Genomic DNA, 271,744 nt, shown 5'->3' on the forward strand with positions numbered 1-271,744 from the left:
CTCTTGGGAAGACCGGGAATGCGCTGTGGAATAACAAATAATTAGCATTAACCACGCAATTGAGTGCAAGAGGCAGCAGCAACTGCAACATGTGCAGCAACTGCGGCAGCAACGCGATAAAACATTTCTGGAAATGTCAACAAAGCAGCCGAGGAACGACAACAAAGTAAGCAAAGAGGCGAAAGAAAAATAAAATGCCAATGAGTGGGGGATGGGGGAGAAGACCAAGAAGACTGAGAAGACCGAGAAGAAGAGAAGAACACGAAAAAGAACGAGAATGGTGGGGGATCCGTGGATCGCTGGAGAAACAGCGATAGCAGCGTCGCCATCTTGGCGTTTGGGCAGAAGGGGAAATTGGTAAAAACACAACCCGAACCGAACTTGCTGGAAGTCAGAGACTCACACACACACACTCACTCATTTGTTGCATGCCCCTGCGAGTGGCGGGGGGCCTACGCCAACAATGGTGGAGCCCACATCACGATTTTGGCTTCGATCGTGGCGGCTTCGATCGCTCGAAACTCAAAATGCTGGCCACGCCGCCATCGGTTGCATAATTGCGTGCCACGACAGCACGGCGATCATCGAACTCCACTCAGACTCTCTGGGATATCTGGGTGTTATGTAATGGCCATTCTAATTAGTTATTAATTTCCCATAAACCATCAATCCCCTCCCTGTTGTTGCAATAAAATTGCACAGCAAGGACCCTGCTCCTTGCCACATCATATTATGCAACGTATCTCATTATTGAGTGTGCCTAATTTGCCCGCAGAGGTCAACAAGTCAGCACAATGCCTTGACCGTCAGCAGGAGCTGAAGGACCCGCAGCATTCGATACAATGCCAGCGAAAGTGAAACCAGGATCGATAGCCTCGAGACTGACACACGCTGTTGTCCTTTTTCGGGAAACAAAGGAGGCCTCGAAATGCGACAAATTCAAACAGTTTTTGTTTGGTTTTTCGTTTTTTTCCTGGTTTTTGTCTTTTATTTCGCTGTTTTGTTGAATGCATCATGTTGCTCTGTGCGAGTCAAAGTTCCCAGACGTCTATTGTAATTGGATCCTTTTTTTGGAGATAGGATAGGACCGAGATCCCTGCGCGTGTGAAGCGCGACGAGTGCGTCTCTGTGTACACTCGACGAGGACTTCTTTTTCTGGTATTCCTGGTTGTTTATGACGGTGTCGCGTAAAAAACTGAAAACGAATCCTGCCAGGACACCACCATCACCATCACCATCCCCACCCGCACTTCTAAGGGTCGCTGGAATGGCGTACGGCGTGTAATTTATGCCAAATATGATATCAGCTATAGCCGACTGTTTGTCGCGGGTGTTTACAGACATCACGTTTTCCCTGTTTTCGTCCTTTCTCCGCCGTTTTCGGTTTTTTCTCCATTTCTCCGCGTGTTTCCATATGAAAAGTGACAGTTGCAGATCATCCGAGTGCGATAAGAGAAGTCTCCCCAAGCCACATAGTTTCTGTTTTCCGGGCAACAGATCTTGGAAACTCTTCAAATGTACACGCAGAGAAATCACTCTGTTTCTTACAGAAATATCAGTGATTATGTCCTATTAAGAATGTTTCAAAAACTCTAATCTAATCTTGAAAGAATCTTCTCACCATGTGGTGTTTCTCAGATGCAAAAACCCATAAAGACATTCCACATTTTTTTAATCTCTGAGCCCTGAAAAATGTCCTTAATTCAATTCAGTTTTTTTTTGAGGAAAATGTCCTTTTTCCCGGGCAGTTAACTATTTGAAAAAAATGGCCACCCCCTGGAAACCGCAACGCGAAAAGCCAAAAATTCACTCGCCCCTTAAGTAGAGCAGGAAAATGTTGCAGGAAACAGGAGCACCGAGCTACGAAGCTCCTGTCGCATTTTGAACGCTTTTTAGCATAAACAACAGGGAGCAGAAGGGACATCTGGGGGGTTGCTAAAGGACATAAATACAAATACATAGAACATATTTATAGTAGGGCTTCCATGTCTGGCACAAGTCTGCTGCAGCTTTGGCTTTATTTTCCGGTTTTTTTTTTGGTTCGTTTTTCGTTTTTCGATTTTGGTTCCAACCCCTGGATGACGGCTACAAAAAATTTGCATGTTGGCAGTCGCCTTGTTGTTGCTGCGAAATTGCCAGATACAAGGACACTCGCACTCGCACTAGCACACGCACACGCACAAAATCCACTTTTAATAATGCACAATGCGTGTGTGTGCGTCCGCTGTGCAGAGGGAGGGTGTTTTGGGGTGTTTTCGATAAGTACTTTACGAGAGACAACCCTCGTTTTGCGGATTTTTTATGTCCTGGCCGTGGCAGTGCCAGTGGAAGTGGCAGAGGCAACATCAAAGTTCATATCCTGCTTCCGGTGGTGGCTGTTCCTGGAAGGGGGTTGCCACGTAGCATTGGCTGCTCCTCGCAAATTGCGAAATGCAGTGACTCCTGGATGGGTTTTTGGCGAATCGCATTGGCGATTTCGCAAGTTTGTGGCAGATATTTTGTGGCACGGGCTAGGGGTGGTTCCAGCCGAGGGTGCCGGGGAGGAGCTCAGGATTGGCGAAAACTATTGCCGCAAATGGAATGTAACCTTCTGACCCAAGGACTCTGAGAGCCAATAAAATTGGCAGGAAACTCGAGGGGAAGAGTATAACAGAATAGAGTCTCTAAAAACTGGACAAGGATCGGAGATTGGGGAGAATCCCTCTGGTGGAAACCCTTTCCAGACTTTGCTCTTAGTCCTTTCAAAGGATCCTGCATTACTGTCTTAAGTCCCAAATCAAGGAAGTCTTCGTTTTAATAATTTGCATAATAAACAAGAAGAAATCAAGGGGTCCTGGATGCAAATATGCAAATGACCAAATCAATCCGAGAATAAACGAAAATCGATCAAAATTGATTTGTTGCCCGGTGTGCGGAAACCCAAACACCGCACCCCGGAGTCCCCGGAAAAGTGAGCAAGGACCTCTCTATCTATGCCGAAGGAGTTGTGTGGCGAGCGTGAGAAAGTCTCCTTTTTGCAAGGAATAATTTACATAATTTCCCAACAAAGTAAATCGCATGCACATCTCATGTGGACCTTATGCAAATGAGCTGTTGCCGTCCCGCTTCAACCCCCTGCCGGCAGGCCCGAAACTCAGGTGAGCGAGCGTGTCGGCATGCTGAGAGCGAGGCGCCGTCCACTGGGCCGGTAATTAACCCCTGTCTGCCCCTACCCCTACCCCTACTCCTGCCCTGTCCTTGTCCGTGTATTTTCCCATTTTCACTTTCGCTTGCATTTCGCAAGGAGTTCCTTATGCAAATGAGAGTGCATCCTCACCCTTTCGTCCTGTTTCCTTGCGTCTTTTCGCCAAGTGCTAGGACCTATGCAAATTATCCTTTTTGTGGAAAACTGCGTGATCTGCCGCTCCAGTTCGACTGCTGGGTGTCACAGGTACACAGGATCGGATCTTCTACGCGCCAGCATCCTTTGCCATCGTGAGAAAGTTGGAAAATTTGCATAATTTTCCGTGAAAATTTTGCCGGCTACGTGATCGCTGCAAAGACAGCCCAGATCGAGGATCCTGCATCTAAAGGATCATAGATTGCAAAAAGGAAATTTTCCATTATCTTGGCTCTTCTTTGTCGATCTGGGCCGTGTCAATGACTTTTTGTGAATTTATCATTAAATTAGAATTCAGTGATTAAGGGGAACTAATATTAATTCTATGGGATTTGAATAAAATATTTTAATTCTCAAGGCCACTTCGTCTCTAGGATATCTTCTTGAACTAAGCGGGAAAGGACCAAGTTATGATAACTTTGATCCCTTGTCACACCCATAACTCAACCAATTCTGATCCGATTTCTATGCCCCTTACCTTAAATTACTCTTAGCTTCAATATATTGTTAAGTATATTAAATATTTATTAAAAATATGATGACAAATTTTCTTCTTACAAAATTTTCAAAAAATGGCTCAAATTTTTGACTGCTAGATTTGGATAGAACTTTAAAGAACTGGAAAAACTAAGAACGAGAAGGTAAGACTTTTTAAAATCCGACTTGAAATAACCGAAATATGGCAAGAGGAATCTCCCAAAAGTTCACTTTTCGCAACAGGACCTTCTTCAAGGATTTGAGTTACATTTTAGGCTTTTATCAAGTTCATATCTTCTATAGTTTTTATCCGATTCAAACATGGCATACCTTAAAAGACTTGTGAATTAAATCTCCATCGATCTGCATTCAAATCTGAGACATCGATTTTTTTCCCATTTTTGTTAATTTTTATGATGGAACCCCTTAAAAAATTTGAAAAAATGGGTCAGATTTTTGGTTGGCCTCTTTAAGGAAAAATTGAAAGTCCTCGAAGCCCTGATAACAGGAAGGTATAAAGTTCTTTGATCGGAAGGATAATGATAAAGTTATGGTGACTTGAAGGTCAGAAAAATCTCACTTCAGGGATCTCCCTCCATTCCACTAATCTCCCTCCAATAAAACCCTTCGATTCGAGTCTTTTTCAGATTTATTTGAATTTAAATGAGAAGCTTCGGGAACTCACTTTCCCTTGCCCTTTCCCATTTGGTGCTTCTTATGGTGTCCCCGAACCGCAGAGGACGCCTCCCCGTCGGAGGAGTCGCTACTGGAGCTGGAGCTGCTGTTCGAGCTGGAGCTGGAGCCGGAGCCCGAGCCGGAGCTGGAGGAGGAGCTGGAACTGGAGCTGGAGGAGCTGCTTGATCCGGACTTGCCCTTCTTGGAGTCTGAGCTGCTGCTGCTGCTCATCTGGAGATCCTCGTTCACAATAGTGTGGGGTGGAACGCCGTCCGGTCGCCGGGGGAGACGCGGCAGGGGCGCAAGCGAAGGACACGGCTTTTGCGGGCTGGGGGGACCCGAGGAGTCCTCGCTAGTGTCGCTCAGGTTGCGTCCCTCCCCGGCCCCATGGAATACCATCACTTGCGGCGGCTTTGGTTTGGGCGGAGGAGGTGCCCGTTCCCGCTTTCTGACCACATTGGGATGCTTCTTGATGTTCCGACTGGTCATGGGAGCAGCGTTCCGGCGGCGACTCCTGTTCAGGAGCTTGGAGATGTCCACCAACTGGGTCTGCAGGGTGCGCTGGAGCTCGCCCTTCTCCGAGGAAGCCATGTCCCGCAAGTTGAGCTTGCTGTGCGCCCTCATCGCCTTCGCCACGGCCCGCTTCATCAGGGCGAGGGTGTCCGGCGCAAACTCCTTCACGTCGAAGCTGAGTTCCCCGTCCTCGGAGGTCAGGCCCTCGATTTGGTGGATGAGGTGGACGATCTCGCGCATGGCCGGCGAGGGCAGCTTGGCGAAGAGCTTCTGGATGGTGCGACGCTCCACGTCGCTGACCGACTCAGGAGGGTTCTCGACCATCTCGTCGTCGGAGGAGTCATCGCCCTCCACGGCCAGCAGGCTCTCCAGCTCAGCGGCCGAGAGCAGGTCCACGGCAGGCACCACCTGCCTCTCGGCAAGGTCCTCGCCTTGGCTGCTACTGTCGTTGAGAGTGTCCAGCATGGACTTAGCCGGCCTGGCCGCCTCCACCTTTTGCTTCATCTTGGCCAGGGACTCGCAGAGGGCCTCCACCAGGCTGCGGGCCTTGGCGGGCTCCCACAGGCACTGTGGCTGGAGGCACTGCTTCAGACCGCCCTCTGCCAGCTTGGCCGCTTTTAAGATTTCGTCCAGGTCTGTCTCCGTCAGGCCGGGAATGCCCCGCTCCGCTGTGGGGTTCCAGCCTCCCAGCTGGTCGAAGGCCTTCTCGTAGATCATCTTGGCCGGATCGTGGTACTTCTTGAAGATGCCGTCCACGTGCGAGCGGAACTCCTCGACGGTCTTGAAGTAGTGCTTGTCCAGCTTCTTCTGCAGCGAGTCCCACTTGGAGTTGAAGAAGTTTCGGGCTGTGGTGTCCGCCTGGTTGGTGACCGCTTGCAGCTTTTTGAGCTGCTCCCGGCAGATGTGCTCCGTCTGGGCGGAGGTGGCCACCGCCTTGGCGTTCAGCCGCGGCTTGCCCACCGCCCGGGGGTCCTTGTTGCAGGGCAGCTCCGGGCCCTTCGGCATGGCCTTGATCTTCTTCAGGAAGAACTTCTCCAGCATCTGGCCCTTGCGGTAGACGACGTCCCCAGGTCGGTTGAAGGTGAAGCAGTTCCGGATGATCTGGCGGAAGTCGGCGACGGCCTCGTCCACCAGCCGGTAGTAGTTGTTCTGGACCCGCTTCGTTATGGTGCCCACGTCCATGGGCCGGTCTATGACCGTGTAGTAGGTGGGCACCTGGAGGGCCTCCGTGTCCACCGGCTCCAGGAAGTCCAGGGCGAACTTTTTCTTGCAGACCTCGTCGAGCAGATGCTTCTTGAAGTAGTGCATCTTGTTCGTGTACTGACCGCACTTGCCCGGCGGGGGCATGAACTCCGGCTGGACGCGATTCGGGAGCTTCAGCTTGATGGACAAGGACTTGGGTCCATCCTGGCGAGGAGCGAGAGACTTCTGAGGGACTTACACGCTAGGTTCGGCAGTACTTACCATGGTCTAGTCTTAGGAAGGCTTTTTCAGGCAGGAGTCTTGAGAGGATCTTGAACGTTTTCTTTTTCGAGCAGTTGAGATTTTCCCAGTGTCTTTCAGCTTGGATTTCTCAACACAATTTTCTCGCCGGAAAGTGCATTTTCCTCGTTGACATAAGCCTTTCATTCTAGGCCTACTGCCTGACGGCCAGCAGTGTTGTCCAGGTGCCCGGAAGTGTTGCACAGCTTTTACGGCCAATTGCCAATTTTCCCGCCAATCGGAAAATGGAAAATCCGGCGCAGGGAAATCGGGAAACTAACAACAATGGCACTTCAAAGCAAACAATAGCCCCGCCCACCTGGCAGCCAGCCGCCCTTGTCTAATATTTTGCACCACTTCACAGGCTTTCCGGCTGCCAGCACCACCCCCGCCACACTGGCCTCCATTGCCACTCCATCCATCTTCCACAGTACGGCAATGGGACATAAAAACTGCTTTTTGCAATTTACATCAACATTTTTAACAACCGCCACCCCTGGAACGGAGGCGGCAACAACAACATGCTTTTCCTATTTGCATACATATGTACGTGTGTCCCATAAATACGGAGAGGCAGGGGCGTGCCTCCTGCCCCATGCCGCCTGCCTCCCATCTACCACCTCTCCGCCCAACTACCACTACCACCTGACAGCCTCCTGCGTCTTTTTGCGCACTTAATTACACACGCATACGCTTCATTCCACTTTGCGGTGTGGCTGCTCGGGTGGTGCCACTCCACTCCTGTCCTCTCCACCCACCCCTCCCACTGGGGCACCGCTGTGGGACAGGCCCGGAACGGAAATAGAAAGATGCCGCCGCCCACTCCGGAGCAATCCAGCCCAATGGAGGTCACTATAATGGGCTAAATCAATACAGGAAATTGGTGCAGAGCAGCGATGGAATTAAGCTTTCAACTTTAAAGTCCTCCTTCTTGAATTCCTCTCAATTATGAGATAAAAGTACAGTCCTTCAGGACCCTGCTTGCTCTGCAAATTCGTTGCTCCTTAGTCCACTGTAAGGACACTCACAAAAGGTCGCCACGCAATCGCAGGATGCAGGTCCTTGGCTCTACCTGCCCGAAGGTGTCAATGTTGCCTTATCATCCCGGACCCGAGAGTTCCCCGGACCGATCCCTAGCCCCGCTCCCAGCTCCTCGTCCATTGTCCTCCCAACTTTATCTCTGACGGCGATTAATGCGAATAAATTTTATAGTCGAAAATGTGCACTCGCATGTCCCGTCCTCGAGATCCTTTTTGTGTTTTTCTTTCTGACCTTTTCCCCGGCTCCTGGTCCTGCTCCTACTGCTGCCTTGAGCCCCGACCCCTCGCCTCACTCACTTTTCCTTTTGGCCAATGTTTTCCTACTGACTCTTGTTGGCCATTGTTGAGGAGTATGTGACTTTTGGTGTTTGTCTTCGGCACCTGCAGTCGCCGTCCTGCCGTCCTGCCGATCGTTAATTGTTATCCCGATTCCCCCGATTCCCGCTTACGCGATCTTGCAGCTCTCAGAGGCAGGGGCAGGGGCAGGATCCCCTGTTTATTTTTTAGCAATTGCTGACTCACAATCGGCCAGAACTCCTCAATCCATAAGACTCTCAATTAGGATGGGCTTGGAGTGGAAACAGGTCCCCGAAACAGGTACAGGCTGCCCACGGGAAAAGTATCTACAAGATGCTGGAAACTGGTTTTCCCATTTTCCCATTCTCGCTGCGACATTGTTTGCTGTTGCGATGTGTTGCAACCTTGGGCGATTTCTGACTTTTCCTTTGATTTCGGTTTGATATCACAATGGCTCTGTTCCCGGACAAAGGGTGAGACCTTTCGCTGTGGGAACGCCGCGAGTCCTGGCCCAAGGACAAAGGCCGGATCGATAGCGATCGCGGCGAGAAAAAGATGCAGGTTGCAAGTATTCTTTCCCAGTTTTCGAGTCATCAGGGGCGGGAGGAGGAGAGGCGGCGCGGCGCACCCACACTCACGCACTATTTATGGACTTCCGCTGGGAATGGCGGAAAAGCTATCTACTCGCTCACTTTATTCGCGCCGGCCGCTCCCTCCCCCTCGACAGCAACGACCCGACAGGCGAGTCAATGACCCTGGAAAATGGGAAACCCGGAGAGCTGAAGACGCCGGAGAGCCCGGAACGGAGAAATGTTGCAATTGCAATTCACGAGAAGCACAAATTTATCAGCCCGCATCTCGGCCAATAAAGGGAATTGATTGAGAAATTGTGAAAATAAATTGGAAGCGTGAGTGGTGAAAGTCGGACAATTAAATAGCAAACAAATTTCCGCCAATTATTTGACATTAATTATGATCCATCAGGCTGGGCATGGGGGTCCCTGGTCGCTGGTCCCTAGTCTCGGACAGGCCTAAAGGGTTGTTACCTTCTGGGTTTTGGCCGAGAACGCCATGCTGGTGCTATCAGATCACCCATGAATCTCAATCAGCGAGGCGTTCGGTTATGGTGGTTTGCTTTTCGCCACTTTCCCAGGCTTTTCCAGGTTTTCCTTTAAAGAATATGTATTTCAAGTCTCGGCAAATCACAATTTTATGTAAATATCACCATAACCTGGTGATTAATGGTCCCTCACTAGAAATTACAGTATCATGGATCGACTTGGCTCCCCACCCACTACTCTTTATTGAAAATATTTACCAAGAATCGGGCATAATATCCATTCGTGCGTAAATCTGTCAAGCGCTTCTGGGGCCCACGGAGCTTCTTGAGGCCTGGAAGAGTCAATGACTCTGGGGCACCACCGAGAGCCGAAAAACGCATCTGCATGGCGGTGCAATGGCCGGCCCAAAACGCCAATCGACCAAGACGCTGTTGCCGTTGCTGCCCCACCCCTTTCGGCTATACCCCGCCCCTCTTTTCTAACCAATTAAGCCATGAGAAGCTGCTGCCCCAAAATGCAATCAGAGAAGGCTGGAGGAAAGCAAAAACCTCAAAATGAAACATTTTTCTTGAGCCCCAGCCCCTGTCCGAGCCGAAAAACGCATTACGCGATGAAGAAAATCGGGTTTAGGCCTACCTGTGCAGGTTTCTGGCCCCCCTCTACTACCAAAAAAATGAAGCGGCCGCAAAAAACCAACACAAGAGCCATAACACAAAAAAAACGATCATCGCAGTCGGGCGAGAGTCGTGAAAATGATTTTCTTGGTTGGCAGTCAGCATCTCGCACGGAATCGGCCGAAAAGTCAGCAAGAGTTGGACTCAGACCCGCCGGACCAGATTCTATATCGCCGGTGGCCGGAGGCCGGGGGCCGGGGTGAGGGGATTACACACTTTGTGCATTTGCCGAGCCCGGGTCTCTAAGTAGAAGGCCTGACCTCGCCGCGAACCCTTGCCCGGGCCCCCGACTCCTTGGAAGATAGGATACACTCGAGCAATCACTCTCAAACTCTAGGAGAATCACTATTTCAATGGCTTGGATGAGGGTCTTATTTTTCCCAGTGTAGATGTGACTTTTATGGGTTGACAACTTGTAGGCGTGTTGAATCACGGAGGGCGGGGGATCATCAATTGGAAATGGTAATGGGACCGGGATTGGGTCTCAGATCGGGATTGGGATGCACATTTTAAATGTGCAGCGATCTGCAGCGGCTGATAAAGAAAGAGTCCGGAGTCGGGAGTCTGGAGTCGGGAGTCTCGAGTCGGGAGGAACCTGTTTTATGGCCAAAAACCAAAAATAACAAAAACGAATAAAGAAACGACAAAATGAAATGCATAAACGTAAATCTCGCAGCAGGTAGTCCCAGAGATGGAGTTGGACGGAGATCAAGTGGTGATATTTTAGCTGGCCAGTGCGACCTGCAACATTGCGTGGCAGCGATGATGACTTCTCCTCTCCGTCGCACTGGCGACAATCAATTTCTCAATTTCCCAACCGCTCCAGATTGCACCTCATGATTGTCCTGTCTGCACATTTTATGCACTCCCCCGAGTCCTTTGAGGCACACACAACTGCGCACTTGATGTCGCCAGGTGCACGATGCACGAAGTGCATTATTGAAAGGTTAATCAGGGGCAAGGTATTGCCAGGAGAAGGGGCAGGGGTTTGCTCATCTGTGTGGGGGAGGTTTCCATTTTCCCAGGGAAGAGTTAAAGGGTTTTCCCTCACATTGCATATCATCTCATCTCCGGCTGATCTTGAGCGATGGAGGCACTTGCCTGGAAAGCAAATATTTGCATCACTCCGGGAATCTCAGAATTCTTCGATTTAATCTGCGGTCGGGAAAGTGTGTGAAAATAGATTTTCGCCAGCCACAGCAACAGCACCAGCAGATTTTCCTTCTTTTTTGTGATTTTACATCGCCAATTGGCAGGGCTGCGGGTCAAAGGTTGCCCGCCCTTGCCAAAAGCGGGCTGCGATAAGGAATTTAAAAAAAGTATGCGAGTCACTCGGCGGACAAGAGGCGGATGGGCGGAAAAAAGTCCCACTCTGAAAAGTGCACCCAAATTGTTATCGCAAACAGCCGGATCCGAAATATTCGTTGGCACAGCACCGAAAAAGTTCATTGACTTTCGCATGCAACACACACTCGTAGCTGCCCCGCCGACTCTCCGGAGTCCGGAGTGCGGACAGAAATAAATACCCAAAAGAGCAAAAAGAGAAAAAAAAACGAAAAATAAAAATTACATTAAAGTGAAAATGAGCGATAACAACGCGATCCGCACACAAATGCAAAGGCAGATACACTTACAGATACAGATACAGCAATGGGCGCTGGCGCAGATACAGATATTCAGTTATGGCGGAGCGCAGCGCCACCAGCAACAACAACAACAACAACAGCAAACGGCAATACCACCCCACCCCCTTTTAGGGCTCCCCTGCCCCCAACAAAACTGCACGGCCAACGCAGCCATATTTTTTCATTTTCTTGTTCGTTTTTGCTTTGCCAAGATCGCTCTCTCGCTCTTTCATTATGTCCCCCCTCCAAGTGCAGCGTATAACAGTTTTCGGGGAGCTCTCTTGTGGCGGTTTTTGGGGAGTGGAGTGGAGGGGGCTGTGTTGGGGACAGAGCTGTCCCCTTTGCTTTACGATTCGCTTGCAAGTCTGAATTTCATCGGAAAAGTATGCTAATGTATTCTGGTTTCCGGTTTCTTGGCTGCACTTTCTCCTACTTTTTTGTAGCATACTTTTGTGCATACTCTTTGGATAGAAAGTGTTGGATAAGGTTGAATACAAACGCGATTTAAAATGTTAGATATTTAATGAGTTTGTGGCAGGAAATCCTACATCCCATTCTACCATAATGAGTTTCATAATGAAAATCCTTTTATTTTACAGTCATATCGGTGTACCCATCCATTTATTAAGTCTTCTTCACAGATCATCAACAACTTCTTATAATTTTTAAAAATTCAACAGATTTTCCCCTAGCTCCGCTCACAGCTCCTCCTTGTCTGTCGGGGCTTTGGTGACTTTGTGCACCCGGAATGTCTCCAGGATGTTCAGCTTCCGTAGGAGCTCCAGCTTCTTGGTCTCCGTGACCTTTCCGGCCTTCAGGCGCAGCAGGCGCTTGGTCTCCTCCTCCACGAAGCCGTAGCCCTGGTCCTGGATCTTCCTCATGAACACCAGATAGGCCTTGGCATTCTGCTGCTCCTCAGGGTTGGTGAACTGCTCCTGCTTGGCCTCAAACTGCTTGATCAGCTTCAGCTGTGCCTCATCCTTCAGGTTGGCGTAGTTCTTGAGGGCGTCGTTGAACTCCTTGATGCAGCCGTCTCGGCCAATGTAGAGCGGGGTGTTGCTGCTGACGAAGGCCTTCAGGTTGTCCAGGGTCACGTCCAGGTGGCTGGGAAAGCGCACGAACTCGTCCGCCTTGCCCTTGAACAGCAGGATGGCTGGGAAGTTCTTGTCGTCCACCTCGTAGCGCTCACCAAGGGCCTGAAATCGGAGCCATCGTTAGACTGGAGTTTGATGAACACAAAGGACACTACCATTCACCCACCTTGTTCTCCAGTTCGCCGTAGTCCTTGATGCCCACGGTGGCCACTAGCAGGTCCTTGGTGACCTTGTGGGCGGCCTTGGAAAAGGCCCCGAAGGCCTCGTGCTTCTCTCCGTAGGGGAATGCAATGTCGAACTTGACCATGGCGTAGGGAAAACGCTCCACGGTTTTCTGGAAGTTGATCTCGTCCAGGTCCACGCAGCCCCCACAGGATATGGCCACGGAGGACTGGATCAGATGGAGGGCCGTCAGCAGCAGAGTCACCAAAATCCGCATCATCTTCGTGGCAAAAACGAGGAGAAAAACAGAGACTTCTGAACTTGACCTTTCTCTCGCCGGTTCTCGACTCAAACTGGCCCGAAGAATGAAAATCTATGGAGAGTGAAGAGTGAAGAGTGGCAGTGGCTCAGTGTTTTCTTCTTGGCAACTTTTTGCTGCGCTCCACAGAAATGTTGTTTGGTTGCCATAATAGCCGTGGAACTCACTCACCTGGGCTCTCACCTGAGCTCCCGATCTCGAGTTGAATGACACGTCAGTGAAGCCGGCGCAGTCTCTTATTTTCTCGCTCTCTCTCGGGCACTCGGAAACCGGCTACTTGGCTTGTTGGCCAACTTGGAGTTCTTGGTCGGGTGGATGGTTCGTTTGTTCAGCTGTTTTTAGCCTTACCGCTCGCGGGGAGATTTATTATGTAATGTGAGCTGTTCTGGCCGCGTTGGTCGCTTTTGAAGGGTTCGGGAACCCAAAATGAGGTATTAGATATAATTGCAGTACTATTCTAATGGCTGGGATTGATGCTCCAAGCTGATAGAGAACTCATTTCGGCCAAAACTGTTCGTTTGGCCAATAGAGCATGGCGGTAGGAACTCCACTTAGCCCAGCAAGTGTGACTGTCTAACCGGAAACTTTTATTTTGCAGGAGAAGAGAGGAATCCGCTGTTGCAATGCTCTAAAAAACATATATTTTTACTACTATAGATCCCTTCAGGAAAATCCAAGGAAAATTGTTTGCTTTTCTCTAATGGCTAAAATTGGAAGTTTTGAGGCAGTTTTCAACGAAAATTTTAACTATTTCCCAACCGATTAAAAAACGCAATACCATTTATGAATCAGGGTTCTAATCCCCTCCAAACTGCATCAAAATATCGTAAAAGTCGCCAAATAAAATTTTTGACCCATTTTTGGCCAAAATCATGATGAAAAATTTGAAAAATATCGAAAAATCGGTCCAAATTTTTGTGGTCAGGTTTTGATGGAAAATGGTTCTACTCGAAGATCTAACATCGGGAATGTATAACATTTGTGGATCTGACAAGTATTAACAAAGTTATGACTATTTTTCCTTAACAAAAAGTGAAAAATTGGAACAGCGTTTTGAATATTTTTTATTTTAAAAAAATTTAAGATTTTGAGACAGTTTTTAGGATATATCTCAACTATTTCCCAACCGTTTTCAGAACGGAATACCATTTATAAATCAGGGAAATAATCTGCTTCGATCTGCATCAAAATATGGTAGAAGTCGATGAATAAAATTTTTCATCAATTTTTGGCCAAAATCATGATGTTACCCCTTTGAAAAAATGCAAAAATGGGTTCAATTTTTTTGAAGCCAGGTTTTGATAGAAAATGATTCTACTCTGAGATTTAAGTTCGGGAATGCATAACATTTGTGGATCTGACAAGTATTAAAGAAGTTATGCATATTTTTCCACCACGAAAAGTGAAAAATTTCAATGTTCTTTATTGGGAAAAAAGCCTTTTTTGTGGGGGATCTGATCTAAGTTAGTAGAGATACAGCTTTCGTTCAGGGCATAAAAAAGAGGACCCAACGAAAATCCCTTTAAGGAAACCCAGTTCTTGATTAGACATAGAAAAGGAAATTGTTGACATGCATCCCCGAGCAGTTATTAAGTTTGCAGTGGCAATCTTCTACGTCTTTCTAAGGGTGTATACAAATGAGAACACCTGCATATTTTAGGGAAAAAGTAACCCCGTTTGCCATAGTTTTCATTAGCCAGAAATTGACATTTTTCCAACTGACCCACACCATCCAGGGTTTGGGCCAGCGTTTGTGCTGGTTAATGGACATTTTCGGCAATTGTCAATTAATAATTCATGTGTGCGGCACACATGTTGGTCACCTCGGCACCGCCTACCCCGGCCTGGCCCTGGCCCCTGCCCCCGGCCCCCGGGCCAGTGGAAATAGTTGGTTTAGTTTTTCCATTTGCGGTTTCCGTTTGTCCACTTGCGGCCAGGAAAATTGAACATCGCGGCACGCAACTCGGGAAAGCGCTGCTTTGAGCTTCACACGATCGATACTACCTCTATGGGTTTTCTGGTAAATTATCTTTTTGTGTTTTTTACCGATGGGTGGGCGTGTTTGCCGGGGGCGGAGGCGGAGCGGTCCGGGTGGTTAGTGGCATGGAGTATTGGAGTATCAGGTGCAAGCGGGAAAACGCGGCTCGAAGTGCGCAATTTCGGCCAGAGTCCAGGGGTGGGGGTAATACGCCTGATGGAGATCCGGTAATGGGGCCTGACATGCGTGTGTCAATCGCACAATGGCCGAAAATTACCCAGAACCTTTGTGGCCAGCTGGGGAAGGGGCGAAGAGGCGAAGAGGCTCTATTGACCAATTCCCGGCCATCGGAGTGACCTCTTTGGCAGCGCAAAAATGGAGTCCAAGTTCGGTATGTGTATTCATGGTTCATGGCGCACTTGTGTTTGCACTTCATCTATTATGCAGCTCCTTGGGCAGCTAGCAATTTGCTAAGTACACCGCCCCGCCGAGGTCCTTCGAAGCGGGCCGGACCGGGCCGGGCCGGGGTGGGGCGGTGCAGATGCCCCAAAAGTCCTCAATTAGCTGCCGTGACGAGCCTTTTATTTATAAGCCCCCAACGCGTCAGTGTCCCCAAAAATCGGAGAGAGTACAATTTTTAAAATAGGAATAATGGGATATATGTATATTTAGCAAAAGAGCTGAACCGAAAGGACCTTCGGCGGACCTCTATTCATCCACATACGGGGCATTAATAATATAAATTGTTACTGCTGCCACTAGCACTAATAACACAATGACCTTTACGCGAAACGACCCTTTTCCCCAAGGGGCGGATAGTGAGGGCCGAGGGCTCCGGACAATCGACATTAAAGTGATAAGCGCGCAAATTTCAGGACCTCAACCGAACGCAATCTTGGCGGGGAAATCAAAAGCGATTGCGGTATTGTTTTTTATAGACCAGCATATATTGGGGCCGGGGCAGCCAATATACAAAGCTAATAGCCTCCTGCCAAGGTGAGTTGTCCGCCGGACAGGTGCTCCATTTGAATACCTGTGGGGGAAATGGGCAACGAGGTATATGCGATTAATCGGGAGTCCAGTGGGAAGAGGTGCCACCAATGATTATTACTCCCAACTTTATGCTTTCTCTCTTATAACTTTTGAGGCTTTTAAGAAAAAGTCCTTGGAGAACTCCTTCTATGCTAACATACCCCTCCTGCATATCCTGTTTACTTTTCTACACGGTATCGGAAACCATTCATGGCGAACCACATTATTTTTTGGCAGGCACTGCCCGGGTCTAATTATGTGGCATGGCACAATGCGGGGGCAGCCCCATGAATTTTTCATAGTCCACGTATGCCACAAGACATGCAACTGGCCAACTGACAATTTGGATAGAAAATAGAAGGAGTCCTGATTGTGGGGGGGTGGGGGTGCGGCTTGCGGCTTGCGTAAGAACCCACGCAATTTCGGAGCTGAAAAGCGTGGAAATTTCCCACAGTTTTTATTGTAAAGTTTATTTTGGCTCGGGGGTCGCTGTGGCAGTCATCAAATTTTTATGCCGTGGCATAATTCCGTAAATGGGCCATCGAGTGACCCACCTGAACGAACCACCATATGGCCCATGTGGCCGAGCCACCCCCCGGGGCACAAGGATAATTCGCATGCCCGAATCGAAGCTGCCAAAGTCAAAGCCAAAGGGGAAAGCCCTGCCAAGGGCTCATCATAATTGGTATTTATTGAAAATGCGTTTTCGGTTAACCCTTTGCAGGTTCATAACAGGGATGAGGCTATAGGCCTGGAGATTGTGTTTATAGCTTTTCATTTGCATTTATTGCCATTTCGATACGTGTGGCCATCATCCTGTGGCCGTCCTGTGGCCACTTCCATTCGAGCCGTTTAGCGCAAATTTCTTTTCAATATTTGTGCACCCAATAAACCCAAATGGTCAGTTAGGCTCGGTCCTCCAATTTGATTGCAAATTCGTTTTTGTGGCTTTATGCCAACTGCGTGCTGGGAATTCGAGAGTCCATGCCAGGTCCTTCAAGGCGAGTGGCAAGTGGGCGGCGGAGAGCGGACAATGGACAGTCGGTTTGCTCCGACTAATTAATCACCGGAGTGCATTATTATGTGTCCTGCGCTAATTACGCTTTTTCAATATTTACGTACGGGCCAAATCAAATACGTTCGTTTGCCGTCATTCAACATACTCTCTGTCAATCGGGCCTAATGATAATTTCTTGAGCGATTGCCGGAGGAAAATTCCATTAGGCCTCCGACAATTCCTATTAATTAGCCAAAAAAGAGTGTGTCCTGGGGGAGGGGGCTTTTTAGAGCCTCCACTCATGTGGTCAGCCCACTTAAGTGGTTTTAATGGCGGCTATTTTTGAAAATCATTAAGCTATATGGTTTGTTTGTGACTTTATGCCACAAGGCTATTAAGGATCTGGCAGAGATCTTCCTGGAGAACACTCTCTTGGCTCCTTTCCCCAACGGAAGCCCCACCTGGGGAAGTGCTGGTATAACAGTTGAGGAAACCCAAGGACAGAAGGCGCATGCGCTGTTCCTTCTCCGAGCGGAAGGACTTCCAATGCGTTAGGCTTTCGCCTCCAAGCGGACTCCGCATCCGGGGGTTCGGGCATTTGTTTACAAACAAAAATGCAGGGGCCTGCAGTTCTCGCTCATGCAGATGGGCGGATAGGTGTCCCCGGGACGGCTGCCCCCACTTGTTGCTTCCACCTGCCGCGGTGGTGCAATTACTTAGCCACTTTGGGTGGCAGGTTGAGACACGACCAGCCATCGACAGACATGTAAATTGCAGTTTCATGAGCCCGAATTGGACGCGCATTTCGCATGACATTCTGCTCGACATTCTTTTTCGCTTTTGCCGGATAACGCCCCCCAGGACCTTTGCTTTTTAACATTTGAGCATTCGGGCACTCGGACGGTCATCAAATCTAATTGGCGACGTCGCGTCGCGTCGCCCGCCTCGCCAAATGCCCCCAAATTGCCGGTTGGCATTTGATTTTTTGCACTGATTCCGATCCTATCCCCCAGGATTACCCCATCCTGGGGAGGCCAGCAGGCCAGGAGGCCTCCAGCTCCCTCCCCCCTGTCCAGGCGCTTTGGATCGATGATTCGTACTTAGATATTCCATTAGTTTGTGAAGAACAACAAACCGGGCCGAAGTTGATGCAATAATTTGCCACAACCTCCAGCCCCCACCACTGGCCAGTGGTATCCTTCGCCGACCACAACAACATGCAATATGCAGGAGCTTCGTCAAAAACAATGTGCCACGAAATTTTCGCAAGAGGATGGATTTCCAGAGCCGCGCTCGCTAAAAAATTCATGAGCCCACGCGGTTATCGTGTCCTCGGGGTGGATATGCTCGGGGCAGGACATGCAGGTGCAAATTCCAGGCCACCCCTCTCCTGGCCACCTGCCTAGTAGCCACTGACTGACTGACGGATCGACCGCACGCTTTTCCGCATGTGAACGCCTTTCGACGGGCTGGCATTTTATCGGCAAAGAGCGCGCTTTATATCTAAGCCACGAATCAATGCATTAGTCAGTCACCTTGTACGCTCTACTTTAATTACGGCTTTTTGCGCCTTCCAGGCCCCGCTGCCGTTTTTTGGTTTCTATTTTAACCATGAGCTGACATTTTTTTGCATGTTCCGCTGGCGAATTAAAAATTGCATACAAAAAACGGAAATAAACTCTGAGGTAGTATCTGGACTTTCAGATACCCATTCCTTGCTGGCTAAATAGTACAGGTTTAAAGGATATTAAGGCGGAAAGGATCCCCTAAACGTTTTAAATACATAAAATTTGTAAAAATCCCATAAATATGAAAAGTCCCAAACCTATTGGTAGATTGCTGAACCCAAGTACAGTTTGAGAGCAACTGGAGGAACGATCTACTCTAGTTTTATTAATGAAAATATTATTTTAATAAATACATTACAATGAAAATTATTTTATGGACTTAAGTAATCTTTTTCAATGGTAAAAGTAACTCTGAAAACAATATTAAAACATTGTTTAGAAGCCTGCCTGTGTGGCTGTTTAGCGCCGCCACCTATCGGACGGTGGCGAAAGTTCACGGATAACGTTGGGAAGAGATTCTCAATTTCTGTTTAAATTTAATTTCAAAAACGAAATGTTTAAAAACAAAAACAAGCAAGAGAGATAGATGTCCATCAAACCACAGTTTTCCTATTTTAAAGGGTAAGAATAGCGAAGTGAAATTCCTGACAGAGAACGTAATATTATTAGCAAGGACCTGCTCCACTCGACAATGCATAAATATTGCATTACAATCGTTTTAGTCCGGGGGCATGGAGCTCGCGAGTTGTCGCCTTCGGGGAGGGGCTGTGGCAGGGGGAGGGCGCTGCAATTGCGAATTGGATTTCATGTTAATGCAGAGTCCTTAGTCCTTATCGCCGGTCATGTGGTCGGACGGGTCGCAATGGGTTCATTTTTGTCCTATTCGGCCGGTAATTTCACTTAATTGCGATGACGTTGTGTGCAAAAAAAAACCCAACGCTGGCCCGGCCCGGCCCGACCCTTAGTGGATTACTGATTTGTATCAGCAGGAACCGTGGGCCACGGCTGACATGGTTCATCAAATATTTACGGGACCGTGGTGGCTTATTGGAAACGAATGCCGCCATGGAACGGCAGCAATTTCAGCAAAGTGCGAACGCCCAGGGAGAACACATCCGTAATCGTTTCGTGTGTACATTTAGGTTTATTCTTGTAATTCTTGAATGCAATCGTGGTTTACAATATATAGAGTTTCAATTCAACATCGCTTTGCACATTCAATATATAATAGACGTAATAAAGTAATTATAAACAACAGTTGTAATAAAAATACAAATAATAAACATGTGGATGCGTATTCATTTTCATTTGATTCGTAGACGGGTAGCTCGGTATCCTGGATATCTGGGAATAATCTGATCTCTTACGGGGTATGTCATGAGGGCCTCAGCTCGTAGCTATTACATATTCGGTATAGTTAGGTATAGCTTGTATAAAAGGTGTACTCCAAGTGCTGCGTATGATGTCGTATGTGGGTGTGGAGTGTGGTGTTTAGGGTGTAGGGTGTAGGGTGTGTGTGTGCTGGTTTACTTAGAAAATCCTCAAAAGTAATACAAATAATTGCGTTAAATCTACTGTGTTTGCTGCTGAATTTCAATCTTTTCGACCGTCATGTCCGGGTTCATGGCTGTCGCTTCCTGGAAGTGAAAGAAAAGGATCAGAAAGGACTCAGAATGTAGCTTGTAGTGCCAACTCACTTGTATTGCCTCGGCCAGAGCCTTGTCATGATCGATCGGGTCTCCGTCGGACTGGATGGTTATCTTCTGCTCCACACGGGTTTCCACAATGCCATCGCGTTCGGTTTTGTACTGTGGATACGGGATAAGGACAAGGATTAGTTACTCTTCCTCATAGCTCCTCAAAGAACACCAGAACCCAGTTCAAAAACAAAGGACTATGCATGGAATTTACAGTGGGGGGCGCAGAACGGTCACAGGAAGAGAGTGGGCCTACCTCCGGCTACTTACGCTCCCAGGTCTAGCTCATCCCCGACCTAGCCTGTACTTACGGTAATGGTTTCCACAGTGCGGGTTTTGCTGCTCACGGTTTGGGTGGAGATGATTTCGCCGTGTCCGGAGTAACCAGGGGTGTCCTCACCCAGCACCACGCGGGTGCTCTCCACGTGGGGTCCAGTGGTGGTGGTGCCGGCGGAGGTCGTGTAGAGCGGAGATTTCTGGGGAGCACGAGAGGTCGAGGTTTTAGAAATCAGACACCACAAGGTGACATTAAACAACTCTAGGATGCATCTATATGCTCTGATGAACTGAACAAAGTGGCATGCTCTTGACCCACCTGATTGTCCGTGCGCACCACACTGGCGGCACCGTCGTAGGGTCCGTCGATGGGCGTGCCCGAGTCCCCGGAACTGGTCGAGGACACGCTGTCCCTTCTCTGATACTACGCAACACACAATACACACAAAATCAAAAATCATGCAAGAAAAATAATAATGAGTGCGTAGCCATGCAGCCTCCGGATGGCCGGACTCTTACCTGGTCCCCACTGGTCACGGTCGCTGTCGTCTTCACCTCCTGGGTGACGACGCGCTGCTGCTGCTTGGTGGGGTCGTGGGTGCGGGTGGTGGCCACTGTCTTCTCCTCCAGCTGCTCGGTCTTGGCATTCTTGCCCAGATCCTCGTGCGTGGTGGCGGTGCGGGTGGTGACTGCGGTGGCCGTGACGTAGGCGCCACTGAGGTCGGTGGGTGTAGCATCAGCCTAGGTGGTGGAGTGGTTTACGGTAAGTGGGTTAGTGCGTGTTGCGGCAAGAAACGTACAACAAAAAATACAAAAGGACAACAACAACAGCTAGAAGGCGCAGGATTAGGCAAGAGGCAGGATTGAAGTAGAAGTGGTTTGGTTTGGAAAGATAAGCGTTTAAGGATACGGGTGTTACTTTAGTGTCTTCGACTTGAATTCGATCTAGGGGCTACTGGGAGATATTCCTCTAGCTTGGGTAGAGGCGGGAACAGTAGTTTGTGGCTTGTATAGGTTAGAGTTAGACCCACAAAGGATTACAATTCCCCTCCAAGGACTAGGTTGTAGTCCCAAAACACTCCCGAAAACAAATCGAATTCAGTCAAGTCAACCAAAGAGTTAGCCGCTCTTCACAGAAGATTCTAGTCCAATGCTAACCTTGTGTTCCTGCGTGGAGTAGGTGACCTCGCCGGTGCCCAGGTTGCGCACCTCCTCCTCCACGTTGTGGGTCACGCCGTCGTTGTTCTTGGTCAGCACCTGTTTGGTGGTGGTCTTCACCACAGTGGGCGTGCTCACGTTCTTGCCCAGCTTCGAGCCCGCCGGACTGCCCAGGACGATGTCCTTGACCTGGTCGCTGCTGTACTGTCCAGTCATTTCGTCCTCAGAGTCGCCCTCCTCCGAATCGCGTCGCAGGGCACCCTTGCCGATGTGCTTGACGCCGTCGAAGAACTGCTGCTGGGTGATGGGCACCGTTTCCGTGGTGGTCTGCACCTGGGACTGCTTGCCGAAGTGCGAGGGGTCGATCTGGGCGTAGTTGAGGATCAGCTTGCCGGTCACCGGATCCGTCACAGCCGTCGCGGGGTCAATGTCGCCGGTGGTTGGGTCGATGTCGCCGTACTCGCTCTTTATCCTGCCGGTCACGGGGTCGATCTCGCCAGTGAGGGTCATCGTGTGGGTGACCGTGGTGCGGGCTCCGGCAAATCTCGGGTCGTTGGGGTCCACCTGCACAATTTCACCGGTCACGGGGTCAATCATGTTGTATACGTAAACGGTCTTATTGAAGAACTTAAGCACCCGGCCGGAGACGGGATCGATCTCGCACGTGGAGGGATCGATCTCCTCCGGACGGCCACGCTCGTCCGTCTTCGAGATGAGCAGGATGCGCACGATCACGATCTTGCCCGTCTTGGGGTCGACGCGGGCCAGTTTGGTGTACACCTCTCCGGACTCCGGGTCCACCTGGGTGGCCGCGAACAGGGGCTCCCCGGTGGCCGGATCCGACTCGCCGGTGGCAGTGTAGATCTTGCCGGAAGTGGGCTCGATCTTGGTCGTGTTGGGGTCCAGCTTGGTCTGTTTCTTGATCTCGTTGGTCTTGGGGTCCAGGTAGCCGTAGATGGTGATCACGTAGCCCGTCTTCGGGTCCACGCTGCTCGAGATGTACTGCTGCTCTTTGGTGGCCGGGTCGGTGGCGCCGGTGGGCACCCAAATCTGGTTCGACTTCGGGTCGACCACGATGTCCTTGTCCTTGGCGGCGCTCACCTGGGCGATCGGCGCCTTGGTGGCAGGGTCCACGCGCTGCTGCACGATCCTCAGCGAAATGATCCTGGCGTAGTCCTTGTCCGGCTTGTTGTTCTTCGGGTTCACCTGGTTCTTCAGCACGATCTGTCCCGTGGCGGGCTCGATCTTGATGTCCCGGGTCACGGTCTTGCCCGACTTGGGGTCGTTGAAGGTGATCGTGTGCTTGACCAGATCGATCTGTCCGTACTTGGTGTCGATCTTGCCGGCCTTCGGGTCGAACTGGCCGCCCGAGGTCTCCACTTGGGCCGTCTTGGGGTCCACGATGTTCTTCTTAGAGTCGAACTTGCCGGCCAAGGACGTGACCTCCACAATGGGGTCGATTTGCTGGCCCACCTCGATGAGGCGACCCTGGTTCGGGTCCAGCTTGTGGGTCTTGGGGTCCACCACACCGAGAATGGTGATCTGGCCGGTGCCCGGGTCCACCTTCACGTTCTTGCTGACCACAATCTTGCCGGACTTGGGGTCAATGGCCTTCAGCTCGCCGGTGCGGGTGTTGATCTCTCCGTACTTGGTGTCCAGCAGGCCGGTGTCCAGGTTCAGGACGCCCAGCGACCGCTCCACATCGCCGTTCACGGTATCGATCTTGCCCGTGGCGGGATCGATGCGGCTGGTAATGACTGTCAGCTCCACCACAGGGTTATCCTGCGGGGTGATGCAGATAATCTGGCCGAGAGTGTCGTCCAGGCGTCCTGTTTTCGGATCTGCCACGCCGGAGACCAAGTGCAGGTTGCCCGTTTTGCCGTCCACGTCGCCCTGGTAGAGCTCCTTCTTGCCGGTCTTGGTGTTCAGCGCCTCGAGGGTTCCCTTCTTGGGGTCGATCACTCCGTACTTGGTGTCGATGCGTCCGGTGGCAGGATCCAGGATTCCGGTGGAGTGCTCAATGCTTCCGTTTTCGGCGTCAATGCGCTTGTTAGCGGGATCGAACTTGGAGGTGATGACCATGATCTTGACGCGCTTCTTCTTGGGCTTGCCAGCGGCTGCAGCAGCAGCGGCAGCACCTGCGGCGGCACCAGCGGCGGCTCCTGCGGCAGCAGCTGCTGCTCCCGGACCAGTCTTGCCAGCTCCTGCAGCACCCGCAGCTCCATGTGCTCCAGCACCGGCCGGACCCTGATAACCAGGCTCCTTGTTGTACCGCTGGGACTCCAGGAAGTCGGCCGTGGGGTCTGAGATCGGCTTGTAGCTTCCCGGAGCACCCGAGGAGTAGCCTTGCGGGCCCTTCGTGGGCGAGTAGGATCTCTTCTGGGAGTCGCTCAGCGGCACCGCAGCGGCGTCCACAGCACTGCCCTGGAGCTTGGCCCGGGTGGTGGGCGATAGGAGAGGGTCCTGCAGGAGCTTGGCCCGCGACTTGGGCGACAGCTGGCCGCGGTTGAGCTTGTCCTGGGTGCGAGGCGACAACTGGCCGGCCTTGAGCTTCTCGGCGGTCTCCTTCAGGGCGTTCTCGTTGCCAGGGGCGTAGTTGAAGGCCAGACCGATCTTCTTCTGCTGGGAAGTGGGGGACAGCTGCTCCTTGCCATCTTCGCCAGACTTGCGCCCGTTTGGATCCTGGTCGTAGCGGAAGCCGCCCGGGGTATAGGACTTTCTCGTGGGACTGGCATTGCCATCCGCATCCACGGCATACTCGTAGGGCCGGGTTACCCCTGGGGTGGTGGAGCCCCGGTTCTTGGCGGCCTGATCCTTGTCCTTGTCCTGCTGATCCTGCTGACCGTCGCCAAGACCCGAAGTAACAACGAGACCAAGTCGACCCACTTCCTTGTCCTTGTCCTTGCCGGACTTGTCCTTGGCGCCATCCTTGGATGGGGAGCCGCTCTTGCTCTTGCGGCCCGACGAGAATATGCCAACGCCCTTTCCGGTATCAAATCAAAAGGTCAAGGGTCATAAAACGAAAAGAAAAGAAACGGGAGGGAAAAATTAACCAAAGAAACTGATAAGTGAGATAAAACCGATAAGTGAACTTAGGCAGTTAGGGTTAGATCTACAAACTATACATAATTGGTAACTTACGGGTGAAACTCAAGTGAGGTAAGGGGCTGGGGTCAAGGTTCGGGGGGTTAATATATACACGAGGGCGGGCGCATTCAGTGCGGGGCTCAGTACATCTTAGCTTAGGTTTACTGTACAGTGCTACGGAGGCAGGGCCAATCCCAGGCACTCCGGATAAACCCTATCCTTAAGGCTAGCTTAGGAGTAGAGTTCTAAAGGGAGTACTTACGCGTCTGCCGGAGGACTTGTCGGACTTGTTGGAATCATTCAGTTCATCATTGCCTAAAATGGTCAGAGGGATTAGTATCCTGATATATGGTATATAGATTCAATCTCACCATTAACCCCTGATCCTGCAGCGGCTGCTGCGGCGGCGGCAGCTGCCTTGGCCGCCTTTTCGGCCTTCTTCTTCTCCTCCAGGTCGCGCTTCTCCCGCTCCTTGCGCTCCTTCTCCTCCTTCTCCTTCTGCTTCTTCTCGCGCAGCTTGGCCTCCTTCTCCTCGTCCTGCGAGGATGCAAAAGTCGGTTAATCAGAGCCCCTTAGACCCTCACAAAAGACAGATTTTCGGGTGGAAGGCAAACATGCTACAAAGGCTGATGTTAATATGTTACAAAAATCTACAATGCAAGCAATAAAGGAAGCAAATGGCAGTCTCGAGACTCCCCAAAGAAACACTACCTTGTTTGGAGTGTCCTTGAGGGGTCTGTGGTTCAATTTAAAGCGGAATACTCGGTGCCAATGGATGTCTTGTGTGGATTGTTCTGATGTGACCCGCAATGATATTTACAGCCGGGGAAAGGATCGATAGAGACGACACAATAATAACTGAGATAACTGAGAAACTAAAACTAAATCAAGACACTCAAAGGAACTAAAAACTAGTCAGGAAAGATAGAATGAATGCACACAGAACAGACAGTGGACGGCACAGTTGTTAGCCTTCTTGTTTTTACATAAATTACCAGATCAAGGTACAGCGCATTCGGGGGCTACCGGAGTGGTTAGGGTGGTTGGAGTTGGTTGTTATGAAATCAAACAAAAGAGTAACAAATTAATAATCCGCTGGGTGGGCTGGGTAGGAGGCACATCCACAAAGAATCGGGCGCCACTGGGTGGACTTCAAATCAAATCGATTCAAACTCAAAGCTCTCACAACATTCGATAAGCAGAGTCAAAGCCGAAAAAAAGAATAAATTGAAGAGAAAGGCAGGAGGAGCGGTCGGAAACCGAGTTTTAGGTAGAAAAGTGTTAACCTGAACGGGGAGCCCAGCCTCGACAGCCTCTACGGCCGATACGGCCTCTAGGGGCTCTAGGGCCTCGATCTCAATGTTCGTCTCGTAGTCCCCTTCGAGGGAGCTCTGCGAGGAGGAGGCCGAAGCCGTGCCGGTGCTCGATTGTCGCATCAACTGATCAGTGTAGTGGTTACGGTTACGGTTACGGTTACGGTTAGGGTTAGGGGTTAATTTTGCGGGTTAACATTCGAGCACGTCGGAGTCGGAATCACGGAGTGGATGTGTGTGGTTTGTTTGGTTTGTGAGTTTGGTTGTGAGTTAGTAACAAACCGAGAAGAAAGTACAAAAACTCTGGTTAACTCCGAAAATCATTGTTAAATCGTGTCATGTCCTCAGGCAAGTGCTAGCCATTAGGAGGATACGTTACCTTGTCCTTCTTGTTCTTGATGGGACTGCGGCTGAGGTCTCCGTCGGCACTGCGGTCTCCCCGGTGGTCCAGGGTGCTGCTCTTGCGAGCCACCTTCTCCTTCTCGGCCATGGCCAAAGCTGAAACGGTTCGGAGCGTTAGTTTCACAAGAAGGTACTAGCAACTCCCTCCTAGAATTACCGTCCATGCTCCTAGAGGTCAGGCGTGCCCCCGAGAGTGTTCTGTCGAACTTGGGGGCTGTGCGGTCCACCGGCGTGGCCCGGCTCTCGTACTGGGTGCGTCCCTTGTACCGGTACTTGGACCCGAAGCGCGGGAACATAGTGGACTTGGTGTCCGGCTCCGGAGTCATCAGCCGGAAGAAGGTGTGGTGCTCCACGCACGACTTCCACAGCTTCTTGGCGGCCCGGTGATTGGCCAGCTTGAACCCAATGGTGGATTCGTACTGCTCGAACTCTCCGGGACGGATCTTGATGTAGAAGTGGTGGCGCTTGTACGAGATCTTCAGGATCTTGGGCCAGGCAAAACGGTTGATGCGTAGTCTGCAAGAAAGGGTGTTAGTGTCTGGGGTTTTGGGCTTCCTCGGGACATCATACTTATCGCGGTAGACCAGCAGTCCGGAGGCACACACTCCGAGCATGATGTCCACGCCCTCGGAGTCCTTGGCCGGATGCAAGTCCACGCCGTACATTGCCAGCTTCTTGGCATTCTCCAGATAGTGCAGCTCAGCCTCGGCGGGGGACTGGCCCCTAAAATAAAGGATAATCTCATTAGAAACCCATCCCATTGGAAAGTTTAAAGCGAAACCTACTTGTGGGTCTTGTGCAGATCCACGACCTTGTCCTCCAGCTCCGCCGTCTGGTTGGGGGCTATCTTGAAGTCCTTGAGGTAAGCCCGGGTGGGCATCTCCTTGGGGTCGTAGTCGCCCATCTCGGACTGCACCAGATAAGAGCCCAACAGGGCATGGGTGACAAAGGTGCAGGGCAGGCGGCCCTCGAGGATGTCGTTGCGCACCTGCAGGCACAGGTGGTAGCGGGTGATGTCCTCCTGGAGCTGCGACGGTTCCGGGGGATAGAACTTGACCGCAAAGTTTAGCGGCCAGGGATCGGAGCGGAAGAACTTGGCCACCGGCTTCTCCAGATCCAGCCAGGTGCGCGGATCTGTGGGGGTCTCATAGGTCAGGCCGAAGTAGTCCTTCTCGATGATGTTCAGGCCGGCGCAGATGGAGTTGACCAGGTCACGTCCCTTGGCCTTACGCTGTGGGAGAATCAAATGGTGTGATTAGTCAGCTATTAGTCAGAAGCTCGATAAGAAGGCATAGTACATGGCTCGAAGAAATCCCATTGAGCGCGAAAGTAATATGGCTTGAATGAATCGGATTACTCACATCAATGGTCACATCCAGAATGGAGCCATCCAGCAGGGTGACTCGCGCCGTGGCAGCCTTGGAGGAGGACGGGGCGCTCGGCTTGGATGATTTGCTCTTGGTCGGCGTTTCCGGCTCAGCAGGCGCGGAGGGTTTAATTTCCGCCGGCATCTTCGGGCTTCTTCCGGGTCCGGGTTCTCAGCTACGCCAGCAGCAGCTTGTACGAGGCTGGAGGAAGAAGGGGAAGCAGTTTAGTAAGTTCTTTTAGCAAATTGCAGCTGCTTAAATGGCCGGAAGTGCCCATTCCTTGGCGGCCATCCGGGTAGGGTCGTGTGTGGGCGCCTTTCGCTCATCAGATGTCTGCAGTTTGGCGCATAAAACACGCCATAAAGCAGCTCCAGTCGCCTGGCGCCAGTGGGCAAATAAGCGAAACACCCAGACACTGTGAGGAGGAGGAGGTGGCCACCACCTCGACTCCGCCATGATGTCATGGCTGTCGCACAACACTGTACTGTTTTACTCACTTTGTCTGGGGCCAAGAATTTCTCCGGCGATGGGTTCCAGCGAGCTGCAAGCACAGAAACAATAAAGCAGAGAAATTGTCCATTAAAAGTCGAAACTGCAAATTGAATTAAAAGTTTACTAGCGAAAGCCGCAAATGCAGATAAGCTCTAAAAAGTAACTTTCGAAGCCCCACCGCAGCCCCGCAGCGGCTTGAGCTCATTGAGATGTGTGACTAGTAGAGCTCGTAGCAGGGCTGATTACAGAGTATGGGATAGTAATTAAGTCATTAAGTGCTAAGTACTCGGGAAGTGAAACAGAAGCTGGGAGGACTTGTCTGAATAATGGCCGAAAATGCGAGCGATCGCCGCCAGCTCACGTCCGAGACCCGCCTTTCAAGTTCAGCAGTGACATAAGTCGAGCGAATATATAGGCGTCTCCATACATATCCCCCGATACGAGCGAGGGTTATATAAGCCGGCGAGTCGAGGCTGTCTCATGTTCTCGCTCGCTTATCCCAGGCCCCTTCCTTCCGTTACTTTTGCCACTTTGTTGGGCTTGCGGTCTGGTCCGGAGTCCGGAGATATCGCTAATGATTTTAATAACATTTTTCGCCTGCCTGCCTGCCGCGGATGTGCAGCCACACCCAGTTGCTGTTCAGTGGGGAACAGTGGTCGGAATAGAGCACAGAGATGCCCAATCAAGAGTGATTGGTTAACGGGAACGGGAGTCAATTGGACGGAGATGCAGTGACCGATTGCGAAGATCAATTTGGTGTTTAATTGAAGAGCCATCGATCTGGGGCCCCCGGGCAGAAAATCGACAGCAAACAAACCAGACCCGAGCAGAACCAGTTTCAGAGTCTTCTTCGGAAACTAGACTAGATGTTACAGCTCCAAAACAAAGAGGTACTGGCGGGGGGGCATTATAATACGGACAAGAATCAGCTCTGGTGGCGTCATCGTGCCTCCGAAACACAAAAACGATTCAAAAACAGACGATAGAAAATATGTATGTTGAGAAAAGCAGAGCCGCGACCCGAAAAGCAGACAAACATCTAATTTATATTATTTTTATTTATTCTCGGGCCAGGCCATAGACCGCGCCATGAACCATGTGTGTGTGGAATTACTTTGGCAGTGTTCTCGTCGGCCGTTCCCATAGTCGAAGGTTGCGCATACGCAATGTTGACATCACCACTGCAACTACGCTATTGCTTGCCACCGCACCGCACGGATTGCGGATTGCGGATCACACTGAGCAGGTGGTGAATCATCCCGGGGGATAGACGGGGCCCACATCCAATTAGATTGTCCGGCAAACCAAAACAAACCTGGGAGCAGAGCAATCAACAAGTCGTGCAATCGATGCTGATAGCGCCTGTAACGCCCGCCCTTCGCCGGCCCGCCGATGATTTATTTTCGTATCGCATTAACGATGATGTCATCGGCTCAATCGCGAGCTATTTCTAGAGTTTATAGAGAAATATTTGCAAGAGACGCCGCCGACACCTCGACACCCCGACACCCCGACACCCCGTCAGTCCGACACCCCGACGCCCAAAAAACACAGAACATTCGCCGCAATTGAAGGAGGTCGAGGTGAAATTCATCAAGTGCCACTACAAGGCGCGCGTCTAACGTCACGTTACAGAATTATATAGTCCAAAGAACCGAGAACCAGATGACCCCAGCTACGTATACATATCCCAGTGCTGTGTGTGCTGTGCGTCCAAAAGAATTGTGAAAGTAAGAACGAAGATTCCATCTGGCCGCCCATTTCGCGTCGTTCCAATTTAAAAACGGAACGAGCTCCGGGTGCTCCAAGTGCAGCCTGCTCCCCTTTAATTAAGTTTCATTTAATCCAACTTAAATCAAATTCAATTTGCAGTGGGGCAGGGCCGCGCTCGGAATGTACACACATCGCAAAAAGTATCTGATGGATACATCATCGAGTTATTATTCTGTCACCAACTTATGTCACCTGCGGGCGGTGGCGTCACTCCACCTGGGCAGGCATATGGGCTTCCCTGGGCCCTGGGGCCAACTTTCACAGGGAAATTACACTTTCCTACTGCCTCCCCCGGGACAATGGGCAGCGAAGTGCACAAAACTTTTCATACTTGCCACTTTCTGGAAGCAACGAACCGTTGCCAATAAATCGCATTCAGCGAGAGTTATTCAAAAGCGCTATTTTGACGGGCTATTTGGTCCGAAGCCCGCCCGGCATCCGCTTATGAACATGGTGGTGCTTCCGCCCGGGAAGTTGTCACTCCATGGGAGAAATGGTTCAACTCTTGCCATTAATGTACTCGAGTCCCATTGATTTCCCCAAACTCTTGACCTCCGGAGACGGTCTGTAACCCCCAGTCTGCTAATGTGCTGTTCGATTTTCATGCCGCATATGATTATGGAGCTCGTGGGGGTCTCTCGACCTGGGCGGCGTAGTTTCGGGGCTGGAAAGCCTCAAATGGGGAATGCGTAAACATTCGCAGCGGCGAACTGGGTCAATCAATACCCGCCAGATTGTGGGGTGCGCCTTGCGAATACCCGGAGTTATCGGGGGATTTTATGGTTCTGCCTGGCAGTCGCCTCTCGATAAGCCAGATCCGCTCCCAATTCGCACTGGGGAACCCTGAGAAAGCTAGAAGTGGATCGGGCACTTGAGGGGATCGAGCTCCACTGGCCACTGTGCCAGCCGTCACTCTCGGCCAGCTCAAGTGACGGCTCGGAAGAGTCTAATGTGTCGCTTGACTAATTACCGACTCGATCGGCGCTCAGCTGTCAGTGCGACATGACCGCGAGTGGATCACGCCCACACCCATATCCACACCGCCCCGCCCTGGGCTCTAGTGGCTATTTAAAGCGTTCGGTTTCGCCTGGCCAACGAACTCTGACTGCATCTATTTGTGCACCAGGGAGGAGGAATTATGGACCCATTTTGCCCATTAACTCATTTCTACACAGTGAGCCCCTCGAGGAGCAGGAAACTGCGATTTTGTCGTGTTAGCTGAAATGAAGACTTGGTGGGACTCCCTTCTGTTTGTTTTTCTTTCTGTGTACCCAGTACTGGGTACTGCCGCACCCACTGTCGCATCGCGATTTGATTTCTGCCCAGACAGAGGGGGAAACTGGGGGAGCCTGGTGTGGGGAAGGAAGTAAACAAACAAGCCGCCACCGCCACTGCCACCGTCGCCGCCAAGGAGAATTTTGTCCACTTCAGCGCTCTCCACATAAATCATAGACCCATAGACGCCCCAGCAGCAGCAGGGGGAGCCGGAGGAGCAGGAGGAATAAAAATCGATGCGACAAGAAATAAAAATAGAAAACGGAAAAGCCTGTGATGGGGGGAAGTGGGGAGAGGGCCTAGCTGGAAAAGCTGCCTTCCGTCTGATTGAGTTTGTGGACAGATTAGATTGGTTTTCCCCCTGGAAATGGGGGAGTCTATTCTTAGGCAAGGCGTCTCTGATGAGGACTCACAACTGGGGAGACTCTTCCGAAGATCCCCAAGCATTCCAGGCGATCTGGCCACGCTGGAAAAGCGCTTCCAACGGCAATTACCAAAGCCAGGCTTGGAGTTTCCTCTCCCAGAGAGAGCTTCTAATGCCTCCCGCAGACACACCTTGTTGGCCGCGCTCCGCTCTAGCTTCCAGCACCGAGCACTGAGCACCGAGCGTCGAGCGTCGAGTTGGAATTCAGGTTTTGGCTCGAACTCTTCTCGGCCAGGTTAGCGTGCTGACGAGCCGTTAGCTCGCCGCTCTCTGATTTCGTTGCGTTCTCCGCCATGGCTCGTTCGCTCCATGCTCCATGCCCCATGCCTCCACGCTGTACAGTTATTAGCATGGCTGGTGGCTCTCTCTCCACTGGCACTCCTCTGGCTTTGCTTTGCTCGGCTGCTTTATCTGTTTGTCCGCCTCGCCAGCCAGTTCGTCTTGGCCCGTCCGTCGTCTTCTTGGCCAGAAACCGGTTTCTAATGCAACCTCGCAGCGCTTTCCTGCCACTTTGCATTGCCCGGAGAGCAGTCTCCATGTTAATGTTTTCCACTATTTGGGTCACAGCCCGCCCACCCCGCTCCCACGGAGCCACGAACCACGAAAAGCGAAGCTAACCACGTAAACAAGCAACTGGCTAACTGCTTCTTAGCCAGCTCGAGTCGGTTGCCAAGTCAACGGCCCAGCCCCAGGTTTTCCGGGGATGGTGAAAAGCGTCACTGAGTCACGGCGGAGTCAGAGGCGGGGGTGGAGGCGACAGTCACCTGCCATTCATAAATGGCCTTTGTTTTGGTGGCTTATCTTATCGCGGGGACGCATTCTAGCAGAGTTCCTAGTAGAACCAGATACCCGATACTGAGAGCTCGAAATGCCAATGCGAAAACCCGCCATGATAAGAGGGGGTTATGGGAACCTGCTCGGCTACCAGCCGATCCGTTCTATTTTCGGAGGAGTGACGTGCAACGCCGGGGAGTCAGTGTCATGGAGCGGGCAGTGGATCTGGCCGACCCAGGAAATGAAGTGTGCGACAGAAACGTGTGTGTAGATACATTTGTATCTGATCGGTGTTGTGGAACGTTTCCCTGGCTACCGAACGGGAGGGCCAATAAGAATCTCCCCCTCCGCCGAGCTCTCCTGGCCGCCTCCGTCCAACAGAATGCGAAGCAGGAGAGGAAAACAGAACCGAGAACAGAGCCAGGAAGCAGAAAGCAGAAAACCTAAAACAGAAGGGTGGAAAAGTGGAGTAGCCCAGCCAAGCCAATAACAACAATGTGGGCCGAGCGCTCGAAGAGCTGACAAAACAGAAACGGATAGAATGTCGTTCCATGAGATACTCCGGGAGTGAGGTGGTTTCTGGCTCTCACCGCCGCTCACCAGCTCTCCGCGGCGAGCACGCCCGGAGAGAGGCTCTCCACGGGCCAGTCCGACTCGGGTTCGGGGCTGTGTGCGTGAGCTGCGGCTATGAAGCTATGAAGTCATACCGTCCAATTGTATCTCGCTTGTATTTGTATCTAAAGCCACCGAAAACTCCCGACCACAGCCCAAAAAACAAAAAGATACAAAGCCAAGGAGGGCCTAAGCGCTAATGGCGCAATTCCCGCAGTCAACTCACCCGAACTACGGGGCTCCGGTCAGAATCCTTTGGCTAATCCACTTGGTTGGGTCGCAGGAGTACTCTGAGGCGCCAGGTGCTTGCTTTGGCTTTTCACTGATTTCCCGATGCGATGCACTCTCACTCGCTTTCACTGATAAACAAATTCTTGCCACTTTTTTCTATTCGAACGCGAAAAAAGACAATTTGTTGTCGTCGTCGGATCGTCGTTGAATACCTGTTGAGAATCGACGTTTGAGTTTTGACTTTGAGTGAGTAATGGAGAGCGGGGCGGAGGGGCTGGAAGGGGGCGAATACAAGAGAGAGAGACAGGGTGGGGTGGTGGTGGGCGTGGGTGAAAACTGCGCGAATAGTGGTTGCTGATAAATTAATTTCCAATTTATTTATAAACACTGCCGCGAATTGCGCGCTTTTCTTCCACTTTTCCGCTTTTCCGCTCGCCTGCTCAGTTCTGCTGGCTGGCTGGCTGGCTGCTTGATTCCGCGTCAACGTACCGTCCTCACAAATATTCGAAGTGCTCTGCACGAAGATACTTAGATACTTTCAGTCGCGAACCTTACTCGTTGAAATTCGGAGAGATACAAGATACAATTCACACTTGAGGTACAAATCCACTGGGGAGAGAGCCAAAGCTCGGTGGTTCTTCGTGCTCTACCCGGTTCGAGAGCTCTCTGAGAGCGAGAAACCGGTCGGAGAAGCGCCACCACCGGATAGCAGTATTGGAAAGTTTGGATGCTTGGATTTGAAAATGTGGCGCCAAATGAATAAATGCGGGATATAAATAATAATTAAGTATTTAGCTCTAAAAATATGATTCTCAATTGGAGGTTTTATTAAACCATTTTAATTAATTAATACCCCTAACAGGTATTACATTGTACAATTGTTTTCAATTATATTTAGATTTACGATGACTACGAGTACTTTGATAATCGCTCCTTCCCATAAGATATGGAAATACAGTTTTTATCCATTCATCTACACTCTGGCTACCTTATCGCTTCCGGTAGAGGCAGGGCTTCAGGGAGAACGACTTCAGCTTGGTGGTCTTGGGCACATGCCGCATCTTCTTGAACTGGAAGAAGTAAAAGTAGTTCACAGCCACGTCCTTCTTGATGAGGTCGAAGCCGCAGGCTGCCAGGCAGCGAACAAACTCCCGAACATCCTCGAATCTGGACTGGATCTCTGCTATGTAGACGCTGCCGTGCAGCTTGAGCACTCTGTTGGCCTCCAGGAAGAACTCGTTCAGGTCGGTGCCCATCAGTGACAGGCAGTAGACGGCCACGTCCAGAGACTGGGCCTGAAGGGGCGTCTCGGTGATGTTGCAGGCGATGATGTCGCTCCTGGCTGCCACCAAGTCCATGGAGTAAACTTTGTTGGGCAGCGACTGGGCCAGCTTGCCCTCGCCGCAGCCGAAGTCCCCGATGATGGCTGTTTTGGGCAGGCGTTTGAGGGTTTTGATGATGCGGTTCAGCGGGTTGGTGGGCCACTTTTCCACCTGCTGGCGGTAGCCTGCGTGGTAGGCCTCGAAGGCGGAGGCGTCCTGGCGGAAGAGGGCGGCCGCCTTGCGACTGGTCACCGAATAGAGCTGCTCGTTGATGTACCGGAACCGTCCACCCAACAGCTCCGACTGCAGTTTGCTGGCCAGCGAGCTGGAGGAAGGAGTGGAGGCAGCCGGCGACGGAGCCGTCTCCATCGCCTCCACAGCCGCCTGGGCCAGCTCGGGCTTCAGGTTCAGCTGCTTCTTGCCACCCTTGGTGGCTTGTGTGGGGGCGCGCTGCTTCTCGATCCTTCCAGTTCTCACCTTGTGCATGGCCCGGATGCCGTCCTCCACGTCGTCATCGTCCGAGGAGGCTGAGTCTTGGGGTGGGGCCAGAGGACCACCCCCCTGCCGGTAGTTGAACTTTCCATTCGTAGGTTTCTTCGCTGTGACCTCCGCTGGTTTGGCCTTATTCTTCTTTGGTTTCTTTTTCTTCGGCTTCTTGGCGGCAGCCACTCCATTCCCCGTTGGCGCAATAGACTTGAATTCAATGATCTCGGCTCCTTTTTCCCAGGGGGGCACTTCGAACGGCTTCATTTTTGAAGTACAAGTTGTTGACTGAAAATTGTAAACAAATTCTGGAACACGTGAAGATACTGCAAAAGGGGATAACGCGTCTGGAAAAAATACCAAAAACCCAGTGTTGGTAAGGCCATAACCGGTTCCTCGCTAAAGGGCGGGATATTTAAAATAATTAAACCTTTGATTCATTATTTCTCCGCATTTAAAACTCGACCACTTCAACGAATGTTCTTTCACATAGTTTTTATTCTTGCACTAAACTAGAGTTCAACAATTTTGTGGGCTTTCTTTTGTTTTTCTCTCCGTATTAGTTCGTAATTTTCGGTTTTACGCTTTGTCGTATAAACTAAATAACTTAAGGGCTAGATTGAATATTTTTACAACTGAATCGACGAAAGTGCTGCTCGGAAAGATGTCTCTGCTCATCGCTTAGCTTATGTAGTCTAGAACCGTAACTATGACAATCAGTTGACTCGTTTAACATACAGATACAGACCGTTAATTGCAGTTAATTCTGTTAATTCGTGTTTACTAGGTTAGAAAAGGCTTACTAACTAATTTTTGTTTCCCAACAAACCGTGTATACTCCCCCTCCCACTTCCTCTCCATAGAGTCCTTCTTCGTATATCCTTTGAGCCAATCGAAAGCAGTTTAACACGCTAAAAACATTTGCGATTTACAATTGCTATCCACTAAGAAGTATTCTTGTATTATTAGTTCTAATTGCCTTATAGAGTGGGTCTCGAACCGCGAATCGTGCCTATAATTGCAGTGTATAAATTGGATTGCAGTACATGCAGTACAGTACAGTGTGTCATTGGATTCTTCTGCTCCGCTTACGCTGACTATTTTTGGAAACGATCTACCGACTTTTGTGACAATCTCACGCAAATCTCTAAGATAACTCCGTAACTACATATCCGTAGCATTAATCGTAGGTCTTTAAGGTTAGTTGTATAAATTAAAGCATTTCTTTGTAATACAAAAATATAACTACAACGGAATCGGGCAGACGCAAACGCGGACGCAGGCGCCCCGTACATACAATATAATATATAAATATATATATTTATCGAAAAGATGCTGGCTGGGTAGTGTTCGGTTCCGGTCTCTCCTGTTCGAAGGCTGCCTCTTTAGGTGCATAAAATTGCGCTACTCTAAGCTATCGAACCCTCGCCGACGTGACTTCCTCTAAGATCAGTAATCGACTTCTTAGCCTACGAGTAATTAAATTACAGTTAATAGTTGACGACGTGGCGGTCCTTAAAACTTCTGGATGTGTGTGTGTGTGGTGTACCGGATTATATTTAGAATATAACAGTGGTTCGAGCGGGCTCTCCAGTTAGTGGCTGGCCTAGTAGCTAGCCTCGTGCCCGGCCAGAATGTACAGATCGTGCCCCTCCTCGCTGCCCAGGGAGCCGGTCCTCAGAAGCTGGCTCTCCAGGGCCACAACCCTGTGGAGTGAGAAAGCAGTGTTTTAGATCGGAATGCTATGAGCGAACTATACCAATCCTTACTTGTCGCTGCCCAGCAGCCGGTAGGTCCGACTCATGTCCTTGATCTCCTGCGTCACCTCGCCATTGCGCAAGGACTTACCCTGCATGCCGTGCTTGTGGAATGCCAAAACGCTGTCCGGTAAACAAACTGAAAAAGAGACGAAGAGATTGCGTGAGAAGATCAGTTTTAAGGGATCACTTCCGGGCATACCAATGCTGTCCACGTTAAAGTCAAAGTTGAGCTGCGATACCATCTTCTTGTGCTGCTTCGGGTTGCCCTGCAGCGTTACCACCTGCATCACATTGCCATAGCAGACCAGGATGGCGTCCTTCTCCACCTGGTGCACGCGCACCACCTTCAGCAGGTCGCGTCGCGGCACCATCGTGGCCATGGCGTCATACTCCAGGTCCTCCGAATGGAACCAGCTGGCACCTGTGGGGAAAGAGCTCTTGTAACACTCCCATTCGAAATAGTGGTCGCCAGTCTTACTGTTCATGTTGATCAGCTCCAGCTTGAGGCAGCCGTTCATGGCCTTCCTCACTCCTGTGCACACAATGGGGTACTCCAGCTCCGGCGTGATGATCATCTCGAAGACTGGCGTGTGCCCGTTCTGGACGCAGCCGTGGCCTCCGCCCTGGATGCTGATGGCCGGCCACTCGCACTGCTTCAGCAACATGAACTTGTTGAGCGGATCGTACCACTGCATCAGAAAGATGCCGCTGGGCGTGGCCCCGCACAGGTATTTATAGCCGTTGTACGGATTCCGCGTCACACAGCACTGGGTGCAGCCCTTGGTGTCCGGGACCTTGGTGGTCAGCGCGAACTTCCTCGGCACCAGTCGCTCCGGAATCTTGTTCATGTGCAGAGAGAAGCGAACCGTTTGCTTGGAATGCAAGGCCACTAGGTCGTGCCGGTAGAGCTGACAGGATTTTCCTGCGAAAGGGAAGAGGTGGTTAGAAGAAGGTTGGGGTTTACACGAGGAGGTTTACCCACCCGACAGACTCATCAGCACATCCTTGATCACATACAGCCAGGTGGTACGGCGCGGAAAGAGCTGATCGATCGCCGCGTCGTGCAGTTCGTTCATGTTCAGGTTGTAGATGCCCTCCTCGGCACCGATCAGGAGGTGCTGGTCCCGCGTCTCCGGGTGGATCCACGAGGCGGTGCAGTGCACCCGCAGTGGGCAGCCGTTGAATATCTTTGAGAAGCAGGCGCCCATGTGGACCTTCGGGGTGGGCGGCAGGCCGTTGGATATGGGCCGGGGAGGAGTGTGCCGGCGCTTATGAGAGCGCTTCGGCGGCACCGGCGGAGTGTTGTTCAGTAGATCCGGTTGCGCCTCCTTCTCCACTGTAAGTAGTTTTTTTTTTGGAGCTTATACTTGGACACACTACTCTTGATTGGCCTACCTTCGTCATCGTCCTGAGTACCACCATCGCTGAGGCTGCGTGTCCTCGAGGACTTTCCCATATCGTTTATCAGTCCAATCAGCTGATCCATGGAGCTATGGCGCCGAGGCGAGTCCTCCAGACCGTTCTGGGGATGACAAGAAAGAGGATAATGAATGGATTTTGGTTGTCAAGGCAATGTCTCACCTGGTTGCTCTCGTGCCGGTAATCACAGTTGTTTCCTGGCGAAGGCGCCTCCCCGGAACTGCTCCTCAGCAGGTTCTGGTAAAGGTGCGAGGAGCTGCTCGTCGAGGGTCCTCCATCCGCTGCTCCGGAGCTCGCCGCCCCGGCCGCTCCCCTGTCTCCCCTGTTGGAATGCAAGTAGCCGTCGCCGGCGGACTGGATGGCCGTTGTGGGACTGGCCTCCAGCTCGTGCTTGTCCAGGAGGCCGTTGGAGCCGACTCCGCCGCTGGTGGTGTTGCCGCCGCCGTTAACAGCGCCACTGGTGCTGCTGCCGCTTACTCCTCCTCCTCCTCCTCCTCCTACGCCGACACTGCCGCTGCCGCCGATCGCATCGCCGCTAGAATTATCGAGTAGTAGGAGGCGATTATAAAACGAGGCTGATGAGAGGCTGGATGAGATTGGTGGCCCGTGGCCGTGACCGTGGCCATGCCCATTGGGCGAGGGATGGGCGGCCATGGAGGCCTGCGACGCCTGGGCCGCGGCGGCCGAGCGGTAGTTGCTGCTGTACCGCAGATAGTGCGCCGCGGAGGCAGAGCAACCCGAACCGGAACCGGACCCCAACCCGTTGCCGGAACCTGGAACGGCGGCGGCAGCAGCATTGTTCATGGCCACGTCGGCAGCCACCAGATCGGCCTCGTCCCGGTCGCCATCGATGCTAGTGGTGCGCAGATTGGACAGACCGAGACCCATGGCCGGGCCATAACCCAGGCCCTGGCCGCATCCCAGGTGGGATCCTCCTCCTCCGACGCCGGCGCCGCCGACTCCCTGGTGGCCTCCCAGGTAGGAGGTCAGCGAGTTGCAGTTGGCATTGGAGGTCACCGAACCACTGGACATGGACGAGGTCAGAGCGGTGCTGCTCGATGGGTGGTGGTTATGGTGTTGGTGGTGCGACAGATGCTGCAGCGGTTTGGACGTGGGTTGGTGGTGGTGCTGCTGCTGCAACTGGTGGTGCTGATGCAGATGCTGATTCTGATTCTGATTCAGGTTTTGGTTCTGATGGTGATGATGGTGCTGATTCTGATGCTGATGGGTTGAGATGGTGGTGCCTCCGCCTGCCCCGGCCCCATTGCCACTGCTGCTGCTGCTGCCGTTCGCCCCGCTGCCTGCTCCTGCTCCAGATCCTGCTCCTCCTCCTACTCCTCCTCCCGAGCCGCCGCCATTGTGGGAGCAGCTGCACTCGGCGCCGAGTGAGTCTTTGGTGTCGTTCAGTGGCAAGGTCGCTCTGTAGAGCGTTTACAGACAAGCGGAGCGGTACGCGAGGTCGCAAGGTCGCAAGGTCGCGTTAGAGAGAGTGGGAAGAGAGGCGAAAGAGAGAGAGAAAAGAAAGCCGGGTGAGGCTATATTTCTGGTTTGATTCTGGGGGTGAGCGTGGTGGGGTGGGTGCACAGAAAAAAATGGATCAAACTTAAAACCGATATGTTTCCAGTGTCCTGGCGCATCCTCTTCTCCAAAGACTACTAATAAATGAAATAATTGAAATAAACATATCGATTCTATGGCTGATTGATCTTGATGCTCTTTCTGTAGGGGTCTCGGGTGGGTTGGCTCTGTGGTGGGTGGTGGTGTTGTGTGGCGCGGTAGGAGGGCGGAGCAGGGTCCTGGCGCCCAGCTCCTGTATGCGGGAAGGGGCTCTGGTGCATGCACTTCTGGACTTCGCAGTGAGTGTCTATGGCTGTGGCTGTGGCTGTGGGTGTCTCTGTGTCTGTGGGTGTTAAGTTGTGGCCAAACACATGCAATCGAAATGATAAACTCTCCGGGACAACCGCAAGCCCTTCCCAGAGGACCGAGGGGCAACCCAGGCAGGGGTGTTAAGCGGATTACGCTTTTAATGAAATTATTTGCGGCCCTGGGCCGGCAGTAGTTTCTGGTCGCTTTTTACGGGGCGCAGATAAATAAATAAATAAACTAATATGAAGCCATAAATTATGCATGAGATGCAAAGCACAACTGCCTCAAAGACACACAGATACAGATACACTCCCGAAAGCACACATGGGGATGCGACGGGAAATGGAAAATGGGAAATGGAAAATGCCTGAATAGAAGATTGCCTCGCACATGAATGCACAGAAATACACAACATAGAGTGATGAAGAGAACACAGAAGCGATGCCAAAGAAAGCAAAAAATTAAACAAAAACAGTACTCGGAGCACCAATAAAAAAGCGTAGGCAAAAAAGCCTGGAAAATTAATTCCTAAAACAAAATGCAAACAATTTTCCTCAAAATAAGCAAACAGCTGCCGGGCAGCGCCACAGAGAGGGGGGGATAGAGGGCGCCACAGACAGAGAGATAGAGAGCTGGACGGCCGAAGAAAAAGCATTTCCCATTTGGCGAATTAGTTTTGCGAATTTTCAGTTGATGTTAGCATAATTGCAATTTGTTTTCCATTGCCCCATGGCGGGGCCAGGGACGGCACCGGAAAACAAGGTCCTTCCAAGATTAGCCCAGCAATTCCTCTCCCAATCACTGAGCTGCCAATTGGCGCCGAGGTGGACAGGACAGGATCCGGCAGTGGCCGGCAGGACTACGTGCGGCATTACTTGTTTGCACTGGCCAGGGTCCTGGTCCAGGTCCTGGCCAATAATAATAATAACAATAAAAGCAATGTGACGCCCATTTGCACACACATCAAATAAATAAACAATAAACATTGGAAAAAGGTTAGCCAGGACCAGGGACCAGGGAGCAAGGACCCGGGACAGGACGACAAATCGAGCGCATTTCATGGACCCATCGGGGCATAAATTCTGCCCAAAATACAACCCAATTGTTCTGTATAAATTAGTTAAGAACTGTTTTCTGGTTTCAGCCTTAAAACCGAAAATAAAATAATAATTGAGCCATCGACGGGTCGATTCGGGCGTCCCACAGTGCGTATGCGTACTGCTAGTCCTGCACATCCTTCTCCCTAGGCTCCCCGATAGACAAAGGAGGAAAGTTAGGCAGCAGAGCGAACAAAGCCCAAACAATGGCCGCAAAACAAAGAATTCCGGCAAACAAAGAGCCAGGACGGGAGGATAACTAACTTATAAGAAGGAACCGAGAACTGAGAACCGTAACTTAATATGGTTTAAATGGGAGGACTGGGCCGAGCCTGGCCTGGCCTGGCCAGAAAGTAATGAAAATGTTGCTATTTTTTGGCCTGGACACGGCCACATGGGCCGTAATAAAGCAAGGTGGCCACAAGACGAGCTGCTCCTCCTGGTTCATAATGATAATGATGCTGGTGGTTTGCATCTCCGTGAGTGAGTGCCTTGTATCTCAAGGATGCCGGTGCGTGGGTGGAAAAAAATAAGCGAGAAACTTGCTTAATCGCCGAGATGAACTCAACTAAATCAGAGTCAGGCAACGAGTAAGAGGGGACCTTAAACTTAACCAGCTAATACTTAATCTAAGAGTGTCGGTTGGTATCGGTGCGTGGGTGGCTAATGATGTGGTGGGGTGGGGTTAGTGGGTCAGTCTGAGCTATGAGCAGAGCCAGTTGGTGGTTCATGGGGGAGCTTGAGATCGAGAGTCTGGGGATTCGTATACGTGGGTTGGTGTAGTTACCTTAGCTTCAGCTCCTCATCAATATACTGTAAGAGGCTCCTACAAAAATCAAATACAAAAAACAAAGATACGGAAAGGAAAATAAAATCAAAATTTCATTGTGTTAGGTTTCTCGCACAAACAGAATCCAAGAAACAAAATTACAAAAGTTCGAAAGTAGGAAACGTAATCAAGGTTAGTTAAGAAAAGTATCTGAAAACGGGCATCCGAAAATAGGGATCTACGGCTACTGGTCAGATTGTCAGAGAAAGCATTAATAAAATATCAAAAATACATATTTGCTGAATAAATCAGTGTGTGGTAGTATTCTTAGGTCTACTTTCCCATCAATAGGCAGCCACTGCGGATGGGAAATCAAAGCTTCCAGGGGGGGGCGGCCTTCCGGGGGAAGTCCTGCCGCCTTCACGCCCAATTAATCGCATCAGCTAATTTTCCATGTTCATAACTCTGGCCTAATGTCATCTGGCGCAGCCCATTTCCCCACTTTGCCAGCCCATAAACGGGATATTAAAAAATGTGGCATTCCCCTCTCCCTACCCTCTAGCTAGCTCCTTTTCCCCCAATCTGGAGCTCCCTCCTAGGCAATTAATAAGGAGCCCCTTTGTTTTTTGTTATTCGGGTTGCTTCGGAGAAACAAAAAAGCGAAAATAACTCTTGTTGTACTTTCTGCTTATGACGGTTTAAATGAAATTAACCATGACGGTCGAACAGCCCCAAGGAGAAAGGCGTAAGACCAGCCAGCTGCCAGCCTTTCTGCAAACTTTTCGGGCGCCACAAAGCGGCGGAAGTGGGTGGTGGTGTCACGTAGGGTGGAGGCGGTGTGGTGGCGGCGTGGCACTTAGCCAGCAAGTCGCTTGTAAGTAACGCTCAGTACATAGAAATTGGCGCAGCCGTTTTTATGGCTTCAATAAAATTGGGCAAGCAGAATCAAAGGAACAGATGACAAAGTGGCAAGGGGCAAGTGGCAAGTGGCAAGAGGCAGGCAGCAAGAGGCATGGGTGGTGGCAGATTTGTAGGAGCACTCGCACTCGCACTCGCATGCACATAGGCGGAGAATAGGGCGGAGCGACTTGGCTTTGTTGTCTGTGACGCCACTCGAGTGGCGGCTGCCGCAAAGTGTTTGCACATAACTTAAGCTGAGCACTCCGCCAAGCCAACTCCGCCTCCCCACCCGCCTTCGATCTGTGGAGGGCTTATTAAACGAGCCATGTTCCCCTCCATCATCAGCGGGGCAACAATGTGTAATCATTTAAAATGACAAATGGCGCCCCATCAACAGAAATTCATTGCTTGTCTCGCTAGTCTCTTCTAGATTACTACCAGATCGCTCTACATTTCACAAATATCTCACTCCCAGCCCCTCTGATGGCGCTGCACTTTCCTGACACGCTGCGTATACTTGATGTGCCTCCTCCTGCCACTCGCTCCAGTGCTCCGACTGCGTTAATTGATTTCCTGGAAAGTTTGCGCCCCGCCTGGCCCTCTTTGAAGTCCTGCCATCTATCTGCTACTCAAGCTGCTCCTGTAGCCCCAATCCTTCATCCTGCGCCGGTGCTGATCCGGAGCTGAGACTGCTTATTACTATTATGTTCTGCAGAACACTCGGCCGAGCAGCTCTCGCTCCGCCGTAATTACTTCTGGCTGGCAATTAAACAGCCCGCAAGTTTGAAGCCCGCCCCGGGAAATGCCAGGCAACCAGGCAGGCAGGCAGCCAGGTTGCAATTATACATGGGGATTGGGACTGGGAACTGGGAGCTGGTAACTGGGATTCGCACTCCGTCCGGCTGGAGTGGATGAAAAATTCACAAGTCGGAATTTTCGGAGCGGACACGTAGCGGCAACTAAGCGCAAGCGTGTGTGGTAGCCATGCAGTAGTCATGGAAGTGCATAGCAAAAATATACGAAAGTAAATACAACAGCTCCCGGTCCCGGACTCAGACTCGGACCCGGACGCGGACTCCGGGAACCGGGGAACGTGCAGCTGAAAAGCGACTAAGTTCGCAGCAGCAAATTGCACAGCAGCGCGCGTGCCGCGGCCTCAAGTTGGGCTCCTCGCCTTACGTGTTTGTTTCTTGTTTCTGGCCAGCTCGGGCCGTAAAAAGCGCAACATGCAATGCAGCTAACCTTAAAGACATGTTCATAATCAGCGTGCCGCTCAATTTCGGTCTAGTCCTAGAAAGAGGAGAGAGGAAACGGAGAACTATGAAATTGTTGCACCAATTCGCGAAGGCTGATGGCCGGCCCCCTGCGGAAAGCATCCCGAGACGCTGCTCAGATGCGGCTAAGAAGTGGCAGTGTGTACAGAGTGTGTGAGAAGATAGTGTCGAACTGAAACCCAAGCACCGAAACTGAAGCGGAAATCGCAATCGGGAGAAACCATAGACCAAACCATAGCATAGATGCAGGCAAAAGGTGGAGCAGAAGAGGTTGTGGCTTCACTTACATGTCACTGGGTAACGTTTCGGGACTAGAAGATCGCTCGTTCCACGTGGAGTTCGTCGTCATGCCTACGGCGGAATAATTACAGAATAAGTTTTGGAATAACTTTGGGGCTAGCACCTCCACCTACCTGTTTTCAGTGTGTGGTTCTGGGCTGGAACCCCGTTTGCGCGCGACGTCATCTTGCTGGCAATGCGCTGCGGCACGCTGGCTACCGCCTGGAAGAAAAACAGAACAGAAAGGGGGACTTAGGATACACCATCCCTTACGAAGCGACAAAGTTTCCGGCCGCGATAGCATCTCATAAATCAAAATCATATTGGGATCTGCGAGCGTGATGCCGCGGCTAAGTAATGTTTAAAAATCTACAGGCTGGAGAACTTATTTGCCAGCGTCTAGCAGCTTTCGCAAAAAGTTTGCAAAACATTCTCACAAATTGAAGATTTATGACTCGGCTGGCTCGTGCCAGCCCAAGTCTCCCGAAATTCCTTTAAAATGGCCTCGCCAAGTGCTGCGCCGTCGTTAAACTTAAATTTGAGGAGGCAGTTGTCCTCAAACAGCTTCGGACTAGGCCTCGGCCGAGCCTGTCTAGACGACGACTTTGGCGGCAAATTAATTAGGCCGGAGACCGGGACTGGCCCTGAGTCGCCTCTGAGGTGGAACTCCTAATGGCGCACTAAATCTTTGACCAGAGCAGAGCTCAAGAAAACTTGCCCCAGGCGGTCTCCGCTTTTCTCGCTACTTTGCCACTAAAAGCGTAAATAAATTACACCGATGGAAGGTGCGGCATGCTACCTGGTGCATGCTACACAGTTGGTACATAGTCGTCCTCACCTCCTCATCGCCGTCGAGATAATAGCAGAACTGCTGGTTGGGACTCTGGTACTTCTGCAGGAGCTCCTTGGCCACCCGCAAGGACATCTCGCACTGGACGAACGGATGCTGGAGCAGGCGCTCGGCGGTGGGTCGTTTCTTTGGGTTCTTCGTCAGGGCCGTCTTGATGAAGTTGTGGAAGGTGGGGCTCCACTTGTCCTTGTTGTTCAATGTGGGTGGCTTGAAGCCGCTCTTCGACATCAGGAAGAGGGCGCGCATCGGATGCAGGTCGAACATGGGCGGTTGCAGTTCAGCGAGTTCTGTTTACGGAAAACACATACTTAGTTTTTCTTACTTAGGTTTAAAAAAATAGTTATTATTGCCATGACTATCAATTAAGCTGACGCCGTTTTTTAGCCGACAATTCAATTAAAACAACACACTTTCACACTCACCGATTGCAGTTATGCCACAGGCCCAAATATCACATAATTGATTGTAGCCACCCTTGCGCTCCACGGCGGCCACTTCGGGAGCCATCCAGTAGGGTGTGCCTGTCGGGGTTGAATAGGAGGTTGAATTAAAAAAATAGATAATACATAATACAGTTACATAATTGTTGCATTCATCTCTGGCCCGCTAATTATGCCGCGTGCGCATTTAATTTCATTGCCGCCGATTATGTCCGTGTCATTTATTCATTCGTCCTGGCGCCGTTTTTTAATTTAATTAGGCTTTTTATGCTCCAAAGCGAGTGCCAAAGCGAACAATTGTGCGAATAAACAAATCGCTGAATTATGCAGCAATCAAATCCGAAACCGAGAGGCATTCGCGACACATTTTGCGCTTCATTCGGGCGCACGTTTTATGATCCAGCCCCTGTCTCTGCCCCTGCCACGGAGGAGGGCTCTAATGCGTCCATTACTCATACGCCATGCTGGCCGTGCAACAATATTGCCCCGCCAGCAGCAGCAGCATCTGCTGGAGTAGTTTGCCATCCCGAGAAAATTAATTTTCCGCCTTCTCCCCCGCTCGGGGAGCGAGTTCTGTGGCAGTTAATTCTATTTTCAATTTAATTAAACCACAACGAAGGTGGAAAATCAAGTTTCGAGCCAGGCCTTTGATGCGAGTTTAAGTTTGAGTCGCAGGACGACCTCCTGCCGCCCGAGCCTCCCACCCTCATAGCTCGACAAAGTCGGGGATTCCTCTGCAGCTCGCATGCATTTTAATTAAAGGGCAACACAAAGAGATCCATTGCGGCGCCTGATACCGATACTGATCCACAAACAGGACGCAGGGAAGCAATTTCGCCCACAAAGTGACGGCGGCAACAGCCAGTCAAGTATCATTTCGTTAATTGCCGCAAAAAAAACAGCAGAGGCGCAGGATTTAAGGCTCCTGCCTGCCGGATTAAATGGCAAGTGCTGGAACAAGAGACACGCTGCCGGGCTTTTAGGCTGCATCTGTTTAATGCCAAGACGCATTTCCGTCAACTCGCAGCCTGGGAGACATTAAGGACACACACAGCCCCCCCGCCACACACGCATATTCATCTTAATGGCATAACTGCGGCCAAATAGAGGATGCCAGGATAGCGGCAGGACTCGAAGCCAGCGAGGTGGAAGCCCCCGCCGCTCGTCGTGTGTTGCCATTGACTTGTTAATGACACTAAACACAAACGTAAGCACCTTTTTATTGAATAATAAAAGCGCCAGGCTGTCGCCGCCCCAGCTTTGTCCTTGGCGGCTCTCCGTGTTTTACTCCGGTCCATTTGTCGTCCTGGCGCTTTGTTTGTCTCGGCTTCAGGAGCAGCTCTACACCGGGAGAAACCCTCCGCCTGACATGCAACCGCAATGAGGCGGCATATCTGGGATCAGAGCAGGAGTTCTGTCAATCCAACCATCGATGGTGGCATGAACCTCGTCCTCTGACCTCCTCCTGCTTAGATGGAGTGGAGGAGTGGGTGGTGGGCTTGTATGTACTTATCACCGCATTTGTCACAGCAGTCGCAACAACTACAAGAAGTGCAACAACACCAGGAGGAGGAGCACCAGGAGCAGGAGACTTTGAAGTGGAAGCTCTCGAAATGATAACAGTAAGCGGATGTCACATTGTTTGACAGCTCCAGTGGCGGAGAGGGGGTGTGCTAGACAATCGGGGTGCTGGCACTCGGCAAACACACTGTCAGTGGCACGGCACACTACACACCACACACCACACGCCACACGCCACATGCCACACACGATACATGCCACAAAAGATGCTCGCTCAGCTCGAAAACGTCATGAAATGCAGCCGAAAGTGGCAACAAAGAACGGGCGAGGAACAAAGCCCGGAGTGACCTCAAGGTCGTTAAACCCGCCACTCCCCACGGCTGGATGGCTGGCTGGCTGGTGTTTTGGTCTCCTCCCGCCTCTGCAGTTTCCCTGCAACCTACGCTGCACCAGTTGCAGTGCATTAATCACTCGCAGATACACTGCAACTAGCTCCTCCGGGATGAATCCGGAATTAAATTAGCGAAGCTCTCTCTTTACGGCGGCTCTTGGCTTTTACGACGCACTGCCGGCTCAAAGGACAAAAGAGTGGCATTAAAAATTAAACTGCTTAGTCGCCTTAGTCCGGGAGGCCAGGGGATGAATCCAATTTGGCGTAAATGAAATCAAATCAGAGATGCCGCCTTTTATGTGCCACTAGCCCGCTGGAAATGTCATGAACTCTGGTGCGGGGGCTCTTGAGCTTTATTGGTGGCAGGCAGGACCACCAAAGATCCCACCAAAGATTCTCGACTGGCACCTCCTCCTTCGTCCTCCTGGCCCACCCTGCCAGCTGTCATAACTTAATTAGCTGGCGAGTGTCAAAGGACCGATGAAGGGTTGCCGAAGGAGATTTTTAATTAAGTGCGGAGCCAGAAGCAGGCATTTCAAATAATTAATTGTGAGCTTGGGCGCCAGTGGGCGGGGCGGGGCGGGGGCTCCTAACTGATGGCCGCAAAATCTCATTTGCAAAGTCCTCAAAGTGCTGCGAAAAAAGGACGAGCTCATGCAAATCATCTGGAGATTGCAAGTTGTCATGACAAACTACAGAGTCTCCTTTGCGCCCTTCCTGCCCAGACGGCACATGGCCCGTCCTGATAACTGCCATTTACATTTAAATTGCGTATACCACACGTTGTCTCGTCCTTGCTGGAGGCTCCTGGCAACAATCTTAAAGTAGCTGGTCGGGGGTTGAGTTTTCTCTTCGTCCTCTGAGCTTAAGCCATTCTTTGAGGGCCCTCGAAGTCCTCGACAAGAAACTAAAATCTATTAGTGGAAAAATAAGACGCTCAAGTGGAAGCAGCCGAAAAAAAGCAGCCCTGGATGGGGATAACTCCGAGGAGCCCACAAAGGACACAGCACAGTCTAACCGAGACGTCGTCTCTCCAATGAGGACATTTTTCACAAATTATTTGCTTTTGTGCCGCAGTTCCGTGGAAGGTGCACAACAAAGGAGGAGTGGTCCTGGGGCTTGAGTCGCCTCCTTTTCCCAGCCGGACGCCGAACAAAGAGCCAGACTGGCCACCTGCTGGTCGGTTACTTTTGTCCAGTTTTTCCCCATCCTGCTCGTCCTGCCCGCCTGCATTTGAAATATTCTGCAAATTGAATTGTTCCCCGGGAGCCGCCGTGGCATTTTGATTTTATTCGAGAGTCGCCGCCAGAAGAAGCCATTACAATGCTACTCCTAATTGAATTGCATTCAATTGGCGAGCCCATTCAGGATTTTCACCGTTCCAAAGTGGTTCGAATCGGGGCGTATACTTGATGTTCCGCCATGTCCTGATGTCCTGTTGTCCTGATGCCCTGTTTATTTTCACATTTCCTGCCTCTTATTTTCCCCACGTTGTGTGTTATTCCTGCCCTGTCACGGCTGACAGCTGCTCCCCAGGCAGCCCCGGCTGTCAGGACATTTCTGCTTTAATGCCTTCAACAGGACCTCACACAAAACCGAATCTCATAATGATAAACACTTTGTGGCACACTCCCTTGTTTTCACCTTTCCACCCCAACCCCACAGGCTGCAGGAGCTGAAGCCCCAACTCCGTGGCCAAGTGTCCTTCATGCAAACGATTTGGCAGTTTTTCTGCCAACTAAACGCGTCCTGAGCCAGCACTTTTCGCTTATTCCTCTCCTGGCATGAAAATTCATCTCCCAAATCTGCATAAACCGAATGGCAAGCGGGCATGAATGGCGATGGTGATTTTCGATTTTTATTCCCTTACAGAAGGTACTATGATTGTGTGAAAAATGTGCAAGGCATAATGGGAGACTTGCTTACAGATGTGGGCATTATTCCTACAAAATATTGAAGATATTCAGCCTAGGGGTAGGCTAAGATATAGACACAGTTTGAACGCATATAGGGATATACTGGATTTTCCAAAAAATATTTGAAAAATTCGATCCAAAAATTCTTTTGTAGATTTTGGTGGATATTGAAAGGGAATCCTACAAATCTTTTAAGGTATTCCCCAGGAGGATCGGATGCAAATTGGATAAGATATGGACATGGGTTGGAGCCATAAACGAAGAGACTGAGTTTTGGAACGAGCTCACCCCAAAAATTGAAAAAATATCGATCCAAAAATTTGTGTCTGGGTTTTGATACAAATCGACGGGGAATCGATCTAGAAATCTTTTAAGATATTCCGCTCAAGGGTCGGATGTCATTCGGCCGACATATAGACTTGGGAAGGGGACATATATGAGAATCCTGGATTTTGCAAGGAGGAAAATTTGAAAAATATAGATCGAAAAATTCAATCCAGGGTTTTGACGCAGAATGGTGGGGAATCATTCCACAAATCTTTTAAGGTATTCTGCTTGAGGATCGGATGCAAATCGGCCAAGATATGGACATGACTAGGAGTCATATACGAGAATCCAGGATTTTCAAAGGGGTGCCCCTTAAAAATTTTGGAAAAAATCGATCCAAAAATTCTTTCTTAGCTTTTAATGGAAATTTAAAGGGAATCGTTCCACAAATCTTTTAAGGTATTCCGCTCAAGGATCGGACGCTATTTGGCCGAGATATGGACATCGCAGGGTCCCATATATGAGAATCCTGGATTTTGCAAGGGGCTCCATCAGGAAAATTTGAAAAATATGCATCGAAAATTTGAATTCAGGGTTTTTATGTAGAATGATGGGGAATCGTCCTACAAATCTTTTAAGGTGATCCGCTTAAGGATCGGAAGGGAATTGGCCAAGATATGGACATGGGTAGGAGCCATATACGAGAATCCAGGATTTTCAAAGGGGTACCCCTTAAAAATTTTGTAAAAATCGATCGAAAAATTCGTTCGTAGATTTTGGTAGAAATGGAAAGGGAATCGTCTTAAAAATCGTTTAAGGTATTCCGCTGAAGGATCGGATGCAAATTGGCCAAGATATGGACATAGTCGGCCTGTTTTGGACACCTAGATGGGATAAGGAATACACCTCGTATGGAAACTCACCTATAAAGCTTTTCCGCTTGTTGATCGTGGCCGTGATCTGGGCAGAGACGCCAAAGTCGGCCAGCTTGACGTCGCCGTACTCGGTCAGCAGGATGTTGGCGCCCTTGATGTCCCTGTGCATCTTGCCCATGGAGTGGAGGTACTCGAGGCCCTTGAGCGTCTCCCGGCACATGTAGGCGATCTGGACCTCGGAGAGCGGGCCGGTGACCTGGTAGATGTCCTGGAGACTGCCGCCGCCGCAGAACTCCATGCAGATCCAGAGCTTGTCCCGGCGCAGGTACGACCCGTAGTAGGCGATGATGTTCGGGTGGCGGCAGTCCCGCATCATGATGATCTCCTGCTGGATGATCTGTATGTCGTCGGAGGGCTCCAGCTTGATGACCTTGATGGCGGCGAGCTCATTGCTCTGTATCCGTTTCGCCTGCAAGGACAATGAAGGGAGAAGGCATTAAAATCAATATGACGAGGAGGAGGAGCAGGACCTGAACACCTGCACCTGCACCTGCAGAGGCATCTGGAGCACGGTGGCCTCTGTTCAGCTCCATTCATGCAGATATTCCTGCTCGTTTTCAATAAATTTTTGGCGAGCACTCTTGCACATAAAAATGCATTGTAACCACTTCACAATTTCCCTGGCAGGCCACCACCTCCTCCGGCAGCTCCCATTTGCATGGAACAATGGCGTGGGTGCTGACACACCAATCTCGCCCACCCACTCCCACGTCATGCTCCCACGAGCAACCGTATCATCGTCGACGTCATCAAGCGGAAACCTGCGAACGCCTGAGAGGAATATTAAAAGGCTTCCAGGCAGGAGCAGGAGCCTGCCTCCTGAAATCGAACTCTGGCCCTGGCTCTGTCTCTGGCTCTGGCTCCCCACGGAACAATATTGAATAATGAATAATTATGCCAGGATATTGGGCAATCAGGACCTTTGGAAGGCAAAACATCTAAGTTGTGTTTACACCTTCACACACAGTGTCATGTTCAGGACGAAATTGGATTGGATTCAAAGTCCTTGTCGACATAGCCACTCACTGGGGCAGAAAGCCAGCCCACATCCTTTTGATTTATGTAATTTCAGCTAATTAGTTGCGATGACGAGGAGACAGTCCGATTAATTGCCGCCAATTACCGCCCTTTGACCTTTCGGGAAGAGCATTAGGCCCGAAAAGTAATTTGGCCCTCAAGGATCTCCGCTCCGCTGTGACCAATGGAAACGGATTCCATTTAAAGCCGGAATGTCTGTCCGTTTGTCCGCCCATCCACTGTCCACTGTCCGTTGTCCGCTGTCCTCTGTCCGGCTGGCTTTTCGCTTCAAAGCCCGCTGCAATAATTTCGCATCGCTACGCTTCGGTTCGCCTGTATCTCGGAAGTATCCTTGAAGGACCTGGAGCGCACACAGAAGCACGTGTTTGTGCTTCGGCAGGACGGCAGGACAACAATGCATGTGGTATCCACTTTCGGGCTCTCGCTCCACCTGCCATCCGGCTGGCTTTATCCTTGACGTGTGTGTGCCTGAGGCCGAGCCGGAGCCGGAGCCTGAGCCGGAGCAGGAGCCTGTGTGTCCTTTGTGTGTACGTGTACATGATTCCACCATTTATCCCTGCGTCGTGTACCTTATACGCCCACGCCGCCGTCTTGCTCCGTCCCAGAGAGCTCTTATTTTTATTTTCGTTGCATTTATTATTCAATGCGGTAGCCGGGCAGGATTCGGCATCCGCCTCTCCCCCATGGCTGCAGGTACACGGCGTGGGCATGTTATTTTTTTGCAATAATATCTTGCTCGACTTAATGAAGATAAAGCGATTTTTATTGCACTGCAGCCTCCGTCGAGGCGGGCTTGTTTGTTTTTTCAGCACTTTTGCTGGTTTTTTAGCTGATTGCTGACTGTCCTTGCAGTCCTAGTCCCCCACCCGTCATTCCCCCAGCATTGTTGCATTTTTGATCTGGGCTGGCTTCCAAAATTGCATTGCACACTTTTCAGCAGGCGGTCTCAGTGTCCTGGTTCCCCTCTCAGATCCTTGCTCAGCCCATCTGACAGGCGGGCAGCGTCGGCTCTTCTTGTTCCTCATCGTGTTTATGGTAAATAAATTATGCGTGATTTCTAGACAAGTTCCCTGCGGCTGCGGAGATGAAATGAAATGTGTTGAGGCAGCAGCGGCAGCAGGTCCTGGCTGTCTTCCTAGGTCCTCAGCCCAGAAGTCTTGCCTGCGAACTCGGAATACTCTCTCAGGATTAAGGACACAAGCATTCTGGAGAGAGTAATCAGAGAACGACTTAAAACTGGCCTGCCTAGCTGGAGGAGGAAAGCTGCTTCCAGCTTCTGCTTCGCTGGCTGAAAGGAAGCGAGCACAGCACATCCTGCCACTGCTGCTGCTGCTGCTGCTGCTGCCATCCTGCAGCCCAAGATATGCAGCATCAACAAATTTATAATGAGCTGCGCCAACGTCAACGGCGCAAGTCCTGGCGCACAAACTTTTAATGACTCCTTTTTCGGGATCAATTACAGAGTCAACTGGCGATTGATTTCATTCGCACTCCACTCCACTCCACTCCCTCCTATTTGCTTTAATTAAAAATGCATTAAATCATTGTCTGGAGGCCATTAAGCAGCCGCGCTGACGTTCGGCAATTATTATGAAAAATGTATCCAAAGGACGAACGGGACGGACCTGCCCTGGAATGCATGCTACACTTTCCGAGACGCAACCAATCGATGACGGACAGGGGGCGGCGGTCGGCGGACTGCTTCCTGTGTATGTCCGGCGTGTAATCGTTACAATTTCCGACATATGCTCGTATGCATGAGCGGGCAGGGGCATCAGGAGCCAGGATGCTCTCCTTTCTGCTGTGGTTTCTCCACCGGGAAAAAGGGTTCTCCGCTCCGATGCCCTACTTTCCTCGTTATGGCCGTAATGCACATTACGCGTTAAGCTTGAATTTTCGTTCTTGCATTGTTTGCTAATTGCCAGCAGCGAGAAAAAGGGTGTAGAGTATGTGGAGAAGTTTTCAAATTATACACAATAATAATAATAAGAATAATAATACTTCTACATGCCCTTAAAGGCTGTAATTGTTGGGCTTTGTTGTGAAGAGACTACCCCTTTTTCGCACTGTGTGGGTCGTGGGTCATTGGACACTGGACACTGGACACGCTGGCTTAATTTCGTTTCAGGGCTTCCGCGGAAAATTCATTTAGCGCGCAGCAATGTAAAGAGCTTAAAACAGTGGCCGCTTCCGACCTGTCCGCCCTCCGACCTCGTTCGCTTGCCGGCGTTTGACGGAAATAATTTATGATTTCATTCGCGAAGAGGTCGCGCCAGGAAGGAGAACTTGATTCGATTGGCGGGGTCTCTAGATGCGTTTTGTTTCCAATCGAAATTGAAATTGAAATCGAATTATGAGCAATAGGTATTGATCGGGCTGCTCCTAGTCGACCCCCTCCCACAGTCGAGCACTCGACGGCGGACTGCCTACTTGAGATACTTTTCGAGATACTTTCCGAAAACAGCTCATATCTGGCACTTGAGGCTGCAATTACCCAGCAATTTTCACGCAATGCCAAAAAGATTGAAGCTCTCAAGTGGCCTGGGTCCGGGTCCGGGTCCGGGGTCTGGGTCATTGCCAAGAGAGACAATGGTGGCAGCCTGACGAGCACTTTCCGGAGGGCCGTCCGAGACAATAGATGGGCGGGAAATCGATCGAATTTGTTACTGGACGGAGTCTAATGGGCCAACGGCTGGCCAAAAAATATGCGGCAATCAATCAATCAAATCGCCAATCGATATGCGGATGAGTTCCAGCTCCTGAATACCGGCAGGATAATGGATCAAAATGAATGCCACTCGCTCTTTAAAACATAAATCTCATCGCTTCCAAGCACGCCTCTTTGTGCGGCGGGGGACTATCCCAACTGATTCAACATTGCGGGCCATAAAGATAAAATTCTGCAATATTTCCATTCGGCGCACAAACACAGTGTTTGTGGCAGCCACGCCCACAGCTGGCTCCACCCTCCTACCCACCACCCACCGCCCACGCAGAATATAGAACATTTTTTCATCTTCGGCTTAGTTGGGGAAGCTTCTTGTGATGTTGTTTCCAGTTTTCGGTTTTCTGTTTTCAGTTTTCCGGTTGCCGGCATCCAAATGCCACACTCCTCCTCATGCCACATGCCCCATGCCCCATGCCACATGTACTCTCCGCCGCAAATATTTGCCATTTTTCGCTGTCGGTTTTGTCGGTTAATGCGGGCATTATGTCAGCTTCCCAAATTGTTTATTCGCGCAGCGCGGAATGCGCGGGTCACCGGGGGTCACCCGAGCCAGAGCCAGAGCCAGAGCCGCGGCTAATTCGGGGGCATATTCTTTGTTCCAATGCACTTCTGTTTAATTACGAGTGCTCTGCTGTCTACTGACTGTGTGAAATATGCGAATGTTATCGCCGCCACTCAATAAACACATTAAGCCCCGAAAAGCGCCACGCTGGAAATTAAAAGAAAATAATCCCGCGAAGGGGGATGGCTGGATGGTCGGCAGTGCCTGCTGCCTGGCGATAATATTCATAATGAGCCTACTCCTGAACGCCATGCCGGATAAACGGGTTAAATGTGACGCAAAAAGCCACCAGACAGGGAGGGAAGGTGGCCAGACAACAAAGATAAAATGGCGCTGGGCTTAGCTGGGCGAAACAGGAAAAGGACAGTCGTCCAGCCAACCCCTAGGGACCTGCCCTTTGAACCCCTGCCAGGGGTCATTAACAGGCCTGGGCGAAGTCCACGTGACCCGCGTTACTAGATCCATTATTGCTTATGATTTGCATGCGAGCGGGAAGCCACTTGGCAGGACATGGAAAGCGTTTTCATCAGGATTGGCGAGGGAAACCCCTGAGGGAGTCCCCCCTATCCATTCTAAATTTTCAAATTATTTCTCTCTCTGCAACAGCGAGTCACGTACAGCCCGCTGTTCAGATTCTAATGGCCAAATGGCTTTTCAGCGCAACAGAATGTAACTCGGACTCTGCATCCGACAAGGGTTTTCCATTCACAGCGAGTGCCAGTGCGAGTGGGACTCTGAGTCCTTCGAACCGTGTTGTCCTGGTCAGTGGGTCACCCCCGCCGCTGGCTGTGCTCCACTTAGAGCGCCTTTTGATTAACCGTTTCACAGTTATTAATGGCTTCTGCCCCCGCTTACTGCCCCCCACTAACCCCCTCTACAGAGTGCTGATGTGTCGCATGCCACCCCCGCCTGTCTTCTTTTCACGTCTCTCTCTCTGTCTGTTTGCCAAACAAGCTGTGGTGCCTCAAAGAGCTTCCTTCAGTCCCCGACCTACACTGGCAGAAACTGGAGTCATAACTGAGGGTAGTGGCTATCTGCCTCCTCCTCCGATTTCTCTCAGTGCAGCTATCTCTCAGCCGTCTAGCTTCTGCTATTTGCTTTTAATTTCCAGCGTTTTCTGCACATCATTCTCATTCCGACGACCTCTCCGCCCACTCCCTCGGCTCGTGCCCCATTAGAAGGGGCATTAGGTGCGGCAGCCCCGCGTCTCTTCCCGCGTGGGCGTCCACTCTCCACTCTCGGCTATCAGGGCCGGAATACTTGTTTGGCTTGGGCCGGTCAACAGGTTCAGAATTAGCGCTTTAATTTCGTTTCGAGAGCTCCGCTCATAAATTTCAATAAGTGCCAGGCCTGGCCGGGCTGGAGCTCAGGCTTTCCATTCTGGCGTCTGGCAAGCGAAGAAGGGCCTCCTCGGATGCACTCGCCCCAGAAAATGCTAATTGAAAATACAATATCATTTAAATTCAAATTAGTTCTCGAACAAGCCCGAAAATGGCTTTCAAGTGAGAGGGCCCGGGGAGGAGAACTTTTATTTCCTTTTCGGGTGAAGGTCTGCCAGTGCTGACTAGGGGATAAGGGGAGGATCTCATCATCATCATCCTCGTCCTCATCATCTTTGTAGGGATTCTGTGTATCTATTGCACTTGTCGTAACACAGGCAAATCACGTATACGCCTCGTATCCGTCTACGCCCGGCAACCTTTTTGCCTTTTTCCGCCCACTTGCACCTGCCGTTAGTTATCAGAGTACAAGTTTATCACTCCCGCCCCTGCCACTCCCCCTCCCGGGGGGGCAACAAATTTTTAACGAACTGGTTTATGCATGAGCTACTTTGGTCCTCCGCCATTATGCATTGACATCAGGAGGCGTGGCACGGCAGGAGCTGGCAACCTTCACCCACATGTGTGCCATGGAGTAGCTTTATGGGCCGATTGCCGAGTCCTTTATGGCCAGCCCAAATAAGGGATTAATTCTGCATTAAGCCTGCTGTTAAATGGCGGCCAGAATTAAAAGTTTTAAGCCTTCTGCTCGAGGAAGGGTTAACCACTCGAGTGTTTGTGTTTTCGTCGCAAGATGTTTGCGTTTGTTGTTCTCCAAGAGGACTTGTTCACTCACCTTTCACCTTTCACTTGCTTGCCTCTCACCTCTCGGCGGCCCTGCATAAATGCATGACCCTTCACCTGCACCTCATTAAGTCACTCACCCAGTGACGCCCCTCCTGCTAACTAATTTGCTCTGGCCGAGTGGGGGGCGGGTTCCTCCCGAGACAAGAAACTTTCCAGGTGACAGCCAGGTGGCAGGGTGACTGGTAGGGGGAAGCTGGAGCACCAGGACGATAGTTAAAACACCTCCAAGTGTCTTAGTTCTGTTGCATGAATTAAAGTTCGCCCGCCTGCCTCCCGCTCAGGGCTTTTGGGCGTCGCCCCGCCGGATGTCCGTCGCCAGTACGAGTGCGGGTGAGAGGCGGAGTGTGCTGGGGGCCTCGCCAGGATAAATGCGAAATGCGTCGCATAAAAACTCTTTTTTATTGTAGTTTCCAGTTGGGAGAAGGCTCAGAGCCCCCCTCCGAAAAGTCCGCACTTTACGAGCAGCTGCTCGGCTGGTACAACGTGGCGTATGATTCATTTTTGCATGTGCTCTGATTTGGCAACAGAGGGAGGAGGAGGGAGGCGACTACAAATTTGCCTTTTAGCGCCAACATTTTGTTGCCTCTGTTATGGGGCACGCCATAAAAAATCGAGCACGCCAGCGTATTTAAAAGCGGCAGCCAAACGAGAAATGGATGATTAGCCGCGAGGAAATTCATTTGGCCATAAAAAGCGTTCGCTGAACTCCGCAGAGCTTGGCGGAAAAGTGCATCCAGAGGGTGGAAACCAATATCCGATCTGATATGGTGAGCTCATGAATTTTTCATCCAACCTTAAGACGGAGGGGGCTTGCAATAATGGGAGAGACATTCCATCGGCAGACCCCTAGTCGGGGCCTAGGAAGGCCAGTAGGCCAGTGCCCAGTGGCCAGCTTCAATTAGACGGCAAATTAGACTAATCCTGGCCAGGGACAATGAAACTGCTGACCCCAAATCCTGGCCACGCACGCAACAATCCCGCAACAAGGCCCCGGGATATGGGCGGGGATTAGGCCAAAGCCCAGGCCAAGAAATGTGCGTGCGAATCGGAAAGAGAAGCAACTTTCCTTCCAGCTTCTCCTTCGGCTCTGGGCCGTCTGGCTTAGGCGACGACAGCCATATGGCCGAGGAGCCTTGGTCACGATCCCGCAGGATAATCATGTAAATGAAATTATGCTTTTCCCATGCATATTAAACCGGCCAGAGCACCCGGAAGGCGGTCGGCCGGCCGAGTGGCGCAAGAAACGAATGTGATTTCTTGTTCTCGAGCAGGTCGACGACTCACGACCCGCTCTCGGGGATTCCGGGCGCTGTGACCTCTTAACCCCTGCCTCCTCCCAGGGCTTTGTCATCCTGCTGATGGAATTAAGACATTTCTCTTGGCACAGCCCCTTGAGAGGCTCTTCTCGCAGAAGAAGTGCCTGCCAGCACACCTGAGAGCACAGCGCTTTAAAACTGATTTAGGCCGCACTTCTAACGGCAAGCAGGGAGTAGACTGTGCCGGGCCAGCTTCTCTGTTTATTTTGGTCGCCAGTGCACTCTGCATCGGACGGCTGAAAATAGCCAGCGGGATGGCAACAATAACGCGAAAAGGCTGGCTGGCCGCAAAAACAGGGAACGGTCTAAAAATGGCCAGCGATGCGTCCGCGCTTGCGGTCAGCTACAGAAATAGAATCGCCAGAGTGTCCCGGTCCTGGGCGGGCCTGGGAGAACTGGGTCAGTGCAGCCGACAGTTGGCAGCAGCTGCGGTTGCATAAGCCGCCCATCGCCCTGCCCTGCCCTGCCCTGGCAGACATAAACAAGCACGAGGGCGCTTATTTATCACCTTTATTGCATAAATTGATAAGCAATTTCCAGCAGCTGGCGTGTCGTGGAGAGGAGGAAGCTCCTCCAATGCAATTGCCGCTCGGGAAATACAAAACACGCCATAAATTTCCAGCTAATAAAGCAAAGTGCAAACAGCAGAGGATGGGGAGCTGGAGCTCGACCCCGGCCCGATGAAATATTCATGGAGAGGGATCTGGACTGCTCCACCTGATGACAGTGTGGCGGAAATTTAATTTATTTATCGACAGGGCGAGTATCTTGCGGATACAGAGCCGGCCCTGGACGGGTGACTGGCCTATTACTTACTTGTTATTGCCCATCGCCATTCGACAGTCGGCCGTCGCCAGTTGGTGTTGTAATCGCCAATTGGTGGACGGGTGGACGAGTCACCAATCAATTGCTGTAATCATAAATGGCTTATCAGCCATCGAGCCGAATGCCATTTGCTTCAGTGAGTGACTGGCAGAGGACCCTGAACCTTGGCCGCCCCACCCCGGGGGCCGCATCCTTTTAGCTGCCCGTCCTCGCAGCCTCGCAAATGTGCTCGAGTCTCAAGGATTTCGTGTACTTCTCGGCCCGAGATGGCGAAAAGAGCAACAGAAATCTCAGCCAAAGTGGCAGCCAGGACAGGACGTCCTGCACAGCGTGTGTGAGTGGTTCGGCACTCGCAGAAAACTCTTTGCGAAGCAGACAAGGTCCTGCCGATCAGGATAACCATCTGGATGATTCCAAATCACTTTCCGCATCTTATTCTTCGAGTGTGTGTCCTCTCGCCCGTGTGTTTGTCAGTCGCCTCGGGCGCAATCAGTTTCAAATTTTGCGTAGTTTACTTTTTACATTTCAAGCTGAAAATTGAGCAGCGGGCCAAACCCCGCCCGCCATTCGCCTTCCAGGGGGGCAGGGGTGGGCGAACTATCCGGGCCAGTAATCGATGCAGAGACCAGAGACCAGGAGCCTCCCAGAGGAAGGCATTGGCATGGCTCTGCGGGAGCTGTTTGCCCTGCACTTGCAAATCGAATTTATGGCCAGGGGACTGGAATTGATGTCCTTGCCTCGAGGATCTCCTCGAGGTGCTATTGGGGGGGAGGGGAGGTGCCGTGGGATAATGCACCACCTCCCGGGCCATCAGCCCAGCATCCCGCCAGCATCCGCAGCAGTGCCAATTCTGCTGCTATCGTTTTTAAAACTTTCGCTAAATTGAATTTCTTATTACGTAAATATTGGAGTAGCTGCGAGACGTTGTGAGTGCTCCCCCACTTTCTCTTCCACTGTCCAACTTCTGCTCTTTGCCCTCTGACATTGCCAAGGCTTTGCGCACGAACGCCCAGGCGCCGAAAAGTATGCTATAATATTTAAAGCTCACGCAAACGAATTCTCCTTGTCGCTGCCTTCTCCGACGCTTGCTGGACAAAAAAAAGGAGCACTGAGAGAAATTACTAGACTCAGAGGATGGAATATGCATATATTTCCATAGCTCTGTTCTTAGAACTCCTGATTTTCCTCTCCATGTCCTGTTTTGTCAGACTTTTATAGGCATTCAGAGGCCAAAGGGTGCCCAGCCGTTTTATGAATTATAGAAAGGATGGCCCGGATAATGTCGCAGCCGATAAGTCGACCTTGCCCCGAATCAGATGGCTATTCAATTAGCCGCAAGGTTGGCTCCGCCCCGCTCCACCCCGCTCCGGGCGAGATGCATTTATTTATTTATAAATGCGCTTATCTCCGCTGCCTGCTGGCCGTGATTTATGGGCCACGATTTGTTCAGCTCCTCTATGCTCCTCCCTGCCATGGCCCGAAAGACACCAAGAAGCTCACACTCTCCTACCGAAAGAGCTCCCCCTTAATGGGCCATAGTACTCATCATCGTCCATCGATTTTTATGCTGATTATCGCCCCGTTCCGCCTGGATTTTCCGAACAATTGAGCCAATATTCTAATTATTCTGCCGGCAACTCGCAGATCTGGCTCACGGAATGAAGCGATAGAGCGCGTACGGACTGGAGACTGGAGACTGGGCACCCGGCCAGAGGGCTCTGCTCTGCTCTGCTCCCCTGAAGTGAACAAACGAACGGCTGGAAAATTAGTTTGTCTTGAAGAGTATCGACTTGGGGAGGAGCCGTGATAAGCCTGCTGGGCTGCCGTACTTACGGAATACTTGGAATAACTCCCCTCCCGAGCTCAGCAGCTTGCTCCAGTTTAGTTCCCCCTCCCGATCGTTATGGAAATAGATTTTTCCGCACTTGAGCCATCGGGTTGAAGAGCTCCCCCCCTCCTGCCATTGCATCTTCCCCCCTCCATGTTGCCTGTGTTGCACTTGTTGTTGTTTTTAGTTCGAGTGCCCCGGGAAAATAATGAATTTTCACGTTTCCTGCCCGTTCTTGCTGTTTGGCAACTTTTAGAGCCCCTGCCTTGTTGTTTTTGCAATTTTCACGCTATTCTGTTGCTCGGTGTCGGGCCCCCAGCGCTTGTCCACCACTGTCCACCACCCACTTGCCACCACCCCTAGTCCAGTTTCCTGATGACTTTGCCATCGACGGCGCCCGCCAGCGGGGAAATGGCAATTTAATTAAGCTGCTCGGCTGCACAGTCTCCTGTTCCAGGGCCACCCCTTCCCTCCGGCAGTTGCCGTGCACTTTTCGGGTCGCAGTTCAAATAATTTGGCGCTGCGAGTCCTGCCGCCTTTGAAGTGCATAATGAAGGCAGTCGCAGGACCAGTCCGGGGACGCGAGTAGTTTCCTTTGATCTCCTCCGCTTCCACTTCCGCTTACCTGGAACGAGGGCAGAAAGTGTACAAAGTATGATATTAGTAATTTTTCCCTTTCAGGGTGGAGCTTATCTACTAAGGGTGGTCCTGGGGTGGCCCAGACATTTGGGGAATGGCCTACAAGCTGGCTGGGAGCCAAAGGGAAAGCCAATATAAATCCAATTCGCTCGGATTACCTGGAATTTTTGCGCTGGAGCGTGTGTACTCTTCGGCCTGTTCATCAAGTGTCTGTCAATTCCCGGCCCCGCCCTTTGACCCATCCATCACACACACACACACTCACACACTCACACACTCACACACACACACATGCAGAGTGTAGTATAGCACAGACATAGACATATCGCCCATCGACCTTTCGCATATTTCTCTCGCCTTGGCGGGAATATAAACAAATTTCATTCCGTAGGCTCCCCACTTCGACCAGAAATACTTGTTTACACTGCGCGCATTTTATTTTCGGCAGATAGAGTCAGTCGGAGGGGGGCGAGGAGGTGTAATACACTCGGAGAAATACTTAGCAACAATAATCTATAAGATTGTGCTGTATTTTTTAACTTTTCAGTTCTCATAACTGGCTAGAAGAGCAGGGAAGGTCTGAAATTATTCTATAAAAAATATATAATTTACAAAACAACTCCTATTTTCTCTCTCTGCACTGAAACGAATCACAATCAGAGGCATTCCTTGGATTGTTTCGCTCGCTATTTGTTGACCTGCACTGCCGCCATATGCTGAGCCTCAAAAGAGTGCGAGTTCCATAAATTCCATTCCCAGCCAGGCCCCACTCCCAGACCTCCAACTCCCAGAGCTTCAGCTCCCAGCCCTCCAGCTTTGCCGAAAACTTTCCCAATAGCACATTACCCTAATCGATCCTCTGGGGAGCGCCACTTGAACCACTTAAAACTTTAAATTGTCTTATCGGAGGACCCACTCTCAGATCCTGGCTAGCAAAAACTAACCACAATTGAGGACTCGTGTGGCAAGAGGGCGTGCGTGAGTCCGGTTTATAAACAATTGGGAAATTAGTAGAAATGGCCGGGCAGCCGGACGAAAACAATCCACAGACCAGGGGCAGAAAAAACACAAGGAACAAAGCCAGGAAGGCGGGAGGGAGATCCGAGAGCCAGAAAGCACCCGAAAATGTCATTTAAAACTGGCCGCAAACGGCAATTGCCAGCCATTGTGCGAAAGCCAACAGATGCGGGAGGAAAACTGGAACAAAGGCTGCTGTCATCGTCGCAGCAACAGACACAAGCTGACTCTCCTCCCAAATGATGACAAATCACACACTCTGCCACACACTCTCTGCGCCACACACCCTGCCACACACAAACACTTGCAGATAAAGTTGTTTTGTGGCTGGAACTGGAAGAGGAACTGCAACTATGGCTGCACTCTCCCCTCGATCAGGACTCCCTTATTCGATCAGCCAACTCAGAAGTTGCAGCCACCTCCTCTCTCGTTCTTTGTTGTCCCTGGAGTTCATCGTCCTTCCATCAATTAGAGGCGGAAAGAGTTCCAGCTACAGTTTCCACTGAAAACAGAAAACTAAACTCCTAAACGTCTCTCCCCAGGAGGTCCTTATGAATTATTAGCTCCCCTTTTCTGGTCGTGTATCCTTTTTCCCACTGCCGTTCACCTATTGCAGAGCAGTGGCCTGTAGCCTCCATTGTTATTGGCATTCGGAGCCTTGGAGCTGGGCTTGCGTGCAAATTACTTTCCTGGCCGGCAGGACGCGCATTTCCTGTCCCACTTTCCAGGCAGGCACGCGGGCGGTTGTCTGACGGCGGGAGGACCTCCTGCCTCCTACCTCCTGCCTGGTTAATAGTGTTCCGCTCTGGCCCATTTCGTGGCAGCCGGCGAGCTCCTCCCTCTATCGATTTTAGAGCCGGCCCGGCTTGTTTTTATTTTGTGGCTCATAAATTATGCAATCTAGTGCTAAGTAGCCCGTCCAGGCCGGCAATTAAAAGTTGCGCTTCCGCCTGGGGCGTTTGCTTTGATGGACGGATCAGGATCAGAATCAGAATCAGGATTTGGATCTGGATCAGGAGTGGCATCAATCAAATCCCACCTTTTCGGCCAGACGGCAAAGTTTCCGGGCCTATTCGCCAATTAGACAGGCCGCCGGGGGGAGGCTGTTAGAGGCGCCCCGAAAAGTTGCAGATTTAATTAAGGAGGAATTTAAAATTCAATGAGCGAACTTTTTCGGCTCCTGCCACATCAGAAGCATGCATGCAGCGCCGGGCGGAGCGAGAATTTCTTCCTTTGGAGAACCAGAAGCAGGTCCTGCCCCAGAACCAACAGGGAAATTGCGGAAAAGCGACTCGGAGAAAAGAAAACGGAGCGGAAGCCCGGCCAGCAAGGAGAGTAAATTAATTTCGGGGGAGGACATGCCCTGAAAGGACTTCGGGGGCATGCCACTGGCCTCAGGGCCCCTAATTGCCCCCCGAATGGCTCGGAAATGGAAAGCGGAGCTGACCGGAGGAGAGCCAAAGGAGCCAGTTGTAATGAGTTCGATGAAAGGATCTCGCGGCGACTTTTTAATTGAACTCTGCTCTCTGCCCCCTCTCTCCCTGCCCCTAGCTCCCTTTCGTCCTTTCTCGTCCTGCAATTTGTCAACGTTTTTCGCTGTAATTTCTGGCCATCGCTCCATCGCTCCGAACTCTTTGCTGACTTATGTCCTTCGATCAGGGTGAGCCTTTTAAACTAATTGAGTTCATGTTTTATTAATTGCCAGGCTCAAAGGACCCCAGACACGCTCCTTCCGGCTCCGGCTACATGCCTCGTAAATAAACGATTAGCCGGAGAGAGACCCACACGCACGAGGCGGCACATCGGAATTGAAGGACAACCTTCTGCCATTCCTGATGCCTGCTCAAGATGTCCTGGCATCCAATGAACTCTATTTCCGCTTCTGCTCCCACAGTCTAGTGCCACCTGCCACATGCCACCTGCAACGCACAATTCAATTAGCCAAACTAATCCCAGGGACCACCCTCCAGGCCCCCGCCCTCTTCCGGAAAAATGAAATTCCGGCTGCCATCATCCATCATCCCTAAGCCGGCTCCGAAAAGTATCAACCCGCCCGCACACTTACCCAAATTGCATCCAACTGGAGGGGCTACACGGCGAGAAATGGGGGTGTCCTTCGAGGACACTGTAGCTCCTAGTAAGGGCTGGTGTCTGGGCATTACTGCCGGCAGAGATGATTAGTTTTTATTATCAAGGACCTTCAGGAGAACCCTTCCTCCCCCTCTTGATTGGGAGGGGCATCAACATCAAGTGCCGGACAAAGTTTTCTGCTCGGAGTGGCCAGAAAAAGTTCGGCAGATACCCTGGGAGCTGGAATAGAGCCATCCGACCCATGTATTCCTCCCCCTCTGTTCCAGCCATGGCTCCATGGCACCTCCTCCCCTCCTGACCTCCTGACCCTGCTGCTCCACCTGTTTTTCTGCTGGCCTTGTTTCAGTTGCCGCCTCGTTGTTTTGATTCCATCCGCCTAGAAAACATTCTCTACAAATTGAATATCATTTGCAGCAGCTGCGAGTTGGCAGCAGCCACGCCCTCGCCCATGCCCACGCCCCCCTCCTGGCCAGCCGCCTTTGTGGAGCGAGCTGGGAAAATACTTTAATTACTTTTAGTCATCGGGGCTCGCCCACCTGTCCCTGGACCCGTTTAGCGCCTAATGCCCATCGCCCACCGCTCGGCAATCAAATTGAAAAGTTCAACTGCAAAAGGACCAACACAGTTTTCAATGTCCTGCCACCAGTGTCCTGCCACCCGCCCCCGAAATATTAACAAGTTTGGCTCAAATATTCCGGCCTGACAGGAGACACGTGTAAAAAGGGTTACCCCGAGGAGGGGGGGAGTCTCATTTAGGTGCCACTTGGCCCCAGGACGAGGGCGAAAGGTCCTTGTTCTCCAGAATATTTCCGAAATTCGCTCTTAACACCGTAACACGGCAGGCGTGCTGTCATGCCGAATAAACCCCGGCCCTTGGAGGGGTGGGGAGGACATGGTCCTGGATGTCCTGGAAAGTGCATTTCCAGAATTGCTTTTAATGCCCCGGGCCACAACATATTCCCATGCGTGAGTGTTTGGGAGAAAATTGAATTCCTGGCCTGGGAACTTTTACGGAATTATCCTTAATGTCTCGGAGGAAAAAGGACCTCTCTCCCAGGCACTGGAAGATGGAATAGAAGTGGCTCTTAGCACCAGAGATTAAGGCTTAGTTCCGACTCTTACCTCTGATTCTTTCTGTTGCTGTTTGTGGCTCGGCAGGGCGGGGTGAAGTGCATCCGAGGATGCACATAATAGATCCAGGCCGGAAGTCGGCCGGCAGAGATCTGGAGTCATCAATAGGCCGTAATCGGCTTAGCAGCGAGACTGCATCGAGTTGTGGCATCAGTCGTGCGAACAAAGAGTCTTGTTTATTTGTGGCGCTTAGTGGCAGGAGCGGGGTAATGGGCCAACAGGGCAACGGGGCGTATTAAAGTTGCCGCAACATTGCGTATACGCCCCGTGAGCCATTGCCATCGCCATCAGTGGAGGGGCAATTAAACAGGCAAGTTTCTACAAACGGCAAACGTTGTTTTGTCAACATCATCATCATGGCAGTCATGACGCGCCTCCCACCCCCACCACACTCGTAAGCTTATGCTAATTTCCGTGTTTGAGGCAAACTCTCCGTCCATAAGCGGGTGACTCAGGGACTGAAGCAGTGAATGGATTCCGAGCCGGGTTCTTGGGGTCTGGCAGGGTCTGACTGAGAGGGTGGGGGGAGAGCACATACTGGGAATGCCAATGGCACACTTTCAGGCCCCCGATGTGTGTACTTGTGAGTGCCCCTCCTCCCACAGTCTGATAACATCGAGGCGGCAATGCTAATTGTTGTTGCTTCGGCTGCTAGGGATGGTAGCGTGAATCACGGGCGTGCCAGTGATATTTTTGAAAAAATAATTTCCCCAAAAATATGAGAGAAACAAGAGCTGTTATCGGAAAGTGCGACTAGACTGTCAGCTCCTGTGGCTCACCTCGTTTTTAATGCGTTTTGTCATTCCCTTTGACTGCCACACACCTGTCGAATGTCACCTCTTATCACTCCCTCCTCAGCCCGCCAGCTTTCATCAATCACATTCGAGTGCCGCAGCCCAACCACCCATTCCACCTGCTCCCCACCTGCCGCACCAGGAACGTGACCATTCTGACCAACGTGCCGAGCATGGCGAGCTGGAGGAGTGGGGACTGGGCCATGACCGGGCAGACAAAACCGACTGTTCTTAACGGTTATTGCGTTTTAAGACAGAAAACAGTTCTCCGGCTGGCATAAATTCATTGCGAGTGCCTCCGCCTCATAATTCCGGATTAGGCCCAAGGAGAGTTTCCAAAGTTTTCAGTTCGGCAGAGCCCCCCTCGCTCACAACTATTTCTTGGAATATTTATCGGCCTCGGGAGACCGGATTTCAGATTGGAAGGCCCAGTGGCAAGTACTTAACTTAAACCCCCGTTATGCCCACCACCACCACTAGGAGATTCGCCATTTTGTTTTGCGAAAGTGGCGCCCAACGTGGAAGTGGCGTGGGGCACTTGGAGGAAGCAAGTCTCTCCGTTTTAAAATTGATGTTTTGACAAAGAAAACCTTGTAGTTTGTAGAATTTATGATTTCTATCTCTGATTTTATTAAAATATGCAATATCAGACTCTTATCTACAGACTCTATTACTTCGCAACGATAAGAAACACGATAGGAGGGGTTTTCTGGCCTGATAAGCAGTGTTTTTTGTGGAAACTTCTGCCGCTTCTGCTTCGGCAAACAAGAGAAATCGATTTGCAATCTGAATGGAAATGGAAATGGAAAAGAGGCCCACCGGAAGCCTCCCACCTGCCGCAAAAAAGGAAAACATTTGTATTTCGGATCAAAAATAGAGAGAGAGGCTCAAGATTGGGGCCGGCAACATGCACATTTTAGAAAAGGATTCCCGGATAGCCCCAGCAGGGCGGGCTTCGGCTTCGGCTTCCATTTTACTGAAAAATAGAAAATTGCATAATTGAAGGCTTCTCCGCTGCGGGAAATGGCCTGCGCCTGCCGTTCTCTGATGGCTTCTCCGCCAACTGCAACTGCAACTGCCCCCCGGAGTGCGGCCAGCACTTTCGCCCTTTACTCGCTTTTGTTTCGGAATTGTTTGTGAAATATTGGTCGGCGGTTTTCCATTCTCGGGCGTGTTTCACTTCCCGATCCGCAGCTCCAGCTCCAGAGGCCCTTCGCCGTGAAATATTTGACAACAGTTTGCGTTTTGCATTAAATTACGTAATGTTGTGGAAGAGGAACTTTATCAAGCTGCTCGCCGCAGTCGGGGGCATAAATCACGGCTAGGGCGGCCGGGTGGCCGCTTTACTAGCAGAGCCGCGCCCGGGGCCTCTTCATCATCATTTAACGCTCAGTGGTCGTCATCTGTCATCAGTCTAGAGTGCCAGTCTTGGGGCTCAAGGTCACAGCTGCCCCCTGTGCCCTGGGAAAGGTGGGGCGCCGTGGAGAGGAGAGAAGAGCGAAGCAGGTCAGCGAAAGTAGAATGTCTTAAAAATAGGAAAACTTTAAATTAAGCATCCGCCCCGTTGTCCACACTCTCTGCCTAATGAAGCGCATTTCCCGAGCAAACTTTGAACTCTGAACTGAGTCGAATGGAGGCAAACAATGTTCATTATGGAGGGGGCTATGGGGACTCCCCCTCGACTCCCCCAGACAAAGACCCATGAATTATTAGACGAGCCAGAAGCGTCGCTAAAGACTTGAAGACTTTTTATTTGACTTGAAGTTTCCTTTGGCTCTTTCTCTATTCTTTTTTCTTATTATTTATTCTGTATTCTGCCTTCTGTTCTTTGTGCCTGTGCTCTTTATTATTTTCATATTTTTTCCGCACACAGTTGGCCGTCTAGGCATGAGTGTAGTTTCCAGATACAAAGATACAAAGATACTCTGGCCTTCCTCCTCAGTTCTTAAGCTCGAAGATGGATGTTTTCTTTCTCAGTGTAGTGGCTTCTCCCCACCGACATTTATTTCGTAACTTTCCGGCTCTTTCCGCTCCCCACTCCCCACTCTCTGCGGAATGGCTTTTTATGGCTCGTATTTCCCGGCTTCGACTCCAGTGCCCCCCGACTTGTTTGTCACTTTTGTTGCCCATCCAGATATGATGTCTCGCAGCCCTCCAGCCCATTCCCAGTTCTTTTCCACTTCTGACGCCATGACGCACCACAAAAAGGCTAAAAAGCAAGAACTAAGCCTCGCAAGCCTCGAATCTGGATTTGTGGAGGTTTCATTAACTAATTGCTACTACAGACCCACTACAGGCCTGAAACTTAGACCTGAAAACTTAAGCGCATTTTGGGTTCTTTTCGAGGCCCTGCCCCTCCGAAGAAACTTCACTTCCAGCGCAATTATTTCGCTTAATTGTGTTTCTGTGTCTGCCGGGGAGACCTATCCGATTCCCATGCCCCTTACCCTTCCCCTTCCCCGAGTTTCTGCCTCTCTCCCAAGTTTGTCAACATTTTCGTCACGCTTCTGGCTCCGCTCCACCTTTCTCCCGGGCCCAGTCTCACGCCTCAGCACTTTCATCGGTGCTCTCCGGCACCGTCGTTTTAATAATTTCGTCATGTCTCCCCCAATTAAAGTCAGTTTAGTGTTCTGTGGTCGCCAGCAGCCGCCTCCCTTTCGTCACTCATTAATTATGCTCGGAGCTGGGCCAGCGGCAGAGTCCTCCCAGTTTATGCAAATTACTCTCGAGGTTAATCATTTATTTTTGTGTATTTGGATTATTTTGTCAACTGCTCGGCTTGGGCGACCCTCCAGCCTCATAATCGTAATTATTATTGCGCTGTTCAGCCAGCCTGCTCAAAATTTCGAGTGTTTGCGGTTCGTCCTCCAGCCAGGATCGCTCCTAATTAGGCCCGAAGCTGCTAGGCAACCCCTGGGGGCCACCGATAGCTTGGCTCTGCCGATGCCTCAGGCACCTGAAGCCTCCATGCACTCTCCGGAAACCACAAGAACTGCACTTGCCTTTATTCCGGGCCGCCGTAAATCGGAATTACACGTTTTAATGGGAATTAGTTTGCGGCGCAAACTTTCCGCCAGCTAATGGAATTATGCAAACGGGCACCGGGGCACCGGCAGCCAACAACAGGTCAACTTTCGGCCGGCGATTACCGAGGGGGGGAGCTCATTTAACTTGCATAATTCTACAAGTTTTTAATCAACCCTCGCTACGAGGGGGTAGATGCAGGAGGCCAGCCGCAATTGGCAGCCACAAGCTGGTGCTTAAATTTATTTCCTGCACAGTGTTGGGATAATACTTGGAGATAATAATACTTCAAGATACTTTTTGGACCAAGTACTGCAAGAAAACAAGGCATTTCTTTATTCTTATCCACTATAGAAGACACTTTTAAGCTAGAAACCAAATTTCAGCCAAATCGGATGATTATTAGAGGAGTTATAGCCTTTTTATTCTGCTCCCCTACAACTGGCTTGCTCCCAAGCACCCAAAAGTATGCAACAATATTTGTTTTCATGAAGAAAAGGCCTTGCAGGCCTCTGTCCCAACGGGTTGAGTAGCCAGTCCCCAGTTTAGATTCAAGTAGCAAGTGGCAAGTTGCAACTCTTTGGCGCCTGCGCAGCTCTGAGGCATGTGGGCTTCGACCACGCCCACTCGGCTCAAGTTATGACGGCCTGGCTGAGATATGTGCTTCGTCCCAGCTTCAAGCCCCTGCCTCCCACTCCTCTGTCTCTGATAATGATTTTAATGCCGCAACTCCGACGTTGCAAGTTCATGCTAAGAAGTTGTAATGAAGGACAAAGTTTCTGGCACTGCCACACACAGAGGCACACACACACACACATACACGTGAGGACAGAAAGTTGGGCAAAAAATAAATAAAAATGCAGCAGAGCAGAGTCCTTGGCGAAATTACCCAAATAACGTGCTAGAAATGCTGTAAGCGCTTCCCTTCGATGCGATTCCTTCTTCTTCGGTTCTCCCATGTCCTGGCATATATCCAATGGAAGGACTCACCCGGAGATGGGGAGCGAGTAAAGGGCTGCTCAATATTCAAGGAAAATGTCAACCGGAAATGAGCAGGGAAATGAAGAGAAAAACTAAGGAGACCGCAGGCCAGGCGACAGTCGGAGGAAGATGGATGGTGACACTTGGACGCTGCACTGGCCGGAGGGTCACAGCCAGGAAGGAGAAGGAGGTGTTGTCTACACTATTTCTCTCAGTACCGGAAGGGGCAGAGAAGAAGAAAGAGGCCTAGAAATTAGCCAGCAGCTGCCACTCCTGGGCTCCTCCTTCCCAGCCAAGTGACAAGCGCCACAACATCGGAAGGACCAAGGAAGGAGCGGGTTCTGGCCCCTCGGCCACGCCCCTCCCAGACAAGTGTCTGCCCACGCCCGACCCTCGCCCAGCCCCTCCAGAGACCCAACTTTAAACACAACAAAAATATTCCGATTCGGAGCCAGATTCTCCTTTATTTTCGGATTTTTTATTTGACTTTGGGGACGTCTGCTGATGGCGGCGGCGAGGGGCGGGGTCTGCGGGATCTGCGGGATCTGCGGGACCTGCGGGGCGTGTGCCATATTCCTGATATGTTTTAAAGCGAAAGGATAATGGAAGGCCGGGAAGGGTGCGGCGCGCAGGACTGCTAACAGCCGACTGCCGACCAATATTTCCACAACTGGGATTTTTGGGTTTTGCGGAGAAAAAAGGACGAGCCAGGGATCTGGATCTGGCTGGAGTATGGAAGGGGGAGGGGGGAGGTCCCTGGGGTAGGGTTTTTATTTAAATTTCGTGCATTTGAGTTGATTTGGCGAGTGGATTAGTTTAGGCTCACTGGCCAGGCATGAAAGGATGCTGGGGACTGGAAAGGACGAGGGAGTAGCCAGGGGGGCAGCCAGGGGTGGCGTCTGGCCCGACTTTGGGGAGCCAGTGGGGGAGAGCGCGAGTGGGTGGCAGGACACGTGTCCCTGTTGGCACTACTCCTGCTAATTGCCCCAAATTGTAGTTGTTCCTGTTCCTCCTTTAAAAGGATGTTAGTTTCCAACTCAATTAGGACTTCCATCGCATCCTCCTACCAGTTAGAGTTAGGGGCTTTAGTTGTTCTTATTATCTTCTCATAACCCTAATCCCTTTATAATTATTACTCGCCAATTATTCGCTCAGTGTGGCAAGTCAATAAACAGCCTAATGAGCCATCGAGGCCATTCGATATGAGCAGTCAACTGAATTCCATTGTTGGCCACGTCCGGGGGGCAGCTGGAGGAGGAGAGGTGGCATGTAGCCTCCCCTGGAGCTCCCCTTTCCGGGCCACCAAAGACGTGCAAATTATTACCGCAACGGAATTGGGTCAACAGGGCGACCCCTTCCTCTCTCCCCTCTACGCTTTGTTGTTGCCAAATTAAGGGTGGCCACCGTCCTTCTCCTCCACAGAGGACCAAAACAGAAGCCCCAGTCTGGTCATCAGTTTCTCTCAGTGTAGGCCTCCTCCCCCTCTAAGCCCTTTAAACACTCGATTGTTTACTCAGCGCCTATTTGGCGGTGGGCGTGTCAGGATCCATTTGCATATTCCCCCAAAGCCGCCAAAAATCCCGAGGATCTCTATATTTTGGAAAAGGTCCTGCCGGGGCACAGCCTCCTAGATCCTAGTTCAAGGCAAACATTTTTCCAGGACACACAAGGATGCGCCATCCGTCTGGGGCGAGAGAGTCTGGGCCTTTTAGAGCAAATGATTTGTCTGTGATTGGGATTCGGAATCGGAATTCGGCAACAATGGAAAGTGCCAGCGGGCGGCAGGACAACCAGGACGAACAGGACGAGGCTCTATGACATCCTGGCAATTGCAGTTCGGGGCAAAAACAAAACCAAACAAACAGCAAATCAGCAACACACTCCCTGCCACGACGGACGGACAGCAGCCGGAGATAAATGCGTTGCATTTTCCACATGGCCACGCCCACACATTCGTCGGCTACGTGACCTCCTTAGCCTCCTTATCCCCCTCCCGCCCCCTTCTGGAAGCACTTCACTGGCGCTGCTTCGAATTCACTTCAGTTTCGTGTTCTTTTCTCTAGTAATTTCCCCAACAGCCTCCCCCACTCGAGGGGGTGGGTCGAGAGCGTTGCGCCAATTTTTTCATGTTTTCATGCGTGTTGCGTGCAACAAAAACAACAACAACAACAACAACATGCCATAACAAACACAACAAACAACACACAAACAAAATGAAAACCAGCAACAACAATGACGAGGATGATTGTTAAAGTGTGGCAGAAGCAACATCAATGGAGGACATTGTGAGGCGAAGTCAAGTGCCTGGCAAAGGCAATCACACACACACACACAGAGGCACACACACTGTGCCACACACACTCCTCCCCCCATAGACGCATAGAAGCATAGACCATACACACGCATAAAATATGTATGCCTGCTAGAGTGTGTGTGAGGGTGTGTGTGTGCCAGTTTTCATTGCATAACTGTAACCTGGCACTCTTTGAGTTCACTTATTCCCTTTTCCTCTTCCTCTTTTCACTCTCCACTCTCCACTTTCCCCACTTCGCTCTCGAATTTCCGGTAATGAAGGCCCTCCCCCTGTCCCTCCACCCACTATCCACTGCCACTTGTCAGGTGCAATTCGTTTGAAAGGAATTCCTTGCATACTTCTTGGCGCTGAGATTATTGTTTTGAAATCCCACGTTTTGAAATCCCACGCTTTGAAATCTCCCGTTTTGAAATCTCCCGTTTTGAAATCTCCCCTTTTGAAATCTCCCTATTTGAAATCCCACTTTTTGAAATCTCACTGTTTCTGGCACCGTAGCCTAATAAGAACCAATAGAAGCGACTAATAGGAGCCGTGGAAACCCAATTCCATTCATGACAGGCATTGTTGTCCACTTCGCTGTTATTACTTCTATTGTAAGCTGATATCGCGAAACGCGAGTGGCGAGTGACGGAAAGTGGAACGGGCGATGATTGCTTCGATTGCATCTGCACTTCAATTGCGACGCGTCATGTGCGCATTTTCAATTCCAGATTGGGGCTAGACCTTGCTCCAAGTCTTCACTTTTTGTCACTCCGAAGAACAATACAGAAGGAGAAGCCGCTGTCTGGGTGGCCCCATGACTTCCCTCCGATGTCGGCCACGGAATGAGCCCTCGGATGACGCATCTTATGGATGGAATCGGAATCAGAACGAGTTGCGAAAAGGAGAGCCACCAGCAAACATAAATAAACAACGATTTGAAATTAATCCCCAGAATCAATGCAAGTACGTGTCTCTGGAAGAGCTATGAATAAACTATTTGAATCACTATTCTGTCGAAAGTGGAGGCATTTCCAACCAATATCCCAGCTACTAAGACCCAAAAGAACAAAACAAAGTGGATTACTTCTCTTTTCAAGCGAGTTGAGAGCTCTCTGGTACCAGAAAACACAAGAACAGACTGATTTCAAAGTTTCCAAGGCTACTGTTGCCCTCCCGGAGAACCCTAAACTATAATCCATCGAAATCTAATCACAGGAAGACCTGAAAAGCACACTTTTCATCAAAAACCAACTTGCCATAAATCGAAAAGCGGAAACCCCTCGAAATCAAAGGCTTCCTGGCCCCCCTTCGTATGGTGTTTCTTGTGAAAAATACCATTCTACTGGCTGCCCTCCGGACTTGCATTATGCCACGCCCCCTGCGCTGCGCCCAAGGGCAACTCCAGCGCATTTTTCATATTCCCCTTTCCATTCTGAGGGGAACTGGGGCAGCTGGAGACTCCGCGGAGCGTGCGGCGGCAAGCAGATGTACAAATGAGTGTGCCGCAGGGGGAGCTCCAGTTCGGCAGGGGGTTAAAGGGCGAGGCAGCCAGCTGTCTTCCAGTTGAAGAAGCGAGTGTGTGTCTTCCGAGATACTCCGAGAACTCACCTTGTAGACATCTCCGTAGGTGCCGGAGCCAATCTTCTGGATGAGCTCGTACTCGTCCTGGGGGTTGCGGCGCGAGATGTCCGAGCTGAGCAGATTGGCGTTGTGGTGGCTGTGGGCGCCGGCCATCTTGTCCGCTTGTCGGCTGTGTCCTTGTCCGCTTCCTTGCGAGGATCTCCTCCTCCGAATAAGTGAAGCCCTCTGGCACTCGACTGGCCCGCTTTATGGTTTTCTTTCCCGATTCGATTAGCACTCGCAGCGGGCGGAACTCAGAGGCTTTCGGGGATCGAGATGCATTTTGGAACGGCACTCACGCGGACACTGGCACTCTATCACACTCGGGCACGCACAGCGGCAGTTGCGCAACGTTAGCTGGACTTTGGATAGCTCGAGCTGGGCTGGACTGATCGGATCTCTGCAAGAAACAGCCAGCGGAGACGCGGGGATTAGAAGCGCAGCCGGGCAGAAGAACGGAGAACCGCGACTCGCGAATTATGACGCACAGCAGCACATTGATGGGTGCTGCTCTGGGTCTGGGACTGGGACTGGGACTGGGGGGGAGGGATGGCTGCGACTGGAGTGGGGGGAGGACGAGGAAGAGAAAGCGCCGTGGGGTGGCACGGCGGAAGGGAGACGAGCGAAGGTGGTAGGCGAGAGAACGTCTCGCTTTCGAAGTCGCAGCCGCAGTCGCTGTCGCCGTTCTCCTGCTTCTTTGTTTCTGGACGCGCTGCTTCACTCCACCAATTATTTAATTATTTAGGCACATGTAAGCTCTTCCAGCAATTCTAGTAATAATAATTAGTAGACGACTCCGAACACACACACGCGACAACAACGACAACAACAACAACAACAACAGAGCGAGGCGTGTCGCTTTGTCGCCCGACGCAGTACCAGTGTGGTTGTTATTGTTGCTTGGATTTTTTTTTTCACAAAAACGCAAACGAAAAGCACCTGGAATTAAATTGCACACGTGACGTTCGCGACTGCAGCGCTCGCGGTTCGAATTTTTGCCAATTTTTTAGTCCCCAACGTCCGTGCTCCGTGCTCCACTTTGTTTTTATCTACTCGAATCGTACTTGAATCGATAGAGCGATAGTTACTTTAGTTTTTATCGATATTTCTCCATTTTCGTTTACCAGCACTGACCCTTTCAACTTTGCAACACGGTCAGAAATGGAGATGCCACATTTTTTAATTGCTGCAGGATGAGTTTTTTGTGGCTGCTACATTTTTCAAAGCCTGTATTATTGTAAAATCATTTTTTAGCCGCAAATTTACAAAAAAAAACGAAATACCACAAATAGCTTTTGTTCCATCTCTAAAAACCGAGTCAGGATTGTTATCGTTAATCGATAAGTTCAGCTGTTTAGACAAGGATGCCACCTCACGCAAAGGACATGGCGGCAAAGTAACTGAGTTTTAAAACTTGATATTTGATATTTCAATAAGTAAAATCCACAAATAAACAAGCCTTCAAAAAGAAAAATGCATTTCGATTTCATTTTGTACAATTATTATTCGTGTTTTGTAGAAAATACAAAATATCAAGGGCCTCGAGCGCGTTGACACAGAGAAATGGGTTAAAAACGAAACCAAAGAACTTATTGCACGTGGTTGTGGTGTTGTGTTCGCTGGTGTATAAATAAATAACGAAATAAGGTATATCAAGTATTCCCATAGTAGCGTAGAAAGCTCGCACAGCTTCTCCTCCTCCGTCTAAACTAACTAGGATTAGTATTTCGATTAAGGTTTTCGGTTGGGAGCCTCCGGGGGGGCCGATCCGGGGTTCCCCTTCACAGCTTCCTGATGCTGCGGTCCGCCGCAGCTGAGTTAAGTTTGGTCCTGCGGAAACAGTGTCGGAAGGATGTTAGAAAATCATTGTATTCGGCTCAGATATTAAGGACAAACGAATAAAGAACAAAAACAAACGAGCCAATTAGCAGATTCTTCGGTATTAGCTGATTTAGTTCCGATCGGATAGCGATCAAAGACGAACAGAGAGTGTTAATTTTCACAACACAGTGGAGCAGAACAAGAACACGTCCTGGCGCAGCCACTTCCCAGGACCAGTCTCTTTCTCCCTGCCTGCGCAAAGGACAAACAGAAGGAGAGGGCCTTGGGACGCAGTTCCTCCAGGACTTCATGCGAATGCTATGGCGGTTGGGATGGCAGCTTACCCCGATTTCCAGTTGCCAAAGGCCAACTGGAAAACGCTCGGACCTCTAATAACCTCTGCTGGACGAATCTAAGGGGCCCTGTTGTGGTTTTCGAATCGAGGTTGGAGAGTGTGTGAGACGGATCTTTGAAATATGTTGGCGTCAGAAGTGGCCTCGCCCCGCGAACCCTGGTCATGTGCTGTACTTATGCTGGATGGTGCTGTTTCTAGAGGGGCTGATCACTTGTCATCCTGCTCCAGGGGGACGGATGGTGGTCGGTCGATGGTGGAGTGGGTGCGATGAGAGAAGAGCTCGGATTAGTGCCCGGAAAGAATATACAAAAATGAGAAGCGTGGCCAAAAGCGAGGTGGCAAGAAATGGTGGGGTGGTGCTGGGGGGAAGCCGGAAATCAAAGCCCAATTCTGAAATTTCCACTCCTGACGCCAATTCAAAGGAAATCAAAATCGCTCTTGTTAAATATCAAACTGCATTTGGCGGACTCGAGACTTTACAAAATTAAGATGGGACACAAAATAAATAGCTCTAGTTAACTAGGTTAATATCTCTCTCAGTGAGTACCGGAAATGATGTTCTGTTCGGGTGTGTGTGTGCATTTTCGAGTGTGTGTGTGTGTGTGTTGGAGGGGTGTGTGTGTGTGGGTGGGTGGAAAGAGAAAAACAAAATGAAATCAATAAATTAGTATACGGTAGTGGCAGGGTTACGACGTGAGAGAGTCCTCGACGGGCGGGGCCCGGGGACTCCACTTACAGTTCCATGGAGAGCACCGTGGGATTGGGACAGGACTGGGGCGCCCGTATGTGACACTGCTTGTGACAGATCAGCTGGCAGTCGCGGCATTCGTAGCCCTGCTTTCCGGGCCTCCGCGGGATCGACTTCATGCAGATGGAGCACTGTAGGCCGCTTCTGGAAGATCAAAAGGGGATTTTTATCAAAATTCAGACACAAATGAACGTTGAGAGGATATCTTTGGACGGAAGTTGCAGCTGTACAACTGTATCTACCCTTTCATCGAGGATTTCCGCATAGTTCTCCTTGTTATGCCTATATCTTCGGACATTTTCATCCGATCCCCGAAAGGAATACATTGATCTATTCTCGGAATGATCCCCTTCCAACTTTTATCAAAATCTAGAAAAGATTTTTTTCATCGATTTTTTCCAAAATTTTTATGGGGGTACTCCATCTATAATCCAGAATCCCCATATATGGCTGCAGGTCATTTCCATATATTGGCCAATTTTCATCTGATCCTTAAACGGAATACCTTAAAAGATTTCTATGACGATTCCCCACCATTCTGCATCAAAACCCTGGATTGAATTTTTCCATCAATATTTTTCAAATTTTCCTGATGGAGCCCCTTGCGAAATCCTGGATCCTCATATATGGCCCCTTCCCATGTCTATATCTCAACCAAATGACATCCGATCCTTGAACGGAATACCTTAATGGATTTCTAGATCGATTCCCCGTCGATTTGCGTTAAAACCCCGACACAAATTTTTGGATCGATATTTTTTCAATTTTTGTGGGGGAACCCCTTCCAAAACCCAGGATCACCATATATGGCTCCAATCCATGTCCATATCTTGGCCAATATGCATCCATTGTGCAAATTTTTCTTGTGGAAGAAAAATTGTATATTATTGTTATTTCGAACAATTATCTCAAGTAATCCTGCTGAGGCCTTATTACCGCTCGTGTGTACACCTTGCGCACGAAGTCTACTTTTGGTCGCTGCAGGGCAGTGGCTACTTTTGGTCGCTGCAGGGCAGTGGCTACTTCGACAGCGAGTAAGTCAACAGCGATAAGTAAGACAATAAGAGTGTTGGTCTTACCCCTCGCTCTACGCATTGCGTAAGCGGGAGGTCGTTTACATATTATTCTGAAGACTTTTGGTTCTAAACTGAAAACTATTGATATAATGGAAGAGTCATCTGCTCGCCCTCAGTCTAGCAGCAGGAGCGATAAATTTGATAAGATGAGACAAATAGCTGGTGCAGACCCTGGAGAAATAAGATCCCAAATCCGCGACCGGCGCTCAGAGCTATCTGCCTACCTTACAGGTATGCCGGAACAAACACGGACCTCCAGCTCAATGGTGACAATTAGCAGTAACACTACTACCAGTGTAACCTGCACTATTTCAAACGCCAATACAAGTTTGGGCAATTCTTCTACGTACACCGTGGCTGCAACTACATCCGGCAGCATTTGTTCAACTACGTCTCCGCTTGCAAATGTATTACCTTCGTTGGTAAATAAACCAAGCAATTCAAAATGTCTGTTTCAAGCTCCTGGACGAACTGGCAGCCGAAAACGCAAAGACGTGACTCAGTCCTCTTTACCTGCTCTCGCTCCACCCCCGATCCGCAAAGCTAAGCTGCAGACTTCAACCCCGCTCAACAAGACGGCTGATTCTTTCTTTGCAAAGGCATTGGGTAACAATCGTTTCGCGATTCTGGCTGCTGAAGCAGATCAAATGGAACAGGATCTGGAGGATGTTGATTCCATCAATGGGGATACTGGTGCCCTTGGAGGAGATGACCATTCAGCAAAATCTAGCAAAATCCCTGCTATCTGCGTCCCGAATGTAAGCGATCCGGTCTTATTGGAAAATGCTCTTGATCATAGCATTGGCTCCTCAAACTACTACATTCGTACTTCCAAATTTGGTGTTTCCAGAATATATGCAGCCAACTCTAACGCTTTTCGAGCAGCTGTTAATGAACTGACGTCGCTTAACTGTCAATTTTGGCACCATCAGCTAAAAGAAGACAAGCCATACAGAGTTGTGCTCAAAGGAATCCATTCTAACGTTCCAAAATCACAAATTGAACAGGGATTTACTGACAAGGGCTTTGAGGTCCTTAATATATACTGCCCCAAAAAGTCTGATTGGAAGAACATTCCGGTTAACGAAGATGATAACGAAGCTACAATAAATTTTAAAACTAGGCAAAATTTATTTTTTGTCAATTTAAAGCAGTGTGCTAATGTAGCGGAGTCCCTAAAAATAACTCAACTTGGTAGATACAGAGTCACTGTTGAGCGTGCTTCTCGTAGAAAGGATCTACTTCAATGCCAAAGATGCCAAATTTTTGGGCACTCTAAAAACTATTGTGTCCTGGACCCTATTTGTGGTAAATGTAGTGGCCCTCATGCTACTGGATCTTTACTCTGTGTAAGCGATATATACTTGTGTATAAACTGTGGCGGTAACCATGTCTCAACAGATAATAGTTGCCCAGTCAGAATAGATAAAATTAAAAACTAAAACCGAGGCCTAGACTCCCGATAACCAATCCACGACATGTCTCTCGTGGATTCATCCCTGGTGAAGCCCTAAGAACAAATATATCGTATGCTGATATAGCTCGGCCCAAGGATATGCAACCAAGGACTAGCTCAACCTTCCAGAGTGACGCAAGCTCTTCTTCTGACCCTAGGCTCAACCATAAATTCTCAATAATAGATAATGCCATCCGCGACATCAATTCCAAACTGGACACTCTATTTAAGCTGATGCAGGAAAATGCAGAGTCCAACAAATCGTTCAGAGAGCTGGTCCAGGTTCTCATTGCGCGTTTGCCGAAATGACTCAATTAACTATAAATATCGGATTGTGGAACGCTCGTGGATTAGTCAGAGTTTCTGAAGAGCTTCGATTATTCCTCAGCACTCATAACATAGACATATTGCTTGCCACAGAAACTCACATGCGTGCTGGTCAGCGCATCTACTTGCCAGGCTATCTCATCTACCATGCTTATCACCCCAGTGGCAACAATAGGGGTGGATCTGCAGTCATTATAAAGGATTCCCTAAGTCACTATCCCCTGCCCCCTACCTCTAGCAATGACAGACAGATAGCGAGAGTACAATTACAGACTTCGGATGGGAATGTCACAGTGGCGGCGATATACCTACCTCCAACGGAAACATGGATACAATCAGAATTTGAATCCTTGCTGACCGATTTTGGTGGCAAGTTCATTGCTGGCGGTGATTATAACGCCAAGCATGCTTGGTGGGGAAACTCACGAGCCTGTAGAAGGGGTAAGCAGTTGCAAGAAGCCATTGCAAATGGACGTTACCAAGTACTTGCCACGGGTGAACCCACTTTTTACTCATATAACCCTCTTTTAACACCGTCAGCGCTTGATTTCTTCATAATTAATGGATACTCTATGGGCAGGCTACAAGTGAGAACACTCCATGAGCTCTCCTCGGACCACACTCCTATTCTAGCCACACTCCATTCTACGCCTGTGAAAAATCCGCAGCGCCCACGACTCCTTGCCAGAGGTGCTAACATAAACTCTTTCAAAAACCACCTAGAACAGCTGGGCGAGATTAACATTCAAATCCAGGATCCTTCTGACATTGACAATGCTATCAGTACTTTCATGCGCTTTATAAACCAGGCTGCTGAGATAGCTGCACCCAGCAATCATCGAAGTACAGATACCTCTAGACATCCCCACCTACCACCAAGAATTGCTGCGCTCCTTAACCTAAAGAGAAGAGTCAGAAGAGAATTTACAAGAACGGGAGACATCCGAATCCATCAGATATATCATCGGCTGGCTAACTGTCTTAGCAAGGTGCTCGCCCAGAGAAAACAAGATTCTATAGACCGACTTTTGGAAAGCCTGGACACAGACGCTAGTTCTAACTATTCACTGTGGCGTATCACAAAACGGTACAAAACTCAGCCAACTCTAAAATCAGCCATTAGAAACCCCTCAGGTGAATGGTGCCGTACGAGCCTAGAAAAAGCTGAAGTGTTTGCTAACAACCTAGAACAACGATTCAAGCCATTTGATTATTCGCCTGAAAGTATACGTCAACAAGTTGAGTAGTTTCTGGAATCTCCGTTTCAAATGAGCCTGCCTGCTAACCCTGTCTCACTGACAGAGGTGAAAGATCTTGTTCGTAAACTTTCGCCAAAGAAAACCCCCGGTGAAGACCTTTTGGACAACAGGACGATTCGACTTTTACCGGATCAAGCCTTGCAATTTCTGGTGATGTTGTTCAACAGTGTACTTACTATTGGATACTTCCCGAAAGTTTGGAAATCGGCGAATATACACATGATCCCAAAACCTGGAAAGTCGCTAACTGACGTTGACTCATACAGGCCCATTAGCCTGCTACCATCTCTGGGAAAAATCATGGAAAGACTGATACTGAATAGACTACTTTCTGACGAGAACGTCACCAGTGTGATTCCGGATTTCCAGTTCGGCTTTCGCCTTCAGCACGGAACTCCTGAGCAACTACACAGAGTTGTCAACTTTGGCTTAGAAGCATTAGAGAGGAAGGAGTATGCAGTTGCTGCCTTTCTGGATATTCAACAGGCTTTTGACAGAGTGTGGCACCCTGGGCTTCTGTATAAAGCTAAAAGTATATTTACACCGCAAATGTTCCAGCTTGTAAAAAGCTTTCTGGAAGATCGAACTTTCCATGTATCTGTAGATGGATATATGTCGTCCATTAAACCGATTTCTGCTGGAGTTCCCCAAGGTAGCGTCCTTGGCCCTACTTTATACTCCATTTATACTTCGGATATGCCTACCCAAACTCCAATTACGGAAGTGAACGAAAATGATGTTTTAATTGCGACATATGCTGATGACACTGCTGTCCTAACTAAAAGTACCAGTATCTTGGCGGCTACTTTTGCTTTGCAAGAATATCTAGATGCGTTTCACCAATGGGCTATGAACTGGAACATCCGAATAAATGCGGACAAATGTGCTAATGTTACATTTACTAATCGAAGAAGTACCTGTCCTGGAGTCAATCTTAATGGAAGTCCAATAAGAGCTTTCCCTGCATATAAATACCTTGGTGTCACCCTGGATAAAAAACTTACTTTTGGCAGACATATAACATGTGTTCAAAATTCTTTTAAAAACAAAGTTGCTCGGATGGCCTGGTTACTTGCTCCACGCAATAAGCTTACGCTAGGATGCAAGGTTCAAATTTACAAATCTATTTTAGCGCCAAGCCTTTTCTACGGGCTACAGGTTTACGGTATCGCTGCCAAAACCCATCTAAATAAAATCCGGGTTTTGCAAGCAAAAACCCTTAGAAGGATCTCTGGAGCTCCGTGGTTCATCCGAACAAGAGACATTGAACGCGATCTCACGTGCCCAAAATCGGAGACAAGCTGCAAAAGCTTTCTCAAAAATATATGCAACGATTGAATGATCACCCCAACAGCCTTGCCAATAGACTTGGCACCGCAGCTATTAACAATGCTGATCCACGAACAAGAGTCAGGAGAAGATTAAAAAGATTTCACCCTCAAGACCTACCAGACCGGATCTTGACTTAAAATTTTCACCAAACACATTTTATTTCTTTCCTGTAATCATATCTTGCCCTAAGCACCGCTTAGACATAGTTTTGTTATTAATTTTGATAAGACGATTAGATTAAGCTGCCATTTGGGTAGCAGTGCGCTAATCATGAGAATAAAATTTCTACATATATAAAAGTAAAAAAAAAAAAAAAAAAAAAAAAAAATATGCATCCGATTTCCAAGAGGAATACCTTAAAAGATTTGTGGAACGATTCCCTTTAAATTTCCATCAAAATCTGAGAAAGAATTTTTTGATCGATTTTTTCACAAATTGTCGTGGGTCAGTCCTTTGAAAATCCAGGATCCTCATATATAGCTCCAAGCCATGTCCATAGCTTGGCCAATTTTAATTGGATCCATAGGTGGAATGCCTTAAAAGATTTGTGTTTCGATTCCCTGCCAATATGCATCAAAACCTTTTCTTCATTTTTCTTATTGATTTTCGCCCTGTACCCAAGATATTGTTTTTTGCCCAGTTCCACCCGATCTAGGAGAAATCCTTACCCGCTCAAATGCTTGGCGATGAAGGTGTGGTCGTTGTAGATGTGCAGCTTGGTGCCCTTGCGCCTCCAGCGGGGTCTCTGGGCGATGGCCAAAGGCACAATGAAGTGGCTGTGGGGAGGGACAAGAGTTAGTAGGAGAAAGATGAGAAGGGCATCGTCCACTGACCGCTTCACGCCGTTCTCGATGGTCTCCAGGACCAGGGTGGAGGCCTCGTGGACGTAGGTCTTGTTGCTCGCCGAGGAGAAGCCTGAGATGGCCGAGGATTCTGAAATTGAGGAGCGACGTGAGTGGTCGGTGATGGAGTGCCCGATGCCCATGCGGGGTCCTGCGATAGTTTAGTTTTGTGTTTTGAATGTGGCAAGTTGAGAGAGGTGGCACACGAACCAAGCACCCGGTTAAGACCCATCAAATCATATTGCACATGTGGAAATAAACGAAAGAAAAGAAAGAATACGGGAGAGTGTCAGAAATAATCAGAATCCAAATCAAGTTGAATCGCAGATCGAACCAAAGGCCGTTCCAAAATAAAGGCAACAATTTCGTATTTACAAAATTTGTGTGTTTTTAAACAAATGTGTGTTTCAAGGAGTGTGTTTGAGTGTTTGGAGTTTGTGTTTTCGGGAACCATGGAATACATACAGATTCGAGTGGAGGGTCACAGTTCGGTTAGCATGTGATGGGAGAAAGTGTTAGGGAGAGAAGAGACAATTCGAGACGTAGAGTACCAGTACGGGTATTGGAGGTAGACACAATTAGTAGTATATAGTAACTATAAAGCGTGGTTAGTATCCAGTTAATATCTATGATCTATGATCTATGATATGAGACAAAAAAATTGGATTAAATCCAATCTTAAAATGAATGGAAAATGCAAATGAAAACGAATGAAGCTTCAAAGTGCCGCGTCCCAAGTGGGACTTGCCATCAAACCAAATCAAGAAAAGCTAAATTAGGTTTTAAAAGTGCCAAATGCCGTGATATCCAATGCAATATTATATATGTTCCAGAGCTGTTAGCGGAATGCGGGGTGATCCGGTGAGAGTGCGTTCAAGCCAGGCTTAAATGGACACAGGCGAAGGCGAGGGCTCCGGCGTAGTCAGAGCATCGTGATCGAGGGTGGTAATTACCAAGTGAATTGCTTTTGGACAGAGTGGCACGATCGACAGATAATGAACGGGAAGATTCACCATTGAGGGTTCCGGTGGCTGTTCGAGGGAGTCCAGTGGCTGACGAGTTGGTGGCTGATAGTGACTTATGACTGTTATTGTTGGGCGGTTGGTCGGCCGAGAGGGTGCGTGTCTTGGAGCGGCTGAGCCGCTTCTTCAGGGTACCAAAGAAATTACGTTTTTTGCTGCGTCCGCGGTCGTCGACCACGTCGCTGCCGTCCATGTAGCCGGACGAGTGCTGTTGGGCCAGCTGGGAGGCGGAGAGTCCTCCGCCCCCGTTCCGGGGCAGGCTGTTGTAGCCGGATCCGTTCGTGTTGCCGTTGCCGTTCCCGTTGCCATTGAGGCTGTAGTTGTTGTGGTAGCTGCTCCCGTTGGGCGAGGAGGCGGCGTTGGGCTGGCCGAACTGCAAGGGATTCCCAAGGACGTTAGTTAATCAACGGAGATCGCAACTCCACCCAAAACGAAACGCAAACAACATGCCATGCTCTGAACTCTGCCCACTTACCTCGGCGGTGCTCTCCTCGTTGACGGTGTTGTTACCTGAGTCGTTGGTGTCGGCCGCCTCCAGGTCGGCCTGCTTCTCCTGGAGCTGGAGCTCGGCCTGGGCCTCGCTGGCGGCCCGCTCGAAGGCCTGGGCCACCGCCTCGTCCAGCTCGGTGGGGGCCTGGGTCACCTCCAGCTTGCCCTCCTCGTTCAGTGCGACCTGATCGATGCAGATCGGGTCGGTTCGAAGACGTGATTAGAGAAGCGCATTTGGGGTTAGGCGGAGCGTAACGGAACAAGAAACAGTTTGGAAATTAGCTTGGCTTAGACACTAGAGAGCCTGCATGACGTTCGAGGCCAGCAGGAGGCCTCATGAGGGATTAGAGACGCAGTAACGCAAGTAACTCAAAAAGGAACAAATCAGGAGATGAGGGCTATGGCGGGCTATGGGGGAGATTACCTTAAATGCATTCGGGCCGGTCGAGTTCTGGGCGGGATCAGCGAGTCGGGGGAGGGACGAAATGAAACGAAACGGAAAAGAGAAACGAACGCAAATTAAAACGAATAAACCGCAGGAGGACATAGCCCGGGAGATGAGATGAGGCTACTTCTTGGCCAAGAGTTCAGCACGACGCCTTACCCGCTGCACGCTGTGGATGATCAGGGTGCTCTTGCTGGGCTGTCCGCCGGTTCCGGTGCCGGAGAGCGCCCCGTCTTGCAGGGCCCGCACGGCTGCGTCCGCCAGGTCGGCTCCGTTCCGGATGTGCTCGTTGATGGCAGGAGTGCTGATCCGCAGGGCCTCCTTCAGGTGCTGAGGACGCGTGCCCGCCGGGATCTCGGCTCCCTCGATGAACACAAAGTCCACGGTGATGGCTCCCGAAACGGGCTGGGTCTCGTAGGGACGCGGCTGCAGCTGCAGGAGCTGCGTGGAGGCGGGACCTACGGCCAGCTCGTCGATGCCCACCAGACCCAGACCCAGGAACTTGGGCGGATCCGAGGCAATCACCGGATGGTCATAGACCTCGAACAGAATCTCGGCAGACTGCGGGGAGAGTTGACTGAAAATGGAGAACTGGTGAGTTGGGATCTCAAGAAGGATCTAAGGAAGAATCACTTACAAGAGAAAGTGCTCGTCCCAGAAGGGCTTGCTGCCTCGCTGGGTGCCGGTCTGGTTCTTCTGGGCCGGCTCGTCCATTTCGATGACCACGTAGGGGTCGTGGGCGTCCCGGAGTCCCTCGCCCTTGACGATCTTCACCAGCAGCCGGCGGCCGGAAACCATGCGCTGCGAGTCCCTCAAGCCGCCGCTCAGGTGCTCCATGTTGTGCTGTATGGAATGGATTTCGACAAGGTGACATGAGATGAGTGCAACGCGAGACATAGAGAGACAAAGAGGGGCAGAGTCTAGGGGCAGGGTCAAAAGATCAAAAGTCTTGGGTTGGAGGCTCATGAAATTCGCCTTTAATCAGGAACTAATGCGTGACATTCACTAGAAATTGTAATAATATTGAAAGTATTGGTTGCCCTGAAAAGAGAAAGAAAGTCTTTTACTTCTTGGGGATCTTCTTCGGAGTTCAGGAGCAGGCACAACAAACTCAACGGATTCTCAACGGAGACGGAGACACGGGAAATGTGGATAGAATCAGAGATAAAAGGCGAATTTCAGAGAACAGGAGAACGGAGGAATAGGGAATGGGGGTCAGTGGACAGTGGACAGGGGAGAGTCGAGAGCAATGAGAAGTGTCTGTTTGTCTTGAGGTGGTTAACACTGTACAGTGAGGTTCTTTGAAGAGTGACGAGAGTGTAGAAGAGAACACGGGGACTGAGAGAACCAGAAACCAGAAACAGAAACAGGTGGGAGCTTCCTCCGCCTTCTCACGGCTCCCGACTGCTCACCGCCAGCGAGTCATAGTGGACGGGATAGATTACGGGCAGCTCCAGAGGCTCCACGTCCGCCCGGGGGCAGGTGGAGTAGATGGAGAAGTCCACCGGGTAGACGGTGTCGCGCAGCGCCGTCGTCAGGATGTCGCTGATCACCGTCTGCAGCTGCTGCTCGTCCTGGTCCATCGGCTTGATGGCGCCCACGCTGTTCATCGCGATGCGGACCTTCGAATTGGAAATTGGAAGTGATTAGTCCTGGGAGACCTGTACCGTGTGGGTTCACTCACATCTGGATAGCCCTCGACGCGCATCTCACCCTTGAGGGTGTTGTAGTTCATGGGAATGGCCATGCGGGCCCGGAACCTCGACACAGTGACCTTGTAGTGGGAGGTCTCCACCTTGCCCGCCTTCTGCCGGAAAGTCTTCACCTGCAGCACCGGCATGGCGTCGCAGTCGAAGGTGATGAGCTGGAAAGTGGCTTCGCTTAATAAATATGTTCATTCCGGACCATAACTCGTAATAAGTTACCATGTCGGCGGGATTGTTCTCATCGCAGTTGCAGAAGATGTTGTTCAGTCCGGGAGCAGGGCTGTCGGGTAGGACGCGGACCACTTCCACGGCCACCCCATGCTGCAAAGAGTGGCAGGTTTCGGTGCTGATTAGTCAAGTATTACGTAACCCGGCCGCTGATGATTTTTGGTCACAGCCTGGACTGGATAATGACGGATGACTAACTGCCGACCTTGGCCTACGACTGGCTCCGATCACGTAAAAGGCGATAAAAAACGAACCAAATCAGGGGGAACAAGCGGAGCTTGAAACAAGCGGAGTATGTCAAGCAGGGGATACCCTGTACTTGGGATTGGTTGTATGAAGGGGTCTTCAGGTGCTCACATTATAGCATTATCTTAGGGTGGAGCTATCACCTAATAGGAATATAAATTTGCTAAATAATACACTCCCTCCAGCTATTTATTAAACAAATTATAAGCCCAACATTCACTCTCCTCGCCAGCTAGACGGCGTGGAGAAAAAGTTGAAAACAAAACGCGTTTTGCCATCAGTTACGGCTGAGCGAGTTCCCAGCTTGGAGCTGCGAGGGGCTCGGAGCAGCGGAGGCAGCTCTAACATCGATTTCAAGTTGAATGTCGTGGCGGGCCAAGAACAAAGGTCAACGGCCCGTCATCATCAGCCCAAGTCGGGCTCAGCCATGACATCAGAGGGCTGCGGAGGAGCTCCCAAATGATGCCGTGATGACAGAGCCGCCTCTGATGTCACCTGGTGACCTGAACACCCTCCTCTCCCCACACTCACCTTCTCCACGGATTTGCGCAGCGAGTCGTTGATGGCAATCACCCAGGACATGAGCAGTTCGTTGACGATGACCAGGTCGCTGTACAGCCAGCGGAACACCTGGCTGGTCCAGGTGACGGAGCTCTGAGGGAGATGGGGTTACAGTTATGCGACAGAGTGGCTAATGGTTCGACTTACCGTTTCGGGGCCCACAACATTGGAGGGCGGTGGGACGTACCGCTTCTTGCGGTTCTCCGGGCCCGTGGAGCTCTGACGCACCACCCGGCGACGGGGACCGCCGGCGGCGGAGTTCAGCGGCGAGGCCGAGGAGCGACCTCTGGCTCCACCGGCCGATCCGGCCGCCAGGGGCTTGGCCAGATCCTCGACCACCTTGCTCTTGGTGGCCAGAAACTCGCGCGGCTCGGAGAGACGCTTCTCGGTCTTGCCGGAGCCGGAGGCGGGGGAGCCCGAGCCGGGGGCTACGCTGCTCTGGCGGCTGTTGGCGGCGCTGGGGGCCTTGCCCTTGTTGAAATACTTGTGGTAGAGCAGCTTGATCAGCCAGACGGAGAAGAGGGCCAGCACGGCCCACAGGAAGATGAAGATGGCCAGGGAGTCCATTGTTAAGTCGCCAAGTCCTTCGAACGAACAGATATAGTCATCGATTTGATCTGCCAGATCCATCGTTCAGTTCCGGCGCGCGATAATCCCCCGGATCAGCGTCGTCATCGTCGGCGGAGTCGGTCTGCGGGAAAGTATCTTTTAGATTCGTGTATCTGAGAGAGCGAGACAATTTTCTGTATCGGGGCAGCCATGAACGGCTCCCTCCCCCGGCCGCCTGCCCCAGTCCCCGCCCTATTTATAGAATCCGTTCGGATTTTCGTTGGGGAACCTATGAGACGTTCGTTGGAAAGTCTGTCCACTCACAGAAGGCACAAAGTCAGATCTTGGTCTCTAATTAAATCCGAAAGTTGTGGTGCTACTACTATGGTGGAAAATAAAACAAACTGCAAGATAGTTTCAACAAAAAGGAAAAGAAAAGCGGAAATCTTGGAAAACGCAAGAAGACCGAACCGAACCGAACGGAAACAGAACTGAACTGAAAAGAACTGGCTGCATTCGAAGACGGAACGTATCTTTGGGATCTCTCTGGGGCGAGAGGCGTTCTCAGATCCGAAAGTACCTGTATCTCCTGCGCCGGCGCCTGCAGCTCGTGCCAGCGATGGGAACATTTGTTTCCTTTCAACGAGCAGACTAGTATCTAGTAAGTTGAATATCTAAACAAGATGGTTCTTCTGTATATTACTTGAGAACGTATTCTAGAGATGTGTCTTTCGAGGGGACATCTCTGGGGTTCTTGTGGGTCTGGGCCACTCCCCATGCCACCGCCATCTGCTAATGCATTGACGTCATGGATGTGTCTTTTGGGGTCACACCAGTGGGAGGGAGACGGCCGAGAGATGACGTAAGACTACTGACTGCCGAGGAGCCGCCACCGACTCGCACTTCGCCGGATTGTTTATAATGTGTTTCGGTTCGGTTCTGGCTTTTATTTTTAGACCTTTCGTGTGCCTTCTCTCGTTGCTGTTGTTTTGCTTTCACGGATTTGTTAGAAACTGGTGGCGAGAACTGGCATTCGGGCTGGGCCGGGGCAAGCGGAATGCCATTGGCCTGAGTCCCTTCCCCCGGCACTTGTTGCAGTTAATATTCGGGCACTCGAACACTGTTCCCCTTCATGGCCGACTTTCCGCCGAAATCGGGCCACATCTCACCACCATAATGCTGGCCATTATCTGGTTTATATCACTTGCAGCTCTCCAGAGTCTTCCAGCTCGTATCCCAACGCACGCCACATTGTGGCTGCCACATTCTTGGGCTTTCTGCGCCGCTGCCTCCACTTTCCAAGCAAGTGCCAACGCTTTCCGAGTGTTCTCAGCCACTGGCCCGTCTATTGACCCCTTCGGGGTGCCACCAGGCGGCTGAGAGGGCGATTACGAGAGCAACAAGTACTCGCGGGTATTTTTAACCCATTGGCAGCGAGGAGGAAGCTGCCGCCAGCACTTGCCAAGCTGGTAGGGGCTGGTAGGGGCACCCAGCTACACATGTTCCCATCGCCGCTGATTGACACTCTAGCGGGATCTGGCGTCTAGCGGGCGTGTGGGAAAGTGTCCCCGTAGTTCCTTTCAATAAAAATCCACACCAAGGGCCAACCACTTCTGATTACCGAACTATGCCCTGCATTTCCGCAGTGTAGTTCAACCGAAAGTTCTGCAAGCATTCAGGCTCCGTGCGGTAATGGCCAGAGTTCCCAGAAGAGCCGCCGGAGCTGGGCTCGCCGGCTAATTAATGCCATGCAAGCGGTGGGCCGGCCCGCTTCCCAAGCTTGAATTTAATGAGCCTGGCACTTGGGCAACACAGCAACAGGTTGCCAGTACTTCCGTTTTAATTGCCAACTCCGGCGCGGGTCAGAGGTGGCGGGTTGAATGCCCCACTGCCTTCCGAGGCATTGCGTCACCCGCTCGGAACAAATAGCTTCAGGTACTCGAGGTACAAACACTCGGAATGCACACAAAGTGCGCATTGCTAATCACATTCAGGCGCGAATAAATATTGGAATGATTTCCGCCGCCACGCCGGAGGTGGCTCTCTAAAAATAGAGATTCGGTAATCCAATCCAATCCAATCCAATCCAAGCCGATCCCCTCCGGAGCTGGCAAACCACAGGCCTGAAGGTCGCCCCGGCAGATGACTCTCATTCCCGATTGATTTTCTTTGTTTTTTTTTCGCTTTTTGAGTCACGGTCAAGGGTGCCGCCCTGGGGCCTTATCTTATCAGCCAAATATCGGGCTTAATTGCTCTCAACGAGTATAGTCACTTTACTATGGTGGCTGATACGGATCTCGATACCTGGTCGCACTGCAACCCACTGTCTAATGGGCCAATAAAATATGTCAAGTGACGACACCGACCGCCCATGATGTCACTCCGCCGGCAAGCGTTCGAATAAAACATTTTATTCAAATGATAAGGGGCTAACTGAGCATACTCGGAATTTAAATATTAAAAAAAATATAAACGTTTAAATGTTTAGCTAATAAGCATATAAGAATAAAATTCGTTGGAGCGGCTGATAAACATTGAGTTTTAACCCTGAAACCACAAACGAATAATCTGAGAGTTTCAAAAATAGAAGCACACATTGTTAGGAAGGTGATTCATTAAATAGCTTCCCCCTTTCTTCAAGTGGAGCTTCGAGTTACTCTGCAGACAGGGCGTATGCTGGATCTTAGCTAATGACATTAAGCATACGCACGGGTGACCCAGCGCGGGCAAAGTTTTCTGGGACACGCAACCACGTCAGAGGTCACAGCTCGGGGGGCAGGCAGGCGGTTGCGAGCTGCAGCTTACACAACCGGGCTGGCTTTGTTTTCCGTTTTCGCCGAGTCAAGTCGGAAGACAAAGTTCAGCCCAACTGAAAACTGAAAGCAATTCCACGCGAGAGAGTTGGGAACCTTTAGACTTTGTCCGGCCGCTGTGGCTGGAACTCGTTTATCGATCGGAGCTATCTCCGCCCGAGAATCCATCGATTGGCGGGCTGTCTAGTGGCTGCAATGGGAGGCAGCCAGACGCCCCAACGGCCCACCCCCAAGGCCCCTAATTGGCCCGCGAATCAACCCGTTCTGGCCTCTGCCAGCGAGGTATTTGAACCCCGGGCCAATTGTTTTGACCACACGTGAGGTGTCCACTCCTGTAAGGGTTACCCAGGGCAACCCTTAATAATTCAGAGTCCTGCCATTGATTTGTCGTCCTTTCCGGACAAACCCAATCTCGGGGAAATCACGAAACATGTTTACTTCTCCGTGTTATTGTTTACTCCAGTGCCGCATATTTCGCGCGGAGGAGAGCTTGGCGGAAAGCTCCAACGGTACCGGATGCGGTATAAGAGAGCCGGAGAGTAAACAAGAGAGCGGAAGGAAAAGGGAGAGGCCGGAAAGTGCACTTTACACTTCAAGAAAAGGGGTGAGCTACTATTTCCACAGCTAGTTCCTAAAAGATGGAAGCAGGACACTCTTCTCCCAGTGGACTCTGCCCATTTCTGCCAACGCGGCAGTGGTAACAGCCTGTGACACAGTTTCCAGCCACTAAGCCACTAAGGGTGGTTGGCGCCGGGGTGGGCAGGCAACTGAGAACTGAGGAGGCGCTGCGAGGGTTGGAGATGCAAAGCACGCACTTTCCCCCTTATCGCCAAGAGGATCGCGGAACGTCTTCATAGACCCATTAGAACACACCCAGAACAAGGACCAAGCCCACTTCTACCTGGGTCCAGTGGCAGGAGGCATGTGGCATGCGGCATGAGTTACTTACCGAATCGTACAACGCAATTTGTTGTTGTGGTTGATGAGTCCGCAGGATGTGCGTTGCAGCAGTCGTGGAGAGGTTCGTGGAAATAGAAATAGATTGCATTATTCGAAGGAACTGGTTAGTGGGGTTGGGTGGCTCTCTTCTCTGGGCCACTTGGGTCTATTTTGGCCAAGAAGTTCGAAGGTGGCCCTGTGATGGATTAGTGACAACAAGCATAACATGGATGTGTGGGAGGGAGCCCATTAACGAGGGCACGTGAGGGCCAGAAATGAAAAGTTCCGATAATTTCCAGCTCCACCAATGTGGGGGGGTGGGAGTGTGTGGGTGAGTGCAAATCAATAGGGGAGCGGGGGAGGGGCGAAAGCTTCGTGTGGTGGGTGGCATAACATAACGGTGGGTGGGTGGTAAACAAACGGTATTTGCTCCGCTATTCGCTACTCACACGGCTGACCGAATTGTTACTGGCGGCTAGAAGGCCACGTCCTCAGTCGGAGCTCCTTCGGGCCAACCTCGCCTTTCGAACCAAAACGCTGCCAATTATTCTCGTTTCAAAAATAATGCCGTTCTGTTTTCTGCTTATCTCTTTTATTTAAAATTATTATGTTTTCTGATATCCGCTGCTATGTTGTTCGTTTGTTGCTATTTCTTCTTGTGTTTCTTCTCTGTGTTTTTGTCGCTTTGTTCGTTGCGAAGAAGGCGGAGAGAGAACGGGCGAGGGGCGGGAGGCGAGGCAATGCGAGTAGACGTGTGAAGAATTTTACAAACTTCCGTAAAATTAACTAAAAGTTGAAAGACAACAAAGGGGTTTGCTCATAAGATTTGATTATTTCATAGTCTATAGGTCAGATCCGACCAACCAGGTCGTCTAAACCGTCTAGAGATGACCATGAAAGTTGGACTTGAAACGACAGACTGTTTCCGTCTGTTTCTGATTCTACAAAGACTGTTCGATAAGCCACTCAACATTAAATATTCCAATTATGTAGATTTTTGGTCGGTTTACACTGTCTAGTTTTCACTGCCACGTTACTAGGCCACACACTATTCAGTTCCCATTCAAACTTGGCCAACATTCGAATCTTCCCCCCAACAGAGGCCACCAGAGGAAGAGCGAGGCGCCCAGGCGCCCGCGAGAGAGCTCGTCAGCTGTTTGCAGCATCAATGAAGAGTCTTCTCTGTCTTCAATTTTGATTGCAGTTCGGCATTTCAATAAATTGTTTTCGTTAGATCGGAAAAAAAGAAAGACACACACACAGCACACACACACACTCGCACACGGGAATTCTTCAATCTTCTTCGATGCCTGTTCAAAATTGTGTTTTCTAAAACAGATATTTCTGCGGTTTGTTGCCAAATTTCCTCCACACATGCACCCGGGCCACACACTCGCTCACACACCACCACTGTCCACCGCTGGCTTTCTTTATTTTCTTTTGTTTTTGGCTTCTGCCTTTAATGGCCACTAGAACAATCAGAAACGATGCCACTGCCGCTATTTTACTTTCGGTCGCGAACGCCACCAGACCAACCTTACTCGTTGAAATTAAGAGAGAGAATAGCAGCAGCGGACACTATTCCTACTGGGGCGGGCGGCCGAAGAGGCCCAAGCTTTTCAAAAGGCCTCCCCAAAGTTTCAAGAAGCTCACGAAGAGAAAGATATCGATAGGTGAGACAGCTTAACAGAAAGCTTTTCAAAATATACAAGCGAGTTTACCATTTTTCGTTTATTTTAAGGAAATATATACATTTTGTAAATAGTTTCTGCAATAAAACTAAACTGATGGGTATCTGGTTTATAGAAATAGCATTACAGTCAGTCTTAAGTTAAATCATTCATACGCCCTGTTGCCGCCAGAATAGATTTATCATTAGATTTAAATTAGTAAGATATGTATTCGAAAATACATTAAAAATTAATATTTTATTGACAATAGAGGATGACAAAGGAAATCTAGCTTAATCAACTGATTTTTCAAATATAAATCCACTGTAAAGAATGGCCGCCATAGACCGTGACCGGAAATGAAATTTCACGATGTTTACATAGTCACGAAGTTATCGATAGACCGATTACTTAACAGAACGTTAACTTTATCTGTTAATTTTGAAAATAATATTTGTATTTCGAAATAGTTTTACTTAATAGAACACTAAACAGGGGTTTTCTTGATTTAAAGAAGTAAAAATAATAAACCACGTCCATAGGGGTTCGATGATAAGCTTTCAGATCAGTTCCAAGTAAAATCAATCATACGCCCCATACACTGCGTATGAGTGATCTGCCTGAAATCCCAATTAAATAAAAGCCATTTATTTGGTTTTCACATACAAACGTTGCTTGTTTATTTCACTGTACGTTCTTTTGTTGAATATGCATATAATGTTTTGCGCTTCTATTCCTTCCGATTCGGATTCCGATCGCCGGACCGCATCGCCGTATATAACTTATGCCCTTATCGATCTAAGTGAATCCGTTGCTGATTTTAATATATATTTTGATCTCGAGTTAATGTCGGCTGCTCTTCCTTCCACTTTTCGCTTTCACGTATGTATATTGAATATTCTGGTTGTATATAAGTGTATAATATATTTAATTTAATACATAAAAAGTTGCGCGCCTGATGCATCCGCGCGCATCCGTTTTTTACTTGCTTTAAAATAGTTTACGTGTGTTTAATATTAAATTGTTTCCATTGTGGTCGCAATGCAAAGATCATATATAAAAATACAAAAATCATAACATTTACATACACACCTAACCGTGTGTGTGGCCGCCATATAACTAGGTATTCCATATACTCTATATATATACTCGCATATATCGCCGCAACCGTCGCACAGTCAATATAAAAATTATTGTTAAATTACAAAAATTAAAATGTATATATGCATTCGAATTATACACAACTACTGGCTGAGACGGCAACTCCACTGCCGCCTCCCCACTCAGTATAAATAAATCTTCATCTTCGTCCACTTAATAAACAATTTCACTTCGTTTATGCCTTAAGAACTAAACTCGTCCTCTCGCCTAAGCATCTCTATCGGATATCCTTCCTACTTCCTGACCCACTTCCGGTCTTCTTGGCCTGTCCCGTCATTCAATAATTTCGCTATTAAGTCTTAGTCGTATATGGAAGTTGAATTGGTACGCATATGTTCAGGATCGTCTGGGGAGGAGGAGGAGAATGAGGAGTTACAATAATCAGTGGCGTTCCTCTATATAAATATACTTTATATGTATTATTTGTATGCATAATACGCAGCAGTCGATTGTTAATTTAGCTTTCTAATTTCGCTGTATAGATCGGGGATTATTCATGTGTGATTCTAACGCTAAGTGGCTCGACCTAAGAGTCCGAGTCCTGAACACCACGCTCAATTCCGGTTTGAACTGTTTCTGTTACGATATCTGATTCTTTCCGTTTTCGTTTCCGTTTCCGGTTCTCTAACTGATTGGCTGAAGATTCGCTGAAGACTTGCTGGTCTGGTTGGTTTCTTAAAATTGAGTCGTATGAGATCGTGTGCTTAGGAAGTTGTCGTGGCTTTCGTGATTCATGGAGGAAATGCTTGAAGGAGCCTTGATGGATGACGCGTTTGTTTGTGGAATTGTTTTCGTTTCGATTTGAGTTCGTAATACTAGTTCCCTTTAGGTGTAGGTTAATGAGTACGATCGTAGATATACCGTCTATATATGTATGCTTTGTGGCATGTTGTGTAAGAAGTACGTTCTATGTTTAATTACAAACGCTGATCATTTTGATTTTGGTACAAAAACAGGGGGCTGGGGACTGGGGGCTGAGGGCGGAGTCCCCGGCGGAGCATAACAAACTAAGGAGTTGAAGGAACAAACGAAAGAGGGCTTTGGGGCTACCGATACATTGCAGGCGTGCTTCTCACACTAAAATTGGCTTATAGACTTATGCAAAATAATGTACAACAGTAGGTAGGTGTAGTTACATAACTAAGAAGTCGGTTAGCTTCCTCCCAATCTAAATTATAAAATAATTACTTTGACTAAACTCCCCGCCTTCAGTATTTGTGTGTTTTTGTGTTTTTCGCGTTAGCCTAGATGTGTTTTTTGTGTTAACCTAGAGCAAGTGCCTCCCGAATATGCGCTTCCCCCGAGCACTTGCCACGCCCACATCGAACGTCAACATTCTAGAAATGTTGCGAGCTTCGATACCTCCGAATACTATGCGAATGTCTTAAATTACACGCCCGGCTGTGGCCGATCATCCGGCTCCTGCTCCCCTCCTGGCGCCTGGCTCCTGGTTCTGGAAAAGCAGTCGTGAGGGCTTCCTGGAGAGGATGGATGCCTCCCGGCCATTATCCCGACAGTGCGCTAATCTATCTTCGATTGAACTCCGATTTTATAGCTGGAAAGGGAATGGAAATTAGATATCTCAGACTCCATTCTGTGCTCTGGCGGACCCACCATCTATGATCTCGTTCTTGACCTTTTGGATCTCCAGCCGCATCTCGCGCACTATCTCAGCCTTGAGTGTGTCCAAGTCTCCGTTGGAAAGGGCCAGGGACAGGCCATCGCCATTGACCTGGATGAGGGAGAAAAGAGTTATAGTCTGGCGTTCTCCGGGGAATCTGACCAGGATTTCTCACCTTGAGAATGGTCTCTTCGCTGGCACTGCCGAAGCGCTTGCGCATGGGTCGGGGCGACTCTCCGCCACTGTTCGTTGTGTTGCTTCCAGCTCCACCCGAACTGCCGTTGGCTCCGCCATGGCCACTTCCTCCGGAGCCGCTGCCGGCGCCCAGCTTGTGTGGCAGTGTGTTGGACTTCTCCCAGGGCCGTTGCTTCACCTCAGGTTCGGGGTCAGGCTGAAAGTAGAGGGAATCGTTAGTCGGCGATGCCAGAGGTCACCCAGACACACTTACATCCTTCTTCTCGGCTTGAGCCCGACGTCTGGCCAGCGTCTTGGCCATCTCGTCCATCATGGAGGCCATGCCATTGGAGCTGCGGCCAATGGTTCCATAGTTGCCGCTGCCGCCACTGGAGGTGCTGCTGCCGCTGTTCTCGGGAGCAGATGTTGTGGACTGCGGAGAAGACCCAAGCCAGTGAGTTAGCCATTCAAAGGGACACGATATAACCCATTCATACCTTGTTCTTTTTGAGCTTGAACTGCTGGAGCTGCGAAGCAAGCGAGCCCATGAGATCGGCCTGGGGATCATCCTTTTTGGGCGCTCCACCCAACCCCGGCGGCGGCGGTGGTGGAGGCGGTGCCCCCGGCCCACCTGGCCCAGCTCCTGGCGGCCCCCCGCCCATGGCAGGCGGCGCCGGAGGAGCCGGTGGCTGCGGCGGCGGCGGAGCCCCATTGAACATCTGCGGCGGGGCAGGTGGAGCTCCGCCGAAGCTTGGCGGCGGTGGCGGTGGGGCCGGAGCCGCCGCGCCTCCCTGGCTGCTCATGCGATTCAGCTGCGGCGGCTGCTGTTGCTGCTGCTGCGACGGATTCATGGGCGGCGGCATGGGCACCTGGCCGTAGGGATTCTCCGCCTGCTGCTGCTGCTGCTGGGGCGGAACTGCCCCGGGGGGCAGGCCGTAGCCAGGGCCCGGCATCGCCGGCGCCTGGGGCGGAAGCATCTGCTGCTGGCTGGCGTACACCACGCTGTTGGCGCTCGCGGAGCTGGGCAGGTGGCCGTGGCCCACCATGTACATGCCGCCGTTCTGGAGCGGGGCCTGGGGAGCCTGCGGCGGCTGCTGGGCCTGCTGCTGTGTTGGGTATTGATGCACAGTGAGATTGGGATTAGAATTGGAGAGCACGTAGTGGGGCTGCTGGTACTGCTAGTGGTGGGTTGTGGTGGTGGTAGCGGGTGGTAGTCAGGTGGTAGTCAGGTGGTCGGGAGTCAGGATCAAGCCAATTGCCAATGAAATGAAACAGAAATACCGCATGAGGACTCTGGGATGGGGGCAAGGACAAGCTCGAAGAGGACTCACCTGCGAGGGCGCATATCCCCCCTGGACTGGTACCATCTGGGGCTGCTGGTACTGTGGCTGCTGCTGCTGCTGGAACTGCTGCTGCTGTTGCTGTTGCTGCTGGGGCTGCTGGGGAGCCGGTGGAATCTGCTGGGGGTTGCCCTGCGGCGGCAGGCCGTTGGCGGCTGGTCCGTTCCCGGTGGGTCCGTAGTGGGATCCCGGCTGGCCCATCTGTGCCTGCTGCTGCTGCTGCTGTTGGGGCTGTGGAGCCGGTGGGGCGCTGAGGGAATTCCTTTTCGGGTAAGCAAAGGGTAGTAGGCGAGGGTGGGGATGGAGATGAGTGATGGAACGATAAGTGGGACATGGGAGCCCAGAAGTGGACAACTTATAAGCCCTAACTGTGTTTCGAGGAGGAGCATACTCTCTCCTCGCTCTGCTCTGCATCCCAACTATTGACATTTCCCGCCCAAATGAAGAAGCAATGGAGATGCCGGACACCTACCTGCTGGTGCGATGGTGGCCCTGGGGCGTCGGCGGGCTCTGGGGGATGTTGTTCTGGTTCGTCTGGGACGTGGGCGTCTGGGCGGAGGGCGTGATGTGGCCACCGATGCCGTTGTTCTGGCGCAGAATGGCCGCGTCCTCGCTGGTCATGGTGCGGTAGCCCATGTCCTCCTCATATCCATTGCCGTTGGTGGGCTGGCCCCCCGGGTTGTTGGCCACCCGGCCGCTCAAGACCTGCAATCAGAGATGGTTACTCCAAGAACTGGATGTAAGATTCAAGTGGACTCACGTCGAGGGCGTGCATCATGGCCCTGGCAAAGTTCTCCGCGTCATTCTGGCTCGAGAAGTTGAGGCCGTAGACGAACTTGGAGTCGCGCCACTGGTGGAAGGTGGCGGTGGCCTGGTTGTACTTGAGGCCCTTCAGGATGGAGCAGTTGATGACCACCTCGTGGTCCTGCAGCTTGCGGCCCACCACCCGGAAGGTGTTGTTCTGCTGATGGTGGTAGATCTGCACCTTGCTCAGGCCCGAGGAGCTGCCCGAGGGCACCCACTTCTTCTGGTTGTCGTCGTAGACCATCACGGAGGCCCGCGCCCCGATTATGCTCTGCTCACTGAAAGAAATCGGGAGAGTTTGAGTAAAAACAGGGCACTACTTAAACGGCCATATGATGGAGGAATGAAAGGAGTAGAATGGGGATTAATGAATGAAAATGGCAGACAAACTATTCCTAGCCAGGAATGTGCGAGTTCAGAGAAGCGTCTCTCGATTAAGACTTCTCGGAAAAAGCCCTAATGAGAAATGGTTTTCCAATCATTAGATTTGCTCCGCAGCTCCCCCATCCAGGTGGCCAGGCAGGGCAGTGCAGTGATCTCCGCTGTTTTCACACGACTCGCCAGGCCAAGGGCCTCCAGCCGCGGAAAGGCAGGAAGTGCTGGGCATTTCTTTGCGATCTCACACACCTGTCATGCAGTTGCAGTTGCAGAGGCAGTGGCAGTGGCAGTGGCAGTGGCAGTGTTGTGAGGCTGCCTCCTCGCCCGGACCGATTAAATGATTCTAATGAATGTTCTAATATGCCCATGCCCGCATGAGCTCTCGCAACCTTTACCATTTTTTGCCTCGCTTCCCGGTTGACAATTAAAGCCACAAAGCCAACAAAGCCAACCTGGCCAGCTACGCTTGGCAAGCGAACGCCTTCGTTGGAAAAATGCAAAGGCGATGACGAGTTGCCTTTAATCAACTTCCCAGAGGCTGTCTACACTGAGCGAACTGGTACTGGAGGTACTGGCAAGTAGACCCTGTCATGAAGGCCTGATCTCTCGGGCACTTCGCTCTCTGTAGCCCGTTTCTTCTATTTCTTGCTGCGAGTGGTGGGCTACTGGGGAACGGAGCGAGGCAGTGGCCGAGAGCAGCCGCCAAACGAGTCGAGTCTGCACAATTCTGGCCGCGCAGTTGGCCGGGCCAAAAGCCGCGAGTAGTTTTGCACTTAAATGGAGTGCGCGGACAGCGGACAACCGGACAGACCGATCTGAATCCGAATCCGAATCCGAATCCGAGAGCTCAGGCCACAGCTGTGCCACAGTCCCAGGGCCTTATATAACCACTGCCATTCAGGCCAGGCCGGATCAGATCGGAGCTTGGTATTATGAGCCGCAAGCCTGCCGGGGCTGCCTCTGATTTGCATCGAGTTCGTGGCAACGAAAGTGAATTTTCTGCGCTCAGCAGAAAACCCAGACAATGGCCGTCAATCAAATTGCGAACTAAAATATGTATGTGTATCGGAGCAGTCCGATACCAAGGCCTGACGCTTTGTTTTTATCATCCGCGACTTGTGATTCATAGACCCACTAGTGAGTGGTCGAGAGATCTATTCCCTGGAATCACGTACTCGGAGACGTGAGGAATGTCTAAGACTGCGATCTACCTTTAGGAGATAGCCATCTCCCACCAGAATCTATCAAGCCAAGTCTGCCAAGATGCTGAGCCCCTCGAAACCCCCCTCGAAAGCCAGCCAGAGGTGTGGCAGGTGAAATTTTGCATGCCAGGGGGATTTATTCGTGCGTTAAGCCGCGCTGCAGTTGCACGAAAGCGCTTTCCAGCTTAATTGGCGTTAAATTATAATTATAATTGTGATTAAGCACCAGCACCAGAGTGCTTTGATTTCTTCGCGTTTCAGCCCAAGAACGCACCCGATCCCAGGGCCAAGTGCCAAGTGCCAAGTACCCATTGCCGAGTGCTACGTGGGGACAGATCGGAAGTAGTGGGTGGAGAGTGGGGTTCTGGGCAGAGACGAGCGGGAAGTGGCTCTTACACATACGCAGAAATCGCCGCAGTGGTGCCCCCAATGAATTTATCTTTGACCGAATTGTGCCGCCGCTGTAGTGTGTGGTGTTTGTGGTTCAGAACCAGACCCTGCCGCGGCAGCCTCTGTTGCTGGAGCAGAAAGTGATGTATGTTGCTATAGAGATGTTGCTTGTGTTGTTGTGGTGATGGTGTTGTAGCTGGTGGTGGTGGTGATGGTACTGGTACTGTTGCAGAGGCTACTGCCGTGGTTCTAATTGAGAACGACATGGAGGAGCCGAGCTTGGAGGGCGGAACTTTGGGGCTCTCGATCGGATTCGAGGGGGAGACGCACTTGCGCAGTGTGGAGAAAATCACAGAGGAAGATGAGGATGAGCTAGTACTGGATGAGGAGACGTTGGCGGCCCTCTCTGCCGCCGGGCTTCCCTTCAGGGCTACATACAACAACTGATCCTGGGCCGGCTGCGCCCTCTGGCTGGGGGCCTCGTAGATGGCTCCTCCTCCTCCCGCCTTCGGCAGCTGCAGCACCAGCTGCTCGTGCTCGTGGTACCGCTGGCGCTGCAGCTCCTGCTGCTGCTGCTGCTGGTGCTGGTAGTGGTGGTACATGGGGTGGCGGTAGTCGAGCAGGTCCAGCTCCTGGAGCTCCTCGATGCTGTAGTAGTCGGAGGCCTTGCCGACCACGGGCGGCGACAACTTGTGGTGCATGCTCTGGCTGCGCCGGATGAGCTCCCCGGAGTGGGGCAGGGCCACCGCCTGGACGTCGTAGCCGCCCGCCGGCTGGTGGTAGGCAAGGATGGGCGAGGAGGCGGCCGCACCCGAGGGCTTCTTGCTGGTGAACGAGGTCTTCGCGTACAGCTTCTTCATGGCCATTAACCACCGGAGCTGTTGGCCAATATTTGCAGAGGCGTCCCCTGAACACTCCACGCAGATCGATCCCACGATCGATCCCACACTCACTCACACACACTTAGCCGACTGAACCAAGTCGAATCACTCACTAGCCGAATGTTTGCCGACCCGGCCGAGAAGCACGTCCGCGCGAAGTCAAGACCCGTTGGAGACTGAAGCCCAGATCCGAGACTGGTCTGAGAGCGCAGAGAGTCTTCTGGCCTCGAAGACAAACAAAGCCGCGCGAGAGCCAGCTCCGGCCCAGAGAAGACTGGAGCGGCTCCTGCGCTTTGAGTTCGTCCAAAGGCAAATAATTGCGCTCCAGAGTCAATAGAGTAATGGGAACTGGTGAGCTGGAGGCTGACCCCGGGCTGGGAAGACCCGAGCACAGGTAGATGCAGCCATTCTTTCTAATTACAAGCAGGGGAGGGTCGGGAGAGTCTGCTCTTCAGGCTTCAGGCTGCAGGCTGCTTCCAGAGATTACAAAACCCCAGACCTTGGAGGAGAATCTCTGTACTGTGAAATATGGCACAAGGTTCTCCTAGAGTAGAGTATACCCCTCGAAAGGTTATGCGATAAACGCTCGAGAACCGACTCGGGGCCTGGGGCACTCTCGGAGCGTCAATCCGTCAGTCCATCAGTCCATCCGTCAGCCAGTCATGCGGCCATTCCGCGACTCTGTGAGTCGGTTCCGTCCGTCAGTGCGATAATTACTTAAGAAACGAGCTCAATAATTTATATTTCCCCCCCGAGTGACTGCTACAAGTATGTTCTTTCCTTTGGCGGCGACCGGACTGGCGGCTGGAGGAGGAGGAGGGGCTGCACAGCTTGTGGCATGTTATGAAAAATTCATACAACATTGTAGCTCGGAGCTCGGAGCTGGCAGCTCTCGGAGATCTCGGTCTCGGTCTCAGTTTCGGTTTCTTGCCCTCAACTATTCCTAAACGTAATTTCCAATTAACATTATTGCGGCCCATTGTAAGTGGTTCGGTTCTCCGATCTCGTTCTCCGATTATCGTCTAGCTCTAATGGCTTTGTCGAGATCTGGTTTTTCGGTTTTTCGGCTGGGAGCGTGTGCCGCGGCTCCAGTGATTTGGCAACTAAATGAGTTCCCGGCCTCTTTCGGGCCATAATCCACAGCCAGCGGCCGAAAAGCAAAACAAACAAAGCCCACACATGCGTTGCCAGGCGGACAGGAGGCCCAGACTCGGTGGAGTTTGCTCCGGGCAAACACTGCTTCCCGGGGAGGTCTGGGAGGGACGGGGGTCTCCATCAATATCAAATATCACTGGCGATGGTCGGAGAGAAGCGCTTCCTGCTGTAGGGACACACTGACCAAAAAACACATTCTCTTACACATTTTTAAAGAGTTTAGATTGCTGACTTCGAACAGGTTTAGTTTCCAGTGGAACAGTAGCTCAAAAAGCCCCGATTTGGGTCACTCTTCAGCTGCACCTGTTCTGCTGGCTCCTGGATCCTGTTTAAATCCTTTCAGCTTACTGCCACCAGCTTCTATCAGGCTCGACTCTCGGAGGATTAGAGCCAGAGTGCCGGAATCTTAAACCCAAATAGCGTCCGTTAAACCGAAACTCATTGCTTGAAGATGACTTCGGAGTGAAAGAGAGATCTCCCCCCAAAATCCCACTCGATTGATGCACTCGATAAGCCGGCAATTACGGCAACTATTAGAAGACCACTTGACCGGGAGATGCTGCCATTAGACTGGCGCCAGATGGGAAGGCAGGCAGGCCTACCTCGGCGGAAGAATGTTCCCGTTCAGCAGGTCCGCGGGACAAAGGTTACCCATCGAGCGGCGCAGTTCGACTGCCATCCGGACGGAGAGCGCTCCAAGGAGAAGCAGAGTTTAAAGCCCTCCGGTGGGTAGCTGGTGGCTAGCTGGCTGGCCGGATTTCCTCGGAGACACCGTTTTAATGATGACACACCCAAAAACGGCAGAAAGCCACAGCAGAAATAATAAAACGCAAACGCGCTGCGTTTTCTGCTTATTCACAATTTGGTTATCGGGTGACCAGCGACTCCCTCCAGCTCCAGCTCCAGTACCTGGAACTGGAACTGGAACTGGAAGGCCGCACCCCTCCTAGACCAAACAAATTACGGGGATTAATGGCCCAGTGGCCCAGGTTTGACCAAGAGAGCCCCCTGACCCCTGAGAGGTGCTAGTCTGGGGAATCTGTGAATTGAACCAATTTGGACGAGAGTCTGAATAGCAATTGTCTGGGTAGTAATTGAAATGTCCTTCACGAGCGATTGACAGCGAACTTGTTGTATCTTTGCATCTGCCAGATAGCTAGCGAGTATCTATTGATTGTCGAAGTCCGCCTGCAACTTACGTCATTGCGATTTGGTTTCTGTTGGCGTCGTGGCTGCCTCAGCCCTGTGGTGGTTCTTCGGTGTTTGGGGGGGTAAGTGTGCTTCCAGTTGGTTCCTCTAGTCCAGGTCTAGGCCTTGAGATCTGCAAGAGCGGAAGAGCAGAAACAGATACAGTTAGAGATACAGCTCATAAATCAAGTGCACCGGTACTCCAGTTACTTCTTCCCAAGGGGGAAACTCAATGGGAATTTTCCTGCCAATTTCCGCTAGAAGGAAGGCTGCCTATCACCTCCCCTGGTTAACCTCATCCCTCTGCTGTCTGACCCGAAGGGGCATTGATTCAAAGCCAATAGCAAGAGGTCAAATGGGGTCAACCGCGGCTAAGCCGTGTTTTGTTTTTCCCACAAAGAGTCGAGGGGGATTGGAACCTTGAAATGAAAGAACTATCCAGGGAAGTGAAAGCCTAATGATGAATTAATAGCCCGGGGGCACAATCACCTGCAACTGGAACTGGAACTGAAACTTTTTCTTTCGTTCTGGGGCGGAGTGACAAAAGACCTGGCCCAAACGGGCCAAAAGCCAGCTAACCGGCAATAAACAAAAGTAAAATGGAATGACAAGAGACGGGCTAGAGATGAGCAGGTTGCGGCATTTGCATTGCGAATCAGGTCACCACTCTGGCGGAGATCTGGGCCGCCCCTCGCGGCCACGCCCCGCGGCATCTTCTCCGCCCAAGAATTTTGACCCAGTTAGTCCCCTGCCCTTCCCCCCACCTAGCCACCACCCTCTTACGTCATTGAGTTCCGCCTTCCGCCTGGAAAAACCTTCATTCAGAAGCACGCACTTGTGCTGCTTTAGTGGCCGGAAATGTTGGTGCAACATTGCAGCAGGAACGAGAATGGGGTGGAGCGGTTTAGGGGATGGAGTGGCCCGTTAATGGGCCAACATTTTGCGAGTTAATTCCCAGCCAGGAGGAGGGGGAGGAGGCGCACATCTACCGCTTCAGGACCCACCCTGACAGTGTCCCTGGGCAATTATCCTGCCAGAAATTAGAAACAAGTGAAATATTTGGCACTTCGGAGCAGGGAGAGGAAGAGGACTGAGAGAGGACTGGCTTCCAGTGGTGGTTTTCGGAAGAGCCACCCCTGAACGGAGGCCTGCTCTTCGGATCAGGGTTCTGGAGTTTAAACTCCGACGCTTAACCCGACTGAGGGTGACTGGCAACTAGATTAGTCAACCAATTCCGATTCCCAGTGACTTCTGAGCTTCCTGGGAATTCCGGGACCATCCCGATGATGTCAGTGGGTCGGGAGTTGACTCACGTGCCCCTTGCGTGCCACCAACGATTTGTCAGCCAAACAAGCCACCTCTCCCGGGGCCTACTCACGGGAGTTCCCGATGAGTCGAGGCTCCTAAGAGGAGTCTTCAGTGCCCTGCCCAGACCCAGACCCAAAAATAACAAGTTTTTCAGAGTTTTCTATAAAGATTATTTCCTATAAAGATGGTACTATTTATTCTCTGAACCATAATATTATACTTCTTACTCCATAAGCCACTAGTTACTCCCCTTTTTGGCCAGTGCCCTCCACCCATCCTCCACTTGCAGCTCATAAAAGTCCTCATTAAGTCTGCTGCCTCCTCCGTCCATCTTCTTGCCACTCGCTTTATGCGGTAATTTCTGTTGTCTCCTCTGCCCCAAGGGGAGGAGCTACTAGCTGGTGACTGGCAACTGGCAACTGGTTTTGGGGCCAGGCTCTGTCTGCTTTTTCGCTCTCTTTGGGGAGCTCCGGGCTGGGAGGGACCTGGGAGTGCACGTGTTGGCCAGGCCAAGTGGAATTACTCCGCAATTTGGGTCGAACGCCGCGGGGCCTGTGATCTTCGCTGAAAGAGCCAAAATGATCGATTTGCTGGCGATAATCGACGGATGGATTGGACGAAGAATGGCTTCGGAGGCTGGGATGGGATGACCCGGATTCCCAGGCATATCGGAGAACAGAGCCAGCCAAGCGGCAAGTCATCGTCGCGCCTCTTGTGTTACTCGGCAGATGATTAAAAATGTATCTGCAAGATAGTTGCCGCTCTGTGGGTCACTGACTTTCGATTGTGGGTGGGGCTAGGCCTCCCCAATCCCCTAATCCCTCCGGAGACCAGTCTCCGCTCTGATTCGCGTCCCAATATTTCATATTTCGAGGAACACTTTGTTCCGCTCGAGTGTCTTGCTCGGCGGAGCGGCACTCTTTTCGGCGATAATTATTGAATAATGTTTCAATTGTCTCCGCCGTCTTCTGGAATGCGAGCTCCCTCGCTGATAAATCGGAAAAAGAGGAGAAGACCGGCGGAGTCAACCGCTTCCCACTACAAAGGCGAACTCTATTAAATTATTACACTGCCGGAGGAGGCACAAAGGCACTGGGGGAGTCTGTCGCCGGCGGGGCACAGAGTTCAAGTGAGGAGCGTCATAAAAACACCATAATCATAATACGATCTGCAGGGACAAAAAGCCGGCATACACTGAGAGAAAGTGGGCAGTCGCCCTGCTGTCTGAGGGAGGAGAGTGGCCCCCAGTTCCTCCCAGTGCACTGCCACTGCAATCGAGCGAGAAACAACAATAGCTCCACCGCGGAGCCAAGGGAGCCAAGCCAAGGCAACAAAAAGAGTTCAAGTTACAAATTGTCCGGGAAGACTGGGAGTTGGAATGTGGGGAGGGAACGGAGGAGGGGCCAACGCCACCTGTGGCCCTCTCCCCGCCACTCCACTCCACTCCAGCCGGGTCTCAGGTTCCATCCTCGAAAAACGCCAGAAAGCAATCCGAAAAACCGACAAAAAATCGAACTCCACAGCTGGAGAGGAGGAAGCTTTTGGAGGAAAATAAAGAGCAGCTCCCAGGCCAGGTCCGCCCCTGCCACTCCCCCCGCACTTGGCTCGACGGTGCGATTGTTTTTGTTCGCTGGAGACCCCAGACCCGAGGACTGGGAGACCGGAAGCACTTCAAGTGCTTGCCATTCCAGCGAGGCGAGTGGGGGAAGGGGAGGGGAGGGCAGGGAGAGCGGGATGCAATCAGCTCCAGCTCCTCAGCCGGGAAAACGAGGGGGATTTCGTGTGGATATCACTATCCCAGCAGAATGAGTGTTTTTCCAAAAGGGTTTCTACATTAAGAGTTCTATAATAGAGGTTTCTAAAAGGGGTTTCTTCAACAGAAGTTCTATAGTACGGGATTTATAATGACAGATTATATATATATCTAGATATATATAATCATTAGATGGGTTCTATAACATGAGTCCCACAATAAAGGTTCTATTATATGAGTTCCATCATAGAAGTTTTTAGAAGAGGTTCTGAGATCTATAAGGATATTAAATAGAAGTTTTTATAGAGAGAGGAACCTATACTGGTTCTATTATAAGGGTTCTATAATATGACTTCTATAAAGTCCAATAAAAGAGGTTCTTAAAAGAAGAATAAATAACAAAATAAAGATTCTATAGCATAGTTTCTCTAATAAATGTATTTTGCCTCCATAATATCAGCAAAATGTTACAATTTCCATAATAAAATAATAAAATATATCACAAATCCCGAACCAGACACTCGCAACCATTCCGTGCTCATTGCACAGCCTCGAGGAGCCTCTGTGGAGCTCGTAATTCAGTTTATCAGCCAAGTACTTCCCGCTTCCAGAGCCGAGGCTGCCCTGGAGATAGTGTTTTATCTCCGGAGCCCTGGGGCGGGGCAGGCCACCACATCCCGCGACACTCGCCAGAGTTCATTTGTGTGTTTTCGGGTGTGGGTTCCGGGAACCCCGATCCATGTCCCTCTTATTGAGTGATTTCCGCGCGTTTCCTCGCTTTCTGGCTGGCTTACCTTGAAAGAGTTCTCTTCTGGCTGGCTCTTCTGCTGCTCGCCATTTCTGGGAAGCGCGGGGCTAAAAATACGTTTGTTTATGGGCCAAGTGGAATGGTTTTGGACAAGTACTAGCCCCTCCTCCTCGGCCGGCTCTCTAACAACTGCAAATTGGCCGCAGACATCGTAATTTTGTTTTAATTAATCCCCCCTTGCAGGGTAGCAGCTATCGGAGGCACTGCATCTCCACCACAGCAAGCCAAGCGTTAGAGCGTGACGGGGAGGAGCCGCTCTCGGGAGATCTTGTCCGCTCGGGGTATCTAGGCCGGAAAAAATGGTTAAACGCCAGCCGGCTGGAGGTACAGTGACCACTCTTGGCTCCGATTCCTCCACGGAGGCACAAAAGCTGCCCACTTAAGCGAAAATTCTGATTGTCTGGCAGTTTCTGGCCATGCACTTGAGGCTGGCCCGAGCTCGTGTTCCAAAGAGACACATGTGCTCAGGTTCTAGAGCTCCCGAGGCTGGTCCTCCCCCTGCCCACCATAGCTCCGGATCAGAAACAGACCGCCATCCGCAATCCGCAATCCAGAGAGATAAACAAAAACAATTGTTGAATCAACAGCGAAAGATATTAATTAGTCGGCGAGGCCTCCCCTCGAGAAGGGGGTGCTCTGCTCTGCTCTAATGAGAAAACCCAAACACGTTCCACACATCCGATTCCGCTTCTACGGATTATAAATTATGCATTTCGCGTCCGATAGCTATAGAGTTATTAAATGCATGGAGAGAAATGGTCATCCCAGGTGGCATGGCCTTCCAACACCATCCACTCTTTTCTCTCAGTGCCTCAGTGCCTCAGCGACAGAGCCATTAGGCCGGTGGAACTGTGTCACGAGCCATTTCCTAGTGGCCAAGTGGAAGGAAGCTAGCGGTAGAGCCATAGGGGGTAGGGGGCTCTCCATCTCCCGCATCTCCACCACTGAGATTCCGAATCAGAATCGGAATTGAGGCGGCGTGGGAGGAAGTGGACAGGCCGGCCTGTCCGGAATGCGGAAATGTTAATTGGATCTGAGCGGCATCTCCATGTGGGTGGCTTGGCTCTCTCGATGGCTCGGATTTCAGAGTTCAGAGTTCAATGCTTCCTCCACCAGCCTCTCTATCGCTGTCTCCCTCTCTGGCTCTGTTGCGCCTCCAGAAGCTGCCGGCTATGACACGCACCTTAGTCACAAAAACAAAAAGTTGACTCTGCCAGTTTATGATTCAGATTCGGAAGAAGTGTAGTGTCTTTTTAGTGCATCAGCATGCCGACCAGCCAGCCAGCCAGCCAGCAGTACCTGGAATTTCCCCCCAAAAACCCATACAGGCCAGGCCGTTTAGTCATCGTAAAAATAAAAAGCATAAAAAGTAAACAAAACAGCCCAAGCTCTGATTTGGCAACAGAATTTCGAATTTCATTCAAAACACGCCAGATAGCCAGAGAATTTCAAAGTTGATAAAATGGAAATGGAAATGGAAATGGAACAAGGGGGGAATTGCTTCAATTCCTGTGAAAAAAATCAACTTTTTGTGAATACTTCTTGGAGAAACTTTTAAGGTCTATCCAGTATTATATCCACTATGAAATTCAAACATTACATTTTAAGGAATATTATGTAGAGTTTATAAGGAGATACCCGATAAAAAAAACCCTATAATTTCAGATTTCTTCATAAAAAACAACATTTTAGGATAGTTTACAAGGAGAACCCTAAATAAAAACTCTTCAAATTTCAGATTTATTGATGAAACTATTGCCATCAATGTATTATATCATAATTCTAAATTAAAAAAGTAAACAATTCAAATATTTTTAAGAGTATTATGCTATGTATGTGAGGAGAAACCTAAAAACCATCTTATTCCATCTTAATTACATTCTGGATCATCTAAAATCCAAAAATCAAAATGATATTTCATTTATTTTAACTTTTCAAAACACTTTCAAGCAGTTTTTTTTTACAAAATTCCTACAAATTTGAAAGAAAATCTCCAGCTACATCTAGTATTATTTATTTTGAAACTGTATCCCAAATTTCCAAGCAATCTTTGCAATAGTTTCGGAGTTATGATGGACCGGTGGGGACTGATTCCCCTCTGAAAACATGGCTGGTGGAGAAACCCCTTAAAAGATTAAAAAACTTACTAAAAAGCCTCAAAAACAACAACAGTAGTTCCTGAAATTTCATCCATTAATAGAAAATATTTGGGAAATACAAATTAAATTAAAATAAGTAAGTGAACACCATCCCCCCCTTGGAAGCGAGTCGTAGGACATGTGTGCGTTATTTTCTTTCTTTCTTTTTTTTTGTTGTTATCTTATCTGGCAGTAGCCCCCGCCCCATTCGCAATTGCAGTGGGGCAGCCGGTGGTGCCGTGGAGGTGGCCTGAAAACTGGGCTAACGGTGTTCAGATAACTGTGTCGTCACACCCTCTTTCTCTACCGCCTCGCCACCCCCCTCTCTTCGCCCTGTTCTAATGCAACAATTACAAAATTCGAAATCCGCGCTGCACGAGGCCATGTGGTGGTGGTGGTGGGACTGGCCCGCGGGGAAGGCCCGGAGCGGAGGAGGATAAAATAGGAGTAGTAGGTAGCCGCCAGGTAGGTAGTGAGTGAGTGAGCGAGAGAGAGAGAGAGGCATGCAAATCGCGAGGTACAGTGGAACCTCAAAGAGACATCTGGAACGGGTTTTGTGTTTTTTGGCCCTATGGGTGGTGGAGCTGTGTGTGTGTGTGTGTGTGTGTGTGTGGCGTGTGGCAGGTCTTTGGCCCGCTTCATTTGGCAGCGAAGTGAGTCATGGCAGTTGGCTGCCATTTCAGGGCTAAAGTAGATGTTGCCGCTGCTGGTGGTGCATTGACATTTAAATGTTGCAACAAGAGAGGGGGCAGGGGGCTCTGTGGCATAAATTAAAGTTCAAACAAACACTGGAGCCAGAAGAGGAAGCAGCTGAGGCTGCCCCACCCGCACAATCTGCGCATCTCTCTCCCAGGCTCTGGCTCTCTCTTTTTCTCTCTCCCTTGCCGTCTGCCCCCCTTCCCACTCTCTTCAAATGGCAGGTTTTTGTTTGTTTTGTGGAAAGAGAAGAAGAAGAAGAAGCACTGCAGCCAAAACAAGGAGAACAACAAAAACAACAATGGCAGAAACGGGGTACAAAGAAGAGCCAATTAAGCAGAAGAAGAAGACCAGCTAGCTGCTGCCCCCCACTACCCCCCACTAGCAGAGACAGCAGAGAGGAACTGGTTTTGCGGCCAAGACGAAGATGTGGCGGCGACAGCTGTTCCGAGTTGTGGCTCTTAAGGGCCGACCGACCGACCGATTTGCGCGAATTTGGAGGCCGGAAAATGCAAGGAAACTGCCCAGAAACTGCACTAACACACACACACACATATATAGGCAGTACACGCATGCGAGGCGAGGTGCGCAAAAAAGGGCGTGTTTGTGGTGGAAGAAGAAGAAGAAGAAAAGGAGGAGGAGGAAGAAGCAGCCCAAAAAAGCGGAAGTCTACGAATTGTGAAACAAAACATGCGCAGAAACAGGAGCAGATGGAAATGTAAATCAAAAACAACTCCCCGAATTAAAAATACATTTTGCAAAAAACAAAAAAAGAAAGGAAAGAAAACTTACCACAACATTTCCACAGAGGAAAATGCGTCTGTAGTGGTGCGAGTGGCGGCGGCGTCTGCTGCTTCCTCTTGATTCTCCTTTGGCCTCCTTCGCCGTGCCCCCAAGAGAGACAGGGGGGAGAGAGAGATTGAGCGATTCCTTCTCTCTGGCGATTTAGAAATTATTAATTAAACTTTTGTTTAAATTTTATTCGCAAGGCGCTGGAAGGCCGACACCAGACCCGTGCGAACGAGGCGGCAAGACAGAGAGAGAGAGAGAGAGAGGGGCGACAGGGAGAGCGCGGGAGAGCAGCAAACTCCTTTTCAAGGAGTAGAGACACGATTTTTTTTCTTCTCTCTCGCTCCTTGGACGCGAAATGGAGTTTTATTTTTGTTTTTATGGCCAAGGATTCTGGCTGAGGAGCACTTCCAACGTCACAGGATCAAGCACACGGAGCGATCTGCGACATGCGTCACCACAACTCCCTTTATTTTGCGCTGTACTCGGTTTTGTTTGCTCAAACACACTCACAGCTACTCGACGGCAGTAACATTTTCCGCGACAGCGCCAAACAAATTGCAGATTTCCAGGCCGTTGTTCTTCCTGGAATCACTGTTCTCGCTCCGACTCGATGATTTTTTCGCGGTGCCAAGTACTTGCTTCACGGCCTTTCCCGGCGATTCATTGAGGCGACGCGATTATAAGGTATTCTCAGTTTTCACCGTCCGGGCCGAACCGCTCCAGTTGAAATTGAAAAAAAATTACAACAACAATTACAAGGGAGATAACAGAGGTGGAAAAGAAGTTTCTAGGGGTGGGCACACTATTGCAGGGCATTTTAGCAGAAAATGCTAATGGTCCCACTGTCAGCTGTCTCATCTCTAACAAATTAACCGTTTCGAAAAATTACTGACATTTAGCATCAGAATTAAACTTTACGCGCCAAATTCCATCTACGTGAAGAATACCAAAAACGAAATATGCCTTGAATATTGAAACTCACTACAAAGCAAACGGTTAAGCTTGTTATCGAATATTAAATCGATATTCGATATAAAATACAGCATTTACGCGCGTTCACTCATTTTTGAATTGGAGAAGCAGCTGAATAAGTTAAATTGCATAGAATTACATAAATATTAATTATCATAGTAATTGAAAAGCACGGATTGAGGGATATGTCCACTATATGTTTTATTGCCTTGTAGGACTTGTAGGCTTTACAATATGAGTATGATACAATTATATTGTTATATAACTTCTTGTTTTATTAATTCACTTTATGGTTTATAAAGTCCAATATAAAAGTTATTGGCAAACTTCTTTTTCTCATATTTATAAACAAACTCTTGTACAAGGTCCTTCAGCTCCGGAGCCTTGTATATATCCATATGACCAAGTTCGCGACTTTCGTCAAATGAGTGCATCTCCACAGGACCAGTTCCCGAAAGTCTTTTAGTGCTTCCGATCGTATACAAACGATGACCCAACTCATATGGTACCACGACGTCGTCTCTGGCATGAAGAATCATAACTGGAGCCGAGAATTCCAGGATGTGCTTGTCCGACTCAAAACGAATTTTATTTTCATACATGGCATCCGTGACGCCGAATTTATATAAGGGATGGTAGCTCATAATGTTTCCGAACCCATTTTCTTTTAACTCCTCCTGCATATTGTTTAAGGGTGCCTCGAGGATCACTCCTTTCGGACTAGGCTTTGCCATCCGTTGAAGATCGGAGCACATGTGCGTGGCGATGGCGCTGCCAAGGGAATGACCCCAAATGAAGACGGGTCTGTCCGTTTTATCAGTTATATACTCGTAGATCTTCAAGGCATCCGCTACGACAGTATCTTCCGAGACGGCTATCTTGTCCGAGTCCCCATAGTTTCGGTAATCAATGGCAATCACATGGTAGTTAAGACTCCTCAGGAGCTTGTAAAGCGCCAATCGGCCAGCACCGGCCCTGTCGCCACCATTCCCATGGAGATATAAAATAATAATTGCGTCTGGATACTTCAGTGCATCATTGAAATATGATCTCTCGCCGTTGGGGAAAGAATTTGGGATCCCCGCACTGCTTGGCAACATGTGCCACACGCCAAATAATTTGTCGTCGACTTCGAGATAGAAGTTCCTCGTGGCGGACGGTATGTGGTCATTAGGATTAGAATCTGCCGCAATATTCAGAATTTAGAATACAAAGCAATTTAGGAAATATTAGAGTGTGGAAATTACCACTTGATGATTATTATGGCCTTCTGGACACTTGAGCTTCGGCCAGCCAATGGAGCTGCTCCCAAAGTGGCGGCAACAACTAAAATAATGGAAAGAATCAGACTCATTTCCTTACGCTTGAAGATAACAACTTATTAAAACAAAAAAATAGCGTTTGATTAAATATTTAAGACTTTCTCCTTGGCTGTTTAAAAACACACTGAATTATAATTTAAAACGCTCGTCCTATTGTTATCGCGGTTAGTTTGTCTTGCTTCGGATGAAGCCGAAACTCATGAAATTCTCTTATCGCTCTATAGGTTCGGGAACTTGAAACCCATGGAGGGATTTAATGCAAAATAATGGGGTAAATTCCCCAGAAATCATTCAAGGTATTCCGCTATAGGATTGGGCCTTCCTTCAGGGCCATATATGGGTTTTCAAGGATTTTGAAGGGGGCCCATGAGAAAAATTTTGAAAAAATTTCGAAAAAAACTCATGATACTACTTTTGATGCAGAATGATGAGGAATTAAAGCAGAAATCGTTCAAGGTATTCCGCTCCAGGATTGGATAATAATTGGCTGAGATAGAGACATCCTTCTGGGCCATATATGGGTTTTCAAGGATTTTGAAGAGAAAATTTTGAAAAATTATCGAAAAAAATTCAAGATACAAATTTTGATGCAGAATGATAGGGAATTGAAGCAGAAATCGTTTAAGGTATTCCGATCAAGGATCGGATACCAATTGGCAAAGATATAGACATCCTACTGGGCCATATATGCGTATCCTGGATTTTGCAAGGAAGGGATTTGATGCAGAAATCGATCAAGGTATTCCTCTCCACGATTGGATAAGAATTGACAGAGATCGAGACATCCTTCTGGGCCATATATGATTTTCTGGGATTTTCAAGGGGCCCTTGAGAAAAATTTTGAAAAATTATCGAAAAAAATGCATGATACAAATTTTGATGCAGAATGATGGGGAATTGAAGCAGAAATCGTTCAAGGTATTTCGCTCCAGGATTGGATAAGATTTGGCTGAGATAGAGACATCCTTCTGGGCCATATATGGGTTTTCAAGGATTTTGAAGGGGGCCCATCAGAAAATTTTTAAAAATTATCGAAAAAAATTCATGATACAAATTTTGATGCAGAATGATGGAGAATTGAACCAGAAATCGTTTAAGGTATTCCGATCAAGGATCGGATACCAATTGGCAAAGATATAGACATCCTACTGGGCCATATATGCGTATCCTGGATTTTGCAAGGGGTTCCATCAGGAAAATTGAAAAAATATCGATGAAAAATTTTGATCCCAGGTTTTGATGCAGAATTGTGGGGAATTGAATCAGAAATCGATTAAGGTATTTCTCTCTAGGATTGGATAAGAATTGGCTGAGATAGAGACATCCTTCTGGGCCATATATGGGTTTTCAAGGATTTTGAAGGGACCCATTAGAAAATTTTGAAAAATTATCGAAAAAAATTCATGATACAAATTTTGATGCAGAATGATGGAGAATTGAACCAGAAATCGTTAGAATAGAAGGTATTCCGCTCAAGGATCGGATGAGAATTGGCAAATATATAGACATCCTTCTGCGCCATATATGGGGTTTCAAGGATTTTCTAAGGGTCCATGAGAAAAACTTTGAAAAATTATGGAAAAAAATGCATGATACTACTTTTGGTGAAAAATGATGGGGAATTGAAGCAGAAATTATTTGGTGTATTCCGCTCCAGGATTGGATAAGAATTGGCTGAGATAGAGACATCGTACTGAGCCATGACTGGTCCTTCTGGACCGTAGTTCTCGAATACGATCTTTCCAACCCCCTGCTCCCCTATATAGACTCAGGCGCTACTAATATTGCATAAACACGTACTCGGAGACCGTACGACTTAACCTGTTCCAAAACCCAATAATTAATTGAATAAAAATAGTAAGTAGTAGTGGGAGAGCGGTTTGGAATGAGCAACTAGCGCGCTCCCGCCTCCAAAGTGGCGCTCTCTCCGATGGGGTCTCTCGCCGGGCGTCAATCGCCACTTTGGGGGCTCTGGTAGCTTCATTTCAGTCCCCGAGTTCTCTGCGAGCGGTCATAGAAAAAGCTGTGAGTGCAATCCGACGGCGCCGATTCAGGCCCCACCACACCACACCATACCACCAAACACTCCCATAAAGCACACACGACCACAGACGCACAAAGTGTATCATCATCATTAAGGCAATTCGCTGCTTTTGTTTTTGCCAAGGGAATTTATTTAATCTTGTTTTTGCGAGGGGGAGATGATCCGGGGCGCGTGGAGTACAAGCCGATAACCGCAGACTTGGAACAGTGCCTCCGTCTTTGTGGTTATCAGTTGAAACGGCCCCTGATAAGTCACTGTAATCGCGCACACAGATCTGCTCGGTTACCAGATACATATATGTATTTCAAAGGGCCAGGTATTGGGGTCGGTGCGGTTGGCAGTGCCGGGGCTTGGGATCTACTTAATAGTATTATTCTAATCACAAACGAATTTCAGTGAACATGTCGAAGCCAGCCCTGTACTACGCCACCCTGAGCCCACCATCCCGCGCCGTCCTGCTCACGGCCAAGGCGATCGGTCTCGACCTTGAACTGAGGTAGGTGTCTCCAAGCCATACCAGTTTCAATTAACTTAACGACAGTCACCCACTCACCTCCCCACTTCCGTGTGCAGGCCAATTAACCTATTGAAGGGGGAGCACTTGACGCCGGAATTCCTGAAGCTGAACCCCCAGCACACGATCCCCACGCTCATCGATGGCGAGGCCACGATCATCGACTCCCACGCCATCTGCGCTTACCTGGTGGAGAAGTACGGCCAGGAGCAGCAGCAGCTCTACCCAAAGGATCTGGTGAAGCGCGCCAACGTCGATGCCCGGCTCCACTTGGACTCTGGCCACCTGTTCGCCCGCCTCCGCTTCTTGTACGAACCGATCCTGTACTACGGCTCCACGGACTGCTCCATCGACAAGATCGCCTACATCCAGAAGTGCTGGGAGATTCTCGAGGGCTTCCTGAAGGACGATCCCTATCTCTGTGGCAGCGATCTGACTATCGCCGATTTCTGTGCGGTGGCCACTGTGACCTCTGTGAACGACGCGGCACCCATCGACGAGTTCAAGTTCCCAAAGTTGCAGGCTTGGCTCAAGAGGCTAGCCGAGCTTCCCTACTACCAGGAGGTGAATGGCGATGGGGCCGAGGAACTCAAGGCCATCTTTAAGACCAAGCTGGCCGAGAATCGCGGAAAGTAACCAAGCAACTCGCACATCTTCCATTTAAATTTTTATTTTAATCTATATGTTATCCCGGCTTCAATAAACTCTCAGTTCGAAGTTCTACTTTTCGATGCCAAGACTTGATCCACTTTTTATAACATTTATCAACAATATACTTAGAGGTAATGGAACAAGTTCCCTCCTAGAGGTTATGCTCTTCAACATAGTCTCGTCCGCAGGAGGATGGTGTCTAGTAAACCGGTAACTGAACTAAAAATATAAAATATATCTACAAAACGTACAAATAAATTCGTAGGGTCATCGTACGACGTAGTTCGAGCGGGGTCAGTGATAATCTCTGGGCACTTCAATGGCGCTATGCTGGAGACTTACAAAATATATATAGACGTACCATGACCCCGCTCATGCACATTCCCACCCTTTACTCTTGCCTCCGCTAACTCTCTTTCCCTGAAACGGAACACTAGTCGCGGCGCAGCAGGAATCTTTTGATGCTCCCAGGAAGCGGCAGTTGAGCAATCGCGTCCGTCGAAAAGTGCTCCAGGATGACATTGCGGCAAGCGCTCTGGAGCGATAGGACTGTGAGGAAACAAAGGCACCATTAGACCATTAGGTAGAGAGATACAAGAAGAAGGTACTTACTGCCCTCCAGCTGGATTATCCTAATTTGCTTGGTGGTGCCGTACACGTCTATGACGACGAACAGAGGGGCTCTATTCAGGGGAATGTCTGTCGAAACGGGGCCCCGATCCACCCCGTTAATGATAAAGTGCAGCTCGCCCTTTGTGGTACTTTGCACCGTGGGCACGTATATTATTCCAATGCGTGAGCCGGTATCTGTGAGTAGGATATCCGAGTCGTGGCCGTTTCCCATGGCGGGCCGCAGTAGTCTTTTCGGTAGGAGACCGCGAGGGGTTCTAACATGCGTTGCATCGCCCAGAAGGTTTCCTGAGCAATAAGATTAGAAATCGTTCATCTTCTGACTTTATTTACTCACTCTGTGGCGCCCCTTCCGCCTCCGTCCCAACATCGTCGCTCGAAGGAGCACGACGCTGGTTCATCTCGAATTTGGAGATAGGATAGATCCAACTATTACCCAGGTTGGCCAGGTCAGGCAGGGCGAAGTGCGGTAAGCCCTCACTGCTGGTCCGGATCACATTGGGTGTGAGTTCTGTGAGTCCCAGGCGCATGTGTCCCGACCACCCGCGCTCTATCTTTTCAATCTCCACCAGAAAGATGTCGCCGGGCGCCAGCGGGCGCTCCGAGAAAGTGAGGGCATCGGCAAAGCTAGCCCTGCGGTACGCCACGGTGGCGTCGTCGCCAAGCTGTATATTAGAACCATGGTACGGATGGAAGCGGCTCAGCTGTCGTTTGCGGCTGGAATGCGATGTAGTCCCGGGCTCCCACGCAATCTCTGGCGGATCTTGTTCGGCGGCGACGGGAGGAGACTGCGCGCGCGGCGCACGGCTGAAAGGCGGCGGCGGCTGCGAAGGCGGATCCTTAGTGGCTTCCATGATCCGATGCCTTCGTTTTTGTTTGGATCCAGGTCTGGCTAGACAGCCAGGGATGGGCAGCAACAGCGGTAACAGAAGGCGTGCGCACTGTTTAGTGTTGGTAAACGTTTCGTGACGTAACACTAAACAGCTGTTTTTTTAGTTACTGGAATATTACGAGGTATATTTGATTTTGATTTTTGTGACTTAAATCGAGAATTACTTCACCCCATCCGTCACAGATGAGAGTTCCCGGAGCCCTGTTTGCCGCCCGAGGCCGGGCACCGCAGAGCGAATCGGATGTACCATTCCAAGAGATCCTGCCACTCCGCCTCAAAAACACGGTCAGCGGCAAGGCCGACTCCGGCTCGGACGTGGCCTGCCTGCAGGAGATGGGCCAGCTTTTCGCCTGCCTAAAGGACAACGAATTCACGGAGAAGTACTGCAGCAAGGAGATCAACCAATTCCAGCGGTGCTTCAAGTGCTACATGGACCGCAAGCTCGAGGCGAAGAAAACCGTGAACCAGGGCATCGTGCAGCCGGGGAGCAACCTGAACTACAAGCAACTGAACAAGTACATGCGACGCTACCCCAATCCGGTTTAATTTTGACACTAGCAAATTAAAAGTTTTATAATACAACATTACAGCCGGACAGCTTATAATTATTTGTCTAACAGACCGTTGAAGTTTCATTGTTTATGTTTGGGGTTACGCGCTGGGAAGTCACCAAGTTCGATTTAGAAATCCTTTCTGGTTCATCTAAGGATTAAGCATAGTAAACTTAGAAGGCACAGTCGCGCAACAAACCTGTGAAGTTGCAGAAGGAACCCCCAAAATCGCCATTTTGCGCAGTTTTATTTTTACTTTTATTTATTGATGCAGTATTATAGCAGTCCAATACCAAATTTTCGCTTACATTCAGGTTCTGAAATAAGTTTGCTAACTACCGATAAACACTGCGACTCTCATTCGACTTATAAATTAGATTTACTTTGAGACTTGTGAAGCCTACCTCTCTAGCGCGTGTAATAATTAATTAGAAAACAGAAATTTAAAATCGAGAAGCGATCATAATACAGGCTGTGATTTGCAGAATGTTTGGGGCGGTTCGCAAACAAAAATTGTAATTTTACAACAGTTTATTGTTAGTTTATTTCATAACATATCTATAATAAATAACATTGCACGCGAAATCGCCTGCAGGGAGTTCTACTACAGCCTACAGCCAACAGCCGGAAGGCCAGGCATCCTGATGTTGCTCGCCCTGCACTCCTCTCCTCGACGTCATCAAACGAAAGGTTGTGACAGATTTAATTTTATTTTAAGTGCAACAAATCAACAAATAAATAAAACATGCACTTCTAAATTACCTAAGTCGAATGACAATAGAAAAGTTGTTGCTTGCCAGTCTCGCTAGCCTTTACCTACATTCCTGAATCTGTTTAGTCACCAGGGTTCTTTTTGGGTTATATTTATGGTGGATACAATAGTGGTTGTGGTTGTGGGATTCCTTATTCATATACTATTTAACCTGAGCCCTAATGTGTTGCAAAAATTCATAGTACGATAAACTAGATTCACTGCGATCGTCGGTTAATCTCTCTATAAATTGTCCCTTGGCTGTACTCGTGTCCCTGTTGATTTGGAAAGAAATAAGGATTAATTGCTCATTGAATTAAGAAGGTTACACCCACCTGATTATCTGAACCAGAGCCGAGTAAGGCTTATCGTAATTGAGTCGCGAAATGAAGCGTTTCAGCACATCGTTCTCCTGGCTCACAACATTTGGCAATCCGTACACATAGTCACTCAACTCTGCCGTGGAGCTAATACCTGCGGAATGCGGAAAGAAAAGTGAGACTTGCAATACCATTCCATCTGGCTAGTGCCGGATCCGGCAGCTTACCCAGCAGCGCCTCCAGCACGTTGGCGGGCACGTTCAAGCCGACGTACAGCATTATCAAGGTGCCGCAGTCCATCAGGAATATGGATCGAGAGTCCAAGCTGCCAAATAAAGCCACAATTATTAAAAGTCAAAAATGGAGGGGAATCAAACGTACTGCTCCGCTGACAGCTGCAGGCGCGGTAGCTCGGGGAGCTGGTCGTCCTCTTCGTCGTCCTCCGGCGTCGAGCTGACGTTCGTGTTTCGAGCATGGTATATGAGAGGATCTATCTTGTACAGCTCCGGATACACGTACTTCATCAGTTGGTCCAGCGGCAGCGTCTTCATGCAGTCCATGGCAAAGACGCGGTCATCCAGTCGCGTGCTGGTGCCCACACGGAAGGCGGGCTGCAAAAAAATTACTTAGCTTCGCTCTACTGGCGGTGTGCATCGGCAACTTACGTGCTTCAGCAGTCCAAGAATGTAGAGTGGCAGCAGCGCCAGGCTGCGAGGAGCTATCAGCTGGCCCGACTGCCCGGAGGGAAGGTTCTGGGCGATCTTGAACGAGTTGAACACGTCGATGGTGGCGTTGATGAACGCGTCGCGTGCATCCGACAGGTTGGCGGACACCGACCGATCCACGGCCATCTTCGACAGGAGCCCCACAATCGCTTCCGTGTCCGCGGAGTGCATCACCTCGGGCAATGAGGCCGTGACCGGAAGGCACACCGTGTGAACACGAATGCGCCGTTCGCCCTCACTGTTCGTGTACAGGAGCGCCGCCTGAAAGCATATTGTCTTCACGTCCGTCAGGTTCTCGTCGTAGGAGATCTGCATCCCGTAGCCTGCGTCCGGGTTCACGTTCGGCAGCGAGAGTAGGTCTGTCGAGCGCACGAAGAAGTTCCCGTGGAATGTGTGGACCTGGAGTCCGCGAGTGCATCTTATGCGCATCACCGCCTCGAAGCCTATCTTCCGGGTGAGGTACCGCTTGAAGCACGTGCGGAAGGAGTCGACCATGTGGGGCTTAGTCTTTTGATAGAGGGGGAAGTGGTGGACGCACCCGCCACTGTGCTTGCTAATCCCAGCTGCGAATAGAGATTGGGTGAGCAGGGGTCAGTGGTATGGGTCTTTGTAGTTACATATGGTGGCCATGTCGCTGTACTGCTGGTTCATGAGGAACAGGTCGCAGGCTATCTGGTAGCCGGAGCACTCGAGGGCGAAGCGCTTGTAGAAGTCTGTGGCGGGATTGAGGTGCGCCACGTCCTTGGCCGAGCGGTTGTTGGGATCCTCGCGTGGCTCCAGAGCCCCCGGTCCCTTGTTGGGAAGGCACGACTGAAAGACCGTGATGCGGCCGCCCGAAGCTTGCTGGAACATGAAACGCAAGGGTTAACAGATACTCAGGCTGGCAAGTGACTAACTCACCATCAACTTGAAGGCCACCTGCAAGGCGGCTCCCAGGGCGGAGCCTGGGTCGTGCGTGTTGGCGAATCGCTTTGGCAGCTGCTTCAGCAGGTCGCGCACCAGCTCCTTGCACTCCTTTAGGTTCACCAGCAGGCTGTCGGGCCGCGGCAGGAAGGGGTCCTCAATGTCCAGAAGGGTCATCTCATGCGGCTGGTTGAAGCCCTCGGCCATGCTGTAGAAGTGCACGTAGCTGTCGTAGCAGATGAAGCCCACCTGGGTGCGCGCGTCGCCCGGCATCTCGTCCAAGTGGCGGTTCAGAACAGCGCAGGCTGCCTCCAGGTACCCGCTCTGCTGGGCAATAATCGAGACGTCGAAGAGGAACAGATACATGGCCGGCTGGGGCGGGCGCAGCATGTACTCCGACGGAGCTATAAACTCGATGGTGCTCGAGCGCACCTCGGGCCGGCGGGTGACGTCGCCGTAGGTCTTGGTGGCCGGGTCAAACTGGAAGTCGTCGGGCACTGGAAGCGGAGAGGAGAAGGTAGTAGTGGTAGTCGCAGTCGCCTCCGTTATGTCAGCATTCACTTACGCTCATTGACCCGATAGCACAGGTTGCACTTCCACATCTTGCTATCCACGAAGTAGACGAACGGGTTGATGTAGGTGCGGCACAGCCGGCAGCGCACGATGTTGATGCACTGAATCACGGGCAGGCTCTGGGGGAGAACTTCGTCTATCAATTGCACAAACAAGGGCGATGGGCGATCCACGCTCCACTACTTACATTCACATCCCGGAAGGGATGAATCACAATGCCGAGCGGCAAACGAGACTTCTGGAGCAGCGAATTGCTTTCAGGTATCTTGGTCAGGGTGCAGCGCATTATGCTCGGATTGCAGTTGATCGACTCGTGAAACTGGTTGTGCAGCACTATCTTCGGAGGCGGGATGGTGGCTGGCGACAGGATGTGCCGGTTCTGCATCAAGTCAATGGTGTCCTGGCCCCACAGCCGGCTGAAGCCCTGCTGGGTCACGTTCAGCGGCGCGGGCGAGTTGTAGCCAGCTTGCACGGGCTGCTGCTGGGCGTAGGCTTGAGGCGGCGCTTGGGCCTGGTACTGCAGCGGAGCACCAGACGGCTGGGTCCCGAACATTCCCGGAGGTGGTGGTTGCACGCTGGCCGGGGGCTTGGGCATTATGGGTTGCTGGAGCGGCGCCGGGGGATACGCTTGGGTCATTGGGTACGGCTGCTGCTTGGAAGGAGCTGGAGGATGCATTGGAGGCGGGGCCAGGGGCTTCGGCGGCACCTGGGCCGGGGGCCCGGGCCAACCAGGTCCAGTGGCGCCGGGCGGCAGAGCTGCCCTGTGCAAGTTATTGTTCTGCTGATTCTGCTGCTGCTGGTAGGTTGGGTCGCCCGTCGCCTGGGGTGGCATTCCGTACGGTATCCGCTCGGAGGCACCGGGCGGCTGCAGGGGTCTGGTGGGGGGCACCGCCCCCGGCACCCCGAACATCTTTGCCGGATTGGGGTGTAAGTTGGGCGGCTTCTGCCCGTTGAACGGGTCTGGTATGAGGTTCGGCACTGCGTTGGTGGCTGCCATGAGGCTGCCGGCCGCCGCCTGGGTCAGAGGCACTGCCTGAGCCTGTGCCACGCCCTTGAAGTCTGTGGGCGCCGGAGGCGGTACTGCCGCACTGCCTCCGTTGGCGCGGTGCGGGTTCAAGTCTAAGCTTTGCATCTTCGACGCCAGGTTGGCCACGGGCTGGGCGAGGGGTGGTGGTGCCGAGCGCAGTCCCGACGCAGGCGGGGGATTGCCAAGAGTAGCTTGGTCATACAGCTGCCCGGAAGAGCTGGTCCGCGAGGAATTCGCACTGGGCGTGCCCTTGGCATCCCCGTTGGCGTAGAACGGCCCGTTGTTGGCGGCGGACGTCTGTGGAGGAGGTGGCTGAGCGACAGACGTGGGCGGCAGAAACTTTTGTGAAATGTTGGTGTTGAACGGCGACGTGGGCGGCAGATTGGTTGCTCCTCCTGGATATGGCGGTGCTTGGGATACCGGCGGCAGCTGCTGGCCCTGAGCCTGCTGCTGGTAGAGCTGCTGGCTGGCAGCTGTGGGGGGCAGTTGGTGTGGCTGTTGCTGATGTTGCTGCTGGCCCGCTCCTGGCAGTCCGTTCATCAGGTTGTTCCCGTTCAGGGGCACCGGGGCGCAGGAGGGTGGCAAGTAATTCGAATTGTAAGCAGACATGCTTCTAATTCATAGGTTCCGTCTGAAAGAGTACGACAGTTCATTAGTTAGTCGGGATAGATAAGATTACCGGCCGAGGTTACGGGCCGTATGGGCCAACCACTAACTCTTATCTTATCGCCTAATGCCGATATGCGAATACGCTACAAGTAGCCCCCGGAACGTGCACTCAGCTGGTTCCCAATCGACCTGCAGCCGCTGCACCTGCTGCAGCTATTTACAAATCGCGAATTTCGGGCCTGCTATCACAGCGCTTCTTGCCGTCTTCGGCCGTGAGACGACGACATGTTTACAGGGGTATTGGGCTTAGTGTCTACGTCAACATTATGTCGGAAACACGCTGGTGTTTGAACAGCTTGGGCCAATGCTTGACACCAATGCCGAAGCTGACGCTGAGTCTGCGAGTGCGACCTCGGCGGGGGAGATCGCAGGTGGAAGGCGGCCACCGGAAGCGACGACAACAAGGAAGTTCCGGCGGAGGGCCGCTGGCAGGTTGGAGACTGCTGTCCACTTGCACAATTATTGATGACGTGCCCCACCTTGAACCCCAGTGGGCTTGAGGTCAGCCCCACCCCGCCCATACTCCCCCACTGGCGGCGAGTGTAGGGCCCATCTATTCATTTATCAAATCACCTTAGTCACAGCAACGGCTTCCACACTGGCATCCAAAACACAGAGCAGCTCCCTCGATCAGCACTTGCACTTTGTAGCTGCGCTTCTTCTTCCACCCCTGATTGGCTTCGGCGACGTTGGCTTCGACGGCGCTTTCAGGGTAGTCCTCCTTCCGGGTCAAGCTATCGGCAACGGGAGGAGGTGTGTGTGTCCCACTTTCAACGAGCAGCCAATCCTCCAAAGGACTCGCCGCCGCGTGCGCGAATCAAAGAAAATATTTTCACGGGGACGGCACTGCCCTGAACTCTCCTTTCTTCTCTTTTCTGCTGCGTCCTTTGCGCGGTGCGCCTTGGATTCACGATAATCTGGAGGCTGACTGGACTCCTTGGTGCATTTAGCTTTCGGCGTACAGTTCAAAGCTGGCCTGACACAATTAACTATTAAACAATGCAAACTTTTTGCATTTTTTCACCCGAAATTTTGAGGCCACGTCAATTAGAGGGACCGTGCGTCTTAAAACAGCTTTGCCAGATGAAACGCCTAAATCAGTATGCCGAGAGCATGGCCACACCAAAAACCGACTGAAAGTTCAAATTCAAAACTTTCAATTAAATTTCGAATCAGCAGCTTTATTTATCAAAATATATTAAACAAATACAGCAAGTTCTTTGAATAAAATTTATTTTTCTATCATTTTATTTTGTCTCCGGTACAATTTGTGATTTATCACTGTTTCGATTAAAATAAAGTTTAAAACAATATATAAACGTTTTGGGAAAAATATTCCATATTACTCGTACATTTGTTTTTTAAGCGTAGCATTCGGTGTGTGTTTTTAGGGAGGACTTATCCGGTTTAGTGAACTGTTAGTAAAGCTTTTTATTTTATCATCGTGACGTTTTTGGAATTTAATTTAAAGTATAATACTAGAGGTATTCGTATAGTTAGAACTATGAATTGGAAAAATTATTGTGCAGTGTCTGTCCGGGTCTTGGGTAACTAGAGAAGCAAGCTAATTTGCGTTTGCCGTATGCGTTTTCGTCTATAGAAGAGTCTTTTATTTCAAAAATAGTTTCTATCCTTAAGTATTTACCAATTCTGTAGTCTACAACTGTTTGATATTCCCATATTGTGTATTGGTTGCGGTTACTCTTTCTTGCAGCTAGTTCACTAATTATTAATGTAAAAGGTGTTCGTGATTTGCAGTATTGCGATTGCTTTTGAAACACACTAGTTCTTAACAATAGAAAACAAAACTTGTTCAATCCGTGTGTACAAACTATCCGTGTGTAGAAGTAACTGCCACTGCCTGCCTGTCTGCCAGCCGTACTGACTTCGTCTGTGCCCAGGGCTTCCGCCTGACTATTCTCACTATTTACACTAATTCATAACCAGACACCGAAGGACACCGAAGGAGTCATCACAAATCCCGACTTTTTACGTTGTATTGTTAGAGTAATCCGAAGTTTGCGCACTTGTGGAATCTAAATATATAGCAGAGGCTCGTTCTTGATATGATCCAAACAAAGAGGCGTTGGTGATTGGCGCCAACATTATCTCTTAGCCTCCTTCTCCTGCAGATACATGCGCTGGCTCAGCGGCTTGGCGTAGATCCAGTTGTCACCCACGGGTTTGAAGTGCTAATGGAGAAGAGGACACTCTGGATTAGCCATAAACAATGAATGCGAAAGAGAGTACCTTGTGCTCCCAGGCCAGGTCGTACTCCTTGCGGACTTTGGCCTGGTCGCGCTGCTGCTGCTCCACCACGAATTTGGCATTGGTGGCGCGTTCGATGTCATTGAATCTGGGGAAGAGCAATGGAGAGAGATTAAAACCATTTGATGTTACCTCGAGGATAGCGATTAGAATTCTATAATTGAGGTGTGTTTACTTGAGTCCCGCCGTCACTTCCTTCCACACTCGACGCGATTCGTACTCATCCTGCTCAACGATTGGTCGCACTTGTTTCTTAAATATGGGTATGCGATTTACGTCGACGAATACTTCGGTTTTCTAGAAAATGCAAGAGAGTTCGTTCAGATTGATGGATGGGCACCATGCGATGGATAGTATCAGTATCTAAATTGTAACAGCAGGCAGGGGATGTAGAGAGGTTGGGGTTGGACTTTCTAGACAAACAAAGTAAACACACAGAGGAAATGATCCCGAACTATTTAAGAGAGAAGCAGAGTAATCGTGGAAGTATGTTGTAGGTTGTAGGATGGTACAGTGGATGTTGCTGTCAACTCGAGGGGTTGGCTTGAGGCAGCAGTTAATGCGGAGGTAAAAAGGATCAACATTTACGGTAAAGAATTACAGATTGTTCAATATCTACAAAGAATGGAAACTTCAAACGGAAAGTGCCCGGAGCTCGGCCCAACTCACATTTTTGTCGTGCCACTTGGCCTCCATTAGGCCGCTCCACTCGCCGGCAATCGATACAAAGGGCTTCTTTTCGCTGGGAGCATAGACCTGTGGAGTATACAGCAGATAGAGATGAGTCATTCACGGCAAGGGGAGCTCCTACCTCGGTCGTGACCTTGTTGCGCTTGCCGCCGTAGAAGGGCTTCGTGAGGAACTCCACATTGGCGTAATAGCCCGTCTGGGGGCACTTGATCTCCACCGAACCACCCAGTTCGATCCAGGGCACCGTCAAAATGGACCTGAAAGGATGAGCCAGTTTAAGGATGCTGGGTAAGGGTACTGAGTACTAAGTCTGTCCCACCTGCCGTAGCCGTTGGGAAAGGTCACTATGTACTCCTCACTGCGATCCACCAGGGTGACGACGCCTTCGCCAATGTTGTGCACCCCAATCGAGAGACCCAAGAACTTGGACTTGGTCCAGACATGGGCCGCAAAGGAGATCTTTTTGTTGTAGTGCTCCGCGTAGAAGGCCGAAACTGAAAGGCAGCACTCGGGATAAGTCGGATTAAAACTTATACTGGCGGTTTAACTCACTTGGCGGATGGTGCGAGACTTGCTCCGCTAAGAAGGTGAGCTGGTCCCTGCGGCACCAGGGAACCGGGCCATCGTGCACCTCGTGGGCGTCATGGGTCTCTCCTAGAAAGGTATAATAGCTGAACTCTTAGCAGATACTTCAGAATTAAAGACGCACCCGGAATATCCCAATGGCATTGAAAGACCTCGCCCAGGATGGGGTTGTAGGGCTTCTTGGCGACAGCGCTCTTGCGTCCAGCATGGTAGGCACTCAAGTACCAGCGGCATACCTGCACTATCCTGTCGCGCGGATCATCCAGCTCAGAGATTCTGCCAAGAGTCTTCGTTAAAAGAGTTCAGAGTGGGATAGTGGAGCCGGGCTCACCTCAAAAACAAATCCGGATGGGCGAAGTAGTCGGCGTACATTTCGAGAAGCGAACGGCGCTCCAAGATGAACGTGGGAAGCACCACCTTGGTGAGGTCCATGCCAATCTTCACCTGGGAGAGCAAGTGGGTAATCATCGAGCCGTGGGCCTCCATGCTGAGGTCCGTCTCCTCCTCCTCCTCGTACAAGGCGTCGTAGTCTATTCCGTTGTCATAGCTGTCACTTCGACAGGTGGCTGGCGCCCGGCCCGCGGAGTCCGGCAAGCTCGTGGCTTCTGGCAGTGTCGGCTCAGGGGGGGTCTTGGCTTCAAAAGCGGGCGGTTGTGCTGCCTCGGCATTGGCATCCGCCAGCCCGATGGTGTCGGGCCCCTTGCCGTGGGTAGGCGACGTGGATTCCGCAAATCCTCGAGTGGCACTGCGGAATGGAAAGTTGAGATTTGAACTTGGCCGTCGGAATATTCGATTGTGTCTTCTGAAAGGGTCCTCCGCTCCCTTCCCACCTACTCTCCCATAACGATTCCAACAAGAAAGGCTCTAGGACCTTACCTCATGCTAACGCGGCGCACCCACTTTTTCAACATGGTTATCCGGAGCCTCCACTCGGATGCTTACAGGAGGTGCATATCTTGCGAATCTGACAAATCGAAGCCTAGTGCCTGCCCGCGGGGCACGAGGAAACTAAAACTGTGCGCACACCGAGGCGACCGACTGCAACAAGACTTTCCGACTTTCACCATGGCCACCGCGGCGGTTGTGATGACGAAGCCGTGTCAGCGCTGCCAGTGGTGGCTCCCGCTGAAAACGAGGCAGAGCAGCGAGGTCCTCCCGTATCTATTATTTAAGCGCCGCTTGACCGAAACTACAGGCTCTCCCCAAAAAACTGCAAATGTGACGGCGGCGGCTATAGGCACTGCATTTTGCAGGGACTGCCCTTGCGCATGCGCCTCCCTGCGCGGAGCAGGAGGGGGACCAGAAAGACCGGACGTCGGGGAGTGGGGGCACTAGAGGCCCATAAATGCGTAATTTCAGCCTGCTCGCTGAGGCAGCTGCCCAGCTGCCGCATAGCCACGTCTGGTGATTGATGGCCCAGTGGACGCCTGGCGCCTTCCGAGATGAAATTCATAAGCATGTATCATGGGCCACTCACCAGCCAATCGGGGAGCTGCCAAGGCTAGTGAAGGGATCATCGTAGGCATCGTAGAAGTCCTCCTCGCCCTCGCTGCTCGAGTAGGAGGTTTCGGGCACAACCAGACCGAGGGGCGCTGTGGTAACTGCGTCCGGGACATAAATGGAAGATGGGATTTTCGATTAGGACCACTTGACCATGTTCTGAGCTGACAGCCATGCTTACCGTTCTCCGTTACCGAGTCGTCCTCGTCGTCGCAGGGCTCACCTTTCCCCCCGCCAACGGCGCCCGGGGGCACTTGGCCCGAAACGGACTTGGGCTCACCTGACGGTATGTTATTGATGCTGGTGGCCACGCTGACGGAGGAGCTCGTCGAGGCGGTCACCGGGGGAGGGCCGTTGTATATTCCGTTGATTGGGTGGGCCATGTTCTTGGCAATCTGTAGGCTGACGATTGAGTGCTTGATGTGATCCAGCATGGCCTAAAACGAAAACGAAAACGAGACGGAGCTGCTAGAATGCGGGAGCCATTTGAAAGGTCCTGGGCCGCAGCAAGGCAGGCCGGAAACTAGCCACTCCTTTCTTGCGAAAGCGAACAGCTGCTCCTGGCGCTGTCCTGCAGCTGCTGCGCAATCGGCATTCTCTCATGCCTTGCATCCTAAACCTGAACTTGGGGATTGGAAATCAATACTAGTTGGCCCTGGCATTGCTGGCTCGGCTCGGCAGGAAATGCTTTCAATCCAAAGTAGAAACTCAATCCAAACTGTCCCAAATTCGAAGCTTAACTTTACCAACCCCAGTCATTTTTCATCTTCATAGATTTCATAGCAACAGGAGTAATGGAGAGCTCCCAAGAATCAAAGCCGAGCCGGAGGGTGACACCCTCGCGCCTCCTCGACCCCGAGCAGTACAGCATTGATGACGTGTACGCTCAGTTCGAGACCTACAGGAGGCAGCGGCAGGAGGAGCAGCAGGAGCAGAGTCTCAGGCTGAAGAAGAAGTTCACCTTGTCGGCGGATCTCCGAGAGCTGACCTCCAATATGGAGAACCTACGGCTGGGCATGCAGTGGCTCCACGACCAGCAGCAGCTCCAGCAGCAGAAAAGGGACCTCCTGACGCAAATGGATGTCAATGCCATTGACGTGGCTCCCGCAGAGGAAAGTCTACAAAGTGCTTCCAGCCAGGACCGGGGGGACGCCGCCGAGCCGACGGATCTGGTGATTAGCTGCGGGACCAGCAAGTGCCTGTTCGACGGCTGCGGCCGGAAGATAGACAGCCAGGTGTTGCTGCTGCACTACCTCTGCGACCACAAGCACCAGATGTCCTCCTCCTCGCTGAGCTGCCTGACACTGGTGGAGGGGGAACGGGTGGTGTTCTCCTTCCAGCCGCAGTTCTGCACGTTTCGGGTCAACCAGATCTTGGGACTGCTAGCTTACGGCGGCCCTCTGGAGGAGCAGTTTGCCCCGAGGGGCCGCAAGCGACACGTCTACAACAGCTTCCTCCCAGACAAGCACTCGCACCTGAAGGCGCACGTTCCCGTGGTGGTTCTCATTTGCCGGACAGCCGTCCACGCAGCCCTAATGGACAAGAAGCTGGCCAGGAAGGCGCAGCTGCAGGAGCGGGACAACAAGCGGGACCAGATCTACGTGATTTGGGTGGTCACGCCCTGCGATCGGATTCAGCTGAACGCCACGCTCTTCCTGTGCGGCCGGGACGCGGCAGTCCGGGCCTGCACCGTGGTGGGAGTGCGCAAGGTGAACCACAGCCAGGACACGGCCCGGTTCATGGCGGTGGACGCCAATTACTGGAGGCTCACGTTCGGCGAAATGGAAAAGCTTTCCAACGGCTTCAGGGACGAGCTTAACCTAGAGGTCGGCCTGACCGAGCCAAATGCCTAGCTTTAATGGAACGCTTCTACGTACATTTGCGTTGTCCTGCAGCACCTTGCACTTGGCCTGCTCCGCAGGGTCGGCCAGCTCCTCGATGCGCCTCTCCAGCAGCTGAAACGTAGAAGCACAAGCGACTTGTACAAATAAATGTGACGGTGTTGCATAACAGAACACTTACGTTGGTCTGGTCTATCATCAGCTGGAGGTAGGCGTCCGCCTCGGAAACACGGCGGGCCAGCAGATCGAGGTGGTTGGGTCTCCTGCTTCCGTCGGCACCGACAGCGCCACCACCGCTGCCTTCCTTCGTGTAGCCTCCGGCGATGTAATAGGAGCTCTGATTGTCCCAAAGCCGCGAGCGGTTTGCGTGGCGCCGAATTGTGTCCTCCAAACGGCGCACCCACTGCTCCCGCTCCTCGGTGTGCCGCGCCTGCTTGAGATACGGTTGCAAGTTGCCAAGGTTCAGTGGATGGTGTGGGGAAAAGTTTTATCGTTATATCGTGGCGGCAGCCAAGTCACACAAACCGAAAGAAACGTGATGCAAGTCGGTATTTTTTAGGTCGATGCCCGGGCCCTCACGGGTGCCGTTCTGTGGACAGTCGTGATTGGCCCAAGAGCCGAGCACAGACCATAGAAGCATTAGCGGACTAGCCGTTCGTTACGCAATCGCTACAGAAGGCGGGCCGTTTTTCATGAATATTAATTAATTTATTTTAAAATGCTGGGAAGCATTATATTTTTCGGTAGACTGTGCCATCTTCGCCCCTTGGCTGCCACCCTAGATATATTTTAGAGATTCCTCTACTTGCTGCCAAGTACTTGCCTGAAAATGGAAGGTCTTGTGGTCCACCGTGATCGTGAACGTGTTGTCCTCCTGGTCGTCGATCCCGATGAGGGCGTCTTTCAGTCGCACGCACCCCCGACGCACGCCCTTAATCATCTTTTCCTTGGACTGCAAGAGACATTAAAATGGAAAGTAACAATCATTCCGCACGTCAGAGGAAAATTCAAAGTTATTCGGATTCGGTTAAAGAGCATATTGTTTGGAGGGGTCAATATTGCGAACTTTTGGATCGCTTCAGTTCCGATTCGAATTAGGAATTCTAGAATAGCCACCTTTAATGAAATTCAAGCGGCACTACGTAGTCTGGAATTAAAAGCAGTGGACTAGGAACTGCTCGCGCTTAGACTTACGCCAGGGGTTGGCGCAAACAGAGCCACTTGTCGCTGGTGCTCAGGTTCATTGGAATTTCTACGCTACGAAAGATTACAAATATGGATGCGGCCACAAGTAAGTCAGCGGCGAGGTCCTGTTCCTTTTTATCCTCTTCTCCAAATCTGCATCGAAGGTAAAATGGTCAGTGGGGCGGTGAAGCATCCCGTTTTGTTGGCGGATCCCTGGTTTATGCTCTTCGTGCTGGGCCTCTACCTGTACCTCGTGAACAGCGTTCTTCCGCAGTGAGTATGGGTCCAAAAACCAACACTTGGCAGAGGCGCAGTTCGTAGGAGCGACCTGAATCCGTTGATATCCATTAAAGGTTCATGCTGTTCCGCAAGCCGTTCGAACTCAAGAAAGTGATGCTGCTGCACAATCTCATCCAGGTGGTGTCCTGCGTTTACGTCATCCGGGAGGTAAGAACAGCACGGGATGCTCTGATCTCGCTCATTAACTATCAAGTGCTCCGGCAGATTCTCTTCGTCACGGACAATGGGATTATGTACTTCTGGAAGTGCCGTGAACTGGGCCAAAGTGCCGAGCATGTCCGGCGACATTTCAGCCTGGCATACTTCCTCTTTTGGCTGAAGCTGTCCGAGCTGGTGGAGACGATGATTTTCGTACTGCGCCAGAACAGAACCAAGCTGCACCTCTTCCACCACGTGGCCACTCTGACGCTCGTCTACGTGCTGATTCACTTCAACCAAAACGGTACTCTCTGAGAAATTTAGACAAGCCTCCTTCTTAAGGCCTGGTTCTTTTCAGGTTCAGCCGCCTACTTCTGCGCCTTCCTCAACTCCATTGTGCACATCATCATGTACTCCTACTACTTCGTAGCCGCGGTGGCGGACAAGTCCATAGTCCGCTCCCTGCGGCCCATCAAAAAGTCCATCACGGTGATCCAAATGGTGCAATTCGTGCTCATGCTGGTCCAGCTGCCAACCCAGATAATCCTGTGCGGCGTGCCCCGGGGAGTAATCGTCTACTTTGGCACCGTGATTTCTGCCATGTTCTACGGGTTCTACGACTTCTACACTAATGCCTACACGTCTGGGCAGAGCGTCAAAGCCCGGAAGTGAACCAAAATAGACACGAAATAAATAGCCACAGCAGAAAGCGAATGCGTTTGGGCGAGTATCCGAATGTATCTAGGCCTGATAAGATAAGCCTCGGGTCTGGGTACGATATGGGCGGTTAGTAATGCGACTCCAATTGGCACACTCACCGTGTAGTAGGAGAGCAGTCCCGCATTCTCGTCGAGAACAAAGAAGCGGTACTGCCAGCCCTTCATCACATTGGTCCACTTGCTGAGGGTGCCCTCCAGTGTTCCGCTGCCCGCTCCATGAACCGAAGCTCCATTGTTTCCTGCGTTGCTGGTCATTTCCTCCGCTCCGCCAACTTTTTCGTCCTCCGGCGCTCCGTCGTCTTCCACTTCCACTTCGAGTTTGTTCGGCCTTGCCAGTTGGTTACCGGGGTGCAGAAAGGGAGAGCGCCTGGCAATGGCTTGATGGGTAGTGCCTTATCTTTCCTTACTTATATCAAAATAAGGAATAATTAAAAATTAAATACAAAAAACAGCCGTGCTGGGCTTTCGGTGATTGATATCAACATATCAATATATCGATATTCTTTGTGAATATCGAAAATAAGAATTGCTTTCGATTTGTCCGATTTTTTCACGATTTTTCATACCGAAGACTTGTCTGAGATTTAATTTTATTTACGACTTGTTTGTTAAATTTTTGATTAGTGTTGCTAGTTTTATTTTGATTGTCTATTATTTAAATTTAATTTGATTTCAGTTTTTTGTGGTTCGTGTCTTCGCTACCAAAACGGTAACACTAATATGGCGAGGTGAATTTCCATCGTTACGATTTTCTGGAGCTTCATTTTTGCAGCGTTACGATTTTCTGGAGCTTCATTTCCATCGTTACGATTTTCTGGAGCTTCATTTCAATCGTTACGAGCATCGTTTTGTGAATATATAATGTTTTTAAAAACTAAATTACAAAGTTATTTTTGGGTCGTATTTAGGATGACCTCTCACTTTCGCGGCTCAGTTAGGTGTTTGGCCAAGTCATAGGTCACCACCTTGGGAGCAAAGAACCCCCCGTACCCAGATCGTCCTTTATGGAAAATTCCCAGTCCAGACAACGGTACAGCGGGGTGGGGCACCACCTCCTGGATGTCAATAAAGGGCAGCGTATTCTGGGCCACGTCCTTCTGCCGACTGGAGCTGACGAAATCCATGTACTGGTTGGTCTGGGAGAGCGGCAGCGATGGCATCTCCGAGGCGGTTGGCAGATCTGCCTCCTTGAGAACTAGCTTCTGGCGTTTTCCGTCGACATGGGAGTTGTTGTTCCCCAGCCAGAAACTCATCGTCTGCGGCTCCACAAGCAGGCCAGTGGAGAAATTGAAGGGAGTAAAGCGCACCTCCAGGTTGAGATGCTTGTTGATGATTCGGAACCGGACGCCTGTGACTACTTGGTCCGTGGCGTTGGCCACAATCTCGTCCAGATCCAGGGATCTGCTGTCCGGGCCCAAGGTGTGGTAATCGTAGTCGTTCCGTATGTCGGCGTCACTCACGTTGTAGTCGTCCAGAGGTAGCCACTCCAGAGTGCTTGTGTTTATGGCTCCCCAGGGCACGAGCTGTGCCTGCTGCAGTTGCAGATGGAACACCCTTCGGCTCTTCACGAAGCGCACTCCGGTCACGATCCGGTTGCGCATGAAATCCGACATGCTGGCACGCAGATTGAAGTAGCGATCGGACTTTGGTCCGGGCTCGTCGCACAGGCAGAAGCAGTAGTGGCAGCGCATGACGACCCAGCGTGACCAGGAGGCAGCCTCCTTTTCCTTTGATTTGCAGCCGGCACTTTTCCCGCCGAGAGAGGTGCCGTCCCCGTAGTGGATGTATTCATAGCGCCGGGTTCCGTTCTCTGAGGCTGGGCAAATGGTCAGAGCCGAGTCGATGAAGGCACAGTTGTAGAGTCTCCCATTGCAGGGGGGTTGCTGGCCACACAAATCCTCCTCCGGCTGGTAGCAGCCGTTCGAAAGAGTGTCATGGTAGTCGTCGCACGAGTTCCAGCAGGACTGATCGCTGTTCAGGTTGATCTCGTTCTCCACGTAGCCCTGCAGCAGCCGAGTGACACGGGCAAACGTCTCTCCCTCCACATGCCTATCCTTGGCGGGATCACAACGCCAGTAGCGGCGGCCAGTTTTGCCCATCAGTTGCCGAAGGATCTCCAGAGCAGCGTCCTGCCGCTTCCGGTGGTTCTGGCGCATGAGCAGTAGTTCCTGGGTGAAGTTTCCGCGCCCCATTTGCCGCTGCACCATCCAGGAGAACTCCATCATGAAGTAGGCCTTCAGCTCCGTCAGAGCCGTCTTGGCGAAGACTTTGAAGGCAAACTGCTGGGCGGACTGCTTGGCCACGCACATATGTTCCGGAGAGGCCTGGAAGCTCTCGGTGAGCCGCGCGATCAGCGTCTGCGAGTAGTCCTGCTCGGCGGCAAAGGGCCCGCTGCCGTAGAGGCTGGCGTGCAGCTGCTCCAGCTGCGTGGAGAGCGAGTTGGGACTGGGATCGACGTTCCATTGGGTGAACTTGAGCAGGGTGATCGGCTCCAGGGTGTCGCGGTGCTGCTCGAAGTCGCTCAGCTGGTTGTACCGAAGGTTTATTAGCGTGGTCAGGTCGTTCAAGCGGCTGATCCGGTAGAGTAGCTCTGTTTTTTCCCACACATCCCGCAGCGCCTTTATGGTCAGGTCCATGTTACGAACCTGCTGCTCCTCCAGCTCGAGGATGTTCGCATTGACCTCAGACATCTTATCCAACAACTGGTTCTGCCGCGAGTAGATTAAGCTTCCGGCCGTGATCTCCGCCAGCGGAACGTCTTCAATCATGTCCCAGGCCTTGAGGATCGTCTTGGTCACGTGGTTGATCGTCTGCATGATGTCCATCGTCTCCTGCACCACTCCCCCGAGAAGGGGAGGCGTCAATCCGCAAATCGCGAATAAGTATATCCACACTGTGAACCGCATGGCCTGAGAAGAGAAACCGAACTAAATGAATTCCGCCGTCAGCACTGGGAATATTTACATGTATATGAATTTTTGTCGCGTCTCAGTTTCTTCCTATGCTGATGCAGATGTTTACGCTAAGGGGTAACAAGGGTTTCACAGTTTTGAAAAATAGTGAATTTTTAAATTCTTTTTATTCTAACACTACAGCGTTTCTGGAATGTTTTCTTAAAGTTTTAAGTCGAACCGAGTTATATTTCAGAGTTAAAATCAAAAACTGGCTAGCTGGAGGCTAGCTTGCTTTAAATCAAAACTCTTTTGAGTGGTTTTTTGGACCGTGAAACCGATGTAACCCCTTAAATCTCCGATTAGGTATACATATTTTATTTTTTATACCCTTGCGGAGGGTATTATAATTTTGGTCAAAAGTGTGCAACGCAGTGAAGGAGACATCTCCGACCCTATAAAGTATATATATTCTTGATCAGGATCACCTCCTGAGTCGATATGAGCATGTCCGTCTGTCCGTCTGTCCGTCTGTCCGTCTGTCTGTTTCTACGCAAACTAGTCTCTCAGTTTTAAAGCTATCGAGTTGAAACTTTGCACACACCCTTCTTTCCTTTGCAGGCAGTATATAAGTCGGAACGGCCGGGATCGGTCGACTATATCCTATAGCTGCCATATAACTGATTGATCGGAAATGCCATAACTTTGGTGTTTTTTAAGTTAGAGGGTTGGGACTTTCCACACATGTTATTTTTGACCAAAATATCTTGTGTACAAAATTTCATAAGGATCGGCCGACTATATCCTATAGCTGTCATAGAACGATCGAAATTGGCATAACTTTGGTGTTTTTTAAGTTAGAAAGATGGGATTTGGTACAGATTATATTTTGGGAAAAATAATTCAATATGCCAAATTTCATAAGGATCGGCCGACTATATACGATCCGCTACATATCTAATAATTTAAGATGCGTGGCGCCACCTAGCGGACTGCGACTGAACTGCAAGGGTATATCAACTTCGGCTCCGTCCGAAGTTAGCTTTCCTTTCTTGTTTATATTTTTAATATATTTTATTATTTTGAAGCTGAAACTAAAGCCACGTGGGTACTTTTGGAGCACACTCTCAACCACAGTGGGGAACTGAGAACGACTGGGAACAGAGCCGAAAAAGGGGATTCCCCTTGCCATTCATACACACACACATAGCCAGCACAGAGTGAGGAATATTTGAAGAAATTTAATACTTTTAGTGCACAAAGCGAGAACTGTTGAATGCCAGAGCGATAAGCTGAAAGGCAGGGCACAATCACAAAGGTGATTGCAATTTTTCTCCGGCCAAGCTGCGGCAGCAGCAGAAGCAGCCAAAGCCGGAAGAGCCGGAAAAGCTGGGAAACCGGAACACTGGAATACTGGATCCACGTGAATGGTCAGAGAAGGACTTGGGGATAATAAAGAGATCAGAAGGAGAGGAGCTGTGTGGAAATAGTGGGCCAAAGAATTTGTGTTAATGGATTTCACTTTTTAAGAAATAAATTACGGGCAGCCGCAAGCAGCAGCTCCTTCTGGCTGGCAGTTTGGATGATTGGATGGGATTTCGAGTCATTAGGAAACGGGATGGATTTGGATTTGGATTACAGGAGAGGTCTCAAAGGGTGTAGCATGTCCAGGCTGTCGGCTCGATGGCCGGCTGTCCTAGTTGAATTACCGTAAGTGGAGCTCCATCTGTATTATTGCAAGTGGGCAGAAAAAACAATGACGAGCCAAAGTAAACAGCAATTAAGTGCAACAAGCCCGGCTCGGCTCGGCTGGCGGGGAAGGCTTAAACCAAACAAGGACGGGGCTGCGGAAAAAATTGGGGGAAAAACAGAAACTGGAAATGGTTAATTAAAGAAACGGGCATTGTTTAATGCGGCCCATGTGCCCGGTTTCGGGCCACCACCTGAGCAAAAAACATTAAATAATTGTACCTCGAATAGGTGGAGGACCTGGAGAAGAAATAAGTTTGAAGAGAGCCCCACGAATTGAAATATTTCCAGAACTCGCAAAAAGAAAACAGGCTAAATGGCCAACTGGGCAAATGGAAGTGCAACCCCCTTTGACATCCATTATGGCCCCACAGCACCTTGCAGGACACAAAAAAATATGAATGGGGACACTGAAGCCGGCACTGCACTGGGGGGAGGGCTCGTCCTCTCCCATCCTTTGGGAAAGTTATGATTGCCCGGGCTGATGATGACAATGTCGGTGGAGGTCCTGCATCGAACGACTTTCCAATGGGCAGGACCTATAATTTGATTAGTGCATCGCTGACTGAGCACGGAAAAGAAATCGCGCTCAGAAGTCAGGCGGGAAGTGCAGCCGAGTGCACTGAGCACGGAGCAGGAAGCAGGGGAGGTGTGGTTGGGAGCAGGATACTGCAGGATACTGAGCCCTGTTCTTATCTCATCTAGTGCAAAATGGAGCGGGCCATCACACTCCGTTAGCTGACAATGACAAATGATGATGGAGAAGAGGGAGAAGCGTTAAAAAAAGGGAAGCCTGGCCAGAAACCCGGCCAGAAACCAGGCCACTTTGGCTTTCAATTAATCCGAGCAAGTGGCGCCGGTATTGAGCTAGGCCTCTTCTGCCATAATCAGTTGTGTTTTGTGTTTTGTTCCGCCACAAAAAACAGGACAAATCTCCAGCCCTCCCTGCTCCTCCCGCCAAAATAAAGCCACTCTCCGCCCCCAAAAAGGGTTTTATCTCTAAAACAAAGGCGCCGAAATTTGCCTGCCATTCATTAAACAATGAACAACAAATCCAGCTGGGGGCGTGGCGGGCTGCCCGGGAAATAGATTAATGGCCGCAGACAAGGCCCACTGAATCAATTTATTACACCGCCGACAGTCCACACGACCACCAGCCGAGGAGCAAAAAAGGTGAGCCAAAGGACTAAACACAAGCCTACAAAAGAATAAATAAATCCTAGCATTTAAGACTCAGTTTCAAAGGAATACTTTACGAACTCCATCAGGTAATATGCATTTTAACATTAAGGATTTACATACAAGGACTATGCCACAGTTCAATTACATCTTGACCTTGCCGCACTCGTAGGGCGTGCAGCAGGGATAGCAGTCAGGGGCCTTGATGCAGCTCAGCCCGAAGCGGGAGAGCTCGGCCGCCTCCCAGGCCCGATCCTCCTCGAACAGCTCCATCATCCGCTGCCGACGGGCGCCCGTGATGAGCTTGTCCGCCGTGGTCATCTCGACGCTCATAGGCTTCACCAGGAAGTTGATGATTGAACTGCCCGAGGGAGTCTTGATCAGGTCGCGATTGTTCAGGAGGGAGAGGCTGTTGGCAGGAGGAGGAGGATTAATGCGGTCGGGGTTAACTGACCCCTAGGGGATGGGCTTACAAATCCGAGGACTTCTTCATCTTGAGGCCTGGGACTGAGTGACAAGTCTACACAAAGCAGGGGAGTGTGATTGAAGCACAAGTGTAGCCCACTCGACACACTCTGCCCTGCCTCCTTGTGCAAAGTCTCAATTAGGTTACCCGAAATGGGGCATGGAGTGGTGTGGAGTGGAGTGGCATGGAGTGACGTGGCAGCACTGACACTCGACACCATTTTCCACTCGCCAAAGGTCAATCACATGAGGAAGGAGTATGGGGACTGTCAGGGGCTCCCATATCCCTTTTAGGGCCTCATTGTTGACTGATTTATCCTTGAAGGAGTCATCTAAAGAGGCAGGATAACTTATTTCATTTCAATTAACCAACCTGGCCTTCTAGTTCTCAAAAAGTGGATGTAGAAGGATGGATATCAGACTGAAAAACAAGAGGGAGCCAACACAAATCACTGTTCGTCTATTTCATCTGCCCCGCCCTTCCTGGGCCGGTGTCCTGGCCACCCACGGATATAAAGTCATGTCCGGGAGCTGGTGTGCCGGGAAACAGTCAGGTGTGTAATTGCAATCCGAATTGGTCAAGTGTAACAATGCAAAGACGCAGCCAGACTCAGACTCACACCTGCTGCCGGCCCTGCTGGGAATCAATTTGATCCTTGAACTTAGGCAACAAACTGAAAACTTCTCGTCCTAGTCCCCGTCCTAGTCCTCCTCCTCCTCCTCGCCCTCGTCGTCGGCTCCCCTTGGAGAGGGCAAAATCAAATTGCAAATTGCATCCGAAAATGTCACGTGCATCGACACATTTTTGGTAGCCAACTGAGGGTATCCTTTTGGTTCCTTTTGGCCCCCGAAAACCAAGGACAGGGAACCGGAGATGTCGTGACATGGTCGACATGGGCAAAGGTTATTGCAACCGTCCGCCAGAGCAATCAGTGGACACCAGACATGAATGGATACCACTCTGTGCGAGTGAGAGTGCGGGGACCCGCCAGTGCTGACTCTTTTCGGAGTTGGCTGAAAAGAATCCCGATATATGCTATAAGAAATGGTTCTATTTCCGTTCAAAGTATTACTAAACTTACTTTGAAGTATAAAGTCTCCTAAAATATATTTTTAGCTTGCGGGACAAAGTCAAAGTGGCCTGCACTGAGGAGTCCTGGCAAAGGTTCGTCGTCTACACCTGCAACATGCTGCACTCTTTGTGCCTGGAAGGCGGCGGGCGGCAGGTGGTGGGCTGGAGCCACCAGGCCCATTCATTATGTTGACCACGCTGTCGCATTTGCTACGTGACATTCTGCTAACTGCCCGGAAAATGGAGCCCGGCCATGTCGCACTTGGGCCATTGTCGGATCAGCTTATGAATCAGTCGATAGTGGGGAGAACCGACGAGCAGAGAATACCCATTGAAGGGGATGTTATAAGTTCATTCCTTTGAATCCTAGAAGAGATCCTTTACAAATCCTAATCCCAAAGAACCAAGCTCCAAGCTTGAAATAATAAAGACCACTGGAGAAATCAGAACTCCCCTCCATACCCTCTTACTTTTTATAAGCCATACTGATCCGATAACTCCCCTGGCAGCTCGGAATTAGATTGCAGTTAGTTCACCCTCCCGGTTAGCTTCGACAACTAATATGCCCATTGGGAACGTGATTGGAGCGATTTGATCCAGTTAGTTGACTGCATCCTCCGTATATTTCCAGCCCCGACTTTGGCCGAAAGAGATTTGGCCAAATCGACTTGGTCGGGCCGGGATGGGCCGGGCCGGGCTTTGTCTTGGCCTGGAACATCCCCCACCAACGGATGCGGATGGGTGCAGTTCATCGCTCTGGCCCAAAATTTATCCAATTGCAGTGCCATTACACTACACAAAAGTTATGGCAATCTCTCCTTGGAGAATCCCGGATTTGTGCGAGTATTGAGATTGCAGTGGAGGCGGCTTCGAATTGCAAGTAAATAAACCGTATACCGTACGGTAAGCAGGGCACCCGTACTCGTGCCCGTATCCGGAGTTGAGTTATGAACGTGCTGGGAGCAACAAAGCGTAGCCAACACCCGCAATCCAAGAGCCGGAGCAGAAGAAAGCAGCAGCACACCCGACCGAAGGATGCCTTGTAAAGTAAATGTGCAAACATTTATTTATGTGGCCTGCCGAGGAGCACTTTAAAGCTCAGCAATTGGCCCGATTCTGGAGGAGAGCACTGCCGCAACTATAAAGTCCTGGAGCAAATCCTTTTGCCAAATGGACAGCGTATACAAATGGCTTGGTTTCGCACAGAAAGTGGTTTTTAAGAAACTCGCCTCTCAGCTCCACAGACCCGAATTTAAAATGGTCTGGAGTTCTGGCATTTGTCGGAGGGACTTCCACTCCATGTTTTGGTTTTAATTCATTAACTTTTTGCAGATTGATGTTCACCTCTGGATTACGACTCCTGTCCCTGGCGGAGTGTCCTTTCGTCAGTAGTATAGCGTTTCAATTTTAATGAGCACTGAGAGCCTCTTGTTTTTAGTCGCAACTTTAATTAACAACAAAAGTCATGGTCTCGGCTGGCCGAAAAAAGCTTAATTTGTAAGCAAAGAAAGGCCGAGGAGTGGTGCTCCTCCACGGGGAGGAAAGCTGAGATGGAATAAAAAGACACATGAGGCCGGGATATCCTGCTCCTGCTCCTGCTCCTTCCTCCGCTTCCAAGGAACATGGGGCACATAAAAAGTCGCCAGCAAGTAGTTTTTGCACTTGTACCACTACTGCTCCGTCCTTCTGGTCCTGGGAAATGTGTGTGCTTTTTCACAACGTACTACGCAGGATATAAATACGGGCATGGGTCCTGGGAACCGGCTGCCGAACTTGCTGCTGGTGGCGTTAAAAAAGCGGAAAATCGCAGCACATTTTTGCTTTTTAATTAAGCCCTCAATTTTTTATGTTCCATTCGAAAGCGACACGCCGTGATTCTCATTCGTCCTGCTCCGCCACCCTTGCCGCATCCTTGGACCCTCATCCACATCCTTGGAAAAAAAATAGTGTTCTTTTCACGAGCCAGCATCTGGAGCTATAATGTGCCCGCGAATCCAGCCCGCCATCATTCGGCTCAAAGGGAGTAGAGCCCTTCTTCTCCAAAATGTAAAAAACAATTTATTCGAAAACTGCGGAACATTTAAAATTTTTCGAGCACACATTCCATAACACCAAAGGCCAAAACAAATTAACGCGATAGCCCGACATACCTCCACGAAGACTGGGGTCTGGAGACCCATATATAGGTCTGGAGAGCCAGCCCGCCGATCAGTTCGTCCGACAATCGCGGAGAGACTTGGTCGCGGGTGAAGCTCATTCTGGCGGGACAGCAGCGGATCGTTGAACTGTCGACTTGGCACGTGACTGCAGCCGCTCCGAGTGATCCAAGTACATCAAGCTCCCCAATCTGCGACACATTTTAAGGCTTTATATTCGAGCTAAACCGGTTTTAGGAATTCGATAACCCGAATATTGAAGGTGGCCGGGCTGAAGCTGACGAGCTTGAAGCGGTGCATTTTGTAGGCGTCCACCAGCCAGCCGGCGTCCGGATTGTCCTGGTTGTTAATCGAGTCCGGCTCCATGGGATACTCGCGGACGCCTTTGCAGTCCAGCTCCTTGCAGAACGTGAGTACTAGCTCGGCAACGACCAGCCGACAGCCGACGGGTTCGACCAGCTCGTGGGCGTCCGACTCGGAGAGCACGGACTGTATCTGCTGGCGCATCTCCTCCTGCTCCTCGACGCTGGGGAAGTCGAGGAGGTTGCGAAGGCCCACGAAGAGCATGTCCACCAGAACATAGCTCCGTCCGTCGATCCCCCGGCGCACCACCCGCATGGGCAGGGCGTGTCGCAGGTGCTCGCTCTGGAAGCGGACCAGGGTGCCGTAGGGGTTCGGGTCCCGCGACAGCCCGTAGATGTCCGTCGACCCGCGCTCCGTGCAGCAGCTCCGGATGCAGGGCCAGTCCGCCCGGCGCACGGCCTCGATCATGGTGGCCGCCGCCTGTCGGGTGCCCACCTGAAAGCCGCCCTCGTCGAAGGCCACGCCCAGTAGCCGGCGGAGGCGCCACAGGCAGTACCGCTGCCTCAGGCTGCTCAGGGCTTTCAGGAAGTTCACCTTCCACCTCAGCCTGCGGCTCGCCATGTGGCACGCATGCCGCCGTTGGGGCGTCTGGTTGAGGGCGGACGGGGGCACTCCTCCCACTCCCCGGACAACACTCAAAATTTTGTTGGGACTGCGCAAAAGCCGTAAAAACATTTTTAAAAACAATCCGAAAATACAAAAAACAGAGAAAGAAATCTAATAAAGGCCAACTGAATGTGAAAAATCCCTAGCAATAACAGCTTTCACAAAAATTTTCGAAACATTACAGGACATGCCTACCCTTCGAATCCTGGGGCTCATCCTCCTAGTGCCTGGACTGGCTTGGGCGTCGTACGATCACTACCGCTTGCCCTCCGCCCTGGAGCCCCAGCACTATGACCTGCGCGTCCTGACCCACCTGGATGGCGGGCAGCCACGGTTCGAGGGATCCGTCAACATTCGCCTACTGGCCCGCGAGGCCACATCGAACATCACACTGCACGCCAGGAACCTGAACCTGATTGAGAACCGCACATCGGTGACCTCCAGGGAGGAAACTAACTGCGTGGTCTCAACCGAGAAGGTCGACCTATACGACTTCTATACCCTGAAACTGTGTAGGGAGCTGCGGGCTGGGGAGGTCTACCAGTTGGAGATGCACTTCGGGGCGGAGCTGAACGACTCGAACGCGGGCTACTACCGAAGCAACTACACTGATACCGACACCAAGGAACTGCAGTAAGTACCACCCAGTCATTCCAAGCCCAAAACTATAGTTACCCTTTCAGCCACATAGCGGCCACCCAGTTCTCGCCGACCTTCGCCCGCCAGGCGTTTCCCTGCTTTGATGAGCCCTCCTGGAAGGCTACCTTTGCCATAACCCTGGGCTTCCACAAGAACTACACTGGCTTCAGCAACACGCCAGTTCAAAAGAAACTGCCTCAGTAAGTGGACTGCAGCACTGCCTGAAACCTGGTTAATAAAATCCTTCCTTCATCCTTTCCAGCGACAGCCTGGAGGACTATGTTTGGTGGGAGTACGAGCCCCTACTGAGAACCTCCACCTTCTTGGTGGCCTACTCCGTCCACGATCTAACAAATGCATCCACTGTGGAGAGCAAAACATCAAACAGGGTGACATTTAGGAACTGGATGCAGCCCAGGCTCGTGGATCAGAAGCAGTTCTTCATCCAAATGGCGCCCAGAACGCTGGAGTACCTGGAGGAGCTCTTCAACCTGAGCTACCCCTTGAGGAAAATCGACCAACTCATACTGCCCCACCACCGCTTCTCTGCTATGGAGAACTGGGGCCTGGTGACCTTCTCCGAACCAATCCACATCCCAGTTGCTGCTTCGGTTGTGACTCAGAATGAGAATGAAGCGACATTGGCGCACGAGTACGTCCATCAGTGGTTTGGCAACATGGTCACCATGAGGTGGTGGGATGATCTCTGGCTGAAAGAAGGTCCCTCCACGTACTTCGGCTACTTGGTTCTGGATGCCTTGCAGCCCCAGTTGAGGCGGGCAGAAGGGTTTATACAAAAGGACTTGGCCAAGTTCTTCAAAATGGACTCGGGCTCCTCCGTGCCAGCCATATCCAAAGAAGTTACAGATCCCAACACAATACTTGGCCAGTTCTCGACCTATGTCTACGAAAAAGGATCGCTCATCGTTCGGATGCTCCACAGGACACTTGGATCTGACGTCTTCTTCAGTGGCATTCGGTCGTTTTTGAAAAAGTATAATTTGCAGAACGCGGATCAGAAGGAATTCTTTGAAGCTTTTCAGGAGCTGGCTGTGAGCAAGAAGGTTATTCCAGAGGACTTTGACCTGAACAAAGCAATGGAGTCCTGGACCTTGCAAGGTGGCTATCCACTGGTAACGCTTACTCGGAACTACGAGTCCGGCACGATAAGCCTCATCCAGTCCAGATTCCTTCTTGGCCCCGGAAAGGAGAATATCTCATCGTGTTGGTGGGTGCCCCTGAGTTTCGTTAGGCAGGAGGCTTCGAACTTTAGCCAGACCATTCCCGAATCGTGGCTGGAGTGTCCCAGTTCTGAATCAGTCTTACAGTTGTCCGACCCTCCAGGCCCCGATGAGTGGCTGATTCTAAATCCCCAGGTTAGCTCTATATTCCGGGTCAACTACGACGATCGCAACTGGCTTTTGATAGCCAACAGCCTTAAAAATGATCCAAGCTTTGGGGGAATCTACGAGTTTAACAGAGCCCAACTGCTGGACGACGTCAGCGCCCTGGCAGAAGCTAGAATACGTGGATATGATCAGGTGTTCGACCTATTCGAGTACCTAAAGAACGAAACCGGCTACCATCCCTGGAACAGAGCCGTTCAAGTCCTAAATCGGCGGGGAGCCTTGTTGACTGGTCAGGAGGAGGTGGATTTTAAGGTGAGTAGCTTAGTTTCACGCTCATCCTAAATAATAATCCCTTTCATCCCTCCCACTCAATAGACCTACATGAAGAAGCTCATCCTTATGGTTTACGGACGCTTCCCAAAGCTGGCGTTGGCTTCAACGCAACCCCCATCTCCAAAGGATGTTCCCTTCCAGCGTTTGGTGTACTCCCAGGCCTGTCGCTTTGGAGTGAAGGACTGCCTCTTCCAGGCCAGGTGGCTGACAATGTCCCATCGCAACGGAACTCAGCTGGAAGTGTCCTCCAATTTCCGGGATGTGGCCTACTGCTCCGTGCTGGAAAACGGTGGCCAGGAGGAGTTCTCCGAAGTGTTCCAGCTCTTCCAAAGCTCAACCAATGCAGCTGACCAGAGGATCTGGGCATCTGCCCTGGGATGCTGCCCCAACTTTGAGCTCTTGGAGCAGTTCCTCAATCTTACCCTGCAATCGAACGAGAAACCCATCAGCAAATGCTACATGTTGGCCGTGAAGCAGGCCCTGGGACGGAGGACATTGACTTCCCAGACGGCGGAACATATCATCAGCCATGCCAAGTTGCTTGGGTAAGGTTACTTCCAATTCTAGTTAAACAATTTATCAGATACTCTTCTCGGTAGCCGAAAATTCCAGACGAAGGATCTCACCGGTCTCCTGGTCAGTTTGGCGGAGAACCTTCAGAGGCCCGAGGCGTTGGAGGAGCTAAGTGCGAGCTTGAAAAACTTCAAGGAGTTTGAGGTGCCTCTGGAGAAGGCCCTCAGCCTGGCCAAGACAAACCAGCAGTGGCAAAAGGAGTGCTCCGGGGACTTCAGTCAGGCCCTAAGAAAACGTATCTAAGAGGTCTACACTCTATAAGCTAGTTTATAATTTTAAATGATTTTTATTAAAAAGAGTGTTTCTAGTAACAATTGAAGGAATGGCGATGAAGTCTCCCAATGGAAATGGGGGCCTGGCTGCTGCTGTCAGAAACGGGTCCTGTCAGGCCTTTGACTGGTGGATTTCCTGACAAGGGACCCAAACACCGACACCCTCCGACCGACAAAGCCTTCATCTGAGGCTCTTTTGTTTCGCTTCTCGGCCTTCTTGCTCTGTTATGGTATTTGACACTTACACGGGTCCGTCAAAATATGTCTTCGTCCTGCGAGAGGTCCTTTGGCAAACTCCGCACCACGGCCCCCTGCCAATGACGATGACATGTGGAAAGAACATGGAAATGGTGGCGCAGCATTTAGTTATCTCCTTTGTTTGTCGCTCCCAGCCACTGTCATCTCTGGTGCAGGGCTCAAGGACTCCACTGCCAATTAGGCAAATTAATCGACTCTAATTGATGTGCCAAGGGGTTAATGGATTGCCGGGCGAAGGCAGGACTTAGGACGTCAATCAGGCGCAACTATCCGTCAGGAGCAACGATTATGACGGCATGCAAGTTATTTTGTCAGGACTTGTCTTGCTTCGGCAGCCAATTAGGAGGATTTTCGTGGAATTTTAGACGTCATCTGGGAGCAGTAGAAAGCTTATTGAAGGGGTTGTCCTTAGTCTCCTGGATATAGAATGTAATGGACAGAACAATATACAGAAATAATAGAAAAGTTTAGGACTTAAACTATGGGTATTTGATGAGAATAGAACTACGACTCTTTGTAGTGTCTCCCTCCGGAATGGAGTCTTCGGGGATAAAAGCAAACAGGGAACTTTAAGGACTTTCAGGATTAAATTGGAAGCTACAGCACTGGCTCGTGGGGAAATGTGGGTCTGAATCAATCAATTGATGACCCATTATTGATACCACAAAGCAATGGCGTTTCGCTGCGAAATGCATACATGAATGCAAATGCAAATGAAAAGTGGCCCTGTCAGAAAAATTAACGATATTAATGCTTGTTAAAAGCGGTTATTAAATTAATTAAATGTGATGCCAGGCTTGATGGGCGCGTAGAGGAGCCGGGCATAATAATTTGGAGCGATTCCCGGACCTGCATATGCACTTGTGTATGGAAATGTTTTTGTGCACGAGTCCTCGCATTCCGGATTATATCATGTTAAATATTTACGCTGGACATTGGCATTTTTAGTGGCACTTTTTGCTTATTTATTAATCACAAAAATTAATTGAATCCGCGAGTCCTGCCACTTTAAAATATGCAGCTTGAATGTCAAAGAAATCAGCGCAGTTGAGTCTCTTCTGCGTTCCAGCTGGCCAAGGACTGCTTCCAGTCGTCCTCGATTTCAGTCGAAGGATCAGCCTGGCAGACAATCATATTTTGAATGTTAATTAATACGCATTCAGTGTCTTGCCGGGCAGGGCAGGACAGGACTGGAAAGGGATCAAATTATGTAATAACCATATTAAAATTGAATTTCTCGATGCGTGCCTCGCAGACTGTTACTGTTTATGTGGGCGGGAGTGGGAGGATGGGAGGCCGGAGGGCACTCCTCCACTGCTCCACTGGCTGACTGGCCAAATGGTCTAATTAGCCCTAATTGAATACGACAAGCTTAGCCTCCCTGAACCCCTTTAAGTGAGACAAATTATTTGTGTGCAGAGCTGCAACTGCAATTGCAATTCAATTGGAGTGTTTTGATTATCAATTCCCAGAAACGATTCTCGATTATGTCCTGGGCCGGGCAATCAGGTCAATTGCTGATTCCAAGCTGAGTTGAAACGTGATTACAATTCCGTATTCTTTCCGTATAACTTTTGGCATGCATCATTTTAAATGGTATTTTAAAGCCCCTACCTAGCCGTAGACCCAGGGAAGTATATTTCAATTAGTGGGCATTACTTTGGTGGAGAAATCATGGTCTTTGTTCCAGGATCTCCTGCCTCCTTCCTTCTTCCTCCTTTTTCCTGTTCCGGCTGTTTGCCTTTCGATTGGACGTCGATGGCTTTGTTGTCTAACTTGTGTATTACGTTCTGCTGATGCCGTAAATTAAGGCAGAGCAGAGCCCTTCATTGTTCGGTGTTTTTAATGCCGTTGAGGGAAAATAAATTCATTAAAAACTTTTGGCCAGCAATGCCTTTTATTGACTTTGCTCGGTCGGTTCGCCGGTTGCGTGTGCAAATATTTATGTAAAAATTTTCTGGCCTGGCTTGCATGTTTTGATTGTGCCACTCGGACGTGCATATACGTCCGTATATACATATACCTCCATATATATATTTTCACAATCCGAATCGAATCGATTTGCTGACCAAAGGCAGGACGGCCCCCCTCATCATAATCATGGTAGAAACTTTTGTGCACTCTGCATTACATTTATTGCTTCCTGCTCCCTGTCCCTGCTCCCCGGCCATGTCCCTGCTCCTTTTGTTTGAGTCCTGCGAGAAGGAAATAGAACGTGAAAACTATTCCTTGCTGGCGCCTCCAGGCTGCGAGACATTCGAGAAACTTGCCACACAAAAGTGCGGCAACAGAAACCTAAAAACTTGCACTTGTCCGGCCTGGATCCGGGTCCGGGACTAGGTCAGGGGGCAGGGTCTGCAGATGCAGATGGAGATGGAGATGGCAACTTACAAATTTAGATTACGAGGCAAGCAGCGCAATTGCCACACATGTTTGCACAAATGCTGGCTGCTCGACTGCCTGGCCTGGCCTGGGCTGGCCTGGCTGCCTCAATTGTTTAATTTCGTTTAATTAAATTGCAAATATTTTATTGCAGAAACTTGCAGCAGAACTTGCAGCAGCCTTGTGGAGCTTAAATTTGTGTGGCGTGGCACCATCTGCCGGCACATTCAACACTACACTTGCCACTAGGCTGCAACGAAGGCTCATCCTGGCAAGTTAATTAAATATTTTGTTGGCTGCAACTTTTATCCGCTCCAGCGGATAATTACTATTGCTGCTTATTTCGATTAAATCGATAAGCAATCATCGGAATGGAACTGCTCGCCACCTCGATAAACAGAGAGAGTTTCAGCCACTTGATGCTAATGCAAATTCGATTCTCCATTTGGCCGAGTCGTGTATAGTAGCCCCTGCCTCAATAATACATCCACTTGACCACCTCAACGAGGACTCGAGTGGCCCCGACACCCGAGCGGGGTGGCTCGACCTTGGCAGGAGCCGCCTCCTCGGCACTCCTCCACTTTCTCCGCCTCCTGCGGCCACTTTCTCCGCCTCTTCTAGTTGTTTCTTTTAAGTGCCCCTTATAGTTGATTTCTGTTGCCTTTGTTCTTCTTGTTGCGAGTTTCTGTTTACACTGGAGCAGAGTCCGAGAAAGGGAAGGAAAGAAAAACACTTTTAGCACGCATCGGTGGGGTAAACCAATAGAGCGGCAGACTTGAAGAGCCTTGAAGAGCCAACCTGACCACCTGGACAGGATATCCTACTCCCAAGCATCTTACTTATGTAACTCTGAATCAGAGATAAGTTCTTCGTGCTACTTCGAAAATATTGCAACTCAGAGTGATGGTTGTCACTTTTAGTTGGATAATTTCAGCATATATCTTTCGTAAAAACCCATATATCCCATCCCCAATCCCCCCATCCAGGCCGTGGAAGCCATTAAGGCCCCATGACAACTCGTAAAATTTTAAAGCATATTTACGGGCGGCTGCTCATTATTTTGATGCGCTTTGGCAAATACACACACAAAAGGGTCTCCCGGGGGGGTGGGCTACCCCACATACGGGAGGGTATGGAATAACATGAAAACTGGAACTGTGATGCATATATGCATATTAAACAGACCGCTTTTATTCGCCGGCACATTCTGACATCAAATTTGATTGTCTGCACTGTGCCCCAAACCCACGTCCTTGCCCCACTCTCCATCTCCCATCTCCCACCGACCCACCGCCCGCCACCATATCCCTCCATGCATATGCATGAAACGGCATTATTTCGATGCTGCAAACAATAGACCAAAAGATCCAAATCTCTGTTTCTGTTCCTGTTCATGCTCCTGCTCCTGCTCCTGCTCCTGGGTCCTCCTACTGCTCCTGTTTCTGCTGTTGCTGTTGCTTGCGACTCCCCAGCTTCTGCCCCCGCCACCAACGGCACAAAACAGCGAGTCATGGTGACATTGTGCAGGCACTGAGAGAAAATGTGTGTGATTAACAGGAAATAATTACTTCCTTCTGAAAAGTATGGTATAAGAAACTCACTAATATCCACAATTAATTTCTTGCTAATTTAGCAAATGGGTTTTTCTCAGTGTAGTATAGTACACCCCTTAACACCACCCCTTGAAAACAGGATACCTCTAGTCGAGAAGGACTTGGCCACAATTCATGCGGCTGCATTTGCCTAAGCGCTAAATATTAATGACGCTGCGACGATGACGAGGAGCTCTGAAATATCAGGACTCATCAGGACTGCTGGGTGTTGATTTTAATGAGGAGGAGACTTCCAAAGGATTTCATTTCGGGGGGAGGAAGGACACTTTGCTTATCAACGCCATCAATTTGGCTTCCTGCAAGTCCTCGAAATTAGGGGTGTTTATTATTTTTGATTGCCGGCACGCGTCCACAGGACACTGCTGAGAAATAATAAAAAAGGATTCGAATGAAAGCGGCAAACGGAGGACAAATAGCCCGTAGAAGGGCTAAAATGCCCTATTGTTTGAGCCTCAAATTGATAGCGCGTGTGCAAATTTCAGGCTCTTGATTTCCCTGCTCTGCCCTTCGTTTTGTTTATTGCCTAATGACTCATTTCTTGTCTCGCCAGTGTCCTTTGGCCCTGTGCCCAAGATCCTGCCTGGCAAGCCCTTTGTTCGTCGCAGGGAACTCCCTTTTTTTCGAAAGCCGGAAAGTTGTTGGGTGTGAAAAGCCAAAACAGACACGATGCAATCCTTGTTCCCTGTTATCCTTTATTTTTTTTTTGATTTTGGCACCCTTTAGAAAAAGCGCAGGAAGCACTTGAAGAAATATACCCATAAAGATTTTTAAATGTGTATTATAATTGTAGATGACAACCCTAAAGTGGGAACTCCAGAAAAGGATTGGAAAGGATATCAGAAAAGGAAACTAGGATGAGTTCGCGGGGAATTTGAATTATCGAAAAACGAAAACTGATAACTGTCTGTGTAGTTAGTTCTGAAATCTCCTATAAATATTCTTGAATATCTACAAAAACATGAAAAATATAATTACTCTCCAGTATCCAACCATATTCCCCAGTGCATCGAGGATCTGTCCAAATGGCACGTTCTGTTTCCCGTTTCGAGTGGCGTGGAGTGGGGTGGAAGTGCAAGTGGTCTGCTTTTGAGTTCCACCCACTCGAGGACGCATTCACAGCCGCTTGCACTCGCAATTAGCGCAAATCAGGCGACTCCAGATGCTGCCTGGGGGCCCTCAATTTGACGCTTAACTTGCCATTGAATGACACATGCTCGCATCGCCGTAAGGACACAGGACTCTCCTGCCGGGGAGTCGCGATTGGAGCAACTAATTTGGCCCGAACACGAAGAGCCTCTCGTAAATGATTTGTGAAAATAAAAGAGCTCCCTCTTTGGAGTATCCAGGTGGATGATTAATTCTTTATGATTTCATCTAGGATCTCTCTCCTCCGTCCACTGCTAAAATTTAATTTTCCCTGGCGCTTTTCAACCATTATTTTGTATTTTATTTACTTTTACTTTCCCTCCTAGAGCTGCCGCTATCAAGCATTCTTATGGCTGTGGTAGCATTTCCGTTTCTTCTTACTCGTGCATTTTTCATTTCCGCCTCGGCGTCGCGGCATTTCCCTTCATTTTTCACACATTCCCTGCTCCCCCCGCGGCCGTTGCTGTAGCCGAGTCCATTTACCTCGCCCCGCTCTACTTGCCGTATATATTTCGCATTTATATTATTTTGTAATGTTTATTTCACTTTGAGAACCCTCTCAGGAAGCCCCCACTCCTGCTACCACTTTCCATGGCTTTGACACTTTCGGTTAAGCCTTTAAGGAATTGAATCTCCGGTTGGGGGCCGGCTTTTTCTTTTCAGAGTTCCTCAGAAGAAACTTTAAGGCAGTCTGACGTTTGGGGCCTTACGTCTGGGACATAACCATTACGGTAATATGCATCGAATAAAAAAAGGATAACGAAAAATGCTCTCAAGATTCGGGCCTATAACTAGGATAACATGGGGCTTATAAGTGAGGTTAAAAAAAGGACTCTACTCGAAGAATTCAAGATTAAAGAGTGAGCTGTCCAATCCCAGGCGCAGGACTCGCCTCCGCGTGTCCATTATGATTGTCATGTGGAAAATATTGTCTGGTCGACAATTTCGGGGGACATTGCTATTTTGGGCGACCGTTCCGGAGACCGCAGACAACGGCGGAGCAGATCTGGAACGGGAATGAAAATGATGCCCATTGTCATTAGAGAGGCCTTCGTTGCCAGAAGTCGACTGTGGCGGCCAAAAAGGCAATTCCAGAAATTACTATTTGCATTATTTTCACGACAATGCCGTGGCCAATTCATGGCAAATAGAACGGAAGCGAATCCGGGCGGAGAAAGGAGGCGTGGCAGGGTGGAGAGGAGCTGGGAGCTGGAAGCTGAAAGCTGGGAGCAGCTGCTACAATTGTCGGCGTCTGGGGAAAGATGAAAATTGATTTTAATGCCAGAAATTATGTTATTTGCGCATGTTATGGACATGCAGGAAATGCCAGGACCCACCCACCCCCACACACACAACAATATCCGTAAAAAGCAGAGAAAAAACAGAAACCGAAGCGGATACGGATCCGGAAACGCAAAGAACTCCCAAGTATGCAGACCATAAGCTGTATGATTTCCTCACACCCACGGACCCATAATTATTATGATTATGAAGTGGAGTGAATTACAAACGACTTACGTGTGAATGCGTTGAGCCATCATCTCATCATCGGCCACCTCAGAGTCCTGGCAGTCCGGGCAGTCGGAAGGAGACACACAACGGAAATTGGCGCCTTGAATTTATCGATTGTTAATGGGAATTTGATAAATCCACTTGATTAGCCGTACTCTGGAAGAGGATAATGAATAGTTGATGATGGGGAGAGATGTGGGATAATTAATATAGCCTACCTTTAAGGGCAGACGGAGGACTGATTCCGGGAATGAATTTGAGTGGCTGATCCATAGACCGTGAGAGCGGATAGACCCGCTGTATCCACAATTTATTTAGCCAATTTCCTGGTCAAACAATTCCCAACTTGATGCAATTAAGGAAAATGCATAAAAAAAGGACCAAAGAAAGATAAAAAATCAGGGAACCGAGGAATCCGGGCCAGACCAGGCCAGGCGCAAATAAGCCGGACTAAGAACCAACTTTTGCTGGCCGCATCATAAAAGCGGCTGCCGCAATATGCTGCGTCTTCAATTCTGCAGCAATTCTGCCCCCTTCCGCCCACCCACGCAAATATCGCCCATACGCCCCGTGGGCCTGGTGGATTCGTGCGGAAGAACTTTTGCAAGTTGCGACGTCAAATTGCATCGGACTCTGTGTTTAATTTATGTGATTTATTTGTTCAGCCTGCTGGCCAAGTTTTTGGTTTCAGTTTCTCTCGGCCTCCTTCTTTTTTTGGCTTTTACTTATCTGGCCGAGTAACGATGACTTTTGATTTCTTGGCGGGGCTGGCAAGGGCGGCGAGAAGGAGGAAGAGGATCTACGTAGTACGTACTTCCCTGATTCCGGGCCATAAATCAAAATAAAACTTTGTCACTTGAGCTTTTGACTTGAGCAACTTCCCTCCCTGTCTGTCCCTCCCGTCTGTCTCCCTATCTATGTATTTCTGTCCCTGACTCTGTTGAATTTTGGCGTCCTCCTCTAATCGATTTCAAGTTTATGTTGCCGAAACAATAACAATAAAAATTGACAATGCCGAGGCGACGGCGGCTCATAAAATTTTATTACGAAAGGAAACGAACGCCATTGACATACGTAAACTGATTCGCACCACTCCCCGGGGCCCGGGGGAATCCCCCAGACCCCAAGACCCCCAGTCCCCTACGCTCCCAGCCGACTATGTGAATGCCAAATGCGAAATCAATGTCGTGGTTCCTTCTGCCTTCCCCCAGAACAGTCACAGCTCCCCTCTCCACCCCTTGCTCTTGCTCCATTTATTCTATTTGCATGTTGCATTGCGATTCCCTACAGTTCCTTGAGAGCATATTGGTTTTCTGATGGGCTTCAGAAGGTATTTTGGGTTTTCATATAAATATCATAAGGATGGTTTTTTCGGTTATTAAAATACAAGTAATGAAATACCATAAAAATACTTGTATTTATACAAAAAATCAGGATCAGATCACTGACTCAAGACATGGTCTTGAGAAAAAAAGGATAATTGTTTTGAGTTGAGATCTATTTAGTTTTAGACTACTCCACTCCAAATTCTGTCTCCAACATTAATAGTCCAATACGGCTCACTAAAGAGGATTGTAGAATATGGAATAAAGAAAATAAATAAGAAGGGTATGGAGTATTCGACTTGACTCGCTTTCCTTTGTTTTGTTACATTTGTTGTTGTTGCTGTTTCGCCGCACATGATTTGCCTTTCACTCAGCTGAGTGAACGAAAGAGATAGTGAGTGTTTGCCCCCCGGAATAGGCCCCAGCCCCAGCTCCAGCCCCTCCCACCGCCCACTCCCCACTCCTCGTCCCATGTCCTTCGCGGGACACACCGTGGGGCAGATTGCTCCAAAAATGTCAAAGCGCCGCCGCTGACACCGCTGGGCCTTTGTGGCGGGAGACGGGAGCTGAAGACTATGACAAGGGCGCGAGTATGTTTAGCGTGAAGGAGCAGCAAGGACGAGGATGGGCGGGGAGGATGTGTGTGTGACACCCGCGAGAAATGCCTCGCATTTTTTGCTCCTTTTGACCCACTTTGCTTTGTCGTCAGCAATGTGGCTCCTGTCCCAGCTTCGTCTCCTGTCCTGTCTCCCATGTCCTTTCTCGAGTCCTCCCGTCTTCCGTCGCCAGTATCCAGTCTCCACGCCCTTTCGCCCCCTTGTTCCCTTGTCCCCCAGGCATGTGACACTCGGCGAGCGTTTAAATTGCGGCTCTCCTGGCCCATATTCCGGGCCAGTCCGCCTTGTTTTGTGGGTCGGGTCGCCTTTGTGCCATATTTTCACAAATTGAATTGGCCGTGTCAGGAATGAAAGGATGCAGCTATGAAAATTTCTGCATTCAAATTTTTTGACCAGAAATTATTTTAGCAAAAAGTTTGCCGCATATGCTTCTACAGGAGGTATTCCCTAAAGTGAATTCTTCCGCCAGTTAGGGGAAGAGCGTTCTAAAATCCTGTTGAAAGACTTCAGGACCAATAGGACTATCTGAAATAATAAAAATACTTCCACAAAAATCTATTTATTGAATCACAACTGTTTTTCCTTTTATTTTTGCGAACACTCACCGCATCTCCACCATAATAATGTTATTATGCATTCGGAGCAAGGCGAGCCCGACTAGACTGAACCACTTTCGCCCAGGACCCGCATCTGGGGATGTGTGTGTGTGGCTCTGCATGAGTATGTGGGTGTGTGTGTGGAACAGACCACTTCTCCTCTGGAGTGGGCTAAAAATCTGACGACGTCCGAACGACCCGACACATGGCACTTGAGCAAATTTGCATAATAGAAATTAAAATGGATTTTAACATTTCTGTGTGAGATTATGTTTGGTGGGAGCTTCGGGGAGGATGTGGCACCGGAAACCTTGAAAAAGGAGGTTGCCTCTTTCTCAGAAGAGTTCAAAAATATATCTTCTTCGAAGCAGAACCCAAACAGCTTTAAAGGAAAGTCTTTAAGGATGTGGAGGTCGCTTTAAGCGACTTTAGTGCCTCACCTTTTCTTGTTTAAATTCTTGCCTCGTGACCTACTCCTCGGCTCCGTTGCTCCTTGGCTCCGCTCGGAAGGAATTGGGTCTCATTTGCGTAGGCCAGAAAAACTTTCCCCGCCACTCCTCGCCCCGCCAGAGCCGGGTCCTGTCCCAGATGGCCTGCTCCAGTTCGGTCTGGCATGCCGAAACATAAAACGGCATTAAGGCAACTTTTAAATAATGCAAGAGGACACACACAGAAATTCCTGCTTAAATACTTTGATTTGGATTCGCATCCGAGAGTTTTGGAAGCCAGAAAATGCAACATTGGGGGCAGGAGCAGGAGTGGTTTCTGCCAACATATTTTCTTAAACTTTAACATGTTGTCCTCTGGCATTTTTAGCCATATTTGCTGCTGCCATTCTTGGCCTTGTAGCATTTTGTGGCAGGATATTTTCGGCGCTTGGACACAAGCCAGGAAAAAGGGCAAAATGAAATATGTGAAATAAATAAGCCAAAATTGTTTTGTCATATGTGTGGTCAGGAAGGGGGGCTCGAAGGGGTTGTGGGTCGAAAAATTAAAAAATCCCTATCCTTATTCGGCAAGTAAGACTTTAAAAGCAAGTAAGACATTGTAAATTTTATCCGCATCGCGCAAAAGGTCAATCCGAATCTTTAAGCCCCATTGTCATGGCTTTGGATGTCCTGTGGATGAGAGTGTGTCGTCCTGCTTATTTTCGTTGTGAGAGCTCTTTGAGCTGCTTATTGGGTCACTGATGTTGATGTCCTTAATGTTGCTGATGTGCAATTGCCGGCGAGGACGAAGAAGGAGCTTATGCATTCGCCGGCCAATGGCTTATCCTTTATTGGATCCAGAGAGGACTCTCTGCTTCCTGCCTCACAAGTCTATTATTACGGCTGGTCGGACAACAACGGCAGCTGGAAAAACTGGCAAAATGGCAAGTGTGCTTAACCTTGAACTTCAAAGGACCTCAGCCCCGTTCGTAAAATATATATATTATATTTTTCTGTGTTTTCACTCGCTTTTCACAGGCAATTTCAGGCCGTAAATTAGTTTTATGTTGCTCGATTTTGCTTTTATTAAATTACCTTTTTCATGATTACTTGGAAACTTCATTTGGAAAAATGCGCCTGCCGACGGAAATAGCCAACGAGGTCGCTCCAGCTCCCTGCCTGTCCTGCAATAATTTGCGCCATTTTGTAATTTCGGTTCACTCCTTGCTCCTGGCTCCTTGCGCCTGCCTCTTGGCCCGTGGCTGGTGAGTCCTGGCTCCTTGACGGTGCTGCTGCTTCCGTCGTTTGGGGTCGAAGACCTAATAAAGTGCCCGCCAAACCATCGAAAGGCTCCAGTGCTCCCGCCCCCCACTCGGGATCTGGATCGGGAGCCTACAGGTTAATTATCTTTGGTGTAATTTAGTGGTCCTGCCGCCGCCGAGAAGGGCTTACATTTTAATTTATTTGACCAGTGAAAGGATTAGATTAGACGTCCTGATAAATGGCCGTCAACTGGCTAGTTAAATAGCGAAACTGTTGCCTAATTTGGGGCTCTTTTTTGAGGAACTTTTGGGGCAAAAACCAAGCTGATTATCATATTTTCCTTCGCGGCTCTAGGCTCTTTAATGGACAAAGTTAAATGGCCAGGACTTGCTTAAAATGTACTCTGGATCCCGGGTCCTGGATCGGGGGGAATTAAGCAACCTCGTTGAGGAGTCAGCCACAGGTTGGCGGCTGTCAAAGGTAAAAATAAAATGCCGAGGATTCTTTCAGGACTCCTGTCTGTCAGAACTCCGTTCGTGCATTAGCAAAATTGAATTCAAAGCGATTCATAAGTAAAATTCTATTAAGATACCAGGCTCGCAGGCGAGGGCTTGCTGTATCTGAGATATGGAACAGTATAAATCAACTGGGGCACTTCCACTTCCACTCCTGCGAACGGCGAATGGCGAAATTCGAATGCGAAATCCGACTGCTGACAAGTGTCACCGGGAGATGCTATGACAAAGTGTCAAAAGAATGCTTGACATCTGGCTGTCTGTCTCTTTCGCCGCTTAGCCCCGTCTCTCTCTCTGGTTCCAGCATGTGTAGCCTGTCCAATCGTACATTTCTCATATCTTTTTTGCAGTCGCCGAGCTATTCTGCAGGGCTTTCATATTGCCGCTTCTTGTGTTGCTTATATTTATCCATCGTACGTCCGTACATATACCGATTTGGGCTGCGGGCCAGGCCAGGCCAGGCCAGGCGTGAGGTGCAGGTAGGAGCCTCACCTCTGACAGTCTCACACGTTTTTTTTTCCGTCCCTGTCCCTTCGGCGATCCTTTTAGCACCTGCCCCCCAGTACCCACTCCCCAGTACCCCTGGGTGTATAATTTCAGCTGTCAATGGAGTGCCGCTGGAGAAAAACAAGATTTTTATCTGGAAACCGTCAATAGAAAGGGAAATGTGCACCGCGGCATGGCGAATCAGATTCTGCGAAGACTGGGGCCCTTGAGGAGCATCGACAGGTCTTCCCCCAGCTCTCCCCAAGTCTGATTATTCTCCCCACTCACACCACTCTCCCAGTGTCTGCTCCGGCACTTAACCTCCGTGTTCTGCTCCGTTTTTGCTCCTCTAATTGTCTGTTATGCTGCGAATTGCCTCTGCATGCATAATTTTCAATCGGGGAGTCAGCCGCCGAACGGAAATGGTTACTGGCTTTTAATTGGAGCCTGGGACTTGTAACTGTGTGGAGTGCGTGTGTGGGAAAGGTCAATTGGCAGGCACCGGAGGTGGCCGCAAGGTGGGCTGCCCGGCCGCAAGTGGGTCAGTGGAGTTCCATCAGCGAAGGGGCCAGTCAATACCCCGAAGCCACAAGATCCCAAGACAGGTTGCCAGTCTCCACTCTGTTTGTGGGCTCCAACTTAGCAGAGGGCCTCCCTCTGATGTGGACTGCAAGCTAACAGCCAGAGAGCGGCCCAGTTCCCCTCCTGTGGAATCCAACTAACAGAGGGGCTACAGTGGGCTCCCCCCACGGCCCCAGAGAGCCAAACTTGTTGACTGTTTCTATTGGAGGCCAGTCCAAATATTTGCCCAAAAATGATGCATATTACAAAAATCGAAACACTCGAAAGCTTGTATGCAAATGGGATATTTTTACGCCAACGTCAGCGCTTGACCATAAATAGTTTCGGGTCTAATATCTCAGAGGGACTGGACTCCGTTCGCCGGAAAAAGGGATTGTTTGCTTGGGTCCCGGAATTAGATTAACTGCCTGGGGGCCAGAGGATGCCAAGGATACTCCCACGCATGTTTACATTAGTAAATTTGCGGCCTGGCCAGGACTACTCCACTCCGGCATAATTAACTCAAATAGAGAATCTCTTTTTAGGTTATCCACAGAACTGGCTGTGGAGCGGTGGGGTGACAACCCTAACTGGGTAGCCCTGTGACATCTGTCAGAAGGGCAGCACTTTTCTCGCCTCTCCATTCCCCCAAGGATGTCTGTGAAACAAAGCTCCGCCGAAATAAACGCCTGCAAGGCCATCATAAAGCGCTTGTTCGCCAACTCGTACAAGCACCTGGCGTGGATCTTCTACGAGCCGCTGGACGCCCAGCTGCTGGCCCTCTACGACTACCACGAGGTGGTGAAGGAGCCCATGGACCTCTCCACCGTGCGGCACCGGGTCAATTCCGGCTGCTACCAGAGCGCCGCGGACTTCGCCAAGGACGTGCGCCTGATATTCTACAACACGTACCTGTACACCAAGCCGGGCCACCTGTGCTACGAAATGGCCAAGAAGCTGCAGATTGTCTTTGAGGAGATGTTCGCCCAGGTGGCCACCTACCCGGCCGCCCCTGGAACAGACAGCTCCTCTAGTTCCTCTGATGTTGACTCTGAAGGAGCATCTGATGCCGAGGAGAGTGAGCGGAGCAGGGAGAGCAGCTCCGAGGCCTCCCGCGCCACCTCATCTTCCTATATGGGTGCCAGCGCACCCGAGTGGGAGCAGACCGGGCTGAGTACCTTCACCACCGAGGAGGACCTAGACCTGCACGCTAAGATTCAGCAGCTGGACGGTGAGGTTCTGCTCCACGTGATCCACATGGTGCAGCGCTTGGAGGGCGCCGAGTACTGCAACAAGGAGCTGGAGTTCGACGTCTGCAAGCTGAAGGTTCACACCAAGCGGTCCATCCTGGAGTACCTGGAGAGCAGGGGCATCACCGGCAAGAGACTGGCCCGCAGTCGCCCCAAATACAACTGATGGAGTGAACACTTAATCGCATTTATTTCTGATTCTGTTTCTGTGTCTATCACTTGCCCTTGCGAGCCGCCTCTGTCCTATTGTAGCGGAGCTGGCGGTAGTCCCGGTACTGCCCGGACCAGACCTTGGCCCGCATAATCTCCTGCGGATTCGAGGCCATGTAGGAGAAAAAGGTCTGGCGCGGCGGTCCACCCGGCACGAGGTAGTTGCCCATCGCGTACCAAGCAGGGTTCAGGCTGGCCATATAGTTGGAGTTCAGGACGTCGAAGTAGGTCAGCTTGATCTTGTTGGCCTGCCATATAGAGGGGGATTAGACTATAGTAGTTCATGAGTCATACGGACTTACCAGTTTCTTGAGTCCCTTGTAGTAGTTAAAGTTCTCCTGATCCCGCTTCAGCTTGTCCATGCCCATCAGGTCGGGATCAGGAGTTTTGTCCTGCACGAGGGTTACCATCTCGAAAATCTTTTTGGCCTCGTCCAGGCTGGCATCCAGCTCCTTTTGGGTATAGACCTTGCCGAAGCGCCGCTTTATCCACTCGCGCATCTGCGGGATCTTGTGGGAGTCCGGCAGGCTGGCCAGGACGTAGCGCTGGTCCTTGCTCAGCTGGTGCAGGCCGTCCTTAAGGAGCTTGTCCATCTGTTCGGCGTTGTCGGGATCGAACTTTTCGCCGGGCTTGTAGATGAGGGCCTTGCGCGGGGTCAGGCGCTCCTGCCGCTCCATCTCGGCCCGCTTGATCATCTCCTGCTTCTTGAATATGGCCTTGGCACATCGCACCACCGCCTCCACGATCTCCGCCTTGTGGTCGACGTGACTCCGCTGGCTGTGCTCGCTGGAGCGGTCCAGGGTGCTCCGGCTGTCCGAGGTCATTTCCGGCGCGAACGGGTCGAAGAGGTCGGGCAGCCGTTGGTTTTCCGCGTCTGCCTGGTCGTTCGCTTCTTCCTCCGCCTCGTCCGCATCGTATTCGGGTGGTATCTCGTGCTCGATGTTTATCTCCGATACCAGGCAATCGTAGCCGCATTCTCCCGATCCGTCGGAGTCCGACTTATCCAACGCCTTGACGAACGACGTGCACAGAATCCGGTCCAGGTCGAAGGGCTTCGGCTGGCCGGATTGAAAGACGCGCTGATACTTGAATATGTACGGCTTGTTACTACGGGTTCCGCGGAAGAACTTCTTCTTGGTCCGCTTGCTGGAGAACCGCATCTCGCACTCACGGCCCTTCGCATCGATTTTCCCCGGAGCCAGGAAGAACGAGATGGCCGTCTTCTTGGGCGCCGGCGGCAGCGAACACTCCGACACTTGCCGCGGTGCCTGGCACCGCTCGGACTTCTTTGTGAAATCAATGTCCGCCATCCGGAATGTTCCGCTGACCAACTTGCGTGGGGGTGGCTTCCATTGCGGCTCCTTCTTCACGGGTCTCTTCTTCTTTTCCGGCTCCGGTGGTGGGGGCTCTTCCTTCTTCTTCTTCTTTTTCTTGTCCTTGTCCTTACCCTTCCCCTTCTTGGGATCCTTTTTCTGAAAAAGAACAGTCAGATTTGATTTATAATCTCAGACATGTGCTTACCTTGCCGCCGCCGCAACCGCCACCCGCGAGTCTTATGCCCCGATACGTGTCCATGGCCGCCGTGTGGACCTTCTCCACATCACCACATCCGCCACCCTCGAGTCTGCTACCCCGATATGTGTCCGTGGCCTCTGTGTGTACCTTGTCCACATCTCCGCATCCACCGCCTTCGAGCCTTCTGCCTCGATACGTGTCCGTAGCCGCCGTGTGGGCCATGTCTAGATCGTCTCCCACCAAGGCCCGCCCCACTTTCACGCCGGGCTCTGGCCAGGGCTGCGATACAAGTATCTGCTGGCACAGGATGCAGTTCAAGTTGTCGATGGTCATCACCTTGGTCTGGTCACAGCGCATGGCCCTGCGATGGCGCTCCATGATGATGTCGATGTCGTGCTCCAGCTGGTCCAGGATCCGCTTACGGCGGAGCTTGGCGTACGGCTCTCTGACGTCGATGAGCTCCAGGCAGCGGTCGCGGGCCTTAACTGCCAGCTCGTCCCGCAGGATCTGCGACTCCACCACCAGGCCTCTATGGACAAGGCACAAGTTCCCCTCGGAGCTCTTCTCCCCCTCCGTCGCCTCGTCGTGGCTCTTTTTCTCCACCTGACCCAGCTTGAAGTATCGCTCGAGGGTCTCGTCAATGGTCTGCTTGATCAGACGCTGGCCGGGATTGAGGTGGTACTCGGCGAACCAGGGCGAGTCCTCCTCCTTGCCGTAGTTGGGCGGCCCGTTGATGGGCCAGAACTTGAAGCCCACCACGAAGTCCGGGAGAGTGGTGGACAGCTTGGAGATTCTCTGCACGGGCTTTGGTTGGGACATAAAGTATGGCGACTTCTGCTTTCGCATCTGGAATTTCGGCGGCTGCGATTCAGCCGAGGAGATTGACTTCAGTTTCGGTGCTTCAGACTTGCGCTTCTCTGCTTCCAGGCGCTTCATGTCCAAGTGACTGGGCCTCGCCTCCGGCAGGATGGCGTTCAGCGCCCGCACCGTGGGCAGGAAGTCAATCTTGGCAATGGCGATCATCAGAAGCTTCTCGTTGACGCTGAACACGCCGTCCTTGTGGCAGGTCTTGTAGTACCCCTCCAAGACGAAGAACAGGAACGCCAGGACGTTGTTCCTGCTCAGCTGGACCATCCGGCTAATCTTGTCCTTGGATATCACCGGCTTAAGGCCCAGGGTGAGCAGCGCCTGGTACATGTTGTGTCCCGTTCCCTGCTCGTAGTCGTCCCGCAGGATGTTGTGCATTCTGACGCACAGCTTCTCCTGCCCCACCGACATGGCCGTGTACCAGGCCGCCAGGTTCAGCTTCTTGTTGACCTCCTCCAACTTCGCTAGGACATTCATCATTGCATTAATTAATAAACTCAGCAAATAATTTCGTACTAAAAAAATTTCGCTTAAAATGGAAAATTAAGGAAGTTAAGGAACTGTTTGTGGTTTGAACGGTTTTGTAACTGAAATGTGACTGAAAGCTACTTGACCGAGCACAAAGGCAATGTTTCAAAACTTTTGAATAAAAAGTAAAACACAAACATCGTTCGCCCCAGAAAGATGGGTGCTTCTGGGCCAATTGCAATCCGTTTTTTGTGCAGACCTTAAAGATTTCTATATCGATTCTCCATCAAAAGGGCAAGGACACCTTGGGAAGATCTTATAAGGCCCTCTTCGATGGGCATATCTTGGCCAATTTCCATTTGATCCTTGAGTGGATTGAGTGGATCGATTCTCCATCATTCTGCATCAAAATCTGAGAACAAAATATTTTTTAGATTCGGAAATTGAAGATATGCATGGGGAGCACTATGTGGCCCTTTGCAATGGCCATATCTTTGCTAATATTCATCCGATCCTTGCGCGGAATACCTTTAACGATTTCTATATCGATTCTCCGTCATTTTGCATCAAAATCTGAGAACAAAATATTTTTGAGATTTTTTGTCAACTTTTCTGGGGGATCCCCTTCGGAATTTGAAGATATGCATGGGGAGGGCTATATGGCCCCCTGCGATGGCCATATCTTTGCCAATAATCATCAGATCCTGGCGGGGAGTACCTTAATCGATTTGTATATCGATTCTTCATCATTCTGCAGTAAAATCTGAGACAAACATATTTTTTATATTTTTTGTCAACTTTTCTGGGGGATCCCCTTCGAAATTTGAAGAAATACATGGGGAGGACTATATGGCCACCTGCGATGGCCACATCTTTGCCAATAATCATCAGATCCTGACGGGGAGTACCTTAATCGATTTGTATATCGATTCTTCATCATTCTGCATCAAAATCTGAGACCAACATATTTTTTAGATTTTTTGTCAAATTTTCCGGGGGAGCCCCTTCGGAATTTGAAGAAATGCATGGGGAGGGCTATATGGCCCCCTGCGATGGCCATATCTTTGCCAATAATCATCAGATCCTGGCGGGGAGTACCTTAATCGATTTGTATATCAATTCTCCATCATTCTGCATCAAAATCTGAGAACAAAATATTTTTGAGATTTTTTGTCAACTTTTCTGGGGGATCCCCTTCGGAATTTGAAGATATGCATGGGGAGGACTATATGGTCCCCTTCGATGGCCATATCTTTGCCAATATTAATCCGATCCTTGAGCGGAATACCTTAAACGAATCGTATATCGATTCAACAGCAATCTGCATTAAAAGTGAGCAACTTGTTGTTTTAATTTTTTGTCAACTGTTTTGGGGAAAAAAGGTTCCCCTGCAAGATTTCGGGAATATCCCCCTGCGATGGGAATATTGTTGCCAATTACTACCACCTTTTGAGGTACTTATTGGGATGGGTATGTCTCTGAGAAATTAATAAATTGATTTTCTATTTTTTATAAAGAATGCCTTGAAGTTTCGTAGTTGTGTTACAAAAAAAACAAAAACATCATTCGTATGTTCCACCAAAAAAAAACAACTTTTGTCGAGTCGTCGAAATTCCTTGTTGGCCGTCGTCGAATGTAATCCGTGTGGAGTCAGCTGCGGATTCCTTTTTCGATTCCTGTTTCTGGGCAGGATGCAGGGCAAGCGAGACATTTGCGCGTGCCGGTCGACCAGCGAGCCCCCCTTCTTCCGGGCTCGGTGCTCGGTGCGGCCACCAACGGCTTTGGAGGATAGAGCGCCGACCAACTTCGTGCCATGGCCGCCCTCTCGTCCCTCGGTCGTCACCTTCTGCCAGGTTCCCTACTACAATTATCGAATGCCTCCAGCTTCCGCCCCTTCTGCTATGCCCCCGGGCGAGGACCGGCGGGGCTCGGATCGGCGGGGCTCGGACCCGAGTGGTCCGTACTCTCCCATGAAAGGCCACCAAGATCAAAATCGGGAATCCTACGGGTGCATGCGAACGCCTGGATGTTCTGTTGCGGAGTCCGGAAAGAGTCAAATGGGCCCCCGGCCACAGTACTCATGTGGCCCAAGTGTCCAGCAAGAAGACAGTTGCTCTTGTGAACCAGAAGAGGAATGTCCGGAGCCGGAAGAACCTCAGGGCTGCTGTCCCCAGCCGTGCGAGGAACCGAAACCGAAGAAATGCCGCCGGAGAAGGAAGCCTCGATGCTGCTATGTGATCACCCACGAACAGGGCGTCCAAACCGACGACGCTGAGTCCGAGACCAAAGAGTCGCAAACACTGGAGCCAGAAATCATCGAGGTCAGGGAGATCACAGTGCAGGAGACGGAGGTGACGCACCGGACCGGAGAGAAGGAGATCGAGGTCACGGAGGAGAAGCAGGTGACCCAAGTACCCAAGTTTCCAGCCAGCGGACAATTCATAACCGAGGTCCAAAAGAAAACGAAGGCCGGTAAGGTTCTTAAATCCGGAGAGGGTAATGTCACTGAGTCCGGGAATTCGAAGACCCGTGTCGAAGATGCCAAAGGTACGGCTGCCATTGTGGCTACTACGGATACCGTCCTGGACTCCTTGAACCCCACCCTAGAGCCCAATGTGGTGGAGTCCTTGAAGTTCGGGCTGCGTGCCAAAGCGAGTTCCATCCCCCCGTCCGCCGCCACCAGCCCAATTCGCAGAAGGAGCCACAGTTTTCTGAACAACCAGAAAGTAGTCCGCCCCAAGGACTATCCCGACATGAAGAGGGTAAAGGTGACCTCAGGCACGACGTCCCACCTCACCACCGGTCCTCGTAAAAACTCCGTCACTTTGCCCCAGCGCCGTCCATCCGAGACCCGACGTAGCCGCCCCTCCGCAGGCTCCCAACACATGATCCTGGTCTCCGCTGACGCGCCCCGCGCCCCCAGGTAAGACTCTATATCCATCTGGTTGCAGTATTCTGGCAGAGATCCGTACAGTCCGACTTTTTTTCAGACGCGACGAATTTTCACCTGACCGTCAGAGTACCTTGCAGGTGGTGACCACGAAAAGAAAGGAGGCGGCCATGATGCTTCCGGACTCAGAGGGGAAGCTGCAGGAGATGTCGGCAGTTCTGGAGAGCAAGGTCACCGAGTTGCACGTGAGGAAAGATGACAAGTCAAAGCGCAAGCGTCCCGATACCAAAATGAAATACGGATATCCCTCCAATGACCTGGTTACCCGGATGGAGCGGCCTCCCCGGCGGAACCACTGCTGCCTCCCGTACGGGGGCTGCCCCTACAGCTGCTCCTACAGCTCCTACTACAATCCCTGCAGCAGGTGTGACCCCATCTATGGCTTCGGAGGGCACTGCGCTCAATGCTTTGGCTATCCCTAAATTCTGTGTGTTGGTGCAATAGTGAGCAATAGTAACCAATAAATCCCATGCCACTCCCCTTTCCCGCAAAGGGGAACACCACTCCAAAGTCTGTTAAATAGTTTATTGGAAAGGCCGTATAATTTGAAAGGGCAGAGACCTCAATCGCAGATGAATATAATAATTTGCGGCCAGCCAGGCCACAGATCGTTAATGAAGCACTTTGCAAAATGGATTCCGGCCCTGAATTGAAGCTCTAGACTGCAGTTCCTTGTCCGGTTGACTGCCACCAGAAGGGGCAATAAGGATAATTGGGATTTCCACAACCGAGTGATTACAATATTCGGTTCTGTCTTTACATAGTTGGCTCTTAAGACACTCGTGTTTCGATACAACTTGCCCTTGGCAGTTTGTCGAATTATTTTAATAGATAGATGTGCATTCGAATGTATATCTTGTTTGCCAGACAGGTGAACCAGGAGCGCCTTTCGGGCCGGGGTGTTTGGCCATTTCCTAAGTCTGTCATCGGGGGAAATTGAATATTTTATCTACGGATATTAAGTGCCAGAACTGCACAGAAGTACTTCGGCCGGAGCCCGATAAAATGTTTGCCATTTAATTTTTATTTGACCCTTCGATTGGCCGGGTCACGAATAATTTATCCATTTGCGCCCAAGTAAACAAAATACAAAAAGAAAAAAAAACCAAAAATAGCAGCAACAGCAACAGCAACAGCAGTGGCAAGTGGAAATCTCTGGCCAGGCCATCGGATGTTCACTTTTGGCCACTAAAAGTTATTTTTTCTACCTCTGCCTCTGCCTCAGGGCCGTCATTTTGTTTCGTTTCATGTTTTATTCACCACTTCCGCCGGAAATAGACATACGAGAGTGTGTGTTTCTGTGTGCGTACGTGGATGTGTGTATTGGCCTAAACATTTGTCTCGTTTGGCAGCTCGATGGATGGATTGCCTAGGTTTGAGCCATTTCGGGCTGGAATCTGGCCAACAAAGTAGAAACTGTTTTCGCAAACAAATCCCACATAAATGCTCAATTTATAACAGACCGGAAGTTAAACTTAATCAAGCGTACTTTTTGGCTTATTGTTTAGTTTTCCCCCTCCAACCACCAACCTCCCACCTTATGACTGTTCTGACTGTTCCATCAACCACTACCACGCCTTCCGTATTTACTTAACATATTTTATTGTGATACGAGTCCCTGGACCGGGGATTACACGGGGATTTGTGCGCCCAAATGCTCCGGTACACTGGCTACACTTGCCCTCCGGCAGCCATTTACTCTCCGCCCCGTAACCCCGTATCCGGTTCTGGCTACTGACTATGGAGTATGGACTATGGACTACGGACTCTGGAGCTCTTCATTGTCGTGGGCTTATGCTATTCCGTTCATTTCATATTTCGTTTGATAAATGTACGGCATCAAACATGGATGGCTGGCATCTGAATTGTTAAAGAGCTCGCAGGCATCAGACTGAAACGCTTTTCCCGGAGATTTGCATTCGGATAGTTTGGAAAAACTGCTACAAGGAGCTTAGTTCGAATAATTAATTGATTGACTCCGATTCGGATTCTGATTCCGAGTTTCATCTCCTGTCCTGGCTGGAGCTAATTGTTCCAATAAATTGCCTAATTAATTGCACAAATAACACTGGCAGGCTCTTCGATTTGTCAACCAGAGGCTGCTAAATCATCCCATTGTCTGCCCCAATCGCAGATGCTTTGGGGGCAACTGTACCCGATGTCTCGACCTGTCCCCCAACGGCACCCCAGACTAATATTACTCGTGTTGTCTGACTCACAGACTCTCATTCAATTATCCCGAAAACATTTGCATATTTTGCAGTCGGCACTTCCAAACCAAGCCAAAACCGAAATCAATTGTCATGTAATTAAGCCGGAGAGGAGCAGGATGCCGGGGGCCAGTGGGCGTGGGAGTGGCCAGGAGGCGGGGCTGCCATGTCTCCACATCTGCCATTGTTTGCCTTCCTTGGAGGAGGCCAGGGCCGAGATAAACGAACGCTCAGGCAAACAAATGCGGGCGGAGAAAGGCTGGAGGTGGGAGGTGAAAGGTGAAAGCCGGCGCACTCTGCCTTTCCTAATGCATTCGATAATTGCACGCTGTTCGAGCCATCCATGTCTATCCGGCTCCTGCGGGAGCCTATCGAATAATGCAGGCTGCTGCCCCGCTGAGTCCGCCCTCTCCCAAGTCGGCCCAATTAAGACCTTATTGTGTTCCTGCCTCAGTAAGTGCAAATACATAGGAGTTTATTGATGGGGCTTACATTTTAGGAGGAAACTACTCCAGGTGTGGAGGTGGTTCCAGGTTGCTACCTGGAAAATAGCGATCCATCCCCAGTCCATCACTCTGAGCATTTCCTGCCAAGCTCGAACATATATTCCCAGAACTGTGTCTGGCTTACTTTTAGTCAAAATTCTATCGAAATTGAACTATGGAATGATGCCCATGCACTGGCTGAACAGCGGATGGGCTCGGACAGTGCGATGCGTGGTCCGACTTCCTCGTGGCTCGCTGATGGCCCCCATCCGGGTGAATCGCACCCTAAGCTTCATCAACCAGCGCCCCAACCATTCACAGCCACAGCCGGCGCCGGCGCCGAAGAACGCCTCGGACAACTTCCTGGATATCCAGGTGGACCTCGTCGTCGCGAAGGAGGATCCCTCGGAGGTGTCCCTGCCCTCGCTCATCTTCTTCCACAGTCCGATGAGTAGGCTACTCACCAAGCTGTCGCTGCTGCGGCTGAAGCTCTTCTGGGACTGGAGCTTCTCCGAGCGCGACTTCATGGAAAACTCGAAGCAGGCGGCGGCGGTGCTCACCGATTTTGTGCGCCGCCGTCGCACTCAGAACGTGGAGCGCTGCACCACGCCGATGGGGTTCAAGCAGATCAAGCACGATCTGCTGGATGGACCCTTCGACTGGCGGCTCAAGATGATGCGGTTCGAGAAGAACCACTTCCGACGGGCTATTCCTCTCAAGGTGCAACTCTTGCCCCACTACAAGCACCGGTTCGCCTTTATCGACGTGGTCTATGTGGCTCTGCGGCGCTCCAACGACTTCCGAAGCTACACGGACATGAAGGAGATGACCGAACTGATGCGTAGGCACGTGGACCCCACCCAGCTGACCGTCACCCATCCGCTGATCTTCACCGAGGTGTTCCTGCGGTTCCGGCGCGACTACTCCGTCACCCCGACGCGCATGGGAAACGTCCGGAACAACAACCGGTGCATGGGCCAGTGGCTAGTGTCCACCTTCAAAATTGTGCGCTTCGACCTCCTCAACCACCACCCCCTTTTCGACGTACCTGTCGTGGAGCAGAGGGCGCCGACGCGTCCCCAGCCGCTTGTCCGGCCCCCGATCCGGAGCAGCACGTGAAGCCCTCAAGATGAGTTCCCTCATTCGCTTAAGCCATACGAGGTGTTGTCCCCCCAAGAGATCGAGACTGAGGTCGCGATCGAGTTCGGTGCGTTGGTATTGTATTCATTCTGCCCAAAACGCATTCTGAACCAAAATTGCCGCCAAATTGGATTTTCATCAAATTTTTAGTCGATTTTAATACATGCCGGGAGTGGAGAGTCCCGATAAGAGAGCATTCGCCCCGTTTGCTAATAAATTTGTAATTAACGATCTGTGCCTCTTGGCCGAAATGGTTCTGGGCAGGTACTCCATCCAGGCCACCATCCCGGCCCTCGGGAGCCGCTTATCGGAACACGTGCTCCTGCAAGCCTGTCAATAAGTTGAATTTAGTATGCGCGTGAGAGTCCGAGCCACAGATTGCGGACTCCAGATGTGGGCGGTGGCACGGTGCAGCATCTGGGCTGGGAGGCGAAGGGCGTGGCATGCTTTGTGGCAATCTTGGAGTTGGCTCTTTGTGCGATATGGCCCGACACTTTGCGGGTGCGGCTTCTGTTGCTGCCACTTGCCACTTCGCCACTTGCCACTTTGCCACTTTTCACTTGCCGCTGCACTCAAATTTAAAGCGTGCAATTTTATGCTTTTAATTTTCCGCTCAATAAAATCCTGTGGCTTTGGCTCGCACAAATTACACTGTTGGGAGCCATCGTTGGAAGCTCCTCCTCCGGCTCCTCCGGCATCCGTAGCGTCCCCTCTTCATCATTACGCTGCAATAATGAATTTCTGCAACATTTGCTGCGAGGTTATTGTCCCTTAATCAAAAGCGCTGGAACGCATCCTTGCGACAGTCCCTAGCGGGGCATTCTCGTAAATCCTTGTTTAGCGATTCCCTAATATCCTTAAAATTAAGATTAAGGCAAGACGATGCGGGAACCATTTTGGTAATCTCTCCTATTTATTAAAACCATATAGGTCTGCCCGGCGTTATTCGAACTATTTCCCCAACTTCCGTGCAACAGCAACTATTACTGGGGGCGTGTTGGCTCGAGGACTTGAAATTATTTTTGAAATTGCCCTGTCACGTAAGCGGGGAAAGGACAACAAGGAAACAAAGGCAGTCGAAACCCGTAGTTAAAAAGTTTCACGACGCAAACAAAACTTCACACGACTCCTCCAACTGCCAACACGAATCGATAATACCCTCTCCATGGAAGGGGCACCTTGGTCCCTCAGTAAGTGGGTATAGCCCGGAGCGGCTAAAGGGCATTCCGGCTACTGCTGGAAGGGATTACGGGGCACATACTTCAGCTCCAATTGGAGAAGAGCTTCTCAACCGAGCACTCGCTCCGAGCCGGCGCAATGACAGTTTTGTTTTCAACTCGGGACACTGACCGTAATGGGCAACAAAACAAATGACGGTGCCATTGACAGGACATTTAAAAGGCAGGGAGCCGGGAGGGTGTCGGCGAGAGTCCCAGCAGCTCCGGCAGCAAGTGGCCAGAAAGACATACGAACTATGTATAGCCGGCGATGACAATGACTTTTTAAATTGTTTCATGAAAGTGTCAGTTTTGGTCAGAAAGTTTACAAGCGGAGCGCAGCTGCCGGAAAATAAATGAAAAAAGACGCCACAAACAGTACGAGTGGCGGGGAGGGGGAGGTGCTAGGATGGCAGAGGAAAGGATATTGCGATCCACTTGGTTAACATCATCATTAAACGGAATCGCTACGTGATAATGAGCATGAACAGGCGGAATCTTACGTCTCTATCATTGCCGCCCACCACCACCCACCTGCACCCACCCGCACCCACCTACACCCACACGTGTGTTCGAGCGCATGTTGCACAAAAGCCAAGCAACTCGAATTGCAGGTGTGGCAACCGCAACGCCGACAACCATCTGCAGCACCTGCGATGAACATTCAGCAGTGCTGTCATTTCTGGCCTCAAAGTGTTTCTTTCTCTCTTTGAAAATTAAGTAAAGTAATTAAAATCTTAAAGGATTTTTAATTTAAGATTGTTTTCTTAAGTTTTCGAAAGGCTTGCACTAATTTTGGCTCCAAAATATCCAAACTCCCACCTGGAAAGTCCAACATCCTCATCAGTATGCCGTGTCAGTTAATGGGAGCGAAAGGACGAAGGTGCATTTGGGGCAGCAACACCCCCACTCATATGTGTCTGCCACTCTAAAGGGCAACTCCACCTTGCAACACCGACATGGCGACACCGTGGCAGACACAATTAAATAGACATTCCCTGTCCTTGATGGCGCCATTTGGCAGGGGGCGGCTCAGGTGTGAGTGGCCGTCGATGATGACATTCCAGATTGTGTGCCCAGGGAGCTGGAACGGAGTCACCTCCGAGCATGACTTTCCAGAGCAGTCAGCTCCCCAAATTGTTGCTTGTCCCTGGAAGTGTGCCGCCATTTCTCATGGTTTCTTGGGGAAATTTTATTAGGAAAGCGAACTCGCATGCCGGCGAACATGCAACGCGACTCGACTCTCATTCAAATTCAAATTCAAATTGATAAAGCACATTTCCAAATGCCAGAAGTAAACAATTTGGCATGCAAATTGGGGGAACATGCACTCCGCGGCTGACTGGGTAGCGAGGGCAGCTCCAGGATAATCAGTTTATATCGGATCAAGGCGCCTAAGACACGCTGGGGGCCCGGAGCATTAATCCTCTTTGGGGGAACTTGCCACTCGGAATCGGAAGATGGAAGGCCTGGCAATAAAATAAATAAAATGGATTCATTGCCTAAAACAAAAGTTATCAGCCGCAAACTTTATAATTACCCTTCGCCGACAACTGCTCCTTATCCTTGTGTGCAGTGAAACGGTACTTGCATTTTCCAAGGACCCATTCAAAAGGGGATTCCCCATCCGCCGCTGCCGTCGCTGCCGCCATTTTCACATTAATGCGTATGCATAAAACTTTGCAGCACATGGCTGGGTATGGGGATAAGTATGGGGAATATTTAAAAGAAAAGTTTCGGCTTGGAAAAACACTTGAACAGCTGACGACGATGAGGACATTCAATTTTCAGGCAGCAGGGAGGCAAATTGGAAAAGGGGGACTGCTTGCCAGGAGTGGAGGGGATTGCCGCGCAACTCTGCGAGCAAATAATTTCAAATTTCCCGCTAAAAACATTAGAAACAATTTTGAGCATTTTTAATCCTACATACGTACGTATTTATTTAAAACTGCAACTGGTTGGGAACATTTTTAATGAGCACTTCAATGGCTGCTATGGAAATTATTTTATTTTACTTCCCAGGACGCGGTCGCTGATGAAAAATTACTTTCTTTTTAATTAGGAATTGCATCAAAAAGCAAAGGGGGGAGAGAGAGTGGAGGAGCAAGCGGGCAAGAGCGTGCAAAAAGACGAAAAATTAAATTAAAAACACTTTTGTGCATTTAAGCAAATGAAGAAATTGTGAGGAGCCTTCCGCCCCCACACACACACACATACATAGGTACATGCAACGCCAAAATACACCGCAGTGGGTGGAATATACCTCCCCTCCACCCAATCCCCACGTGTGTGTGCGTTGTTTCTCCTTGTACGTGCCGAGCGGAGTTTTATTTTTTAATTAAGCTGTTTACATTTAGTCGTAATGTCCTTGCAGCGTCCCTTTATGGGAAGCGCGGTTTTTCTCGCCTTACCTGGCTCACCTTTCCTCGACAGAGATGCTCAACCTAGAAGCCAAAAAAGGATAATGATTTAAATGGATGTTTAAGCTTTTTACTCACAAAAAACCCAATTTTTTTGAATAATTTTTTTTTTGAAATAGTGGTTCCTCTTAGGATATTCTGGCTGATTAAAGGGAAAATCATCATCCCTGACAGCCACCCACATTAAGCCCCTGCTCTCCACCTGGCACATCCACTTTTTCCCTCTTTGCACCCACAATTGCAGTGGCCGCACCTTTGTGGGTCAAGTGAGCAGCCAAGTTCTTGCAGCTGTCGGCAGCACAATTAAAAATGTGCAAACTTGCATTATTAAAATAAAGAATTTCATTTCGCCTGACACTTTCCTAAGCGGTCTCCCCGGAGAAAGGGCGAGCGAGAAGAAAGGGCAAGAGGCGGAAACCTCAAACTTCCATGAGCTTCAACCAGTGCTGGAAAATCGCATCAGACAGCCATCCGGCCAGTGTGCACACCCTGGATAAATTGCGAAGCATTTTTAATTTTGTCTGCCCTTGCAGACAATTTAACACAATTTGATTAATGTTGCGAGTGGTTCGCAACAAGCACGATGTTGAAAATGTAACATATTTGGAGCTAAATGTTGGACAGCCTTTGCCAAATAAACAACAACAAATATTAATTAAATTGATCGACCAAAGTCAATTAATTGCAACGTTTTTGGTTAATTAAAGTCATTGAAATATTTACATGAGTTCACCCATGAGCCTATGTATGTGTGTGGGTGGATCGGCCAATAGGCCTGACACACAATTCAATTAATTAAAATGTTTTTCCTCTGCAGGCACTTCATGTGTTTCCCTTTTTTGTCGACATTTCTCCACGATAATTGGCCTCAGGTGCGACAGTTGGTAATTAAGCGAAAAGCAAAAAGCTGCCGTGTACAAAAACTCATTCATTTATGTAATAGAAAATATCGATAGCCCACGGCTTTCAACACTGCAACCGGAAGTCACCTCTGTAGTCGATCGAACCGGGTAAGGATAAGATCGTGGTTGTATGTGAAATATAAAATAATAAAGCCAATTTTTCATCCTTTCGTATTATTAGATGATCCTTATGCAAATTTTTACATTGGACCAATTTCTCAAATTCCAATATTGACAGAAATTGGCGGATAAGATTCTTCATGTTCCCTAAAAAAATTGGCGGTTTCCAACACTGCAACCGAAAGCACACCGTTTTGTTTCTCCATTTTGGCGTTCCAGTTTTGGAAAGAATTTAAGCACATTTTAATCCGAGAGGTATGTAAAATTCAAATAAATACGGAACTTTCTTCCAATTTCTTAAATTGGAGAAAGGTTGGGAACTCGACTTGTGTTTGTTTCCAATGCATCCTTTTGGCGGCTCTGAAACTGAAGCCTTTTAAGCATGTGATCCTACAGAGCTGTGTCTCTGGGAGCTCGTTTTTCCGCCAATCATCATTGATGGTCAAAAGCGAGCAAATTCCCGGCCACAGCTCGCAAATTGGTTGGCGAAAATGTGCCAAAAAGCCTTGGCCAAAACGCCAAAGCCAAAGCACACAAAGCGGCAGCAGGGCAGCCACATTAGCTGCTCCTCACCGGCCATTACCACTTTTCGCTGTTCTGGCCAGCTTTTCGCGGAAATGGACGCGTGCCTGTTAGTTGGTCAACAGCAATCAAAGTGCATTTTGCATTGTTTGATGTTGGATAGGAGCTGGGGTGTTCTTAAAGCACGCCAGTTTCGGAGCAGAGTGGCCAGGGACTAAGTAGCCTGGCTTTAAATAGGCCTGGGCACACTAGACCTCGAGAACTAAACTTATTTTTTAACTTCCAGATCATGTTTGAAAGTTGGTTCGAAAGTGGACTGGAGCCCGAGGAAATCCAGGGAGCTGTGAAGCAAGATGGCGTGCTGATGATTATTTTGAAGTTCAAGGGCCAGGAAGAGCCAGTATTGATTCCGGCAACGGAGGTCAACCAGCGGATACCGCAGATGGTAATCAAGTTTTACGAGGAGCGCCTGTACATGCCCAAGAGTGAGGACGAAGATATGAAGGACTGGAGGAGGATTCCGCGCGGCTTGGATAATTAAATTCAATTCTATGCCACTCGAAACGATGTGTTAGGTCTCTCTTATCTACGGGTCGGGTGGAGCTTTCTTTTCGCGCTTTGGCGCGCAAATCGATCATGAAAATTTACGAGAGTTGTGGCCATAAAAGCCAAGCAGGGAAAACTAATTAAGCAGATATCAAATTCGGATTAATGGCTTTCAAAATGCCATAAAATCCCGGGGCGCAACAATTAGGATGTGGCTGTGGATCGCCGGATATGTGCGATGAAAGATGTAAGATGCTCGATGCTGGCAGCTGGATGCGGAGTTGCCAATCGGCCTGGAATGCTGGCAAATATGTTGTGTCAACCATAAAAGCGACTGCCTCGGCATTCTGGCCATGAAAACCGATGCAAAGTCGTTAAAACCTGCAAAAGTTGTTCCTTCTCTGAGTCTCTTCGAGACGATTTGAGCGAGGGATGATGGAAAAGTTTCGGACTGGCGAGTTTGTTTTATGGCCGCACTTGGGGAATTACTTTCCATTTAAAAAATTTTAATCTGCATTGGATTTTGTGCCCTGGCAGCAAGGAAGAAACATCTAAGGCCCGTCTAATGGCTCAGTCCTGGGGAGAAAAGTTTTTAATTTAATGCATCGTAAAAATTGTGTACTTTGTACACTTACTTGTTACATACCTGCGGCTGTGGGCCGAAAAAATAGTTTGTTCACTGCCTTTGACTTTGATTTCGGGCCATCTTGACCTTACAAACTTTGAACTTCGGCTTTGTTTTGTGGGGCAAGAATAATACTCATATTCCTGAGGGGTTTGAGAGTCTGGAGCAGCCTGTGGACTCGACAAGCTAATCCGTTTTGTGGCCTTTTTCAATTAAAATAAATTAAATGCGTGGCCCGGCGCCAGGTCTCAAATGTCAAAACATTTTTCCGTTTTTCGGGCAACACCGGACGGAACGGACTTCCCCCTTCAATTAGGAGCCACGTCAGATTTGGGCCAGGGCTGTGACAGGTCCGCGGCACAGGACAGATGATGAACTACAAATTGGACGATGCCGGGCGGCGGCCGCCTCTCCTCGCGGATGACGGCCACCCGGTTATGGGAAAGTTTCGTGCCGATTCCCCGGAACCGCGAACTTTTGTTAGGCGCCTTAAGCTGGCTTAAAAGTTATAGAAGCTGGTAACAAAGTTGCGAGCCGAGTTGGAAAAGACAATAAGCAGTAAAACAACGGATTTGAAGGATTTTAAAACAATAATGCTAAGCGGAAAAAGTAAATAAAACGGAAGTGAAATAAAATATGCGTCGGCTAGTAGGGCTCTTATTTCTTGTTTTATTTAGGAATTTGGGAGGACAAAGCCAGAGCTTAAAAGGTAACTTCTCAAAAGACTCTTAGGCTTGTTAACAAGGCGCTAAAAACTGACAAGGGCTGCCTCTTATTGTTCCCCGCTCCTAGATTAATTAGAGGCACTACCACCGATATGAAAAATAGTCCCAAGTAGCAGCATATCATATTTAATCTCGGCAAGTTTGCCCAAATCTCGCACTTGCCCCTGACTTGGCGTCATTTTAGTCATTAAAACAGGTTCAGGCTAAGTAATTGCCAGGCACTTCAGGCAAAAAGTAAAATAGGAGCCAGAAGGGAGAGATTCTTCCAGGCTGCTGCCTTAGTTAGTTGCCCTCTAATAAACTTCAGCGGAAATTTTTAACAAGTTGTTGCCAGTGCGCAGATCTGGGCTGTAATTAACGCAGGGCAGATGCCTTTCGGGCAGAGGAGGAGGAGGAGGTGGATCAGGAGGAGCTGGAGTTGCCTCGTCTGGGTTAGACGAGATTTTGCATATCAGATTGCTGGCCCTGCCTTGTGATTTAATAATCAGCGCTGGCAGTCAAAACTATCCAGAAAACACTACCCAGTGGCTGTCTACCGAAGAATAAAGTGTATAGACTAAGGTATACCCTTTCGGAAATAGTTTAAAGATAATATATGACTTGTCATGATAAATTTCTTTTTATATTTTTAGGATTACTTGTTGTCTAATCCAGTTCTTATACCCTATAGGACAGATGAGTGTGTGGTAGATACCCCTAGAAAGCGCATCACTTTTTTGAAATGGCCAAGTCGGCTGCTCCACCCATTAACCCTTCTCCAAACCCACTTCATCCGGCCCTCGCCCGCCCAGCCCCCTCAGGAGGGAAAAAGCCAACTGCAATCGGAGGCGCGAGCAAAAATGAAATGTGCCAATGTGGCAGGAGCGCCAGGACATTGACGTTGAACCAAGTCCTCGGCAATTTGCATAAATTTAGATCAGTGACACATGGCGGCCGCTAATGGAGAGTGGGTGAAGCTGAAATGGAAACGTGGAGCTCGGAGCGCGGAGGGGCCAGAGAATGGGTCCAGAAATTGTATCTGGAGACTCAAACCGTTTTGCAAACATTTCCAATTGGCGTTTAATTAGCGGCTTATCCAGCACTCCCCATAATCCCCTCCTCTCCAGTTTTTCGACTGATTTTCGCATCTCCGCAGGTGGCGATGATGTCCAATTAAAATGTCGTGTATCTCTGCGGTGGCGCCACTGCCACTGGCACTGGCACTGGTATCCGCCCACTGAATTCCTCTTGGCCGACCACCGGAACTCGGCTACAATGTCACCTCTGCCCTGGAATGCCTGGCCTGGTGATGGCTGATTAACCACCGGAGCGATACAGTTCGAGGGAGTCGGAGCGGTCAAGTGAAAGTAGGTAACTTTAAGATTTTTCCGTCACTCTCCCAGCCAGTTGAATACTTTTTCCCCCAGCATGATTAATCCTATGGAAAGTGCCTGGGAAACCATTCGAAATTCCTGCGTCAAGTTCCGCGAAGGCACGTGGCACAAGATCTGCAGTGGCAGGTACGACTATGGCATCTTGAATCGCTACCTCGACAAGCTCCCCCTCAAAAACGCTCCGTACACTGTCTTCGGGCTGGACGGTAAGTACTCAAAGGATCGGCTGCTCATGGTCTATCTGAATGTCCAGGAATGTGCCACACTCAGGGCGCTGGACATGAACACCTTTGAGTGCGGGAAGAGGAATAAAGTGAGAGTGGATCTGACAACCGAAACGAGTCGCATGGTGTGCGTCGGCTACCACTTCGACATGATCGACGAACTGGTCAAGATGTGCGGAGGCTCCGGGCGGAGCTCGACCGCGGTTATATATTACGCCAATATCGAATTCCGACTGGCAGTTCTTTACGGATCACAGATGCAAAAGTACAGACAGTTCGATCCTCGTGGTGGAGGGAATTCTATGATCATCTCCAACTTGATCCTCCTGATTGTGTCAGTGGTCATGGTGCTGCACTGTCTGCTGCGAGGATGACGTTCCATGGGCTATATAGTACTTGTATCTTGTAGTGTAAGGCCCTTTAGAGCAGCGTCAGAGTTGTACCATTGTAAGAATCCCTTCCACGGAGCCTGAAATTGCTCTAAAGAGTCCTACGATATCCGAATAAAATTTCTAGTAGTAGTCCCTGAAAAGCAAAGGTTCATAGACATTCCCGTCATCCCTGACATCGTCCTGCTCCCCACAACACACAACATTTCGAACACACAAGTACAACACACATTAAATTAATTTTGTAGAAGTACTGCTCCTATTGAAGCCATATTATGGCCTTGGAGGACGTTTGTGGCATGAACAAAGTGCCCTTTATGATGCGGTTCGACGAACGGCAGTCCATGTGGCAGCAGGAGCAGCTCCGCACGGCGACCAGCAACTTTGAGAATCCCTACTGCCTGATGGCACCCCCCTTCGAAAGGGTTAGTGGACAAATCTCACCAAAACCACACTTATTAACACTCTCCTTAGCCCGCCGAGAACCTGCCAAAGATCTTGGCGCACTGCGGAGTAAACATGGACTTTGCCCATGGCACCACCACACTGGGCTTCAAGTTCCAGGGCGGGGTGATCCTCTGCGCCGACTCAAGAGCCACCTCCGGCCAGTACATCGGCTCCCAGACCATGAAGAAGATTGTGGAGCTGAACGATTACATGCTCGGCACCCTGGCAGGCGGAGCGGCGGACTGCGTCTACTGGGACAGGGTGCTGGCGAAGGAGTGCCGGCTGCACCAGCTGCGGTACCGAAAGCGCATGACCGTGGACACGGCGGCCAGGATAATCTGCAACATCTCCAACGAGTACAAGGGCATGGGTCTGGTGATGGGCATGATGCTGGCCGGATACGACGATGAGGGCCCGAAGCTCATCTACGTGGACTCCGAGGGCATGAAGTCGAGCGGCCTCGTCTTCTCCGTGGGCAGTGGTTCGCCGTACGCCCTGGGGGTTCTGGACACCGGCTACCGCTACGACCTGACCGACCAGGAGGCCTACGACCTGGCCAAGCGGGCCATCTACCACGCCACCAGCAAGGACGCCTACTCCGGCGGCATCGTCCGGCTGTACCACATCAACGCCGAGGGCTGGCGGAACATCTGCAACACGGACTGTGCGGATCTCCACGACTTCTACTGTGCGGCAATGCATGACAAGAAGAAGGACGGCCAGAACGGGGATGCCGGCGACCAGGAGCTGCCCTGCGGCAGTGGCTGGACCAGCCGGAAGCTGCCCGAGGACAATGTCCAGACGAAACTGGCCTCTGTGTGAGGATTACAGGGTATTAGTCATATTTAAATGGGTGTTTTTGAAGTCTGTCCCAGAAAAGAGCAAAGATTCGTGTGTAATATTTGTGAAATTTTTAAAATTGAGTGTGAATTCGGTTTAAATACTTTTTGGCCGAACTGTGTGCAACCCTAATCCCCAAAATTTTCGGTCCTCCCATCAAAAGCACAAAATCACTCTAAACTTTTCCTTAACTTGTATTAAAAATACATATGTGCGTGTATGGGAAAAATAACACTCTTATCTGCTAATTTTTGCTCGCCACCTCGGGAAATATACGGGCAACTTTCGCTCGCCAAACCAACTTTTTATATAAATCAAAATAATAACTTCTAAGCTCCCAGTGACTTCCCCGAGTAGGGGCGTGTGCTGTTGCCACACGAGGCACACACCAATGCCCCGTGAAATGTTGCATTCTGCGTCTTTGGGTTGTCATCAACAAATGTTGCAGATGCCACTGGCTGGAGGCCCGTCCTCTGTCCGGGGTCCCTCCGTTCCCAACCGCAGACATTAGCAGCCGAGAGCCGAGCAGGTCATCCCGTCCTCCGCTCCTCCAGCTCCTTCGAAGGCTTCTCCAGCTCCCAGAATGCGATAAATTTAATAAATTACAAACCAAATCCGCAAATTTGTTGAATTCCAGAACAAAAAGCGAGCATCACCAAATGACAACAGAGGGAAAAATGTTGAACTTTAAGAAACTCGACAACAATTTCAATAATTTCTTTTAGGCTTGAAATATTAAATATATATACCTACTTATTTTAGGTTTTGTTAGATTTTCCTATAATTTCTGTAACTTAATCAAAGACTTCTATTTTTTCTGTGCAGATTGGGGTGGTGGCAACATTTGCACGGCATTGCGGGGGCACATGTGAGCTGCAGCACGTGTGCGGCGCAGAAGGAGCAGCAGGACTGGGGCGGAGACACATCAGGGCAGAAGGCGTTTTGTGGCAAAAAGTTTTACTGTAAATTGCTTTTAATCTAATGAACGTCGCCAGCAGGAGTTGCCGGGAAAAGGAGCAGTAGCTGGAACCAGGCAGGCGCTCGGGTAACCCCCAAAGTCCCCGAGAGTCATTTTTCCTCTGTGGTGTCATTAGAAAATTACTTAAAGCCCGAGCCTTGTGGCCCAAAGAGCTGCTACTGCTTAGGTTAATGGGTCAAAGCAATGCCACTTCTTGGGGCGACCGATTAAAGGTGCAACTCGAACGCTCCACAGATCAATAATAGTTAAGCTCATGTACTCGTGTTGCAACAGCAGCCGTCCAAAATAATTGCGGCTATCATGTTGCACAAAATTAGCTAGTTCCCTTTGCTATTTTATCGGCTAATGTGGCATAAAAAGCTTGCTGCAACAACAAGAGAAAAAACTATAATTTAAATTAATTTGCAAAACAACAAGTGCAGCGACAACAACAGCTACAACACCTGCTGTGCTGCACGTTGCAGGTTGTTGTTGCCATTCCACTTTTGACAACGAGCTCAAATTCAATGAAATTTCACACTTTGTCGTTAAAAGCGCGCCGCTCGGCAGGGGCGTCGGCGGAAGGGGGCATGTTAACTGTCAGGCATAAGGATGCAAATATGCAAATGGATTTTGCCATGCCAAGGCCTGGGCCTGGGACGAAGCTGGAGCTGTAGTTGTAGCTGTAGCTGGAGGAGTCGTAAGAGTCTGCCAGAGTGTTTGACAAGCCAGCGTGACTGTGGGGAGGGAGAGTGTGGCGGACGGGTGTTGCAACTGGCAACTGGCAACTTGCAACTGCAGCCTGCTGAAGATGATGATGATGTTGCCGCTGTCACAGGCCGAAAGCGTAGCAGCAACACTCGGCCAAGGCCCTGTTCTGGTGGCCTGGGACGATGGGGCATGAGGCAGATGCTGCTTGGGAGACAGCGGATGTGGACGCCGAGGCAGCGATGCCTCGTTTGGCAGTTTCATTAACCGAGAGAGACGGGCGGGGGACGGTCGGGCACAGGCGACAAGGTAAGGCAACACCCAAAGCCACTGCAACAGCGGCGGCGACGCCAAACACAAATGCTGCAATGCAACATCATCGCCCATATTAGGAGCGGCACGATGAGCTACACAGAAACAAATGGGTGGTAAGTTTAGAATCTTAACTTAAATCTAATATATTCCAGATGGGACTTATGGATGGGAAAATTAAATACCAACAGTAATAGGCTTGAGGAGGAAACATTTCTCTCTGTGCATCGGCGACAGCAACACCGACATAGGAACAGCGGCAACATCTTCTCTGCCAGCAGCGTCAAATGCACTTCCAATTTATCAGCTCTGGGCTGCAAGTTTTGCCTGCTACATGGAGCCCTGCCCCCCGGTTCTTGTGCAACACGAGGCAACATCAAAGTGCAGATGCTGCTGCTGCTGCTGCTGCCGCTGTGTGTTCTCCATTTATTGCAGCTTTGGCGGCAACTGCACATTAGTCGCATATCTGTTGAAATTCACGGCAATTAGTTGCAAAAAGCCGAGGCAGTTATGGAAATCAGCTATCGGGCCAGTTTATTATGGGCCACTAAAATCAGCTCAATTATTGCGGGACGGAGCGGATGTAGTTTACTGGCCATTTGTTTCCCGTTCGATCTGTTTTGGACTTCCAGGCCATGTCTCCCGATAGTCCTCAGTCCTTTTTCAAGAATTTTTCTTTGATTTTACATCATTAATCTTTATAAATCCGAAAGCGCTGCGAGTGTCTTAAGTGCTGGCAGTTAAACTGTGTCACAGATATATTATTATCCTTCTCAGTCCTTCCAGTTCATGTCACTCCCAGTCCCGTAGCAAGAAACTGAGTCCTTTTTTCCCGGCAATTGCATTTTGTGTCGCAACAACGGCTCATTGCAGGCATTTTTGCGCAAATCCTTGTGATTGCAATGAATAATATTTTTAATGCAAATAACCAGAGGACAATGGAGGGGATTTTGGCGACGGGGCGACATGACAGCCGGCAAGAGTGGCGAATGGTGAATGGGAAGGACGACAACTGCGAAAGGACTGGTTCCTGCTGACTGTCGAGGAGCTGAGCCGGGGGAGCTTCTCGCCCAGCTCTCCCCCCATCATCATCTTGTGGCACATTTCATTCATTTTCTTTTCAATTTCAATTCCCGTCAAGATTGCAGTTCCACTCCCCCACTACCAGGGGGAGGCTCCCCGCTCTATTACCCTTTTTCCGCGCCTTCATTCTCTCCTCCTAGTGTAGTTGAGAGTCCTTCTATCGTCCGGTAATGAAATTTCGCTTATTGTTTCCCAGCTCGGCACTAGTAATTTGCCAAGGAAATGTTCTGAGCTGTGGGCTCTGGGCATAGAGCCTCAATGGCAGAGCCTTAAATTAATAAATTGAAATGATAGATCCTGCAGGATACTGTTTCAATTTAAATATCTTTCGAGGAGGGCCCAGCAGCATGTTATCGCAAAGAAGCATCTTTTATGTTCATCGACTCGTCAGAGTTGTCGGCATTGTCGGCGTCACTGTCATTATTCGAGCATCTGATATTCATTACACTTGCAACTTGCAACATAAGAGGATTGCTCGCCGAAGCGGGGTGCTGGGGGGGTGGGGGAGGAGTGTGTTGCACTTTATTATTATTCATGGCAAGTAATTTGTTATCTGTGCTCAGAGCCCCGGCATTGTTTGCCTTTTTGGGAATTTAATGGAATTGCACTTCAGCATGTGTCGCATCCTGTGCGATATTTAGGTCAGATCCGACCCTGCCCCCTGCCGCAGCTTTTAATTAGAGGCACGTAGACCCGTTTAGATGTAGCTATGTGTATTTTATTTCCATTGCATTGACGACGTAACCTAATTTCACCTCCGACCTCTGTCCCTCTGCAACCGGCAACCTGCAACCTAGGTTGCAGTCTCTAATTTATGCAAAAATCGACCCTGACAGAGCAACTGGCCATGTTTTAGCCATTCAAGCCATCCGAATTGCGGCAAACAAACAATATATATATTATGGCACGGCCATGTGTAATAACTGGCATATTGTATGCAAATAGTACACTGAATAGATTTTTGCCACGAGCAAGGCCGCCGCCCAGCACTCAAACCACCCACCCACCCACCTGGTTCATTCAATTAGAAAGACAATAAGTTATAATGGAAATTATGGCTGGGGCAGGAGGGGCGGCTCGGCTGGGAATATTATCAAATATAATCAGGCTTAAAGGCTGCACAACTAACATTAATTGGGAATGAAATTGCGGGCCGGCAGGCTAAATTATTTGGTAAACGGCCCAAATATATTATATTTCCCAGAGATTCCGTCCATGGCCTGGACGGCCTGGCGAAATGATAATGAAATTTAGTTTCGGAGCGTTTACCGGAAAAATAAACGAAAAGGCAATTGGCAGTGGTCTCTTTAACCAGCAAATGTTTTTGATAAATGTATTCATTGTATTGGAAACAATGCAGCTCACAGAGTATTTAATTTATTGCGAATTATGGCTGCCACTCGCCTTCGATCCGATGCCCAGCATCGCATTGTTTGGCCAACTTTTGAATCTGCAATTCGGTAATCGAATGAAGCTGTCCTGCCAAGCGTTAATCAATAAAATTCCTCAAATGCACTTACCTTCCGGACACACAAAATATTATATGAAAGTAATTAAGCAAGAATGCAATATGTCTACGAGTGGGTGTGCTTCTGGCCAAGGATAAGTAATGGCTGGAAAAGCCTGCTCGTCGGCTCAAGGTTAGGACTCTTCGGTGGAGGAGAGTAGGCCTGAGAGGCTCCTGGGACCTGGGCCAGGTTTAGTTTAATTGAATGTCAACCTGATAGGCACGCGGCAGCTGCTCCTCCCGTCCCACTCCTGCCGTGCCAAACAGATGTATGTATATCCCGGCCTGATCTCCCCTGTGAAATATGCACATCGAACGGGAATGAATGGAAGCACTTGAATGAAATTTATGTAATACAAAGGCTGAATATTTTGTTACATTCCGTTAGGGCCAAGTGGCAATAAGAGGCAGCTGAGGGGGAGCTGGCCAAGGGCAGACATGCAAAGCATATGGGAAATATAATAAAGAACTATTCATTGCCGGGAATACCTGGTATCAGCCGGGCATACTGGGCTGGGCGAGCGTGGGAGTAGTTGCAGGGTCCACCTAGGAGCGCCCAGGGTAACCCACCTTCGAGCACTCCCTCGCATCGCTATCATCTCCGGCCGATTCTCATCTGTGTGCTCATTTGCCAGGACTGGAGCAGCGACATGCGATACCAGCACGCTCCAGGTCCCCCCCGGGACGAGGTCCGTGTGTGGCAGGTAAACTGCAACAAATTTCATACTATTGAGTGGTTTTTGAGTGCATTTGAAATAAATGTTACCAATGAAGTTGCATACTTTATGGGGGCCAGCCTCGACCCCCAAGGTCCCCGGAGATATAAAGCCCTCGCATAAAATGGAATGAGTTCAAGTTAAGTGCAGCCATGAGAATCCGAAAAACTAACCGAATGACTGACTGGATGACTGACTCAATGACTGACTGACTGACTGACTGACTGACTGACTGAGTGAGTGTTTCAATTTGTTTGATGGAAAACCAATTGTGGACAAGGACTCGTCCAGAGCCAGCTCCCACTCCTGCCCCATCGACAATATGTTCTTCTTGAAACTCATTTAAATGCAAAAGCATCGCAGTCATTAAAGGCAGTGTGGCATTTTGTCAATTTCCGATGCGATTCGTGGGTCGTGGCGATTGATTAAAGTTCTGGGTTTTAATTAAAACAAAAGAGCCATAAAAAATAGATAGCCAGCAAATAGATGTCCGAATATCAAGTGGAATCCGCAGTTGCATTTTTTGCTATTTGCGGGCCGGCTCGGCCTGCGTCGAAATCGAAATAAATCACAAAAGCGAGCTAAATGCCCAGAAAAAACCTTCTCCGGGCCAAGTTGGTGTGAAAACATTTTGCTGGCAACAAAATACAAAACAAAAAGCGACACTCTCGACCAAAACTGAACCAAGACTGAGCGACGGGCCGCAGTCGCAAACAAAAACTACAAACCCGGCAAAAACCAGAAACCCGAACCGAAAACCAGAATCCGGGCTGCAAGCCATTCCTGGCAGCCCCCTTTCTGCCGCCGCCACTGACATTCCCTACCAGGCTCGGCTACCCCCCTCGGAAATCCATCCATTTCGATGGAAACACTTTTGTGTGTTGATTGAAATGCCGTTTCATTTTTGATGTTTCGTCCTTTCTGCTGTTCTTATCCTATTTTTATTTATCGATTTCAGTTCTGACCCGTTCCCAGATCCAGTCCTCGTCCTGGTCCCGTTCTCTGTTTATAAATAAATATTTCAGTTTTAAAATAAAACAAAAGCGGGCAAAAAAGTGAAAAATGAATATTTCCTTTTGTCCGCCACCTCTTGTTGTTTGTTAGTTTGGAAAATGAAAATTTCAGAGGGCGGAGTGCCCGGGGCGGGTAAATTGCTTTCGGGCTGTACAGATTTGGATGACATGTCACGATTTAATTTTATTCGAAATCCCGATTTCGTATAATTGATGTGTTCTCTGATTTTTCACAGCCCGCCAGTGCCAGTAAATGGCCTGAAACTGTAGCCCGGACTTTGCCGGCACCTGGGATGTGTTTATTTAGGCTAAACTGTCACTGCCAGTCTGTATTGTGGGCTATTTCTATTTAGGGCTATTAGGTTTACTTTATATTTAGGCTAACCCCCACTGATCTTGAGCTCATCCCCCCAGAGATGGCCTGAAAACTCAATTAACTCAGGTTTCAAGGTGTCCTCCCCGCAGTGATCCGGCTTAATTGAAGGCAATTATGCGCTTATCAAGCACCGCCCCTTCCCAAGGAGCCACCAGGAATGCTCGTACGATTGCTCCTATCACCCGGCCATAATTAAAATGTTTCTGTCCAGTGTCCACTCCCCAGTGCCCAGTGTCCAGTTGCACGTGAAAAAAGCCGCCCAACCACAATGCCAGAGTAAGCACCGCCAAAGTGGGGCCAATTAAGAGAGTCTCTGGCTCGAAACTGCGAGATGTGGGGACGACAGCTAAGACACAAACTCAACTGGAACTGTCCACTGGAGGAGTGGACAACTGGACTGACTCCACCTGTGGCTGCTGTGGAACAAAAAGCATTAAATCAATTCCGCTGTCAGCTCGTTCAATTCCCGAATCGCAAAAAATAGATGCACTTGGAACAACTCAGGAGGCAAGGACAAGTGTTCCTATCTCTAGACAATCTTCCCGCCACTTATTTCTTGCAGTGAGCTTTGTGGCATGCCTCACTGGCCACAGCTAGGTGCTTTGTCGGTGGACATTTCTTTCTCAATTCCAGCAATTTACGAAACGCCAAGAAATTTTTGCGATTCCGACCGACAATGAGAAACGCGTCGAGGTTACGCTCCATCAATCTCGCCCAGCGACAAGGGATTCTACGCTTTAGATACCCTTTAGTTCCAATCTAGAAGGGTATACAGTACGGCCTAAAAATCTATGCCATTCCAGATATATTCTCAATCGAAAGTACTGGCCAAAAAGCCTGCTGCCTAAAAGTAATTTAGTACCAGGTATCATATGGTCGTGCCCCTCGAAATTTTTTTTTCTTATTTTTTGGGCAGGACATCTGGCCAAGGAAGACATACCTCAAGGCAAAGAACCAGGACCAGAAGGTGCCTGGATATTCACGTGCCTGGCGCATCGCTTAAGGCCTCATTTAGCTGACCATGATTTATTCATGATAATTACTTCATTTGCTTTAATTAAGTGCTGACTTCTTATGGGCCACATCGAGTTGAAAGTTGTTAAAAATCTTAACAACAATTGATGGCTTAATGGGAAGTAATATTTTAGGAGTTGATAGGCGAACAGAGCTTTCAATTAGAACTCTATATAGTACTGTGTCTTAAACTCTTGAATAGATACTTTAGCTTCCCTCTTTTTGGGAGAGGTCCATCTCCTGGCTCCATTTCCAGTCTGTACTCATTAGTGATTAGCTTCTTTAGTGCCAGGGCTCTGGTTACCAACTCCAGGGAGTCCCTCCATTTCTCCGCTTCTCTCCTCCGGCTCTCGACCCACTTCAGTGCTCATCTCCGAGCTCATTTCCGCCTTCGCTAATTCGCCAAAGAAAGTAATTAGGGGAACTAACTTCTTTTGGCTGCAGTTCCGATTTGATTTTCCGCCAAGGCAACGCCGGAACATCATTCACAATTTTCGCACATCATTCGGATTGACTCGACGGACTATCATCTAATTAGTATACCATTAGAAGCCCGATTCCTCCTCTTAGTGCGGAATCACCTGGACCCCATTGTCTTGGCCGCTTTGGCTGCAGCAGCTCCCATCCTCCGTGTCCATCTGTCCGCCTGTCTAATTAAAACTCGTTTAACAACAATTTCAATTGCGTTCCCGAGAACCTGTTGCCAAGACTCCCTGCTGAAATAATCCCCACCCGATTCCCCACTGGCTTTCATTTTCTCTCGCTTTTTTTACCCGTGCAGCGTAACAAGGTTTCCATTTCCATTTCTTCCTTTCGCCGCTGCTTTTTGCTGATTGTGTAATTTTAATGTAATTCGCTTTTATTGTTTTTTATTCCTCTCCGACTCGACTCGAAGTCCCTCACTGTCGTCTGTGTGTCTGACATTAATTGCAGTAAAAAAGCGGGGGGTATGGGGGGCCTGGGGGGGCCTGGGGAGCCTGGGGAGGGGAAACACAATAAATTATAATCGCAAAAGTTTTTCTTTTTTCGCGCTGCAGCCTTTATTGGTTCAATTCGGCGAAAAGCGAAACTACAATGGTACAGGGGGAGCCGCCCAGCCAGGCACTAAGCACCTACAGCCCATAAATCAAATAAATCGGTTTAATGCCGAATGCCTCCCAACCCCAAGCCCATCTCCAGCTCCAGCCCCAGCCCTCCATGTAGTATTTCCATCCAGCAGCAGGCAATTAAAGTTTTTCAAGGGCCATCCGCAACTGCAATTATGATTCGAGCAGTACAAGAGCACTGGCCAAAGACAAAAGGTAATTGAGGCCGTTGCGAGAGTCCTGATTCCGGCCGTAGCCACCGGAGCAGCCGGATGCGGACCCTTCTGGCGTCTCGCACAAATCTACATTACCACGATAATTTATGGTGTCGGTCCGGGGTGGGGATCAAGTCGGGCTGCCGCAGGCACGGCAAGTGGCCTAGTCCAGACGTCGAGACCTCCCCCACTCGACTCACTTGCCTCATTTGAATCGGCAGAAAAATGGGAAAAATCGCTTGTGTTTGAACTTGAATTTGTGGGTGGTTCCTGTTGGGGGTGGGATGGTTGTATAATCAAAAAGGACATCAGCATACATGCTCTACTTTCTCTATAAATGGTACTTCTGTGGAGCTAAATATTTTAAATAATCGCCTCACTCTGAAAAGGCATTAAAAAGAAAAGAGGACTGACAGAGGGAAGCCAAAGGCGCCGACAGTGAGGAATCCGAGGGAAAACACTAGAGGTGGAAACAGTACAAAAAGCAGGAAAATTGGCAGGAAAAATAAAACAACAACCGGCAGACAAACACGAGGCGAGCGTGGAGTTCATCAAAAAGGGATTTTGAAATAAAAATGAATTTTCGGCATTCCGTCGGAGGCCATTCCGTCAGAGACACAGACTAGAGAGCCAGGCCGGGCCAGGCCAAATAGGCGCCCACAAAGGCAATGATCCGGGGAGCAGAGCTGCCGGGGAGGTGGGGAGCGGGCGGACAAATAAGGGCGGGGGTGGCTGCAGATGTACAGAGAGCCCAGCCCCCACAATCAGCCAAAAAATGAAACACTTGCCTATGTGCCGGAAAGTACACTGGGGAAAAGGCCACACAGCCTAGAGGGGGCTTGGAGGATTCTACTCCCAGCTGGTGATCCATTTCTCCGAGTGCGTGGGTGGGCCGGAGAGGAGGTGTTGGCGCCCCAATAGAAACAAAGAAGCAGCCGAAAAAATATGCACACAGCGCGGAGGAGAAAAAACTTTGCTTACTCTGCGAGAAATGCCAATCAACCCTTTCCTCTGGCACGTGGGGGTGGTGGGCGCCTAGTTGGAAACACGAGCGGGGGTGGGACAGCGACTGTCAACAGCAGAATTCTTCTTTGGCAGCGGACATGGCGGCCGTAAAAACGACGACTCATTTGTATTTCCTTGTCAGCTCCTCTGATCTGCTCCTCCCGGCCTGGTGCTGGTGCTGGTTCTGGTGTTGGTGTTGGGGGTGTCCTTAGTCCTTAGTTGTTGTAATTTTCCAAATCATTTCAGCGGCTCAGTTGGAAAACTTTTCAAACGTTTAACTAGCCTCCCCTCGCGAGGGGGGAGGCTAACCCCTTTCGGCGAAAGCAAAAAGCATAGCATACCGACAGGCGCTGGCGCTCCTCTGACGGGGCAACGGGGATGAAATGGAATGCGAAAGTAAAAGGCAGCGACGCGGATTTAAAAGTTTAAATAACTTTTATGTATCTCATTACTCAGAAGTGACAAGGCAGCCAGGAGCTCCCCAGCTCTCCCACTCCCAATCGGGGGAGCTCGCAGAAAGCTTTGAAAATAATCACAATGAAATCGCATAATTCAATTACAAGCCTCGTTAAGCCGACTCAAGCGATTTTGTCACACTATGCCCGGCCAACTACCCGGAGGAGAGGCAATCCAAATCGGGCCAAAGATACAGGCCAGATACCAGGCTATGGATGACAAGACAATAGGGAGTTACAGTGGAAATTCTACCAAAGCAACAGGAACTTCAGAGTTCTGATATCCACAGAATCTGCTATATTAAAATATACCATATACTATTATGATTCAACCCATTATATAGATTTCATATACAGACCTCCCACTTTAGCCAAAAAAAAGCCACTTAATAGCCAATCGAAGGGACAATACTCTTTGGCGGAAGGCGGAATCCCAGTGATTTGTGCCTGGCTTAGACCCGACGATTATCGGTTATATCGATGGTTAAGTGGGAGAATGAACTGGGCTTTAAGTAAGAGGCTTTCCGTTCACAACAAAGGGGTCCGGGTCCGGGTCCGGGCCGGGTCCGTCTGGCTCTGGGGAATTAGTAGAAATGAACAATACTTACCTATGTCAACTGAAATCGAAGTTAATTTTAGCCTTTCCCCAGCTATCGTTTAACCTTTGGTCCCCCATTGTCAGAGAAGAGTTTCCTGCATTCCGTTTCGGCTCTTTGAGACTTTGACTTAATTGAGGCTCTGCGGAGAATACTCCAACCTGGTGGGTTCCAGGGCCCACCACCCACTAGGCCCACCCAGTTTCGGGGCTGTAAACCCCGCAATTAACAAAGATTGCAAAGCTTTTAGTTGCACTTCTGCAGTGCTCGTTCCAGTGTCGAGGAGTAGTACTTTATACACCGCAGGCACTTGCCACCCATCATTGGACTGCGGTCATGGTGCCCCTCCTCGATGGGGCATTCCTCCTTGATTTCTTGCACCTTTAGTATTTCATTTCCTTCCATTCGTCGTGGCAGTCGTTTTGCATTTTTAGTTTCTTTTAAGTGAAATCTAAATGCTTTTACTACCGACTGTTGGCTTTTTCACAGTCTCTGCAGTTTTTCCATTTTCCATTTTCCATTCTTGCAGCCAACCACCCACCCACCTGTCTTCCTTTGTCATTATCACGGGTAGCGTTTAACTTGCCAGAATCATGAATACCTCCCATTTTTTGCTGCTTTTTTGTGATGTGTAAATAGCGTTTGCTGGTCGGTTACTCCCCGGGAGGATTCAAAGGGAGAATCGTGGGCGTAAGGGTCTCAGGTATGGGGGGGGGGGGCTCTCCTTGAAGTCAGCCAGAGATGAAAACATTCGCCATTCTGTTCGTTTCGTTTCGTTTGTTTTCATTACAGCTTCTCCCTGACCCTTGACCCTCTGCGGCCAAGTTAACGAAGTAAGCCATCCCCAGCGACTCTTGTAATTTCACCAGGACCGGAAGGCGTCGCCTTGGAACAGTGTTCATTCATTATGGAAGTACTTTCCATTTCGTTGCCAGAAATGCGCATAAAATTTGATCATTCTATTTTTAATTCTATATACAGAAGGAGCTTGGCTTTCGCTTTCCGTTTTCAGTTCTCCGTTTAGTTTGATTCCTTTGACAATTTCCGGTTTGTTGACTCCTTTTGGCTCTCGTTTTTTGTCGGTCCTTTTGTTTTGTTTTTTATTTTGCGTCGTTTTATGGTTTCTTATTTAAAAGCCATAAAATTCAGCACATGTCTTCAATTTGGGCGTCTCGGCTGTCAAATTGGACATTTCCTCTGGGAGTCCGAAAGGACACGAAACGGAAGCTCTTGCGTAAAGTTTTGCGGCCCATAAAAAGTAGGCTCCGGGCTGCTAACTCCTTGCCATTGGCCAAATCAAGGACGGGCCGGAGTGACCGTCCGGCAGGCTCCTGCAGGATTTGATTGCGCTGTCAATTCTGATTTGAGTGTCTTATTTAAGTCCCCCTAATGGGGTTGCTAAAGAACAAACTTGCCAACTTTCCATTCGCTCTGACATTATCTCTTCTCCATCGATGGCCATTTGGGATCATTTCGGGGTTTAGCCAATCTATGGATGGGAATATACTATATCTTACTTACTTTCCTGCTTGAATTGAGATTTGAATTTGAAATTATTCCTTTTCCCGCCAAACACTTAAAAAGTGTGGCAACACCTACTCCAACTACACTTTCTCTCCCATCTACTGATCCTTCGCCCTCTCTCGTAATAAGGGGCACTCGTTAGATCCTTCTGAAATAAAATAATTATTACATAGTTTTACTCCTGTGCTTGTGTGTTTTTAATCCCTTTTCCTTCGCTAATAGTTTTAAAATTTAATTCATGAACTATTGTGAACTATTCCCGCCGGGTGCCTCCCATCGCGTGCGTGTGAACGTGCAACTATGTGGTGGTGGCGGTCCCCACAGCCCGCAAAGGCCCCAACGGTAAAGTGCCGTTAACAAAAACCACAGCATTCCTATTGCGAATTTTGACACTTTTGGATGAAAATATTTCTGAAGTACACCTTGGAATTGGAGGAGGTAAGTGAAATGGTTATTTATATTCCTAAAATTATATACATATTGACAATATTGCATTATTATATTCTTATATATATAAGTTATTATATAAGTTTTCAATTGTTTAAGAACTATAATACTTGAACAAATACGGCATATCCATTTAATAATTATCCCTCTAATAAAATGGAGGGTTTTTCTGAGGAGGGAACTTAGACTCTGCCTTAAAACCAATCTCATGAATGTCAGTTGAACTCTTTCTTAAATTATTGTCAAAAGGGACTCGGCTAACATTCTAAACAATTATATACTGTATGCTATCTATATATTTTATCAATAAACTGATATAATATATTGGATAATCTATTTTTAAGTGATATCCCTACGGTGATATTCCAGCTCAGCTTCAAGCCGTGCTTTAATTGTTTGTCAGAAATAAAAGCAATTAAAATTTGCACCACAAAGTAGAGAAGGAAGCAACAAACAACAACAACTCAGGGGCGCAGGGGGCGGGGTGCTGCAAATGTGCTGTTTTGAAAATTTTCGCCCGGTTGAATGCACTTTACGATGCCACGCCCCCGACAAAAACAAACTTTCAACTCTCTCTCTGGGGGCAAGGCGGTGCAGGAGGGGTCGTATGCAAATTTTTCATTAGTTTCAAGGAGCAGGCGGCCACCGCCACCACCACCTCCACCGGCACCGTCACTGCCAACGTCATCGTCATTTCGCTGAGTGACCCTTGGGGCGCCTTTGTGGTCCTCCGGTCCTTGCAGCGATGATCGTGCGATTTTTTAATCAAATCGCCAACCGATTATGTGGGGAATGTTGAAACTATAATTCCACAGGAGGCAGGATGGCCACTGGAGGAGGGGAGTGAGGTGTGAGGGCGTCAGTCGGCTTCAGCAATTTGTTCGCTAAAACAAACTTGCGCTAAAAAAGAGCTCAATTTAACACATTTCATATGTAAATACCTCAAAGTACAACACACCAGACCTCGGATGGCCCCTCGGTTGCTCCTCGGAGGGGCCTCGTTTCTTCTTCCACCCCGGGGCAGTAAATTACCACAACACGCAGGTCCCCCCCACCACCACCACCAGCAGCCACTAGCATTGCCACTACGAGGCCCATTCTCAGTACCCGGTTGCCAATTCCCAGTTCCCAGACGAGGGCAAACCCGTTCGAACCAGGTCATAATAATCGCCTTTAATAAATTATCGGCTTGCGCGGCGCGAAAAACGCGAGGATCTCAAACAAGCTCAGAAAGGGCAGGCCAGAAGGGGCATGCAGGGACATGGGGCATAAAGTATCAGGGCAGGAGCAGGAGCAGGAGCAGCAGGGGAGGAGGCCCCAACAACCTGCATCACTCAACGGTCAACAATACACAAACGGGAGCATGTCCAGGGAGTTACACTGCAAGTAACTAGTATTTAAAGGATATGTGAGGATGGTGTATTATTTTGGTATTAATACTGTTATATGGTATTTTTTGTCCTTAACGGTATATAGCCTATATTTGAGAGTCCTCCGACTTTTCTTCCAGTGTCGGCTCAAACGATGGCCGACATTTAAATTGCTCTGCATGTGTTGCACTCCTTTTTGTTGCCACTCACCCCAGCCACGCCTCCCGACTCCTTACCTCGTTTACATTTCCCGCCCTCCCCTTCCTTCCCTTATCCCCACACCCCACTTATTGCCAGCTCCTTGTGCGCCCAACTTGCGTGAAATTTCAATTCTTCGCACTGGGAGCTCTGGGCTTCAATGGGGCAATTGCTGTAATGAAGTGCTTGAATACCAATCAGCGGCAACGGCCTGGACGCAGTGGGTTAACCTTAACCCATGAAGCCAGCAAGCCAGCAAGGCAGCAAGGCAGCCTGACTGCCTGACTGCCTTCCAGGGCGCTGCAATTTTGACATAATTTTTGATAAGTTGTTAACAAATGGGTTGCCAAATTGTTGAGTAAATAAAAGTTGATGTTGATTCTTCGACCTGGTCACGTAAGCGAAAACCATCTCCTGTACAGAGTCCTGTGCACAGCCCCTCTCCCCCCTCTCCCTGTGCATAATTGCAACCGTTCACGTAGCTCCAAATTTATGAGGTGATTTTTCATAAAACGTTTTCTCAGCCGCGCGCGCTCGCCGAATATTTTTGATAAATACATACACACTCTTCGCCCATATTTCCCCATGTCCAAATTAATTTATGAATTATTTTCTTTAAAATACCGAGAATAAACAACATGGAAGCGAGCAATTAACTCTGCTCTGCAAAGTCTGCGCTCCGGACTCCGGACTACCGACTACCGACTGGCGCCTCCGGCTTCCTCCGGAGTCAGTCCCCATCCCACCCCACCCCACCCTCCTCGAGTAAATTCACCAAAGTTTTTAATAGTCAAGTGTTGAAAATTGAGCGACTGGGTGTTGACTGATTTATACACGATAATGGGCCGGGGAGGAGTGAACACCGCCGCCGGTCAAATGGCCGGCAATTAAGCGGCTTTCTGTTGGTTAAAGTCAAACGTGGCGGTGTTGGCCCATAAAGCTATCAGTTGGTCGGATATTTTTTGGTCGAACGGGCTTAATGATGGGATAAATGGGAGGATCGCCCCCTCATAACTCTTCCAAGTGTGATGCACCTGAGACACATAGCAATAATACTAGATTAATATACTGCAGTAAATACTAAAAACGATAGGCACTTTTTCAAGATATCGAAGATGGTCCATCGCCAAGAAGAAGAAGAAAGGGAACTTCCGGCAAGAGACTTCGATTACTTATCCGCCATGTTGGCCTTATGCGACAAATTACGTATCCGACTAGTTGTTTAGGTTTGCTTGAAATTTCTTTTAATGAAAAGTTTAAATTCAATTTGAAATTTAAATGAAACCACAAATGCAGCTCTTGAGATTTCCCGTAATTCAGTTTGTGGCAGCTGCTCGCTCAATACCTCGCCACAAAGTCTCAGTTAATGGACTACCCACAAGTCGGTGACTCATCCTGGGGCGAATCATCTCCGCCTGCAACACTTCTAGCAGGCGACGCAGCTGGGGAAAACACTATCAACAAATTGCCGATCGGTTTCACTTCATTTGCGGCACTAAATTGCAGCGCAACTCATTTTCTCCTCATGTAATCAATGGGAAAATACATTTTGGCTAAGAGATTGGCACCCGAGGGCGGAGGCGCGAAGGGAGGGCCACGCAGGGGGACGGCTGTGTCAATCAAGAGAACTCCACTTGACCTCCATTTAAATCATTGACGAGTGGCAGCCGCATCCGATAATGGCGTTTGTCGGTGCACTGGCAGAATCTCCAAGAAACTACAATCCCTACAATCTAAAAACAAAAGGGAACTCCCCGATTTTTGTTGTCAGTGTGCGGAAAAAGAAAAGGGCAATAGAGGCTTCGAGGGACCAGCTGAAGACCTGGACAGACCTCCAGATACAAAGAGGAAACGCACTGCAAACGTAATCAAGTAATCAAAAGTCTAAATCACGGCTGTGACAGACCCGAAGACGAATCTGCCACATGGCCGGCGGGCAGGAGGGGCCTGAAAGGGCCGAGGGGGGTGCATTGCGTGTTATCCTCGTGTGGCAGGCTGACAGAAGGAGGACGCGCTGGGGGACGACACACATGCAAAGATGGCACTTAACGAAAGCAGTCAACCGACAACTGATTGAAGTGAAACAAACCAACGAACACTCAGCCTTCAGGCGAAGGGTCAGTGGACAGTGGAGGGTGGACAGTGGCCGGGAGGGGGCTGGAGGCCTACGGAGAACAAGAGGCGGGGGCGGAGCCACTCCGGAGTGGATACACTCATGATGGACACGTGTACTTAAATGTGCAACAAAATTAGCAGGCGGAAAAAGACATGGGCGGGGGAGGCTGAGGTGGGTCATGGGGGTCAACAAATGCCGAACTCTGACTTATCGAATGAGTCAGTGTATCCAGCATTTAAAGTTCAAGCGGATGTGCATCGCAGGAAATTGGAAATTGGCATTTAAAGTACCGAAAGGTAGGCTTTACTGCAACTAACTGTGAGCTTATCAAACTAATGAGAGGAAAAGGCAAGATTATATGTTTCTAGTTCCCATGCCACACAGTTTAGATTAAAATACTTCCAAATTCAATCTCCTAGATGCGGAGAGACTGGCAGCGAGTCCTTTCTACAGATTTCTCAGCCAATTCATATCAATTTGTCAACTGCGGCAAATAAACCGGCCATGTACTGATTTGGCCGCCCCATTCACTGACCCCCCGTGACCTTGCCCGCAGTAAAATGTTTCAACCACTCGAACTTGTAAGCAGATCAGGACACGTAGTCGGACCTGAGCACACATCTCGTCCGACTGGGCGGCCCGGGAGGAATGGCTCCACTTCTGCAACAGTCAGCAAAACTATTCCTCAACTCGTGCGGAGCAGAGAACCGGAGCAGTGGAGGAAGGGCGAAAAGGAGCAGAGTGGCCATCGAGAAATTGAGAAAAACAGGCAGACTGGGCGGCAGGGAGACACTTTTTATGGACGCCTCGGATCGGCGGACGTGACGTTGATTTGCCGGCAACGCCTTTAAGGTGACACCAGCCAAGGACTGGGAAGGGACTGGCATGCTGGTAGTTTACCTAGCAGACGTCATAAAATGTCGCAGGACTCCAAATGAAAGCAGAAATGGAGAAATTCGATGGCAGCTGTCACGGCCATTTAGCTGTTTAGCGCCGCAAAATCTCTGCAAGCATCCGATTCCTCGGGGGAGGCCACATCCTCGCCATCTAATTGCAAATGCAGCCAGTGGGGACTGCAGCTGGCGGACGTGCATTGGTTTTCCGTTGCGGCCCAGTCCTGGCCAGCAGCCACCATCGATTTGGAGGCGGCCAAATCGGGGAAGTAGCACGTGCCACTCGGATCGCATCGTTCCGGCTGGAAGGCAGCCTCTGTTTCAAGAAAAATCTCATGTTGGTTTAGTATAACAATCCGTGATATGCAAATATATGTGGGATGGAAATAAAAAGTCCTGCAATCCCCAGGACCAAACAGTAGCTACTTTAAGGGGCGCAAGGTTCAAAGGTCTTTGTCAGGGCTACTTTTTCTGCGCTTTCTGGCCCTAATTTTTGAACTTATTGATATTCAGTGAACTTTCTCCCTTTTGCTTTTTGCGTTTCAGTCCTTTTTTCGATTTAATTTCGGCGAGGGAGAGGAGACTCTTGTTTTTAAATCCCCTTTTGCGTTTTTTAGCCCTCAGGTGCTAATGAATTCATAATGGAAGAGGCCATAAATTATGAGCGGATGCCGCGGAGGCAGTGTTTTCAAGGAACTGTCATAACTTTGGTCAGGTTTTAACCAATTTTAACCGAAACAATGTCGCATGGAGCTAAGCTCAGCCCACTTTTTCCAGACTTTCTCTAAATACAAACAAGTTTCTGGTAAGCCGGCGAGTAATTGACATTTGATTATTAATTTCAATTCAAAGTTGCTGAGAAATTGATGGGCTGCTCCTCGCTTTCCGTCCAAATGGAAATGTCAATCAGTTATGGATATTTGCCTTCGAATCTTTTATTAATTGATTTGGGAAAAATGCATCTGCAGCCTCGAGGAGCCTCGAGTCGAATCGAGTGTTTGTTCTGAGCGCGCACCGCAAAAACCAATTTGATTGGAATTAAAATTCTAAATAGAATAAACAAAAGTCGCCGAAGGACAGGCCAAGAAGGCGGCGAGCTGCACTGTACAGTGCACACACCGTACGAGTATCTGCCGATACAGATACAGATTCCAATCCCGTCTGGGCAGATTCCTGATGCTAAAGCTGATCCCGAGCTTGTGTTGTAACAAGTTAATTGAATTTGCACTCAGCCAAGCGTCATGCATTGGGGCATCATGAGCTTACAAGAACACTGCGGGAAAAGGTGGCCCAGGAACATCCTTCCACCAGAGGACGGGGTCTGGGATTTCTCTCTCTGTAGGAGGGGGGCCACTGGCGGAACTGCAGCTACCAATACAAGTTGCTTATTTTATGGCCAACTCTAATGGAGGACTCGATTCTGATTCCGTCTTCTACTTCACTTGGCACTTGGGCTGGTTGGATGGCTGGCTGGATGCCTGGCTGGATGCCTGGCTGGATGGTTGGGCTCTCGAGTTTTTCAATTTTGTGATTTGCAGAGATTTCAGCTCGACGTCCTTGGCTCACGGCTTGTGTATCCTTCGCCACCGCTACCGGGTGCTCGGCTAGTTTGTTGCCAGTGTTTTGCAGTCTGTGCTTATCCAGCAACATTGTCGAAGGTGAAGCCATGGCTTCCAAGTGCATTAAGACCATGTGAACCGGTGCCAAACAATATCTGCCCCCCAACAGCCTCGTTGCCTCGCTCCAGCGCTGATCCTGGCAGACAAATGACTCATCCAAAGGACCCAGAAACTGGGGGATAGGAGATAGAGGAGGAGACCGAAGCTAGAACAGCACAAGCAGCGAGAGTGTGCTTTTAGCAGATTAGTTTTCATCATCTTAACATTCCTAATTAATGAGGCCTTTGTTGCTCCAGCTCCGCTCCACTTTTAGGTGTTAAATCAAAGACTTTGGCTCGACTTGCATACCTAATGAGTAATGGGAAGGGCACTGCCTGGAAAAGAGTCCTGGCGAGATTATTCTGGCAGCCAGGCAAAGGCACCCCCGTTCGCCCCCAAGCAGCTCATTATCTTGAAACATTCTGGTAATTACTCCGGCCCGTGTTAGTGCTAAAAAGTAGTGCATTCTCATTTTCCCTTTCAGCCTCCGGCGCATCAGGCAATGGCTCTCCAATTTCGCACTCCGATTCCGGCAGAAATCAAATCCAATTTCCGAAATCACATTTCACAATTATTACTGGCCATCATTTTAATAATTCCATTTTTTTCGCTCATTAGCACACGCATCCGCGGCACTTAATTAGGCCAGCCCTGGCCCGAAAAGAGCTCCGAATGGACATCAACACTCCATTTGATGAATGGCCTGACCCCGACCCTCCATATTCGACTGCTAATGGTCATAATGATAAGGCCGTGTAATGAGGGTCGAAACCGAACAATGAATGCCAACTTTTAGTTAAAAGTCAACTGGAAATACAAAACACAGCTAAATGCAAAAACGCGAAAACGCAAAACGCAAAGTTTGTGAAACTAATTTCCTCCCGGCCGGGCCGGGCCGGGCGGAGCGGAGTGACGGCCGGAGCGAACCGGAGTGACGGGCGGGGAAATGTCAAAATGTTTTTGACAAGTCCAATTTTGGAAATTTTCAAATTTCGCCGTAATTAACTTTCTGGCAAAGGCAATTAGCGACCGCACACAAACCCATTTAAACAGTGTTGTAGTCAGATTACAAATATTATTTTATATATACAAGCATCCATTTTAAATATATACCCCATGGAGTATGCATAGAAATATGGAATTAGCAATGAGTCCGTCCGTACAATGTACAATCTACAATGCAAATGTATCGAAAGAGTCCCCGATGTGGCTCAACCTAGTTAGCACCCGGCTCACGGAGTTTAACAATATCGTAAATAATGGAGTCAATTGCATTTTGCATAATAATTACAGTGTAAATATTTGCAAACAGGAGCGGTTCGGGGGCTCTGCAGGTGCAGACTGAAACTATGAACCATTTTTCTGTTCATAGTCCCTCCATATTATTGTAGAATATTTAATACTAAGCCCTTCTAATTAAACAGGATTGCTAAGCTCCTGCTTAGCTCCCCGTCAATTGTAAGCTCCATTGAATGGAAATAAAAGTTGTGGGACAGCTCCTCTCCCTTGGAGGATAGAAGGATAAGCGGGCGACTGGGGAGCGGGCCTTCCGGGGAGTGTGAGTGCTGCTACTCCATCCTGCCTCAGCTCGTGCTCCTGCTCCTGCTCCAGCTCCTGTCATCGATGACGAGTGTGACTACTCCATGACTTTGTCTATGACTACGACTATGACTGCGACTATGGCGGATGGGAAGCACAATATACACAATAATTACCGAGTGACAGCGACTTGGGGGCGCATCAATAACAAGTGGTTGTCACCCAGCTCCTGCCAGCCCCCGCCAGCTGCCAACTGGGATACTGAAACATCGCTGGAACGAGATCACACCCATTTGTCAGGAGAACGGCGACGGTGGCTTCGACTAATTGCAGTTCATGCGAAAAACATCGTTAATCAACTCATTGACAGTTTGTTATTTGTTAAACAAAGCTAATGACTTAATGGCATAAATGGTGTGGCAACTGCACCGCCACGGTGCCACGGCCAAGGGATATCGGAAAGTCGGAAAGGCCGGGACGGGCGGACAGGATAGACGGGAAGGCCGGAGCTGCCGCAGAATAAATGACACGACAGCCCAAGACTACGGCTCTTCTGCTGGCTCCGGTCTTCGTGTCCCGTATTTATGTAGATAAACAATAAGCTGCCAAGTCGGGGGAAAATTAATTGTCCTGGACAAGCTGCCAGCCCTAATGTAGTGGCAGAGGCGTGGCTTTTTAGCCGATCACGAAATGCCCCAGGGATGAGCAACTAGTTCGGTGTTGGGGAAGAGAGAGTGTCTATTTGAGGAACCTGTCACTTTGTTCTATTTTCGAGTTTTAAAAAGGCAACTTGATGGAATCTTTTGCCAGCCAACTTTTCCATCTTTTCTTACAATTTAAAGATCGTAGGAGGCTGTGCCGAACTGTCAGCCTAGCTGGGAGACTGCCAGGCCCTAGAGCCCTCATTCGTAGTCTGTAAACCGTCCCAACCAGAACATTGGTTAAAATAGAAAATCAAAAAAAATAAAAAAAATCCCCAAATCTATAATTAACCAGCAAAATTACCAGTCATAGCTATTGAGCCAAATTCTCAGCAGAAGAAAATTTTCAAACCCTTTCGGAGTTCTACGAATTTTCCCAGTTAGAAGACAATGAATTTTTGCTCGGTACCGTACGAGGCGGACTACGGCATGTATGCCGATGGAAAGGTAAGCGCCGACAGTGGGTAGTGCCTAGTTTAGTTAACTTTAACTGCCAGATGAAGAACATGTCCCAGTACCCGACCATGACGATGAACCCGGGCCAGGGCCAGGCCGTGCAGCCCCTCAACCCGCCCTCGATGAACCTGCAGATGTCCGGAATGGCGTCGCCGCAGCAGATGCCCTCCTACCCGATGGCGGGCATGCCTGGCATGCCGCTGGGCATGACGCCCATGTCCACGATGTCCCAGCTGCCGATCGGGGCGGTCACTCCGCTGAGCAGCATGACGATGATGCCCATGAACCTGGGCAACCCGATGGGCTCCATCGATGCCCCGGGCATGAACGCAGTCATTCCGGACCTGCAGCCCATGTCCTCCATGGGCCAGATGAACCAGATGGGCCAGATGGGCAACCAGGTGGCCCAGATGGGCAACCAGATGGCGCAGATGAGCCAGCCGATGCAGCACATGCAGCAGTACCCCAGCTCCGGATCCATGAACCAGATGCACCACGGCCGCCTGACCGGCGGGGCCAGTCCGATGGGCTCTGCTCCCACGTCGCCATCCCAGGGCAACTGGAACCAGGGCGGCATGTCCGCCTCCAGCCCCCAGATGATGTCCAATGGCGGCATGTGGCAGTACGGCCATTACATGCAGCAGCCCCAGCAGTCGCAGCAGTATGGCCAGCAGGGGGCACACCACCACCATAACCAGCAACAGCAACACCAGCAGCCCCAGCAGGTGCAGCACCAATCCCCCCATATGCAGCACCAGCAGCCGCAGAGCCCGCGGATGAAGAGCTACGAAATGGCCTCCAACCACATGAGCTTCCAGCGCGAGTTGAGGAACGGACTGAAGTAAGTACCGCCCGGGGAGCGGGAGATCCTCGAGCCTTCTGCCGTCAGCATAACCATGTCCTCATAAGCGATCCTTACACTTCCTAATCCACAGTTCGCCCTCCATGAACGATTCCAAGTATAGTAAGGGCAATCATTCATTTAATTGTGGTGAGATATCTATTATCTAAGCATCTGAAACTCATTTTTCTGACCAAGTCCTTCTGATGGCCCGCAGGAAAATCCGTCAGCAAGGTCCCCCATTGGCGTTGATGACCTTTGAACCTTCAAGCTCATCACTTTGGTTAATTTTATCTGATTTTTCTCCAAAATTCCATGATTTTGGATTATTGGTGTACCACACTTGCCACAAACCCCCAAAGACACTCGGACGCACACTCACACTTCCACACATTACAGTTTTTAGACTTCCCCTACGCAAGCATACACCCACACGCACAACACACACCCTCACCCAAGACGAGGACACTGGACACTGGAAAAAATTACACATTCACTTTATTTTTTGTGGAATAAATGGTTTTGTTTTGGCGAAAAGGAACACCTCCGTCCACTTTAAGGTCTTGATTTATGGCCGTCAGACTTCAAAATTGGCAACAAGTCTGGCAAGGGGCACTGGTCAGTGGGGAGAGGGGACTGAGGACTGGGGTTTAAAGAAAATTGAGGCAAAGGAAAAGCTGGCCATAACGGAGCGGCGATGAAAAATTTATGCTGACCGCATGATGAACGCATAAAAAATGTTGCCAACTTATAGCCAAAATGCAGTCCAAACAGCCACGCAGCCATAGAGCCATACAGCCACACAGCCACATGGCATAAACAATGGCTTTATCGGGCCAGAGGCATCAGATGGGTGCACCCCCTGGCCCCGGGAGTCGCTAGATTCGGGCGGTGGTGCCAAGGTGTGAATATTTTATGTGGCACTATTTTGATACCATAAATCTTTTAGTAGTTGATTCAGCAAAGTTTTCCAGTAACCGCATTTCATGTTGTGGTTTTTGGCCCGAAACTCGTTCCTGGAACTGTATTCTGAACAGTGCATTCCTGCATTTTAACACTTTTTGTGACGAAATTCGCACTTTGCTGACTGATTTGATTGATTAAATCAGAAATGCCTGAGGAAGTATGCTTAGTATTTAATATTTAGAGAAAATATTTGCAAGAATGCTAATTGAGAACTATGGCCTGGCCCTAGAGGGCAATTGTTTCCTTCCATTGAGACCCAAATTCACATTCCCGGAATGGCAGACATTGCTTTCTGGCCCTCAGTTGCAAGCGTTTTACATTTTTTAGAGCACATCATTAAAATTAGAAGAAAAGTAAAAAAGCAAGCATAAAAAATAAGGACTAAGCCACAGAAACAGACAGCTGAATGGACGTTGAATGGACAATTTGAAAAGTTTTGGCCAAGGAAACTGCAGGCCAGGACAATGCGAGTGGAAATTCAGGATGAGAAGTTTCCCTGAAAGCCCGGAGGGGGACGAAGGATTGTCAAAAGTTTTCCGGGGGAGCCGTACATCGTACTCTTTGTCCAGAGCACTGCAGTAGAGCACTCCACTTTCCCTCCACCCCCATTGAGTACAAAAATTTTATTCATGACGGAAGCAATACTCAAAATTTCGTCTATTAATATCTGGGCAAGGGTTTTGGGGATGTGATAGTGACTTGATAGTGTCGGCCCTGGGGTGGGTGCTCGCAGGGCTTCCCAGGCTTCCCGGGTGCAGCTGTCAGACCATAGCTGGGTCCAACTTCTAGACTCAGAACGTATCCCAACATCTGTCCAAGTGTCAGTCCAACTGTCTGTTTGTCTAACACACACACACACACACACACACTCAGCCGCTCCTCTAAACAAATGCGCATACAGATGTGGTCAGCATGAGCTGGTGCACTGGGAGAAATGCCTAGCCGCTTTGAGATTTTACTAAAATTTGATTTTTGAAAAGTACTTGAGCATTTTCTGTTCAAAGAAATCAAAACAACTAATTTAGAACCAGGTCTGGAACTATTTTCTCAGTGCAGGCCTATAGTCGGTACAGTCATCCCGGGTGCACATTGCTAACATAACCTCAAATTGCATTCCTAATTCCTTTTATACTCCATCTCGTCCCGTCCCCCCAACACCCTGCGAGGACCCCGAAGGGTAGAACTTTCTGCAAAATGTGCAATTTCCGCTCGAAAGCCTGCCTGGCAGCCACACACACAATCTATCCCCGAAAATTCCTGAAAATATTCCGCAGAACAGAAATTTATTATAGCCATTTTATTATTTTGCGGGCTCACTTCATGTCGGCCTTAACACACGTCATATTATTGTCCAAAATGGAACGAAACGGAAGTCAGTCAGTCACTCATCCAGCCAGGTGAGATGCCACAAACACTTTCCATCTGCTGGTACAACTGGTGCATGTCCCTCATTGTTTTAATTCTGTTTCTGCTGTGGATGGAATAGCAAGAGGAAAGGACATATTTTTCCCCGTACATGGTACCACAATTTGGGGTATTCCGACTAAGAATCGGATGAATATTGGCAAAGATATGGCCATCGCAGGGGGCCATATAGTCCTCCCCTTGCATTTCTTCAAATTCCGAAGGGGATCCCCCAGAAAATTTGAAAAAAAATCTAAAAAATATTCTGGTCTCAGATTTTGATGCAGAATGATGGAGAATCGATATACAAATCGTTTAAGGTATTCCGCGCAGGGATCGGATGATTATTTTCAAAGATATGGCCATCGCAGGGGGCCATATAGTCCTCCCCTTGCATTTCTTCAAATTCCGAAGGGGCTCCCCCAGAAAAGTTGACAAAAAATCTAAAAAATATTTTGGTCTTAGATTTTGATGCAGAATGATGAAGAATCGATATACAAATCGATTAAGGTATTCCCCGCCAGGGTCTGACGATTATTGGAAAAGATATGGCCATCGCAAGGGGCCATATAGCCCTCCCCATGCATTTCTTCAAATTTCGAAGGGGATCCCCCAGAAAATTCGACAAAAAATCTAAAAAATATTTTGGCCTCAGATTTTGATGCAGAATGATGAAGAATCGATATACAAATCGATTAAGGTATTCCCCGCCAGGATCTGACGATTATTGGCAAAGATATGGCCATCGCAGGGGGCCATATAGCCCTCCCCATGCATTTCTTCAAATTTCGAAGGGGATCCCCTAGAAAAGTTGACAAAAAATCTAAAAAATATTTTGTTCTCAGATTTTGATGCAGAATGATGGAGAATCGATATACAAATCGATTAAGGTATTCCCCGCCAGGATCTGACGATTATTGGCAAAGATATGGCCATCGCAAGGGGCCATATAGCCCTCCCCATGCATTTCTTCAAATTTCGAAGGGGATCCCCCAGAAAATTTGACAAAAAATCTAAAAAATATTTTGGCCTCAGATTTTGATGCAGAATGATGAAGAATCGATATACAAATCGATTAAGGTATTCCCCGCCAGGATCTGACGATTATTGGCAAAGATATGGCCATCGCAGGGGGCCATATAGCCCTCCCCATGCATTTCTTCAAATTTCGAAGGGGATCCCCCAGAAAATTTGACAAAAAATCTAAAAAATATTTTGGCCTCAGATTTTGATGCAGAATGATGAAGAATCGATATACAAATCGATTAAGGTATTCCCCGCCAGGATCTGACGATTATTGGCAAAGATATGGCCATCGCAGGGGGCCATATAGCCCTCCCCATGCATTTCTTCAAATTTCGAAGGGGATCCCCCAGAAAATTTGAAAAAAAAATCTAAAAAATATTCTGGTCTCAGATTTTGATGCAGAATGATGGAGAATCGATATACAAATCGATTAAGGTATTCCCCGCCAGGGTCTGACGATTATTGGAAAAGATATGGCCATCGCAAGGGGCCATATAGCCCTCCCCATGCATTTCTTCAAATTTCGAAGGGGATCCCCCAGAAAATTTGACAAAAAATCTAAAAAATATTTTGGCCTCAGATTTTGATGCAGAATGATGAAGAATCGATATACAAATCGATTAAGGTATTCCCCGCCAGGATCTGACGATTATTGGCAAAGATATGGCCATCGCAGGGGGCCATATAGCCCTCCCCATGCATTTCTTCAAATTTCGAAGGGGATCCCCTAGAAAAGTTGACAAAAAATCTAAAAAATATTTTGTTCTCAGATTTTGATGCAGAATGATGGAGAATCGATATACAAATCGATTAAGGTATTCCCCGCCAGGATCTGATGATTATTGGCAAAGATATGGCCATCGCAGGGGGCCATATAGCCCTCCCCATGCATTTCTTCAAATTCCGAAGGGGCTCCCCCGGAAAATTTTACAAAAAATCTAAAAAATATTTTGGTCTCAGATTTTGATGCAGAATGATGGAGAATCGATATACAAATCGATTAAGGTATTCCGCGCAGGGATCGGATGATTATTGGCAAAGATCGCAGGGGATCATATAGTCCTCCCCATGCATATCTTCAAATTTCGAAGGGGATCCCCCAGAAAAGTTGACAAAAAATCTTAAAAATATTTTTCTTCTAGATTTTGATGCAGAATGACGAAGAATCGATATACAAATCGATTAAGGTATTCCGCGCAAGAATCTGATGATTATTGGCAAAGATATGGCCATCGCAGAGAGCCATATAGCCCTCCCCATGCATTAGTAAAAATTTTGATTTTGGTTTTGCAGGAAATTTGACCAAAAATCTTTAAAAAAAAAGTTCAATGATAGATTTTGATGCAGATTAGTAGAGAATCGATCTGGAAATTGTTCAAGATTCAAGTTTTTTTAAAGCTCTGTTTGAACGTCAGATTAATTACAATGTATCGATAACAGCTTTGATGGCAATGGCGTCGAGGGGTGCCCATCACCATCAACAAAAATTTTGAGCTGGCAAGACTGTACACAAGAAGATACATATAAAATGAGCTTTAATCATTAAAGATAGTTTTCATTAAATTGTAAATAATGAATATCCCTAAAGAGCTATTACATTTGACTTTATGTTTCTGCCAAGTGGGGAAATTAAATTGTTTCAATTTTTGACTTGAGAAATGTCCGGCTTACGGTAATCCCAGCACTTGAGTCATCTCAGAGCTGAGCTCTTGTCTGTCAATTACCATTTACATTGCTGTTAGTTAGTTGGACGTCGAGGAATGCTGTGTTTCGACCTCAGAGAAGGAAAACATGTGGCAGCCACAATGAACATGAATTTTAACTTGTCGTTTGTTGCATTTGTCAAAACTTGAAGTTCATGTGGCTGTCGTGCGCTCATGGAGCCATGGCTCCATCCTTGGTTCCTGTTCGCTATTGACAGAGATCCAAGCTGAGCTCGTTCGCACTTGGACGAGAATGTTTGATGTCCTGCCAGTCCTTGCCCGCCGTGCCCTGTCTCTTTCGGAGCTGCTAAGCCCGTCTCTTTTGCGCGCCGCTCCAAAGTTTGTGTGTGCTCTGTTTTAGAATTTGCGGTCTGCCTTTCTGATTGTGAGCCACGCCCTCCAGGCCCCACCTTGCGTTCCCTGCTACCATGATCCCTGCTCTATGTGGGCCAACCTTTTGAAACTGTGCCAGCTTTTGGCTTGTTTTTGCCCGATAACTTCATTATCGTCATCGTCATCGTCCTCGTCAACGTCGTCCCCGTCATCATCGTCGTTCTCGTCCTCATTCAAGTGGAACTGAAAAAATGATGCCGAAAAAAAAGGAAAGAAACAAAGAAAATGAAAACTCGTTGGCAAAATGTTTTGTCATGATTTTCCTCCTCCTGTGTAAGGCTATATAGAGCTCTAGTTTACCGTGTTTGAGGAGGTCCTTTTTATAGAGTCCGACTCGAGTCAATGGAGGAGGAAAAAAGCCAGACTGAGAATGCACATCACTTGGTCGAGATTATCGGAAGTCCGAGCAAGGAGCCATAACTCCGACAACTCAAAGGAACTAATTCCTCTTCGAATTCAGTGTCCAGAACGCAGTAAGCTCTCGTATTAAGTTTAAGTTCGAAGAGGCTGAATTAAAACTAGACCTGAGTCACTATCTAGCTAGTCCGACTCACCTGCGCCCTGTTTTCCACCTGACGGCTAATGGCTTTTTGTGTGGCACATTCCCCGGCTCAGAGTAATTAAATTTATGGATGCATAAAATGGCAACCTGTTCGATCTCCCAGCCTGCTGTTCAAATGTTTGACTTTTTCGGCCATTTCCATAAACGCATGTGTGCGGCTGTCCCTCCCGCTGTCCATTTGGGCCACATCCAGCGTGCGGCTTACTGGCTGTTATTATTGTTGCTGCTGATATTTGGGGTGGTGGTAGTAGTGGTGGTGCTGCTGCTTTGCTGGCTATTAATTTCGAGTGGTTCGGTTCACTTTTGGGCCCATGTGTACACATGTTCGGGCTTGTAAAAATGTCATGTTAATTTGTGGATTGTGCGCCCAAAGTGGAGCACCGAAAGAGATCCCCAGGACGGGGGAAGGCATGCAAATAAATGTCTCTCACAAGCCAGCCAGCCACCCACCCAGCCAGCTAGTGACTTTCACCCACACAAAGTCACCCACGCATTCGGAGGAAGCTTGGCTTTGGAGACGGGCTTTTTGTAGATTTATGAGTGAATCTGATAAGTGCTGCCAATAAATTTTCGGACAACAATTTACAATGTTCGGCCCATGTTCGGCCGCTTCCATTGGGGGACTCGACTGAGAATAAAATTGGGTCTGGCACTGGGCTGGGGCGTGTATTTTGGGTTATTTTATTGCAATTTACTGGCTGAGAGTAGGTAGGACAGGGATCGGCAACAATGGTTTAATTTTTGGACAAAAAGGACGGATTAGACATCTGTGAAGTGGCTGGGGGGTAAGTCAAAAATTAAAGACTCTTTGAGAATTTCCCCCTCTGGCTTTATGTGAAAAGTTTCCCCCACTTGGCTTTCCAACTAAATATTATTTAATAAAGTTTTTCATTACTGGGGAGTCCGCTCGGAACGCTTCTGCCTAATTATTCTTTTTTTTGGGGACTCGCCGCAAAGTTCCGGCAGGAGCAGGAGCAGGAGAGCTCGCCACACAAACACAGTGCGTATACGTAATGTAATCACAAACACACTCGCACTCGCCCAGGAGCACCAGCAAAAATCCAACAATGGCAACAAAACCACAGAGAAATCAGTGAATTATACAACATTTAAGCAAACATAGAATGCCAACGCTTGTTGGTCCGGGAATGCATAGAAATCCTGCAGAATTAAGTTAAGGCGCTTCCGAGCCCCTCTGTTCGTCCTGCCCCCTCCTGGAAAGCACAATGCCACGACCAAGAAGCAGAGCAAGTTGGCCAAAAACTTTACACACACACACCCACCAAGAAAGGGTTGCGGGTGGGAAAGTGGCTGAAAGAAACCATCGCAGCAGAAGTGAAATAAAGTTGAATGTAAGCAAACAAGTTGAACCAACAAACCAAGTCTCTAATTGTGTTTGTGTGCGTGTGTCTGAGTATCTGTATGAGTGTATGAGTGTGTGTGTGGGTGGTTAGGTGGGCGTGGCCATGTGTTTCATGCGGCAAGCCGGAATGCACCACTTTGGTGGAAACAAAATATGAAGAAACCGAGCCAACGGCCAAATTGAAGCTCCCCAGCAAAGGCAGTGAAAAGTCCGAGTCCAACAAGACGTGAAATGCTTTTTCGGCACAACGCTCAAGCACAAAAGCCTGGCCGAAAGGACTGGCCCAGGACCCAGCAAAAAGCCGGACAAACGTACAAAAGCCAAACACAAGAATGCCGAACGAGGAACAACGCAGAAGCTCTGTGCTGCGGAGTGCTGTTCCTATTGAATCCCTACGAATCTCGCATATCCTCGCCACTTGGAGGACACTCGACGGGTGGTGGCTTGAGGTGCAACATTCCAGGAACTCGAACAGGACCCCGGATTAAGCCTTACTTGCTTGCCACTCAGTGGGAGGCTCAAAACGAATGCCAAATGCTCTCCGAATCTAATCATGAAAATTGGAATTCAAGATTGGTATTTCTTTTGTCGGCTCTCTAAAGGAGCAATTAATATTGCAACTTCAAGGATTATTCCGAAAACTTCCAGCTGGAAAGAGAAACCAACAGACCCTAAGGACCCAGATCTAGGAACCTGCAACAAGCCGGATGTACGGCACAATCGCAAGAAAGACATGTGGAAAGAAACGGCATTTGTTTATGTGGGACCCGGCAAGATGTACAATAAGAGCCGCACCCACTGCCCCTGCCACTCCTGGGTCGGCGAGCGTTGAAATGGAACAAATGAACTAAGTCGAGAATTGCCAACTGCACACTCGAGGCGCCCAAGCACCCAGGACTCAGGAGGAGCCTGCTCCCCCCAGAGCAGCCCGAACAAATGATTTCACAAGAAAAGTTAAACTTGTAAATTCAAATTTCACATTTGTCTGGAATTCGCAATTACACTTCGGCAACAACAATGAAATATGTCCGCCCGCCATCACTACACCTGGCCGAAGGCGCCCGCCCGCCCTCTTTCATGGCTCATTGTTCCGGCCTGGCAAATGGAGCATGGAGTCGGGGAAGAGTCCTCCAAAACAGGCGAAATGTTTGCCTCCTAAAGCATATTGTAATAATCCAAATGAAATTAAATGTACCGTAAACATTTCGAATTACAGAGCATCGGAAACTTGAAGCTCCTAGCTGCTGCCACAGAATAGTACACAAAATGGGAGATACCCTCCTCCCAGCTTACCCTCTCTCAAGGACAGGCTGCTGTTGATATTCCAGGGTACCCTCGGCGTTGCAGGGTATTGACACAAGCCCAGTAGCCCCGGGAGCAGCAGGTGCAGGTATTGCCCCGAACGGCGAGACAATAAAAATGCTCGTTATTGCAGATGCCAGGCATGGCCAGAATTTGGATTGGTAATAGACTGCAGGAGGGGAGGGCCAGCCGGCTGGCTGGTAAATGCAAATGGCTACATTTTGGGAGGAATTCCTGGAGAACCCATTAAACGTTAAATAGGAAAAAGGCTACTTTGTTAACGCAGACTGCAGGCTGTTTAGAATTGAGCAGGGAATACCCAGAACCGAGGCCCAGACTTGGCCAAGCATCGATCATCATTCCAGCCATAATCACCACAAATTACCACCCACAGCCAGCCAATCGTTTTAATAATATTTCAATCCTCCAGATCGGCCTTCATTAAATTAAATGAAAATGGCAGCAAAGAGGCCATCAGCCTAAGTAAAAGACGGCCGACAGAATTGCACATTTCACAAGTTTGCGAAGCACTAAGGAGAGCCTTTTTGGCGAATTTATTTCTAAAACAACTCTATCGCGATCACCTGGCGACGCTGTGCGGCCCCATAAAGCCCAGGATTTATTGGCCCAGTCGGCAACAATTTGACAAGCAAATTGCTATAATTTCTGGACATTGGGATGCAGTTGGCCGGCGCTGGCGGAATGGGGGAAGAGCCTCTTGTGTGGACATGGAGCCATGTCTGCGCTCTTTTCGCGCTTTATCTGCGCAAATTTATGTAAGCGATAAAGCTGCAAAGACTACCGGACTGGACTCTGACTGGACTCTCTTGGTCTGTGGGATCTGGGATCTGGCATGTGGATACTGGGAGAAGAATCGCGGCTCAAGAATTACTTGGCCCAAGGCTGGCATCTAATTGCAGGCCATTCGGGCGGATCGCAGTCGTCCGTTAAATTGCCATAATTTCGCTGGCTTTACGAGCTGCCACAGAATCCCCACCTCTTCCAAATGCTTTTATTTTATTCCCAGCGACCACACATATCAGAATAATCAGAATAGTCGAATTTCGGCGATCATTGGCTGGGTTATTAAACTGCAATTAAATGACGTGACGTGTGGTCCGGCCAGAGTCCAAGCCAAAGACATAACCGAAGGGCTACAAAAACGGCAATCATCATTAAAAATGCAAAGGAGCATAAAATTGGCAAAACAGCAACCGAGAATATAAATGATTTCCTTGCCGGCTATAATTCTGCCAGGGGCATCATCAGAAGGCAGCGATAAGGAAATGTTTTCCATTTCTCCCGCTGCCCGCCGGGTCGTAAAATTCTGTGCCATAAAAATTAAAAGAAAATCACAATTTTGGTTTTGTTTTTTCGCCGTTTCCCTCATTTTTTCACCGAAAACTTTAGCTTTTAAAATAAGAGTATGGTACAAGGACAGCGCCGGAACTTTATGGTGAATTTCGGACTAATTGTTGCTCGTACAATTGGGAATTAGTGGGTGGGGCGGGGTTTGATGGCACTTAGAAAGCCGTTAATCCTAATTTTATGCACCTAGTCTGCTGGCCCGGCCAGCCAATTTAAAGGCTCACTTCCCCCGGCTCATAATAATGTTGGATTCCTTGCAGATTCATAAATTCAAGTTAGCCGACAAAAAGAATGTAAAAATAAAGTCGGGCGGAGGCGTTGCACTAAATACCACTCCCTTTAGTGCATCCCACGTCACCTGACCGGCTAGCCAACAATTCTGGCCATGAATTTTAAATTTTGGCAGTAGGTTTCCCTTAAAGGGAATAAAAGGGTTTCAAGAGGATTTGGGTCTTAAACGATCAAGAACTAATAGAAATGTGTACTGGGAATATGAGTTATTGAAATTCAAAAAAAAGCTTCCTTTCCAGCACTAAAATCGATAGCGATTGATCGATTAATCGGTTGTGAGCTTGATTAAAAAACACTTCCCAACACTGCCTTACGCTTCCCTAAGTTCCCTAAGACACTTCCTTGTGCGAAAAATTTGCAATATCTGCGATCTGTGCAATTTGAGCTCTTCATCATGTCATTGTACCCGGATCACACCTTGAGCCTAACCTCTGTGAGTCCTTTTGCGATAAGATACCCCAAAGAAGCATCTAAACCCTTTCTTCAGTTGACCATCACGGAGTGCTTGGGCTGCCAGAATTTGACTGCCAACTTCTCCAAGGCCGACAACGTGCACGTCATCGTCTACAACTCGCTCAATGTCCCGCCCAAGGACCAGCAGGCCGTGACTCCGGTGGGTCAGGCCATCCTCCTGCTCAGCTCGCAGTCCTACGCCGACGCCCACCTCGAGAGTGCGCCCTTCCTGAAAACCGGAAAAGGCTCCATCATCTTGCGCTTCGAGATGATCCCCGCGAGACCCGCTGACGAGGGCGAGGCTGCCGCCGGGGAGGATGAGGACAGCGATCTGGACATGGATCCCTGCACCTCGAGGCAGGCCCTGGAGCGCATAAAGCGGCGGGAGGAGCGGAAGGAGCGCCGCCAGAGCCAGGTTGCGGAGAAGGAGCGTCTGTCGAAGAGTGTCCAGGTGTACGTGAAGAGGCGCTTCGATGAGCTCGCCTTCTTGGACAAGGTTTTCGTGGAGATCGATGGGGGAGAACTGGAAATGATGACAGTCCAATGCTTTATTAGCCAGTTCTTTGTGAGCCCCACTCACTCGCAGAGTTTTCTGGGGAAAGTTCACGAAAAGTACGGGGGCAACTGGCTGAAGGTCATACAAAGCGACCGGGACGACACCAGTCACTTCACGTGAGTTCTCTTACACTTCCTTTGAAATACAAGCCGTTTCTATGTATACCTGCCTGGCCTTCCTCCCCCAGTGATTCCGACAGCCCCTTCCTGACCTTTGTCAACCTCTTCGATCGCACCGCCGTGAAGCCTCAGGACCTGAGCTACAGAGTCGGAAAGGTCTACCTCGAGGTCAGCGAGAGACTATGGATCCAGGAGCGCAGATTCGTGCTGGACCTCTTCAACCAGGTCCGTCGCATTTTCGAGTTCATAACGAACAACGAGCACACCGTTTGGTTTGTCCTGCCTGAGCGCCAAGTGAAGGATCCGACGCGGCCGATGGTAAGGGGGCTCCTGCCCACTACCCCAATACTATAACCAGATTCAAACGGCCCTAATACTTCCCAAATAGTCCCTAGAAGACTTAGACTTTTCCGAGGTGCGGTCGTGCATCCGGGCCGTCGCGGACAAGTCGGATGTCTCCTGCACCGACTCGAATCATAGTCTCAAGGACGCGCTGATGGTGTCCTTCCAGTTGGCGTTCGCCACCCACGTGCGCCAGTCTCTGATGGTTCTAAGTCACATGGAAACTGTGGGTATTCAAGAGTAGTTGATTCTTACAAAGGTGTGATCCTGTCCTCTATCCTCAGCTGTCTGAGTACATGACCATGCAGTACATCTCGGCGCAGTACATGAACGATCTCTACGTGAAGGAGGCCTCTGATCCTGTAAGTCTTCGATTCGAATAGACCTCTTCCACAAAAGTGTTTGATTACTTCTCCGGCCTGCCCATTTCAGCAATGGATATGCCACTGTTACTTGCAGCGCATCGTGAACATGGCCCTGTTTATGGGGACCGTGGTCCTGATTGAGTTCCCCAGCGCCTTCACCCTCCTCAACGGAGGCCGCAAGCTCCTCAAGTGCTACCAGCGGCACGTCAATGACGAGAGTGTCTGGGAGCTCTTCGAAGACGTCTCCAAGGAGGACAATTTCTCCGTGAACAACATGAAGAAGCACGTCGACCTCATGAAGCATACGCAGTAACTGGGAATTCGTTATGTAAGTCGGATCTGTCCGCAAAAAGTGTGCATTAATCAGCCTCGTCCCTTCGCGTGCAATTTCAGCTATGACCTCACCCGAAGCATGCATCCTGCCACACGCAAATGGCAAATAGTTCCATGCTTATTTTCTAATTTCGCCCACTGAACTCCGGCTGAATGCATATTCTTCAGCTTCATTTCATTAGGGTTTTGCCGGCTGTCAGTTTGAATCGGGAGCAGGCAAGCAGGGTCCTGGGCCACCTCTCCCCACCACCCGGTTGCAACTGAAACAACAATGGCTGTCAGACAGAGGAGGCACGCGTCATTTGCCGGCGAAAATGCATTTTGCGCAAAACCGAGAGCATTTTTAGCGAAAATCAACCGACGACGACCCAGTTGGGGGGCCTTGAGCCCTCAGATGCATCCTGATGGAATGCTGACTGACTGGCTAACTGACGGACTTGAATGATTGGCGGTTTCTGAGGCATTCCTCCGGGGTGCAGCTGAGCGAAATTCATATCTACGGAAGGTCATAGATAGTTTTGTAATTTCCATTTATTTTTTAAACTTTAAATTCTATCAGAAATCACTTATATCATTATTATATTCACAATTCCACTTAATAATTATATATTTTTTAAAACAACCTGTTAGTTTGTCACTCCATCTAGGCTATTGATTGAGAAATTAGTTGCCGGTCGGCTGATAATGGAATTCGCAATTTATTAGCGAAATTGTGCCGCAGGGTCAGAGTGGCAAGGCAGCCGTTCGTCTACGCAGGTTATAAATAATGAAAAATGCAACGAAAAGTGCATTAGACAGGTTTCGCTCCGCGATGCGTGCCACATTTCGCACCTCGAGGAGATCGCATGCCAGCACTCAGCAAGATGACAGGTGCCCCCATCCCCAGTCCCGTGGCAGGCCCACTCTCTGCTTTAATTGCACATCCAAATAAACGCTGTATTTTCCAGCGTGAATATATTTCCTTGAGTTTCGCAATTTTGCTGCTGCCGCTTTTGGGTTTTTCTGCTCCGGCAATCGGAAAGTGCTCACAAGAGGCAAGAGGCAAGTGGCAAGAGGCATAATGGCAGTGGCAAGGGGCCGGGGAGCGGTTCATGAACAGCAAATTAGTTTCAACTGAATATTATTTGATGGTTTTTGCCAGCAGACAGCTACAGATATTAGAACCGAAATGCAAATGAAGATTTCCATGAATGCCATTACCATTACGGTTACGGGCATCTCCCCGCCTCGGAATTGAATTTCATTTAAAATCATTTGCTGTTTAATATCAGAATTTTAGATGTGCTGGTGCAGCATCTCGCCCAGAAATATTCATAATTTAAGGGAAGAAAAGCCGTAAAAAGGGGCCAGCCAGTTTGTAGTAATTATAAATTAATAACTAGCCCCGCTCTGCCTTCTTGGCCATTTTTTCGCCGGGCATCTGTGATTATAAAGGACCTGGCGGAAGCTGCTCTCCTTTTGCCTCTGCTTTCTATTCTTCCCGGGGCTTTCGGCCCGCACTTATGACCCGGACTTGAGCCCTTTGCCCTCTGACCATTTTTTCCGCCGTCGACCGTCGACCACTGGCAGCTGCTAAAAGCGCCAACGAGTATTAAAAACTCGTTTCGATTAAATATTTAAACAGTTTATTATGCTGGAACCTCGATGCCGTAACATGCCACACATGTGGGCGTGACACGGCCGCCCCCTCGCCACTACGCCGCCCCCCTGTAAAATGGCGCGTGCAATGCGCCAAAAGGAAATTTAAATTTGAATTAATTATGATGCCACGCCTGGATGCAGCTCCCATGTCCCCGCCTCGTCCTAAATCCCGTTCCCGTTCCCGTTCCGGAGTCCCGAGTCCTGCCAGATATTGCAATTTGCTGTGTTTTTGCCGTTGTTGTCGCCATTGTGGTTCTGCTGGTGTTGGGTCCACGGGTGCAGCTCGAAAGGGGTGTCGGGGGGGCATGTTGCATTTACCAAATAACAAATAATAGCACTTACCGCCCCTCGAGGCGGGTCCTGCGGCATGCGGCGTGTGTGTGGGAGCTGTTATTTAATTTTTTGTTCAACAAAATGCAAACAACATAAGCAGCACGAAGCGGGGCTTAAAAGTTTAAACCGGCGAGTGAAATGTTTTGGAAAATTTGGCCAGCAAACAAGAGCTTATGGGTCTGGGGTGATCCCATATAGGACTCTTCAAGGAGTCTCCTAAGCAGTCACTAACTGGCCACACTCCGAGGCATTCGGTTCATCGGCCAGCTACAGAGCAACAATCGATCCTGGCCTGGCCAAAAAACACACTCGCATGGCCCGAAGGATTAATAGTCCTGGCTTGAAATTCAATTGGACGAACCCAAAGAGGAGAAATTAAAGTGCGGGCGGAGTTTGGTTTTTGCATTTGCGTTTAATTGCCAAATAATCCAAAGCGACCGGCGGCGTTACTGCGAGTGGGTGGGCAGGTGGGAGGACCTTCCTGCCCGCCACCCGTGTCAGTGCCAATGATCCAGCCGTGGACAGGCCGTTGACGTTGCTAACCCAATTAAACTGTCACAACCTTCGGTGGCCGCCCTCTCAGCCCACTCCTCCCTGTTTTAACTGCATTTCGGGCCGGCTTTGGCGTTTGCCGTTGCCGACTGGTTGAGTAGCAACTGTGGGGATCTGCTGCGAACTGGCACTTTGCCCAAATAAACCGCAGGAGCAAAAGCCACGCAAACGCTTCCAGAGTCCTTTGGTCCTCCGCTTCGCCGGGCTTCAATAGCAATTTGGTGGAATTCCTTTTTAATTTCGACCGCACTTCCGTCTCGCCGCAGTTGACGCCTTCGGATAGAGTCAGCTCGAAAGGATGCGATGGAATGTGAGTTTACTAACCTGAACGAGTCCTCAGAGCTCCCTGAATCTCTAACTTAAATTCTGTCCTCTTTGCAGCTGGCTGGGCTGGAATTAAATGTTTTGTTTTAGTTGAGATGAACGCCCCACGAAATCCAGGCCCTGACTTGTATTCCCGATTTCCGCGGCAGGACAATTTTCGGCGCCATAAAACGGCGCAAATTTCATTAGCATCTGGCTAGACGTCCTCTGGCGAACAAAGGGCGAGGAAGATAACGAAGCCATGAAATACAGCGATTTCTTTCAGTCTGTCTGGGCCAAATCAAATTTGAAGCGAATGTGCCGGGCGGGAGGAGCAACTTCTGGCAGGACTGAAAGATCCTCTTCATCGCGAAGCTCCTCTAATTGTCTTGACGGAGAACGGCCCGCCCCTCCTATATTTGTAATGTGCAAATATGCGAATATTGTTTTTCCAACGTATATACATTATGTTGTACATTCTCCGGAATATTTCTTAACTTCCTCCGGCTCTGTTGACTCTGCCGGGACTCTGTGCTGGCTTTTGTCAGCGGCCTTGAGACGCCCAACTTCATCAGAGTTGGGCAAACAAGTGCATTTCTCTTTTCTCCGGCCTGCTGCTTATGCAATTAGCCAGGCCGAAAAGGGCTTTGTTTTTCTTGCCAAATTGTTTACACAATCGAACGGAATTCCCCTTTCCCTCTGCTCCTGCCAGGTTTCGGCAAAGCATTTTTAATTACACAGCCGGTGTTCGTGGGATTTTGTATTTTGTTTGAAATTTGATTGGAAACGATGATTTGTAATTGATTTTCGCATCGAGGGCAGGGCATCGAGGAAGTAAAACAAACAGAAGGTCAATAAATATTGTGATTTAATTAATGCAAGCCCGCTATTAATTTGCTAATCCAAATCCTGTAATTTAGACTCTTGGCTTTGGTCCCGATTTCGTTTGAAATATTTATGCCCGAACAGCAGTTGTCACTAGCCCTTGTCACAATCGTTTTTAATTTCCATTAGCTTTTTATTGTCGGCCATGATATAATATTTATTAAGTGTAAATAAGCTTGAACTGAATTGTGATGTACATTTGGGAATTTAATTATCAGCTTTTTATTAATCCCGGTAGCATTTGTTTTATTTTACCACGCGACTTGCCCGCAATTGACGAAGAGCCTGCTGAAAAAAGAGCCGCCTCTCCGGGCAATTATCAAAATAACAATTACGGCCAAATGGGTAAATAAGTTAAGCGTTAAATTGCAAAAAATTCAATTTAAATAGTTTGCCCCACTCCTCCATAAGTTGTGTAATTTTTTGTTAGACAAACATCAGAAATTAGAGCCCGTCGGCGGAACTTTCTCCCGCCAAGTGGGCCGAGGTGGGTGGGCAGACAAGCCATGTTTCTGCCTCCACTCCCGGCCCGAGGAGCATCCTTTGTTTGTAATTAATTTCAATACAGCAAGGCATTACATGAGAAACTCAGTAAATTTCAAAGTATGCTGCGAAGCCAATAAACTCCGGCGAAGCTTTTCAGGAGGCGGGAGGAGCCAGTGGGCCAGTGGGTGGCTCCGGAGGTGGGCCATCCCGAAGCACATGCTGAGCAAAATACATTGTGAATGTTGCACACGAGACGCGTGAGATGAAAGAAAATGCTCGAATTTAAACCTGGAACACGTGAGGCAAATATCAGAGTCGGAGGGGCGCGGTGAGGCGTGGGGCATGCCCCTCCTAGCTGCCACACTCCCCCACTAGCGGCGTATTACTTTGCCCATAAAAGTAGTTAAATTATGTTGACTGAAAAACAGCGCCAGTATCCACGACTGTGTGAGTGTGGCCAGAGGAGGCATAGGGCGGGGGGCGTGGCATGTTGGTTACACGCACACACCACCAGACACCACCACCCCCACTCCCACTCACACACTGATTCGTATTTTTGCGCCAAAGCAGATAAAAGTAACTCGCACTCGCCATTTTAGTTAAAATATTTGCACGTTTCGCCGGGATTGCACGTCCTTGCCGTATTTGTGTGTGTGTGTGTGTGTGTGTGTGTGTATGTGGGTGTGTGCGAACAAGGACCTTCCTCTGTTTGGTTTGCTGTTCATTTTATTGAAATTCCCGTTCGCATATTGGCTGGGGAATTGTTTCGGTTCCCCGCTCTTATTTTTTTCGCTTTGTTCGGCGAGCAGCTCCAGCTGCCCCACAAAATCCCCGAAAACAAAGGACAGACAAACGGTTGGAGGGCTTTTATTTCCGAGAGTGGGCGGGTGGGCTGTGGCGGGGTTGGGGAACACGACTGGGTTAGTTCCAAAATCAGCATACATACTTGATAATCCCACGCATCAAACGCTGAGGTTTTTCAAACAATTAAGCCATGAGAGATGTGAACTGGAACACAGCAACCGTTCGGGCTGGGACACCCGGAACTCACAGTCGAACACACCACATCACACCATACACAACCCTTTTGTACTAATTATATTTTACTAAACTTTAATGAGCACAATGGTGAGATTCAACGTCAGCCGTGGCCCCGCGCGCAACTGTTGGTTGCGGGGCAAGCGGTTCGGCGATGAGGTCAAGGACTACGAGCTCGCCGGAGCGCCCTCGGACTCGGTGAGTGCTCTGCGGTTCTCCGGGAAGTCCTGCCCCTTCCTGGGCCTGTCGGCTGCCAGCTGGGATGAGACGGTTCGCTTTTGGCGCATCGACCGGGACGAGTGCGTGGCCATTCCCAAGGCCATGACGAAGCTCAGCAGTCCTCCGCTGGACACCTCCTGGAACGAGGACGGCACCAGGATCTACGTGGGCGACTGCGAGGGGAAACTCCTGGCGTGGGATCTGATGACGGACAAGGTGACGCAGGTGGGGAGCCACGAAAAGGGAGTGCGTAGCTGCCACTTGGTGGCGGGATCGGTGACCTCCTACCTGATGACCACCTCCTGGGACAAGACCGTCAAGGTGAGCCAGCTCCTCGGCTTAGAAGCTGTTATGACACCATTTCCTGTTACAGTTTTGGGATCCGCGGATGTCCTCGTTGGCAGCCAGCCTGCCACTCCCGGAGCGCAGCTATGCAGCGGACGTGTGCCATCCCCTGGCGGCGGTGGCATGTGCCGACAACACTGTGACAGTCATCTCCCTGGAGAACGGGCCCGTGGAGAGGTGTCGCTACGACCTGATGCGCAGCGGCTCGATAAGTAGCCAGGTGCGAGCGCTGGCCATCCACAAGATGGGTCAGGGCGAGGACGGTATGGCGTGGGCCGTGAGCCGGACCGACGGCTGGGTGAACTTCCAGCACCTGCTGAACCGGAACAGGGACTTCAACCTCAAATGCCACGTCGACCTGGACCTGATTCACAACGTCCACAACGCGTACGCGGTCAACGACCTGAGCTTCCAGCCCGGCAGCACGGTCTTGGCCACGGTGGGATCGGACGGCCAGTACCAGTTCTGGGACCACAGCACCCGGTGCCGGCTCAAGCGGAGCTCCCTGTGCGACCAGCCCCTCACCAAGTGCGCCTTCGACGCGCACGGCGACATCTTCGCCTACGCCGTGGGCTACGACTGGTCCATGGGGCACGAGTACTTCGATCCAAAGGTCTTGCCGCAGATTTTCCTCAAATCGATGGTCGACCCGGACCTCCCGTCCCGACAAAGGGAGTGGGGACTGTGTGAGGTGTGAGAAAAAATGGAATTTTGGATACTTTTTTAAAAGAGATTACCTCGGCCATGCTTTCAAATTATATTGTCGTTCCAATGCACTCATAACATGGTTCATTTAATGGCCCGAACGTGGCGTTTCTTAATGAAATCTTCGAGTTTATGGCTAAGACAGCTTGCCACCCCGAAAGCCGCAATTGCCACCCCATTAGCGATCGCAATTAGGTTAGCTTTGTGTCGGCTCAAGTTTGATTGAAATATGACAGCCAATTCCACATGCAGCTTATGCCGGCTTCCTGAAGCCGAACCTGCTGGCAGCCTGCTTCCCGTCTTCCGTTTCCCGTTTGCCAGTTTCCCAGTTTGCCAGTTTGCCTGTTTGGCATTTTGGCGACAATTAACAAACAGTCGAAACTAATGCTCATAATGAGCTTGCATGAGATTAATTTTCCACTCGAGCTGCCGCCCCATCTTGAGGGGCGGCTGTGGAGTGCACTCCATAAATCATATCCCATTGTCGCAGAGACAGTGAGCAGGAGAGTAGAAGTCGTCGGTGTCGGTGGGTTATCTGGCCGGAGAATTAGGAGGTGGCAATCGCCCCCGAACGACGACCCATCCACCGGGAGCCGGGAGGCGGGAGCCGGGGGAGATCCCTCCACTTAATATCATTTCCATGCTGCATATCAGAGACTCACGTCAGATGTCACTAATCTAAATTTATGCAAATTGCCAACTGTCTGAGTTGGCTCACATGCGATTGCCGCAGCCAGAGTGAGGCAGCCATCCAGCCAGCCAGCGGCAGATTCCGGAGCTCAAGCTCAAGTTGAAAGAGACTTTGCAACAGTTGTAAAAATGCAGCTAAATTCAAATTTGACATGCAGCGAAGTCAGAGTTGCCCGCGGAGGCTGAGGCTGAGACAGAGGTGGAGGTGGAGCTATCGCGGACTCTTTTTTATTCCGCCCGATTCATTTGGGATGCAGAGCAGCAGCTACCAGTTACCAGTTACCAGTTGAATCAGCTCGCCTGGCAAGCTCTTATTAAATTAAAACGAAGGCGTTTAAGTGCCGCCCCGAGGCTACCATGCTGCGACCATGGTACGAGCTTATACCACCATGCCAAGATCCAGAGACTCAATCTGATATGCAAAACATTTTTGAAATAACTCAGCCGTAAACAGTTGAGCCGTAGAAGGAGCCAGGAGTTCGGTCGCACGAGCAGGAGGATATCCATGTCTCAACCGAGCACAATTCGGAACACAGAAGGCACAACTCAGAACTTCTCTCAAGCTTAGCCAAATTAATTGAAAAAGTTACACGCATCGCTAGCTCCACTGCCGTTCTCCCGTCATCCCATGGTCCCCACCGCCTTTCGGATGGCAGGCAGCACGCCAAAGGAGTCAGAAACATTCCAGCTGGCCAAAAGGATTCGCACTTGATTAGTCCCGGCCGGTTTGAAAGGGCAGAACGATTGCAAAACCGATTACAGCATCCGGTTGAGTTGGGTTCCAATTTCATTTTTATTTTCCCAGAGTGTGCGATTTTTATGGAAGCGAGAACTACATATATTTTAGATTTAATCAAAGCCTAGTTCGGGCTATTAATAGACGTTCTTATGGCCAGCTAACCTGGTTAATGAATTAATAACCTGCCACCCCGACTGGATATGACTTGGCTTCAATGTTGAAAGAACAGACTCCATATTTTTTTCAACTATTTTTGCCAACTTTCTTTTCGAGAACAACCCATTCCAACCTCAGTGCCAGGTCGCAACTTTTTCAGAACCCAAAGCTCATGGCTCACAGACTGCCTTTCGGTTTCATTATCGCGGCACCGGCACGCGATGCCAGATCCAGACCCAGATTCAGAATCAGAATCAGAATCAGACTCCCATCCAGAAGGAAAAGCCAAATCCAGCGCCAGAGTCTCACCCAGCCAGCACGTTGCTCGCCATTTACAAGTCGGCGCGTTTGTAATCGCCTCCAGTGCCCTTGCCACATCCGCTCCCTCTCCGTGCCCATGCTCCCTCCCTCATCCTCCGTGCCCCATGCTCCATGCCTCATGCTCCATGCCTCATGCTGCCAACTGCCACTTACGTGCCCATATGCAAAGCGACAAAGTGTGAAATTTCACTGGCCCGGTGCACTGAAGGTAGGGTGCAGGACGGCGATTCGCCGCCACGTGTGTCTGGGTCTGGAGGGGCAGATTCCAGGCGGCGGTGACCAGCTGGCCGTGTTTGCCTAAGCTCCGAATACCAGATATGGCCAAAGTTCTCTCTGCAGGCTAATTAATGCAGCAGGGCAGATTTACGGGCTTAAAGAGTGGCTGGAAAGAAGCGGACCAAGAGAAGGTATATGCGAAATGAGGTCAGAGTTTATCGCTTATTTTGTCCCGTTTAGTTGTAGACTGCTCCTTAAAGTGCCTCCCGAAAATGAAAGTTTAAGAAGACCTGGACCTGGTAGGGGGGAAGACCTGAAGGAGCAGCCATAAAGTAGTAATACATTTCGGGGAGTATCGCTGGCTGCCCAGAGTTCGCTCGCTTTCGACCAACATTTGTCAGGGGCTTGCGCCCTTATTTTATTTGCACTTGTCTTCGGCGCCCCGAACACCCGTCCCCGTCCCCGTCCCCGACCATCTTAGATATAACAATTTCAACCTATAATTTATTCAGCTAAATCCTTTTCCCGCCACGAGCCGGGCCGGGCCGGGCCGGGCGGACGGAGCAGTGAAAATAAATTAAATGGAAATCATTTGTCTTGCTCAACAAAATATCACGCAAATGGGCGAAGGATGAGCGACCTACCAAGGCGGTAGGTTCTCTCCCCGGTCGCCCCTGCCTTTTCGAACCCAACAAGTGGCAGCTCGGAGCTTGGAGGAAATTTGCATAAAGAAATAATATTCATTCTGCGCGAAAGGGGCTCTGGCTCTGTGCAAAAAGGATTTGAACATGTCAAAATTGTCCTTGACGGACGCTAAAGTGGATAAAATGATTTCGTCTTATTGCCCTGGCGTTCGTCCTGGGATTAGCTCAAGTTTCCCAGTGGCCAGGGTCCTGGAGTTAAAGAGTCTCTTTTTCTAAGGATTGATTAAAGACGCCCGCAAGTATGCAACAATTTCCGAATTTGGGAATTTCTTTGTCGGGCGGTCGGTCAGCTGCTAAACCTTTGGGGCTTATCACAACTTAACTACGAATATCCGTCCGCTGCGTGGCAATTTTCCCAAGCCACGCCCCCTCTACCCCCTCCCAGAGGCGGTCGAAACTATCTGAAAATCTCAGTCCGGCCAAGAAGGGGCGATTAACAAGATTAAAAGCGCCATTAAATGCTTTGATTCGACTCCGAGGCTACGGACTACAGGCTAAGACCACGCAACCACAGATACGCAAATGTGGACTAAGACGAGGAAAAGGACGAGGACGAGGATGTGGATGTGTGCGGATACAAAGATACACAGTGTCGGGTAGGAGGCACCCTATAATTTATCCCCAAACCGAAAGACCGAAGGACCGCCTTCCGAAAGTTTCCTCTTGCTCAAGGGAACACATGTTTGTGGCTGCAGCCGCAACAAGCCTGTCGATTGTACGAGTATCTCTCGGATACGCAGATACCCAGATACCCAGAGACCAAGATACATGAACCGGGTGTGCCGGCTGTTTCTGCTCCTTGGAATGCCATCTGTTCTCCTCGTCCTCGGTTAGAACGTAAATTACGCAAAATTTGCTGTTAAGTAGTTTAGCGCCAGCGGCAGATACATTTGTATCTGGCAGTCGCTGGCAGTGCGTGCGGCAGATTGATTTGGGTTTTCGGGTTAAGCTTAGCACTTGATCCTCGAATCGAATTAGGCCGAGAGGAGCAGGTTTTTCCGGTTCTGAGTGGAGGGGATTAGCTACATGGGGAATTATATTTCTGTTCAATTAGGCTTGGTAATTTCACGAAAATAAATAAACAATGTTAGGAATGAAATCGCATTCTAGATGCATACAGAGTAGCACTTGTTTTTATGGTCAACTATGCCGGATAATTGCCATTTCAAATATTAATGAATTTAAAACTCGGCTAGAATGCCAACTATTTTAAACAAAGTGAAACAATAGGGCAGCGGCACAAATGAGCAAAAATAATTTAATGTTGCAGCGGCATTAAGCGGCCAAAGAGAGAGGCAACTAATTTAAATTGAAATTAAAATTGATTGTTTTTTAAACGCGTTGCACAGGCGAGTGGCCAGTGGGCGGGATGTGCGTGTCTGGCGGAGCCTTTGGCTGCCACGTCATTTGCAAAAATAAAAAATAAAAACACTCAGTGGAACATACAGCTCTGAATGTTCAACAAGCAAACAAATTCGTTAACAAATGCTGGAAATTGTAACGGCAGCGGCAAATGGCACAAACTGAAACTGAAAACAGTTTTTAAAACAAAAGCAGAATCGCAATTGCAATTGGAATTGGCCGGCCAGCAGTGGCCACTGGCCAGAGCCGAGTAATGAAAGGATAAATGAGTTGGCCAGAAAGACTTGGGCAGAACGGAGGATGCTCTATTTTCGAATATGAAATTTTTTGAAAAGGAATACAGAGTTTGAAACAGACATATATTGTTATAATTTATTTTTAATCAAATATATTATTGATTTCTGACCTAAAAACTTAGTAGTATCTGTAAGTGACTCGGGAGTAGTGCACTTTCTGGCCATTTCCCAGCGCGTGCCGTTTCTGACTCGCACCCACATCCTCCACGGCCTCCACTCAATTATATTGCGTGCCTTTTGTCGCTTTTGTTTGTTGTGCCTGCCTTTGGTGGCGGTGTCTGTGGGGCATGCCCCAGCCACCATCCACCAGCCACCATCCGCCAGCCACCAGATCTGTGTTTTGTATTTTTAGGAAATTGTTGCTAATTTTTTGCGCATAGCCAAATTGAATTTTGCAGCTGCCCCACGTTGTGTGCCGCACGTGCAGATGACCCGCCGCCTCGCCCTCACCCTCGCCCTCGTCGTTGCCCCCCTCGGTGTCGGGCCCACCCACCAGTGGCCACTGTGGAGCCCATGTGTATACATAATTGGCACCATCATGGGCTCTAATATGGCGTTGGATTTTTCTTCTCGGCTGCGCCCAATTAACTGACTTAATGGCGTTGCTCTTTTTGGCTTTTTGTTTTCTTAATTTCTGTGTTTAGTGGCTAATTTGGGTAAATGTTGTCAGTGCAGCGGGCAGGAATTTTATTTTTATTTAATTCGCGGCTAATTGCAGGTCCAGATACGAACGGGACGTGCCGCTCGCGGAACACAACAAAGCCATCAAAGGCGGCATTGGAGAACTATGTGGCCACCAGGACATTGTGGCTAAAAATACTACTATTAAATACTACTATACTACTACTATGCTACTATACTGCTATAAGCCACACTTTTCAGCTCCTACTAGCTTGTAAACTAGTCCCTCCATAGAGACGCCCCCTGTACTTCTATTCCTCGCTCCTGCTCCTCTTCGGCAGATCCATCAATTTCTATAACTTTCGGAAAAAGCTTTTTAAAGTCAAAACTTTCGAGAGGGGATGGCGAGAAGTGGAAAAGTTGAGTCCATTGTGGAGTTTCGATTCGTTTTCGCTTCCTTTTTATTTTTTTGCAGCTGCAACTTTACTTCCGTCAATAGTTTTTTAATAATTAAAATTTCGCCAAAGCAATTAATTTTAAATTTTAAAAAGACTACACACACCGACCGCCCCCGCACCCACACGTTGGCAAGTGGCTCCCCGGCCCGCCCTGGCCAGCAGGGGGCGCCGCTGCTGCTGGAACTGAAGGCGACTGCGGTTAGGAAATATGAGGCAAGGTGGCGCGGACGGGGAGGCAAGTCTGGCGAATGTCACTTGAAAAATTTAAAAGCTCCGCAGACCCTGCAGCCACAGGGTTTAGGGGGCGGGGGAAAGGGGAAGGGGAAGGGCAAAGGGCACTAGGTAGGTATGATTGTGGGCGGTCGCGCAATGGGGCGTATGCTTGATGTTGGCAAAGGCGAAACTTAATTAATTTGAGTAACTTGGCAGTCGTCCGATCTGGCCCACCCACAACTTCCCGCCACCCGCCACCCATTACCCATTACCCGCCCACCCGTGGGCGTCTTTGTGGAGCTCTGGGTGTGGCATGAATTCTTAATAACTGCTGTGCGAGCCCCTTCGGTGCGAGCTTGTCGCAGAAGCACAAAAAAAGCGGAGAGCACACGGAAAATACTGCAACCGCCCCTCATTTTAATAAAAGGGTTGAAAAGAAAGAAATTACTGAAACTGACTATGTCAACATAATTAACTTTGAAGTGAGAAGGAGAGGCCAGGGCCAGGGGCGGACTAGAGGGGAGCATCCTGGTATCCTGGCATCCGCCTGGCATCCAGCACATATGGATTCATTTCGTTTGCCAAAAAACGCGGCTACAAAAAAGTATCCACACACCAACCCACACACTCCCTCGCCTCGGCAACAATTTTTGCAAATGGCGTCGAGTGTTTCTCATAATTAATTTTAATGTGTTTTTTAGCGCCTCTCCATCCGAGCTTCAGCCGAGTTGGAAGCGAGTCACAGAGTCCATTTGGCGTGTTCTTGTAATTGGCCACCTTTTGCCAAAAACAGAATCTGAAATCCGGCTTTAAAGTACTCGTGCTTAGGGGAGAACAGGTGGGAGGACGGTATCTCCGACAGAATGGAGCTTCGTATCATGGATGTTGAGTGGAATATGACTATATCTTTCCAAGAAAAGAGCTCTAAATCAATCTCTGGCCAATAAAACTTCAAGAAGTGCTTCCAAATCTGTGCCTCCCGTATCACCTTACCTGTTTGGCCAACTTTCAGATTGCCCAATTTGCTGTCAAGAATGGAGCTTGAGTCAGAGCAGAGGGGTGGAGCTCCCAACCGCCCAAGGGGCCACATGTGTCTGGCTCGGAAGTGGCCCAGTCGAGGCCCCTCCATCCCAGATGGAACGTCTCTATCTGCAGCTAATGTGCAACAAAATAAATGAAGATACTGACAGATGGCTTGGTCGGTGAGGAAGGTGTTTCTCCAGGGGCTCCTGGGGCTTCCATGACTCTCGAATTGCTTTGTCCAGGTGCCAGAATGTCGGTTGAGAAGTTTATTTAACAGAAAATTGCAAATGTGGGGATTCCATAGCTACTATTCCCGTAATTTTGATAGTTTTTGGGCATAACCCTCCAGAGAGGACTATTTGGAATTTCTCTGGTTCCTGTCACCAATTGGCGCTAAACTTCCGCCCAATAACCTAAGCAGCTCACAGGCCAGACCCAATATGGCGCGCTGACATGTCCAGCATGTCCTTTGGCCAGGACCCTTGCCCCACCACCCGCCACCTCGGAACAAAAAATTCCCATAAAATGTCGCCCGGAAAGCGAACTCTAAGCTTCTGTCAGCAAGGTGGGGAGTGTGCGTTCGGGCTTGGGTTCGGGTTTGGGGGCAGGACTCTGCTAGTTGCAACATCATCGCCCTGACCCCGGGGCATCTGGAGCTGGGAGTGAAGCCATTTACGTGCTGCGTCGCAAAGTTAATGCTCTGTCGCAGATTAAAACCAAAACATGCGAACGGAACCGCCAGTCACTAGGTGGGCTGGCAGGCCAGGAGGTGATGTGTCCTAGGTATTTTCCGGGCTCGGAAAAGCTGCGTTTCTGTGTCATATTAGCACAACAGATTTAGTCGAATGTCTGCTGTATCCTCGGCGGCAGGAAGCGAAGGAGAAATCCCCGCAGCAGCGATAGTTTCTCTCAATTGAAAACTTTATCCTCAGCCACACATCCGCATGTAGCGTACAATGTGGACGCATATATATTTATTCAGTTATAGGGAGAGAAACGCAATTAATTATTTAGACCTGCGGCATTTTCAATTACCCAGCCTGTTTACAAATAGAACTGGAGACCCAGTTTCCAGGCGGAAGCCAAAACAAAATCGATTTCGTCGCCGCGGCGTTTTTTCAATTAAATTCAGCATTTTATTCGGCGCATCAGCTTCCAGCTTCCAGCTGCTTTCTCTATTAGCTTTTCTTCACTTTGGGCCACCACCCTCCTGGTGGCAGCCAGGAAACGGTTATTGAAATTGTTTCGAACATTTTACGCCTTCGGGGGGAGGTCACTTGATTCCGATGCCTAGGTCCGGGGGGCTAGTCTCTGACTGTGTCTCCCCCCAGGATGTTTGTTAGTATTTTATTGGCAGCTCAACTTTGTCACGTGTCAATAGGGAGAGATGGGTCCTTGCCAGGACCAGGACCAGGACTCGAGCAGAGGGCAGGCAGCTCATTTAAATTTTAATTTGTATGGCAGTCGGGTCTAGGACTGGCTCAGTGCTCCTATCAATAGCTGTGCCACTTCGTCCTGGCACAGGACAAAGTTTTCGGGGCTCTGACAGTTGCGTCAGTGTTGCTGCAAAGTTTCTGCGGAATTTCCATTATGTTTCAAAAGCTTTTCCGGTTGACTTTACGGCCGGAGTCATGAATTCGCTTTGGTGGGCTGTGATTGAATAACCGAATGACTTCCATCCAGCCTGGTCTGGGCTTGCAACTATTTATAGTATGGAAGCAAAAACACTTGGCACTAAGCCACTAAGCCGTTTGAAGCGATGATGTCGCCATGAATCATTCGCCTTATTTATAATTTATTTATAATTTATTTTCGAATGCCTTCTGTCGAAGCGTCACTGGACGTGTCGATCGTAAATCCACAAAACAGATTTCATTAGGATAACTGGCCAGAACCTTTCATATTTATTGCCCAGCACCCACTCCCTCCTGAATGTTGCGCAATGCAACACAATGGCTCCAAGTGGCTCCCACAAAACAGAAAATAAAACATCTTTAATCGATTTATGAATTGTTGAACATGTCCGGCAGAGACTGCATATTGATGCATTGATTGTCCTGAATGACGCCCGACACGACACACCAAACAATGGACCAATTTCATTTAAATCGCATAAATTCAAATAAATAAATGGCAAACTGAAACTGAATTCTGGTTGCTGGCTGGGACTTCGAGGGGCACGCCGCACGCCAGTTTGCGAGCCAGATTGGGGCAACAAAGATTTAATAAAATGACACAAAAACACGCGGAGCAAACATAAAAATCAATAAACAATAAAGTTGATTTATGCGTCAAAGTGTCAATTGGCAGTAGCCAGTATCCAGTAGGCAGTGCCGGCCCCCGCCTTGCGCCTTGCGACCATCGGTCACCACGGCGTATGCGTAATTGCATTTGGCAGTCGAGCCGACGCGTCCGTCAGCCTCGAAGCCTGTGAGTTGAGAGTCGGCCTGAAACGCATTTAAGTGCTTCATTCGATATTCCAATGATGCAGCCTCCTCCTGTTGCCCCTTGAATTTGCCATTCATTTCGAAATATTTTCCGCCGCTGAATGAATGATTGAAAAATATGCTTTTGATTTTATTCCTATTGATCGGCAACAGTGGCAGTTCGTGTTGCACTTATTGTTGCAGAACCAGAGGAGTGGGGGCAGGGTGGCAGGGTGGCGGGCTAGAGCGGAGTCCACAATTCATCTGTCAACCAAATCAATTTTGTGGCTTCAGCCATTTATCTTTGTTAGCGCTCAATTGACGCATTTGGTTCGTGGCAGCAGTGGCATCAGTGGCATCGGTGGCATCGTTGCCAGCGGCGGCAGCTGCCTCCCCAGATACAGACACAGATACAGTTAGTGATTTTCAGTACACTTCTGGATCCGTTAGCTACTAGATCGGATCGGTTTCCAATTGGGACAGCGGCTAATTGAGGCAGGGCCTCGCCACAGCAGCAGCCACAGCCGCGCCTGATTGCAATTTAATTGTGTTTTTGCAGCTTTTGTTTGTTTCCCTCAGCCCTGCCCGACCATCTAGTAGCTGGCACTGAACACGCTATAAATATTTGATGAAAATTATGGAAATGAGTTGCACAAATATCGGGTTCAATGTGGTGTGAATTGTCCAACTGCCACTCGCAGTTGGAGGGCTAGGAACATAATCGGATTGAAACAAGTCATCGGAAGCCTTTGTGATTCGTAATTCATACGTGTGTCCTGTCAATGTGTCTGCCCGATCGGATGATGGGCTTTGTCCTGATGAAATTAGAGGTTTTCGTTTTTTACAAAGTGCCTGTTAATTGTAATTGTTGAAATCGACTGAACTCCTCACTTTTATATTCCATTTCGATGGAAATATAATCGCTGTAAGATCGTGCATTCCACCTCAGTTTGTCAGTCGGTGGAAGAGGCATCCCCCTGCCAGTCGAAACTGCAATTCATCAACTTGAAATCAGAAGAGACACTGCGCTTATCCACTATCCAGTCTCAGGTCCAATCTGCATCTCCTGGCGGGCCACCCAGAGTGGGCGCAAGTCAACGAGGTGATTTGCATGCAGCCAGAAACTCGGAGGGGGTCTCCTCGGATTAGGCGCGGCCCTGATTGCCCCAATAGGAGTTATGGAGCGGCAGTCAGAGCTGCATGCTGGCGAGATGAAAGCGAAACTATTGTAATGCTCGTCATACTAAAATCCACTTACAACCATAAGCTTATTCTCTCAGAAGTCTAATGGAAACCAAACAAACAATAATATCTGGAGCAATACGCTTCGGCGTAAGTTGGCTAAAAGGAGTCATGGCTGGGACCATTTCACTTGACCCCCGCCCTGCCAGTCCTGCCGGCCCTGGCTTGGCCCCAACATGCAGATCCCAATCCATTCTCAACCCGTTTTCCATTTCGGGACCCATCCGCATGCGTTACGCAAATTGAATTCGTTGTCGAAAATTTATGCAACGTCGCGTCGCCATCGCCATCGCCATCGCTGGCGGAGCACTACTATGAATGGGGCCAGGCGGAGCGGGTACCTTCCACGAATGTGCACAATGTACTTGGGCCCCGTCCGATATCGACAGTGTTGCAGTTGCCACACAGCCGCAGCAGCACCAGCACCAGCACCAGCACCAGCGCAGGAGCAACTCCAGCCAGCCGGGCAGCCGGGCAGCGGGCCAGCGACTGAGAAATTTATGCTTTGTTTTGCCTTGGAAACATGGAACATCAATTCTCGTTAACTTTTCATGCACGACCGGGCGATGGAACATGAAATGGATATATGCATACATTCTCGGTTCGGTTCTTTGTGCGGCCACTCGACCCGGCTGCCACTCGAGGAGGCAGTGCCCACTACCCAGTACTCGGGAATAACAATAAAAGTGCAAATGGGAAAAGTAAAATGAAATGGCCGAGCGCTGCCCTCAAAAATAATATTTATCCACTTCTGATTTCCTATTTCCTCTCGGGGTCTGAGGAGGCATCCCCCCACTGATCACCTAATTTAACTCATTTAATTTGGCCCAGACCCCCGATCCCCGACCTGGTTTAGGCCAATTTATCAATTCCTCGGTCTCGGCCCGGTTTACACACAATTGAGCATCGGGCACGGCCGACTTGTTAGGAACATAAGCCACAATTCGTTTTATTAACTCACCCTCGGAACCGAGTCATATACAGCGTTTTTATTTCCGTATGCATGGAAATGGAGGTCCTTCGCGGGGGAGGTCCTGCCGAAAAATATGCAAAGCACCCTGACCTTCGTGACAAAGAGAACGGCGACAAGTCACAACAATTGCCCGGGCCATTCAATAAAAATGTAAATTAACTTATCAATTACAACGCCCAAACAACAATAAACTGCACGGCGGCTCGGCTCGACTCGGCCGTAGGATGACTAGGCACGTGCTATGTTTGGACCTTCCCAGTCCAGCCCCCCCTCCCAGAAGAACCAACAAAAAAACAACAAATTTTCGTCGAATGGCGTCCAATCTTGTGGCCACTTCTCCGGCCGGAGTTCCTTGGCGCTCCCGTAACGTTTTTCTTATGCAAATTGCCAGCGCTAAAATATTCCAGTCTCATAATTTTTATTTCCGTTATTCGAGTTTCAAGATTGTATTGCATACTTGTTGGCGCATCGCCCTGGTCTCTGGCTGCTACTCCGGCGAGAGCCCTACCAGCGCCTTTTGGGAAATTTGCCTTGCTAATATGGCCGAAAGGAGGAGAGCCGAGTGTCTGCCAGGTTGTCTGGCTGGAGACCAGAGACCAGAGACCAGAGACCGGAGACCGGCGACTGTTCACTTTTCGCTGCTGCTGCTGCTGCTGCCACTTCCCGAGGCAATCTCCCATTCACAAAGAGGGCCGGCCAGAGTGGGCGGGCCCTCAGATAACGGCAAACATAAATGACATAAGTTACGACTGTCAGATCCCCGATAGTATCTTAATTTAGAGAGTGGGCGAAAGGCAGAGTTCGATGTCGATGTCGATGTCTCCGGGGGCGGCCCACTATCGGGCTAAGTGATTGTAATGGCCCCACAAAGCACTGGAAAGTGTAAACAGTGCGACTAACTTCTGGCCAAAATATATCAGCACTGGAAGAAATGGATAGCCCTTGAACTGTTAGATGAGAAAGCTAGAAAATTTTCACACACTCGACCCGGCTCTAGTCTTTCATCTGCCACTCTTTCCACCAATAATCAGAGGTGGGGCCTAAAAAGTGGTCAGATGAAGTAGTCCGACCGATGATGAGAGGTTCTGGCCTGGTCCGATGGTCACGCCGGGCTCATTTTTGCATTCACGCCGATTGCGATGCTTTTCCAGCAAGTCGGACAAATTATGACCACGACTTTAGCCGGTATTTCTAGTTCTGGGCTATAGAGCGGGGAAGACTTAGGAGTATAGTTCCACTGCCTACTGCCTACTGCCTGCTGCCGACCAGGCGATAAGCGTTTGCGTGATTAATGAAATTCGATGCCCATGCCCGCTACCGCTCCCGCGAAAGTCGAAAAGTCGGGAAGAAAGAGTTGCGAAAGCGACTGGCGGTTGGGGCCTCTCCATAAATAAACAATTAGGTCTTGCCACCCGCAACCGCACTTGGCCGGGGCCACTCCAATCTTGGCTTACTGGCCGGCACACTGGGCGGCCTCCTCCAGGCCTCCCCTGCCTCCCTAATTGACTCGCACTCGCCCAATTAGAACTCGTAAGCGAGCACGCTTTGCCCATTTCAATTTATATTGAAATTTAATTTAATTAATAGAGTGACTGTGTCAGGGGACTTGGGTTGCGAATTCAAACTGGAGCTAGAGCTGGACATGGATGTGGATGTGGAGTCACCCACCAGGTGTTGTATCCATTTCCCATTTTCCTGCTCTATCGCAGCGGGAAGTGTCAGGCAGTCAACTCAATAAATGTTTATTTTAGCTGGCACATTTCCAATTTGGGCCTGGGCCTAGTTTGTCTCCTACTTCTCGCCGGTTGACTCAGTTGGCGATACTTTTAGGACCGGACTCTATAGAGTCATATATTGCGGCTTTGGGTGCCCCAATCTCGTTGCGAGCTGGCTCATGGGCTTAGATATTCATCTCTGTGCGCGGCTTGCATTTCATTAGCCAGGTCGGTTAAGCCCGCCAGTTTATGGCGAAATAAAGTACTGCTGAGCTCTGGGTTTTTGCTGATTTTTTAATCAAACTATTAGAATAAATTAGAAGAAGAAATCTGCGTGTAATGCTCCTCCTCAATTGGCTGTCCGTCATGAAGCCCCTACTACTTTTGATTACAACATACTATTGATAAACTCGTTCTGTCGAGTGACTGTTTGCAGAAAATTATAAAGTATTACTCACCGAGTGAGTACCAGAAAGAGAGAGCTGTGATATGAATAAGCTTAGTTTTGAAAATATATAAAATATTTAATTTGTTGTTTCAATTTATTGTGAAAGAGCTCAGTTCGTTTTCAGAGATGTACGCTTAAAGTAGAGATTTAAGTGAAAAGAATCATTGTGTACTCACTAAGCGAACAAAGGAAGAAATGGAACTGGCTCTTAGGCGTTCGACTACTGGTTTCCTGTGTCTTCTACTGGTGATCCTAGAAGGACACAAAGTCAAGACGGACATTGCCGGCTGCCATTTCTACGACACCGTCAACCTCACTTCCAGCCAGAAATTCGAAAACGGATCTTACTTCTACCAGGGAGTGGAAATCACCCCCAACCGGACCGGGGAATATAGCCACGTTCTGCTGCCCGATGGCGACCGGGAGTCCGTGAAGAGCCATTGGCGAGGATGTGTCTGCCAGCTGAAGACCTGCATCCGGTTGTGCTGCCCCCCCAACCAGTACATGACCCCGGATAACGTATGCGTAGATGGCCTGGAGGAGGAGACGTGGTCAGACCACTACGTGGATATCACCAGCGAGAACGACACGAAAAGCCTGGACTTTCACAAGGACTTCGTCCATCAGGGACATCTACCTCAGCCCTGTTCAGATCTGTACAATCTATACAAGAATGAGGGCATACTCTTTGAGGTTTGCAGCAGACTGTATTCGGCTTCAGACTCCCAGTTCTCGTAACCCAAAGCCTTTCCACTTCAGAATGGGACATTCCTGCGGCACTACGACAACAAGCACCTTACCAAGCAGGAGTACTGCATCCAGCCCCTGAAGTTCAACGATTCCATTCAAATCCTGCCCTTCAACTGCGCCATAAAGAGCGGTCCCGATTGGGGAAAGACAGTGGGTAAGCCCCGGAAAGCTGGACATTCTTCAAGGAGGCTTGTGTAACACACTTTTCTACTTCCACCAGCGATCAGCACGTCCATAGTCGGCATTGTTGTCACCATCGCGGTTTTCTGTCTGACAGAAAAGCTGAGAAACTTCGACAGCATATGCCTTATTAGCTACATGGTGTGCCTGGGCTTAGGAAGTCTCATGCAGCTCCTGGATTCATGGCAAATACCAACTTCCACACTGTGTGAACCCACAGGTTGATCCAGGGCTTTCAAAAACGACTTCGTTTAAATAGTTTGCTTTTCCAGGCTACCTCGGCTACTTCTTCATAATGGCCGCCTTCTGCTGGCTTTCCGTGATCAGTTGGTATGCGGGAAAGCGCTTTGCAAAAAAACAGACCAACGTAATAAGAATTACGAATCCTGGCAAGAAGTACTTGGTCAACAGCGGCTATGCCTTGGGCATGCCTGCTCTCCTGACAATTGCCGTCGTCCTGTTGGATTATTTTTTGGACAAGGATGAGTACGAGGCGTGGATGCCGGGAGTGGGGATCTTCAACTGTTGGATCAAGAGTAAGTTTGTCCAAAGCCTATCAATGCCTATCCCTTGATCCCCTGGCTCCCACAGCCCAGGACTGGAGCGCCATGATCTACCTCTATGGACCGATTCTGATTGTGATCACATACAACATGACCGTTTTCGTCAAGGCGGCCACGAATATTGTGACGATCAAAATGAACACCATGAAAAGTTGTAGGTCGGAGGAGTCGCACGCCTCGAGGGGAGTCTATTCTGAAATGCAAATGTGGGTTCTGGGTTCTACCCCGTCTCGGTCTCGGCGTAGTCTATATATTCTCAGTTCTTTGCAGATTCATGATCTGCGTTAAGCTCTTCTTGATTATGGGGGTGTCGTGGAGCCTGGTGATTATATCCTACTTGGTGGAGAACGACGACTTGTGGCGTACTATTTTCCTGCCCAGCGACTTAATCAACCACTCCCAAGGAACTATAATCTTAGTGGTGGTCGTGTTGCCAGCAATCCTGAAGAGGTAACACCATTGGGGAAAGCTTGGGGAGTTACTTCCTGACTATATTTGTTTTGACTTTTAGTAAATCAAAGAAAGCGGCGGAGTCCAGAAGTGTCGCCAGCAGAGTACCTCTGACTAGGACTTCTGATTCAACATCAGCCTGAGAATAGTAAGAAAATGATCGTATAAAAAGTTTCCATGGAGGTTTCTGACTCAGCTTCTGGAGAAAAAGCCTCACCCTTGAACTGAAACCCGAGCTTATCAGCACATAAGTTCATTTTATTTACATGACATACACTTCACATAATTATATTCATATTGTAAAAAATAAATATTAATCATAACAATCAATTGCTTCTGTAAGCTAAGTAATTATTTATTAAAACCGAATAATTACAAGAAATATGTGCTAGCTCCCCTTCATTCGCATTTCGAAAGTCTTCCGACATCTCTGCCCACCTGATGTCGAAGTGATCGATTTCCCTGGACGTCCATTGGCATCCGTAACAAGCCTGACTCCCAGGCTCCAACGCCCCCGCCAATCCGCGTTCCAATCCCAATCCCAATCCCATTTTTCGCTATCCATCCGCCCATTTGCTACCGTTTAGCCAGATTGATTTCGGGCCAGAAGCCGCACGACTCCGCCGATCACTTCTGGGGCGGTGGTGATAGTGGGAGTGGGCGGGGCGGTTGCATCACGCCCACCAGAGTGTAGTTTTCCCATCGTCGGGGCCCATCAATCAATTTCGGCACAGGAGAACGATGGAGGTGGGGGCGCGCCGGCTTACCTGCCGGAGAGTCCACCAGGAGGACGCGGGGCTTAGGCCTGCGGGTGCTTTGGGCTGTAAAAACTGTTTCGGCATCATTTTTCATATCCGTGGCCGCCAAAATAAAACAGCAAAGCGGCTAAAGCCAAAGCCAAAGCCAAAGCCTGAAAACAATATCCAGACAGAGGCCTGGAAATCGAGTAGCATCCTAACAGCAGGAGTTGAGTAGAGTGATGGGAAATCACAAACGAATCGCAAGGGTTTCCAGAGTCGAATTCTGTAATACTCTAAAAGGAAGACGGAAATTGTGAATTAGATCGTATTGTCTATAATTTTTAACTGCCTTAAAGTAGAAAAAAGGCTTAATATTACTACCAAAAAAAGGGTAAAGAAAAGTTTGTATTGCGGAGCCGCTTACGTGATCGCTGCATTTCTTTGGCTTTCTGTTTGCGAAGCTATCGACACTGCACTGCCACTCCCCTGGCCGCCCAGTTTGGGCCTTTTTGGCTCTTGGCCCTGACCAGGGAAAGAGACAGCCTCTGGCAGCCAGACAGAGAAAGGAAGCCGAGAGAAGGTTTCGTTGTAGCGCGAATTTGTTGCAATTTCTCATTGTCAGCAAGCGCGTTCGCCGGTAAATTTTGATTAAACGCTCCCCGGGAATTCACTTTGGGTTGCACTTTTTGTTTTTATTTACCTACCGATAGGAGATGGCCTCCCCGCCATCGCATCGCTTCCCCAATCCCAGTTGGTGGCCAGCGCTTTCATTTGAATTTGATAAATGGAGCTCGTTCGAAAGCGATATGTTGTGCAACTTGGGGATTCTTTTTGGTTGAAAAATATTGAAGCGATAACTAAATGTTTTTACAACTCGCGAATAAATGAACTTGACTTCGAAGGGGTGTGAGAGGTGAAGGCTCTGGGTCCGGCCATCCATTTCAGAAACTTGTGGGAATGCGCCAGATAAGCTCTGATTGTCACTTGTACTTCAGCGCTCAAGTTTCCAGTTTAAATTGATTTCACTTAAGGAGCAGCTTGCCCCTTCTGACCGCCGACTTAAAGGAAACCAGTTGTGAAGCACAAATTACAGGCTACGCTGAGGAGAACAAATTGATGGCTGATCGACAGGGCCAATATTAATTTAGTGCCAATTAATCAGTCCTGAATTGGAGCGTCAAGTTTCCCACTTACTGCACTCTCTCCTTCAAAATACCGACTCTTATATTGCAAGGCGCCAAAGGGAATCGAGTAATCGCAATTCGCTTGGGCGAAAAATCAAATTCGATTGCTGGACTATCTACCCAAGCCACGCCACGCACCTCTCTCAGTTTCGGTGATGCCATTTTCTAATAATCGAAAAGCAGCTCTACAATTGGCAAATGCCATTAATTGGCAGCACTGGCCGGAAAAGCGCAGCCAACTTCAAGGGGCAAGCTCCCAAATCTTTCTTTTCCTTCGAGAACGCCTGCGGAGCGGTCACGGCGGTCCTAGGCTCCGCACTTTTCAAGTGAGTAGAAAACCCTGAGAACATCGGGATGTTCTAGCCTTAATATATTATACTAGGAATGAAGCCTCAGGCTGCAACGAAGGATGCCGCCAAGGGCAAAGGAAAGGCCTCAGCAAAGTCCAAGAATGCTTCCGGTAAGGGGGGAGCTTCCTCCGGAGAGAAGTCCACTGCCCCGCCGCCAATGAACTCCAAGAAGGTGGCCAAGGCCCCGGCTGTCGCTTTGCGTAATCTGGATTTGGCCACCAAGGAATCTGCGAAGAAGGTCGCCGATCACGTGTCGAAGAAGCTGGTGCCTCCCTCGTCTTCGGCATCTTCGGCCACAATGGTGTCTTCCAACAAGAAGGTAAAGGCTGCGGCTGCCCAGGCGCCCAAAAGGGAAGCGCCCTCGAAAGCCGAGGCTCCGCCGGCCAAGAAAACTACTGTGGCTGCAGCTCCGAAACCCAAAGCTGGTGCCGCAGTGAAGAAGGAGCCTGCCCCGGCTGCCAAGGTGGCAGCCCCTATCAAGCCAAAGCCCAAGCCGAAGCCGAAGCTTAACTCGAAGAAGCTGACGCTGCGCGGGAAGAGCGCGTCCAAGAAGAAGGTCTGGCAACGCTTCGTCATCGATTGCACGTGCGTGGTCGAGGACCAAATTCTGGACCTTGCCGACTTCGAGAAGTACATCAAGACCCACACCAAGGTGAACAGGAAGATCAACAACCTGGGCGACTTGGTCACCTTCGAGCGCTCCAAGCAGTCCTCGCTAATCATCCACAGCGGTGTCCACTTCTCGAAGCGTTACTTCAAGTACCTCTCGAAGCGCTATCTGAAGAAGAACAGCCTTCGCGACTGGGTGCGAGTGGTCTCCACTGGTAAGGAGTCCTTCACCATGCGCTACTTCAAGATTCAGAGTCAGGACGACGACGACGAGGACGTGCTGGACATGAAGACCTAGATCCTTACCACTCAATTTATTCATCATCCTATCTGACCATTAAAGGTCCATATCGTAATCATAAACAGTATCATCATCATCATTTCTAAACACACTAATAATCTAAGTTAGCTTTAATCCTAATCTATATTGCTGAAAATCTCTTAAACCACTGGGGAGACCGACCTTAACTTGAACCCTGACTTAACTACCCGGCATTGATCTTTAACGTTTGTCGATGGAAATTCCATCATGGGCTTATATTTCTGGAAACTCCGCCAAGTCCACAAATATAAGCCACCTAGAAATAAAAATAAAACAAGCTACGGCTGCTCGGATCATTTTTAATAATGCCGACCGTAAGCTTTAGAATTAGTTCGATAGTATTAGCTATTAGTTTATTATTAATATTAGTAATTAATATCGCCGGAATTCTCTTAAACCACTAGGAAGGGAGAACACGCCCTTCTGACTAAAACTACTCGTCTTAAAACATGGCTTGTATCAATGGATACCATCAATTCCATTATCATCATTAAAAAAAAATTTCATCTCTTTAAAGAAAAGGTATTCTGAACCTTTGGATAAGTGTCGACCTTTTATGCTTATCCTCGGTTTAGACTTTTAGTATCCTAAGTTATTATTAAGCTAGTTTTAGTTAGTTTTTAGCTATATCAGTGGAAATCTTAATCCACTAGGAGGGTCTAACGCTTAAACTTCAAACCAAGAGACTGCTCTAAAATACTCGATGAGCAGTCCAAATATCTCTATCCTTTCACATTAGTTCGTAATTGATTTTCTAACTCTGGAATCGGTCGATTCCCTTGTTATAAAAAAAACACAATTCTAGAAATAAGTTACGAGTTGCGACTGCTCTGAACATTTGCTTGAGAAGTGTCGACCACTACACCATTATATTAGTTTTTAATTGCTCTTAAAACTACACACTTGAAACCCAAACACAAAAAATGTAAACCCAAAAACACAAGTTACGACTGCTCTGATCAGAGAAGTGTCGACCATTTATAATTATCCCTTTATATTAGTTTGTAATGGCACTTAAAACTAAAACCTACATTTTTATATTCTTATATAAAATGTAATCAAAAAACATAAAAAAAAGGTTACGACTGCTCTGAACATTTCGAAGAGACTTAGTGTCGACCACTCATCCCCTGTATTAGTTTGTAATTTTAGAATAAAGAGACTGCTTTATATCATTTCTGCGCATAAAACCACCCTTTTAGTTATGTGTTGCCTTGAAGAGCTTGCGAATTTATTTGTATTTTCTTTTGGCCTTTTGCAAATGGCCTTAACTTTAAACCGAACGATTGACATTTCAGAGAGGGCCTCCTCGAGTGGTTCTCGTCTTGTTTTGATTGGGAGGAGCCCCGACATGTTTTCTTTACCTTTTTACGCTTTTGTAAATACCTTAAATTGCCCCATTGGTTGGGATTGTTTTCGATGCCAGTCGGCTTAATTGCTTCGCTGTGGGTCTCTGCCATTTGGCCAACTGGCCCAGGGCAGACATGGGGACGGGGGAGCTCTGTCAGCGGCCAGAGCGGCCGTAGGTGGTCCATAACAAGCTAATGAAATGCGAATCCAACGAAATTGCGACCAACTGAGTGAGTCAGGCAGCTGTCAAAATCGAAATCAACCTGAGCACATGGGCCAGACTGGCTGAGTTTTTTGTTACCAACCTTTTCATTTCTTTTAGGCCATAAAGAACACAAAGCCTGGAGAGGCTGAAAGGCATTCACCACTGAAGCCCTGGAACCGGGGAGGAGGCGAGTACAATGCGAAAATAAACATAAACGTCATGCAAATCGTATGGTAATTGCTGTCATCGCCGGCTCTTGTCAAAACGGGTTGAAGTGTTTTGTAAATGCCAGAAAAAATTAAATTCCCGACATGCAGTCGAGTACCAATAATGATAATAATAATAATAAGGCAGTTGGAGAGACACGCACGCGATTATTATTTTGTCAAACAGGAGAAATCGGAAGGAGCAGCTTTCTTTGTTGTGTTGAAAAACTGACGTTTGCCCAACACTCAGTCCCGAAGCCGTTCAAGTGGGCTTTTTATTGCACTTCTAATTAAACTTCTTCCCCTGTCAGATCGGTGGTACTATCCGGAGGTTAGTTAATCCCCCAACTGGAAGGGCTAATTAACACGTCGATTACAATATTGCGCGGACAGTGTCGCTTAAAATTGATGATGCTCATTAAAACGTCTGCGAGTCCTTCTGGTCTTGGCCTTCTGGTCTTGGCCATTGGTCTCGGCCACAACTAGTCGGTGCTATTTTTAGGGCCTGGACCCTAGAGAAGCAGGTGCAGCTGCCACAGAAGCACAGGTTGCACATTTATGGCCCGGAGATGATTACACGAAGAGGTGGCTCCCAACCTGTTGGCTGCCCGATCGCCCGAGATATCCAAGATTAGCAGATTGCCTCGGATGGCCAATATCGTTTACCTTAACACAATGGATCCGCAGACAGCGATATGCTCGCTTCTGGGCCGCTAAGTTATTTTTTTTGGCTCCCCAGGCGTTGACACTTTTCGCCATAATCTTGGCATGAGTAGGGTTTGTTTTTCTAGCTTGGTTTGGGTTTCGTTTTCATCTCGAGCCGGGGTATCGTTTACACAACTCCACTTTTAAGATTTTTGTGTATTCTTCACAGCTCATTTACCTAAACTTTTCAACTCGAACGCTCTTGGGATCTTCCGACGACATAATGGCTGAAGCAGAGTGAGTGATTATGCTATCTTCTGATATTGAGATAATATTGAATATGTGGACTCTTCCACAGTTCTCGTGAGGAAGGCAGCATGGTGGGCCTGATATGTGACGAAGGTATTGTGCTGGCCACCAATTCAAGGAACAATCTAATCTGCCACCTGGACGAGCGTATATAGTAAGGATAGAAGACCACTAGTCCCGATTTTGATCTTTGTTTCTCACGCCAGTTGCTGTGCGCCTCGTTCCAATGCCGATCGCGACATCATCCTGGAGGTGGGGACCCAAGTGGACTACCAAACCAATGACAGACACCAGAAGCTGACCGTGGCCCAGGTCAAGGACATGCTGTGCCGAAAGTACGAGAATGCTGCGACCGTGGATGTCCTCCTGGCTGGGCAGGACCGTCTCGGCCTCCATATGTACGACCTCCAGCCGAAGAGGAAGACCATCAGGATTCAGCATGGAGCCAAGGGCGGAGCAAAGGCGGAGGAAATTCAAGCTTACCTATCTCTGTACAGAAAGGATCCAATGAATCTGGCAGAGGCCGAGCAGTTGGTCAGGGAGTCCTTGAGGGTGGGCCCCGACGATTACCTGGACATGTGCCTTATCTACAAGGCGGAGCACACTGAAGTGGAGGAGGAGGCCCCGGAGCTACCTCCGGAGACGGAGCCCCCCTTGGATGCCGAAAGGCAGAGTATATCTGGCAGATCGCTGCAGAGTAACTGGTAGATGGTTTATCTGCCTTTAAACGCTGGAAATAAATAAATTACTGCGCTCTCCCTTTAATTGGCCGCTTTTTTCTGCGATTCGCAAGTTGGCCAGAAATAGATTAGCCGCTCCTCCCACTAAGAGGGAAAAAGGCAGCGTAAGCACGCGTGATTTATACTCAAAGCCGGCCCGGATAATTAATAATGATTAAAAGCTGGCGCCCATCAACAGGCAGGCAAATATGAGTCCTTATATAGAGCTATATTATGCATTAATATACGTGATCCCCGCCACTCGCCGATCCACTGGCGTTTGCCTCCGGGGGACAGACGTCCAGCTGTGCGGATTAACTTGAATTTATATGTTGTGCCTGCATTTGAATAATTCTATATTCGAGCCGGGGAATTGGCAGCGAGCTCTATCTCCGCCAGCCCGCTTTCCACAGCGCTCTGTGCGTGACCAGGCTTCATTTTCTCCGTTTCTCCGACTCCGACTCACTTGTGTGGTCTCCTTCCATTGACAGCTCCTGGGTGGCATTATGCTGTCCGGTCTCGATTTTCACTTTTCAGGCCAGCAAGTCCGACAGTTGCTAATTGATTTCTACGTAGATTGGGCTTCTTGTTAATCGCTCCGGCGGCGGTTTAAGAGGAGCTAGAAGGGATATGATTGGGAGCCATTAAGCCAAGATGTATTGCACAGGAAATTTCTTTATTTCATATTCCCCAAAGCCTTTAACGAGTTATTCCACACATAGCACCTAAGATAATGGTAATTTTTCTCAATCGTCGCCATATTTTGATGACGAGAATAGCCTATATAGAAGATAAGAAAAGATATATCCACAAATAAACCTATATCTTTGCCCACTTTCATCCGATCTGCATCATTCTGAATCAAAATCATGCAATATTTATATTTTTTGGATTTTTAGTCCATTTTTTATGGGGCATAAACTTCGAGATTTCGAGAAATTCGTAGGGAGCACTATATAGCCCCTTGCAATGAACATATCTTTGTCAATAATTCCCCGATCCTTCCGCGGAATACCTTACACAATTTGTAGATCGATTCTACGTCATTCTGCGTCAAAATCTTTGAACAAATTTTTTTTTAGATTTTTTGTCAAATTTTCTGAGGGATCCCCTTCGAAACTTGAAGATATGCATGGGGAGCACTATATGGCCCCCTGCGATGGCCATATCTTTGCCAATAATGACCCGATCCTTCCGCGGAATACCTTAAACAATTTGTAGATCGATTCTACATCATTCTGCATTAAAAATTAGGAATAAATTTTTTTTTAGATTTTTTGTCAAATTTTCTGAGGAATCCCCTTCGAAACTTGAAGGTAGTCATGGGGTGCACTACATGGCCCCCTGCGATGGCCATATCTTTGTCAATAATCACCCGATCCTTCCGCGGAATACCTTAAACAATTTGTAGATCGATTCTACGTCATTCTGCATTGAAAGTTAGGAATACATTTTTTTTGAGATTTTTTGTCAAATTTTCTGGGGGATCTTCTTCGAAATTTGAAGATAGCCATGGGGAGCCCTATATGGCCCCCTGCGATGGCCATATCTTTGTAAATAATCACCCGATCCTTGCGGGGAATACCTTAAACGATTTGTATATGGATTCTCCATCATTCTGCACCAAAATCTGAGAACAAAATATTTTTTAGATTTTTCGTCAACTTTTCTGAGGGATCCCCTTCGAAACTTGAAGATATGCATGGGGAGCACTATATGGCCCCCTGCGATGGCCATATCTTTGTCAATAATCACCCGATCCTTGCGCGGAATACCTTAAACGATTTGCAGATCGATTCTACATCATTCTGCATCAAAAGTTAGGAACAAATTTTTTTTAGATTTTTTGTCAAATTTTCTGGGGATCTTCTTCGAAATTTGAAGATAGCCATGGGGAGCCCTATATGGCCCCCTGCGATGGCCATATCTTTGTCAATAATCACCCGATTCTTCCGCGGAATACCTTGAACAATTTGTAGATCGATTCTACATCATTCTGCATCAAAATCTTAAAACAAATTTTTTTTAGATTTTTTGTCAAATTTCCCTTCGAAATTTGAAGATAGCCATGGGGAGCCCTATATGGCCCCCTGCGATGGCCATATCTTTGCCAATAATCATCGGATCCTTGCGCGGAATACCTTAAACGATTTATAGATCGATTCTACGCCATTCTGCATTAAAAGTTAGAAACAAATTTTTTTTTAGATTTTTTGTCAAATTTTCTGAGGGATCCCCTTCGAAACTTGAAGATAGCCATGGGGAGCAGTATATGGCCCCCTGCGATGGCCATATCTTTGCCAATAATCATCGGATCCTTGCGCGGAATACCTTAATTGTTTAAAAACCTACGATGTCGTTTATTTATTATTTTGTATAAGAAAATGTAAAGAGAATTGTGAACTCAGCTTTCGCTTCCTCTCGTTGTATCTTGTATCTCATCTGTTGCCCAATGCATCACCGATGAGCCCCAATACTTTGACCAAACCAATTCAGTTCCAGATGTCAGTTGATAAGGAAATATTTGGTCGGCACCCAGTGCCCTTGCCCTTTAAAAATTCGAAATCGGAATCTCTGCCGAAAATAAAGTGTCAGCGCCAGGACGGAGACAGGAGGACGAGGTGCCAGAAATCGAACATCAAATATTCACAATAAATTAAATGCGGCAAGTTCCGAGAAGGATGCCCGCCCCTGCCCCACGTCCTTCCCCCCAAAAATATTTCGCTTTCAATCGGCAGAAAGGTGCGAAGGCAGGAGGGATGGCAGGGGTGGTACCTCTGAATGCAAAATCGAGTTGGGCTGCCTTCTGATATCTTATTTTATCCGAGTCTGCCGAAAAAAGATGCACAAAAATGCAGGCAGTGTCACCTTTCGGCGGCTCGAGGTGGAAATATATTTATGTGGCATGCGAGTTGCAAGGTGTGACAACATGAAAATTTATCTGCACCATCGCTGCAGCATCTTTATCTCGACTGGAGCACAGAGGAGCCCCCTCTGGATATACCTGTGTGTACATTCCGGCTACTGGCGGAGGATTTATTTGCCAGCCGGGTCAGGGATTGGCGTCTTAATGCGACATTAACTCGGCGGAATCTGTGCATATTTGTTCGCAAATATGAGGTGCATTGTGCATACAGGGGTTGATAGATGGGGCTAGGAGGGGATTATCTAAAGGGAGACAGGACACCTGTTGCCCAGGAACGATAAACGAGATTCCGCTATTGGGGCAACAAATTGTGCTTCCACGGCAGCTTCTTTATTAAAATTGGGAATCAGTTCCACTTTGGATCTCGGCCCATTTTGGCCCATTTTCTTGTCCAACTGTCTCTGCATAATTATTTGTTGTTATTGCCACTTGCCACTGCCGCCCGGCCTGGAATGACAGTGGCAAGTTTAATGAAATTGGACATGCAACATAAAGTAATTTATTTTTAATTAATTTATAAATGCAGCAACATCAAAAATGGCAGCCGAAACAAGCTGAGCCGAGAACATTTATCCGCTGGCCAGTGAACCGTGAATTAAGCCCCAGTCGTATATAATTTTTTATATTTCGCAACAATTTCTGTTTGCCTTTTTTAGCCCCTGCCCCTGCTGCAGCTCTTATGGATTTTAATTTTTTGTACGTTTAATTTCAGTTTTATGCAGCAGGCATGCAACAAGCGGCACGAAGTGTCGCTGACAGCCGTGTCATCGGTAGGCGGTGGGGCGGGGAGGCTCTCGGGCTGGCAGGCTTGGTGGCGAGGGGCAATTGGCCGCCACGCCCCCTTTTATCCCCCGTATATAGGGGCGGGGCGTTGGCAATGGCAGCAATTTCATTAAAATTTACTGCACACTGCAGCGGCGAAAAAATAAAAAAATTGTTGCGGTCAATTAACGTCAGCAACGCGCTGCCATAGCCGACACATAGCCCTTCGCCCCGCCCCCTTGTCCGCCACTCGGCCCCACGCCCATCCCCACCCACGGCTCATTAACAGGCGGCAGCCCGATTTTATTCCCATTTTTGCATCTCCATACTTTTCGGTTTATTGTCGCTGGCGTGAATAAATAAATAAGTTCCATTGACATATGCTCAAATAAATAATAGAGCGCGCTTAAATTATTGCCCCCGCCTGGGGCAGGGCACTTCATACATGGTAGGGAGCCGGCGCGGAAGCGGAGCAGACACATCCTCCGACGTGGCTGTGAGTTATGATCCAGGCGGGGAGACCGCAGGACCCGCAGAGCCCCACAACGGCAATAAAGGCTGCAGCCTTGGAGCCGATGACGATCATTTTTAATTTTCCTCCAACAAAGGCCCAGACTGACAATGGACATGGTCCAGGAGAAGGGTTTATGCCAAAAATGAACCACAATAGGGGCGGCATATATTGCAATCTCCGAGGGTAGAGACAAAGAAAACCTTTCCACTTTCGTGCCATGTATCTAGGAGATACTGTCTCGCTATCTAGAAACTCAATTTGGAGTCTCGAGGCCATCATCAAAGCGAGAACCCAATCAAATGCAAGGCGCATAGACAGGGATCCCCCAGCCACTTAATTGATAAACTTTTTCTCACAAAACTAATTTGTTTCCACGCAGACTTGGGTCCAATTGAATTCCCTCAATCAGAGCGGGGAACAAGTGAAAAGAATTTAATTAAGCTGCTGAAGCCAAACAAAATGTTTGGCTGCCCAAATCTGGCAGACAGGGAGGAGCTGGAGCTGGAGCTGGAACTGGAAAGGGATCTCCCCCTTGGACTTATTAGGCCCCTCTGCCAGTGGGTGTGGCAGAATAACAAGAACCCCGCTCGGCGGAGGAAATTGCAGATGACTCGCAGGGCAACAAAGCCGCAAATTAGTTTCGCTTTCGGAGGGATCTCCATCGAGTTCTCGCCATACTGGCTCGCAGTACGTATGGCTGCGGCTACTAATGTCAAGCCAGACTACCGGGTCTGGGGCCAGGGCCAGAATAAATATGAAAATATTGTTCAAGTAACCGGCAACCGGAGCCCGGGGCCCGAGGCGTCTTTCCTGGAAACAGAAAGAGCAACCGGAATAACAATAACAACAATCACCCCCAATGGACCCTGAAAAAGGGACTAATGCACTGCCAGAAAAGTCTGGTTTTTATGGATTTGCCAGAGATCTTGAGATTCAAAGATTTCTGAAACTCATGGTCTGGTTGGAGATGGATGGTGTTAGAAAGTAGAGATGTTGCAGACCATTTAGAACTGATGTTCTGCTGACTTTTCGGCCCTGAAACTATCCAGTTTATCTCCAACTGTAACCCTTTCTTTCCTGATTTCTCTCACTCCTTAATATGGATGCAGATGTACTCAAAAATCGCTCCAAACGTTGTCATCGTTGTCGGGCTGTTTGGTTGTCAGTTGTCGGTTGGCAATCTGCATCTGCATCTTGGCACCACGAGTGGTATCTGCATCTTGGGCCCGGGACGCGTCTGCATCCATGTGTGCGCACTTAGAGATGCCCGCGATGAGATAAGCTCGCCCCCAGTCCCACCCCGGCCCCTCTGGCCCGCTTCTTTTTGTTCATAAATTATAATTTTATGATCACGAACATATTCGTGGAATACTCGCTGGCTCCATTGTCGCCATCTGAAGCTCCACGCTTCCATGGGCGTTAAATATTAAAGTGTCTGGGCAACGGGGGCCCGTGGCTCAGTGGCTGTGGCTTTGGTTGGCCCTGGAAATTGCCTCTGTTCCTGGGACTCTGGGGCGGAGAGTGTCATCGTTTGTGTTTACACTAATTGAAGAACTCTTCGGCAGAGCCCTTCAATGTCACGGATGCTTCCAGTTTTCTCCACACTCCTCACTTTTTTCGCGCGATCGTCAACTTGGTTTATTGCCCTGGCCCGGCCCGGCTCCGGCCTGAAATTAGTTTGTTTTAGCTTAGCCGCCAACGAAAGGGGCCAGCTCTGGAGATGGTAATGATGAGTTGCCTTCTACGATTTTATTGAAAGTCGTAAATCAATTAACTGGCCCTCGCCCTCCGAGGGACTTCCAGCTGTCCCATCGATATTGGCTTATTTATGTGCTTTAATTAGCATGGCGAGAGTAATAAACACATTTTAAAGATTTTTACATTTTTCATTTGAACTAGGCTCCTATTTTTTTCTACTATCGCAGCTTTAATTTCCATGTTGACCGTAAACTCACTTTCCCGGCTATAAAAATATTTGCATTTTCCACATACAGGCTAAACACAACAAGCTTTTTGTTTGTTTTTAATTGGTTTCCATTTCCCAGCTGGCTGTTCATCTGCCATTGGCTTACCCTTTATCCCTTTATTTTTATCCGAACAAATATTTTGATAGCTTCGACGGAAACAAAACCAAATGTTTTCAATTCAAGCGCCACTTATTCGATCAATATTCAGTAATCGATTGGCATTTGTGGTATTTTTTGCAGAGTAGCCCTGGTTTGCCTATCGATCATCCCTAGATCCTGCTCTTCCTCTACGCTGGAATTCTCGTTAAACGATTTTTATTAGAAGTTGCAGAGGCGGTTAAAAAGCTCTGTGGCTGTGGGAAAGCAAAGTGAAATTTAATAGTGCAGCAGAATTCCCGGCATAATTAGTGCTTGCCACGCAATTTTAATATTCAGCTTAATGAATTTACGGTCTCCGGAGGAGCAGTGCCTGACTTACATCCTAAAGCTTAAAGTTTCCGGTAAGTTTTCAGTTTTTTCCCCTTTTTATACTATTAATTGGAAAACAAAAACACGCCCTGGAGAAAGGTCTCATTTGGCTAAAACTATTGTCAATTAACTATTTTGGCAAGAATATCCTTTGGCCAAAAAAATATCTATAAAAGTCTTGCCGCCAAAAGTTTTCTTGGCGCTTTTGTCCTTAATCCTTGATCGTGTTCTCCTGTTGGCCCTTGTGCCAAGTTTGGTTTATAAAATTATGTTTTTAAGCATTAAATGTCTGTAAACAAAAAGTGTCACTCCTTTCGTGATTATCCTTAAACTTTCGCTGAATCTTTGCCTGAAAGTTCAAGTTTGCCTTCTCCGCTGCAGAATTCTTTAGAAGTTGAGAGTAAATTAGCAGAAAGTGCGCTTCAAAATAGGAATTAAAAGTTTGTCCAAGTAGACAAAGGGAAACACCAAATTAGTTCCGGAAAATCGAATTACTCGAGAAGTGAGCTTCGTGTGTGCGTTTCCCGCGCTTTTCGGCGTTCTATGAAATATTTGATTCAAGCTGGCGGGCTTTCGGAGCAGAGTTGTTTGTGTATTTTTCACACTCGAGCCACACATTCGCTTGGCAGCACTTATTCGCACTTCAAATACCGAAGAAGTTGTGGTTTCCTGGAGTAGTCGCCACTCCAGGTCCTGGTTCCTCGCTAAACACCGCAGCTTGCCCTTAAAAATTGTATAAAAATCCGTTCTTTATGAGCTGAGAATCTGTGCTCCGCCGGGCTGCTGTGCCGCAGGGAAATTAATTAAAAACGCCCACATCTCGGCGATAAATCAGGCGACAACGGCAACAACGACAGCAAAGACCGAGGGCCAGCAGCAGTCACACACACACGCACACCCATCTGGCAGCACATCCTTGTGGCACCACCCGATCACCACCCCCTGGGCCCCCGCTCTACGGTCAGCCCTTTGCCCGGGTGTTTGCTTAAGTGCCACTAATAATCCATTGTTGGCTTTTGTCCTTGTCGCTGTTGTTGCAGCTGCTGCTCAGACATCCTGCCCCCTCCTGCCACGCCCCCTGCTCACCGCAGCAATCGAACGCAGGGAAACCAAAAGAAATTGCATGTTCAGCGGCCAAAGGGAGAGAGTAACCAGGAACCACTACCCACTACCCAGTACCCAGAAACCAAAAAAGAAAACAGAACTTTTGAAAACAAAAGTTTTGAGTCGAATGTGTGCTTATCGGCTCGGCAGCCTTCCGAGTGCATAATATTTCGGATTTATTTATGTTTCAGTTTAGCTTTTCGTTATTTTTTATGTTGCCCCTTCGTTTGGGCTTTACAGAGAACAAAAAAACTTTCCAAACCAGTTAATTATTATTAAGTTTATCTAGAAAATCATATTATTTCTAAGAAAAAAGTAAGCTTTAGTTGGAAGACAAGTTTAATGTTTGCGAATCACCAGACTTTTCTTTCAGTGCACTTCCTGGGGCACCCAAAATGTGTTTTAAATTAAAGACACAATTTTTGTTGAATATTTTTCGATTTATGCATATTCGCTTAAACGCTGACAGTCCACCAGACAAGCCATAAATATTTGGCGCCAAGTGGCAATTTAACTTTAACGTGGCAGTCGTCCGGCTCTGGGACTGGAGCTCCTCTTTAAAATTTAAAGCGATTTGCGGTTTGTTTTTTAAATCCGACAGTAGATGCGTTTTTGCCGCCAAAGGGCTTCTATTTCCAGGAATTTAAAAAGGGCGCGCACGCCAACTCATTCCCAATCAGTCTCCGATTCCCTTTCCGGTTCGAACTTGTCTCTAAATTACTGCCCAAATACTTCATTAAGCCCCTGCACATTCCTGGAATGGCCTCAACACCTCCAAACTCGAAATTCTTTCGTAATGCACCTGAATGGAGTTCTCCGGCTTATAGACGTTGTGCTAAATAGCGCATTTAGCTTGTTAGCGGTGAGAATTATGTGACAACTCCATATTGGCTGCGGGCCTGGCCTGGCCTGTCGGGGCGCCCAGGGAGGTCCCACCCGCTCCTCCAGGCCCGGCCAAGACCGGCGATAAATATTCAAGTGTAAGTGGATACGGTCAAGGAGTGTGGGGAGCCAGAGCAGCCTAGTTGGCGGTTTCAAAGCTAAATCAGAGTCAGGAATAAACTTAGTATCATAAACTATTCTTAAGCAGAGTGATCTAACATTTTCTCAATACTTTAAACGGAAGTCTGAGGCCAAGAATTCAAAAGATTTATTGTAATCCATTGCCAACTCTGTCGCCGAGCAGCCAACTAATAAAGGACAGAGGACAGACGGATAGACGGGCTTATAGACACGGATGCCGACGACGACAACGACGCCGCCGACGCTTTATTAGCCAGACTTTCTTGGCCTTTTCTGATTTCTGTTGTTGCTGCTGTTATTATGGCCAAGACCGGCGAGAGCGCGCGCCGCAAATGCGTTGCCATAAATTTAAAGCTTTGCCGCGGCGACTCCGGGAATGTCTATGAAGACATTTACCGGCAACGCGGCGGCTCCACTAATGAAGATCAACGAGTCGGGCTGCGGTTCAGGTGGGTGGCTCTGCCCTCCCAGGAGCCAGTCACCCACCAGTAGCGCACGAAACGAACGCATTTCTATGCACATCGCACGAATATTTCATAAATTTCATTCAATTTTTATTTAGCCCAAGAAATATGAGCCATTGGAGTAGATGGGGCTGGGACTGGGGCAGGTCCCTGGGCCTGGGACTAGCAGAAAAAAAAGGACGCAGCAAATCCTGCACCGGAAATCCTCTCATTACGCCAGACTTGTAATTAATCTTTGGGAAATTAAAAGCGAAGCGAAAAAAAGATAACAGGAGAATTTAGGAAAAACGCTGAAAACTTTCAAGCCCATCGAGCGGGTCTGGAGGAGATCTCTGGAGGAGATCCGGTTCTGGGGTCCGTCGAAAGGGTCCAGGTTTAGGATGTCTGCGATTTGTTGTGTTCCGTAAATATTTGCAAATGAGTTCGAAATTAAGCCGGTTTGCTGATTTTCCCCGGTTCTAAACGGTCTAATTAGTTTTTCCCTCTCAGAGTGGTGGATGGTGGGGGCCATTAATACTTGGAATTATTTTATCAATATTTAAGAAGAGGTATGCACAAGGAGAAACCTTATAACTCTGAAGAATCAGAGCCATTGCTTACTAGAAGAATAGCCCTCAAAGGCTGCAAGGATAATACTTGAGCTAATGATATAATAAATGTAAAAGAAGCCTTCTTAAGAAGTGTATCCTTGAAGTCGCCTATGGGGATCTTAGTCTCCCACCCATTCGTTATTTATGACCGGACTGAAGGCAGTTGCCAGCTGACATCTTTGGAGCGGACACCAAATCCCGGAGACAGCCTGACAGAAGCTGGCTGCCGCAGAGATTGAACGGCCGGGAAGGACGAAGGACAGGCGTACATAAATTTTTGTAATTTCCATCTTTTTTTCTGCCTTATTCCGAGGCGGGATGGCCGGCTTTTGGATGTCAGCTCAAGTCGGGCCAGCAGCAAGCTGTGTAAGTCGGGCCCGGGACTCAGACTGCCAGCTGTGTCTTTGGTTTCCATTCTCATCGGTTTGTTTTCCTTCTTTTTTTACTCTTAATTTTTTGTCTCGTGTTTTTTTTATGTTTTATTTTGTATTTTTTAACGCCTAAGCTGGAGGGGAGTGCTGGGAGCTGGGACTTGGGCGACACTTGAGTGACGCCTTGACTGGCGCCATCTAGCGACTGCCGGCTGCGCGTGCATAACTTGCGTTTCATTATAATGAGATTATCCCTTTTGCTTGTACAATGCCACTTTCCTGCCACCCCCACTCCACGCTCTGGAGTGGCACATTTCCATCTTCGGCTCAAGAACTGCAACAGCTGTTTGTGTTTTCTTATTTAAATTATTTCTTTCCCTTTTGACGGCTCTTGTTATTCGGAATTCCTTATCCGCTCGTCCTGGCTCCTCCAGCCCGGCCACTGCAGGACGCCGACAGGATTATTTGGATTGGGATTTGGGTCTTATTTAACTCGGGCAAATAGCTCCTCCCGTGGGTAACTAATTGGAACCGAGCGAGCTGAAGACTTGGAGATGGAGCGGAGGAAGGTTGCTTTGAGGAAAGGTATCTGAGAGATACTTTTTCTGTCTGAAGCCAAACTGTGTAGTTTATTAACTCTCGCTTCATCAGATGGGCTATCTATTGTAAACGGATAAAAGACCACCTTCGAGGCTTACCCCCAACCATCACTCAACATGCCCGACTCGAGCCCCGAATTATGCAAAAATGTGTGAGACACGCTGGAAAAACATCGATTGACATGCGTCGTTGTGCGTTCATTTGTCAATTTATGTTGTTTTCCCCAATCATTTTGAATATTTAATAAGACTGGGTCACGGCAAGGCCAAGCCCCCAGCACAGAGCCCTAGCCGCCAGCCCGAAGCCTACATGCTCATGTTGGAAAACCAATTAGAGCCGCGGCTGGCGTTGCTTAAGCCAGAGCCCCAGCTAGAGCCGGAGCTATAGCCACAATAACGCTAACACACATCAGCTAACAAGATCAAATCGTGTAATAGGCCTCATTACAACATCGTTTTATAAATAAAATGTTTGCAGAGCTGGAAAAAAGGTGTGAATGGAGCGGTTAAGAGGCACATGATCTCAGACACCCACTCCCCCGACATCTCTCAAGACTTTTCTCCAAACACTGCAGACTTCAAGCCTATTCTCTCAGATTTAATGACAGTATTTTCAATGGATACTACTACTCATAGGTCATTTTCAACAGGTTTTTGTGGAAATTTAGCGATTTAGAGAGACAGTAAAAAAAAAAAAAGAAAGTACTCCGCACCTAGCCTATCTGACACAATACACTAACGCTTCTCGTGGGGCTGGTGATTCTGGTGGTGCCTCCTCGGCTGAGGATCGTAGTTGAGGACATCGAACGTCAGGATCTTGTAGAACGACACCGACCAGCCCGCGTCGTCCATGCGGGGCAGGATGCGCCCCGTGAACGGCAGGGCGGCGGTGGCGGGGTTCTTCGCGGACTTCATCTGCTCGATAAACTGCCGACTGGGTTGGGGCGGGGGAATACTCGGGGCCGGGGCGTTGGCCAGCGAGTGGGGCGAGGGCGTGGCCCGGTTGTTGAAGGGGAAGGGCTCGGCCGGCTGGTTCCTGGCCGACCGCCGCGCCTCGGCCGTGTAGTCCCGCCGGAAGCGGATGAAGATCTCGGCGAACACTATCCGGTGCGGCACTGCTACCACGTCCGGGGGCGTCTTCAGCTCGTTGTCCATCCGGCGGATTATCTCGCTGACCTCCACAACCTCGGTGGCCGTGTCGAAGTCCTTCGTATTCCGCAGTCCCACAAACAACATGTCGATGAAGGCGTACTTCCGGCCGAAGTTCTGGCGCGTGGCCACCTTCATGGGGATGGCGCGCCGCAGGTGCTCCCGCTGGAACCGCACCAGCTGCAGGCGGGTGTCGTTCCGCGACAGGAGCATGTCCCGGGTGATCTGCTGGAAGCCCACGGGGGTGGTGAACTCGCTGATCTTCTCGGCGCTCTGCTGCCGGATTATGTCCGTCATCACAATGGCCGCCTGCTTGGCCCCCTCGACGAAGTCCGGCTCGCTGAAGTCCCGATCCCACAGCCATTTGAGCTTCCACAGATTAAACTTGGTCACCAGATACTTCCACGGATTGTGCAGATACACCAGCTTCGGGATTATCTTCCTCCGCTGCTCGTGAGCGGCGCTCTGGCGATCCCAGTCGTGGAGTGTCCGGTGGCGCAGGGTAGCAGGATCGCCGGGGAAGGTCGGAGGACCATGGTGGTGGTTGCTGACCAGGTGGTTTAGTGTGCCATATTTACGTAGAATTTTAAATAGCATTGCGACTCCTAAAGAGGGACACTTATCATTTTTGTCTCCAAATTGCCGTCGTCTGTGCCCCGTAAGAAAAAGTTGCGAGAGTTGTGTCTCCGAACGAAAAATCAATATAAAAAGTAGGAATTTTGACAACCACAGACGAACCTAACACAAACTACCAAGCCTGATTGTTCTTAAAAAATCTAAACATATCTCCCAAGCTGGAAGAGGTATCTGATTTTCATTTCTATGATTGGCACATCAACCTGCTGGAGATTCATGTTGCTGGTTGCCTCCAAAGTCGGGTCGGCGGGGAAATTTATAGTCGTAGTCAAAGTTGAAATCGCTTTTCGGAGGAGGAGCTGCGGAGCCATCCCACGCGGAATTTAGATGCACCAGGTAGCACCTCGGAGCTAGCAAATGACTTGCCAAGATCGTAAAGCATTATTCCGCCGATACATAAATTATATTCGGACGTGCGTGAGTGTGTGAGGGCCGTGTGGGCCTCTTCTTGGACTTTTTCCCATTTCCTCCAAGTGGCCCTTACCCAAGGGGCATGGGGCATGGGGTCCGGGGTCTGGGGGCTTCACGCAAACGACATAAAAATTAACAATGAAACCGCCGAAGAGTCGACATGAAAAGCTCCAATGCAATTGTTGCGCTCCGCGGGAAGATGAGTATTTAAATGGCGCTCCGAATTCAATTATGTGTGAAGGTATTTAATGGAAAATTAAGCAGAAGTTGTGGCAGTGATGCGATTTAAATTCGATTAAGCGTCTTGCCTCAGTCTCACTTATGGGGAATCGAAGAAACAAGACACCCATTATAGGGAAATGTGGTAGTACGGGTGTGTGACTCGATACCCGATTCAGAGGAGGAGCCCCCGTCCCCAGACTGCTCGTTCTAACGCTCTCAGTTTATCAATTCGATATCCCGAGTGGCAGGGGCCGGGGCTGGCTGATACAGGCCTGCCAAGTTGACACAATATGCGTGGTCGTCATGGGCCATGACAGTGCAGGAAAACTCAATGAAAAGATTCCCAAGGTAGAGAGATGTAATCGTTTCTTATGGACCGCTCGATGGCGGCAGCAGAAGAAGCAACAGTAGATACTGAGCTAGTGGGCAGTGGATAGGGGGAGAAATTCGGATTCAAATTCGAATTCAAATGAAAATAAGTAACTCATTCCGATGCGGTTTCCCGACCTCTGCTGGCATCGTTTATCTTGCTGCTCATTAAATCATTCAGCTGTCAATCATTTCGGTTGCGGTTGTCTCGGGATTCGAGACTCGAGGCTCGCCTCTTGGAAGTGAATTCCGGGCTTTGTTTTTCTGTCCAGACGCTGCAGTGTCGAGGTGACCGACCACAGTTGTCGGGATAATTATATAGCCATTCGTAATGTTCTAAACGGGAATGCTTTGTGGGTCTATTAGAAGTGGCTTGGATCAGAGTGATTGATGGATTAGTTGGACTTGGTATTACTTGCCGAACTCTTATCCCATTTCGGAGAACACTCTTATGGGCATATTTTTGCATCTCTGGGATACAGGCCCCGCGATCGTCAGCGGTTCAAGTTTCGCTCCAAATGCTCGTTGTTGAACTCGCAATCAGACACAAAGACCGACCTCCTCTCCTCGTACAGATACAGATATCGTTTGCATAAGCGCAAGTATCTGCTCGATTTCCATATCTTTTGAGCGGTGCGGCTCTTCGGCTGAACGGCTCTCCGGCTGTAAGGCTGTCGTACCTGTCAGTCGATTCAGGTTAAATCAATCATACACAAAGACCGAGGACCGGAGACCTGTCAACACGGTTCATTGTTTGCCTCGCCAGCCGCAGAGCGGCATTTAATGAAAAAGAGGGACCCCCTGCTCCATCTTCCCGCATTTACGGCTCGCCATGCCACATAGCTCCACAACTATCCTATCGCATCCAATCCTATCCGCGGGCCAGAGAGCATAGTTTGTAAATTTATGCGCGTATCTCACAGATACTTCGTGCAGTTATTTGCATTTTTCAATGTGCTCTAGCGCTGGTTATGGCTCTAACTATTGTCTCGGCGCATACACCATATACATATTTTACATACGGGTGGTCATTTAGCATATTTTGATATTGAGATTTATTGACAAGATTGGAGCGTGGCAGGCAGCAGCTTTGTCGGCACCAAAGCGGAAATGTATCCGCCCCCGCCTCGCTGACTCGCTGCCTTGCTGCTTGGCTCAATTATGTCAAAATGCGGCACTCCATCCACTCCATCCATGTCCCTACTCCAAATTAATTGAGTTTGTAGCCGAAATTCGGATCGGGTTTCGCACCGCCCGCCCGTTTAGGCAACTTGACCGCAGAAACTGCACAAAACGACCAGAAATCAAAGCGAGAGCGTGCCACTGGAACAATGCCAAGTCCAGAAGGACGGGATTCGGTCAACAGAGTGGGGTGCACTTGGGGAAATCCCATAGACACCCTGCGAGTAAATCTATCGCTCTGCGGAAACCTCTTCTCCCGGTGTAGTCATAGAATCCATGCCTGTTTGGAAACCTTGCAAAGTGCAAAAGCGGAATGTGGTCGCGTCATTGTAATGCGATACAAGACCTCCAACTGGAGAGATCGTGAGGAATTGCTCATGATTTCCATGTACACTTCTAGGGTTTCCAAGCTGTCACTCCACTCTGCGGTGGGCTCTTCTCGCCGCGACTCGCAAATATCAGTCTTTGTGCAATTTGTCTGGCAAATCGATCGCCACTGCGGCGAATGCGGAAACAGAGACTCCCATTCAATCCGACCCAATCCGAAACCGCCTGTCGATCAAGCAGGTTGGGGTCAGGTCTTTTCCTTTCGGTAACCGAATACCTTCACGCACTCCCCTCGAGATCCTTTGGCCTGATTGCTGTGCTCAGTGAGTCACTTAGAATTCCTCCAACTCTTCTAATTTGTCAAGACAACACCAAGTGCGGAGTCACGTGATCTGCCTGCATTATGGCCACTTAATTTGGGGCTTAGAGAGGGTCTCAAAGAGGAAGGGGCCCGAAGACAACCTGTCAGCCGATGACACTCCACTTGTCGCCTGGCCTGATATGTGGGTCTACGAAGTGATGGAACTGTCGCCGGCTTCCAAGAACTGTCTACGGACTTTGCTCCACCTCCTCCCAGCGCTGTCCTAGGCGATCCGATCCATTGAAAAGTGGGCGATTCGATTAATTTATGGCCTCGGATTGGAGGGCTTTCCGATTCAGTTGGCGTTCCAGCCATCGAGTGCCACCCAAAGCACGTCAGGGAAAACCCCGAAATGGTTAGGAAGACATCGAATACTCAATGCACTCTCAGATCTCCATACTCCTTAAAACCCTATCTATTCTCTAAAGAATAGTGCAGAGTACAGAAGTAGAACGAAAACATTTAAATTTGTGGGCGGTCTAGGCAACCACGAGTGTACAATGCCAATGCTATCGATCTGGGACTCCGTGGGACTCTCCCACGTTATTAGAACATCTTCGGGGTCATAACTTACAGTGCGGACTATTTGAGCTGCATTACCCACTAACCCAGATAGAGTTCCGAGGGAGAGACATCAAAGCACAGCCAGCAAGGCAAAGTTCAGCCATCAGGGGGATTTGAGGCATGTGCGGAGGACAGACCGAAAATGAGTCGTGCAAGTACACTAATATACACAGCATATATCAGAGCACAGGGCAGGAGAATAAAACCCGAGCACCAGACCACGGGAGGATGTAAACAAAGCCCAGAGCCGCCAGAACGCGCTGCTGACAGTAGCCAAAAAAATATGTCATAAAGAGATAAGGTCTGCATCAATATTGACTCAGTCAACACGGGTGGTGGCTCCGCAGTGTCGACTGGCGGGAGATGGCGATGGTGGTGGAAGTGGAAGTGGAGGTGGAGAGGGATTGCCCTTTTGCCCACCTACTGGAAGACCTGGAAGATGTGACAGTACAGTCTTCGGTGGGGCTTCCTAGAAACAGGGCTTACTTCTGGATGTGTTGATCCACTTTCTTCCAAGGAAAACTACTTCCGAGGGGAGTCAGGCCGTGGGCGGGTCCCCTGACATTTTGCGATTAAACTGCGCCACTTATTTGCACCCCACTGCCGCCCAAAGAGCGGGGAGAAATTCCCGAAATTCCTTTATCGCCTGATAAATATTTATGTACTGCCAGTAGTGCCTGGCTGTCTCCCGAGAGCCCCGAAATTCGACACGCGCATAAGCAATGAGTGTGGTGGGCGGCGGGCTACCGAAATACTAAAAAGTTGACCCAATTTCGCAGAGGTTATTACTCTGTAGACCCCGGAGGTCCCCAGCGAGGATCTCCCCCGCCTACTCCCTAAATCCTTGCTAAATTATTCAATTTGTCGTGTGTTGTACTGGGCCTTGTTTAGCGAAAAAAGCATTACATTCATCATTAGATGCACATAAACCCTATCCCGGGGCTACTAATTGTTTTATTATTATTCTAGAATGCAGAAAGGACAGCGTGTTCTCCCAGTGTAGGCATAACCTCTGACCTGTTTCATTTAGTTGTCACAATCTGTTGCAATTGCGCTAATTGCCATCCATTATTCAAAGCCCGCCGTGTTATCTCACTTTCGCAAATTTTCACTCAATCCACCCGAAAAAGAAACCCCAGCACCACCAGAACCAGCACCACCATGGGCTGACAGAATGTCGAACATAATATCCGCAGGATATCGCTTGTTGATTTCGCTTGAGACTTTGACAATTTATTTGCGCATTTATTTTGGTCGCTGCCGGAGGCAATCGGAGGCTCACCGAGTCGTCGGTGCACAAACAATTGTAAACAGAGGCCACAGACTACAGACCCAGATACAGATACAGACCCAGACCCAGATACAGATACAGATACAGATACATTTGCGAATTCATGCTCGGATATTCGTATATCAGCGTGTTTATTAATAATGGAAGCCTCTCGCATGCTCGTATATTTGCTTATTTACACTGCGAAAAAAGGGGGAGGGCCTGTCATATATTGGATATAGAAAGCCCGGGGCTGGGGCTGGTGCTACGGCTCGTATTAAGTTTTCTGTCCGCTCTCCACCGACGCCCCATTCGAAATTCATTTCGCGTTATGCAATTCTCCTTTAGGAGCTCGAGTGCTCTCCGCTTCCAGCGAGAAGAGCTGGGGAGACAGCTCCACGTTATGAGCCATTTTAATTCCATTAAGTGCTAAAGTGCTTGGCAATACTTTTAACCAGAAATAATAAACTCCAGCCAAGCCAGCCAAGTCCTTGATTTGATGCGCACTTGTGCTGTTGCTCAATTGCTGTTGCAACAGGACTCTTCAGGATGTGCACAGAATGTATAGAATTTAGAGCCAAATATTGGGAAGCGTTTTCTATTCAGACTGGGAGCAAGAAGTCGCCATTGTGTTTGCTTTCCTGCCACCCTTTGCGGTGACTTTGGGCGCACTTGACCCAATTAGCGCCAGGTTGTGGGGACTTGACCCTCGCAACAGGCACAGTCTTCCCAAAAAGGATACTCCCCAGCACAGATATACTTTGCGGCTCAAGCTTCTGAAAGTTTAAAGCCCGAGTTCCCTCTTAGATGAGATCTGGTCTTCAGTTTCTTTGCCTAGCCATTGTATAATTTTGTTTTCAGTTGGCTTGTGGGGCTCTGCTGCAAAATAGTTACACTAACTTAACCTCATTTAAATATTTTTCTCCGCTGGCTTTGTTCTCCGCCCGGTCGTCCTTGGCTCCTTGTCCTGCTTCTCCTTGCAAGGCATCATCTTGTTATTTTTCGGGACTTCCCCCAGCAGCCCAAGGAGTTGCCAGTCCCCTCTCGGGCGCATCATCATACATTTCGCTTAATGCCCTCTCGCGCATTTCCCCATAAAGTAGCACAGTTGCAAGTGGATGATGCAGGCAGGTGGGTTAAGCTGGGTGGCCGGGGGACCGGGGGGAGGAGGGGCGGTGGGGCAACGCTTGCATTTTGTATTCAAGTACAACGAAAATTGTTGTAAATTAGTAAAAATGTACACATTCCGGGCAGCACTGGCGAGGGGGAAGATGCTGGGGCAGAGTGGGCTTTCCAGGTGAGCGCAGGTTGGTTGCCCAGGGGCGTGGCGGAGAGGAGAGGTGAGGGGAGGGGAGGGGCAAAGATAAGCAGCAAGTGCCCAGTGAAGAGGCAGCAGCAGCACCACCACGCCGAGCTACCAACCTACGCAATTAAGCGGGCGGCCAGCTGCCCAGGGAGCTGGGAAGGGAGGCCCTGCCACAGGGTTTCGGGTAGTGCTACTCGCTCGATCTCTCCTGGTAGTAAAGCCCTCATTGTTTGCTTTAAAGTCTCAGATGGTGCAGCCCTTCAGTGCACTTAAAAAAAATTTGAATTATAAGTGAGGTATCAAAAGAAGAGACTTGAAGATAGTTCCATAGAACTTGTACATCAGAGACTATCTAAAGATGGACTAACTATAGAATATACTGTCTATTTCTTTTCAAAAGTGGTTATATAGGAAGTCATAGTCTTATACCTTTTTTCCCTAAGTGTTCTCTGCCCCTTCCCCCCACAGCATCCAGCACTTGAGCAACTGCTTTGGCTGCTGCTTCCAAAAAGGCTTTCGGTAACTTAGTTTCCGTCGCATTTTACAACCTCATGTTTGCATTTTACCTCAACGACGAATGCTTGGGGTCCGCACAGCAGCAACTACAGCAACTCCAGCAACAACAGCCGTAACAGCCATGGAGGAGAGGCTGCTCCACAAGTGGGTTGTCAAGCAGCCCAAAGTTGTTGTCAAGAGAAGTTGTAAAATGCTTCCCCAGTAATAATATACAACAATTTCGAGATGGAAGTGGATTTGGAAAGCAAAATGCTTGCACAAGATAAATATTTTGTTTGTCGCCCAGCTTTTATTTCCACCTCCACTGGCCCTCCTCTCTGGAAGATTAAAAATTGCAGCCTCCAGAAATACTGATTCTGTTGATCGAGCTGGGAAATTCTGTTGCTCCGTCGCTATTTAATCTCCGAGATTTATGCATTTATGCCCATTTAGGGGCAACTGATCTCGTGTTTTACGGCCAATATATAACAACATATAACAACTACCAGGGCTAATCTCCGGTCCGACACACAACACCTTTATTCGACGGGCCTGGTCCCGTTTTACGGGGGGTTATGGGGGTATTCTGGAAGACAATATCGCTCGGCTGAAAGCGAAAGTCTGGCGATAAGCTTTCTGATTTTCAAGCCAGGCTTGAGAAAGCCTCTTCGTAATCCGCTCCAAGCCCAGTGCACTGCGTGGTCGATTTATGGCTTCGGATTTATGGACTGATCTCCATATAAGACCTCTGGCTGTAAACACCCACCCAGGCCTTGTCTCAGCGAGGTGTGATTCTTTCCGATTCATTATGTAATCGACACTATCCGATGCTAGTTGACCCTGGCTGTGATGGCTTCATGGCTTCGGGTTTATATTTAAATTTTGGATTCCGTAATCCACCAAAGTACCTGCCTTATCTAGGGAGCAAGCCTCTCCATCCCAGACTCTTCCTCGGAGCTCATAACCATTTCCCCCGCCATAAAATTTAATGCGATTTTAATTTTTGTGCCTTTCCAATTTGATGGCGGGCTGGGGAGCGGCAGGATCTCACCTGGGATCCGCATCCCTAACCCCATAAAACGGCATAAGAGCAAATAAATATTTCAAATAGTCATAAATATTGTTGATTGCCCGGGGAGGGGCCGGACGGGCAGCCCGGGTTTGGCTGTGGAGCGGAAGACCTTTTAATTAAGGCAATAAAACCGAAATCGACCACGTAACCTAAGGAAAACATAAAGTTTACATTAAATCCACTTAATGTTCGAACAAAGTGCCGTGAATGTCTTCTTTATCGCCACGTGCTCAGGTTCAGGTTCAGGTCCATGTCCGTGTGGAGGATGACGGAGACATCCAGGCCTTCCTGGGCATCATGTTGATTCTTTGCCCGTGACTCTCTAACAGACACCTTGAGTGGAGAGGGAAGTGGTTAGGTTAGTTGTACACCGAAAGAAATACTATCTATTGGGACCAGATACTATATATTATATAGTTTTATTGCTTAAAATCTTCTTTAAAAAACTGCTTATTTACTTCTAAATAATTAATAACATTTCGAGAAGTATATCCCATTCGACTGAGAGCTTATAACTTAAAAGGCCTTCCACCAAGTGAGCAGTCGTCGAACTCGTCCTTCCACCTGCCGGAAGAGCCACCCTTCATATTTGATTTTTATTAGCCTCCGACTGGGGCCGTGTCAGAAGTTGGCGCCTCGGGCGCCCTCCACTCGCTCCCCGCCGAAATGCCTATTGCCCGGCCATCAGCGGACTGGCCGTAAAAACATTTGGACCCAAGGTTGTCCGATGTTGATGTAAGTATAAATTAAATATTTCGTGCATTAACGCTCGAGTGTTTATTTTGGCCGCTGGGAGGGCGCCCGAAGCTGCTAGCTGGTAGCTGGCTGGAAGAGATAGAAAAGTGCGCCAAAAGGAAACTCATTAAATTAGCAATGTCGATTTTAATGCCACCCACCCACTGGCCCCCTGGTCCACTCAGACACCTTGTTTTTTCTGTGGCTGGCATTCATTCGCTCGCCCTGCAGGATCCATGAATTATTTAATCAAAACTGAGGGAATTCTGGGTGGGACCAAGGTACTACCTAAAGTGTCTTATGATGGACTAGGAATATTATCAAATAGATTGGACTAACTATTATGAGCCAATTAATTCCCCATTGAAATTCAAAGAGTAATCCGAGTTCGAGGCAGCTCCAACTCCAAAATGCTGGCAACTTAAGTGCGGCCGAGGAGGCAGGCAGCCGGAAGAGGAGGCTGGCTGGCCAGCAGCTGACCTCTCCGACCTCCCAGACTCTTCATGACCCAATGACACTCTGACTAATTGAAAACTGTCAAATTGCAAGTCAAATGTGGTGGTCTACCTGCCGTCTGTCCCTGCCCCTCCGCACCTGGCTCTCTTAATTGAATTAACTCATTAGACGTAAATATCTGGACATCCATCTATGCAATCCTCTCCGGCTGGGCCGGACGACCAAATATTTCTGGCATTTTTCATTCTACATACTGTATATGTAATGTCTGCAGGATTTGTGAGCTGCTGGTCAGATGTCATTCCGGACAAACATTGCTCCAGGCTATTAATGACGTTTCGGATTGGGGTTAGAATTCATTCAATTCGGTTGAGCTCCTATTCGAGAATTGTGACAGCAATTGTGACTGCCACTCGGGACTCGTTGCTGGGATAATTAATAGCTCATTGCGAAAATTTGATGCTGTCACAGGTGATGTGAAAGGAATTAGGGTCTGCGGGGCAGATCCCGAATGCAAAGTGAATCCTGGGGACAAGAAGGATTCAATCAAGTCGCATTTGGGGGGGAAGACAAAACAATATCCCAGCAAGTCCCCCTCCGGGATGGCCCTCGATGAGCTCCGGTCCGATCCGATCCCCTCCGGGCAACCGGACCTGGAACGAAACAAACTGAAATATGCTCGCATTTTTTATATAAATGGGCTATTCTCCCTGATTGCCATTTGCGGATTATCTTTTCGGTCTGATTGAGAAACCCCCGGCCCTCGGGGCCATAACTGATGATGATGATTCCATTTGCGGTTTGAATAATTTTCATAATTTAAACAACAGCCCCCCAGAAGCCATGCCCGGACCGGATAGTCACTCACTCAGTTAGTCGGGCAGCCAGCCAGGACACTCTCCTTTATTTTGGGGAAAAAACAAAAGCGAGAGTGTAAATCACGGAGTGAAATGATAAATGGAGCCACGACTTGTTACGCATAAATTTTTGGCAAAAAAGCAAGGAGCAGGGAGCCGGGCAAGGATTGAGGAGTGAGGATTGAGGAGAGGACTGCTGCGAGGAGGAAGTCATGTGCTCCGTCAAGTCCTCCGACTATGCCACTTTCCCTTAGCGAAAACAATATTTCATTACATTTACATATTCTCACTCAATTTTCATATTTTCACATTCTCCGGTGGGTGGCACTGGCACTGGCACTGGCACTGGCACTGGCACTGGCTCTGAAGGGATGGAGTCCAAGGGATCTTGTTGGGACTGGGCCTTTTGTTTCCATTTTATGGTAATGCCGCCAAGGTCCTTTAGTCCACCGCCCCTCTCGCCCACTGGCTCCCTCAAGTGTCGGTTCATTCGCATTTCGTATGTCAGCATTTTAAATAGGCTTTCCATGTTCGAATTTTATTGTATTTTTTACGCTTTGCATTGGCCGCACTCCGCTCTCCGTCCACTCCGACCTCCGACCTCCCACCCGGCTTGTTTTATTCCGTTTTTTGTGCTCTTCCTGCCGACGAGTTCTCGAGTCGCATTGCCAATGTCCGCAGGCTACATTAAATTCCGCAAGTTGTATGCAAAGTCAGGCTTCCTGACCCCCAGCCCATCCCAGCCCGACTCTGGCCTGACTTTATTAAATACAAATATTTTCCTTGTGGGGGACAATTGTGTGTCCTTCTTCTGGACTCTGGCCGTGTGCGTGTGCGTGTGTGTGCCGGTCCTGACCACATCCCTTGAGCAAAGTCTGTGGCTGTCAAGGACAACAAGTGCAGGTCCTTCCGCCCTGCCGAAATGGATAAGAACTTGTGTTTATCCGTGGCCTTGAGCCGTACAGCAACCAATTTGCTTTTGGATTGTCTCCAAAGTCCCTCCTTATGTTAATATTTGTGTTGGATTTCGATGCAAGATGTTTGGACCTTCCTTGTTTTAGATACTCAGATACAGGACATCCGCAGTTCGTGCTGACCGAGCACTTCCTCGCCAGCCGCGTCCTTTATTTCTGATTCCTGTCGCTGCGCTCCTTCCTGTTGCTTTTGTTTAAAGCAAATAAAATGCCGAAAGGCTTAAAAGCGGCGTACAGCTGCAGATTCTGAGCAAATACTCACGCTAGCGCCGCCCACTCGCCCCAGCCACGCCCACGCCCACTTCCGCCTACATACGTCATCAGTGCGTTACAATTTCGCGGAAAAAAGGATAAATTAAAGAGCAGGCAGCGAGGCATGACTCTCGGCCGAACGCGAAAAAATTCGCTGATAAATAAGGCAACAGAATGGGGCAAGTGGCTGGGCGGGGCAAGGACTGTGGTGTCCTGCGGAGAGCACGAGAAAGCGGGCCGAAGTCAACAAATATTTCATTTCTCATAAAAGCAGTTGGCAATATTTTTTGCCCTTCAGCCCTTCTTGGGGAGAGTGTTGTCGGAAAGAGTGCTTCAATTTATGCCCTACAGTTCGTTCTTTGAGTCTTTTGTTTTCGCTTTAAAGTCTCTCCTCTTCAGCCGTTTTAAAGCCGAGTTCCCACTGGACTGGGCTCTGCCGCGGCGTGTTGCACAATCAAGTTGCCGCTTCCTGGCAACGCAATCCTTTATGGCCTTAACCCGTCGACCGCCGACGAATCCGATCCCTTAACTCACTTCAGGTTTGCTGGCAGGATTCCTTCAATTCAGTTGACTTTGGCTTCAGTTGACCTGCTGTGACCCCAGAGGTTGCAACACAAGAGGGATACTATTCTATAATGCCGCAAAAATTCGACAGTCCGTTTCAGTTCCACATAAATCCCATTAGGGACCAGAGTTGTTAATGAGTTCCGATGCCCGGAATCAGGCCAGAGGTGTGGCCCTCCGTCCTCGCCCACTTTCCACATGGTCCTTTGTGTCCTCTGTCCCTGCACTCCTCTACCCTTCCTACCTACTCTGTTATTTCCTGTTTTGGCCAGTGGCCTGTCGCCTCTGCAATTTGGCCCGAGTGCGTCCCAGATATGATCAGAATTGACACTCGGCCAGTGAAATTTGTGCCTAATTTGAAGCCTCAGCGGGAGCGAAGAGCCTGGTCCTGTTCCTGTTCCCCTTCCTGTTCTTCTTCCTCTCTTCCCCTGTGTCCCTTCTGTGTCATGTAACATCTAAACAAAAGATTAGCTGCATTCAGCAGAGGAAGCTGCACTGGAAGAAGTCTGGGAGGGTCTTCAGGTCGGATAGTCTTGAAAGTGAGGGTCTGGACTAGGGGGAGATTCAAGCCCGGCTTCTGCAACTCTCTCATATTAGCCAGCACTTTAAATACACTCTTTTTCTCAGTGTAGGGACCACACACTGCAAATGACACGAACTGCAGTTATCGAAGGATGGATGAAATGGATGGGGGACCCCGGAGCGGCCTGCTCACTGACCAGAGAGGGGCCGGGGCGGCCTGTGCACGCGTTTAATGGCAGCACACAGGACGGACAGCACGGCGGACAGGACGGACGCCGACTGAGACGGAGTTGGGCAAAAACAATTGTCAACAGACGTGGAAACGTGACCAACGAATTTTACGCACAATTTCACTTTATGCCAGAGTGTCCGACTCGGAGGGTAACAAAGCCACTGCTAGCTGGTAGGTAGGTGGTAGGAGGCCCTTGGACAATGGCCTGGCGAAAACAGAATCTCTACCACATTTATTGTTTAGAGCATGGTCGGCAGCGGAGCGAGCCGAGTCGTTCGGGAAATCCAATTAGCCAGTGGCTCTCGAGCTGTTGACCAGGAAGTCGGCCGGAGGCGATCGCAAAATATGATTCATATTTGCGCACTAGTCCCCTGCCCCTGGCTGGATTTGGACAGCACCCTGCCACTCGGACACTCTTCACCCGAATCGTAAAAGGTAATCGCCAGTAATCAGGCGCCGCTCTTTGTTTTCCACTTTGTTGCAATTATGCGAAGAATCGGAAGGTGACTCTAGGTGTGGGTGTTGCTTGGGACTTGGGAGTTGGGACTGACGCTTCCTCTGCGATTTCCGCTAATTGCCAGCGAGCCTACAAGGCACCGGCTTTCAAGTCTCTGGAATATCCGCGAATTGAAGAGGAAAGCCAGCTGCGGGGGCGGAGGTTCTCCGGTTCAATAGCACCCATAGTAGCGTGGAGAGGCGCACATTCCTCCTGCGTGTGGCGAGTGGGAGGTGGCCGGAATGGCCAAGTGCTGGGCTTCCAGGAACCTTCCGCCAAACAGGAAGCAAATCAGATAAATAGTCGCGAGTAACTCGAATACCTCGTCATAAAAGTGGCTGGCTTGCAATTAAAATAAAAAAGAAACAATAGTGAGGAATGACGACTTTCCTCATAAATCTACTCGAGACCAAGACCGAGTCTTCCTATATGGCCCATTAATCCCGCCGTTCTGGATAATGTGATACTTGCGGAGTATCCGCGC

General features: G+C 49.3%; 31 protein-coding genes and 3 long non-coding RNA genes across 88 annotated transcripts; 17 read left to right on the forward strand and 17 right to left on the reverse strand.

Annotated features, from left to right (window-relative positions):
- Positions 1-4,475: 4,475 nt before the first annotated feature.
- LOC6494445 (bromodomain testis-specific protein) lies at positions 4,476-6,707 on the reverse strand. Of its 3 annotated transcripts, none has more exons than XM_001960270.4 (2): positions 6,509-6,707; positions 4,476-6,451 (listed from the first exon to the last, which is right to left on the reverse strand). In XM_001960270.4, exons 1-2 carry the CDS (start codon positions 6,509-6,511, stop codon positions 4,538-4,540), a joined length of 1,917 nt encoding a protein of 638 aa, XP_001960306.1. In that variant the 5' UTR covers positions 6,512-6,707; the 3' UTR covers positions 4,476-4,537. The 3 variants fall into 3 exon arrangements, with proteins under 3 accessions (XP_001960306.1, XP_014762793.1, XP_032306963.1); XM_014907307.3 differs by having other exon boundaries at positions 4,476-6,469; XM_032451072.2 differs by having other exon boundaries at positions 4,476-6,472.
- Positions 6,708-11,814: 5,107 nt separating this feature from the next.
- On the reverse strand, positions 11,815-12,852 carry LOC6494444 (protein windbeutel). Its single transcript, XM_001960271.3, has 2 exons — positions 12,484-12,852; positions 11,815-12,419 (listed from the first exon to the last, which is right to left on the reverse strand). The coding sequence occupies exons 1-2, from the start codon at positions 12,757-12,759 to the stop codon at positions 11,922-11,924; spliced, it is 774 nt and encodes a 257-aa protein (XP_001960307.1). The 5' UTR covers positions 12,760-12,852; the 3' UTR covers positions 11,815-11,921.
- A 230-nt stretch (positions 12,853-13,082) lies between these two features.
- Positions 13,083-13,668, forward strand: LOC123257260. Its single transcript, XR_006507260.1, has 2 exons — positions 13,083-13,336; positions 13,397-13,668. It is a non-coding gene; the product is annotated as an uncharacterized LOC123257260 (long non-coding RNA).
- A 5,829-nt stretch (positions 13,669-19,497) lies between these two features.
- On the reverse strand, positions 19,498-33,868 carry LOC6494443 (protein 4.1 homolog). Of its 7 annotated transcripts, XM_044715558.1 has the most exons (18): positions 33,744-33,868; positions 33,250-33,466; positions 28,171-28,214; positions 27,668-27,874; positions 27,092-27,537; positions 26,877-27,029; positions 26,464-26,822; positions 26,284-26,402; positions 25,878-26,030; positions 25,587-25,613; positions 24,963-25,128; positions 24,854-24,906; positions 21,505-24,486; positions 20,866-21,087; positions 20,666-20,770; positions 20,382-20,546; positions 20,071-20,181; positions 19,498-20,010 (listed from the first exon to the last, which is right to left on the reverse strand). In XM_044715558.1, exons 4-18 carry the CDS (start codon positions 27,815-27,817, stop codon positions 19,945-19,947), a joined length of 5,277 nt encoding a protein of 1,758 aa, XP_044571493.1. In that variant the 5' UTR covers positions 27,818-27,874; positions 28,171-28,214; positions 33,250-33,466; positions 33,744-33,868; the 3' UTR covers positions 19,498-19,944. The 7 variants fall into 7 exon arrangements, with proteins under 7 accessions (XP_044571493.1, XP_014762791.1, XP_032306484.1 ...); XM_014907305.3 differs by lacking the exon at positions 25,878-26,030; XM_032450593.2 differs by lacking the exon at positions 25,587-25,613.
- Positions 33,869-34,058: 190 nt separating this feature from the next.
- On the reverse strand, positions 34,059-35,419 carry LOC6494442 (ribosomal RNA-processing protein 8). Its single transcript, XM_001960273.4, has one exon. It carries the CDS (start codon positions 35,324-35,326, stop codon positions 34,244-34,246), a length of 1,083 nt encoding a protein of 360 aa, XP_001960309.1. The 5' UTR covers positions 35,327-35,419; the 3' UTR covers positions 34,059-34,243.
- A 109-nt stretch (positions 35,420-35,528) lies between these two features.
- Positions 35,529-75,852, reverse strand: LOC6494441 (mitogen-activated protein kinase kinase kinase kinase 5). Of its 6 annotated transcripts, XM_044715561.1 has the most exons (16): positions 75,699-75,852; positions 74,748-75,159; positions 50,732-51,152; positions 45,696-45,794; positions 45,262-45,560; positions 44,558-44,645; positions 44,432-44,495; positions 44,113-44,160; positions 41,989-42,027; positions 38,401-39,658; positions 38,215-38,341; positions 37,802-38,155; positions 37,298-37,741; positions 37,019-37,240; positions 36,829-36,955; positions 35,529-36,765 (listed from the first exon to the last, which is right to left on the reverse strand). In XM_044715561.1, exons 2-16 carry the CDS (start codon positions 74,871-74,873, stop codon positions 36,666-36,668), a joined length of 3,816 nt encoding a protein of 1,271 aa, XP_044571496.1. In that variant the 5' UTR covers positions 74,874-75,159; positions 75,699-75,852; the 3' UTR covers positions 35,529-36,665. The 6 variants fall into 6 exon arrangements, with proteins under 6 accessions (XP_044571496.1, XP_044571498.1, XP_044571497.1 ...); XM_044715563.1 differs by having other exon boundaries at positions 38,401-38,773; positions 74,748-75,850; XM_044715562.1 differs by lacking the exon at positions 44,113-44,160 and having other exon boundaries at positions 74,748-75,851.
- A 391-nt stretch (positions 75,853-76,243) lies between these two features.
- LOC6494440 lies at positions 76,244-94,577 on the reverse strand. Of its 26 annotated transcripts, none has more exons than XM_032450063.2 (16): positions 89,546-89,725; positions 88,820-89,363; positions 88,643-88,765; positions 87,857-87,958; positions 87,616-87,795; positions 87,344-87,553; positions 86,569-86,774; positions 86,091-86,508; positions 85,911-85,937; positions 85,473-85,670; positions 84,929-85,370; positions 83,967-84,126; positions 83,802-83,909; positions 77,672-77,827; positions 77,483-77,495; positions 76,442-76,589 (listed from the first exon to the last, which is right to left on the reverse strand). In XM_032450063.2, the coding sequence occupies exons 2-16, from the start codon at positions 89,300-89,302 to the stop codon at positions 76,578-76,580; spliced, it is 2,838 nt and encodes a 945-aa protein (XP_032305954.1). In that variant the 5' UTR covers positions 89,303-89,363; positions 89,546-89,725; the 3' UTR covers positions 76,442-76,577. The 26 variants fall into 26 exon arrangements, with proteins under 26 accessions (XP_032305956.1, XP_032305955.1, XP_044571510.1 ...); XM_044715565.1 differs by lacking the exon at positions 76,442-76,589 and adding an exon at positions 76,925-77,154; XM_044715573.1 differs by lacking the exons at positions 76,442-76,589; positions 89,546-89,725 and adding exons at positions 93,423-93,759; positions 94,510-94,577 and having other exon boundaries at positions 77,372-77,495; positions 88,820-89,289.
- A 941-nt stretch (positions 94,578-95,518) lies between these two features.
- On the reverse strand, positions 95,519-113,210 carry LOC6494439 (protein enabled). Of its 8 annotated transcripts, XM_014907300.3 has the most exons (11): positions 112,943-113,209; positions 112,433-112,577; positions 104,949-105,070; positions 99,700-100,021; positions 99,412-99,644; positions 98,931-99,201; positions 98,097-98,777; positions 97,874-98,032; positions 97,601-97,816; positions 97,419-97,536; positions 95,519-97,359 (listed from the first exon to the last, which is right to left on the reverse strand). In XM_014907300.3, the coding sequence occupies exons 3-11, from the start codon at positions 104,951-104,953 to the stop codon at positions 97,331-97,333; spliced, it is 2,034 nt and encodes a 677-aa protein (XP_014762786.1). In that variant the 5' UTR covers positions 104,954-105,070; positions 112,433-112,577; positions 112,943-113,209; the 3' UTR covers positions 95,519-97,330. The 8 variants fall into 8 exon arrangements, with proteins under 8 accessions (XP_014762786.1, XP_032306166.1, XP_032306165.1 ...); XM_032450275.2 differs by lacking the exon at positions 112,433-112,577 and having other exon boundaries at positions 112,943-113,210; XM_032450274.2 differs by having other exon boundaries at positions 112,433-113,209.
- Positions 113,211-113,579: 369 nt separating this feature from the next.
- On the reverse strand, positions 113,580-114,853 carry LOC123257261 (lysophosphatidylserine lipase ABHD12-like). Its single transcript, XM_044715583.1, has 2 exons — positions 114,652-114,853; positions 113,580-114,587 (listed from the first exon to the last, which is right to left on the reverse strand). Exon 2 carries the CDS (start codon positions 114,502-114,504, stop codon positions 113,692-113,694), a length of 813 nt encoding a protein of 270 aa, XP_044571518.1. The 5' UTR covers positions 114,505-114,587; positions 114,652-114,853; the 3' UTR covers positions 113,580-113,691.
- Positions 114,854-116,656: 1,803 nt separating this feature from the next.
- LOC6496135 (glutathione S-transferase 1) lies at positions 116,657-118,023 on the forward strand. Of its 2 annotated transcripts, none has more exons than XM_014908153.3 (3): positions 116,657-116,751; positions 117,167-117,266; positions 117,344-118,023. In XM_014908153.3, the coding sequence occupies exons 2-3, from the start codon at positions 117,172-117,174 to the stop codon at positions 117,918-117,920; spliced, it is 672 nt and encodes a 223-aa protein (XP_014763639.1). In that variant the 5' UTR covers positions 116,657-116,751; positions 117,167-117,171; the 3' UTR covers positions 117,921-118,023. The 2 variants fall into 2 exon arrangements, with proteins under 2 accessions (XP_014763639.1, XP_044571521.1); XM_044715586.1 differs by lacking the exon at positions 116,657-116,751 and adding an exon at positions 116,824-117,086.
- On the reverse strand, positions 117,939-119,432 carry LOC6494437 (neuralized-like protein 2). 4 transcript variants are annotated; one of them, XM_044715585.1, is made up of 4 exons: positions 118,903-119,432; positions 118,548-118,853; positions 118,324-118,484; positions 117,939-118,154 (listed from the first exon to the last, which is right to left on the reverse strand). In XM_044715585.1, exons 1-3 carry the CDS (start codon positions 119,417-119,419, stop codon positions 118,369-118,371), a joined length of 939 nt encoding a protein of 312 aa, XP_044571520.1. In that variant the 5' UTR covers positions 119,420-119,432; the 3' UTR covers positions 117,939-118,154; positions 118,324-118,368. The 4 variants fall into 4 exon arrangements, 3 of the variants coding, with proteins under 3 accessions (XP_044571520.1, XP_044571519.1, XP_001960315.1); XM_044715584.1 differs by having other exon boundaries at positions 117,939-118,173; XR_001408732.2 differs by having other exon boundaries at positions 118,212-118,484.
- Positions 119,433-119,487: 55 nt separating this feature from the next.
- LOC6496136 lies at positions 119,488-120,078 on the forward strand. Its single transcript, XM_001960280.4, has 2 exons — positions 119,488-119,579; positions 119,641-120,078. The coding sequence occupies exon 2, from the start codon at positions 119,641-119,643 to the stop codon at positions 120,001-120,003; it is 363 nt and encodes a 120-aa protein (XP_001960316.1). The 5' UTR covers positions 119,488-119,579; the 3' UTR covers positions 120,004-120,078.
- A 174-nt stretch (positions 120,079-120,252) lies between these two features.
- LOC6494435 (protein transport protein Sec24A) lies at positions 120,253-126,063 on the reverse strand. The gene is made up of 10 exons (XM_001960281.4): positions 125,550-126,063; positions 123,468-124,938; positions 123,273-123,399; positions 122,705-123,204; positions 122,422-122,647; positions 121,745-122,367; positions 121,461-121,690; positions 121,307-121,404; positions 121,095-121,233; positions 120,253-121,034 (listed from the first exon to the last, which is right to left on the reverse strand). The coding sequence occupies exons 2-10, from the start codon at positions 124,914-124,916 to the stop codon at positions 120,923-120,925; spliced, it is 3,504 nt and encodes a 1,167-aa protein (XP_001960317.1). The 5' UTR covers positions 124,917-124,938; positions 125,550-126,063; the 3' UTR covers positions 120,253-120,922.
- Positions 126,064-126,103: 40 nt separating this feature from the next.
- On the reverse strand, positions 126,104-134,902 carry LOC6494434 (oxysterol-binding protein-related protein 9). 2 transcript variants are annotated; one of them, XM_001960282.4, is made up of 15 exons: positions 134,302-134,902; positions 132,684-132,812; positions 132,042-132,290; positions 131,897-131,974; positions 130,201-130,456; positions 129,997-130,120; positions 128,851-129,264; positions 128,644-128,795; positions 128,487-128,588; positions 128,254-128,428; positions 128,056-128,191; positions 127,914-128,000; positions 127,420-127,541; positions 127,227-127,332; positions 126,104-127,168 (listed from the first exon to the last, which is right to left on the reverse strand). In XM_001960282.4, the coding sequence occupies exons 1-15, from the start codon at positions 134,455-134,457 to the stop codon at positions 127,082-127,084; spliced, it is 2,373 nt and encodes a 790-aa protein (XP_001960318.2). In that variant the 5' UTR covers positions 134,458-134,902; the 3' UTR covers positions 126,104-127,081. The 2 variants fall into 2 exon arrangements, with proteins under 2 accessions (XP_001960318.2, XP_014762785.1); XM_014907299.3 differs by lacking the exons at positions 129,997-130,120; positions 130,201-130,456; positions 131,897-131,974; ... (1 more) ...; positions 132,684-132,812; positions 134,302-134,902 and adding an exon at positions 129,396-129,719.
- LOC6496137 lies at positions 130,670-132,034 on the forward strand. The gene has a single exon (XM_001960283.4). The coding sequence runs from the start codon at positions 130,814-130,816 to the stop codon at positions 131,870-131,872; it is 1,059 nt and encodes a 352-aa protein (XP_001960319.1). The 5' UTR covers positions 130,670-130,813; the 3' UTR covers positions 131,873-132,034.
- LOC6496138 (elongation of very long chain fatty acids protein 7) lies at positions 133,006-134,192 on the forward strand. Its single transcript, XM_001960284.4, has 5 exons — positions 133,006-133,151; positions 133,210-133,318; positions 133,399-133,492; positions 133,550-133,787; positions 133,842-134,192. Exons 1-5 carry the CDS (start codon positions 133,136-133,138, stop codon positions 134,153-134,155), a joined length of 771 nt encoding a protein of 256 aa, XP_001960320.1. The 5' UTR covers positions 133,006-133,135; the 3' UTR covers positions 134,156-134,192.
- A 143-nt stretch (positions 134,903-135,045) lies between the features above and the next one.
- On the reverse strand, positions 135,046-137,145 carry LOC6494433. The gene has a single exon (XM_001960285.4). The coding sequence runs from the start codon at positions 137,106-137,108 to the stop codon at positions 135,120-135,122; it is 1,989 nt and encodes a 662-aa protein (XP_001960321.1). The 5' UTR covers positions 137,109-137,145; the 3' UTR covers positions 135,046-135,119.
- A 2,945-nt stretch (positions 137,146-140,090) lies between these two features.
- On the reverse strand, positions 140,091-140,643 carry LOC6494432. Its single transcript, XM_001960286.4, has 2 exons — positions 140,495-140,643; positions 140,091-140,430 (listed from the first exon to the last, which is right to left on the reverse strand). The coding sequence occupies exons 1-2, from the start codon at positions 140,512-140,514 to the stop codon at positions 140,166-140,168; spliced, it is 285 nt and encodes a 94-aa protein (XP_001960322.1). The 5' UTR covers positions 140,515-140,643; the 3' UTR covers positions 140,091-140,165.
- Positions 140,644-142,986: 2,343 nt separating this feature from the next.
- Positions 142,987-144,840, reverse strand: LOC6494431. The gene has a single exon (XM_001960287.4). It carries the CDS (start codon positions 144,750-144,752, stop codon positions 143,937-143,939), a length of 816 nt encoding a protein of 271 aa, XP_001960323.1. The 5' UTR covers positions 144,753-144,840; the 3' UTR covers positions 142,987-143,936.
- On the forward strand, positions 143,985-147,896 carry LOC6496139 (aminopeptidase N). The gene is made up of 6 exons (XM_001960288.4): positions 143,985-144,123; positions 144,868-145,316; positions 145,367-145,522; positions 145,585-146,983; positions 147,047-147,549; positions 147,604-147,896. The coding sequence occupies exons 1-6, from the start codon at positions 144,079-144,081 to the stop codon at positions 147,818-147,820; spliced, it is 2,769 nt and encodes a 922-aa protein (XP_001960324.2). The 5' UTR covers positions 143,985-144,078; the 3' UTR covers positions 147,821-147,896.
- A 13,074-nt stretch (positions 147,897-160,970) lies between these two features.
- On the forward strand, positions 160,971-161,976 carry LOC6496140 (bromodomain-containing protein 2). The gene has a single exon (XM_001960289.4). The coding sequence runs from the start codon at positions 161,206-161,208 to the stop codon at positions 161,965-161,967; it is 762 nt and encodes a 253-aa protein (XP_001960325.1). The 5' UTR covers positions 160,971-161,205; the 3' UTR covers positions 161,968-161,976.
- On the reverse strand, positions 161,973-164,997 carry LOC6494430. Its single transcript, XM_001960290.4, has 3 exons — positions 163,533-164,997; positions 162,314-163,483; positions 161,973-162,259 (listed from the first exon to the last, which is right to left on the reverse strand). Exons 1-3 carry the CDS (start codon positions 164,871-164,873, stop codon positions 162,017-162,019), a joined length of 2,754 nt encoding a protein of 917 aa, XP_001960326.2. The 5' UTR covers positions 164,874-164,997; the 3' UTR covers positions 161,973-162,016.
- Positions 164,998-166,400: 1,403 nt separating this feature from the next.
- On the forward strand, positions 166,401-168,314 carry LOC6496141. The gene is made up of 2 exons (XM_001960291.4): positions 166,401-167,784; positions 167,852-168,314. The coding sequence occupies exons 1-2, from the start codon at positions 166,553-166,555 to the stop codon at positions 168,231-168,233; spliced, it is 1,614 nt and encodes a 537-aa protein (XP_001960327.1). The 5' UTR covers positions 166,401-166,552; the 3' UTR covers positions 168,234-168,314.
- Positions 168,315-170,581: 2,267 nt separating this feature from the next.
- On the forward strand, positions 170,582-171,877 carry LOC6496142. The gene has a single exon (XM_001960292.4). It carries the CDS (start codon positions 170,687-170,689, stop codon positions 171,623-171,625), a length of 939 nt encoding a protein of 312 aa, XP_001960328.2. The 5' UTR covers positions 170,582-170,686; the 3' UTR covers positions 171,626-171,877.
- Positions 171,878-175,805: 3,928 nt separating this feature from the next.
- On the forward strand, positions 175,806-177,391 carry LOC6496143. Its single transcript, XR_004309997.2, has 3 exons — positions 175,806-176,293; positions 176,367-176,560; positions 177,114-177,391. It is a non-coding gene; the product is annotated as an uncharacterized LOC6496143 (long non-coding RNA).
- Positions 177,392-180,851: 3,460 nt separating this feature from the next.
- LOC6496145 (proteasome subunit beta type-5) lies at positions 180,852-182,228 on the forward strand. The gene is made up of 2 exons (XM_001960295.4): positions 180,852-181,134; positions 181,184-182,228. The coding sequence occupies exons 1-2, from the start codon at positions 180,985-180,987 to the stop codon at positions 181,976-181,978; spliced, it is 945 nt and encodes a 314-aa protein (XP_001960331.1). The 5' UTR covers positions 180,852-180,984; the 3' UTR covers positions 181,979-182,228.
- Positions 182,229-203,672: 21,444 nt separating this feature from the next.
- On the forward strand, positions 203,673-205,323 carry LOC6496146 (glutenin, high molecular weight subunit PW212). Of its 3 annotated transcripts, none has more exons than XR_004309913.2 (4): positions 203,673-203,932; positions 203,983-204,782; positions 204,851-204,932; positions 205,000-205,163. XR_004309913.2 is itself a non-coding variant. In XM_001960296.4 (4 exons), the coding sequence occupies exons 1-4, from the start codon at positions 203,876-203,878 to the stop codon at positions 205,032-205,034; spliced, it is 948 nt and encodes a 315-aa protein (XP_001960332.1). In that variant the 5' UTR covers positions 203,674-203,875; the 3' UTR covers positions 205,035-205,323. The 3 variants fall into 3 exon arrangements, 2 of the variants coding, with proteins under 2 accessions (XP_001960332.1, XP_014763641.1); XM_001960296.4 differs by having other exon boundaries at positions 203,674-203,932; positions 204,877-204,932; positions 205,000-205,323; XM_014908155.3 differs by having other exon boundaries at positions 203,674-203,932; positions 203,989-204,782; positions 204,877-204,932; positions 205,000-205,323.
- A 10,141-nt stretch (positions 205,324-215,464) lies between these two features.
- LOC6496147 (protein ORD) lies at positions 215,465-217,944 on the forward strand. Its single transcript, XM_001960297.4, has 7 exons — positions 215,465-215,593; positions 215,648-216,285; positions 216,357-216,606; positions 216,677-216,856; positions 216,915-216,992; positions 217,063-217,323; positions 217,389-217,944. The coding sequence occupies exons 1-6, from the start codon at positions 215,555-215,557 to the stop codon at positions 217,306-217,308; spliced, it is 1,431 nt and encodes a 476-aa protein (XP_001960333.2). The 5' UTR covers positions 215,465-215,554; the 3' UTR covers positions 217,309-217,323; positions 217,389-217,944.
- A 4,617-nt stretch (positions 217,945-222,561) lies between these two features.
- On the forward strand, positions 222,562-223,906 carry LOC6496148 (protein Rae1). Its single transcript, XM_001960298.4, has 2 exons — positions 222,562-223,106; positions 223,159-223,906. The coding sequence occupies exons 1-2, from the start codon at positions 222,645-222,647 to the stop codon at positions 223,825-223,827; spliced, it is 1,131 nt and encodes a 376-aa protein (XP_001960334.2). The 5' UTR covers positions 222,562-222,644; the 3' UTR covers positions 223,828-223,906.
- Positions 223,907-237,536: 13,630 nt separating this feature from the next.
- On the forward strand, positions 237,537-239,763 carry LOC6496149 (G-protein coupled receptor Mth). Of its 2 annotated transcripts, XM_001960299.4 has the most exons (7): positions 237,540-238,131; positions 238,198-238,342; positions 238,409-238,588; positions 238,641-238,904; positions 238,960-239,137; positions 239,202-239,381; positions 239,443-239,763. In XM_001960299.4, exons 1-7 carry the CDS (start codon positions 237,634-237,636, stop codon positions 239,522-239,524), a joined length of 1,527 nt encoding a protein of 508 aa, XP_001960335.2. In that variant the 5' UTR covers positions 237,540-237,633; the 3' UTR covers positions 239,525-239,763. The 2 variants fall into 2 exon arrangements, with proteins under 2 accessions (XP_014763643.1, XP_001960335.2); XM_014908157.3 differs by lacking the exons at positions 238,960-239,137; positions 239,202-239,381; positions 239,443-239,763 and having other exon boundaries at positions 237,537-238,131; positions 238,696-238,874.
- A 1,708-nt stretch (positions 239,764-241,471) lies between these two features.
- LOC6496150 (60S ribosomal protein L22) lies at positions 241,472-243,761 on the forward strand. The gene is made up of 2 exons (XM_001960300.3): positions 241,472-241,631; positions 241,688-243,761. Exon 2 carries the CDS (start codon positions 241,690-241,692, stop codon positions 242,560-242,562), a length of 873 nt encoding a protein of 290 aa, XP_001960336.1. The 5' UTR covers positions 241,472-241,631; positions 241,688-241,689; the 3' UTR covers positions 242,563-243,761.
- On the reverse strand, positions 243,188-244,462 carry LOC116654703. The gene is made up of 2 exons (XR_004309877.2): positions 244,242-244,462; positions 243,188-244,179 (listed from the first exon to the last, which is right to left on the reverse strand). It is a non-coding gene; the product is annotated as an uncharacterized LOC116654703 (long non-coding RNA).
- On the forward strand, positions 244,076-246,064 carry LOC6496151. 2 transcript variants are annotated; one of them, XM_001960301.4, is made up of 5 exons: positions 244,076-244,166; positions 244,259-244,678; positions 245,222-245,289; positions 245,351-245,455; positions 245,508-246,057. In XM_001960301.4, the coding sequence occupies exons 3-5, from the start codon at positions 245,276-245,278 to the stop codon at positions 246,007-246,009; spliced, it is 621 nt and encodes a 206-aa protein (XP_001960337.1). In that variant the 5' UTR covers positions 244,076-244,166; positions 244,259-244,678; positions 245,222-245,275; the 3' UTR covers positions 246,010-246,057. The 2 variants fall into 2 exon arrangements, with proteins under 2 accessions (XP_001960337.1, XP_032306460.1); XM_032450569.2 differs by lacking the exon at positions 244,076-244,166 and having other exon boundaries at positions 244,228-244,678; positions 245,508-246,064.
- An 11,321-nt stretch (positions 246,065-257,385) lies between these two features.
- On the reverse strand, positions 257,386-258,732 carry LOC6494429. Its single transcript, XM_001960302.4, has one exon. It carries the CDS (start codon positions 258,552-258,554, stop codon positions 257,544-257,546), a length of 1,011 nt encoding a protein of 336 aa, XP_001960338.1. The 5' UTR covers positions 258,555-258,732; the 3' UTR covers positions 257,386-257,543.
- Between the last annotated feature and the right edge of the window lie 13,012 nt (positions 258,733-271,744).

This window comes from Drosophila ananassae, chromosome 3L (genome assembly GCF_017639315.1).
Source record: "Drosophila ananassae strain 14024-0371.13 chromosome 3L, ASM1763931v2, whole genome shotgun sequence".
Classification (NCBI taxonomy): domain Eukaryota; kingdom Metazoa; phylum Arthropoda; class Insecta; order Diptera; family Drosophilidae; genus Drosophila; species Drosophila ananassae.

What these genes read in the sequence shown, in the direction of transcription:
- LOC6496150 (XM_001960300.3), top strand. Translation starts at nt 241,690, where the DNA reads ATGAAGCCTCAGGCTGCAACGAAGGATGCCGCCAAGGGCAAAGGAAAG.
- LOC6494444 (XM_001960271.3), bottom strand. Translation starts at nt 12,759, where the DNA reads ATGATGCGGATTTTGGTGACTCTGCTGCTGACGGCCCTCCATCTGATC. An exon ending in ACGGCGAACTGGAGAACAAG is followed by an intron (nt 12,420 to 12,483) that starts GTGGGTGAATGG and finishes CTCCGATTTCAG; the next exon opens with GCCCTTGGTGAGCGCTACGA.
- LOC6496135 (XM_044715586.1), top strand. An exon ending in GGTCTCGACCTTGAACTGAG is followed by an intron (nt 117,267 to 117,343) that starts GTAGGTGTCTCC and finishes TTCCGTGTGCAG; the next exon opens with GCCAATTAACCTATTGAAGG.
- LOC6496141 (XM_001960291.4), top strand. Translation starts at nt 166,553, where the DNA reads ATGCAGGGCAAGCGAGACATTTGCGCGTGCCGGTCGACCAGCGAGCCC. An exon ending in GACGCGCCCCGCGCCCCCAG is followed by an intron (nt 167,785 to 167,851) that starts GTAAGACTCTAT and finishes ACTTTTTTTCAG; the next exon opens with ACGCGACGAATTTTCACCTG.
- LOC6494429 (XM_001960302.4), bottom strand. Translation starts at nt 258,554, where the DNA reads ATGCTATTTAAAATTCTACGTAAATATGGCACACTAAACCACCTGGTC.
- LOC6496146 (XM_001960296.4), top strand. Translation starts at nt 203,876, where the DNA reads ATGAATTTTTGCTCGGTACCGTACGAGGCGGACTACGGCATGTATGCC. An exon ending in GCATGTATGCCGATGGAAAG is followed by an intron (nt 203,933 to 203,982) that starts GTAAGCGCCGAC and finishes TTTAACTGCCAG; the next exon opens with ATGAAGAACATGTCCCAGTA. An exon ending in GAGTTGAGGAACGGACTGAA is followed by an intron (nt 204,783 to 204,876) that starts GTAAGTACCGCC and finishes CCTAATCCACAG; the next exon opens with TTCGCCCTCCATGAACGATT.
- LOC6496147 (XM_001960297.4), top strand. Translation starts at nt 215,555, where the DNA reads ATGTCATTGTACCCGGATCACACCTTGAGCCTAACCTCT. An exon ending in AGGATCCGACGCGGCCGATG is followed by an intron (nt 216,607 to 216,676) that starts GTAAGGGGGCTC and finishes CTTCCCAAATAG; the next exon opens with TCCCTAGAAGACTTAGACTT. An exon ending in TTCTAAGTCACATGGAAACT is followed by an intron (nt 216,857 to 216,914) that starts GTGGGTATTCAA and finishes CTCTATCCTCAG; the next exon opens with CTGTCTGAGTACATGACCAT.
- LOC6496138 (XM_001960284.4), top strand. An exon ending in GCGTTTACGTCATCCGGGAG is followed by an intron (nt 133,493 to 133,549) that starts GTAAGAACAGCA and finishes GTGCTCCGGCAG; the next exon opens with ATTCTCTTCGTCACGGACAA. An exon ending in GATTCACTTCAACCAAAACG is followed by an intron (nt 133,788 to 133,841) that starts GTACTCTCTGAG and finishes GGTTCTTTTCAG; the next exon opens with GTTCAGCCGCCTACTTCTGC.
- LOC6494430 (XM_001960290.4), bottom strand. Translation starts at nt 164,873, where the DNA reads ATGATGAATGTCCTAGCGAAGTTGGAGGAGGTCAACAAGAAGCTGAAC. An exon ending in GCGGTTGCGGCGGCGGCAAG is followed by an intron (nt 163,484 to 163,532) that starts GTAAGCACATGT and finishes GTTCTTTTTCAG; the next exon opens with AAAAAGGATCCCAAGAAGGG. An exon ending in ACAAGGGACTCAAGAAACTG is followed by an intron (nt 162,260 to 162,313) that starts GTAAGTCCGTAT and finishes TCTATATGGCAG; the next exon opens with GCCAACAAGATCAAGCTGAC.
- LOC6494443 (XM_044715558.1), bottom strand. Translation starts at nt 27,817, where the DNA reads ATGCCGGCGGAAATTAAACCCTCCGCGCCTGCTGAGCCGGAAACGCCG. An exon ending in ATGCGCTGTACCTTGATCTG is followed by an intron (nt 25,129 to 25,586) that starts GTAATTTATGTA and finishes GCATCCTCGCAG; the next exon opens with GACGAGGAGAAGGAGGCCAA. An exon ending in TGCAGGATCAGGGGTTAATG is followed by an intron (nt 24,907 to 24,962) that starts GTGAGATTGAAT and finishes TGACCATTTTAG; the next exon opens with GCAATGATGAACTGAATGAT.
- LOC6494433 (XM_001960285.4), bottom strand. Translation starts at nt 137,108, where the DNA reads ATGCGGTTCACAGTGTGGATATACTTATTCGCGATTTGCGGATTGACG.
- LOC6494439 (XM_001960276.4), bottom strand. Translation starts at nt 102,579, where the DNA reads ATGGCCATGAAGAAGCTGTACGCGAAGACCTCGTTCACCAGCAAGAAG. An exon ending in CCGGCCCAGGATCAGTTGTT is followed by an intron (nt 100,022 to 102,151) that starts GTATGTAGCCCT and finishes GATTTCTTTCAG; the next exon opens with TGAGCAGAGCATAATCGGGG. An exon ending in GGCCACCATCGCACCAGCAG is followed by an intron (nt 99,202 to 99,411) that starts GTAGGTGTCCGG and finishes TTACCCGAAAAG; the next exon opens with GAATTCCCTCAGCGCCCCAC.
- LOC6496145 (XM_001960295.4), top strand. Translation starts at nt 180,985, where the DNA reads ATGGCCTTGGAGGACGTTTGTGGCATGAACAAAGTGCCCTTTATGATG. An exon ending in TGGCACCCCCCTTCGAAAGG is followed by an intron (nt 181,135 to 181,183) that starts GTTAGTGGACAA and finishes CACTCTCCTTAG; the next exon opens with CCCGCCGAGAACCTGCCAAA.
- LOC6496142 (XM_001960292.4), top strand. Translation starts at nt 170,687, where the DNA reads ATGATGCCCATGCACTGGCTGAACAGCGGATGGGCTCGGACAGTGCGA.
- LOC6494431 (XM_001960287.4), bottom strand. Translation starts at nt 144,752, where the DNA reads ATGTTTTTACGGCTTTTGCGCAGTCCCAACAAAATTTTGAGTGTTGTC.
- LOC6494435 (XM_001960281.4), bottom strand. Translation starts at nt 124,916, where the DNA reads ATGTCTGCTTACAATTCGAATTACTTGCCACCCTCCTGCGCCCCGGTG. An exon ending in AGGTGGCCTTCAAGTTGATG is followed by an intron (nt 122,648 to 122,704) that starts GTGAGTTAGTCA and finishes TTCATGTTCCAG; the next exon opens with CAAGCTTCGGGCGGCCGCAT. An exon ending in CAGCGACATGGCCACCATAT is followed by an intron (nt 122,368 to 122,421) that starts GTAACTACAAAG and finishes CTCTATTCGCAG; the next exon opens with CTGGGATTAGCAAGCACAGT.
- LOC6494432 (XM_001960286.4), bottom strand. Translation starts at nt 140,514, where the DNA reads ATGAAGAAGTCCTCGGATTT. An exon ending in ATGAAGAAGTCCTCGGATTT is followed by an intron (nt 140,431 to 140,494) that starts GTAAGCCCATCC and finishes TCCTGCCAACAG; the next exon opens with CCTCTCCCTCCTGAACAATC.
- LOC6496136 (XM_001960280.4), top strand. Translation starts at nt 119,641, where the DNA reads ATGAGAGTTCCCGGAGCCCTGTTTGCCGCCCGAGGCCGGGCACCGCAG.
- LOC6494441 (XM_044715561.1), bottom strand. Translation starts at nt 74,873, where the DNA reads ATGGCCGGCGCCCACAGCCACCACAACGCCAATCTGCTCAGCTCGGAC. An exon ending in ACCGGCACGAGAGCAACCAG is followed by an intron (nt 38,342 to 38,400) that starts GTGAGACATTGC and finishes TGTCATCCCCAG; the next exon opens with AACGGTCTGGAGGACTCGCC. An exon ending in TACTCAGGACGATGACGAAG is followed by an intron (nt 38,156 to 38,214) that starts GTAGGCCAATCA and finishes AACTACTTACAG; the next exon opens with TGGAGAAGGAGGCGCAACCG.
- LOC6494434 (XM_001960282.4), bottom strand. Translation starts at nt 134,457, where the DNA reads ATGACCAGCAACGCAGGAAACAATGGAGCTTCGGTTCATGGAGCGGGC. An exon ending in TTTCCCAACGGCTACGGCAG is followed by an intron (nt 128,192 to 128,253) that starts GTGGGACAGACT and finishes TCATCCTTTCAG; the next exon opens with GTCCATTTTGACGGTGCCCT. An exon ending in ACCTGGCCTGGGAGCACAAG is followed by an intron (nt 127,169 to 127,226) that starts GTACTCTCTTTC and finishes CTTCTCCATTAG; the next exon opens with CACTTCAAACCCGTGGGTGA.
- LOC6494437 (XM_044715585.1), bottom strand. Translation starts at nt 119,419, where the DNA reads ATGGAAGCCACTAAGGATCCGCCTTCGCAGCCGCCGCCGCCTTTCAGC. An exon ending in GGCGGAAGGGGCGCCACAGA is followed by an intron (nt 118,854 to 118,902) that starts GTGAGTAAATAA and finishes CTTATTGCTCAG; the next exon opens with GAAACCTTCTGGGCGATGCA. An exon ending in GATAATCCAGCTGGAGGGCA is followed by an intron (nt 118,485 to 118,547) that starts GTAAGTACCTTC and finishes GTTTCCTCACAG; the next exon opens with TCCTATCGCTCCAGAGCGCT.
- LOC6496140 (XM_001960289.4), top strand. Translation starts at nt 161,206, where the DNA reads ATGTCTGTGAAACAAAGCTCCGCCGAAATAAACGCCTGCAAGGCCATC.
- LOC6496139 (XM_001960288.4), top strand. Translation starts at nt 144,079, where the DNA reads ATGGGATACTCGCGGACGCCTTTGCAGTCCAGCTCCTTGCAGAAC. An exon ending in AGGAGGAGGTGGATTTTAAG is followed by an intron (nt 146,984 to 147,046) that starts GTGAGTAGCTTA and finishes CCCACTCAATAG; the next exon opens with ACCTACATGAAGAAGCTCAT. An exon ending in AGCCATGCCAAGTTGCTTGG is followed by an intron (nt 147,550 to 147,603) that starts GTAAGGTTACTT and finishes TCTTCTCGGTAG; the next exon opens with CCGAAAATTCCAGACGAAGG.
- LOC6496137 (XM_001960283.4), top strand. Translation starts at nt 130,814, where the DNA reads ATGGAGAGCTCCCAAGAATCAAAGCCGAGCCGGAGGGTGACACCCTCG.
- LOC6494440 (XM_032450062.2), bottom strand. Translation starts at nt 89,302, where the DNA reads ATGGATCTGGCAGATCAAATCGATGACTATATCTGTTCGTTCGAAGGA. An exon ending in ACGAGGAGAGCACCGCCGAG is followed by an intron (nt 85,371 to 85,472) that starts GTAAGTGGGCAG and finishes AATCCCTTGCAG; the next exon opens with TTCGGCCAGCCCAACGCCGC. An exon ending in ATCGAGAACGGCGTGAAGCG is followed by an intron (nt 83,910 to 83,966) that starts GTCAGTGGACGA and finishes CCCTCCCCACAG; the next exon opens with CCACTTCATTGTGCCTTTGG.
- LOC6496148 (XM_001960298.4), top strand. Translation starts at nt 222,645, where the DNA reads ATGAGCACAATGGTGAGATTCAACGTCAGCCGTGGCCCCGCGCGCAAC. An exon ending in CCTGGGACAAGACCGTCAAG is followed by an intron (nt 223,107 to 223,158) that starts GTGAGCCAGCTC and finishes TTCCTGTTACAG; the next exon opens with TTTTGGGATCCGCGGATGTC.
- LOC6496149 (XM_001960299.4), top strand. Translation starts at nt 237,634, where the DNA reads ATGGAACTGGCTCTTAGGCGTTCGACTACTGGTTTCCTGTGTCTTCTA. An exon ending in CACACTGTGTGAACCCACAG is followed by an intron (nt 238,589 to 238,640) that starts GTTGATCCAGGG and finishes TTGCTTTTCCAG; the next exon opens with GCTACCTCGGCTACTTCTTC. An exon ending in GTCTATTCTGAAATGCAAAT is followed by an intron (nt 239,138 to 239,201) that starts GTGGGTTCTGGG and finishes AGTTCTTTGCAG; the next exon opens with ATTCATGATCTGCGTTAAGC.
- LOC6494442 (XM_001960273.4), bottom strand. Translation starts at nt 35,326, where the DNA reads ATGAAGCCGTTCGAAGTGCCCCCCTGGGAAAAAGGAGCCGAGATCATT.
- LOC123257261 (XM_044715583.1), bottom strand. Translation starts at nt 114,504, where the DNA reads ATGTTGCCAAGCAGTGCGGGGATCCCAAATTCTTTCCCCAACGGCGAG.
- LOC6496151 (XM_001960301.4), top strand. An exon ending in CACCTGGACGAGCGTATATA is followed by an intron (nt 245,456 to 245,507) that starts GTAAGGATAGAA and finishes TTCTCACGCCAG; the next exon opens with TTGCTGTGCGCCTCGTTCCA.